Source organism: Bubalus bubalis, chromosome 12 (genome assembly GCF_019923935.1).
Source record: "Bubalus bubalis isolate 160015118507 breed Murrah chromosome 12, NDDB_SH_1, whole genome shotgun sequence".
Lineage (NCBI taxonomy): Eukaryota > Metazoa > Chordata > Mammalia > Artiodactyla > Bovidae > Bubalus > Bubalus bubalis.
This window is the reverse complement of record NC_059168.1, coordinates 16,258,877-16,547,234: the sequence shown is the minus strand read 5'-3', so window position 1 is coordinate 16,547,234 and position 288,358 is coordinate 16,258,877. Positions and strand designations below refer to the sequence as shown.

Sequence of the window (288,358 nt, the reverse complement as noted above, 5' to 3'; positions counted from 1 at the left end):
ACCAGAAGTCTTAGAGCTGCAGCTCTGCCTCGGCCTCCATAGGATTTCCTTTACCAATTTTTATGAAGAATCTCAGGCTACAAGTGCTGCATTTAAAAAATAGTTTTCCTTAAGAAAATTGAAGGTTATCTCTGCTTTATGAGACAGGTCTTAAAGAATATATTTGGGTATGCTTCCCCCATCAAACAAGGGACAGTCTTCTCTAAAAGTACATTCATCTCATAAAATAGAAAAATGCTCTCAGCTTGTGAATAACAATAATTTTTAAAAAATACTTTAGAATTGAGTTTCAGACAGAATTGTAAAATTTAAAGAAAGCTTGATAACATATTCTCAGAATCTTTTTTTAGGACAATTGTATGACTCCATGTTTCAAATATTTCCCTCAAAACTATTAACACATGAAAAATAAGCAGAAGACCTTTATGTTTGTCTTAATTTGGGCTTCCATTCTTTGAGATTCTTACCAACTGTGAATTTTTAAGGATAGGGAATGATTACCTGGGGAGCCCAGCGTGATAGCCATTTGTACAGAAAAGTGAAAGTTGTTCAGTCCTTTGACTCTTTGAGACTTCATGAACAATACAGTCCATGGAGTTCTCCAGGCCAGAATACTGGAGCCGGTAGCTGTTCCTTCTCCAAGTAATCTTCCCAACCGAGGAACCGGGGTCTCCTGAATTGTAGGTGGATTCTTTACCAGCTGAGCTGCCAGGGAAGCCCTTACTTGTACAGAGGGACTTGGAAACAAGCCGCTTCCGCTGCGCTGATGGCCACCGTGCAGCAGCGTTGGCCTCAGGCATCACCTTGTGGCTTTAGGGGAGAAGAAACGGTTGGAGGTGATGTTAGATGGGACCAGAATCCTGTTGTAAATGCCTAGGTTTGGTGCACTTGGAGAAAAGAGGTGGATTTCCATGAGTACTCTTCTCCAGATGGATTGTTATTCAGTGAGCTATCGGTGAGCTATGTGCTCACTCAAACAGTCATTTCTAGAGTAACTAAGGCAGAAGCTACTATTGGCTCACTGGCCCAGACATAATTTGCAGGGAACATGAGTCAACTTACATATGATTATATGAGGTCCTAATCATTGATTAAAAAAAAAAATCAGTGGCAGCATCATATGCCTTTCTCACTGTGATTTCCTACATTTTTTTTTTCAAGGTGAATATGCCAAACTCAGAAAAAATAGAAAGTAAAGCTCATTTATCTCACAAATGGAAAAAAAAAGAATTTGCAAAAGCAAAAAAAAAAAAAAAGAAGAAGAAACACTCTCTTTAACTTTCTTATGTATACATTCTAGACTGACTCTATGGTATATTTATTTCCAAAATGCTTTTTTCTCCTTTTATCTGCTTTATGTATCTTACTGTTACAGCATTCGGTATAGATTAATTCACAGAACTATAAATACTTTTCCAGGTGCAAGACTTAAAATTGATAATTATTCTTATACAACTAAGGTTTTGTAATGAAATTGCTGATAAAAACATTCATTTGAATGTACATCAATATAAATGATATAACATAACAATCATATTTATATCTACATAATACAATGTCTGATATGCAACCTATTATAGCTGATGTGTATGTGTGTGTGTGTGTGTGTATAGCCTTTGAGATATATATATAGGCTCAGGTTAGAGTTAGAGACAAAATCCAGTCAGTAGGAAAATGTCTTAAAAGTATCGCCAAGCCTCATTTGGTAACAATAGTGATGTGTGACAACACTTAATGAAATATCATATATTTTCAATTAAAATTTTATATACTGGAAGTTTACTTAAATTATTTTCAAATCTGCGGCTCAGTGAGGCATCAGAAAATGAACTATGTGCTATTTTGAAGCATTCATGTGAAGACTAAATCATTATTTTTCATTATTAAAAAAAACCACTCTTCCTCAAATAGTAAATATTGAAAGAAATGAGTGTCTTATACTACATCTATTTTTATTTAAATGATTTATCTATTTCTGAAGAGTAAAGGAAAATTAAACTTCATCAAAAGTCTTATTCATGCTTTCCAAACCAGAATTAATAGCCTGTCATTTCACTTCTGCCATCCTTTCGATTCTGTGATTATGGAAGAGCAGTTCTGTGATTTGTTTTCCATTGTGGGCAGCTGATTGTATACCGCAGGTAGTTGATATGTCTGGAAGGAAAGTTGTCCTCAGTGCATTGTGGGAATTGGGGGTACAGTTTCCTTGCCAGTTACTGAGTATCAGAAAAGGCACAAAGCACATCCAGCACCTCCTTTTACTTGTCACAGTTATAAAAGCAGTAGACATACACATTTTATAAGAGATCAATTAAATTCTTCAAACAATCCCTTTAGATGGAATTGGCAGATTCCAGGTTATCATTATGAAATCATTCAGAAAAGGAAAGTGCAATTTTACATAAAACTTTTTCATTTATTTTTATTATGTGTGTATTCTTATATATTATCAAGCTAATGACTCTAGGAATTATTAAATTAGTAGATTTTTGTGATGGTTTAGTCACTAAGTTGTGTCCAACTCTTGCGACCCCATGGACTGTAGCCTGCCAGGTTCCTCTGTCCATGGGTATTCTCCAGGCAAGAATACTGGAGAGGGTTGTATTTCCTTCTGCAGGGGATCTTCCCAACCCAGGAATTGAACCCAGGTCTCCTGCATTGCAGGCAGATTCTGAAATGTTGTTGCTGAGCTGTGAAAGACTCCGGGGTTCTTTGCCTCTGGAGGAGAGGAATTCAATCCCGGGCCAGTAACGGGCTTGATCACTCAGAGCTTTTGTGTAATAAAGTTTTATTAAAATATAAAAGAGATAGTCAAAGCTTTCAACATAGAAATCAGAAGGGGACAGAAAGAGTGCCCCCCTGCTAGCCTTTAGCAGTATGTTATATACCTATCTAGTGAAAGTGAAGTAGCTCAGTTGTGTCCAGCTCTTTGTGACCCCATGGACTATAGCCTACCACGCTCTTCCATCCATGGGATTTTCCAGGCAAGAGTACTGGAGTGGGTTGCCATTTCCTTCTCCAGAGGATCTTCCCGACCCAGGGATCAAATCCGGGTCTCCCGCACTGAAGGCAGACGCTTTACCATTTGAACCACAAGGGAAGTCTATATATACCTATCAGCAGGCTGTTAATTAGAGAAAGGAAATGTCTCAAAGCTCAGAGTGGCACTAGGCCCCTCAGCCACAACATACTCTTTGAGATAATATTGGCACAAGATGTGTCATCCCAGGCCATAAACGACTGACATGAATCTTGAAGAAAAGCAGGTTTCCAAGTAAATATATAGTTCCATTAACATAGATTAGGAGAACAATGTATGAGTAAAACATACTGGTTTGTTGAGCCCTTATCGAAGAAAGACAGAGTCTAGAGTAAATACATAGTTCATTAACATAGCTTAAGAAAAACATTTCCATAAGAAAATCCCATTGGTTAGCTCAAGGTTTGAGAAAAGTTAAGTTCAGGTGGAAACAAGTGTCCTCATGGTAACACAGAATTTTAAGAGAAATCCAATTTTGCATAGCGAAGGAAAAAATCTCTGACACTTGTTTGTTTCCTCCTGCCACTTAAGAGAGAGAAAAAAAAAGTCTGACACTTGCAGCCTATTTCCTCTGTTTGAAGACCCCTTGCCTTCCTGTCTGTTACCCTCTCAATTCTTTACCAACTGAGCTCCAAGGGAAGCCCTGCTAAGTAGATTTTGACATCTGCTTATTTCTCTATTTTTCAGTTGCATAGTTAATTTATTTAACTGCCTCCTCATTAGGAGTTCTTAAGAAATAATATCACCATTTAATTGGGTAGGTTTCATAGGCTTGGCAAAATCCATCAATTTCTATTCATTATTATTTGGTTTTCATAATACTTTTGGTAAAATTGGGCTCACATTATTTTACCAACAAAGAACCTAAAACTGAGAGAAATATATGACTTATTTCAAGTGTGTACTGCCTTTTCAAAAGCTGTAACTAAATAGAATTTTCCTATTTCTCCTAGGATGATCTTTCTACTCTACAATGTGGCTACCCATGATGGTATTTCTCCATGAATTGTACAAAATAAAAGTAAAGATAAGAGCAATTACCATTTTTCATCATTTTATTTGGGCTATTAGTACACCAATAGTTTGGATAATAGAGTAATTGCCTAATACATGGATTATTATAATTTTTAAAAATACCAAAAATAATCTGATGGTTGTGGCTAGACACTAGTCAGCTGATATACTAGTTAAGAAACATTCACAAACAAGACTAAAGGGAAACTGAGGCTGGAATACTACTGAAGACACTTCCCTTCAACTACTTGTCACCCAGCTTCTTATCTTCCCCAACTGTTATTCCAGCATCCATAATTATTTTGAACACTGAAGAGGGGTAGATGAGGTTCCTTCCTGCTCCATCACAGAATGTATTTTGTCCCTACTAAGAAGTAAGATATGTCAGTATCAATTTAAACCAGTATACCTTTATTTATGCCAAATGCATTCTGACATACGGGCTTCTGTGGTGGCTGTACAGTAAAGAATCAACCTGCCAAGCAGGAGATAGGGGTTTGATCGCTGGGTCAGGAAGATCCCCTGGAGAAGGAAATGACTGAGAAATCCCATGGACAGAGGAGCCTAGCAGGCTAAAGTTCATGAGGTCAAAAAAGAGTTGGGCACAACTTAGTGGTTAAAGAACAAACAATATTTTGGCATACATTATCTCATTTAATCCAAAGAAAATCTTTGTGAAATAAGTGAAGATAAAAACCATATTTGAGAGTGAGAGAAACCACTGAAGCTTGGCAAAGTGAAATAATTTCCTTAAGGTCTCACAGCTCATGTAAGAGGCAGGTGAGGAAAAATAATTCTTTTTTTTTTTTTTTTTAGCTCCAAATTCAGCATTTTTGAATCACATCTGTGAGACCAGATAATTTATGACCTTCCCCTGAAAATATTTTTTTGCTTCTTCTGTCCTCTCAATAGAAGTGACTAAGAGCTCATTGCCCCTGGGATATTGATTGCATAAAGGTTTTCTTTTCTCTCTCAGGTGGACACAAATGAAAAGCCAAGACCTCTTATACATTTTCCTTTCCCATCAACTAAAATGGTAATATGTAGGCTCCTTTTATGAGAAAAATGCAAGCATGAGGCCAAGTGGGATAGGAAACAGATTTTGTACTGTTTGAAGCCTATACGACTTGAGTGGCTCTTTTTAAGAAAAATAATTCAAAATTATAGATACAAATTAGACATTCAAGCAAATGTTTGTTTAAAACAGGAAGTCTCAAACATATCACAGATTAAAAAAAACTTGACAAACTATAATATGTGGAAAACATATCATTAGTATTCATTAACACATGTCTGAAATACTAGTTCTCTACATTCTCTGGCTGAATATCTTTCCCCTCTTCAGATGACAAGGATTTTGTCATATGATTTTCAATAAAGAAATAAAAAAATGGTTGTGAATCTTCTGCAATGTTTTTTCTCCCCACTCACAAACTTATGAGGAGCCAAACCTCATAAAGCACATTCATAATGAAATATGCCCTCTGGCCTCCATCTTGGATGAGTGGGCACAGTAGGTAGGATGACCCTGCTACATCTGCTGCTGCTGCTGCTGCTAAGTCGCTTCAGTCGTGTCTGACTCTGTGCGACCGCATAGACGGCAGCCCACCAGGCTCCCCCGTCCCTGGGATTCTCCAGGCAAGAATACTAGAGTGGGTTGCCATTTCCTTCTCCAATGCATGAAAATGAAAAGTGAAAGTGAAGTCACTCAGTCCTGTCTGACTCTTAGCGACCCCATGGACTGGAGCCTACCAGGCTTCTCTGTCCATAGGATTTTCCAGGCAAGAGTACTGGAGTGAGGTGCCATTGCCTTCTCCGCCTTCTACAACAGAAGAGTTTAAATAAAGTCTAGTCAGTTCTCAATACAGGAGGAGCTCATAAACAGTAGCTTAGAAAACCTTGCAGGTAACCATCTAACCTGAACTGGTGGTTCAGAATTGCAAAATGCTCCTGGTACCAAACCATAAGAGATGCACTAGCGTATATGGTTCCTTCCCTCTTGAGAAAGAGAGGCAAAGGGAAGGTTTTTCCTACAGATGCCGAGCAAAAAGTAGTCTGCTCTGAGGAGCAGTGCTAATAATGATCTGATTAGTCTGCCTTTTCATCTAATTCATTCAACAGATGCGAGTGTGCATGCAGGCACACAGGGCCTTCAAATACTAGGTAGTATGCTAAACTAAACACTGGAGACATAATCCCATCTAGGGTTTCCCAGGTGATGCTAGTGGTAAAGAACCCACCTGCCAATGAAAAGGACATAAGAGATGGGGGTTTGATTCCTGGGTCTGGAAGATGCCCTGGAGAAGGGCATGGCAATCCACTCTGGTATTCTTGCCTGGAGAATCCCACGGACAGAGGAACCTGGTAGGCTACAACCCAAAGGGTCACTGAGTTGGACACACCTGAAGCAACTTAGCATGCTGCTGCTGCTGCTGCTGCTGCTAAGTCGATTCAGTCGTGTCCGACTCTGTGCGACCCCATAGACGGCAGCCCATCAGGCTCCACCGTCCCTGGAATTCTCCAGGCAAGAATACTAGAGTGGGTTGCCATTTCCTTCTCCGAAGCATGAAAGTGAAAAGTGAAAGTGAAGTCACTCAGTCCTGTCCGACTCTTTGTGACCCCATGGACTGCAGCCTACCAGGCTCCTCCGTCCATGGGATTTTCCAGGCAAGAGTACCGGAGTGGGGTGCCATTGCCTTCTCCGACTTAGCACGCTACTTTAGAGTTTATCCTTCACTCTGAGCAGACGGGAGTATATAGGGAATTTCTATTCCCAGGTGGATAGAAGATCCTGGGGTGGAAAAAAGTTAGTACCCTGAGAAACCCTGAACAATTTATTCTTTCAGTAATTTTAAGAAATTCTTGCCTCTCGACTGCAGGTTGAAGGAACTGGAATATTACTTAGCTTTTATTATCATAGGAATTAGTACCATGCAGGCATATTTCATTTGCTGACATTTGGCATCCCAGGACCCTGTAATACAAATGAAGTCTCTGTAGCAATAATGGTGCTAGCTACATAGAATTACAGAAGCAATTTAAGCCATAAAGGAAATATCTCCTTACATGAACTCTCTAGGACAGGGCAGGGCAGAGCTACCCTATTATTTTTAAACCTGTATCATAGCAGAAAAGTTTTAAAGATGCTATAAATCCCTTCAGTAGAATTTAGGCAATCACTCACATGTCATGTCACATTTAGGGGCACATTTTCATCATTACTTATTGTGTCTGTCACAACTACTTGATATTACAAACAAAACCCTTATTTTAAAAACCTTGTTTTCTGGCATCTAATTATCCTCCCAAAGCTATAATCCTTTGTGAAATCATAATTTATTTATATAGAACTATGATTATGACTTCGGGTAAGGGAATAAACAGGAGAAACATGAAAATTTTTCATATGCTTCTTTCATGCAAATCTCTCTAGCAGAAAATCAAGAATTAAGAAAATAGAAAATGCATGATGAGTTGTGGCTAAATATATTGGTTCTAAAATTTTCTCAGAACAAGGTGCTTGAAAGTACACATCTTATTGAGGATGACTGCAAGTGTTATCTCTTTCTTTTCCACTTTAATTTTGGGGGGGGTACTTTAAAAATATTAAATTTTTTACTTGATTCTTAAATTTCACTCCTCTCATAAACATATTAATAACTTTTTCAAACACCAATTTCACCCAAATAGGTAAAATTTCTAAAGGTCATAATTATTTCAGCAGCTTTCAGGATGAATTCTACAAATTGCTTTGTAGGTCATTGACTTTCTAACACTGTATATTCACAACAGCAAAAAATGTTACTGTAGAACCTTATGTGTAATACACTTCTCTACTGATGGTAGATATACTGTGATTAACTTTTTCAATTTGAATTCCCCACCCCCAACCAATGGAAATTGGTTATAGTATTATAATATCCAATGGTATGTTTCTTCTAAATTCTTATTGTTGACACTGTTTTTGTTGTTTTTTTTAACACTACTGATCTACCCAACTTCTTGACCCTTTGCCCTTCTCTCTGGTCCCTGATATCCCTCTCTCCTGGTTCTCCTTCTGCATCTCTGATCACTCATTCTTGGTTTCACTTTCGTGCTTCCAAGCATCTCTATCACCTAAATGAGGCAATTTCACAAGCCTCCAACAGTGAATTTTTGCTTCGATGTCTCTCATTCATGCTTCTATGTTTACTTCAAATCCAGTGGCATCAGATGTTGCCACTGCATGTCAATGTTTGTCAGATCAAACTCTTCCCACCCTCACTTTCCAGTTGGTCCTTAAGATGCTTGCTCATGGACATCCTCCTCAGGGATAAAATCATGACACACTCAACAAACTAAGGAAAATCTTCTTTTTCTAAAATATATTCCATTTCTTTACCCTTTCTTGCTGCTAGTGGCTGCAGCAATCTTTTTACCTCCAGACTAAGAACAGTGAAGTCATCTTTAAATTTTCCATCTGCCTCATCATCTCAATCCAGTCTGTCACTGTATTAATACTCTCCCCTTACTTAAAATATCTCCTTTCCACTCCTATACTAGTCCCATAACTGGAGCTTTATCAAGATCCACTATTTACTTTCCTGCTGATTTCCTAGCCTCACCATTACTCACAATGACAAACAAACATGGATTGATCATCCTAAAACAGCCCGTTAAGCATGCTTGTTTCTATTTTAGGAACATGATGCAGTTGCCTACTTTCCACCTCCTACTTCTGATTTAGTATCTTATCCATCTTATTTATCCAACCTAATTTCTGACTCATCCCTATTACATGGTTTGTAATACAGTAGTCCCTCTTCTCAAATATTTTCCAACTGCTCCTTCTCTTAGTATCTTTGTTCCTGCTGCCCTTAACCCACTAAGACATAATTCTTGTCTCTACTCATTAAAACTACACTCCTCCTTCAAAGTCCACCAAAGTTTCCTGCTTCTAAGTTATATACACCAATCTCATTCATCTCTAATGTGCTATCACACCCAAGTTCTAAGCCACTGGGCACACAAAAAAATTCTAATAAATGGTTGAGGCTGCCTGGATGATGGTTTGGGGCTAGATCTCACAGAATCCTGCACCTTAGTGAATTCACCATCATTCCAGCTAAGGGAAAGAAAAAGCTGGATTAAATCTAAGTCCAGGTCAACAATCCACAGCCATATGAACTCAAGAAAGTGATTTATGTTTTCCTAAGTTTTCAATTCCTCAGAGTTAATATTGGGGTATTAATATCAGCTTTCCCTAACATACTATACTACTATGGAAATTAAACAAGATAATTTATGTGGAAGAACACTGTAAAGCATTATACAAATGTACAGAATTCTTATTAATTCATGATAACAAGATTCATGAGACACTTATTTCTAAGTCATGAAGTTAATTTAATAATATATAAAGAGGAATAAATATTTCCACTGACTAGAGAGATGAATGTGCTCTTGAGATAAAACCATACTTGGATAAAAGATTGAGGGAACTGAGTAAATAATTATAAGACTTTGGAGATATAATTCTTAAGAGATTTGAATCATTTTGAATTACAGCTTTCAGTAATTCTTTATCTTATAGGGTAAAGTGGGTAAGTGGTAGAAGTAAGAACTCTTCTGCAGATAGCCAACCCTTCTTTGGCATGGGAATATGTGTTAACTTTGAGAATATAAGATGGCTGTATTTTCTGAATTTTTATATTTTTCATGGAGTGGGAAACCTCCCACAAAGCTGCACTTTGTCACTGATAACTGAACCCTAATGATGTTCCTAATGTACAAGCTGGATTTAGAAAAGGCAGAGGAAAGAAATCAAATTGCCAACATCCAATGGATCATAGAAAAAGCAAAGGAATTCCAGAGAAACATCTATTTCTGCTTCACTGACTATGCTAAAGCCTTTGACTATGTGGATCACAACAAACTGTGGAAAATTCTTTAAAAAGATGGGGCTAACAGAACACATTACCTGACTCCTGGTGAGAAACCTGTATGCAGGTTGTGTGTGTTTGCTTGTTATGTAACGTCAGTTGTGTCCAACTCTGTGTGACTCCATGGATTGTAGCCTGCTAGGCTCCTTTGTCCATGGATTCTCCAGGCAAGAATACTGGAGTGGGTTGCCATTTCCTCCTCCAGGGGATCTTCCCGACCCAGGGATTGGACCTACGTCTCTTACGTCTCTTGCATTGTCAGGTGGGTTCTTTACCGCTAGTGCCACCTGGGAAGCCCATATGCAGGTCAAGAAGCAACAGATACGGAGCAAGGGATTGGTTCAAAATTTGGAAGTGAGTACATCAAGGCTGTATATTGTCACCCACATTATTTAACTTATATGCAAAGAACATCATGAGAAATGTGAGGCTGGATAAAGCACAAGCTGGAATCAGGAGTGCCAGGAAAAACATCAATCACCTCAGATATATATGCAGATGACACCACCCTAATGGCAGAAAGTAAAGAGGAACTAAAGAGCCTCTTGATGAATGGGAAAGAGGAGAGTAAACAAAGCTGGCTTAAAACTCAACATTCAAAAAACTAAGATCATGGCATCTGGTCTCATCACTTCATGACAAATAGATAGGGAAAAATTTGGAAACAGTGACAGATTTTATTCTCTTGGTCTTCAAAATCACTGCAGCCATGAAATTAAAGGATGCTTGCTCCTTAGAAGAAAAGCTATGACAAACATAGCATATTAAAAACCAGAGATAGCACTTTGCTGACAAAGGTGCATATAGTCAAAGCTATGGTTTTTCCAGTAGTCATGTATGGATGTGAGTCATAAAGAAAGCTGAGTGCCAAAGAATTGATGCTTTCCAATTGCAGTTCTGGATAAGACTCGACAGTCCAGACTGCAAGATCAAACTAGGCAATCCTAAAGGAAATCAACCCTGAATATTCACTGGAAGGACTGATACTGTAGCTGAAGCTCCAATATTTTGAACACCTGATGCAAAGAGCTGATTCATTGGAAAAGACTCTGATACTGGGAAAGATTGAGGGAAAAATGAGAAGGGGTTAACAGAAAATGAGATGGTTGGATGGATGGCATGATTGACTCAATAGACATGTGTTTGAGCAAACTCCAGGAGATAGTGAAGGACAGGGAAGCCTGGCATGCTGCATCCATGGGGTTGCAAAGAGTTTGACACAACTGAGTGGCTGAACACCAACAATGATAATCTGGCTTATACTGTTTTCAAGTCCCTCAACATCATATTTCCTCTAAGAATAAATTGTTTCCTTTTCTTTTACTTGAAAAGTGTGGGAATCAGATGGCCTGAGATCATACTCTAGCTCTGTCACTTACTGGTTATGTTATCTCGAAGAAGTTACTTCACACACCTCTATGCCTCCATGTCTTCTCATCTGTAAAATGGGCTTAAAGATGTACTTACATCAGAGGATATGTTGAGGATTAAGTGAATTAATGCATGAGGATTAAGTGAATTTAGTAACTACTCAATAACTTTTGTATGTTACTTTAAAATTTATTTCATTTTACTTTGTATCATAGCCATCTCTTTGAATATCTGCCTACTCAGCCATACTGTAATCACCATCAAGATACAGATCTTAATTCTCTTTGTTTGCTTCTTGGAACTTGTAATTTCAGTTCAGTTCAGTCGCTCAGTCATGTCCAACTCTTTGCGACCTGACAAACAGCAGCATGCCAGGCCTCCCTGTCCATCACAAACTCCCGGAGCCCACCCAAACCCATGTCCATCGAGTCAGTGATGCCATCCAACCATTTCATGCTCTGTCGTCCCCTTCTCCTCCTGCCCTCAATCTTTCCCAACATCAGGGTCTTTTCAAAAGAGTCAGCGCTTCGCATCAGGTGGCCAAAGTATTGGAGTTTCAGCTTCAACATCAGTCTTTCCAATGAACACCCAGGACTGATCTCCTTTAGGATGGACTGGTTGGATCTCCTTGCAGTCCAAAGGACTCTGAAGAGTCTTCTCCAACACCACAGTTCAAAAGCATCAGTTCTTCGGCTCTCAGCTTTCTTTATAGTCCAACTCTCACATCCATACTTGTATATTACTTTGGGGATAAATCCAAGACTGTTTTATGTAGCCGTCTTCTAATTAATATTTGATATTGTAATCCTTGAAATCCCTCCTTCAAGGCTAAAGTTATATCTGATACTCTTTATTTCTTCCAAACAACAGAGACATAATAAATATTCATAATTGATAAATTGCTCGGGCTTCCCTGTGGCTCAGCTGGTAAAGAATCCGCCTGCAATGTGGGAGACCTGGGTTCCATCCCTAGGTTGGGAAGATCCCCTGGAGAAGGGAATGACTACACACTCCAGTATTCTGGTCAGGAGAATTCCATGAACTGTATAGCCCAGGGGGTCGGAAAGAGTTGGACATAACTGAGTGACTTTCAAATCGTACATAACAGGCTCAACATCCTCATGAAACAAGTAATGTAGCATCTTAGTCCAGGACTTTTATCCTATATTTTCCTTTATCCTCCCTTTTGCTATATACTCTCAGTTCCTGTAGCATCAATTAGTGGTGACAAGGACCACAACAGTGCCAAGTATGTACAAGGTCAACCATAGAAGAATTACAAATTTAATCACAGAAACAAGTATTTTGAAGATAATAAAATATTAATTGGTACTTTACTAAGACTTTGCAAGAAACAAAGAAGCACAGAGAATGAATAACTAAGCAGTGTTTCCAAGATGACAGAAAACAAAGGTATGAAAACAAGGCCCTTTAGGCCCTGCATGGAGACATTAAGAATTTGAAAGAATGGCACTCAATGGAGCTCCATTTTCTTCAGAAATGAGAAATATCTTTTACCAAAGTATAGGTAATTACTATGGTATCACCCTGCAATAAATAACATTGTCACAAGACTATTATTTTCCTGATTTTATATAAACTTATTTTGATGTTACTATTTTCTAGAGAAGGATTTCTATTCACATGTTGAATAATTCCATTACATTACAGTTTCTAAACACCAACAATATAGTTCTCTAACTCTCTAGGAGAAATGCCTTTTCTAATTTTTTCTATCATACTTGGCAGATATAAACTGTATTATTTTAAAAAATTCATTTATGTGTCTATTGCACAAAATATAACACATCATCAAGTAGGTTATATGCTAACATAGGCAGAAGTCCTATGTTAATTACTCTTGTAAGTGCCCTGTACAGTGCCTGGCACATGACAGTTTTTCAATACAAATTCAGCCTGCCAGGCTCTTCTCTCCATGGAATTTTCCAGGCAAGAATACTGGAGTGGGTTGCCATTCCCTTCTCCAGGGTATCATCCCAACCCTAGGATCAGACCTGGGTCCCCAGTATTGCAGGCAGATTCTTTACTGTCTGAGCCATCACAGAAGACCAGAAGTTTAAACTACTGTAGAGTAAAATCTACTCCAGATACTAGAATACCTAAAAATGAACATTGACAAGATCTATAGTAAAGGTAATGTTTGGAATTTAAGTTCCAGTATATTTAGAGGGTCTTAAACATGCTGAGCTTTCCACTCACCCACAAAAAAGAAACAAAAAGAAAGAAAGAAAGAAAAAAAGATTACACAAGTTCAAAGTGATCATCCAGTAAAAAACTTCCTGTTAGAAAAAGAATCAACATTCTTCAGAGGAATATAATTAGCACAGGGTCCCTTTAATGTATACTATTCAAAATGTCCACAAGCAATCAAAAATTACTAGATATACACAGTAACAGAAAAATGAGAACCATATTCAAGGGAAAATGCAGACCAAAAAGAAAAATACTTGACCTCAGTTAAACCAGATTGCTAGATTTAGCAGACACAATCTTAAACATATACATAGTGTTAAAACGCAGGCTAGACAACATAATGTTGAGGTTCTATCTTTAGAGTATTGAATAAAGAAAGAAAAATACTAAACAGAATTCTATATTTAGTCAAATATTTTTGAAATAAGTATGAAATTAAAATATTTTCAAATGAATAAAGAAGTGAACAAATTGTCAGTAGCAGACATGCACTGTAAGATACACTAATGGATGTTATTCTGAATGAAGGAAAATGATATTAAGTGAAAAATTAGATCTAGAAGGCAAAAAATGAAAGAAAAAAAGCAAAACTTAAAAAAACTTTACAGAAATAAATTTTTTAAAAACCTAATCTCAGAACAGTACAGGAAATTCTTATATACCTTCTACCAAAAATATACATGTTCTCATGTTATTAACACCTTTCATTAATCTGGTAAACTTGTTACAATTAATATTACTAATTTTGGACAATTAGCCATTATTGCTTTAAATGTTTCTTCAGCTCCTTTCTCTTTTTCTTTTCCATTGGTTATTCCCATTCCTATTACTATTACATGTTTTTGTATTTGCTCATAGCTCTTAGATATTCTGTTCTTTATTATTTTTTCTCTTTGCATTTCAGTTTGATATGTTCCTATTGACAGTTACCATGTACATGTGCCTGTTTATGGTTACAGGTGTTTCTGCTTTATTTTAGTGAATGTCAGCTGTTGTTCTCTGCATTTAATTCACCTGTCTCTCCAGATTTCAGAGTGGTGGTTTGCCCTATGGCCTCAATTCCCTGATAGATCTAAGGAAAGTCATTCATTTTCAATTCTGTGTTTTGTTTTGTATGTGTCTGTGTGAAACAAGAGTGATAACTTCCAGGCTCCTCATGCTTGCACATTAGTTCCCTAGACTTATCCATCCTATATAACTATCGCTTTGTACCCTTTGACCAACATCTTCTCATTTCCCCCAAATCCCCCGCCCCTTGTAACCACTGTCACCAGGAAAAAATTGGAAAGTTTCATATATTTTATATACCTTCCCTGTGATTTAGCAATTCCATTTATAGGTTTAATGGAGAAAAATGTAAGTTTCTTTTAAGAGAAATATTTGTACACAAATGTTACAGCAGCATTATTCATGATAGCAAGAAGTTAAAAATAATCCAATATCTATTAACAACTAATAAATAAATATATGAATATGTGTTCAATGGAATAATACTTATCAATAAAGTATGTACAATTTGTGAAAATGTAGCAGATTAATCTTACAGATATAATTATAAATTGTATTTATATATAAAGAAGCAAAAGAATTAAAGATATCATCTGGTATGACTTCATTGTTTTGAAGTTTAAAATAGTATGCTAAACCATGGTGGTGGGAGAAGACAGGGGTGTGTGTGGGAAGGGAGTGGACTATTAGATGCACAAAGAGACTTTTGGACTTTAGAGATGAAGGAAATATTTCACACCTTGAGTATGGCATTCTTTACACAGGTGTGAATATTGGTAAAAACTCATTGAACTTTTTATTTATAATCTGTGCCTTTTATTGAATGCAAGTTAACTTCATTAAAGTTGATTTAAAAAACAGATTTGTCCATACTTTGTCCTGAGTCTAGACGAAAGCCTAGCATATAAGAGGTTCTTGACAAATATTTGTCAAAAGAATGAATGAATTAACAAATGCACAAATGTATGGATGCTTAAATAAATGAATATAAAACAATATATAATTCAGTTCTGGTATCAACTGCATAGATAATAATTACTATAGACTGTCAATGAAGGAAGAGCTTGGTGAGAAAGTTTAGAGGAGACAGCAAAGTGATTTCAATTGGACCTGGAAAGACACATTGATTATAAATAAGAAATGGCTCCCTTTTTTGAGAAAAGATAATCAGCATTTGAGAAATGGTATAAAGACAGGAATGAGTATGAGTATTCTTAGAATAATGAAAAGACAACTGCTGATTTGAAATCTCTCACTAGAATTAAAATAAATAATTTAATCAGTAGTTATTGTAATCAGTAATTTTAACTAAGTATAAGGGATGGATTGAATTTATGAATGAAAGAAATCAGGAAAATCTGGTATAATCTATGATAGTATGATAGTAATCAGAACCAAGAGATAAGAGCTCAAATTATGATACCAGCATGTGAGATAATAAGAAATATATATTTAATCTCTGCCCATGGTCCCTGAGATGAATCTCCTAAAAATCTGGTAAATTTCTGAGTGATAGCAGTGCTAGGAGCATCTTTTCTTCTAATATTTGGTATTTGACCCCAGTTCCTGACCCTTGGAATCTCTGGAATGATAGAAGTGTCTTTGTATAAAATGAATGATGGCTGGAGGTTCCTAGATAACTTCAGGATAAGAGTATTGGAAAGACTTATTGCATGATCAAAGACTGGAATTTTCAACTCCACATGGACCTTTGATGAGAGGAGAGTGGCTGGAAATTGAGTTAATCACCAACGGTCGATGATTTAATCAACTATGGCTATGTAATGAAACCTCTGTGAATATCACAATGAAGGGGTTCAGAGAGCTTCCAGGTTGGTGAACACATGGAGGTGCTAGGGGGTGGCACACTCAGAAAGGACATGGAAGTTTCCCGTCCCTTCCTACCTACCTCGCCCTATGTATCTATTTTATTTAGCTGTTCTGCATTGTTTTCTTTACATTAAACCAGTAACTGTAATGGAATTTTTTTTCCTGAGTTCTGTGACCCACTCTATCAAATTATGAAACTTAATGAGGAAGGCATGAGGACCTCCAACTTATAGCCAGTTGGTTGCAAATATGGGAGGCCCAGATTTGTGACTAGCATCTGAAGAAGGGGCAATCTAGTGAGACTGAGCCCTTAACACGTGGGATATCACACTAACTCTGGGTAGATGGCCCTAGAACTGAATTGAATTCTAGGATACCCAGCTGGTGTATAATTGGTCAGTGTGGGGAAAACTTCACACATTGGTGTCAGAAGTCTTGTGTGTGAGTAGAGAGAAATGGTTTCCCATTTATAGAAGTAGGAATGATAATCAAGAAATAAATGAGAAGTTTGTAGGAAATAGCGCAAGAAGTTAAATTTAGTTCAATAAATATGCCTTGATAATTTTTTTTCTTACATCTCTGCTTCTACTACCCTAGTCCCCAGTCAGCAAGTCTTTCCCTAGCAGTAGTCTTCTACTTGGTCTCCCAAGTTCAAGCCTTTTCCTCCTTTATCCCCCAGTTTCAATTCAGCTTACATAAAACACTCCAATTCCTATTCAAAACCTTCCAATGGCTTCCCAGCATGCTGACAAATTAAATCCAACCAACAAGAGCCTTCATGATCTTTGCCTAACTAACACTCCAGATTCATTTCCCATTTCCATGCCTGTAATCATCCTACTCAGGTCTGCTCACTCTAGCAGTCTTGCTGTGAGGGGAATATATTGCTGCTTTCTATATTACGGTCTGTATCTAGCAAACTTTTATCCGAAACATTCATAAGGTTTGATTCATTACTCCATTCAAAGTTCAATTCAAATGTCATTGCCCCAGGGAAGACTGATTTCATCACTGTATCAAAAAATAGGATCAAAATTATCCCTTTACTCTCTGTCCTCTTATTGTGCTTTATTTTACATCATCGACTTCATATCTTCAGGAAAGAATATTGCATAGCTATTTATTTGCTTGCTGATTATCTGACTCTTTCTCTGCATCTAGAATATAAGCTCTGTGAGAACAGGGCTCTTAATAATGACTCCCTAACAGGGCTTTTAAGTAAAAGAACAGATCAGAAAAGTCCAACTCCAACTTCTACTAGCTATGTGAATTTGGGGAAGTTACTTAAATATTCTCTCAGAATCATCATTTCTTTAATGGAGATAAGACTACTGCTATCCAGGGTTTTATGGGGATTAAATTGAAGACTGTATTTAAAGAATCCAATGTCGTGCTAGCCCAGAGTAAGCAATAAATAAATGGTAGTCCTCACAGATTAAATGTATCAAATATATTCCAGCACCTTAAAAGAGGATAAACTATAAGTTTCTTCCATTTCTAATGTAGTTGGAAAATATTCCCCATAATGCCAACGATTGTTCTTCTCAGAGTCCCATTTGTGTAGCCACTTAAGGCTCTGGGAAAACTGACATGAAAAATTATTAGCAAAGTTTCAGGGCATAAAACTTCATGTTCTCATTTGTTCCATCTTTAAAACAGACTCAGCACACATGCTTTTCCTGTAGAACAACCATTTATAGTGCTCACTGATATTGTGATTCCTTCAGGCAAACTGACTATAAACTCGTTTAAGAGAGAATGAAAAAAAAGTCTCACCTTTCATTTCAGTTATAGTTATTGGAGTTTTGGTTCAACAAGATTCCAAGTATATAAAAATTCAGTCTGGAGTGAAGACATTTACAATGCAATTGGTGAACGTACCATAAAGGGATGAAACATCACATGACCTGCTGCACAACTGATGCTTCCCAGAGCAGGTCATGCAGGGGAGTAAACATGTATCATCCACCACAACAGGAAAGCAAGTTCCCAGAACCACGCCACTGAACACTGAGAAACAAAATCTGTGCTCACTCCGTATTATGAAAACAATCTTTGGCTTTAGGAAATAGATTGGAAAACTGTGAGAAGGAAAGCCCGGTCTACTGAAGCTTTATCATTTTAAGACATTTATCTCAGCACCAGCCAAGTCATGCCTGGTCTCTGGAAACTGATTTCATGTGGCCACAAATCCTACAGAGGAATTTTATGCAGAAATTCAGGTACTCCCCGACTAGTTTTACCATCACTATTCTAAATTGTTTCACATATTACTAGTAGATGAGTCTGCCCAAAATGCACTACTTTTCCTGCCAGACCTTTCCACAGGCACATATTAGGTTTCTATTGCTTGTGATTTGAAGCTCAAATTTCTGAGGTTAAATTAGAAGGATATGAACATTTAGCTCTTGCTTATCTTTCTAACCTTATTTCCTACTACTCTCTTCAATCTTCTCTTACTTCTTGATGAATATAACTTTCCAAAGGTGCTTTTCTATTCCTGGGCATTTCTTGCCTCATTTTTCATTCTAGATGGCTCATTGGAAAAAAAAAAAAAAAAAAAAAAAAACGTAACCCACCAGGATCCTCTGTCCATGGAATTCTCCAGGCAAGAATACTGGAGTGGGTTGCCATGCCCTTCTCCACAGGATCTTCCCAACCCAGGGATCAAACTCAGGTCTCCCGCATTGTAGGCAGAGTTTTTTGTTGTTGTTGTTGTTGTTTACCATTTTGAGCTACCCAGGAAGCCCTAATAAGATAGCTCATCAGTTCAGTTCAGTTCAGTCACTCAGTCATGTCCGACTCTTTGCAACCCCATGAATCGCAGCACGCCAGGCCTCCCTGTCCATCACCAACTCCCGGAGTTCACTCAGACTCACGTCCATCGAGTCAGTGATGCCATCCAGCCATCTCATCCTCTGTCGAACCCTTCTCCTCCTGCCCCCAATCCCTCCCAGCATTAGAGTCTTTTCCAATGAGTCAACTCTTCACATGAGGTGGCCAAAGTACTGGAGTTTCAGCTTTAGCATCATTCCTTCCAAAGAAATCCCAGGGCTGATCTCCTTCAGAATGGACTGGTTGAATCTCCTTACAGTCCAAGGGAGTCTCAAGAGTCTTCTCCAACACCACAGTTTAAAGGCTTCAATTCTTCGGCGCTCAGCTTTCTTCACAATCCAACTCTCACATCCATACACGACCACAGGAAAAACCATAGCCTTGACTAGATGAACCTTTGTTGGCAAAGTAATGTCTCTGCTTTTCAATATGCTATCTAGGTTGGTCATAACTTTCCTTCCAAGGACTAAGCATCTTTTAATTTCATGGCTGCAATCACCATCTGCAGTGATTTTGGAGCCCAAAAAAACAAAGGCTGCCACTGTTTCCACTGTTTCCCCATCTAATTCCCATGAAGTGATGGGACTAGATGCCATGATCTTTGTTTTCTGAATGTTGAGCTTTAAGCCAACTTTTTCACTCTCCACTTTCACTTTCATCAAGAGGCTTTTTAGTTCCTCTTCACTTTCTGCCATAAGGGTGGTGGTATCTGCATATCTGAGGTTATTGATATTTCTCCCGGCAATCTTGATTCCAGCTTGTGTTTCTTCCAGTCCAGCGTTTCTCATGATGTACTCTGCATAGAAGTTAAATAAACAGGGTGACAATATACAGCCTTGACGTACTCCTTTTCCTATTTGGAACCAGTCTGTTGTTCCATGTCCAGTTCTAACTGTTGCTTCCTGACCTGCATACAGATTTCTCAAGAGGCAGGTCAGGTGGTCTGGTATTCCCATCTCTTTCAGAATTGTCCACAGTTTATTGTGATCCACACAGTCAAAGGCTTTGGCATAGTCAATAAAGCAGAAATAGATGTTTTTCTGGAACTCTCTTGCTTTTTCCATGATCCAGCGGATGTTGGCAATTTGATCTCTGGTTCCTCTGCCTTTTCTAAAACCAGCTTGAACATCAGGAAGTTCATGGTTCACACATTGCTGAAGCCTGGCTTGGAGAATTTTGAGCATTGCTTTACAAGCATGTGAGATGAGTGCAATTGTGCGGTAGTTTGAGCATTCTTTGGCATTGCCTTTCTTTGGGATTGGAATGAAAACTGACCTTTTCCAGTCCTGTGGCCACTGCTGAGTTTTCCAAATGTGCTGGCATATTAAGTGCAGCACTTTCACAGCATCATCTTTCAGGATGTGAAATAGCTCCACTGGAATTCCATCACCTCCACTAGCTTTGTTCGTAGTGATGCTTTCTGACTTCACATTCCTGGATGTCTGGCTCTAGGTGAGTTATCACACCATTGTGATTATCTGGGTCATAAAGATCTTTTTTGTATAGTTCTTCTGTGTATTCTTGCCATCTCTTCTTAATATCTTCTGCTTCTGTTAGGTCCATACCATTTCTGTCCTTTATCGAGCCCATCTTTGCATGAAATGTTCCTTTGGTATCTTTAATTTTCTTGAAGAGATCCCTAGTCTTTCCCATTCTGTTGTTTTCCTCTATTTCTTTGCATTGTTCGCTGAGGAAGGCTTTCTTATCTCTTCTTGGTATTCTTTGGAACTCTGCATTCAGATGCTTATATCTTTCATTTTCTCCTTTGCTTTTCGCTTCTCTTCTTTTCACAGCTATTTGTAAGACCTCCCCAGACAGCCATTTTGCTTTTTTGCATTTCTTTTCCACGGGGATGGTCTTGATCCCTATCTCCTGTACAATGTCACGAACCTCGTTCCACAGTTCATCAGGCACTCTATCTATCAGATCTAGGCCCTTAAATCTATTTCTCACTTCCACTGTATAAGGGATTTGATTTAGGTCATACCTGTATGGTCTAGTGGTTTTCCTACTTTCTTCAATTTAAGTCTGAATTTGGCAATAAGGAGTTCATGATCTGAGCCACAGTCAGCTCCTGGTCTTGTTTTTGCTGACTGTATAGAGCTTCTCCATCTTTAGCTGCAAAGAATATAATCAATCTGATTTTGGTGTTGACCATCTGGTGATGTCCATGTGTAGAGTCTTCTCTTGTGTTGTTGGAAGAGGGTGTTTGTTATGATCAGTGCATTTCTCCTCTAAATTCTTAAATATCTTGAGAATCTCTTGGTTTTATCTTTGTATTTTATTTCTACCCTTTGTAACACTACATGTTTTACAGCTCATCCATTTTATTCATTCCGTAAATGTCTACAAGCTGCCAGGTATCATGCTATGAACTGGAGTTACAATGTTGAAAAAAAAAAAGATGGAATATATTACTGATCTCATGGCAATTTTAGCTAGTGGGTCTTTGGATATTAATTAAATAATGGTGCAAAAAAATATTCTTTCATAACCATAGCAGTGAATGAAAGGAACAAAGGCTATGAGAGACTAAAATACTTAACTTGATCCAATCAAGAAGATTGGGAAGGCTTGCCTGAGGAAATGACAACTGAGATGATATAATTTGAGGAATGACTTCAAGTTTACTGGATAAAGAAGGTAGCAGAATGGAATAATACCGACTTGGAATGGAATAAGGCAAGAACAAGGGACTGATGGAGTGGAAAAATAGAGTTATGATATATAGAAAGATGAATTGGAATATTAGGTAGTGGCCAGGCGATTGGTGGGTTCATAGACCAGTGGTTCCCAAATGTTTTAGTCTCAGGAAAACTTTACTCTCTTAAGAGTTAATGAATACTTCAAAGAGCTCTTGTGCAGTATAATTATCAATACTGTCTTGTAAATTAAACTTAAGAAATTTTAAAAGATTAATTCATTCATTTCAAGTAACAAAGATAAATCTATGATGTGTTAACATGAATGACATTTTGAGTTTAAAAAAATTATGCTTATGTTTATGAAAGGAGAAAGGTGGGGAGGATAAATTAAGAGTTTGGGATTAATGTATACATAGTACTATATATAAAATAGATAACCAACAAGGATCTAGTGTATAGCATGGAGAACACTCAATACTCTGTAATAACCTATGTGGGGAAATAATCTGAAAAAGAATAGATATAGGTATATGTATAACTAAGTCACTTTGCTGTACATCTGAAACTAACACAACATTGCAAATCAACTACATTTCAATATAAAATAAAATTTATATATATATAAAACAAAAAAGAATTAGAGAAGAGTGATTTTTTGTTTCTGTTTGTGCAAGTCCCTCTAATATTTGCCTTAATAGAAACAACTGGATTCTTACATCTGTTTCTACATTTACTCTGTTGCAATATTACAGGTCAGGTTGCCATGGAAAACACCAGTCCATTGAGGGAGAATGAGAGTTAAAAAATGGTAGTATTAATAAGAAAGTAATTCTCATCTTGTACAATCCCTGATTAGATAACTATTTGTGATCCTATGGACTGTAGCCTGCCAGGCTCCTATGTCCATGGGATTCTCCAGGCAAGAATCCTGGAGTGGGTTGCCATGCTCTCCTCCAGATCTTTCCTATGCAGGGATCAAACCCAAGTCTCTTACATATCCTGCACTGGCAGTCAGGTTCTTTATCACTAGTACTCAGAGTGTTTAGTCACCCAGTCGTGTCTGAATCTTTGTAACCCCATGGACTACATCACGCCAGGCCACCGTGTCCCTCACCATCTCCTAAAGTTTACTCAAGTTCATGTCCATTGCACTGTTGATGCCATCCAGCCATTTCATCCTCTGATGCCCTCTTCTCCTTCTGCCCTCAATCTTTCCCAGAATTGGGGACTTTTCCAATGAGTTGACTGTTCACATCAGGTGACCAAAATACTGGAGCTTCAGCTTCAGCATCAGTCCTTCCAACAAGTATTCAGGGTTGATTTCCCTTAAGATTGACTGGTATGATCTCCTTGCTGTACAAGGGACTTTCGGGAGTCTTCTCTAGCACCACAGTTTGAAGGCATCGATTCTTTGGCATTTTGCCTTCTTTAAAGTCCAGCTCTCACAACCATACATGACCACTGGGAAGACCACAGCCTTGACTATATGGACCTTTGTCAGCAGAATAATGGCTCTGATTTTCAACACACTGTCAAGGTTTCTCATAGCTTTCCTGCCAAGAAGCAATCATTTTCTGATTTCATGGCTGCAGTCACCATCTTCAGTTATTTTAGACCCCAAAAGGAGGAAATCTACTGCAGATTCCACCTTTTCTCCTTCTGTTTGCCATGAAGTAATGGGACTGAATGTCATGATCTTAGTTTATACATATATATATATATATATATATATATATATATATATATATATATATATATTTAGTCTTAAGCCAGCTCATTCACTCCTCCATCACCCTCATCAAGAGGTTCTTTAGGTCCTCTTCCCTTTCTGCCACTAGAGTGATATTATCTGCATATCTGAGATTGTTACTGTTTCTCCTGTCTGTCTTGATTCCAGCTTGTAACTCATCCAGTGCAGTATTTCTCATTATGTGCTCAGTGTAGAGGTTAAACAAACAGGATGACAGCAGACAGCCCTGTTGTACTCCTTTCTCAATCTTGAAACAATCAGTCGTTCCATACAGGGTTCTAATTGTTGCTTCTTGACCCACATATAGGTTTCTTGGAAGGCAGGTAAGATGATCTGACATTTCCATATCCTTAAGAGCTTTCCACAGTTTGTTATGATCCACAGAGTCAAAGGCTTTAGTGTAGTCAATGGAACAGAGGTAGATGTTTTTTCTGGAATCCCCTTGTTTTCTCTATGGTCTAGCAAATGTTGGCAATTTGATCTCTGGTTCCTCTGCCTTTTCTAAGGTATTACACATACTTTGCTACCCCCTGGACTGTAGTCTACTGGGCTCCTCCATTCATGGGATTTTCCAGGCAAAAATACTGGAGTGAGTTGCCATTTCCTTCTCCAGGGGAACTTCCCGACCCAGGGATCGAACCTGGGTCTCCTGCATTGTAGGCAAATGCTTTACTGTCTGAGCCACAAGGAAGCCCACCTCTGAGAATAGGTATGTATAAATGCATATGCCAATAGCTTTAGTCGTGTCCAGCTGTTTGCAGCCCTATGGACTGTAGCCCACCAGGCTCCTTTGTCCATGGGATTCTTCAGGCAAGAATGCTGGAGTGGGTTGCCATGCTCTATCCCAGGGGATCTTTCCAACCAGGGACTGAACCCACATCTCTTACATCTAACCTGCATTGGCAGGCAGGTCCTTTACCACTAGCACCATCTGGGAAGCCCATGTGTACATACGTAATTCCAAAACAATACAGTTATTGTGATGCTTTTCTTAGTCTTTTTTTTCCCCTATTGATTGACGCAAAGGTGCAAGGTTTTTAAACTCTCTGAGAGACAATAAGATATTGAAAAGGCAATGAAAAACACATCTCCCAGAATTAAAAGAAATTATGAGAGGCATAAATCTCATACTAGATGAAGTTACAGGATCATTTATTTAGGTCCATCAGAAGTATCTACACGTTAAAGAAACCTAGGTATTCTACAACAAAATAAGTAAGCAGGAACAGAAAATTTGAAGGACTTTTACTGCTCGTACTTTTGATTTCGGTTAATAAAAAACTAAGCAGGCAAGCTAGACCAAACAGACTGTTGGCAGCATCCGTGGCAAGAAATGAAGGCAGTTATTAAAAGAAGTTACAAGTATTTGTCACCAACTTGCTTAGGAAGTATTCCAGATGGCTTCTTCAAATTTTATTTGGGACAAGTCAATGACACTGAAAGAAAATCAGTTAAATTTTTATTGATGAATAACATGTATGCAAAATATATAATTTTATTCCTATTTATTTTTATTTTCTTATACCTGCCTCAAGTTACTTTGTTAATCTCTCTTAAGAAAGGATTCATTTTTTGTTGAAAAACATTTTGTGGAAAAAAGGTCATTCATTCATTTATAAATGTTTTGTTGAGTCTTTCCACATATGATACAATATACTAGCTAATTATTAAATTGAAAGCAACTCAAATGTGTAAATTTATCCACCATTTGATCTCCTTAGAAAGAAATAATGAAGGTAACCCTTTCATAGGGTTAATACAGATGTATCACCTAGGATACTGTCGATATTTTCAATATCAGAATTTAAACAGAAATAATATCAGTATGTATGTCAGAAATATGCCTCAATGCACACCCCTGAACTATTGCTATGGATCATGGAATGTAAATTTTACCAGGTCACACTGACAATCAATTGCACAGACTTATCCCACACCTGTGACCTTGTAGCACAGCACATGTTGCAGAGCCAAGAATGTGTGAGGGATACAAAAATGCATGTAGATTCTGTCAACCAAAAGAGAACAAGATTTATGAAGCTGAACCCTTAAAAAATTTAGTCCAAATTTGACTGTGACCTTGCTGTTGATGTTCAGTTGCTGAATCTGTCTAACTCTTTGTGACTCAGTGGAATGTAGTATGCCAGGCTACTCTGTCCTCCACTATCTCCTGGAGTTTGCTCAAATTCATGTCCATTGTGTTGGTGATGCTATCTAACCATTTCATCCTCTTCTGCCTCCTTCACCTACCAGCATCAGGGTCTTTTCCAAAGAGTTGGTTCTTTGCATCAGGTGGCCAAAGTACTGGAGCTTCAGCTTCAGCATCACTCCTTCTATGAATATTCAGGGTTGATTTCCTTTAGGATTGACTGGTTTGATCTACTTGCAGTCCACAGGACTCTCAATAGTCTTCTCTAGCATGACAATTCAAAGCATCAGTTCTTCAGTGCACAGCCTTCCTGATGGTCCAACTCTCACATCCTTACATGACTACTGGAAGAAACTATAGCTTTGATTAGACAGACCTTTGTCAGCAAATTAATGTTTCTGCTTTTTAATATGCTGTCTAGGTTGGCCGTAGCTTTCCTTCTACGGGGAAAGCTTCTTCTAATTTCATGACTCCAGTCACTCTCCACAGTGATTTTGGAGACTAAGAAAATAAAGTCACTGCTTCCACTTTTTCCCCTTCTATTTTCCATGAAGATCAGATGCTATGTTTTTCATCCTTGAATGTTGAGTTTTAAGCTAGCTTTTTTATTCTCCTCTTTCACTCTCATCAAGAGGCTCTTTAGTTCCTCTTCACTTTCTGCCAGGAGAGTGGTATCATCTGCACATCTGAGACTGTTGATAGTTCACAGGCAATCTTGATTCCAGCTGGTGATTCATCCAGACTGCATTTCACATGATGTACTCTGCATATAAGTTAAGTAAGCAATGTGATAATACATAGCCTTGCCATACTCCTTTCCCAGTTTGGAACCAGCCATTTTTTCCATGTCTGTTTCTAATGGTTGCTTCTGTGACCCAGTGAAAATAAAATCATTAAAGCCTCAGCCTAGTACGTATGTGTGGACAACAAATAATGGTATATAATAAAGAGTAATGCAACACATATAAAATGCTACTGGAGCAAAATGTGAGGGTTAAAATAATGACTTAGAAAGAGGGAACACAAAAAGGAAATGCTTGAACTATATTCTAAACACTGAAGAGACATTTGTCAAGAGAAGAAAAATAAACAATGCTTGTCAGGTGAAGAGAAAAAAAAATCATCAAAGGCACAGTTAAGTAGAAAGCATCATATATTTCTGAACCAACAATTACTTAACCTTGATAAAGAAGGATATTTCAATTGGGACTGGAAGAGCATCACCCTGGTGGAAGGCTAAGTGAAAAATGTCTGATGATAAAAGTCCTCATGTATCAGACAAATGGGTGTGGGCTTTACACTATGTACGTGCAAGGAAAAGATTTTAACATTGAGTCCCTGTTTTAATAATATTATTTTGAAAGTTTAATATATAGAAATGAATACAAGTGAACAAGGAATAGGGTACCCATGCCATGCTTCCAGTCCCCTCGAGCCCAGGGGGAATAGAGAGGAAAAGGGAGCTGAGAGTCAGGAGATGATGAGGTAGAGTTGAGTTGTCCCATCCTTCGGACACACTTACTCACAGAACCTACCAGCTACCTTCCTATAGGAGAAGAGTAGAGGCTTCTCTCCCACACTGTAACTTGAGTTTCTCTCTACCCTTTAACAGCACCTCCCTCTTATTGGTCACCATGAGCTTCTTTTCCTCCATTTGTCCTTTATAAGTTGCTTGGCAAAAGTCCCACCTTAAGCCATTTCTTATTCTACACACTTTCTGTGAGATCGTATCCTCGCTTACAGCTTAAAAAAAAAAAAAACATGCCAATGACTTCCCAAACTATCTCTCTAATAGTTTGATATTTCACCTGAGATTCTACCTGGGCTTTTCTACTTGACTGTCTCAGACATCTCCAATGTCTGAGTTTCAGCATCTCAGAATGCTAAAATGTCATATTAGAAAGGATTTGAAGGATCATCCCTTCTTATGTCCACATTTTATAAAGAAAAAACAAAACCCAGGGATATTCATTGCTCTCCTCAAGTATGTCTTCACTATCTGAAATCAGAACAGAATACAATGCACTCATATTTTTTAAATTTCCTCCATTATTTAATTTGACATATGCATTGGCTCCAGTGAGGGTCTCTGCTGTGGGGATAGCACTAAACTGGGTACTTGAGCAAGACACTTCAGGCAGCTTATAATCGAGTAAAAAGATAGTGTGTACTGTAATACATGGCAATTATAAATGCTCCATGAGAGCTATAAAGAAAGAGCTATATGGATTTAAACAAAGGCCAGTTTGCATTTTGTTTCCATTTTTTTAATATGTAATATGCATTTATATGTTTCCCACATAAATTTAGCTACTCCACCCACAGTTACTTTTACATATCAAACATACAGTTGACAAACACATATTCCCTTTTCAAAGGAAAGCCACAAATTAACTTTAGGATCATAGCTGGAGTTTTGTGTTTTTCCGCAAAAGGATCACATAGATATTAACTTCTCTGAGACTGGGGAAATTCTGGGGTGGAGACAGATACAGAGAGTAGAAAAGCAATTCAAGCCCAGAGCAGCTGGTGTGTTTAAAAACTGCACAATAGATCATGAAACAAGTTGCCTGGACTACTTCTCATACTGCTGCAACACTTCAACGTAGCCTGAGATTCAGAAAACAACCTGTTTGTTTATTTCAACTGCAATAGCCATGAGACAGCCCCGGTCATGGAACTGTAGTATCCATAGTAGTTCTTTCTGTCTTCTCTTAGACTTCTCCGGGTTCAGAACTCTTTAAGGAAGCAAAGCGATATGTAGAGCTCAGGAAAGTGAAATGCATATCACTAGAAACCTTTTCAATTGCAGTCTGTAGAGAGAATGCCTATTAGAAAAGATGTTACTGCATGAGATCCCTAAAGTCCTCTTATGGACTGTGAGTGATGATAATGAGGAACAAGAGTTCAGCAAGATCCACTGAGAATCTAAATCTTAATAGAAGTCTGATTGGCATTTTCCTAGGTTATACCCTCTGGTTCAGAAAAAGGAGGAAAATTATGACAGTGAAAAAGCAACAGCAACGCTCCCAGGGTCCTCCAGAGCTCTTGTACCTGCAAAATTCAAAGCAGAAGAAAATGACCGCAGATTCATTTCAGGGCAGTAGGAGAGCTACTGGGAAAAAATGCCTTGAGTCTTAGTGAAAAGACTGGAAAACAAGCTTCAGAGGGGAAACTATAGGCAAGAATTCTGAAAAATTATCCTTCATGAAATCAATATATGTAACATATATATACAAAGACATCATAATATGTAGGACTAAAGAATCTAGAGACAGCATAGTTTTCAAACCTTATTAAGAATTTGAATCATGGGGATAACATTAAAATGCAGCTTCTGATTTGGTAGATCTGGGCGGGTGGGCCAGGGATTCGACACTTTTAGCAAGCTTTCAGGTGATGATGCATGTCCCATAAACCCATGGGCCACACTATGAATAGCAAACAGGAGGAAAGTTCATTAAATTAGAGGTCAGAATACCTGGATTGCACTCTTCGCCCCTCTCCCCTAGCGACACACACAGTCACCTACTTATAAACTTCGTAATCTGCAGCCAGAAACCCAATCTCTCTGAGCCTCCATTCTTATAAAATGGGATACTAATCATATGCCTGAAATACAGCCTCATTGAAAATAATGAATGAGACAATACTTTAATTATAAAGCAATATATAAATAAAAGTTATAGTTATTAGAAGAAACAAAAATATGAAAATACATATTCTCTCAAAAGAAAAGACACCGAGGGTAATGATATACTATACTAGAAAGCTTTTGTTTCTGTATAAAACTGAAATAAATTGCTTTCCATCTCTGGAGACAGCAGTTCTAAGCACCTACAGCAGCAGTTCTCAAACTCTGCTGCCCATTAAAATCACTCAAAAAGCTTTTTAAAAATATCTCTGCCTGGTCACTTTCCATCTTGCTTCAGAATTCTGATGCAATTGGTCTACCAGGGGACCCAGACACTAAGAATTATTTTTTAATTCAAGTAATTTTAATATGTAATCAGTGTTGAGAACCACCGGCCCTTGAGACAAATGCTCATTGAGGAAAACTGGCTGGGAAAGTGAGAGAAAGTTGACCAGGTGACTGCAGAAAAAGAAAAGAAGGTCTGGATGAGTATCCATCAGTGTGTACCTCCCCACTGAAGGAAAACTGATTTCTGCACTGAGAAAATATTCAAAGAAAATCAAGAAGAGCTGGTGAAAGTGATAATAAGGCTTATTTCTCATCTGGATGGGAGGATCAAATGAGATAATGCCTGTGAAGGTACTTGAATGTCTGTGAAGTGCCATAAAAATATGTAGTGTTTTCATGAACAGATTCATCAAATAACTCTTAAACCTAAGCAAGTAAGATACAATAAACAGAACTTCTTTAAACCAGTCTCCTTCAGAATCCATCTAATACAATGTTTTGCAAACTGATAAAAATTTACAAAGGTATATGTATGGTATAAGCTAAATAGAATCTCCAATTATTATCTGCATTGTTGCTATTCTTGTTCTTGACCTTAAAGATTACTCAATTTATCAAATTAAAAAATTGTACTCTTGAGATTTCAGTTTTGAAACAAAAACAAGTTTTTGGACGCCTCTTAAAAATTAAATTCTGAAAGAGATGGGAATACCAGACCACCTAACCTGCCTCTTGAGAAACCTATATGCAGGTCAGGAAGCAACAGTTAGAAGTGGACATGGAACAACAGGCTGGTTCCAAATAGGAAAAGGAGTACGTCAAGGTTGTATATTGTCACCCTGCTTATTTAACTTCTATGCACAGTACATCATGAGGAATGCTGGGCTGGAAGAAGCACAAGCTGGAAACAAGATTGCTGGGGGAAATATCAATAATCTCAGATATGCAGATGACACCACCCTTATGGCAGAAAGTGAAGAGGAACTCAAAAGCCTCTTGATGAAAGTGAAAGAGGAGAGTGAAAAAGTTGGCTTAAAGCTCAACATTCAGAAAACAAAGATCATGGCATCCGGTCCCATCACTTCATGGGAAATAGATGGGGAAACAGTGGAAACAGTGTCAGACTGTATTTTTCTGGGCTCCAAAATCACTGCAGATGGTGACTGCAGCCATGAGATTAAAAGACGCTTGCTCCTTGGAAGGAAAGTTATGACCAACCTAGATAGCATATTCTAAAGCAGAGACATTACTTTGCCAACAAATGTTCGTCTAGTCAAGGCTATCGTTTTTCCTGTGGTCATGTATGGATGTGAGAGTTGGACTGTGAAGAAAGCTAAGCGCTGAAGAATTGATGCTTTTGAACTGTGGTGTTGGAGAAGACTCTTGAGAGTCCCTTGGACTGCAAGGAGATCCAACCAGTCCATTCTAAAGGAGATCAGTCCTGGGTGTTCATTGGAAGGACTGATGCTGAAGCTGAAACTCCAATACTTTGGCCACCTGATGGAAGAATTGACTCATTGGAAAAGACTCTGATGCTGGGAGGGATTGGGGGCAGGAGGAGAAGGGGACGACAGAGGATGAGATGGCTGGATGGCATCACCGACTCGATGGACATGGGTTTGGGTGAACTCTGAGAGTTGATGATGGACAGGGAGGCCTGGCGTGCTGCAATTCATGAGGTCACAAAGAGTTGGACACAACTGAGCAACTGAACTGAACTAAAAATTTAAGTGACTGGCAAGCAAAATTTTAAAAAATAAATTTAGAAACAAGCAGATATGTCACAAGAGGGTTCCCTCTTCTCCACACCCTCTCAAGCATTTATTTTTTGTAGATTTTTTTTGATGATGGCTATTAAAATAATAGAAAAAAGCAAGATAAAAATGTAAGTGACTAGAAAGCCAAAATTAAAAAAAATAGAAACAAGATAAATTTACATAATAAGTGGGTATCAAAAATAAAAATCCAATAGAAAAAAAGCACCTACCCAAAAGAAGATTGTAAATAGTTGACACAGCATTCTCTAGTCTCCACCATGGCACACAAAAAAATCGTAGCCCTTTGTCATGAGTATCTAGGAAACCATGGCAGGTCTTACCCATAAAAAATAATCTTAGATGGAAAGTCCTTCAGGGTTGTCAGGGACTTTGAAGCTTGGCAAAAGTAACAGCATTGAAACACAAATCAGCTAGTAGGGTAAATAGCCCTGGGGAACAAGCAAAACTCAAAAAATGTAAAATTATGTAAATACAGGTTCGTAAAACTCCCTGTATGTTTTCTTTCTTGTTTTTGGAATTCAAGGACGTTTGTTTGGTGGTGCAGAATGAATTGCAAACAGCTAATACTTAACGTGGAGTAGGAAAGGACAACCCACTTCAGTATTCTTGCCTGAAAATTCCATGGACAGAGGAGCATGGCAGGCTACAGGTCATGTGGTCACAGAGTCAGACACGACTTTGTGATTGAGCACAGCACAGTACTTATTGAGGGCTCTGAGTTACACATGGTGTTTTCATATGACATTAATTCTTTAAATTCTTGCAATAGCCTTATGGTTGAAGTAGGTATTATTATTATTATCATTACCCTTGTTTTACAGGTAAGGAAGCTAGGGTAAAATCAAACACTTGTTCAGTATGCCAGGATTAAAACCTAGACAGCTTAATCCAAGAGACTATACTACATTATACTGACTCTAACTTGATAGGATATTATTCCCAGATGAACCTATATTAACCAGTGAAATATAAAGGACTTGTTTATGGGAAGGACTTGTTCTGATTTAATGAAGTTGACCCCAACATGCTATCAGCTGATGCTCTTTATTTCTTGCTCTTTGTTCAAGCTGTACCATCTACAAGTATAGCACTTTTCCCAGTGAATTTAATTTTTATATATCTATTTCTCCTCATTAGACTACAAACTATTATCATAGATGATCAGACTATGAATGTCACTTTTCTAAGAACTGTGTCTTGTTCATTTTTGTATCAGCAGCATCTGACAGAATATAAATTTGAAGAATATTCAGTATTGAATGGACCATTCAGGAGTAGCTAGCTAACTAAGCGAGGCTAAAGAAATCGTAAACTGATAAAAGTTAAGAGCAAAGATTTAGAATTAAGCATTAGCCCAAAACATGATAAATCACTTGGTAAGGAGAGTGTAAAGACAAATTAGAAAAGAACCAAGGTAAAGGTATACACTTACATAGTTTGGCTGACTTAACGCCAGTATTTAGAAGGAAATATTTTGAATAAAGTATTTTTAATTTAAAAAAATCATATATATTTAAAAAAATCTCTGAAAATGAAGAGAATAAAGGAAGAACAAAAGGAAAGAAGGTCAGATAAAATAGAAAGAGCCTTATGGTTCATTTATGCATTCTTCAATATTTATTGACTGTGTATCAGCTGTTTCTCCAGGTTTTGCATAAAACAGTTGTCCGTATAAAAAGATAGATTTCTCTGTTCAAGGATCTTATGTACCAATAAGGAGGAAAATAATAAGACAAATATAATAGAGGCATTGAGGCAGTGGTTAAGTGCCATGAAGTCAAAAGAAAGTTGCATGAAGATAATGCAATAAGGTAAGATTGCAGAGAGGAATATAGACACTTGGAGTGTTAATGGACACTCCTACAAAGAAAGTGGCATTGAGCAAAGTCTTGTAGGGTGAGAAGAAAATGTTCAGATGAAAATCTGTGACAGTAGTTTTGGCAAAAAGAAGGGCAAATACAAAGGCCCTGAGGCAGGAACAAGCATGTTCCTGTCTTTGAAAGCTTTGATACCTTTGAAGAAGAGGAAAGGCCGCTGTAGCTGAACACAGACGAGTGTTCAGAGCAATCCAAACAGAGGGCTTTTGGAAACCAAAGAAGGTGGGTCACGTCAGTTACTGATGAAACATGGAAAATAGGGTGGAGCTAAGGTTTATAGTAGGCTAACTAGGATGTCACAGATGTTTTTAAGAGTGCAATTTTATTAGAACAACTAGGAAGGCCGGCTTCTGATTTGAGGGACTCCCAATAAATGAGTTAAGTGACAAGAAAATGAAGACATCCACGGCTTTTTGATGATAAAGAAAGAAGAGAGACTGGAGTCCACTGAAATGCAATCAAGAGAGATGATCACCAATCAAGATCTCAAAGGATTTAGAGGATATGATTCAAGACATAAAGAGAAACCATATTCAGAAGGAGAGGAGTTTTTGTACTGTAAAGAAAGGGGGGAGTAATAAAAAATATATATACATAAAATATAAATATTTTATATACCTAAGATATAAATAAAAGTAATAAAAATACGATAACTGAAAAATGTGAGGTGGGAAGGAAAAATCAGAGGCAGCTCATGGCTTCCAGTATTTTATTTTCCTCCACTAAAGCAGATAGTACAGTCATCTCCAAATCTTTAAAATAAAAGTGTTTGGGGTAGATGTTAGCAGCTGAACTATCTCTAAAGAATGTCTAGCTAGATAACTTTTGATAAACAGAAACAGTTTAAAGAACTACCCATGATTACTTGTCAAATGTTTCCATGAAGTCCTAAACTAATATAATTTTGGAAAATGTGTTATAAAATTATTCTGATTTCTGCCTACAAAAAGAAATAACTATTTTTCAAGTACTTAGTATGTGCTAGGCAATGTGTTAAACACTTCACATGACAGTTTTCATAAGAACTCTATGAAAGAAATATAACTATTATCCTCATTTTACCGATAAAAGAAAACAGGCTTGAAGAATTCAACCCACAAGCTCAGAATAGCTGGTGAGAGAGTAGAGTTTTGAATACCAGTTGCCTTCTTTCACAGCTTATCCACATTTATCTTCCCCAGGTATCTCCCTAATGCCATAGACTAGAACATCCCAGCTAGTTCAGATTATTTTTTTAATTTTTATCTATGTTCCACACTACTATATGTAAATGGATAACTTATAAGAACCTGCTGTAGAGCACAGAGAACTGTACTCAATACTCTGTAATGGCCTATAAGGGAAAAGAATATTTAAAAAATAAAGTATATATATATATATATATATATATGCTGCTAAGTCGCTTCAGTCATGTCCGACTCTGTGCGACCCCAGAGACGGTAGCCCACCCGGCTTCCCCGTCCCTGGGATTCTCCAAGCAAGAACACTGGAGTAGGTTGCCATTTCCTTCTCCAATGCATGAAAGTGAAAAGTGAAAGTGAAGTCGCTCAGTCGTGTCCGACTCTAGCAACCCCACGGACTGCAGCCTACCAGACTCCTCCATCCATGGGATTTTCTAGGCAAAAATACTGGAGTGGGGTGCCATTATATATACACAAATATATATGAAAGTGAAGTCACTTAGTCATGTCTGACTCTTTGTGACCCTATGGACTGTAGCCTGCCAGACTCCTCTGTCCATGGTATTTTCCAAGCAAGAATACTGGACTGGGTTGCCATTTTCTTCTCCAGGGGATCTTCCTGACCCAGGGATCGAACTCAGATCTCCTTCATTGCAGGCAGACTCTTTACTGCCTGAGCCACCAGGGGATCTCATATGTGTGTGTGTGCGCGCGCGCGCGCATGTGTGTGTGTGTGTGTGTGTGTGTGTGTGTATTACCGATACTGATTCACTTGCTCTACACCTGAAACTAACACAGCATTGTAAATCAACTATACTCCAATAAAAATTTCTTTTAAAAATTTTATCTATGTTAAGGACGTAAAACTCAGTTTTCTTATATTAATTATCTAGTAAAACTATATCAAGTCCATAAGTTAGGGCAGTCTTCTGGATTTAATATCTAACATTTAGTACAATTAATTTTAGACACATTCAATAATAAAGACTATAAGTAGCACCAAGACATCTTCAAGCTTAACTATTTTAACCTCCGAAATGCATGACTCTCTTACAATTTAAAGTTTACCATGTATACATGTTCTTTACTTCTAGAATTAAAGAAAATCCCAACTGGCTACTATAGTTAATCCTTTGCCTTGCATAAAAAGAAAAGAACAAGCCTCTATTTCAAACAAACTTGTAGTGGTATGTGCCATTCAGATAAGTTGGTTTCAGCTGCAAGTTTGAATAACCTTTCAGTAACTGACATAATAAAAGTAAAGTAAGAGATATAAAAATATATGGCATATGTATATACATGATGCATAGTTGCTGAAAAAACAGAATAGCACAATTGAGGAATAAAACCTAGCGATCTTTATATCAAAGCGGTTTGGAAAATTCTTGGCAAGGAATTTGGTGTTGGAGCAATGGTTTTCATTCTGAAATCCAATATTCTTCCTTTTTACTTTGATGATTTAAAAGTCCTAAATGAGGGTTTGGATAAGGATGGTTGTGGAGAATCAGAGAATGAAGTGGGTACAAAGAGAAAAAGATTGAGGAACTGCTGAGACCAGAAATAAACATTTACCTTTCAAGTGGAAATTGAGCGAGGTAAACCCCGCTGGAGAGAGCACGCTGCACATAAATGTGAAGAGCAGAGGTGGTTAATGAACAGAATGACTCACCTGATGTATTTTTCCAGCAAACGGAATTTCTGAATCAAGCATCTTTTGTTATGAGCATCAAGAGAATACAAAGACAGTCTAAATCCAACAAAGGAAATCATTGATTCAAAAAGAATAGATGAAAACTTATTGATAACGAGTCCCAGAGCAATTCAACCTCAAAAATATTTGGCTGTATATACTAAATGTGGCTCAGCTCCTTAAGGAATATCATGCCCAAAGACTCATCCCAGGATTTTATCATTAGCAAATGCTCTTTAATTAGAATGACTTTTATTTGTACTGAGGTCACAGTTATAAAAATGTATTCTCCCTAGGGGAAAAAATGTATTGAGGGGCTACTCCTAGTATTCAGTCATGTGTTTGGAAGTTTTGCTTACATCTAATATTCAACTCAGCAGCTTCCAGATGTGTCATGTTGCTTTGGTTTTATCTATCCTTGTTACCCAAGGGCATTTGGGCAAACTAAATCTCAATCTACTGTAATTGAGAGAAATTAGGGTCTTTGTCAGCAGTGGTAAAGAATCCTCCAGCTAAGCAGGAGATACAGGTTCAATCCCTGGATTGGGAAGATCTCCTGGAGTAGGAAAGAGCAACCCACTCCAGTATTTTTGCCTGGGAAATCTCAAGGACAGAAGGGCCTGGTGGGCCACAGCCCATGGGTCACAAAAGAGTCAGACACAACTTAGCAACTAAACAACAAAACAAAAGGTCTTTATAGTACTGATGAGTTTCAAGTTAATTTGAGACAGTGGATAATTTTCATGGTTTCAGCTGAACGTTACCTCATGCTTCATCTAGACCTTTACAATACAATGCAGGTTTTCAGACTTTGAGAAACACAATATGTGTGGATTCAAGTTACATCTTTCTCCTTTTCATCCTTTTATCTATCAGCCTTGAGTTTAAAAAAAATGATTATTTTCTGAAGGGCAATGGAGGGGGCATGTAGGAGAGCAAATCACAAAAGAAAGAACACTTAAATAGGGATAGTTACTCTAACTTCCCTGGTGGCTCAGATGGTAAACCGTCTGCCTATAATGCGGGAGACCCAGATTGGATCCCTGGGTCCGGAAGATCCTCTGGAGAAGGAAATGGCAACCCACTCCAGTACTCTTGCCTGGAAAATCCCATGGATGGAGGAGCATAGTAGGCTACAGTCCATGGGGTGGCAAAGAGTCGGACACGACTGAGCGACTTCACTTTCACTTTCACTCTCTCTCTAACAGAAGAGAAAAGCTCCACGGTTTGTGCTAAGATTGCTTATGCTGTCGTGTTTAATTCCATTGTAAAATACATATCAATGCATCCCATAATCCCAGTATATTCATGAAGAAGTCAGGCAAGCACCAAGGAAGGAAGGAACAAGGAAATGTTTCTTCATTGTTGTCTAAAAAGCAAGATACAAACTGCAGCTTCTGCTGCAGATACTCACTTTCCTATCCCCTATAGATAGTCTAAATTTAACTTCAGGCAGAACATTTTAATTTCTCCATATTAGTCAATTTCTATTAACTATCCCAAATCTTAGGGACATAAAATTCTCCATAGGGAATTCACTGTTAGACGAGGATTGCTAGCATTCATTCCTGGTTATCTAGACGACAGCAGTGGCAGTTAAGATCAAGGGCCCTCTCCCCTCCCAGCAGGAGGGGGCCACATCCAACCAAACTCAGCTTCCTAAGGCCCCAAGGTCTTCCATGCTGCAGTGTAGCTGGCTTTCTCGACAACTTTTTAAACAATTGACACCTAACCCAAAGTTTTCAGTGACCAATAATCAGATAATTCTCATTCACAAAACCATTCTTATGCCATATAAAATAATGCAATAGGCAAGGTCCCTTCCCTGAAATGCCAACCTCAGTAAAGGGCTGAATTAAACACTGTACAGCTCTCTAGGAATGATGACTGGAAGCCCATGCCTGGTCTCTCCTAGACTGCCCCGTGCACTTTTTTCACTTTGCAAATTTTAATTTGGATATTTTCACTGTAATAAACCTTAACCATGAGTATAATTGCTTTTGGGAGTTCTGCCAGTGCTTATAGAAAATCACTGAATCTCTGCTTGGTCTTAGGGACCCCTGGTCAAACTGACCCACACTTGCATGTTTAGCAGTCTGCTGATTCCATGTTAAAAAGGACAACAGGAAGGTTGGAGGACTTGCACCTCTCCTTTACCACCCTTGACTGGGAGTTTTCCTTGTGTATTCTGCTCCTTATTCCATGCCAAACTCTGTGATACTATGGAATTCAATGACAAGACATGCAGAAAGCATAAGTTCTTATTCATTATATCACACATTGCTAAGACATTTATGAACAAAGATTAAAGGAATTTTATGCTTTTTCCAATTTCATTATTTGAAATTTTTAATTGAAAATTTGAGCCTAAAACAAAATTCACTTTGATTTCTTTCAGGATTCTGGTATCATTGAGTTACATAAGATAGTCTTTATTTTCTGCCTATTACCAACTTCTCAAACCCCCTGTTGGTTTAAAATGCATAAAAATACCAGGCATGAAGAAACAATTAAGAAAGGTAAGATATAGAATATGAGAAGAGCTAAAATAATAAATAAAATAAATATGGGCATGCCAAAACCTACAGTTTGTTACACATTTATTTCAGTAATTTATTAATTCTATGAAGTTTTTAAATATACCATTGTGCATTGTGAGATTCCAAGAAATGGTCTATATGCAGATTTTCTATAAAAACAATTACCATTAAAAAACAGATAAATCTCATCTCTAAGATATGTGTTACACTGATTCACATACTTGCAAAATACAGTTAAAACAATGTTACAGTCTATGAAGAACTTGGCCACTTATCTGTGTCAATGTGACAAAGATGATGCATAGATTATTTTTAGGAGTAAATTGGACAATTGCGACCAGCAAAGATCAAGGCCACATTATGAACTCTGTTAAGTTTGTCTCTGCTTCCATTCTTATGTTTTTTCTTTGTCCCAGCCCCTTATTATATAACTACATCTCTGTTCTTCCAGTCATCCAAGTATCTGCTCACATGGACCTATGCACAGCAGGCAAACTGAACCCCCTGCTCTCCAGGTATGAATGGCTGCCACGTAAGGAACATAGGAGGCACTCAGTGTTGATCAAATAAACAACCCAATAGTCTTCATTTAACATATATATATATATATATATATATATATATATGACTATATATGAAAGGGCATATCCCTTTCAGGGAGACATTCCTCTTAACTCAAAACTCAAGATGATAATCAGTTAACTACACATCACTTTGTAGACTGTTGATCTTTTGAGACAGAATAAGTAAATTCTGTGTCTTCTATGAGGATATGATCTTTTTGCACCTTATATATCAAAATAGACTAATAACATAGTTTTCAAAATTTTGTAAACAACAAAAAAGAACTCTTGCTTTTGTCACAGTTTAGAATGAGGTATTTATTTAGTGAATGTAAGCAATAGACAGCTGAAGTAATTTACACCTAACAGAATAAAACCTATTTTAATTGCAAGGATTGTTGTTGGTTTTTTAAATAAAATCTTACAGAAGAACTCCCTTATCCCTCTGGTACTTTATTTCCATTCACATTTGTGAAACTTACCACATTCTATTCTATATTAAAACTACTCACGATAGTATGATATTTCTTATAATGGATTTCTTGAAGATAATGGCCTCAATTCTGTGTAATCCTAGAAGAGTTGTAACAGTACTTAGCAGATGGCAGTTGGTCTGTAAATATTGGTTAACCAAACAATTTATTTCTTCCTAAAGGAAACTTGGTCCATGTGTTTTGATATATGTTTGTCTGTATACATGTATTTATATATGTGTTTTCTCTTTTCCCTGTACAAAAGCTCAGATTGAGTATAACTGAGAATCAAAGCTAACCTGTGAGATACGAGTAAGTTTTACTTCAAGGTTCTTTGTAGATAAAGCAACCTATTATCTCGACTACTTACCACTCCAGGTAAGCAGTTACTACCAGCAGGTGCAACCAAGAGGGCCTTCGGCAGATGCCAGCTGTCCTCTCCCTCTTGATCACCTTGTAATTACTTGCACTCTTGACTGGTGCCCAAACCTCTGGATCATAGCGTACCATCTGGACTTCTGTCCTCCTCCAAGGTCTGCACTAGACCACTGTTTCGTTGTTAATTAGTGACACTGACTAGAGCCAAATCTCCTAACTGAGGATCACCGAGATGTTTTTTTCCCCAACCTTAAAAATTTCCAAACATGATTCATTCTCAACTTCATCCTAATTTTCAGTTTAACATACATTATTTGTGCCTGAAGAATAAATCTTGTTAAAGGTTTGCCCAGAGAAATAATCCTTCTCTAATCGTTCAGGGATTGAAGTTTTAAAAAGAAGACACTGTAAGAGCAAACAAACTTACTGAAGGTTAAAGTTGGGGCCGGAATGTTCCAGACTTGCCAGCCAGGCCCGGCCAACAGCCTGTGACTTTCCACACATCAGCAAGTTCCCCTCATAAAAGGTTTACAGCTCAAGCCAGGCTGACTGCAGACAGAGTTAAACCAACACAGTACAAAAAAGTGAGCGGAAAACAGTGTGAGACCAATTAAGCCAAATTGGTAATGAAAGCAACAGCTGGATGTCAACATGTTCTGCTCTGTTAATGGCATGTCAATAGGGTGATTTTTAAAGAAACCGGTGCTGTCTGAAGGAAAGGAGAGACCAGTGCCCTAATGGGACAAAACAGGCCTGGACAGCACCAGAAGCATTCCGGCCCACTCACTTGGGGAGGCCACCTGTGCAGATGAAAACCCATTCAAGAAACTTGTCTCTCTTCTAAAGCCTCCCACTGAACTGTCGCCACAGGGAATAGCATCCTTCCACCTTAATGCAGAGCTCATTTGACAAATGATGTTATGACAGAGGAAGACAGCCAACACAGTCTGCAGTTCACTGGGAAGGCAGATAACCTAGGTTCTGAGATCAGCACTGTTATTCCAACCTTGGTCCCTGCTACAACTCAAACACATTGTCTGCAAGAATAAGAATATAATAACACCTTATTTTTTGCCTGCCTTACAGGAGTATCTCCAAGATGACATGAGAAGTTATACACAAAGACAGTTCAGAAATTACAAATATTGTCCAGAAAATAAGGACCTTTTCTTAAATGGCTGGATGGAGTGTTCTTGAAAACTGGTTTCACAACCGTTCAAGAGCATATACAGGTGAGTCTAATGTTGAAGCACCTTGCTTTCTCTCCTAGTACAGGCAAATCCAGGGCCTCATCACTGCTGAGAAATTGTAGATCATATGTAGTATCACCTGTTGGTTGCATGCATATGTGTTAGATCTTTTAATCTAACAAGCCTGTGAATTAGGTACTATTATTCCACCTTATGGATTACAAAATGGACATGAGTTTGAGTAAATTCCAGGAGACAGTGAAGGACAGGGAAGCCTGGTGTGCTGCAGTTCATGGCATCGCAAAGAATAGAACATGACTTTGCAACTGAATAACACAGAGAGGCTGAGTAAGTTGCTCAAAGTCACACAGCTATTTAGTTGCACAAGTAGGACTTGAACCACAAAGCCTTTGCATTTAACCACCATGCTACATCACATCATTTTGCCCATTTAAATGCAACAGAATTTTGAAATAGGATTAAATTCCATCAGGCAACAGCAAAATAATATGTGCCAAGGGCCTAAATAAGGACAAGTTACCACAATACAGCTTGGGGTAATTTGAATTTCCACCCAGTAAGTCAGCTTTAACTTAGATGGCCAATCCAAGGAGGTACCTCACACCCTCCTAAAATACGGGTCCTCTCTGGGAAAATGGGATTTTCCATAAAGATATAAAAGAAGCCCATGAGAGAACATCAGCTGTGAGCAACAATCAAGCCCAGAAAAGGAAACATTCCAGTTCAAAAAAGTATCAGTTAACAGAGATATTTTCTACCACCTTCCAATCCTGCATGCCCTCATTCTAACCTTATTGGAGCCAAAGGCTACCTAGAGAGAAGGGATTTTCCAGGAAAGAGTACTGGAGTGGGGTGCCATTGCCTTCTCCGAAGGAATAGATGAGGAGAAGTAAAACTTCCATACAGGGATGGAAAAAAGAGAAAAAATATCTCCACCACCTACCACTGCAGGCCCCCAACTGAAGGAAGGGAGTATGAAAGCAGAATTAAGTAAGGAATTTTTATTTCCCTGGAGGTAACATTTTAATTACTGGTCTTGTGACCAGCTGTGACCCAGAATTTTTTTTTTTTTTTAATGTACTGTTTGGGGAAAGTAGAGAAACTCAGGAAACGTTCTACATTTTCATTCAAAGTCAGGAAAGACAGGCTTCTGAGGGAGTTTGGAATTAAAGAGAAGAAAAACATTAAGTTGCTTTATAAATTACCCTACTCTTTTAAAATATTTTGTTACACTTTCCTAGGCTTAGAAATGGAAATGTCTAGGGCTTCAGAAATAATTTTTCCAAAGTAGACATGAAGCATGGTTTGAAACCTGCTAGGTGTTTCAGAGGAAGAATGCTTGTGGGAAGAAAAGTAGGATCAGGAAGAACCTTCTATGTTAACACATCCCCAGGCCAGGCCAGGTCCTTTGAAGTTCTCTGTATGTGGAACTTCTTTCTTGCTCTCAGCCCCTAGCCTGAGGCTCTGATAAAGCAGCCAGCCTGTCTAGTGCCTCCTAAATGCCAAGTATCTTTAGGTATCGCTCTGATTCTTTCCTCCTTCCCCTTCTTCCTCCTGTCCTTTGGAGAGTTGTACTTTTGTCTGTGAGATGCCAAGTGTAAAATGGACCATGTAGTCACTTCCCCAGCCAAGAATATATCCTCATAGACCTGGGTAGTCATGCATCAGGGATTGCAAAAAAAAAAAAACTGAGGAGTTACAAATTAAAAAGAAAACTAAGCACAAATAAACACTGTACCATTTTGGTGAAGGGTGATAGGAAATCTAAGCAGCACATTGCCTAACATTTGCTGGTTCCCCCTTAGCCTTTGGGCAAATGGCAAGTGGACATATTTGCATGCAAAAAATAAAGAAAACTGAATGAATTTCATTTGCAGAAAGTGAAACAATATCTTGCTGCTGCTAAGTCGCTTCAGTCGTGTCCAACTCTGTGCAACCCCATAGATGGCAGCCCGCCAGGCTCCCCCTTCCCTGGGATTCTCCAGGCAAAAACACTGGAGTGGGTTGCCATTTCCTTCTCCAATGCATCAAAGTGAAAAGTCAAACAATAGCTTACATGTATATATATGCCCTAGGCAACTTTAGCCATAGGTTATAACAGAAATCCAAAGGTGTAATTTATGCACATAACTGTTCATTTTTCCCACATAGGCAATTTGATAATTAAATTGCTGTTGTTGTTGTTTAGTTGTTAAGTTGTGTCTGACCCTTTGCAACCCCACGGACTGTAGCCCACCAGGCTCCTCTGTCCATGGGATTTTCTAGGCAAGAATACTGTAGTGGGTTGCCAGTTCCTTCTTCAAAGGAATTTCCTGAGCCAGGGATCAAATCTGTGTCTCCTACATTGGCAGGCAGATTCATTACCACTGAGCCACCAGGGAAGCCCCTTCATAATTAAATAGTCATTACCAAAGATATAATTTTAATAATTTGTTGACATCTAAAACCTAATGAATATCAAAAGACAATCCTCCTGGAGAGTCAGCCTGCTATTATCCTTGGGGCCAAAACTCTGAAGCCAAGGGCCAGAAGCCTTCAAAACTTGTTCCAGACTTCCTTCAGAACCAAGATTAGTATTGATTTAGTGTTCTTGTAGCATAAAATCAACAAAATGAGAATAAAATCTCCACAGTGGGAATAAAAAGCTACATCTATTACTACCCTATTATATCCACGTCATCACTATTTACTTCTCATGGCAGCTCTATGAGGTAGTCAGTATTATCCTCGTTTTACAGATGAGGATACAGGTGAGAATACTGGCACTCAGAGAGGTTGTGTCATGCTCAGTGGTGGCGAAGCCAGAGCCAAAGCTCCTGAATGCCAATGGGGTAATGGAACACAGTTGTGAACAAAGGAGTTAAGTGCAACATGCAAATATGCATTTCTGCCCTGTTCCTATTGTCATCCTATTTGCATATAGCACTAGAGATGCTCCATGATCACAGAATATAGCACTAGAGATGCTCCATGAGCACAAAATTTGTGTCTCTGAATCCAAATTTCCCATTTTGTAAAGACACGGGTCACTTAATGATTACTATCCACCCTAATGTGCTCACCTTGACTAATCACATTTGCAACAACCTATTTCCCCAAAAAAGTCACATTCTGAGGTCTGAGGTACTGGAAGTTAGGACCTCAACATGAATTTTGCAGGATCCAAGTCAATCCATGACAGAAGAGAACACACACACACACACACACACACAGGGTTTTCAGCAAAGTACAGAGTTGAAAGTCAGTTTTGGCAGTGGTTCCAGGTTTAATAGGAAACAGTCCAATATCAGCTTCATTACAAATTTTTTTTAAAGCAATCTAGAAAATGATATCAGTAAATCTCGAGCCAGAATTTATTTTAATAACCTAAGAATCAATTAGTTTGGCTGAAGTTTAAGGTCATGTGGTGAAAAGAGGCAGGTGAGAGAGAGAGGTAGCCAGACCTAGAAGGCCTGATGTGCCTAACAAAGGATCTGAGGCTTCATCTTTTCTCAGATTCCTAACTTTTCCCCTCAAGTATTCCCTCAAAGCAAGGGAGAGTGGCAGGACATCTTAATAAGGTCTAAGGATATAGTCTCAAAAGGGCCCACCACCGTACAAAATGTCTGTGAAGTCTTATGCTTCATCCTAACATTTCACCAACATTTGCCTTAAGCTCAATAATTAAGTACATTTTATTCTAAGAGTGTCCTTTATCACATCTTCAACTAAAAACTTTCTCTGAAAAACTGCAGCATTCTCTTTTAGTCTCCTGGAGTTAACTTTAACATATCTTGAATGACCTATTTAAAAGGAAAGTGACAGACTAGAAGACACTTTTGCTTAAAACTGACAAGGGACTTATTTATAAAACTAACACCAATATGCTCCTTCAAAATAGAAGAAAAAAGAAACCAACAAAATCCCTGTGGAAAAATGAAGACATGTATAAATATGAATTTTATGGTAAGAGGAATCCAAAAAGCTAATGGGTATATAAGTGAAAGTGTTAGTTGGTCAGTTATGTCTGACACTTTGCTACCCCATGAGACTACTAGACTCCTCTGTCCATGGAATTCTCTAGGCAAGAATACTGGTGTGGGTTGCTATTTCCTTCTCCAGGGGATCTTCCCTACCCAGCAGATTGAGCCTGGATCTCCTGCATTGCAGGCAGATTCTTTACCATCTGAGCCACCATGGAAGCCCCAAGGGATTTATAAAGTGTCTTTATTTCCATGAAAATGTTTCTGAGTGCTCCATTCTTGATCTTTAATCAACTATAATCTGTTTGTTCATTACTACACAATCCCTGACTATTTCTGTTACTATGGTTTCATAATGTATCATACTATTGAGCAAGAGAAGTTCTCTGTTTTCAACATGACCATATTAAACCACATTCCTATTGATTAGTCTTGATAACCCTGTAAAAGCATTAGAATGATTTTGGCAAATTACTTCAAAAATTCATACTAGAAATTTTAATGCAATTGAACTGAATTTACAGATTGTTCATTTCCTCACCCAACATTTGTTGAGCACCTGCCATGTACATGACAATGCTAAAGTCATCAGAGACACAGATATGAACGGTGGTGTTTTTGTTTTTTTTTTTTCTGAAAGTTACTCCTGACTTTGTGTGGACACTGTTGATTTTTTATATTGATACTTTATCTATTAACATAAATGGCAAATAAAATAAAGGGAGCAAGCTTCCCACAAGACATCAGTGCCCTGGGCCAAGACAGAGAGAAGTTTCCAAGGAACAAGTTGTCATTCTAATGAGTATAACAAGACTGGACAGTCCAGTCCAGACTATAAAGTCATACACTATCTATCTCTTATCTATCCTTCACAAGCAAAAATAGTTGATACTCCTAGGATAAAATTAACTCACAAGCAAGAGTAACCAGATATTTAAGCAGAACAACTACAATTTAAAGGAGAGAGAAAAAGCAAAAGAGAGCAACAAGCAAAAAAGCAAAAGAATGAACAACCTATATCAGATGAGTAACAAATATTGATAAGACAGTGTAACATTTTAAAATTAGCATTTAAAAATACCCCAAAAAAAATAAGTGAAGATATCAGTAACATCAAACAGGACACACTGGAAATACAGTTTCAAAGATATAAAGAAGTTAATAGGCAAGATATATAACAAAATGCATTATATTAGGAAAACAAAATTGTATCCTTGAAGATGAAATCAAGGTACTCTTTCAAAAGTCATCAGGAATGGCAAAACAGACCAAAAATTTCAAAAGAAAATTTAAGATATACATAATAGGTGTCTGCAAATGGTAAATATGTAGAAGAAAATGAAATAATAATTTCTAAAACATCAGTGAAAATTTATCAGAATTAAAGGTTAAAATAAGAATAGCAAGGAGAGATAAAGTCTTTCTAAGTAAACAATGCAGAAAAATAGAGGAAAACAATAGAATAGGAAAGACTAGATATTTCTTCCAGAGAAGGCAATGGCAACCCACTCCAGTACTCTTGCCTGGAAAATCCCATGGGCGGAGGAGCCTGGTAGGCTGCAGTCCTTGGGGTCGTTAAGAGTCGGACAGGACTGAGTGACTTCACTTTCACTTTTCACTTTCATGCATTGAAGAAGAAATGGCAATCCACTCCAGTGTTCTTGCCTGGAGAATCCCACGGACGGCGGAGCCTGGTGGGCTGCCATCTATGGGGCCGCACAGAGTCGGACACGACTGAAGCAACTTAGCAGCAGCAGTAGCAACAGAGAGTTCTTCAAGAAAATTAGAGATACCAAGGGAACATTTCATGTAAAGTTGGGTACAATATAGGGCAGAAATGGTATGGGCCTAACAGAAGCAGAAGATATTAAGAAGAGGTAGCAAGAATACACAGAACTGTACAAGATCTTAACGGCCCAGATAAGCATGATGGTGTGATCACTTACCTAGAGCCAGACATCTTTGAGTGTGAAGTCAAGTGGGCATTAGGAAGTATAACTACAAAGCTAGTAGAGGTGATGGAATTCCTGCTTAGCTATTTCTAATCCTAAAAGATGATGCATGTTGATGTATGGCAAAACCAATACAATATTGTAAAGATAAAAAATAATAATAATAAAATTTTTAAAAAAGATGATGCTGTGAAAGTGCTGCACTAATTAGGCCAGCAAGTTTGGAAAACTCAGCAGTGGCCACAGGACTGGAAAGGTCAGTTTTGATTCCAATCCCAAAGAGAGGCAATGCCAAAGAATGTTCAAGCTACCGCTCAATGGCATACATTTCATATGCTGCTGGTCCTGCTGCTGCTGCTGCTAAGTCACTTCAGTCGTGTCTGACTCTGTGTAACCCCAGAGACGGCAGCCCACCAGGCTCCCGTGTCCCTGGGATTCTCCAGGCAAGAACACTGGAGTGGGTTGCCATTTCCACCTCCAATGCATGAAAGTGAAAAGTGAAAGTGAAGTCTCTCAGTCGTGTCTGACCTTTAGCGACCCCATGGACTGCAGCCTTCCAGGCTCCTCCATCCGTGGGATTTTCCAGGCAAGAGTACTAGAGTGGGGTGCCATTGCCTTCTCCGATTTCATATGCTAGCAAAGTAATACTCAAAATCCTCCAAGATAAGCTTCAACAGTATGTGAACCAAGAACTTCCAGATGTACAAGCTGGATTTAGAAAAGGCAGAGGAACCAGAGATAAATTTGCTAACATCTGTTTGGATCATAGAAAAAGCAAGATAATGCCGTAAAACACCTACTCCTACTCCTACTTCACTGACTACACTAAAGCCTTTGACCGTGTAGATCACAACAAACTGTGGAAAATTCTTCAAAAGATGGGAATACCAGATCACCTTACCTGCCTCAAGTGAAACCTGTACGCAGGTCAAGAGCCAATAGTTAGATTCAGACATGGAACAATGGATTGGTTCCAAATTGGGAAAGGAATATGTCAAGGCTGTTTATTGTCATCCTGCTTATTTAACTTATATGCAGAGTATATCATGAGAAATGCTAGGCTGGAAGAAGCACAGCTGGAATCAAGATTGCCAGGAGAAATATCGATAACTTCAGATATGCAGATGATACCACCCTTATGGCAGAAAGTGAAGAAGAACTAAAAAGCCTCTTGATGAAAGTGAAAGAGGAGAGTGAAAAAGTTGGCTTAAACTCAACATTCAGAAAACTACGATCATGGCATCTGGTCCCATCCCTTCATGGAGAATAGATGGGGAAACAATGGAAACAATGATAGACTTTCTTTTTTGGGTTCCAAAATCACTGCAGATGGTGACTGCAGCCATGACATTAAAAGATGCTTGTCTTTTGGACTCTGTGGGAGAGGGAGAGGGTGGGGTGATTTGGGAGAATGGCATTGAAATATGTATAATATCATATACGAAACAAGTCGCCAGTCCAGGTTCGATGCACGATATTGGATGCTTGGGGCTGGTGCACTGGGACGACCCAGAGGGATGGTATGGGGAGGGAGGAGGGAGGAGGGTTCAGGATGGGGAACACATGTATACCTGTGGCAGATTCATTTTGATATATGGCAAAACCAATACAATATTGTAAAGTTAAATAAAATAAAATTTAATTAAAAAAAAGATGCTTACTCCTTGGAAGAAAAGTTATGACAATCCTAGACAGCATATTAAAAAACAGACACATTACTTTGCTGACAAAATCCATCTAGTCAGAGTTATGACCAGTTGTCATGTATGGATGTGAGAGTTGCACCATAAAGAAGGCTGAGCATCAAATAATTGATGGTTTTAAACTGCCATTGGAGAAGATTCTTGAGATTCCCTTGGACTGCAAGGAGATCAAACCTGTTAATCCTAAAGAAAATCAATCCTTAATATTCATTGGAAAGACTGATGCTGAAGCTGCTGCTCCAATACTTTGGCCACCTGATGTGAAGAGCCAACTCATTGGAAAAGACCCTGTTGCTGGGAAAGACTGGGAGAAGAAGGGAATGACAGAAGACGAGATGGTTGGATGGCGTCACAGACTCCATAGACATGAGTCTGAGCAAGCTTGGGGAAATGGTGAAAGACAGGGAAGCCTGGCCTGCTGCAGTTCATGGGGTTGCAAAGAGTTGTACATGACTGAGTGACCAAAAAGCAAATTGAAAAAAAGAAAAATTTCTAAAATTTTCCAGAATAAAAGTAGCACTCACAAAGATAAAGTATCAAATTGATATCCATCTTAACAATATCTGAAACTAGAAACAAAACACAATGGAATAATACATGTAAGGTGTTGATGGAAAAGAATGCTGAAACTAGAATTGTATATTTTAAACAATATTTTGTTGTAATGGCTGAATAAAGACATTAATAGATATACATTAGTCATGGTTCACTTCCTCCATGGTCATAAGTCTGTTTAGATTCACACAAAAGGAATAAGGAATTATTTCTTGAAAGGAAGAGTGTCAAAGTCTCACTGGAAGAAGAGCTGCTGGGATTTTTGGAAAATATTAATTCGAAATGCCCCACCATGCAGAAAGATATATAAAATATATCAAAAAACAAGATATATAAATCTGTGGAATATGCTACCATTTCTGAAAACAAAAGGTAAGAATTAAGTTTGAATAAGGAAACTCTGGAAAAACACACAAGAATCTAATAAAACCAGTTAAATTTTGTAGGGGGAACTTGAGGGGATTGCATGGATATAGGTAGCTAAATGAGGCCAGGTGAAAGAGATATTTCACTTACTTTGTTTTTTCACACTTAGGAATGTGGATGATTTGGGAAAATATTAAAAATAATAACTGATAAACACATCAACAGATGCACACATTTACACACATGCATATCATTCTTCTCTGGTGTATATATATCAGTTGTATGCGTACCTGGTGGCTCAGCAGTAAAGAATCCACCTGCTAATGCAGGAGACACAGGAGATGTGGGTTCAACCCCTAGATCAGGAAGATCTCCTGGAGGAGGGCATGGCAACCCACTCCAGTATCCTTGCCTGGGAAAGTCCATGGACAGAGGAGTCTAGTGGTCTATAGTCCATCGGGTCATAAGGAGTCTAACACAACTTAGTGACTTAACAACAATATCATTTTCCACAAGTATAACTATGTAGGTTTATGTTCTTTTTAAGTTTTAAGACGCATTTACATATGTAAGCCTTCCTTGTTACCCCCAGTCAAAAATCATATTTTGGGGTTCAAAAAACTACCTTAAATGTTCTATATGCTTTAGAATAGAAAATTGACTTTTCTACATTCATACTTTGTATGAAGGTCAGTGATACACACCCATAGTATAGGCTTGGAATAATTCTTTTTCATTGCATTTGATTTCTCACTGTGAAGGTTAAGGTTATCAGTTGATTTTGAATGTTTAGTAATAATTTGTTTAGTAATAATTTCTCTCCTCTCCTAATAACTGGAGAAGGCAATGGCACCCCACTCCAGTACTCTTGCCTGGAAAACCCCATGGACAGAGGAGCCTGGTAGGTTATAGTCCATGGGGTTGCAAAGAGTCAGACACGACTCAGAGACTTCACCTCACTGCTCCTAATAAACAATATTTATTTAGTGTTACCTGAACCTAGCTATTTGCTAATCATTTAAAATGCAATGTATACTTTAATCCTTACAATAACATTATAAGGAAGGAGCTATTAGTTCCATTATAAGGAAAGAACTATTACTACTATTGTATGTAGTGGCGATAATGCCTGTAAAAGGTTTAATAGGCTCCAAAAGTTAATCTCTAAACTCAATTGCAAGATCACACATTCTAATACCTGGAGTTAACACTCATCTGGAAAACTCTTTAGCAAACCAAGAGATCATTTAGTCAGAGGTAACTTTAAGGAGTACTTAAACCCATCTCTTCATAATAATGATAGAAAAGGAAATTTAGGTCAGAGAAACAAATTATCATGCAAACCCCACACAGCTTCTATGAGTAGAATCCTGGTCTACTGACTCCTAACTATGTACTTCCCACTACAGCAAATGCCCTGCTTTAGAAACAGAAGAATTCACGTGTCACCTAATAACCCTGCCTCAAAAACCTGTGACAGGTTTTGTTCAAATCTACTGCATTTTGAGGTACATACACTAGAGCTGCAATAGCTGAGTTGGAGGCTGATTAGCATCACAAAGAGAAAAATGGCCCACTTTTCCTTGGCTATAAAAAGAGTTCTAATTATGTTAACATTTAGAAAACATTATAGGTGGTATAGGAAGCTATTAAACATTCATGGAAACTGAAATGTCCCTAACCTAGGAATTCCTTTCAGTTATGCAGATGAAGAACACTGCAAGAGAAAGGCATTTCAGATACCCCCACTGTCTTTTTGACCTCAAGCACTGGCTTCCTTGGTGGCTCAGTTGTAAAAAATCCGCCTGCCGATGCAGGAGATATGGGTTTGATACCCCTGTCTGGTCCAGAAAGATACCCTGGAGAAGGAAATGGCAACTCACTCCAGTATTCTTGCCTGAAGAAACCGATGCAGAGAGGAGCCTGGAGTGCTATAGTCCATGGGGTTGCAAAGAGCAGAACACAACTTAGGAACTGAACAACAAAAACAAAGGATACCACCAAGCAAGACTTCAAGCAAGAGCTGTTCTTATTCACTAAGGCTAACTTTGAACATGCCTACTGCCCAGTTTGTCCTATACGTTTGAAGAGTATGACCCAGAAAGAGGCTTTCACTGGCTTTAAATATCTGATCATACATGGAACAATGAGTTAGCACCTTCTCTGGATCTGGCACACTCTGTAGGCCAGCATGGGGTGAGGCAGAGCTGAATCAAGCACAGTGGCTCACAGCACTAACCACCAGCACGGTGTGGAGCAACTCAAAGTCAACGCCAATGTCAAATGTTTTCTACTTTACAGTCCCTTGATTCTTCAACAAACAGTTGTGCTTTTTTTTTTTTTTTAGCTTTACCGCGTTAATTATTTAACAATTTTTTAAAACCTCCACATTTTTGTTTTCATATAACAATCATTGCTGTTGTTGAGAAGGTAAGAAGCAGACTTCCAAAAACTAACTTCACATTAAAATCCCTTGGTTAAAGGCTTTTACTGTTCCACCCATAGTATAGTATATAGTATAGTGAGGTCGCTCAGTCGTGTCCGACTCTTTGCGACCCTGTGGACTGTAGTCTACCAGGCTTCTCCATCCATGGGATTCTCCAGGCAAGAATAGTGGAGTGGGCTAGCCAAAGTTTAGGGCTGTAATAGAAAACATGAAAAAAAAAAAAAAAAGCATCACGGCACCACAAGAGAAATCAACAGGAATGGGAAGAAACTATAGTAGAAACTAACTTCTGATAGGATAATTCATAGTGCTTAAATTGTTTATGCCTAACTGATTTTATTGTCTATGCCAGGTTTTCACCAAGCCAAGATAAAGTTAAGATTTTTTCAAAGATACTGCCTTAAAAGAAATGCATCCAAGGTGCTAATTTCTAATGTTAAGAATCAACACTTAGCTGAGCTGTGTGAATAATAAAAGCACCTGATATTATACATATCTCTAACAAAACATTGTTTAGTATTCCTGATTTCCAAGACCTTAAAACATTTCTATGCTGATTCTCTCTGCTTCCAACAAATAGCATAAGACTCAAGCACAGGGTTAAAAGAGAACCTCCCCTACTACCCGAACCAATACAAGAAAGTACCCTTGGCTGAACCAGTGACGCATTAGAAGTATCCATCTCCTGGAGCTTCAACTGACATTTCCCTGTTCAATTTGCAGATTTTCTTTTAATGCTTTTCTTACAATAAGGCCCATAGTTGTTCTTTTTTAAATCAGTTTTCATTATTCTGATATGATACTGATATACACTGCCATGACTTCACATTCTCATATTCTCCAAAGGTGCAGCAATATGTCATGAATGGGTTTACACTGTGAAGAAGGAAATCTAAGTACTAAAGTCAATGTTATCACTTCACAGCTGATTCTCAATCAGTAAAAAACTCTCTGGATAACACTTTCAAATCTATAAAGTGGGGTTAATTTTACTCTGTCCTAATTTTCTGTCCAAAGTTTTATAAACCACAGCTTTATATGTGAATGTGAAAGCCCTCTGAAAACCATAGATGATAATAAATTTGTAGTGCATGTGTACTCAGTCACTCAGTGGCGTCCAACTCTTTGTGACCCTCTGGACTATAGCCCACCTGGCTCCTTGTCCACAGAATTTCCCAGGAAAGAATACTGGAGTGGGTTACCATTTCCTTCTCCAGGGGATCTTCCCTACCCAAGGACTGAACCCAGGTCTCCTGTGTCTCTTACATTGACAGGTGGATTCTTTACCACTGAGCCAACTGGAAAACCCAGTAAATTTGTAGAGCACTATCTAAATAAAAATCACAGTTGTAATTAAAGTTATTAAAACAAACTGTCACTTCATTAGTGATGCTTCCCACCTGGCCTATACAGAGTATATTAGACAGAGCTCTCCAGAGAAATATCAGAATGAGCAAGGTGCATGTGTGTGTGTGTATACAGAAAAACATTTTTCTTAGGCCCACATGCTTGTGGAATTTGTTAAGTTAAAATCTGCAGAATAGTCTAGCAGGCTGGAGACACAAAAAAGAGTTACATTGAAGTCCAAAGGCAGCTCGCTGGCAGAATTCCTTCTTCTTCCATGAAGGTCAACTCTTTCCTATTAAGGCCTTCAACTGATTGGATGAGGCCCATCTGCTTTACCCAAAGTCTACTGATTTAACTGATAACCTCATTATCAAAGGGACTTCCCTGGTAATTCAATGGTAAAAAAAAAATCTTCCTGCAATGCAGGAGCTGCAGAAGATGCAGATTTGATCCCAGATCAGGAAGATCCACTGGAGGAGGGCATGGCAACCCACTCCAGCATTCTTGCCTGGAGAATCACATGGACAGAGGAGCTTGGTGGGCTACAGTCCATGTGGTCACACAGAGTTGAACACAACTGAAGCAACTTAGCATGCATGCACAAACTCATCTTAAAAATGCATTCACAGGAAAGCCCAGACTAGTTTTTGGTCAAATATCTGGGGACCATACTGAATCAAGTTGACACATAAAATTAACCATCACAGAGAATTACTATCCAGATCTACTTACACAGAAAGTTCATTGAAGAATAATGACTTTTAAATTTTCATCAACCCATGTCTATAAGATTTTGCAAGGATAAATACAAATAAAAATGCTTGTTGAATAAGTGGTTGGAAATTAGAAATGCATCTAGAGTAACATGGTTTCATGGTAACTTTCATTTTCCTAAATAAATCTATAAATATCAAAACTAAGAGGAAACATACAAAAGGTAAAGCTATGGATATTCAAAGGGATTGCTGTCCAAAATAGCCAAGATAGACCATGCAGAACACTGGCTTTTCCTTTCCTTGCTTTCTTCTCAGGCTCTGAAACCACCATCTAATCTGATGCTGGCCTTCTTTGGTACTCTTCACTAACCTTTAAGTTTCATCCAGAATTTCCCTAATTTATTGACTACCACTAAATGAACTATACATAAGTGAAAGTGAAAGTCACTCAGTCATGCCTGATTCTTTGTGATCCTATGGACTATAGCCCACCAGGCTCTTCTGTCCATGGAATTCTCTAGGTAAGAATACTGGAGTGGGTAGCCATTCCCTCTACAGGGGATCTTCCCAATCCAAGGATTGAACCCAGGTCTCCTGCATTGCAGGCAGATTCTTTACCATTTGAGCCACCAGGGAAGCCTGTAGTTATCCTGCAAAAAAACAATCTACCACATATTAGAACATGGGGGAATTAAAAGTCCAGTAAAATTCTATGTGTCTTATAATATTCCTATAAATATTGGCTTGCAGGGAAAGTAAATAGAATCTTGTGATGTTCAATTCTTCTATTGCTACAAATTTCTAACACAACATCATTGGTTGTCTATTTAATTAACTATACCATGCTTTCTGACTCAGCTAGGTTTGGAAAATTATAATTTATTAGATACAATTTATAAACATTTTGTGCTAGCTAGCTGTAAAATCAAGTACTACCATATGTCATTTTAAAAGTGCAAAATGTAAAAGGGAATAATTAACCTAAAAGTTAGTTAAGTGTTCACTGTATTTCATGCTCTGCCAGGTAAACTGATGAAGTGTTTAGACCTGGTAAATCTGCCCTTGTATTTGTGCTGGAATGACCATTACAGTTGGTTATCTCCAAGGAAACAGTTTGCAAATCTGCTCTTTGATAACTGGATGCCCAGGTAAGGAGGGGAAAAAAAAAAATCTCTCAAGGAACATTTTTTAGACATTTTCCCTTGCATGGTTGCTGTGGTGAGGTGAAATAAAAATCATATTTAGATTTATAACTTCTGGCTCTAAGTTCCCCTTCAGCCATATACTAGCTGAATGACTTGGCTATTAAGACAAATAATATTTAAATCCTGCATTGCACCTATGGCTAATGGAGATATAAGAAATATCAGTGTCTATTGTACAGGAGTATTTCCCTGGCTCAGATGGTAAAGAATCTGCCGGCAATGCAGGAGACCTAGGTTCGACCCCTGGGTCAGGAAGATCCCCTGGTGAAGGAAATGGCAATCCACTCCAGGATTCTTGCCTGGAGAGTCCCATGGACAGAGGAGCCTGGTGGGCTATAGTCCATGGGGTCGCAAAGAGTTGGACAGGTCCAAGCAACTAATACACATTCCCAAGGAACAATTTCCTATTATAAACATATATGGTTTTTAATTATCCTAAGGTAATACTGTGGTTCAGAGCTTAACTATCAAATACCTCACAAGACAAAAAAGTCTCATCGCATCATTAGGGAAATTATTCCAACTTTCTGAGCCATTTTGACCACTGATTTTTTGAAACTCTGATTTTAAAAAATGATTATGAGGTAAATGTACTAACATCAACATTCCATTATAAACCTTTATGCTAATTTGAAACTCATTTTAAATCATGCACATATTAATCACTCCAACCTTCCCCTATAGGGAAAAAAGGGTCTTCTAAATTGACAAATAAGGTTTTAATCTCATTGACAATCATAATACCAACTCACAGGCACAATCAAAAAATAAGCCTAACTTCTATTTCACCTCTACACTTAAAATCTTTAGTGTCATATTTATCAATATCTAATTTTTTGTAAATTTTGTAACATTTTACTTTTTGTTTGTATCAACAGCAACCCACTCCAGTACTCTTGCCTGGAAAATCCCATGGACAGAGGAGCCTGTTGGGCTGCAGTCCATGGGGTCGCAAAGAGTCGGACATGACTGAGCGACTTCACTTTCACTTTTCACTTTCTTGCATTGGAGAAGTAAATGGCAACCCACTCCAGTGTTCTTGCCTGGAGAATCCCAGGGACGGGGGAGCCTGCCGTCTATGGGGTCTCACAGAGTTGGACATGACTAAAGTGACTTAGCTTAGCTTAGCTTATGCATTTATTACATACACTGTTGACCCTTGAATAACACAGGTTTGAAATGCATGGGTATACTTATAATGCAAATTTTTTTACTAGTAAATACTACAGTACTGCCCCAACCACAATTAGTTGAATTCACGGATGTGGATCCTCTGATACAGAGGAATCACATACAGGGAAGGCTGACTAAAAGTGATATCATATTTTCACAATGGATCAGCATCTCTGACTCTCATGCTGCTCAAGGATCAACTATATATCAACATATTATGAATTAAATATATATACACACACACATATCAACAACAACATATAGACATACACACACATACTAGGTATATCAAGATACTAGATTATATAAATCAAAGCAAACTATATAGAAACAGTCTCTGCTTGCAGGGAGCTTACTTTCTAGGATGGTTATCAGATGTTAAAATTGCAGAACAGTGAGTGCTATAGAACATATAATAAATGTATGCTGAATATCTTTTATCTCCAAATCCACAGAAATAAATCAAATGCAGAAATAAATCAAATGTACCCCTCAAGACCTAGTACAAATGCTACATTCTTCATGAATACTTTCCTGATATTTGATCCAATTGGAAGTCACCTTTTCCTCCTCTCAACTTCCATAGTAGTTTATTATTCATTTATATATTTTTTCCCTCAACATATATTTAATAAACACTCACTCTATACCAGGAACCTTCCCAGGTGGCTCAGTGGTAAAGAATCTGCTGCAATACAGGAAATGCAGGCCCTATCCCTGGGTTGAGAAGATACTCTGGAGAAGGAAATGGAAACCCACTCCAGTATTCTTGCTTGGGAGATCCCCATGGACAGAGGAAGCTGCCAGGTTATAGTCCATGGGGTCACAAAAGAGTCGGACACAACTTAGCAACTAAACAACAATAATTCTATACCCAGAATGACAATTCAAGAGAAACTTGCTTAATAAATGAGCCAACTAGTGCATGGATGTTAGACAACTAAGTAACATTTATCACCCACTTACTAAAGACCGGAAGTGATGCTAAGCGCCCTCTGTGCACATTTTTATTCCATTGTATTCCAATGTGGTAGAGATGGCAGTGAAAAAACAAACAAGTCTCCTTTGAAGCTGGTGTTCCAGTGGGAGAGTCAGACAATAAAATAAGCAAAAAATGAGTATGTAAAATTTAAGTGAGACATAATCACTTAGTGTGAAGCGTCATGAGAAAAGTAAAGTGTGTGGTACTGGGATGGGGATGATGGTGCTGTAATTTTAGATGAGGGTTTAATTTGAATGGAGTTCTGAATAAACTGAAAGAGCGGAACACAGGGCAGGTATGAGGGAAGAACATTCCAGAAAGAGGGAAAAGCACATGTAAAGTCCCTGAGGCCAGAATATGTGAGTGTGGCTAAAGAGGAGTGAGTGCGTGGGAGAGAGAGTAAATGAAGTCAGAAAGAGAGCTAAGAGGCAGATTCTGTAGTATTTTGTACGTCAGGTCAAGGAGCTTGGGAGGAAATCATTATGATGCTGCCTTAAAATTACAAAATGTTTACATTTCAAGTAGGCAGATGTGGTAGTGTATAACATAGTAGGATGAATAAAATTATACCTGCATCCAAACAAATAAAATCTCTTCTCTCCCCGAAGCGAAGTCAACATGTGGATTCCTTCTCCAAATCAAGTTACTAACATTTCCCTGAGCCTGATTTTTGTTTTGTGGAATGAAGATAGAACTGCCTGAAGGCAGGGATGAAAAAATACAGTCCTAAAAGCCAAGAGTTAAACCTTAAAACTGCCACAAGTTATATGAAATCCCTTTCATATGAAACACACCTTATGCAAGAAAAAGTATTCCCTATGCCAGAAGCAGAAGGGAAAAGAACCCGGCTGTTAACTATATTGTTATAAGTCACATATCTCAAGAAAGAATGAGTTCATCAGAAAATGAATCAGTCATCAAGGAGTTTGAGAGAAAGGAAGGCATGAATTATCACTATGCTTCCAGCACTGACTGGGAAACAGAGTGTCCTAGGAAGATAAAATGAAGCAAGCATGCCCAATTCTGCTTATTGTTGAGACAGATCTATCAGACTGATGCCCTGAAACATAGGAGCTATCCAGCCAACTCTCCTTGTTCTGATTTCATGCTCACAAGCTACCTTCTGATAATCTAGCCTCCCAGGATGTTTCTCTACAGCAAGAGAATGTTCTGGTGTACTGGAAAGTTACATTTCTTTCTATAAATTACAGCATTGGCATTCTGTATTTCATACTTCATTCTCCTGTGGATTTAGCTGATGTGAATCAGCATGCCTAAGTCCAATAAAGCTTTGAGACACTGACACTGTCTGCTTTCTGAATCTGTGAGGCTTAGGGGTCAGACCCTGTGCTGTGATGAGCTCAGCAGGTGATGCCTCTCCAGGGACTGCTGTTAACTAGCTAGCCACACATATTATTTTTTAACTTCTCCATTGCCTAATTCACAAGGGTTGCAGGACTGACATGAAATAATGCATTCGAGAGCTGTAGAGTTCTTTTGGGGAACACTGAAAAGATGGTAAAATAAATAATCTAAGTGTGGAATATGGACCTTCTACATCTGGCTATTTGGAACCATCTGTGGTATAGAAGAAAAACCTTCCAATCTAGGAACAATGGGTGTGTCTGCCCCAGGAAGAATGTAAATCTCATAGGGAAAGGTTCAGAAACTGAGTCATCTTTCCTTGTCTGAATACTTTTATTCCAGAGATAGAAATTCTAAATTTTCCTTTTAAGAGTGCAACATTCCAATACAAAAATTTGGAACTACTAGTGATTCTTTCATAAAGTATATAGATATTAAAGTATATAGAGATATAAGTATGTAGCACATTGTATGTGACAGGTAAGGGGCCCAGCTATATATAACCCTGTTGGACCCTGTGAAAAATAGTAATTCAGAGTCACTTGTTCAAAAATCAAATAAAAATGCCATAAAATATATTAAAATATATAGATTTTTCTTTTCTTTCATGGTCTCTCTCTTCATTTGTCTTGGCGTTTTTCATTTGCTACTTAATGTCATTCTAAGTAAAGAAGAAATAATCTTAAAAAAAGTTAGCATTGATTTTATTGTCCATTTTTATATTGTACAATGCCAACCCTGAAAATATAAGAGCACTCATCTGCACAATCATCAAAATTAAACAATTCATATCTCTCACAGGTCACATGTGCACATATATTTCTTTCTTGCTAGACCAAAGAAAGCACTGAACCAAAATAATTCAGCTGTTTTTACTTCTACCAATGTTCTCTGCCTTTAGTTTACTGATGAATAACGTCAGATTGACAAGTAAAAGAACTATGAGGTCTTTCCTTTTTTTAATGTCATTATTTTCCATGTAAGTAGTTAAATACAAGGAAGTAACATGAGTAAGAATGAATATGATAAGGTTTTTGGTCACTGTATTTCTTAGAATGTCATTGCCTTCTTTCTGCCTTTGAAAAAAGTTCTGATTTGAATAAAAATTGTGGTCTCTTGGGGTTGTCAGCAAGCCTGACACTTCTCACACTTAGCCAGTCATAGACATAATGAATTTGATGTAATGTAGTTACCTTGTACTGACTTAGCGTCTCACTGATCTCCCTTGCATCTGGGTCCACTGGGACTCTTGCTCATGGGGCCCTGCAAATGGCCTGAGCTTATGCAGCAACAAGGAACAGAGAGATCACGCACATTATGTGGGTCTCTTCTGCTTTCAGGCATGCTTAAAATATCAGGAATAATAAGAAATTATTAAGAATTATAAGACAGCATATCGTTAAACCAAGCATGGGTTTGTTCTGACCAGGGTGGCTTGATCAACTGCCCAGGTCACAAGGCCATGAAGCCAGCCCTGACAGGCATTGCTTTGCTAAGTTACTTCAGTCGTGTCTGACACTTCCTGACCCTATGTCTGTGGCCCACCAGGTTCCTCTGTCCATGGGGATTCTTTAGGCAAGAATACTGGAGTGGCTTGCCATGCCCTCCTCCAGGGGATCTTCCTGATCCAGGGATCAAACCCTCATCATTTATGTTTCCTGCAATGTAAGCGGGTTCTTTCCCACTAGCACCACCTGAGAAGACCCTGCTCTAAGTAAAAATAATTAAACATTTGTAACAACTATAAGAGGTTAGCACTATAATTATCTACCACTTCAGAAAGAGGAAACAAGCACAGAGAGGTCAAGTAGCTCATTCAAGTGTTACTAAGATCTAGTAAATGGCAGAGCTGGGATTTGAATCCAGGCTTTTAAATTCAAGATGCCATGTTCTTAACCAATACACAATGTTGCTTCTAAAGACACCAATTTTAAATTCAGCTCCAAGTTTCCTTGCTCTTCTCCACTTCTTCACTTTCTAAAAATATAAAAGGCAATTCATATTCATCATTTTTTAAAAAACCCCATATATTGTGTGCAATTATTGTCATTGCCTATAGTTTACAATAACTGGTATAAAGAATAATAATAGTTATCACTGAATGCTTTCCTCTGGGCCTAGCAATTTAATAAGGTGGTTTCAGTTTTTACCTGTGCTTCCAGTATTCTTGACTGAAGAATTCCATGGACAGAGGAAGCTGGCGGGCTACAGTCCATGGGGTCGCAAAAAGTCAGCCACAACAGAGCACATCAGCACACAGATAAGAACATAGAAGTTTAGAGAAATTAAGTAACTTTTGTCGGACTTGGGTAGTAAGTCCCAACTTGGCACCAACATCCAGAGGTTTACATACTTTGTCATAGCACTATAATTTTCCTGTTGCCCATTTTAAATGTGACCAGGTAAGCAACAGGGATCAGAACTATATGGATAGAGTTGATTCTTGCCAGATTTCTGTTCAGTCCCACATGTTCAAAATTAGAAGTATAATTCAATTGCAAGAAGTGTTTGATATTCAAATATGTACCCCAGTGCAAACTTGCTGTTTTTCTTTAAGAGAGTCTTCCTCTGTGTGTAGAAAGTTCAAATAGATTTAGCCTAGGATGAAATGCCAGAAATACAAAGACACAAGAGCTTGAGATGCTGCCCTTGGAAAAACTATTATCACTAACTGATAATCTCTAAGCAAACAGAGAGAGTAATTGGATAAGCTCTCTTAATTGAATCCAATAGAGAAAGGAGCTTAAGTCCTGCCTTGTTCTTGATGTCCATTAACACTACATAATTCTTTGGACAACCTTGAGATCAAAAGAGACGGGCATAAAACTGGAAAGCTCCCAGAGAAGTCTCAAAACCAGTTTTCTTTCTACTTAGAAGCTGTTTGCAGAAAACATAATTGTTACGGTAGATCACAAAATTAAATAACAGAAGCATAATCAGAATAAGCATCTCCCAAAATCTTACTAAATTAGGTGACATAAAAAGAGAAAGAAAACCTAAAGAAGTAATTTTGGTTTAGGACATAAAATTAACTGAGGAGCTAAGGGACTGTTAAAGTCCAGAAGCCTTGTGCAATGATGAAAGACTTTTAAATCTCTGGCAAATTTTCAAGACACATAACCGAAAATTAGGACTGTTTTTCCTAACAGATTTTTAATTAGAAGAGGAGTTTATTCAGAAGTAGCTGAATCCTTTCACCCTCAATTGTATATTCTGCAATTAACTAAGATCCATCACAGAACACTTGGTTCTTCTATTGCTGTTCACCTGAAGGAAATCAACCCATCAGAGACATTTTCAAAATAACTGAAGACCTAAACTCATTTTAAAAAACAGGAAATAAAGAGATAACAGAAGCACACCTTCTAGTGAAAAAAAAAAGGCATTTATTCCTTTAAGGAACCACACACCTCCTATTTATGTTTTTGTTTTTGTTTTTGTTTTTTAACAGAAGCTGTTTTAACTTGAGTTCCTCCAGAAGAAAAGAGCCACAGACAAAGGATTACATGCAATAGGAGTTTGACAGAAGTGTCGGGTGTGTGGGCTTCCTTGGTAGCTCAGACAATAAAGAATCTGCCTGCAATGCAGGAGACCTGGGTTTGATGTCAGGAATGAGGGATAAGGGAAATTAAATAGGGAGTAAGGGAGAATACAAGAATACACTATGGAGTTGGCTTCTGCCACTATGGGGAAAAAATGGTGCTACAATTGAAAGGAGCAAATGAGAAGCCATATGAAATATATCTCAGGATGTGTCTGTCTAGGAAAAAAGGCAGGCATTTATTCACTGGTCAAAGGACTCCCCCCACTAAAACACACAATCACGCGCATGCGCACACACACACTTCAAGATCAACACTTGTGAGTGCCATTGGGTTCCTGTGGATGTCACATATCCTTGTGAAAGAGAAGCTACAGGTCAGGCAGCCAAAGGCATGCACGGGGCAGACCCGAGATGGGTGCTGTCAGGATGCTCCTGCCTGAAGCTGGGTAAAGCCAGCATAGAACAGGCCCCTGCAACCGCAGCAGGAGGTGTGATAGACAGGTGTGACCGAGAGGACATAAATGGTTCCAAGAGGAGCCTGATAGAGTAAACATGCCTACTTCAAACCAGTTTCCATTCTTGAGTTCTAAGCAACTGTTTTAAATTTGGTGGCACAGATAAACTCTACTACTGTCTTCTTAAAGTAATAATAATGATGTTTCACATGACTCACAAGCATACCTTGAAGTGGGTTTAAATTTTCTCCATTCCCAACTGCCTCACATCCTGAACTCTCCCCTTCTAATGGAGAGTGAACCTCTATGGAGTGCACATTAGCCCCCACAGGTTTGTGGCTAATGCTATTCACTCACACACCCTCCTGGTTAGTGATGCCTCCCTGAATTGCCAAAACTAGCAGTCTTCCCTCTGCCTAGAGCACCCTCTGTGTCCCACTGCACTGGTGTGGTTAGGCACCCTGTCCCTGAAGATAAACAGTTTTTGCCTCCTCTGGCATTTTTTTTTTCAGCTTCTTCTATTTCTCTGCATTGACTCTTATCGTCCCTTCCAAGCTTACTTTCTCTCTCTCCTCTCTAAAGGTCTAATTTCCCCCAAGATGCCACTCTCTATCCTCAAAATTCCCTCAGTGGTAACAATAGCATCTGTATCCCCACCACAGAATGTCCTTTTACCCACTCCCAATTGTCCAATCACTCCTTCAGCTGTATTCTCTTTCTTTGTTTTTTTTATTATTAACTTATTGCAATTGGAGGCTAATTACTTTACAATATTGTGGCGGGTTTTGCCATACATTGGCATGAATCAGCCATGGATGTACATGTGTCCCCCCATCCCAACCACCCCCCAACCTCCCTCCCCATCCCATCCTCTGGGTTGTCCCAGTGCACCGGCTTTGAGTGCCCTGTTTCATGTATTGAACTTGGATTGGTCATCTGTTTCACATATGGCAATATAAATGTTTCAATGCTATTCTCTCAAATCATCCCACCCTCAGCTTCTCCCACAATGTCCAAAATTCTATTCTTTATATCTGTGTCTCTTTTGCTGTCTTGCACATAGGGTTGTCGTTACCATCTTTCTAAATTCCATATATAAGCGTTAGTATACAGTATAGGTGTTTTTCTTTCTGACTTACTTCACTCTGTATAATAGGCTCCAGTTTTATCCACCTCATTAGAACTGACTCAAATGTGTTCTTTTTAATAGCTGAGTAATATTCCATGTGTATATGTACAACTTTCTTACCCATTCATCTGCCAATGGATATCTAGGTTGCTTCCATTTCCTAGCTATTGTAAACAGGGCTGTGATGAACACTGGGGTACACGTGTCTCTTTCAATTCTGATTTCCTTGATGTGTATGCCCAGCAGTGGGATTTCTGGGTCATAGGTCAGTTATATTTCCAGTTTTTTAAAAAGAATCTCCACACTGTTCTCCACAGTGGCTGTACTAGTTTGCATTCCCACAACAGTGTAAGAGGATTCCCTTTTCTCCACACCATCTTCAGTATTTATTGTTTGTAGACTTTTTTTTTAATTTTATTTTATTTTTAAACTTTACATAATTGTATTAGTTTTGCCAAACATCAAAATGAATCCGCCACAGGTATACATGTGTTCCCCACCCTGAACCCTCCTCCCTCCTCCCTCCCCATACCATCCAGTCCAGGTTCGATGCACGATACTGGATGCTTGGGGCTGGTGCACTGGGATGACCCAGAGGGATGTTTGTAGACTTTTTGATGGCAGCCATTCTGACCAGTGGGAGATGGTACCTCATTGTGGTTTTGATTTGCATTTCTCTGATAATGAGTGATGTTGAGCATCTTTTCATGTGTTTGTTAGCCACTATTTGTATGTCTTCTTTGGAGAAATGTTTGTTTAGTTTTTCAACCCATTATTTATTGTTGTTTTTTTTTTCTGGTATTGAGCTGCATGAGCTGCTTATATATTTATAGAGCAGTCCTAAGTGTGGAAACCAACATCCCAAGAGCAGCTTGTTCTAAGTAAACCTGTGACCTTGTCTCTTGAGCTTTATCTCCTTCTGTGTTTCCTATTTCTACAAATGACACGTTCATTCTTGCAGCCTTCCAGCTCCTAAATTCTGTTTATCAGCACCTCACACACATTTACTCTACATATTTACCAAAAAGAAATAGTATATGATTCACCTCCTTTTAAGTAAGTCAATGGAAAATGCACTCAAACTGTAAATGCCCTGGAGTTCATTTATATCTTTAACAGTCCCCAACCTGGTGACCCCCTCAGTTCTAGAAAAGTCTGGCAAAACAAAAGGTAAGGTCCAGAAGAGATTCATCCACTCAGGACCAGCCAAAAGCTAGGCTCAGTTCAGTTCAGTTCAGTCGCTCAGTCGTGTCCGACTCTTTGCGACCCCATGAATCACAGCAAGCCAGGCCTCCCTGTCCATCACCAAATCCCGGAGTTCACTCAAACTCATGTGCATGGAGTCGGTGATGCCATCCAGCCATCTCATCCTCTGTCATCCCCTTCTCCTCCTGCCCCCAATCCCTCCCAGCATCAGAGTCTTTTCCAATGAACAATTCTAAAACTTTTTTTAAAATACACCGTCATATAATTCTGATTTTTTACATACCTGAGTAATTAAATCATTATTGTGCATTCCTTTTAAATGTTTTCTTTATTGTCAAAAAAGTCATATAAAATATATTATTTTAACAGTTCAGTGGTATTAAATACGTTCACATTGTTGTGCTGTGTAACTCTCACCATCATCTATCTCCTGATTTTTTTACCTTCCTAAACTGAAACTCAGTTCAGTTCAGTTGCTCAAACATGTCCGACTCTTTGCAACCCCATGAACTGCACCATGCCAGGTCTCCCTGTCCATCACCAACTCCCAGAGTTTACCCAAACCCATGTCCATTGAGTTGGTGATGCCATCCAACCATCTTATCCTCTGTCGTCCCCTTCTCCTCCCGCCCTCAATCTTTCCCATCATCAGGGTCTTTTCAAATGAGTCAGCTCTTTGCATCAGGTGGCCAAAGTATTGGAGTTTCAGCTTCAAACTGAAACTCTGTCCCCATTAAATAGTAACTCCCAGTATCCCTCCTTCCTCGTCTACTGATGTACTTTCTGACTATGAATTTGTCTGTTCTAGGTACCTCATATGAGTGTACTCAAACAGTATTCTTCTTCACTAATGTATTAGTATATTGGAATGCATTTTTAGAATTAACTTAATATATGTCTTACAAACAGATTGTACCTTCTTTTTTCTCCTGCGTTACATAGTAGATCTTCATCAGCCATCTACTTTATATACAGTAGAGTATATACGTCAATGTATACTTTTTTGCTTCTCCCTTTTTTCACACTCCACTCACATACCTTCCTTCCTGCTTCCTCCCCAAGTTAACAATCTAAATGTATCCTTTAATATTTGTGTTCCATGCTCATGTAGACATGTATATATTCACATATACACATGCATATGTATATACATACTGACCCATATCTAAGCTTTAGTAATACATTATAAAAATTGGATGATTACAGTATTTTAGCTATTGTTCTGTGTAATTTCACAGAAATCTTTCAAAGTACATAGTATAATTCTCATTCATTGTTTTTTGTGATTTGGAAGCACAATAATTTATCTATCCTTCTTATTACTGATGGATATTTTCCCCACTCTGAATAATGCTGATGTAAATAAACTTGTAGACAATTATATGAACTTAAACTTTTCTTTATATAGAATATATTATCAGGAAAGGGATTACTGGGCCATAAGCATATGTGTACAATTTTATAGCTGCCAAGGGAATTGTTTTTGTGTTTACTTTAGTAGTTTATCAGCATGCTGTTTTTCCCACTCCTGGTAGCAATAGATTTTATATTCATCTCAATATTTGTCAGTCTGAACAGTAAAATGTGAAATCTATTACTTTATCTTTTCCTGACTACTAACGTGTGTATGCATATTTTCATGTATTTTTTATGATACAAATTTTTAGTGTGTAAAACATTTTTTTTCGTACTCATTGCTACTTTTCTATCACATCTTTCTCATCAATGTTTGAGTCTTTTGTACAGATAGCAGCTTTTCCATCTAGTTTACAAGTTTTTTTCAAATTTATTGTTGGTTTATTCACTTCATTTATGGTATCTTTGTCGTAATGAAAAATTTGTAATTATATATACTTAATTCGCTTTCATTTTTCTATGTATTATTTCTGCTGCACTGAGTCTTCTTGCTGCACCCAGGCTTTCTGCAGTTGTGGTGAGCGGGGACTGCTCTTCAGTACAGCGCATGGTCTTCTCATGTGGCAGCTTGCTTTGTCACAGAGCATAGGCTCTGGGGCAGATGGGTGGGCTTCACAGGCAAGCTGACCAGCTGTGACCAAAATTAAACCATCATACAATTTAATGTTCTTGTTTTACTCTATGAAGGTAGAAGGAGAAAAACAAATGATGGCCAATTTTTCAATTCCATCTCTGTATCGTAAAAGACAGATGAGGAAGAAGAACTTCAGAATAGACCTAACGAAACTCCCACTATGAAAAGAAAATGTTGAGCACCCAAGAAAATTAAGAAAAAGAGTGAAAAGCAAAATGCACGAGGGGAATTGGTAGCTCAGGATTAGGAGAATTTAAAAGCCCACAATACAGGTAAAAGATAAAATAAAGTATAAATCTTAGTATGATATATTTACATTGATCATATACTTATTTATTCATTCAATTAGTAATTATCCATTAGGCCAATTCACTATATTTCAGGCCTTGTAATAGCTACTAGGGATACAGAAAATACTCCTGACTTCATGAAGCAATTATCTTTCTTCCTTCTCTTCTTGTTCTGTTTCTTCTTTCATTAATAAACTCTTCCTAGCATAGGATCTGACACATAACAACTGCTCTATAAATGTTCAGATAAAGAAACCACTATCTTAGGGCTAAATATTATTTAAAAGAATATAATAAAATTTTAAACAAATTAAGTAGGTGAAAAGAATAAAGAACACAACTCAAGACAATTAAGTCAAAAGAAAACAATGAAAAATGTTAATTGTTTATTTAACAGACATCTAAAAATACATCTACTCTGTAATCTATAATAGGTTAAGAGCTATCCATAAGGTTTGTATTTTGGTTCTCTCTTAAAAATTCTTATTTATCTTCTAAGATGTTGCAAATTTTCATGCATTATGAGCAAATTTTCTTTTACATTATTGAGGATAGTCATAAAAACTTCTTTAAAATACTTCTTTAGTTCCAACATTTTGGTCACCTTGCAAGTCAGTCTTCATTGCCTCCATTGCCTGTCTTCTCTCTTCAGAATTGATCACATCTTCCTGGTTCTCAAATGTTAAATAATTTTTAATTATGTCATAAACACTATTGTGGAGACTTGGTTCCTTGTGTTTTTCAATAAGTAATTAATATGTTGAACTCAACTGGTAAATTCTGTATTTTAAGAGATAATTCAAATTTCAATTCAGTTCTTTTGCCCTCTGCTTGAAAGCCTGGAAGTTTTTCCATTCACACATGATTGAGGGATTAGTCAGATATTTAGGCAAAGTTTCTCTAGGCAAAATTTAGAGCTTCCTGTTTGTTCCTTTTTCTTTCTTGAGATTCCTTTTTCCATTTTCTGGCAGCTGTGGTGGTTTCAAACTATGTTCTCTGGCTCTTCAAAACTGAAAGCTTTTTCTGTTTCTACCCTCTCTATCAGCCTCTCAAATCACTGGGCACAGTTTATTCACAGGTTAAAATCTATAAAAGTGGAAAAATCAGATCAGTGTGTTTATCCCTCTTCCATACAACTCCTCTAAAATACACTTGCTTTTGTTTCACTTTCTAGTGCCATGGTTTTCATATTTTACCCAGAATTTATAGTTGCTATCTATGGAAGAGTCAATCTGGTAGGAGCTTTGTCAGTCACATAAGAAGCAGAGGTCTCCAATACATTTTAAAAGTTTTAAAGTTACAGGTAAAATAAAATATAAGTATTTAAAATGTGAATATTTTAACTCTAAGCACTTTGCGAAACAAAGAGGTATAGATATAAGAGTACAGATGTGAAAAATATAAAATCACTGAATAAGGAAATTATGTCTATTTGTTGTATTTTAAGTCCAACTGTGAGTTCAAGCATGCCTCTGTTAACTGTAATTATATTTTGCAGTTGAAAAATGACTTCTAAGGTTATTAAGGCAATTATTTTCTCATAAAACATTTTGGAGGCAAAAAAGCAAAAGTTGGAGGTGTCTGAAGAAATCAGTATTAGTATCTATTAACTTGGCTTAAAAGTATTCCTTTGATTAAATTTCGTAGTTTTCTGCCAAAGGAAAGAGAAGATTGAAGGAAAGAGAGATTCAGCTATTTCCTCACAATCATTTTTTAATCACTTCATAAAAACAAATTTATAGTTTCCTTAGCATGAGCCATGAGGCCACTGCAAACTATACATCCTCTGGGTGACAAAATAAATCTATATAGCCATTTTATTGATCCATATCCCAAGCTGCACAAACTTTTAAACTGAGAGTGACATTGTTGGATTTTATAGTATCTTAAAGGAAACTTAGGTGTAGATCTAGATATGAACAGTAAAACAAGTATAGTCGGTTTTATTTCTTGAGCAGAAAACTTAGAAAACTTCTTTGACACAACTAAATGCAAATTGTTTCTCTACTCTTCTAATTTTCTTAAAAATTTTCTTAAAAATAACCTCACAAAAAAGGTACAGTTATATTTAATTTTTTAATATCCCTAATTAAAAAGTAAGAAATCACCAGGAAGCTAGGAAGGGATTTGTCTCCTTTAGCAGCGGATCTCTCCTTGGCAATGCTGCTGCTGCTGCTGCTAAGTCGCTTCAGTCGTGTCCGACTCTGTGCGACCCCACAGACGGCCTCCTACCGGGCCCTTCTGTCCCTGGGATTCTCCAGGCAAGAACACTGGAGTGGGTTGCCATTTCCTTCTCCAATGCATGAAAGTGAAAAGTGAAAGTGAAAGTGAAGTCGTGTCCGACTCTTAGCAACCCCACAGACTGCAGCCTACCAGCTCCACCGTCCATGGGATTTTCCAGGCAAGAGTACTGGAGTGGGGTGCCATTGCAATAGAGGCCCATAATTTTATTTCAGACAGCAAACATTTCCCCTTTTGAAGGTTAATACATCAGAGTCATAGGCCAACCCTGATCCCAGCAGACCAGAAAAGGCAGCCTCAGTCCAGGAAAGATCACTTCCACTGTCCACTAGACTGCTGGTTTGAATAGCTCAAGATTCCCCTCCAGTGCCTCCAGCTTCCTTAGAGTACAAGTCATGGCAAGAATAGGGAAGATCGCTGGAGACTGTCTGAGTCTAATAAACTATCTGGGAATTTTAGGGGGGTTTTGTTGTTGTTGTTATTAATAAAGATCTTTATTTATGAGAGATTTTAGTACATGAAATTGGCTTCCCTGGTGGCATTACTGGTAAAGAATCCGCCTGCTAGTTCAGGAGATGAAAAAGACTTGGGTTCAGTCACTGGGTTGGGATGACCCCCTGGAGTAGGAAATGGCAACTCACTCCAGTTATGCTTGCCTGGAGAATCCCATGCACAAAGGAGCCTGGCAGGCCACAGTCCACAGGGTTGCAACAACTCAGACACAACTGAGCACACACACACTATTACTACTCAGTACATGATGGAAATTTTAGTTTTAACCCTAATTAGGACAGCATTTTAGATAATTTCAATGAAGTCTAGATCTTGCATCACAGAAATGACCTCTACTTCTCTAATCCCCAATTGTACCTCACTGATTTCTCCAAATATAGGTAATTAAACATACAGTCCATCTGAGTTTTCTACAATATATTTGACCTTCTAAGAATTCGGGAGACTTAATTCTTACAAATTCTCTCCTTGCGGCTTTTCTCTGGCAGGTTACCTTGCCCTTTGAGGCTACTTTAATAACTGCACAAAATTTTTCAACTTAATTTCTTTTGTGGCAGCCAGTCCAAGATGCATCATTTGTTTGCCACTTTTCCAAGCTAATGACCCAGTATGAGCAGGCCAATATCAAATTAGTACCATGAGGACGAGCTATCTTTCTAGCTCCATGCATGGGGACCAGGGACATTGGCTTTTTTGTATACCACTATAACTCTAGCATTTAGACCAATGCCTGATGAATAGCTGCTTATATTTATTTGATGAATAAATTAATAACTAAATTAATAAGCTAAATAACTCAACATCTCCTAAGAATCTGTATTCAAAAAAGAAATGGAATTGTCCTTGTTCTTCTTCTCTTCCTGAGAATTGCACTCTGAAAGTCATTAGGTGGGACAAGGTAATGTAGCTGTCCACACTGGAGGGGATGGGATGGGAAAGCTGCCATGATAACAGCTGAGAGAGACCCTGAATAGAGAGAAATATGGCTACACCCAAAGGGTGGATTGTTGTTAGACATAGAGGGTCAAAGATCAAACAAGGTGAGGCTGGCACCCATGAAGGAGATCAGACCAAGCAAGGTGAGGAGAGCAACACATAGGGATGGTCCAGAATGGAAAAAGTAGCATTCCAACAGGGGGACGAACCAGCGGGTGGTGTCAGAAGTGAAGGCAGCCTCCAGAGGTGAAGGCAGAGCAGGAAGGGGAGTCACATTCTGACTGGGTATTCATTAGAGAGGGGAGTCAATCCTGTGCAGATTGTCAGAATTCACACATGGAGAGGAGCAACATGGTTGGGCAACAGAGCCCATGGTGAAAAGGGCATCCGTGCCTAGGGGCGGCCTGGCAAAAAGTATGAAAAGACAAGCAGGCTCATAAATAATCCATGCTGGGAATGCATCTTATAATGAAGAGGCAGAGCCCAAGAGAGTTGAAGAGTATGTCTGTGATAGAGAAAAATATGCCCTGGGGTTTTGGACTACTATACCGAGGGTGGATGGGGGGAGAGGGAAGTGAGGAGGGCAACACCTGAGGAGAGAGTAAGAAGAGATAGATTGGTGAACATGCAGGCAATAAGCAAAATAAGTAAATATGTTAGAGGCATTGGATCTATGCTTCTCATTATGAGAGAAAAGTGTTACAAATGTGGAAAGGGGAAAACTAGAATAAACTCTTTATTTTCTTGGGCTCCAAAATCACTGCAGATGGTGACTGCAGCCATGAAATTAAAAGATGCTTGCTCCTTGAAAGAAAAGCTATGACAAACCTAGACAGCATATTAAAAAGCAGAGACATCACTTTGCTAACAAAGGTCTGTCTAGTCAAAGCTATGGTTTTTCCAGTAGTCATGTATGAATGTGAGAGCCAGACCATAAATAAAGCTGAGTGCTGATGAATTGATGCTTTTGAACTGTGGTGTTGGAGAAGTCTCTTGAGAGTTCCTTGGACTGCAAGGAGATCCAACCAGTCAACCTTAAAGGAAATCAGTCCTGAATATCCATTGGAAGGATTGATGCTGAAGCTGAAACTCCAATACTTTGGCCACCTGTTGTGAAGACCTGACTCACTGACCCTGATGCTGGGAAAGATTGAAGGTGGGAGGAGAAGGGGACAACAGAGGATGAGATGGTTGGATGGCATCACTGACTTGATGGATGTGAATTTGAGTAAGCTCCAGGAGTTGGTGATGGACTCGGAAGCCTGGTGTGCTGCAGTCCATGGAGTTGCAAAGATTTGGACATGACTAAGCAACTGAACTAAACTGAGAATAAACTCTATGCTGCTGGACTGAAATTAGAGGCATCTATATAAACTCATGGCTTTTAAAATAGGCATAGATAAAGAAATTTAGATGTTGATGTGTGCACATGTATACATATGTAGTCTACCTACTGCATGGGCTTGGGAGCATTGGCACCTCAATAATCATAAACACATCTAGCACCCAAATCTTGACTTCTAAATACCATTATTCACTACAAGGAATTATAGTTCCTTGAAGAAATAGCTGATTTCTGGGCAAGCTGAAGCAGGGCAAGCATAAATTGAGAACACATTGTGTAAGGAAGTAAGAAAGTACTCAAAGAGGTTAGAGATATGTCAAAAAGACAGAGAAATCAGATAAAAAGGGACTCTACCTGGCCAAATTGGGGAAAAATCAAACATAAAAATAAATAATGACAACAATGACTAATAGCTCAAATAAAATAAACAGTTTAAATTTATCTATACAGATAAAAATAAATAAGAAATGACTAATTTGAAAGTTTAATGAGGAACATTATATTTACACAGTTCAAAGTGCTTTCTCATGGTTTCCTTGTTAGCTGCAAAAGGGAAAAGATAAGTGGAAAAGCCTGACAGACATCTCCAGACTCAAATGACCAAAGCTAGCATCACTAATTTTGAACAAGTCAAAACTGTGTACCCTGTGGTAGGATAAAAAAAATCACTTCTGTGTTATTCTTGCCAAAAATGCATAACCTGAATCTGGTCATAATGAAAAACCTAAATTGAGACGCATTTAACTGAAAAAAAAAAAAAAAAGTAGACTATATTCAAAAGTACAAAGGTCATGAAAGTTAAGGAAAGATTATCGTAAGACCTAATGAGAATAAAGAGAACCGATAATGAAATATAACAATGATTTTGAATTTGATCATCCTACTGTATAGAATATATGGGGACAATTGTTTAAATGTGAATGCATCTGATGATTAGATAATGTTGTAGTCATAGGGTTATGTGAAAAATCATTCCATACACTAAGCTAAAATATTCCGAGGTGACTGGGCAGCAAGTCACCAGCTTGAGCTCAAAAGGTTCAAGTGAAAAAAAGACATGTATCCTGTACTTGAAACTTTTCTGTAAATTTATGATTGTTTCAAAATTAAAAATACATATTTTTAGTAAAACTGTGAAACTTTATTTAAAAGTTTTAATGAGGGAAAATGAAGATATATAAACTCACTGTATTGGGTCCCCTCCCTCTGTGTTCTCTGCAGAAATCAGACTGATCAACACACAGTAAAATGTGGTTGAGTCATCCAGAAGTTCTCTTTCTCTGTCCTCCTTCAGAACCTACTGTCTGCAGCACACATCTTTACCTTGTAGCCTATAGTGTTTTTATATATATATATATATATTTATATATATACATACACACATCATATATGTGCATATATGTGCATGCTACATAATATATTAAACAATATAGATGGATTTATCACTGGCACCAATTTATACATAAATTGTATAAATATAAATAAATTGTATAAATACAGAAAATAAATTTCCTACATTTAAATGTGTTAATGCAAAAACTACTCTACCAGGGCAAAGTTATTTAAAGAAAATAAAAGCCAAATTGTAAAATATTGCTGCTGCTGCTGCTAAGTCGCTTCAGTCGTGTCTGACTCTGTGCGACCCCAGAGACGGCAGCCCACCAGGCTCCCCTGTCCCTGGGATTCTCCAGGCAAGAACACTGGAGTGGGTTGCCATTTCCTTCTCCAATGCATGAAAGTGAAAAGTGAAAGTGAAATCGCTCATTTGTGTCCAACTCTTCATGACCCCATGGACTGCAGCCTACCAGGCTCCTTCATCCATGGGATTTTCCAGGCAAGAGTACTGGAGTGCTAGAGAACCACAAAAAAATTGCATTAAACACTTGAATGCCTTTCTATTTAGGTTAATGTGGTAAAGCTAGTTTGCTATTCTGGAACTCTTTTTTTTCCCTTTCCTCCTGGGCTCACAGGCAGACTTCATTTCGTACAGCACTTGTTAACCTAGATTCCTCAATGACTATGTGGAGCAGAGAGCCCTCATTCCCCATCAGCATTTTATCTTTAAATGAGAAAAAGTAAGTTTCTGCATTTTAATTCACTGAGATTTTCTCCTTCCATAGCAACTGCTACCATCACCCAAACCAGTGAATGTTTTTACTCTCAGATCTGATGCGGGGACCACAGCTGACTGTGGGGGACTGTTAAGTCCCTGAGTTTACTTATAGTGAAGCATTTATAGGACTAACCAGCCATTCTCCTGCTAATACTAACTCCTTCTTAAAGAATGAAACTCTCCAATTGTGCTGATGAAATTATTCCTTTTTCTCCACCTATCAAAAGCTTGCTTCCAGGAAGGGAGTGAAGAGGAATCAAATAGAACAAGCTGCCAGATTCCTCACTATCTACCCATCCACCTGTTAACACCTATGGACAGAAGCCTCTAAAATCTACTGGGTGCAGAGTGTCAAATCTAGTGCATGAGAAAATGTACACTAAGTACGATGTCATTACTTCAGATACTTCTGGAATAATGTCAGTATAAGAGCAGAAGACCTAGAATGCTGTGGTAGCAAACAGCAGAAGACTTAGTCTGGTCTAGTTATGAGGAGTCTTCCCAGAGAAAAATCACTGCTAATCTCTGAAATCCTCTATATAGGTTGCTTTCCTGAATTGGGGTTTTTGCTGATCCATCTTTTACCCTATGTGGGATTCTCCATGGTATCTGACAAGCCATTTTATCCCCACTTTCTATTGTTTTCCTCAGTTCAAACAACTTGCCGTTTTCCCATCTGTAAAGTGGAAATATAAATGCACATTTCACAGGTAGGTTTAAGACAAAGAAGTATGCGGAAATACCTCCAAGCTAAATGACACACAGTAGGCAACAACAAATGTAATTTTATACCTTAAGGCCCCAGGTTTCTTCAATATGATGATCTAATCGAGCTACCAGACAAACATGTGCATTGTGTCAATATCTTATTCCTCACCCACTTAGGCAGTTTATTTTGATCTTCTGTCATACACTTAAAGAAAAATAAATATTTGAGTATTAAATGTGTGGTTTCCCTGAACCTTACTCTTCCTGCTTCAATTCTTCTTTTAGTTGAACTTGACCATATCTTTGTTCTCCCACATTAGTGAGAAATATAGGTATCTTGGCTCAGGTTAAAGCCTTTGCCCACCTCCCTGTGTATAAAGTAATGACCTTGTCAACCCAGAGAGCCACCGTCAGACCACAATCATCATCATCACCATTGCCATCATAATATTAATATTAGAGCTATATTTTATTGAATTTTTACTAAGTATCAGGTGTGTTCTAGGTACATATAATGCTATTTTTACATCATAAACTCTAAAATAGTTTGTAATATTTACATTTTAAGAATGAGTGTATCAAAGCTTACAGTGGTTGAAGTATTTGGCCAGGATAACACAGTTAGTTAGCAGAAGTGGGATCCAACCTGAAGTCTATTTGCCTCCAACAGCTATGTTTTCCACTAAATTAAATGTCTTTCTACAAGACCTTTCAAAATGCTTTCCTGTAACTTTTTTATTGCTACACTTTTGAGCCACAATCATAGTGGCATTTAATGTACCAATTTGATATACCACTGGATCATCAAATATCAGTGCATCAAAATGCCATGAACTGGGAACCTGAGGATAAGGTCAGGAAAAAGCAAAATAAAAGCCTAAACTATAAAGATGTGTACCATTTTGGAAATTATAACATAACATTATATTAGTACTAAAGAAAGATGAGTACATTGTGCTTTAATAACTGATCCTACTATTACTTAAAATCAGTTTGTTTTTCAAACTATTGCTTTTCTCCTAGTTTTAGTTTACTGGCAATTGGATTTCCCTATTGGAAGAGAATATGCTAATCAATTGAATCAGATACCTAGTTCTGTTCAATAGGGATCAGATCTTCAATCTTTGTGTGTGGGTGTTATATGAAATGCACTCTAGAAGGGACTCAATTTCTAGGCATAAATAATTGACCTTCATGTTGATTATTGGTTTCCTGTGTTTGACTCAGTGTCCCAACGAGCTGGTGGCTCAGGAGTAAAAATTCTTCTGCCAATGTAGGAGACACGGGTTAGATCCCTGGGTCAGGAAGATCCCCTGGAGAAGGAAATGGCAACCCACTCCAGTATTCTTGCCTGGGAAATCCCATGGTCAGAGGAGCCTGGTGGGCTACAGTGCATGGGATCACAAAGGGTTGGACACAACGTAGCGACTAAACAACAACCCCACAAACTGCACCCTGAGGAATGAGTAAAATTGATTCCTTAAGGTCAAGAAAACCCCTTCTGTAAGCCACAGCAAGCATGAATCCTCCAACTACTGCTCCTTCAGAAGACTGCTGAATTAGATATACAACTACTTTCCACCCAGGGAGGAAAGCTAGGAGTATGTTAAGCAACAAGACATTCCCTGAGGTCTCAATGTCTCGCCTAAATGCTTTCTTGATTGAGTACCATCCAAGGATTCCCCTCACCCCAGTTCTTTTACGTATCCATTACAAAACATTTCCTTTTCACAAGCCCTTAAACCATTTCTTTCTAGTTTCATTTGGATTTCCCTTTATTTGGAAGGGAAACCTTGCTCCCTTGTTCTGGTTTTGACATTAGTCTTCCAGAACTCTTCATGATTTTCTTAAGGAAATGCATTTGTAACTTGCTGCACTGACTTTATAAGTTTGGCCTCTGATGAGATACTTGAGCACATTGCCTCAACTCACCCAACCCTAAGGAATGGCATAATTGTATGAATTACTCTTCTCCAACTGATTCATTGTGGCCAAATGTCTGCCACTTGGACTTTACGGAGCCAAGTTTTTCAAATAATAACTGAAGGTAATCAGAGAGAGGAAGTGAGTCGGCACATTGATATTTACAAAATACTGCTACATTTCATAAAATCTCCCTTAGGACAGATTATCTAGAGATTACTCTCAGGCAGAAATGTATTGAAATTATATAAATTAGATAAATCTACAGAGATAATTACTGGAAATAGAAATATTCTTTTTTGTTCACCTATATATTTCCCTATCACCGAAGAGGCATATTTCTTTAAATTGTGGAGTCAGACTTCTTCCTTATCCATGTGTATTTGAAGGGAGACTACCATTGATTCCTATGCCAGTTGCTTATACAGTTAGTTCCCTATGTATGAACCTTCAAGTTGTGAGCTTTCAAAGACGTGAACCTGTGTCCACATGTCCAATCACGTAAGTTAGTTCATGTGTCTGGCACACATCATCAGGTGCACACATCCACTACAAGTGGGTGTGCTTTTGTGTCCTTTTCTGAACAGTACTGTATAGAATATAGTAGTATCTTTATTTCAAGCTAGATCTGCAAGAGAACAACTTCATTGAACTCCTCACTGTGCAACCTGAAGAGTTTACTAATGACGACCTGATGGAATTGGAGGCCCCAAGAAAGGATAAGGAGAGACCAGAGGAAGAAGTAACTGAAGAACTGAAGAGATGCTTGATGCAGGAGACAGAAAAGGGATTTTCTTATTTGCAGAGACACTGTTCGTTTTTGAGGCACAGGACCCAAAATGCAGAACTGTACACAAGTGCTGCAGCAGCTGTTCAAAATGCAATCCAGTGCTACCGTGTCATCTGTGACAAGAGAAAAGGGCTACTGCCCAAACATCACTGGATCATTTTTTCAAGAGGGTAGACAGAAGGAAGGAACCAGACCGTATGCCATCAATGTCAGATGTGAGTGAAATTGCAGCTTGCCCTCCATCTCCTGCTGCTGATGATCCATCAGCTCTACCATCTCCCATCTCCTCTCCCTCCTCCAGTCAGTAAATCATCTTGTCTGTTCACAAAATGCCAGCTTCTGTATGCCAGTTATTGTACTGTACTATTGTATCCTTCAAGGTATTGCACCATAAGATTAGAAGTGTTTTCTCTTTTTTGTGTTTGTTCATTTTTGTTATGTATTCTTTTGTATGAAAAAGTATTACAAACTTATTACAGTACAGAACTATCTAGCCAACTGTGTTAGTTGGGTACCTAGGCTGACTGCTGTACTTGAAAACAAATTTGACTTACACACATGCTCTTGAAAAAGAACTTATTCATATGTAGGGGAGTAACTATACTACTTATTTTATCAAGCTATCTGTTAATATAGAATTCCAAGGACTATATAGTGCAAGGTGTCACAAAGAGTCGGACATGATTGAGCAACTTTCACTTTCAATCACCACAAAGAAATATATGTGGTCTTTGTTGAAAATTATATTAAAATCTGGTAGAATAAAAAATTCTATAATCTAGAATATTTAACTTTAAAGTTAAGAATGTTATTAAATGTATAATATGAAAGGATTTCTAGTTTTCAAAAACTAAAATTCCCTTTCCCAAATGTATTTGACATTAAAATATTACTAACTATAATCTGTTTTTGAGGCAAATAATTTCTTATACCCTTTCTATGTATCAACATCACTCAACAAATATGTATTGAATCTTAATTACATATAATGCTCAGATATGGGTGCTAGAAAGCCTACAAAAATGAGTAGCCAGGTTTCTGCCCTCAAATATCTTGCACTGTTTTATATATCAATTTTAACTATGTGAGAAATTTCATTGTTTTAGATATTTCTGACTAAGTATAAGATGGCAGGGTGTTTATCCTACCAGAAAAGATAAGGATCTCATGGAAAAAAAACAGAACATTCTGGATTTTTCCAGGATATATTTTGCCCTCTGTCACAATAGGCAATTACATAAAAGCATCATAGGTCCTCTTTATCCTCCCTGCAAATATCTATAAGATAAAGCCCAAATGCCTTATCATGGCATGAGAAGGCCATCACAATTTGGACTTCCCTGCATTTTAACTCCAATGACTTCAACTCAGGAGTATATTAAAACCAGCAAGGCTGAGGCACCAACCAACAGGAAACAAGCAAGAGCATCCCTGGAGCAGGGTCTTGGAGGTCTCCTTCAGAGTTGAGCAATTACCTGTTTAGTCTTTAGATTTGGGGGGTGGATTTAAGGAATGAGGAAGGCAACCAGTTTGTCAGTGGGAATATGACACAAAGGATTTGAGGCAGTAGTAATTTATAATGCAAATGAAAGTATTTCAACACTCTAGCCAACAGTTAAAATGTGTGCCAGGAGACTATCAGCTTGCTTCCAGCTGTACCTTAACAAGTAACCTTCACTCCTGTCAAAGCAATCTAGTTAGTATTCCTGAATATTTTATCTCTAACCAGCTAATATCCTCTAAATGTTTTATACCCAACTAGTTAATATTCCTTAAATGTTCCACACCAATAGCTCCATGAAGCATTCCAGAGATGTTTCACTGCAATGGAGTTCCCTTTGCCTGAAATATCCTTCCCTCTGACCTCTCACCACCAGGATAAATACATTTCAAGACCCTGCTCAGGCTTCACAAAGAAGACAGTGCTTAAACTTGGTGCCCAAAGGCTCCTTTCTTAGTGCTCCTGGTTTTCCCCAACTGGTTCATCAAATGACAACATTAAAGACATCTTTTCTATGCCCTAACCCTAGACCACATGATGGTAACTTAGCGCTTATTTGATTAAATTTTTCTTCATTTCTGGATTGTTAACTCCTAGAGTATGATCTCCTACTCAACTTTGTATCCCTGGTGCCTAGCAGTATGTGTGTGTGTGTGTGTGTGTATATATATATATATATATATATATATATATTTTTTTTTTTTTTTAGTCACTCAGTCATGTCCAACTCTTTGCGACCCCATGGACTGTAGCCTACCAGGCTTCTCCATCCATGGGATTCTCCAGGCAGGAATACTGGAGTGGGTTACCATTTCCTTCTCCAGGGGATCTTCCCAACCCAGGGATTGAACCTGGGTCTCCCGCATTGGAGGCAGATGCTTTAACCTCTGAGCCACCAGGGAAGCCCACATATACAACATATCCTTACTAAACATCAGGTCAATGAAATCGGAATCTCTTCCTTTAAACTTTGCCTATCGGCTGAATAAAAGTAAATTAGTGCATTTGCTCAATGCTATTAGATCAGTGATTCTCAAGCTTTATCACACATCAGAGTAGCCTAATAAAACACAGATTCCTGAGAGCTATCCCCAGGTTCTGTTTCAGTAGGTCTGAGAACAACAGTGGCTCTAACCGTGACCCCAGACCAACAGCTTCAGCATCACCTGGAAACTTACCAGAAATTGAAACTTCTAGGCCCCTACCCCAGACTTATTGAATTAGAAACTGTGGGATTTGATACAGGAATCTGCTTTAACAGGCCCTCCAGGAACCAATTAAAGATTGAATATCAATAGAATATTATATCCTCTGTATTAGGGATGATGTCTTCTCTATAGTACCACAGGGTATAGTGTTTTGAGTATGATAGCTTTTTTTTTTTTTAATTTTGTTTTGTTTGTTTTAATGTTAACTGATTTTCCAACGTGCAAAGTGGCAGATCCTCAGATTGGTATGATGGGATAATTAGTTTCCACAGACTCCTCCCCAACATTTTCAATGCAATTCTTGCCCCTAGCCACTGCCAGTTTTCATGTGCTAGATCTTCCTTATCATTAGAATATGTTATGTTGATTTGATCAATAGGAATATTTTACAGTGGTGCAACTGACAAAGACCTGATAAGACTGTTAAATACCTAATAAAATTTGATTCTGGAGATAGTCTGAGTCCATATAATAAATTGAAACTTGAGAGATAAAATAATTGTGAGCAATAATAACCTTAATATTTATAATACTGCCACATATACCCACCCCAGAATAAAAATATTGATTCTCATTTCCATTTAGTAATAAAAATATTGGATAAGATAGCTAAAAGAACAACTGTGGGTATATTGTTATAGCATTGATACAAAAAGAGATTTTGTTCACTAGGATTTTCAGTGATGATTTTTCTCACACTTCTCAAAGGGATATAGTAGTCTCAGAGGGTGTGTGCCAGGATCAGGACTTAGTTTAAAACCTGCCTGTCCACAGTCCTTGGCTTCCTTACTATGTGTAAGGAATTAAATAATTTATTAGTAATCATTTTATATTCAAGCTGTTCAGACCAAATTGCTTGCTTAGTTGTGATAACATGTTAGATTAAGGGTAGGACATTGGTTTTAGACTAGCCCTGAGTTCAAATCCAAGATCTCCTTCCTGTGCAGAATTAGCCATTTCATCCTTTTAATGCCACTATTCCTAAATGTTACCTTCCTTAATAAAGAAACCCTAACAGCTATAATGTGCACTCAGCTTATATTCAACTCTAAATTGAATCTAAATTCTACACCACTAACTATATTGTAGATATTTTCACCCTCAATATGTCTGTTGTCGATCTTTTGCTTGACTACTCACTAATATCTAGTTTTTTGTTTTTGTTTTTTTTCCCTTTTCTGGATATATCAGTCTACACTTGTTAAGCCCCATGTAGTTAACTGTGGAAATATAATAATTCTGGCTAATGTATATTTGAACAAAAGTGACACACATTAATTCTGCGCTGAGTTGGTAAAAAAAAAAAAAAAAACCTGCACAATTTTCCAATCTCTCTCTTCTCCTTCCACTGTGATCAGGAGGAGACTTTTTCTTGATAATACAGGGCCCACCAGATCAAAGCCGCCTGGTCTGCTAAGTCGCCACATGGAAGGTAGCTGCTATGGAAAGGCACTGAGAACAGAATTAAACAAGTGCTGCGGGAATATATTTTTATGAAACACAAAGATATGCGGGGAGAAGGCAATGGCACCCCACTCCAGTACTCTTGCCTGGAAAATCCCATGGATGGAGGAGCCTGGTGGGCTGCAGTCCATGGGGTTGCTAAGAGTCGGACACGACTGAGCGACTTAACTTTCACTTTCCACTTTCATGCATTGGAGGAGGAAATGGCAACCCACTCCAGTGTTCTTGCCTGGAGAATCCCAGGGATGGGGGAGCCTGGTGGGCTGCCGTCTACGGGGTCGCACAGAGTCGGACACGACTGAAGTGACTTAGCAGCAGCAGCAACAAGATATACAGATCATTTATTATGTATTATAAGCTTAACCTATCTCAACTAGCACAATGTCTCAAAACAAGCACTTCTTTTTTAACCATAAGCACATTCAGTTCAGTTCAGTTCAGTCGCTCAGTCATGTTTGACTATTTGCGACCCCATGAATCACAGCACACAGGGCCTCCCTGTCCATTACCAACTCCCTGAGTTCAATCAAACTCACGTCCATCGAGTCGGTGATGCCATCCAGCCATTTCATCCTCTGTCGTCCCCTGCCCCCATCCTCCTGCCCCCAATCCCTCCCAGCATCAGTCTTTTCCAATGAGTCAACTCTTTGCATGAGGTGGCCAAAGTACTGGAGTTTCAGCTTTAGCATTATTCCTTCCAAAGAACACCTAAAGGAGATCTCCTTTAGGATGGACTGGTTGGATCTCCTTGCAGTCCAAGGGACTCTCAAGAGTCTTCTCCAACACCACAGTTCAAAAGCATCAATTCCTCAGCGCTCAGCTTTCTTCACAGTCCAACTCTCATATCCATACCTGACTACTGGAAAAAACCATAGCCTTGATTAGATGGACCTTTGTTGGCAAAGTAATGTCTCTGCTTTTGAATATGCTATCTAGGTTGGTCATAACTTACCTTCCAAGGAGTAAGCGTCTTAATTTCATGGCTGCAATTACCATCTGCAGTGATTTTGGAGCCCAAAAAAATAAAGCCTGCCACTGGTTCCACTGTTTCCCCATCTATTTCCCATGAAGTGATGGGACCAGATGCCATGATCTTCATTTTCTGAATGCTGAGCTTTAAGCCAACTTTTTCACTCTCCTCTTTCACTTTCATCAAGAGGCTTTTTAGTATAAAAGAGGTAATAAGCACATTACCATTTCCAAAATCATATTTTCTTTCAACTATACTAAAAGGTGAATTTTAAATCACTTTTTGTGTTTTTCTTAGCTCCATGTTTTGCTGTATCCCATCATTTACAAATTAGAAATGTTTCTCGATTTTCATAAATTCCTAGATCCTGAAAATTAATAACTGACTTTTTATTCTGCCTCTAGATGAGAGACAATTTAATCATTTTGAAAATTTAGTAAACTTTTATCTGTAGCACTTGCTTTTTAGGAACCTTTCTTTTGCCCACTCCAAGAATGTCCTGGCCTGGCTTTCAAAACCCTCAGTTTTACCTCTCACTGTAATCCCACTGCACTTCTCAGCACTTACTCCTGCCTCCATCCAATCTCCTGGGACATGCCACTCCAGTTATGCCTCTGTACCTTTGCTCTCTGCCTTCTCCACCTCCTCAGCTGTCAGACTGAAATCCAAATCCCATATTTCCATGAATCCCTTCCTGATTTTTCTAACTTTGCTGATATCCCCTCACTCGAAACTCTTTTTTCATGAAGAAATATGCCTTATAGTTCACTGTCTAATACTTCTCCTCAGGTCATAGTCATGCTTTTTACTGCTTCTGAATATGTGACAGTATTTACTACAATACAAACACTAAGTGCTTAATATATATTACCTACTTAAACTCATCATTAGGCTTTCATCTGAAATTCAATTTCTTCCAGGGGAACTAACTAGAAATATACCCCTTCCTTTTCATCACAATATCTCAGATCCTGGAATCTTCCATCAGAAAAGATGGCTGACAGAACAGTCATTTGTTCATTAAAAAAAAAGAAAAGAAAAGAAATTTTACCTTAAATGGTAGTTTTTGAAAACTTCACATTCTTAGTAGAAAATTAGTGACCTATAGCATTTCTTAGTATTTGCTTTCAAAAGTGAATTCAATTATTTTCTAGTTATATATTGTCAGGCAAACTTTGTAAGCATTGTCAGATTAGTTCCATAAATGAAACTGGATTGCTCAGTTACAGTAGAGAAGTGTTCAGATGATAATGTAGATAACATAGGTGGTTTTATTTGTATTACTTTCATTGCTTTCTCCTAAAGTTATGCGGAATATAATTGGTATTCTTCTGTACTCAAAAGGATTCTCTTCTGAATTATGTCTTCCAATGATGATTAGTAATTATTATAGCTTTAGTTTGTTTTAAATGCTTTCCAATTAAGGGTTCTCAGTAATTAAATTCTACTGACCTAGTTTTCACATCCCTGGCTTATAATCCATTTCATCTCCTAGGTTTATAATAAGCAATTACACAGGCAAATGATAAAATAGCAAAAGAAAAAAGTAGAAAATCCAAATAAATCACAGATCATCAGTCACCAGATTTATAAGAGGTAGTTGTAATTTGATCATGAGGGACACTCTCTAAATGCAATTACAACACTACCAAGATGCCACCGTTTCCTCCTCATTAGGACACGCTAGTCCTTTGTAGAAACATGCTGAGTATTTCACGTTCAAAGCTTCTCTTTTAAATCTGTTCACTAATGAGTTTCAGTGGGTTGTTGCATTTCTCTAAAATACTTTTCAAACCTCAGTTGTGCTGCTAATGAAGATTACTGCTCCAACTTTAAAAAAATATAGGCCTAAATCCATTGCTTAGAGCAGTCATTCTTGGATGCTTAATTCTCTCTTTAGCTACAAATGTTGTCAAGAGACTTTTTAAAAAATTGGTTTATTCATCAAATATTTATTGACCTCCAGTGCTATGTACTTAGGACATAGGAGTAAATCAGATATATAGAGTCTCCCCTGCTTACATGAAATTTCTCTAAAGCTGCGCTGTCCAACATGGGACAAATTTAATGTATTACATATTAAAATTACAAAACTTTGAATATGTTGTTTTAAACATGATATAATACTCAACGGACATGAGTTTGAGTAAACTCTGGGAGTTGGCCATGGACAGGGAGGCCTGGTGTGCTGCAGTCCATGGGGTCACAGAGAACTGGACATGACAGTGATTGAACTGAATTGAACTGAATATTAAAACTAATTTCACCTGTTCCTTTTTGCCTTTGTTAACATAGGTAATAGAAAATTTAAAGCTACATAAATGGCTCGCATGTGCATCTTGCATTGTATTTCTAGTAGATGGTGACTCTCTAAAATCTTCAAGAAGACAGATCATCAAATAAGTAATTACAACAAAAGGTGATGAGAAATTAGGTGAGGAAAATAGGAGAAGCCCTATAATATTAGGTAGCAGAAGCCCCTGAGTCATGGTCAGATATTAGGGTCCTTCTTGTGACCAGACTCACATCAGAGGAGTTCCAGAGTTGAATGACTAATTGGCTAATTTAATAGATTCTTCTTTTGCCCTCCCCTGGCATATTGCATATACTATTTTAGCACTTATGACAGTTATATTTAAGGTATTTTAATTCAATAACAAATACTTATTCAACTAAACACTCTCTTACTTGTCTTGCTATCCTTAAAACATGCCAATACTCCTAACAAGTTGTGGATATGCATTAAGTGATGAAAAGTGCTCTCTGGGGAACTGTGAACCAAAGCTAACAACCTGGAATGTCTTTGTACACAAGAAACACTGGTGTCACTCACCGCAGTATACTGCCCTCCCTGCTCAAGAACTGGGATATTTTGTTAGTCACTTCCTACAGATGTCCAGCCTGGTGGAACTGATTTTTAATGATACTATTGTCAACACCTGATGATCCACTGCTTCCTAGATCCTTGCACTTGGAAACAGTCTGCTATCTAATGTGAAACATAGCAAGACAGTTGTTTTGCTGGAAGTCATACACTAGTAACAGATCCAGTCTCACATCCATAAAGAAAATTGGACAGTGCTCCTGCATGGTAGACTTTCATCTCGCCTGAAGCTTGATATATCTTTGACTGACAGACTACCAGAGGATGTGTTGGCTTCCTGAATATGGTTTATGTCCTTGCCTAATATTGTATCACCTTGTGTGCTGCTGAGGTGGGGAAAAAAATCAATCACTGCAGTTAGTCTGTATTTCAGAAACTCCACGTTTGTCTGGCAGGAGTTTGCATGAGGCCTCTTTCTTCCCCAGTCTTTTTCATGCTCCCAGTTTTTATAAAAGGGAACATGATACTCTTCAAAAGATCGTAGGCAGGTCCCTAAAAAGCACTGATCAATGAAAATAGCTTCAGTGTGATGATTTCAAAGTGATGAAGTTCTTGTATCTTTATACAAGCCCTAGGAGTAATTTTCTTTTTTTTAATTAACTACTGAGGAACATTGGCCCTAGAAACAAATTATTAAGCAAAGAAAACAATTTTAATACTTTAACTAGTCAATTTAAATAACTTATTGGTTATTTTGTGTCGGATAAACAGTGCCTCAATCAATTAACCAACTGACATTTAATGATCGAGTTCATGCTGGGCCAGCATTTGGCAAATACTAAAATACATGTAAAAGGTTTAAAATATGTTTTTTACCTTTATTGGAATTAAAAGCTAAGCCAACTCAAATAGAATAGCTTGTCAGTTCACATACATATTAAACCTTTTTGAAGAAAAAAACAAAAACCTAAAATTTCTCTCGTGGTAATTGGTGAAGAAAAAAGGTATACATATGTCTACCTTGAGACGAAAATGCAACTGTCACTGATATTTACAATATATCCATCCAGCCATTATCAATACCTTACACCCTGTTGTATCACTTCTCCAAATTTATTTTCAGGTACAATGACTATAAAAGGTACCTCCATAAAATACAGTTCCACAGCAAAATAACTTTGAGTAGTAGTAAACATTTCATGTATTACTTGGAGATTAATATCTTCCTAACACTAAAGAAACTTTGTTTAATCAAACAATTCTCAAATGTGTTTGGTTATAGCCCCAGTTTATTACACAATACTTAATAGCATCCCAAGGGACACTTTGGATTCACTTTTAGAAACTCTGGTTTTCTTAATGCATTAAACCAACAGCCACATAACTAGATGACCGAAGGACAGAGAATATTAGGGGTGGGTCCATTTTTTCTGGATAGAGTAGAATCCAAATATCTCTCAGATGGTCCTACATGCCTGCAGCACAGATCCCAAGTAGGTACCTCTGATAGAGGAGAAAGGACCTCAGAGTTCACAGTGCAAAGCAGTGAAAGAGTACGGAAATAGAAACAGAGTGAATAAAGACAGATGTTGCTAGTTCACAACTTCTTTAAAGTCAATTTCTTTCTTCTGCTTTCTCTCACTTCTAAATCTCTGATCTCAGAGGAAAGAACATCATTTTCAATTTAATTCAACAAATTAAATTCTCACTAGGTTAGGAGCCCAAATGTGCTGCACAGGACACTAAAAACTGAGTAGCTGTCTCTCTCAGATAGTTGAAAAACATGACAAAATGTCAATACACATTGTTTAAAGTGATTGAATCAAATGAATATAAATCTGTGCCTTTTCATTATAAAATTTAATTTACAAAAAAAAGGAATCTGATAATCTCCCAACTTTCCCATTACTAAAAAATGCTAATCAAACACATAGCCCTTAAGGGTAGGAAAAGCCTGCATGATGAAAAATCATAACATTTTAAATCACAAAATTCAACACATCAAGTAAGAAATGTCGAGCCAGAAAAGAGAACATGGAGAAATTCTGACTCTCCTTTCCTAGATGAATTCCTCCAGATACCATTAAGGAAATTATGCTGTGATTTCTCCAAATGTATTGACATAGTCTATTGCATTAGGCTAAAATAATATGCCTTCCTATACTAGACTGTTTGGCTTCCCTGGTGGCTCAGAGGAAGAAACTACTTGCAATGCAGGAAATGCAGGAGACATGGGTTTGATCCCTGGATTGGGAAGATGCCCTGGAAGATAACATGGCAACCCACTCCAGTATTCTTGCCTGGAGAATCCCATCGACAGAGGAGCCGGGCACTACTCTACAGTTCATAGAGGTGAAAAGAGTTGGACAGGACTAAAGCAACTGAGCACACATGTTAGATTATTTATGATGGATTCCAATGCCTTGCCTACTGGAGCATCAGTGAAATGTGATGCTCAGTTATTTAATAGCCTTTCTAAGCAGTGAAGAATCTGATAGCCAATACTGTGAGCACAGAGGACAAAAGGGAAAGTATTTTAAATTTCATACATATGAAATATCTGTTCAGATGATTATTTTAAAGAAGTGAAAAACGTGAGGAGAAAACATAAATATGATCACTTCTTACATTACCTGAGACTTCAGGTGGAATGTATAAAATGAACAAGTCATGAAAGGACTTAAGGAAAGACTAGTTAAACCTTTGGTGAAGTCCAGAAAAACATCTGCATTGCCAAGAAAGAGGTGTCTGAAGGCTAGGGCAGAATCTTTGGGGATCATAAAGAGAAGTCCTTGAAGGTGCAGGGCAGAATATGAGAGACCCCAGCTGAGGTGTAAGACAGTGCTGATGGCCATCGTGGTGGCCATATTGAAGTTGCTTCAGCTCAGAGTAGGCAGAAGATCCTTGGAAGACTGAAGAGTCCACAGTTCTGAAAGTTTCATTCAGAATCTCAATACAACCCTTGCGGCTGGCTATGATGGGGGCAGGATTTCTAACCATCTGTGAATCTAAGAGAAGTAGCAAGTTCAGAGCAGATAAAGAAAGCAAAGGCTTAAGGACATTTTCTGGAGCCTCAAAGGTTCTGAACTCAGTATGAACAGACAATGAAGTTGTATTCAAACTCTCTCAAATATTCTCTCTTTTGAGAAACTAAAAAATTTGCAATTATTCATTGAGTTACTGTATGTATAATTCCAGGGCCCTGTGATGACTCTTTCAGATGTCTAGCTCCTGGTTGAACCCTCCATGAACTTTGCTATCATTAGGCAAAATATTCGAGTTTAATTGTTGTTATAAATTCTATTAATAGCACAATTTCATTGTTGTAGTTGATCTCCACATGTTGAATTCTTGTTAGCCTCTTCTTTTGGTTCTTTTGTAATATTATTAGAGTTTCTCTTTTTATGCCCTAATTTGATGACTTAGTTTCTAGGAACAGATTCATTGTGTGAAAACTTTGCATTATCACTTTATTTGAAACCAAGTTCTGATTATTTTCTGGTATATTCTGATATTTTTCAACAACTTTTACTTTTGAAATAACATCTGCTTTAGTTGTTTTTCTTTGTTAATAAAATATTCTAAAAACTTTATGGCAGCTATTTTTGATCTACAATCCTTGCAAACACACACACACAAACATACATGCACATATACACACATAACTTTTACCAGATAATTGGATTTAATTGATATTAAGAACAGTTTATGGTATTGCATTTTTTGAATACTGATGCAAATGGATTGGAGAAGGCAATGGCATCCCACTCCAGTACTCTTGCCTGGAAAATCCTGTGGACAGAGGAGCCTGGTGGGCTGCAGTCCATGGGGTCACGAAGAGTCGGACACGACTGAGCGACTTCACTTTTACTTTTCACTTCCATGCACTGGAGAAGGAAATGGCAACCCACTCCAGTGTATTTGCCTGGAGAATCCCAGGGACGGCGGAGCCTGGTGGGCTGCCATCTCTAGGGTCACATAGAGTCGGACACGACTGACGCGACTTAGCCGCAGTAGCAACAGCAAATGGATTATTTAAAGTTGTTGTTGTTGTTGTTGTTTTTTACTTTTGCTGAAGGCAGGTAGATATAAAGAGGGTATGTATTAGTCAGTTATATCTGACTCTTTGCAACCCCATGGACTGTAGCCCACCAGTCTTCTCTGTCCATGGGATTCTCCAGGCAAGAATACTGGAGTGGGTTGCCATTTCCTTCTCCAGGGGATCTTCCTGACAAAGGGATCAAACGTGGGTCTCCTACACTGCAGGCAGATTCTTTTTACCAACCGAGCCACCAAGGAAGCCTGGTATAAAGAGAACAGATAGCAATATATAAATTATATATAAATTTATATTTATAAAAATATATAAAATTATATATAACTAGAACAGATGGCAATAGAGACAACAATCTATTTCTACATAAGCAAGAAAAATGTGAGATGAGATCAGACACAGTTTTAATGGAAACGTCACAGCTAAAGTCATGTTTCTATTTGAGAAACTAACATGTATAGACAGAACAGTGACCAAAATCCTTAAGAAGCAGAACTCAAGACAACACAAAGCCAGGTTCTAATTCTGGGTCTATCCTATATGGACCTAGTGGTCTCATGGCCTCATCTGTAAATTTGAGACTATAAAATCTGCCCAAGAGGGTTACCATAAAAAATAAATGCATAAAAGATGTTTCTGATAGAGTCTAAGCTCTATCAGAGCTTAGATAAGCTCCACTCACCCATCTACACTTAACATGGCCATTTCCATTAGATCATTATTTACTTGCTTTGAAAGTAAGGAGTAGGAAATAAGAAAATTTTTAAATATTATAGACAATCAAGAGGCTTCCCAGGTGGCACTAGTGGTAAAGAACCTGCCTGCCAATGCAGGGATGTAAGAGACACAGGTTCGATCCCTGGGTCGGGAAGATCCAGTATTTTTGCCTGGGGAAACCCACAGACAGAGGAGCCTGGCAGGCTACAATACATATGGTCATATAGTCAGACAGGACTGAAGTGACTTAGCACAGCACACAGCACAGACAATCAAGATGAGGATCATCTGATATTACACAAGATATAGAGATGCTAACTCATTGCAAAAGTCCCTGGTGCTGGGAAAAATTGAGGGCAGAAAGCTAAGAGGGCATCAGAGGATGAGACGGCTGGATGACACTCATGCAATGGACATGAACTTGGGTTAACTTTGGGAGATGGTGAGGGACAGAGAGGCCTGGTGTGCTGTAGTCCATGGGGTCGCAAAGAGTCAGACACAACTGGGCGACTGAACAACCAACAAAAGACATGCTATATAGCCTTTAAAACGCAGCCTCCTTTGCAGGCAAATATCTGACCTTGCATTTACTATATACTAGCAGTTCTCAGAGAACAGCTGACAAGACTAGAGTAAATTTCTCCTTTATGCTTTTACAACCAACCCCTGTGGCTATTATTTAGCTTCAACATTGAGAGCAATACACTTCTGTTTGTTCTAAGCTGAAACACACAAAAAAGAAAGATAGAATCAAGAGCCATTTGTTAGTCACCATTCCAAAATTCAGACCTCATGAATAAAAGAGATTTAGGAAAAACACAGCGCTCAATTTCTTCCCATCTATACTAGATAAGATAACAGATGAATTCAGACTTTGGAGAAATCTATGGCTTATTCATTTTCAGTATTGTTCATTAAGAGAGTCCCGTGAGTGGAAGCACTAGAATTTCACAGGTTTATCTCTTAAAAGTCACACATTGATTTGAAATAGCAGCTTCTTTCTGTTAGCTTAGATAAAACTGGCTGTATCTAGAAGAAAATGTTAGAGTCTATTATTCAGTATTAATTAACTGAATATTAATTATTGTTCTTATTGGTTCAAATCAATTTAACATTATTTTAATTAAAAGTTAACCCTTTGATGCTTAATTAAATTTCAACATTTTAATGGAGTTGAGGTAGTAACACATTGTTTTTGACTCATATACTATTTGCTTTCAATTCTCTAAAAACAGACAGCTTAGAAGGAAGAATCCCCATTCTTTAAAGATAAGTATATACACCATATAGGTTGTCTAAATTATCCTCATTTCCTATGGCCAATTTTTAAACAACAATGTTGACTTTTATTTTAAGTTCTCATTGAACAATAGCTAGACCCCACTCATTGAAACTGGACAGGGGCACAACATGCATAAAAGGGCTTCTCTTCTCCCTCAGATGAATTACATCTGGAGACAAAATCACTATCACAGAGATGTTCATTCTTCCTAGACACTAAAATCACTTCTATTGCTGGCGGATGCTACATATTTAGAAACAGAAATTTAAGGGCACTGCTTAGCATTCAACAAGTCTAATGAACTTAGAAAATTAATTAAGAGAATAAATAAGACCAAGCTGGTAAAGCCTATATAATTGTGTTAGGTCATCTGTCAGGGAGCTATTTCATTAAGGCAGGTAATCAGTTCCAGGTTATATAGAAGATGCAGCATGGATGGTATAAGGTTGCATGTAACCCAAAGCTGCTTTTAGGAAAGCAGTTCAGTTGTTCTATCAGTGGTGCTGGCTGACTGTACACAGGTGCTATCTGAGTCTTTCCATCATAGACTATCAAACTGGAATCCACTTCAGAGCTTACCTCTTCATTTTACAGATGAGAATTCCAGAGAGGTGATGTGGTTTATACAAGCTCAGAAAGCATACATGTATGGAAGTTGTATGTACAGTAAGATCAAAAAGATTCAACAGTGGGGTAAAAGTGGATCTAATGAGTTAGATACAAACAAAAGACTTCAAACAACTGTTCATATTGGAGTAGGAATATGTACCCTGGAAAAAGTACAGATTTCAGTGTAAGAGGGACCTAAAGTTCTTGTGGCTGAAAGCACCCTCCTGTCAGGAACATCTTTTACATTTGAAAATGTGGCTTGACCTTGATGGGTAAAGGGTTTCAAAAACCAGCTTCACTGTCTTCCACAGACCATGACATATGTTCAGAAGAACTGTTGACCACCCTTCCAATCACTTATGCATTATATCCAATATTCTTGTGAAAAAGAACTTCTCTGACCTTCATGTGTAACTTTAGCATCCATAATACCATTATGCCCACAGAGCTGCACTTTCTCTCCTTCTACACACGTATTACAGCAATCTGTTCCCCTTTCTCATTCTGCTCATAAACAGAAAGGAACATATGGGTTTTATGATTAATATAATGAAAAAAATACTGAATCTAAGGACAATTCACATGAATCTAAGCAGACATATATAGTCAGCTTGACTAATATTGTTAGAAACACAATCCTAAAAGTTTTAATGATCCTTTATGGAATATAAATGAGCTCATTGTAGCTCAGACGGCAGAGAATCTGCCTGCAATGCAGGAGACCTGGGTTCGATCCCTGGGTCAGGAAGATCCTCTGGAGAAGGGAATGGCAACCCACTTCAGTGTTCTTGCTACAGTATTCCGTGGACAGATCATGGGGTTGCAAAGAGTTGGACACGACCAAGCAACTAACACACACACATGGGATATAAGTGTCTATGAAAACACTATCCTGAGGTAAGGGCACACCTGCCTTTAAAAACAGGAAGACTATAAGACAGGATTTATAAGATTCAAAGAAAATAAAGTAATACAGTCAAAATCTCAATGGGTACGGAATGGTGCTTTAACTACAGTTTAGCAAAGGAAGAAAAAAAATAGAGAACTGTTGAGCTTTTCCCATACAGAAACCATTTTACAAAACTTAAATTTCATTTCCTTTAAAATTGTTTCTCCCTGTAAATGACTAAAAGTCAATTCCTGTACCTCTCCTAACTACACAACTGAAGACCTACCTGACTGAGCTCTTTACACTTTTCAACTTCAGCCCATCAGGTGGGGTAGTATCTTAAGAGTAGGAGTCGGTGAGGAATTAACTTAACTGCCTGAAGCCCATTACCCTTCGTGTTCCTGAGTGAGCCTTTGCGTAGCCAAGCCACAGTCACCAGGTCACCTTCACCATTCATCAACTCAGAGTTACCAGTTTACAGTCACCCATAACCAAGCCATAGTCTCCATTCACGAGGTTACTTGTACCAGTAACCAATCCACAGTCACTAGTCATTGAACCACTCCTAGCTGAAACTAGTTACCAAGTAAGCCATCAGTCCGTATTGTGTTTTATCCATTGGGTTAACTTTACCAGAGGCTGGTGTTTTTTTTCTGTATAACACCAGATGTTTAAATCTTTCATTTTCTAACAGCCACATAGATGCCATACCACACTAGTGACATCCAAACACAATTCACATATAACTCCCTTAAGGTCAGAGCAGTGACCTATGTACTATAAAAGGAGTCTGCCATCCTGATTTGCTGGTCTTCTTGTCATTAAGATGCCAGGTTTCAAGGGTAGTGACCTCCCCAAAGAGCATAGTAACTTCTCTGAGACAAAATAGAATGCTGAATTTGGACTGCCTGGGACCAAGATTGAGAGGTCCAGTAGAAAGCAGTATTGTGCTCAAATTGAAGACCGCTGTACTCCACATTCTCCCTGTGCCATGTATCAGACTTCTAGGACACATGGTAACCTAGTGGCCAGACGTGTCCTTCCCACAAGCTTTACTTAACCCTGGAATTTGTTTTAACATGATGAAGTTCTGAACATTTTAAAATCAAAGAATTTCTAGCACAAAAACAGACACATAGATCAATGGAACAGAATAGAGGGCCTAGAAAGGAACCCACACTTATATGGAAAATTATCTATAACAAAGGAGGCAAAAACATACAATGAGGAAAAAACAACCTCTTCAGTAAATCATGTTGGGAAAACTGGACATACAAAAGAATCAAACTGGACTACGTTCTTACAACGTATAGAAAAATAAACTCAAGATAGATAAAGACTTAAATGTAAGACGTGAAGCCATAAAACTTCTAGAAGAAAACATAGGCAGTACACTGCTTGACATCTGTCTCACAAACATTTTTTGATATGTCTCTTCAGACAAAGGAAACAAAAGCAAAGATAATAAATATAGCTACCTCAAACTAAAAAGCTTTGCACAGTAAAAGAAAATATCAACAAAACAAAAAGGCAACCTACTAGATGGGAAAAAAAATATTTGTAAGTGATACATCTGACAAGAAATTAATATCCAAAATATTTTAAAAACTCATTCAACTCAACATCAAAAAAACAAACAACTCAATTTAACAAATGGGCAGAGGACATGAATAGACTATATAGCCAACAAGCACATGAAAGGATGCTCAATTCTGTAATTGTCAGGGAAACACAAATCAAAACCACGATGAAATACCACCTCACACCAGTCAGAATGGCTATTATCAAAACAATAACAAGTGCCAATGAGGATGTAGAGAAAAGGGAACCCTTGGCCTCTGTTGGTGGGAATGTAAATTGGTGTAGCTCCTAAGAAAAACAGTAAGAAAGTTCCCCATCAAAATTAAAAATAGAACTACCTATGCTCTAGCAATTCCACTCCTGGGTATTTTCCAAAAACAAACAAAGGTAAAAACAGAAAATTAAAGACATGTGAACTTTTATGTTCATTGCATGTATAGATATATGTGTGTGCATATATATATGTATATATATATATATATGCACACACATATATATATGTATTTATACATGTATATATAAAACCCATAAAAAAGAATGGAATCTTGCTATTTGTGTGACAACATGGATAGACTTAGAGTGTTTTATGTAAGTGAAATAAGTCAGAGAAAAGCAAATACTGTATGATTTCACTTATATGTCTAACTAAAAAACAAAATAAATGAATAAACATAACTACAACAGGAAAAGAGTCATAGATACACAGAATAAACTGGCAGTTGCCAGAGTGAAGGAAGGTGAGGCCAGAGAGAAATAGGTGAGGAAATTGAAAGGTACAGACTTTCAGTTACAAAATAAATGACTCACTGGTGTGGAATGTGCATTGTGGGGAATATAGTTAATAATTATATCTTTGTATGATGACAGATGGTAATAGGATTTATCATGGTGATCATTTTAAAATATGCAGAGACACTGAATCATTATGCTGTGTACCTGGAACTAACATCATGTTGTAGGTCAAATATTGGAGTGGGTAACCTTTCCCTTCTCCAGGTGATCTTTCAAACCCAGGGATCAAATCCAGATCTCCCACATTGCAGGCGGATTTGTTACCAGCTGAGCCACCAGGAAAACCCACAAAGATATTGAATCACTATACTGTGTACCTGGAACTAACATAGAGTTATAGGTCAAATATACTTCAAAAACAAACAAGTTCATAGAAAAAGAGATCAGATTTGTGGCTATTAGAGATGAGGGGAGTAGAGGGGAAATTAGACAAAGGCAGTTACAAGGTACAGATGTCCTGTCAAAAGACAAATAAATACTGTGGATGTAAGGCACAACAGGATAAATAAAAACAACTTTATATTATATATTAAAGTTATTAAGAGAGTAAATCCTAAGAGTTCTCATCACAAGGAAAAAGCACTTTTTAAAAAGCACCTCGTATCTACACGAGGTGGATGTTCACAAAACACTGTGGTAATCATTTCATGATGTATGTAAGTCAAATCATTACTCTGTATGCCTAAAACTTATTCAGTGCTATATGTCAATTATATCCCAATAAAATTGGAAGAAAAAAACAAGGCAAGGGAGATTAAAATAAAAAAGATTTGGAGAATCTTTCACAAAAGTTCAGATGTATAGCTTTTCTTTAAAAAAAAAATGACTAAATAGTAGAAAACAAAAGCAAGAGCAAACAAGCAAAACTGGCCGTGGCTAAACAGTGGCTGTCACACTTCAAAGCCACATATCCAAAAACATAGTTCTTTTGTTGGCTCCGCTCTGAGCCTCCCTCCTTCACTTTCTACATTGTTATATCTGGCCTTATAAAGCATTTAACTTTGAGGACTCAGTCAAAGAAAATATAAACATTAACAAAAGGTAAAATCAGCCTGAGAACATATCAGGCATCCTTGACATAAAGGTAGGTCACTGACTTAAGGGTATCCCATCCCCACTCAAGAGAAACAGATCCACCTTTGCTGATCCTGATTCTTTAAGACCAAGAGTAGAATGGTCTTAGTCTGGGGTGCTCTGAACTTTCAAGAAAGGAAGCTCCAGATTCAGTGTCTTGGGGTAGGTATGCCCTCAGCAGAAGCTCTCCCTGCATGCCTGCCCATTGATGACCTGTAAGGGGGGCTCGTAGCTAAGCCCATAGATAAACCAACTGTGTCAGGCCTGTTCTCTTGCTTGAGATGATCCTAATTTCATCAAAGATGACAATCCAAGATAGGCCAGTGTTCCAGAAGGCTTTTGTCTATGTCAAAGGCATGAAGTGTTAAGAGTTCATCAAGTTTGAATTGGGAGGCAGAAAGAAAATCCAAACCCCTAAGTCTGACAGCATGGAAAAAGATATGTAGAGAATTCAGAGTAGAATGCAGAATAGAAGAGACAATAATGGGGAAGTGGGTGTCATAGTCATTAGTTCAGACTGCTATAACCTACAGACTGGGTGGCTTAAATGGCAAATACTTCCTGCAATACAAGGGGCTGAGAAGTCCAAGGGTGGTGAGACCCAATATCTGGTGAGAACCCACTTTTTAGTTTGCAGATAGCTGTCTTATTATTGTATCATCACATGCAAAGAGTAGAAAGCAAGCTCTTCTAATAAGGGCATTAATCCACTCATGAAATCTCCAACTTCGTAACATAATTGCTTACCAAAGGCCTCACCTTCCAATATCACAGCTTTGGGGGCTAAGACTTCAACATATGAATTTCACAGGGACACAAACATTGATAACATTGGGTGAAAGATCTGGTCATTGTATTTGATAATTAGAAATACCCTGATCACAGACGCACATTGGGAACAGAAAGAAAGTGAAGTCACTCAGTCGTGCCCAACTCTTTGCGACCCCATGGACAGTAGCCTGCCCCAAGCTCCTCCGTCCATGGGATTTTCAAGGCAAGAGTACTAGAGTGGGTTGCCATTTCCTTCTCCAGGGAATCTTCCCAACCCAGGGATCGAACCCAGGTTCGATTGTAGACAGATGCTTTACCATCTGAGCCACCAGGGAAGTCCTGGTGGGTTGGGAACAGAGGACCATAATAAATAAAATCGTTATGTCCAGCTGACCCAGGGCAGAAACACTGCTATCCCAGGCAGGACCTGAGAACTGAGGATTGATAGCAAGTGATATCTAAAAGAAATGCCCAATCAGGCTTCATGGACAGTATATTCTTCTGAAACACAGGGTTAAACATTTCTATCTAGCTCCATGTAAGTTTCAAGATTCATAGTGAATAGGAAAAAAATGATATTTTGTTTGACTTAAATTCATTCATGGTAAGAAGATTGAAAATATTGTTTAAGGCAATGGGAAAAAGAATCCTCTGCTTCTAAATGATTAAAATCTACTTTTATACTTCTTTGTTCACCAATAACCAAGTTTCTGATTTAAAATTTGTGATTTTACATGTAAATATTATTGAATTGTGTGATAGGTTTAATATTTTTTAATAATGGTTTTTTAAATGTCTAAATTAAAAAGAAAAATCACAAGGCCCATTTGGCCAATGGTCTTATCAAACAGTACTTATGTATACCACCACCACCCCACCACTCCCAGCTTCCCTTTAATTCACAAGTTACATTTCCACCTACTTTTGTTAATTATGAGGTACACATTACCATGTAATTTTGAGTGTAAGTAATTCTAACTTTTTACGAGCAAAATATGTAAAATATTATGTTAAAACTGAGACTTGCCATATTTATGATAAGTAAACATGTGAATTTATCTTAATCAGTATGCCTGAATCCCTGTTCCTCTCTCTCATATTAGAAATAAGGAATAATATAAAATTGCCTCTAATTAGTTGCAGATTTTTTGCCTAATCTTTTCTAATTTCTCAGTCAGATTACTCCCTCCTTCCCCCTTCACCCACATACTCTTATCTCATAAGTTTTACTTTATTTAACAATAAGTTTAGTATGTGACAGGTATCAGCATGATAATATATATATAAAATATATATATATGTACATAAAAAATAAAGAACAAAACACATATACATGCCTCAAGGAACATAATCCTATAGAAAATATATTCAAATGAAAGTAGTTTGTGCATTAGTTATTTATCTTCTTAACAACAAATAACAGTGTCTAGTACAGTATCAGTGTGCTGGAGATGGGGTAAAAATGAACAATCATTGTCTATGACATCATGGAGCTCATGATCTAGTTGGAGTGATGGTGATAGACAACAAATACATAGAAAATAATGTGTATTAAGATTGAGTGAAGCTTCATGAAGGTAAGTAGTACGCTTTAAAAACAAGTGAGAGATCCACTCAGAGATGGAAATCAAAAGGATCAAGAAGGGACAAAATCTAAAGAAAATCAGGAGAGCCAAGAGAAAAGAGATAGTTATATATTCAAAATTGAGGCTCAAGAAAAAAGAGAAGCTGGGAGATTCCTATTTTTAAGGACCACTCATTAAGAAAGTTTCACTGGAACCTTGAAAGTGTATGAGAGAAAACAATGTGTAAGTCTTCCCAGGTAATAACTATAAGTCAGAAATATAGAAAATTAAATATGAATCTAAGGCTATAGTCCACATTTGGAGGCAGGGAAGACAAAGGCTACTAAGAGATAGATAAAAACAACATTGAAAGAAGAAGGAGATTCGGAATACTAATGTTCCATGAAAGCCAGTAGGGAACTTTGACAACACAATGGATTCAGAGATTAAGTGGACAATGATGTCTTTGGAGGGAAGAGTTATAATTGATACGTAGATATAGAATTCAGTTTCAAGCATTAGCAGGAGGAAAAGTGAACTTTTTCCCCCTCTATATTCACTTCTTCCATTCAACAAGGGAAAAGTCACTGCACTAATTGTTCATATTCAGAATTATGATCTGATCATCTCTACTGATAGGCAGACTCATTCTACTTCAAAGTTTTAATCTCTTCCACTCCATAAATTAAGATTGTCCACTTGAATGAGTGTACCCTCTTAAGAAATGGCTATTTTTCTTCTCCTCATAAACAGAAACCACATAAAATAATCACCACTCAAGATTCAAAGGATAGCTATTAAAATTAGATTTATGGAGGCAATGAAGGGTTCTGTTTCTCTTTGAGCCTAAGCTATTTGCTCTACCACAGTTGATTAAAAGATATAAGAAATCGTGATTAAGAGTGATCAGCCAGGTATTAATTTGCTGTTTTGCATTATCATTTATGCAATATATTTTGACAACTCAGGATCTATGAATATCCTACAAGATTTGAGGGTTCCTGAGTCAAACACAGTCAAAATATTACCAAAACTCCTAATAGTAGAATGAATAATAAGCAACTAAAGATTCTGAAAGTATACTATTTCCTTATTGACTATATGGCATTTTTATTTCTAGAATTTCTATTTGGTTCTATTTATACTTTGTATTGGCCTGGCGTGCTGCGATTCATGGGGTCATAAAGAGTCAGACACGACTGAGTGACTGAACTGAACTGAACTGATACTTTATATTTCTCTACTTAGACTTCCTAATTTTTAATTTAGTGTGAGCATGTTTTCCTTTATGACCTTTAGTACAGTTATCAAAAATAAAAATAAAAAATTGTGCTCAGTTATGTTCAATTCTTTGTAACCCCATGGACTGTAGCCACTAGTCTCCTCTGTCCATGAGGTTTTCCAGGCAAGAATATTGAAGTAGGTTGCTGTTTTCTTCAGGGAATATTCCTAACCTAAGAATCAAACCCCTGCTTCCTGTGGTTCCTGCAATGTAGGTGTATTCTTTACCACTGAGCCCAGGGAAGCCCTACAGTTATCATAGCTTCTTTAAAATATGTGCTTATTGTTACCTCTGGGTCATTCCAGAGTTGATCTGTTAGTTTCAGGTTGGTAAGTTGTAGAGACTAGACTCTGTTATATTCCTCTGGAGAATATTGCCTTTTTGTTTTAATTTGGTTTTTGCTTTGTAGTTTTCTTGGCATACTTAAATAGAAAACTCTGTCTCTTGCTTAGTATCTCAAATCTTATTTCAGATCTTTTGTCCTTAGCTAGCTTACTTGTAGTCTTTTCCATCCATATATCAAGGGTCAGCCAAAGTTTTGGACAGAGTTTATATACAGAATTTGGATCTTCTTCTTACTGGCTCTCTCCTTTCCAGGATGCCCCTGTCACTTTTCAGCAACAGTGATTGCTTTGAACTCTGTCTTCTAATTCTTCAGGTTAACTGCCTCAAACATCTCCAAATTTAGATAATTTCTAGATTCTTCATCATTGTGACAGCGATATTCTGAACCCAACGTAATTTAACTGACCTCGTTCAAACATAGTTCTTAAGAAAGCTTCTCATTAGTACAAAACATGGTAAGACTGTTATCTCCCTTATCCTAGACAGAATATTTTACTTCATGGTGCTCAATTCATATTTTAATAGCCATTGGCTCCTTTTAAGCTTCAGACTAATTAAAATCTAATTATAGAAAAATATTCAAAAATAAAATGGCCATTCAAGAAGTAATTAATTAGATAAAATCAAGTGAATGAAAAGATCTTAGCAAGCTGTCATATTTTGTACAAATGAGTACATGAGTAATGGAGACATTATCATTCCCTACAAACACAATTTATAACATCAAATTTCTGGTAGGGAGATGTCCATTACAGACTTCAGCGGTACATTGTATTTTGTGATGCATATCTTAGTTTCCCTATTAACTCATTCCCAGAGATGGAAAAGACCAACTTGAAGAACAAACCTTCCAAAGATACTTCTTGATGCCATGTATTTTAGAGCAGCTTCACCACATATACACAATCAATTATATGCTATCTTACATAATCCTCTAATGGTCGGTGAGGGAGAAAAAATTCCATTCTGATTTGAATGTATCTTTTTCCATTAAGTTTTATTTGTCAATACAAGTGTAACATGAATACACTTCACCCTAAAAGAGGGCAATATTCAGTAAGTGTAGTGGGCAAATTTTACAATTACTTACCTCACTTTCAACAAATGCGCCTATGTCTAGTTCTGATAACATAAGAAGCACATAAAATAATTGTTCTCTGTGTAAAGAACACAGCACTCTTCATTACAAATTTTAATAAATTATAAAACTTAGAAGGTTCAGATTTGTATATGTCAGGTTGGTTACTTTTTCACTTTGTATCCACCTCAGACTAAATAATTCCTATCCTTCCATCTTTTTCTAACATTATATTTTAATTTTCTCAACATGTCTGCTGTGCTTGGTTGCTCAATCGTGTCTGACTTTTTGCGACCCCGTGGACTGTAGCCCACCAGGCTCCTCTGTCCATGAGGATTCTCCAGGCAAGAATACTGGAGTGGGTTGCCATGACCTTCTCCAGGGTATCTTCCCAACCCAGGGATCAAACCCAGGTCTCCAGCATAGCAGGCAGATTCTTTACCATTTGAGCCATTGGGGAAGCCCCTTCATAGAATGCCTCATGTCTAAATTTCTTAAATATTTAGCATTATGGTGTCAAAGTGGGCACAGGGCTCCAATAACAGGTGTTTGATAAGTGCTGGCTTTTCTAAGAGAATCATCACACTGGGCTTACATACTGTTCTGCAGCCCATGAATCCCAATGTTAGGTTCACTTGTAAATGAAAGGAATGCAAGAATTTCTATTTCTTCTAGTAGGAAGGAAGATCAATGAAAATATTTCACAATCATTTTGCTTCCATAACTGGATGAAGTAAAATATTTGCCTTAACAATATTTATAAGAAGCAGCATCATTTCAGAAAATTTATATGTAAACATAAAAATTCCTAAGAGGTCCATATGCCTAAAGCACTGAACATTTGCACAATGATTTCAGACTCTCTATTGGAGACTAATCTTACATTTTGATCATCATGTAGCAATTCTTATGATATTACAGGAGAGGGAAAAAAACCCAATAAGTCATTCTAATAAATTATGAGAAATATATGTTTTATTCACTAAAAGAAAAATACTATTTTTGTACATACAAAATATTATTTGGGAAGCACTTAGGATAAAACCAATTATGTACAGCCAAAAAATAAGGTTGGCAAATAAGAAAAAAGATAATGATAAATAAATAAAATATATATATTTGCCTATCATGTCTAAGCTGAGTCTATCAACAGGTAATAATCCAACTGAGAAAATAAATTATTGTTTTAATAAGACACAGTCACTGACTTGAGTGGCCAAATTTGACTGTCTATGACCCAATGTGGCAATGATTTAACAAAACCTCTTTTCCTACTTCATGAGAACTTGACCTTTGATTTACTCCCTATTTTGTTTCTCTACGGACCAGATAAAGGTAGAATGCCAATTCTGTCATAAGACAATACTGATTGTGGTAAAATAACCCCTGATTGATAGACCTCATCTGGACTGGGAGGAATTGCAAAGAAATACTACTCATTCCTAATGAGGACGTCCCATGCAGACACGTGATTTGGGTTTCCCTAAGAATGATGACTGTTATGTCCAGACATGGTTCTTTAATTGCCCCTGGAAGCAATGCCCATGAGATAAAATGAAATATTTGGACACTTCTGGAACATGAGACATCTAAGTAAGGGAGGTTCTGGCAGTTATCCAACATGAATCTGTACCTGAGCTATCATCTAGAAGGAGGTAACTCCCAGCTGGCTGCATGAAATGTTACAAGGACTCCTATAGAAATATCTAACTTTGCTCTGTTAGCAAGATATGGTTCCTTTCTTACATCTTCTTTAGTAGACTGATGTCAAATATGGTTTATGGTAGTCTTGTGGTCTGCATGTTTGTTTATGCAAACTTTAAAACACATACACATTTAATCACTGCACACTGGAATATGTTATAGATATAATGTGCTCAGGATGTAAGCTTTAAATAAATATGCCATATAAAAAGATCTGATATATATTTTCTCTATGTTTGTGTAAGTTATCACCAGTAACATACCAACTGTGGATTCACTGTCTTTAGAGAAAAGAAATATAAACAATATCAGCTAAAACTGGTTTTCTTTTTATGATGACCACACATCTACAAATTCTAAACAATGTCAAGGATAAACTAGTCTTCCCCAGAGGGGCAAACTGATTCCCACTTCCATACCTTTGTACACACTATGAATACATCATTCAGCTTTCAAGGGGATATATGTGTTTTTGTGTATATGTGTGTGTGTGTTAGTTGTTCAGTCATATCTGACTCTTTGTGACCCCATGGACATAGCCTGCCTGGCTTCTCTGTCCATGGAATGCTCCATGCAAGAATACGGAGTGGGTAGCCATTGTCTTCTCCAGGGGATCCTCCCAACCCATGGATCAAACCCAGGTTTCCTGCATTGCAGGCAGATTCTTTACCATTTGAGCCACCAGGGAAGCCCATATATACATATTCAAGGTGTAGGTAGGCTTGCCAAGGTGTTAGGAACCAAAAGAATGATTATTAGCAGAGTTATTTCTGTCTTATAATTGCATACTTTTCTCCTTTTATCCATTTTTGTGAAGCAGGTCCCCAGCAGTCTAAACAACTTGTAAAATACCAGAACATCCTCCACCACTACCACCAAGATCTTTAATACCGGAACTTTACAGGTGAGGTGAGCCAGGGAAGAAACCAGGCAGTGTGGCTTCAGCAGGTGTTCACAAATCAACCTAGGCCCAAGTGGGGTGAGACTATTCTATGTCTACAATATGTTTTGGCCTTTGTGTGCATGCTAAGTCACTTCAGTCATGTCCAATTCTTTGCAACTCTATGTAGCCCACCAGGCTCCTCTATCCATGGGATTCTCCAGGCAAGCATACTGGAAAGGGTTACCGTGACCCCTTCCAGGGGATCTTCCTGGGATGTAACTTGCGTCTCTTACATCTCCTGCATTGGCAGGTGGGTTCATTACCAGTAGTGCCACCTGGGAAGCCCTTGGCTTTTAATAAAAAAAAAAAAAATTTGTAAGAAAACTGTACAAATGTTAAGTAATCTAAAAGTTTCTGTAGCTAGGTATGGAGAGTCTTGGTATAAAGGTAAAGTTCTGAGACCTTTAACTGCAGTGTCTTTTTTTCTGCCATTAGAGATCTAATTCATGAACTCCCTTTGATTCTAATATATTGATATAGAAGCAAAATCAAAACAACATATATTAGAGGAGGAGGATCCACTCAAAAACTCTTAAAAGAGAAAATAAAAACATAGATGTTTGCCTTTAAAATAAAAGACTTCTTTATGTCTACCCAGATCAGTTTGACCAGTCTGCCAGTGAGGTATAAATTCCCTGTTCACTATCTTTTACTCTAGGCTGATGTCTATGAAATTCAGTGGCGCTTGGTCTTATGATCTCAAGAACTCTTCTTGGCTTTCAAAGTTTATGCCTTTAATTGTTGACAATAAGTAGAACCTAGAAAAATTAAGATTCATTAATAAATTCATCCTTATTCTTAGAAAACACACATCACATATAATGCCATAGTAAGGTCCCTGAGGGATAGTCAGAGAGAATATTTGGAAGAGAGTGTTTCAGGAAGACTAAGTCAAAGCAGGATATTGTAGTTGGGAAAGGAATCCTCTGGACTCATTCTATCCTTTCTCAGATTTCTAGGTCACCCTTCAGGAGCCACCAAGGGTGTAACATCTGGCCAATGAGCCATCCAGCCACTCTTTGGCTTCCAAAGTTGTCCTGTAACACAGGAATATGCATTCTTGACTGAATGACTTCCTTTCAGCAGACTAGCTCAGAACCTCACTGCGCCTTTTCTCTCCATTCTTATGGCTGCCCATTCTCCTGAAAGATGCTTCTCCATCCTATTCTCCAGCGGCCAACCCTTATTTTTTAGATTCTTTCTCATTTCTTGTCCCTCTTAATACTATTGCCCAAGATCTTTCTTCTTTATTCTCCTCAATACCCTCGTGCTGAGTTGATATATCTGCAGTTGGTCCTAGAGGACAAACAAAAGAAGAGAGTTCTATTAAAAATCCTTAATAAAAGGCCAGTTAGTTCCTCCAAAATATTTACATAGGAAAAACTGTCTATTTAACTGACTTGGTAAGGGAAAAAAATATGTTTGCTTAACTGGGGAAACAGCCTCTTCAGTGCAATGCATTTCCACTGCCTAATAAAGGATTAATGGCACACCTCGTGTGGAAGTGCCTCTTAAAAGCCTCAACCTATGCCTGTAAACTTTAAATTGCTGTTTTCAAGAATCTACTTCCTGCTGAGCTGCTTTTGTTCCCTTCAGGAAGCCTCCCTGATCTATTATGACCACTGCATGCTTCTAATTTTCCTGAGCATACAGTCATTTCTAAGAATGACTTCATACATCTTATACAGGGCTTTTAAAACAATTATTGAAAGAAAAGTGAGTATTTAATAGCAAAAGGTACTTCTGAGGATTTTCCATAATGGAGGTGATCTCTTAATTAGACGTAGCCTTCGCTATTAGTGGTAATATTCTTTTGTAAGCCTGGCTTTTCCTATTGTTGTCATGCAAGATGAAAGATGAAAATATGTGATTTCCTAAAGATTCACATTTCCCCTTTTAAAATATAATATTTAGAGGTAGGCACATTCTGGCTCACTCTTATTTTGGATATCTTTTAGACATTGGTACAACAAAGAATTTACTAACTTTTTCCAGGTCCTAAAAGCTTGAAATAGTTATAGGTGGAAGATTATAATTTTTCTACCCTACAGAAAACGTTTTCATTTACTTTGGAAGAGTTTTAGGAAACCAAAAATGTATCTTACTTTTACAGTCTCTTTTTCTTAACAAACTTTTAATTAATAACATCAGAATCATCTTTTCTCCTGTTTTTGTTCAACAATGAAGATAGAACTAAGAATAGCTTTTATATTCTATTTCTTTTTATTTCAAAGGTGCAGCAGTTACTAAGCGAAACAAAATGAGCTGCCTCAGCCATTATATATTTTAATGTTCTTAATTAAAAGAGGGAAGAAAACTTTCTCCTGAAAAGAACCAAAACATCAATGCTTCCTAACACACACACTGTAAGGCACAGAAAGATCATTTGTTTTTTTTAAATCCTAGTCTAAATTTAATTCTTAAAAATGAAATCCTAAAATCCTATACTTTCCAGTTATAAGGCTTGGGTTAGGCTTATTTAAATTAATGCTGTTCCAAGGTAATTTAAATAAAAACAACCACCTCACTGATCTTTATGATCTATGTCACTTCACAAATCCAGTCATTGATGGATGAATAAACTTGCCTATTCTATAGTCTTAGATACAGTAGTTTCAAAGTAATAAAAGTAGTATAGCACAACTATATTTGCCCCTGTGTGAGTTTAAACTGAGGCTTCTTAATTTTATTTCTCCTAAATTAAATAAGGAGAGATGCAAATAAGGATAAATAATGGCAAAAGCAATGAAGCAGTAAGGTAATGGCCTGGCCAAATTTGGGGTAAATATTTATTCATTGTCATTCTCACAGAAAATGTTTCTGGTGCCTAAACTCCCTGAGCCATGTGGGTCTGGCCATCTGAACAAGCCTCTTCAGTCATAAGGCCAGTATTTAACCTGATTACACCTTTAAGCTCATTTCTTTTTAATGTGGTTTTAGAAGAGGCCTTTAGAAAAATCAGACCATTTGTTGGACACTGATTACAGAAGATGTGTATTGGCAGAGTTAGAAGGAGAAAGGACACAAGTGTTCCAACACTGGGTTTTGCCACATATTAAGTCTGTGACCTTGGGAGAAACAATTTAAAAAGTCACATGCAGGAGTTACTACATGGTATGCTATGCATTGCTAAAGATCCAACTATTGAATGCCACCAAATCATTTAACTATTCAGTGTACTCAAAATAATAAAGCTTAGAGTGATTGTGAGAATCAAATAGAAAAATAATTTATGAGAAGGTGATTGGTAAAATATACAGGAGCAGCCATGGTCCCTTATGTTCATAATTTTGACCATTAAAAAATAAAAATTTCACATGAAAAATAATTTTATTCACCACAACAATGAAACCAGTATGATCTCAAAATGTGTATTTGGAGACCCACTAGGGAATTCTTTTTAAAGCAAATCCTTCTTTTACTGCAGGAGAAATGCCTTCTTACCACTCAAGCTATTAAAATGGACAACTGTTAATACACATGCCTTACCCTTGCTGTATGAATTTGGGGTACCTCCCACTAAGAGTTGTTGTTAGGCAGAGTTTATTTCTCACCCAAGTGACTTCTGGGCTGGGATATGTTTTCTGCTTTGGTCAGTGGAATGTTACAATGGTAGCAGAGGTTAAATGTGCATGCATGGATTGGCTTGCCACTTACCTCTGCCTTCCCACCATCAGCCACAAGAAGAATGTGCCCAGGGAACCCAGGTCAAGAAAGAAAGAAAAAACGTGCAGCAGACTGGAACTTGAAGTGCATGCTTACACAGATCCCCTCCAGCTGAGATCCCCTCCATGGGCCCCATGGGCCCATGAGGTTCATGATGTAATTCTCTGATACTTTAAGGTTATTACACAGCAAAACTGACATGTAAAAGCTATCCAAATCCTAGGGTCCCTATAAAACAAATAGAATATAGACCTTCTTTACACAATTAGATTAAGAGTGTTTTGAGAAAGGAAAATGGATGTGAAAAATAAAAGTAGCTCTCAAGGCTTTGTCTATTCTGGAGATAAAGGTAGGGATGCCTTAGTAGGTTCAAAATGTGGTTTTGAAGAACCCAAGATAATATAAGGAAAGATCAGTCCTATTCATTTCCTTTAAAAATAACACCTGCACTAATTGATATTCCCTTCAGCTATACATGAGAGCACTTGTTTTCCCTTACCAAAACTTGATAGATCAGATTCATTAACTTTACACATATCTGTTAAGTCTAAAATTCATGCTGCTCTTGCTGCTGCTAAGTCACTTCAGTCGTGTCCGACTCTGTGCGACCCCATAGATGGCAGCCCACCAGGCTCCCCCATCCCTGGGATTCTCCAGGCAAGAACACTGGAGTGGGTTGCCATTTCCACCTCCAATGCATGAAAGTGAAAAGTGAAAGTGAAGTCGCTCAGTCGTGTCCGACCCTCAGCGACCCCATGGACTGCAGCCTACCAGGCTCCTCCTTCCATGGGATTTTCTAGGCAAGGGTACTGGAGTGGGATGCCATTGCCTTCTCTGAAAATTCAGCTACTTTGACTTAATTTTCATATCATTGGTCACCATTTGTATTTGTCCTTCTATAAATTCTCTTTTCATATAATTTCCCTTGTACTGGATGAGATCTACATCAAAATTACACTACAAATATGCTTTCCTCCAACAACTCAGCTGTCAGCAGTTCAATCCATAAATAATATGTCCTCAAGACTGTAAAGATACATATACAGGAGCTTCTAATAGTATAATTTAAAATAAGTCACAAAAATCTTGGGATTTGGAAAGAAGTTCTAAATTTTCTTTTTTTTTCTTATCACAGGGATAAAGCATATTCTTTAACAATTTTCTTTTGTTATTCAAATATTCAGACTGGCAAAATAAAAATAAACAATACAATTAGAAAAACCACTATATTAGTTATTCTGTTGTTGAGTAGTCTTATTATATAACCTATATAATTTTATTTGTATTATTTTACAATCTATGCTTTTCACTTAAAAACATATGATAATTTTTCAATATTAACAAAAAGTGTTTCTATAATATCATTTTTAATATCTATAGAACTTTCCTCTGTTATGTAATTCCTTTAGCTAATCATTTCATTTTGGCATTTATATTTTTCTACTTTTTCACTATAAAAAATAATGCTTTAATATTATTGTCAACAAAGGAATCACTAAAATTTTATCCACAATAGTAAAGGTATCATTGATATTTTATGCACAAAACTAAGGTGAACAGAATGATTTTGGATGCCCTGCTCAATACAGGGAAAAAATTAAAGCAAAAAGAAATTCATGTAAACTTCCTAGGACTGTCATCCAAATTACCCTAAAAAGAACTTTCCCAAATCAGGCAAGGAAAATTATCATTAAAAAGAAACTTTAAAAAACATGTTTGAACAAATACATTGGTTATGGCCAAATTATAACCTACCTGCTTTTGTGAATTTCATGTATATTATATACAACAGATTAAACTATTAGACATTGCCATTATTTGACAGTCACAGACCCGCAGAATGAAAGTACCCTGCTGGCTATAGTATATAATTAAATAGATTGTTTCTAAGAATAAAAGTCATCTATCAAATATTCATAGTGATGACTAGTTATCTTTGATTCTGTGATATGTTTTGGATCATGGGTATGATTTGTAGGTCATTAAGATTTATTTTTGGGGGCTCCAAAATCACTGCAGATGGTGACTGCAGCCATGAAATTAAAAGACGCTTACTCCTTGGAAGGAAAGTTATGACCAACCTAGATAGCATATTGAAAAGTAGAGACATTACTTTGCCAACAAAGGTCCGTCTAGTCAAGGCTATGGTTTTTCCTGTGGTCATGTATGGATGTGAGAGTTGGACTGGGAAGAAAGCTGAGCACCGAGGAATTGATGCTTTTGAACTGTGGTGTTGGAGAAGACTCTTGAGAGTCCCTTGGACTGTAAGGAGATCCAACCAGTCCATCCTAAAGGAGATCAGTCCTGGTTGTTCTTTGGAAGGAATGATGCTAAAGCTGAAACTCCAGTACTTTGGCCACCTCATGCGAAGAGTTGACTCATTGGAAAAGACTCTGATGCTGGGAGGGATGGGGTGCAGGAGGAGAAGGGGACGACAGAGGATGAGATGGTTGGATGGCATCACTGACTCAATGGACGTGAGTCTGAGTGAACTCCAGGAGTTGGTGATGGACAGGGAGGCCTGGCATGCTGCTATTCATGGGGTCGCAAAGAGTCAGACACGACTGAGTGACTGAACTGAACTGAAGACCTGGATAAGAAATGTGATGTCTAACTCTTTTATTGTATATGAGAAAATAAGTTCCATAGCATTAATTAATTTCTAGGAGCACATTCCAGCATGATGGTCATTTCTAAAAGTTATAAAAAAGGAAAAGTCAAAATTGGGCCATTTTCCTCATTCAATAAAACTGCACAAAACTTAATTATGGGGGGAAAAACCACACTTCGAATCCTTTGTAAAATGTGACTGAGTAGGAACTTTATAAATATTTGTTGATATGACCACTATATATATTATTTATGAGCTTTCTTCATGGAACAGGAAAAATAATTAATGCAACTAAAATATTTACCGTGACTGGGTAGTCTGTATTTCTTTTACCAGAAATCTGAGACAGAAAAACAATCTTTCCCTTTTGGCCTAACCTACTTATATTGACAGAAAAGCTCATGTAACTGCTGTCTTCAGAGTACTTTTTGATAAGTGTGAATGATTTTTAAAAACACTAACCTTTACTTGCACAACAGTAACCAAGATAAAGAGATAATTCCTTAGGTATTAACTAAAAGAGAGAGTGAAAGGAATGGATGTTGGAAGGAGGACTACAAAGCAGCAGCACCTGGTTCCCAAAACCTCAACTTCCTGGTGTGATAAAAGCTCTTGCTTTCACCACCAGAGCTCCCGGGGCAAACACGACTGACTTCCTGTAGACACATACCTCTTGGTCCATGCTCATGCCAGTGTCTTGTCCGCACCATTCCTGAGACCAGAACCTCAGTTTCACTTCTTGACAAAAATCAGAGTACTCTACCCTTCACAGAGTAACCAATGCCCTCTGTTGTCCTTCTTGGTGCCTGGTTTCCATTTCAGAAGCTAGTCATTTTGCAAAGGCCACAGCAGAAACTTCAAATTGACAAATAGGTCATTTCTTGACAGCATTCTGCTTAGTCAGGGAAAATCTACTTCAAACTTAGCTTGTATCCCATTATTACACCAGAGTCCCATAATATATGGGAATTAGAATGTAATATCAGAGTTGAAAAAAATCACAATTAGAGTCAATGCACAAACTTTTAAATATCAGTTATCTATCCATGTGGAGAGGTGCTCACAGTATGGGAGGTATATGAGAAACAAATCTGAGAAGGTAAACAAAAGATGAAGTCTCCCCTTTTACTCTGTGAAATTCAGTCATAGCAAATCTAGAAAAGTTCAAAACAGTTAAATTGTAATTTTGACTTTCTAGTCTCTGCCATACATGCTATTGAACTTGAGAGGTAAATTTCTATATTAAGCAAGCCCTGTGTCCTCACACAGACATATTCCTGGGTCATAATTTAGCTTCCATGTTTGTTGGTTTGAATCAGGTTCCAGAGTCTGTTGCTTTACAGATTATTTGCTCTATTCAGTGTCCTCAGCCTCTGGTGTTTGATGCAAGTCAAGTCTGACTGAGACTCTTGTTCTTCTCATTTCTTTAAAATAGATTAGTTAACGCCACTCCAGTTCACTGGACTAGTTTCAACAAGTGTGAAACTCAAGACACGAATCTCAGATCTTTTCCTCTGTAAATTTATGAGTAGAAATAGAAGATGGACAATGGCTATTTCTAAATCTATTTAGGATCATCTACTGCTGCTGCTGCTGCTGTGTCGCTTCAGTTGTTTCCGACTCTGTGCGACCCCATAGACGGCAGCTCACCAGGCCTCCCCTCCCTGGGATTCTCCAGGCAAGAACACTGGATTGGGTTGCCATTTCCTTCTCCAATGCATGAAAGTGAAAAGTGAAAGTGAAGTCGCTCAGTCGTATCCGACTATAGCGACCCCATGGACTGCAGCCTACCAGGCTCCTCTGTCCATGGGATTTTCTAGGCAAAAGTACTGGAGTGGGGTGCCATTGCCTTCTCCGAGGATCATCTAAGCACCTCATTATTCACTGAATATTCATTGGAAGGACTGATGCTGAAGCTGAAGCTCCAAGACTTTGGCCTCCTGATGCAAAGAACTGACTTATTAGAAAAGACTCTGATGCTGGGAAAGATTGAAGGCAGGAGGAGAAGGGGTCGACAGAGGATGAGATGGTGGGATGGTTATCACTGACTTGAGGGACATGAGTTTGAGCAAGCTCTAGAAATTGGTGATGGACAGGGAAGCCTGGTATGCTGCAGTCCATGGGGGTCACAGAGTTGGACATGACTGAATGACTAAACTGAACTGAAGTACCTCTAGAAAAGAATATGACTCTACCTAGATCTACAGTCTCCATCTTAGTCTATTTATTCTCAGTGTATAGAGAATAAATAGCAGACATTCAATAAATGTCATTCTACATATTTTCTTCCTCTAGGTGTTATCATGAAAAGGCACGAATCTCTGAACAGGCACATGGGTTATGTCTAGAAGAAGGGCCTGTATTAGCATTAAGCTACTGTATTTCTTTGACAATCTCTTTTCCTATATAAAAATCTGTATGAGAAATGATTGGAATCACTCCCAGTCTATTGCCCTAACCTATCTCTGCTGCTGCTGCTGTTGCTTCAGTCGTGTCTGACTCTGTGCGACCCCATGGACTGCAGCCTACCAGGCTCCTCCGTCCATGGGATTTTTCAGGCAACAGTACTGAAGTGGGGTGCCATTGCCTTCTCCATCCATTTCTACCCCCCCAAAAAAAAGACTAAGCAAAAAGCAAAGCCCCCATAGTTCATTCCTTTTAATTTAAAAATAGCCTATATCAAACTGTTTGATCTCCTTTGGGGGGCTCATTTTAAGTGGCTATAATTTCAAACTAAAGCTAGAGAAATGAGAAAATATTTGAGTTATTAGAAACATTTAGATTGTCTTCTGACAATGGCCATTATTATGAGGTTTTTTAAAGTATAGTTGGTTCACCATATTATATAAGTTTTAGATGTATTCACAGTGATTCAGTTTTAAAGATTATACTCTATTGATAGTTATTATAAAATATTGGCTATGTTTCCTGTGATATACAATATATTTTTGTGGTTTATTTTACACATAGTAATTTGTACCTACTAATCCCCAACCCCTATACTGCCCCTTCCCTCTTCCCTTTTCCCACTGGTAACCACTAGTTTGTTGTTTATATCTGTGAGTCTGTTTCTTTTTTGTTATTTCACTAATTTATTTTCTTAGATTCCACGTATAAGTAATAACATACAGTATTTGTCTTTCTCTGTCTGATTTACTCCACTGTACATAATAACCTCCAAGTCCATCCACATTGTTGCAAATGGCAAAATTTCATTCTTCTTTTTGCTGGGTAGTATTCCATTTTGTGTGTGTGTGTGTGTGTGTGTGTATAATTCACCTTAATAATTCAACCCTCATTGGACTGCCCATGATAAGATAATCTGAAAGTCAGTTTCCATATGAACTAGATCATTTCCCCAGTTTTGTGGAATTCTTTAAAAAAAATTAAAAAGATAAATGGAACTTTGTGCTACAATAGGGTAATCTTCAACTATTTAGTACTTTGGTTGCTCACAAGGTATTAGGATTAGATAGTTCTTTTGAAATGCATCCTTATGAATATTTCTATACTATTTATTCATTAGTATTCATTAATGGAGTCCATGATCATAATCCAAATAATTTTTAGGAAAGCAAGGAGTTGGAAGGTCATATCACTGCTAAAATGAAATCCTTCAAATTTTAAAAACTGTCAATTTCAAATTTTGAAAATCTCAAAGAATATTCAAAAGAACCAGTAAAATATAAATAATAGAATTTTGGAGCTGCAAAAAGCCTTACATTTCTCTAAGAAGAGGAAAATGTGAAAGCACTTAGAAACTGTAAAGTATCACACAAATCTATAAAATATGTATTGTCCTCATCTATTGGTATATAAAGTCCCACATTTTACAAGTAACAGAATAGATTGAGTGATTTACAAGATTCTTCAAAAGCCTTTGCAATGCTTTCCAAAAATAATTAGGACCATTAGCACCCACCCTCAGGCAAATTCCCATTAACTAATCCACAATTACTGGTCAAGCTTCAGCAGTTTTTCTAGCCATTCTCATTTAACTCAACAGTCACAATCATTACTAAACTAGCCCAGAGAATATAATATTATGCATGGACCAGACTTATTTTTTTTTTTCAAATTCCCCACAATTGCATATTTTTTCAAAAAGGAAATGAAACAGAACATTTATAGTATATGCTCTTTTTCTTAATCTGGCAGATAAAATTCATTTAGGTTCTAATATATTTTATTTTATAACCAAGAGCATTTAGCTATTTAAACATATCAATCTAAAATTAACCCCACACTACAAGCTTTTAAGAGAATCCCGGTCAAAGACCAAAAAAAAAAAAAAAAAGCAAATTTTACATTAAGAACTCAGCCAAAGATGATATTTGAGTAATGAGTTGAAAATGGTACAACACTCCCTGGAGCAATAGTTTTCAAATGTATTTTTATTCATACATTTCTTTCTTTGAAAGAAACTTTCCATAAAGCCAAGGAAAATAAATAAACAAGGGGTTTCTCCAATTGAAATATAAGTAGGAAGTCCAGACAAAGCTCTTGGGGTCCCTGACAAGGGCTCCACTGAGTATAGTTTGAAAATCATCCTAGAGGATAAAACCCAAACTCCCTAAACAGATATTTTTGGCCCATTCTAATCCAACTTCCACCTTTCTTTTCAATCCCGAGACTTAATAAGCAAAGAGTGCTCTGTAATTAGGATATGAGAGCCAGTTTTTTCCAGTCTCTGTGTAGGCAAATTAGCATATTAGAAATGTACAAACGCAACTGGGCGGCAACAAGGAGCGGTATAAAGAGAGTAACATTAGGGAACAGAAGACTGTTTTGAGTCTATTCCATGTGGCATAGAGTGAGTCTCTACATTTCTGGACTTCAGGTGACCTAGTTGTCAAATATATGAATACTATTATTAAGATATATACTTTTATCAGAAGGCCGGACAAAATCATTTCTTAATATTTCTTCACACTCTAAGATAGACAACTCAATTCTATAAATTATTTTTAAATGATAGTTCATGATAAGGCACAAAAGCTACAATAGCAAACATTATATAAGACAAAGTCCTTATATTTGGAGAGAGTAAGGTGTGGCCACAGGACTGGAAAAGGTCAGTTTTCATTCCAATCCCAAACAAAGGCAATGCCAAAGAATGCTCAAACTACCGCACAATTGCACTCATCTCACACACTAGTAAAGTAATGCTGAAAAATTTCCAAGCCAGGCTTCAGCAATACATGAACCGTGAACTTCCAGATGTTCAAGCTGGTTTTAGAAAAGGCAGAAGAACCAGAAATCAAACTGCCAACATCTGCTGGATCATTGAAAAAGCAAGAGAGTTCCAGAAAAACATCTATTTCTGCTTCATTGACTATGCCAAAGTCTTTGACTGTGTGGATCACAACAAACTGTGGAAAAATCTGAAAGAGATGGCAATACCAGACCACCTGACCTGCTTCTTGAGAAACCTGTTCAGGTCGGGAAGAATAAGTTAGAACTGGATATGGAACAACAGACTGTTTCCAAATAGGAAAAGGAGTACGTCAAGGCTGTATATTGTCACCCTGCTTATTTAACTTATATGCAGAGTACATCATGAGAAACGCTGGGCTGGAGGAAGCAGAAGCTGGAATCAAGATTTCTGGGAGAAATATCAATAACCTCAGATATGCAGATGACACCACCCTTATGGCAGAAAGAGAAGAGGAACTAAAGAGCCTCTTGTTGAAAGTGAAAGAGGAAAGTGAAAAAGTTGGCTTAAAGCTCAACATTCAGAAAACTAAGATCATGGCATCTGGTCTCATCACTTCATGGGAAATAGATGGGAAAACAGCAGAAACAGTGTCAGACTTTATTTTGGGGGGCTCCAAAATCACTGCAGATGGTGATTGCAGCCATGAAATTAAAAGACACTTACTCCTTGGAAGGAAAGTTATGACCAACCTAGACAGCATATTAAAAAGCAGAGACATTACTTTGCTGACAAAGGTCCATCTAGTCAAGGCTATGGTTTTTCCAGTGGTCATGTATGGATGTGAGAGTTGGACTGTGAAGAAAGCTGACTGTTGAAGAATTGATGCTTTTGAACTGTGGTTTTGGAGAAGCCTCTTGAGGGTCTCTTGGACAAGGAGATCAAACCAGTCAATCCTAAAGGAAACGAGTCCTAAATATTCATTGAAAGGACTGATGCTGAAGCCGAAACTCCAATACTTTGGCCACCTGATGCGAAGAACTGACTCCTAAGAAAAGACCCTCATGCTGGAAAAGATTGAAGGCAGGAGGAAAAGGGGACAACAGAGGATGAAATGGTTGGATGGCATCACTGACTTGATGGACATGAGTTTGAGCAAGCTCTGGGAGTCGGTGATGGACAGGGAAGCCTGGTGGGCTGCAGTCCATGGGGTCACAGAGTTGGACACGACTGAGCGACTTCACTTTCACTTCTCACTTTCATGCATTGGAGAAGGAAATGGCAACCCACTCCAGTGTTCTTGCCTGGAGAATCCCAGGATCAGGGGAGCCTGGTGAGCTGCCGTCTGTGGGGTTGCACAGAGTTGGACACAACTGAAGCAACATAGCAGCAGCAGCAGCAGGGCTTAATTAAAGTCATAAAGTTAAGGAAATAAAACTTGAGCCCATACATAAACAAAAATAAAAGCAAGGACTTTGAAATAAGAGTTCAACCCAGAAAGGCTCAAGCATAAACCTGAGGTACTATCCCCATATGTCCATGGAATGAAATCTAAAGCCTACCCTCTCTGCAATACTGGGGAGGATAAAGAGAATAAAGTCTTCACCAAGATGGTAGAGAGAAATTCAAAGTTTATATCAAACCCTGATATATTAATATTAGCAGTACTGAATACAGATGATATCTTAAGTTCATTACATACTATTTTCATTTACTCACAACTAATGCATTAACTCTCTACCAACTAATTGTTTTTTTGCCTCCCTATAAGTTTTAATTAAAGAAATTCTGAAATTTTGGTAGGGAGACCATTGCAGATATGATTGTTGTCCCAGAATGGAGAACTCCAAATTAATGACACCCTTTATGGAATATTGCTTATTGCTTCTACAGTGCCACTTTTTATTTGTGTATTCTATGTACTAACTGGACTTCCCAGGTGGCTTAGTGGCAAAGAATCTGCCTGCCAATCCAGGAGATGTGGCTTCCATCCTGGGTCAGGAAGATCCCCTGGAGGAGGAAATGGCAACCGACTCCAGTATTGCCTCTGAAATCCTATGGACAGAAGAGCCTGGCAGGCTGTAGTCCATGGGGTCACAAAACAGCCAGACATGACTTAGAGACTAAACAACAGCAAACAACAATAACAATGCACTAATTAAAATCATCCTGTATACTCAACAACGTTTCAATAACTGCTTAGTAACAGCAGAACAGCTCATAACCACTGTAGACAGTACTATGGGTTTAGCCAGTCAGGATGCTAAGCATTTAATCATCTTGATTTGCAAAGATTGAAACCCTGTCAGTACAAAAAAAGAAAAATGATAAAAGGGTACTAAGCAAAAAGAGGCAAAGTAATCATCAATATCTGCTTTCCTTTAAAGTTGTATCTTCCCAGAAAATATCATTATAAATCAGGGTTAAATATGGAGGTGAAAAGGTGTTACATGAAGAGGAGGCTCCCCGGAGGCTCAGCAGTAAAGAATCCACCTGCAATGCAGGAGCCGGAGACATGGATTCAATCCCTGTGTCAGGAAGATCACCTGGAAGGCATGGCAAACCACTCCAGTATTCTTGCCTTGAAAATGCCATGGACAGAGGTGCCTAGTGGGCTACAGTCCATAGAGTCGCAAAGAATCAGACAAGACTGAAGCAACTTGGCACACACATGCGCGCGAGCACACACACACACTCACACGAAGAGAACATAAAAGGGAAAGAAGATCTGGCTTTGCTATTTATTCCACAACTCCTGTTGGACTTTGTCATGTTGGACTCATCTATTAAATGAATTGATCCCAGGCATTTCTGAGAACAGGCACTGTACGGCTGACACTTGTTTACAGAAAATGATGACTTTTATCATGCACACACCAGCAGAGCAGAGAAAGACACACAGCATTCACAGTCTGTCCTCTGCTTTCACTTATAGTATTTCAGGTGATCTTCCAATTAGTCCAGTAATCAACATGTCTTTACAGAGTGTCATATGGCAGACAGGTGCTCTGGACTATGGATGCTGCAGTGAACAGGAAGACATGATCCTTTTGATTGTGTTCTGAGTTTTTCCCATCAATTAGGTATGGGTTTATGAACTAGTAAAAATTAAATGTTTAACTTTTAAAACCCTCCCTTTCTACTATACCACATTTCTGTCACTAGGTCTTTGTTACCTCATAGACTGCAGAACTCCAGGCTTCCTACTTCACTATCTCCCAGAGTTTGCTCAAATTCATGTCCATTGATTGAGTCAGTGATGCTATCTAACCGTCTCATCCTCTGTCGACCCCTTCTTCTCTTGTCTTTAGTCTTTCCCAGCGTCAGGGGGCTTTTCTAAGGAGTCACTTCTTTGCATCAGGTGGCCAAACTATGGAAGCTTCAGCATCAGTCCCTCAAAAGAATATTCAGGACTGATTTCCTTTAGGATTCACTGGCTTGATCTCCTTGCAGTCCGAGGGATTCTTAAGAGTCTTCTCCAGCACCACAATTTGAAAGCACCAATCTTTCAGCACTCAGCCTTCTTGATGATCCAACTCTCATAATCGTACATGACTACTGGAAAATCCATAGCTTTAACTACATGGATCTTTGTCAGCAAAAAGATGTCTCTGCTTTTTAATACATTGTCTAGGTTTGTCACAGCTTTTCTTCCAAGGAGCAAGTGCCTTTTAATTTCATGGCTGCAGTCATCATCCACAGTGATTTTGGAGTCCAAGAAAATAAAATCTGTCACTGGTTCCACTTTTTCCCTATCTATTTGCCATGAAATGATGGGACCAGACGCATGATCTCAGTTTTTTTTTGTTTTTTTTTTTAATGTTGATTTTCAAATCAGCTTTTTCACTCTCCTCTTTCACCCTCATCAAGTGGTTCTTTAGTTCCTCTTCACTTTCTGCCACTAGAGTGGTACTTTGTTGTGGCAAAGGGTCTTGCATAGTTCAATGAAGCTAAAAGCCATGCTATGTAGGGCCACCCATGACAGATGGGTCATAATGAAGAGTTCTGACATTCTGGGTTACACAGACACAAAAGGTCTATATCCCTAAATAAGGGTTAAGAATCAAAGGCAGAAATTAGAAATATTTTTAGAGTAATTGTTTATCCTTTAATGATTTTGTGAGAAAGTAGAATTATTAAAATGAACCCCTTATTGGTCACCATGCATTAAGAGCAATGGGTAAGGGGTTTTCCAAGATGACTCTAGAGAATCTATGAGGTGGAACAGTAGGCATTGACTTCTGTCAGCAGAGTAACAGGCCTGGCATTGCTGAACCATAAAGAGAGCTGTGTACTGTTTCTCTAAGTCTGCTGCACACTCCACAAGTCCCCAAAAAACAATCTGATGTTAAATTAGAAAATGACAAAATTCTCCTGGCATTCCTCTTTCTTTTGTTCACAAAGTCATGGAAGGAGTAAGTCAGTGATGAGTTGCCACGAATGCTGCACCAGGTCACAACACTCCTTGAAAAAAAAATTACTATAATGTGACAATCACTGTTCCAGTGACTGAAGCTAGAAGATTGCTGAGTATAATTTGCTGAACAACTGCTTCAGAAAATCAAGGTGCTTCTCCATGAGGACAAAATCACTCCTGATCTTCCAATTTGACTAAAAAGTATACAAGGCTTACTTCTGTGGAAAGTACACTGTGAAGCCTCACAGAGGCCAAGCCTCCATCCCTACCCTGGTTATGAAGTCAAGTTCCTCATCCTGATGCCTGTTTCTTCTTTCAACTCACTTCAGCCTTATAAGTAGTCATGGACAAGAATTATTTTTCATGCTAAATGCTAACACAATTAATGCAGCAGATGAGTCTGCTCCCTCACTATATGCATGTTTGTGCACTTATTATATAACATTAAAAGCATGTTAAATGTTTACTACTTTGCCAGTCACAGTTTTTATCTTTGCTATAAAATCCTTAAGGAAAAGCACTGCCTGTAGGGAAAGACATTTCTTATATTCAAGCAAATAGGCTTCTTTCAATGGCAAGATGGCACAATGGATGTTATTCTCTCACTTATCAAATTAGGCTTCTTCCTTTAAAGAGAAACCATCTACTCGAAGTAAAATCCTCTAACACTCCTCAGCTTGAAGCAAATGTCCTCTCAACTGTGAACTCTCTTTGCATAGAGAAAGTGACAGGGTCAAATAGAATAGGGCAAAGCAGTGATTACTTACAAAGTTTAAGAATAATTTCTTCAGCCCAAAAATGCTTCATCATAGAAAGCAGCGACTTTACTTAAGCATGGTCCCATTTGAAAATGCAGGTGAAAGTCTTGGACAACAAGGGATCTGTCTCTGTGATAGCAGTGGGTGCAAAGAAAGGAGATGGATCTTCTCCAAGGTGCTGAAAAACAGGTGCAACAGAAGAAAAACCTCACCCCGTAATTCCTCTTGTGACATAAGCTATTCTTATGTCAACTGATTGACAAGTTGAAAAGAGGGTTTTCTGCTGCTGGATTGGTGTTTGGACTGAACACAAAGTAAGTTAGAGAAATTCCTAAAGAACTCCACCCCCAGAGTTCATCAGCAATCAGGCCCAGCTTCCTTTATTCCCTCCTGAATCCAAGAAAAGTGTAAGCGATGCTTTAGCTACAGACTACCAAGCATCTAATTGTTTTCCATTGGTTCAGAGCCCACCTACAAAGGTTTATAGGTGGTTTGTCCTTAAAGACCATCAGAACTAAGGCTGTAATTTATAGCCCCATCCAATTATAAAATAAAATTAACTGTCTATCTTACAAATGACTGAGTTAAAATTTCCATTAGAATGTCTTAAAAGTTGCTGTAATACAAGAACCACTAGATGAAACAAAGATTCATGCCTGGATTGTCCTTTAATAAAGTTTCATTATTTCTTCACATTTATGAGAATCAAAGTTACAGTGAGAACTGACAGCTCTCAGGAGTTTTAACAAACTACTGTTCAACTCCTGAGGAAAATGAGGACCTCAGAGTCCTTTCCCCAGTCTCATAGTGAATTATGAATTGGCTGACCTACACTAGTACAGCCTTCAACTTAAAAAAAAAAAATTAAAAGGCAGGAGAACTTGGGAATAAATCAGCCATCCCCTGAGGACACAGAACAGAGATGAAAACTCACTGACTTCTTTGAGTTCTCCCAGTGTGACTAGGACAAAGAAGCAAAGAGAACAAAGGCTAAAGGAGGTAATAAAAACGGTAGCTCTGAATTTTAACTGTCACACCGCAAAGCAAAGCTGAGATTGGAGAGTGATCTGGTGTGATTTCTGTCATTGCAAAGGTTCTGAGTTGCCAGACAAGCCCTATACAGCAATTGGCTTTAACCAGTGGTGTGTATCAGAGTCACCTTTGGATATCTTTTAAAAAACCGATTGTATTTTTGACCCTATATCACTGAAAGGTCACTGAGTCTGAAGTCACTGAAACGGGGGTAATTTTTCAGAGTTCCTTAGAGGACTTGGAGGCACTGATTAAGAACTACTGTGATAGAGGACGATTTCCAGAACAGTGCTTCTCAAACTTCAATGTGCTTGTAAATAATTCCAATACCACCCCTAAATCTCAGGATCATCGTTAAAATATTCTGACTCAGGGGGTCTGGGATAGGTCTGAGTTTCTACATTTATAACAAGCTCCCTGGTGACATCCATACTGCTGGTGTGGGGACCCCACTTTATGAGGCAAGTGAGCAAGCTTTATATCCCAACTTCAGATCAGTGGCCATGGGGTGGATGTAGGCAGCCTGGGGCTGGTCCATGTGCAGTTTGTGGATCAGCCACCACAAAAATCACCTGAGGTGCTTATTAAAATTATTAAAGTCCACTTATTAAAATTCCAGGGCCTCACCCCAAACACATCCAATCAGAGCCAGTTAAATAAGCCCCCTGCATAATCCTACATACACATTAAAATCTGAGAACCACTAAGAGTTAGAGAATGGATAATTAAAAGAAATACGAGTCCCATAATCATTCAATAATGAATCATAACTTTAAATACATTATTAATTTAATGCATTTTAAGCCTTCTCTAATTTCCAGTTAAAACTGTAAATAGAGGTAGGAGTTTGAAAACAATAGAATCACCCTGATACATAACTTTAATATATATATATATATATGTATATGTATATATATACATATGGGGCTTCCCTGGTTGCTCAGTGGTAAAGAATCCACCTACAATGCAGGAGACATAGGTGCAATCCCTGGGTTAGGAAAATCCCTTGGAGATGGAAATGGCAACCCATTCCAGTATTCTTCCCTATATATATATACATGACAAAAAAAATCTGAAGTATATCATTAAGCTTGCCTATCTCTACATTGGCTATGCTATCACCTATGAAACTATCCCCAGAATTGTCATACTTTGGGGTCACTTATCAGCTACTTTGGTCTATTTTCCCAGCTGTTTTTTCTTTACCAACACCTGCTAACTCACTTCTTTGTCTTACCTGAATATTCTATGTATTCTCTATCCCTGCCAGAGAAAAATTACCTTTAATTTCATCCAGAAAATACTGTTCTGCAACTGGTGTTCTGAACTCCAAATCTCTAAATGTTATTTCTGACACTTGAATATAAATTCACAAAATGGGAGAACCAAAATATTTTTCTTCTTGGAAGTAGTAATCAAAAGGAAATGTCATTTTCTTGCTTATGAAAAAAATTTAAAAATCTGCATTTGCAAAAATTTGAGTATTAATAATTAAAGAATTTTAAATCAAGGTGGTACTAGGCATTAGAAAACAGGGACCTAGAAATTATGTGTTTAACTGGATAATACAGGACTTAAAAATTTTCTTCCCCCCATATACAAGTTGGAATTTTTAGGGTCATATTTGCATGAAATTTCATTATTCTAAATATATTAAATTAAATGTATATAATACATACACAAATAATACATTATGCAAAATCTTCTATGTATCTTTAAAATACTTTTCATGTAACTGACTATTATAGATTTGAAAAATATCTTGTAACAGATAATTCCTCACAATTTAATATGGAAAATGTTTGATGAGGCTATATCATGCTCATTCATTCGCTCTTACTTTTGGTCATCACATTTCCTATGTTCATATGCCTTACTAATAATAACAGTAGAGATTACTGTGATGAATGGGCAAGGGTCAGAAAGCAATAGATCGACTCTACGAGGAAGAAGGGCATTATGAGTTGCCCATGACTGCTTCAATAAATTACTATAAACTTGGTAGCCTAAATCAACACAAATATTATCTTACGTTTATAAACATAAGGAGTCCAAAATGGATCTTACAGACTAAAATCAAAATGTTGACAAAGCTGTATTTCTTTTGGAACAAATTAAATTTTAAAACAAATAAAACACTCTGCAAATCCTAGTCTTAAAATGAGGGACTTCTAGATGCAGGGGAATGTCTGGATGGTAGTCCCAGCTGAAGCATTCATGGTTCCTTTAGGAAATATTTTATGGGGAACTGTTAGCAACACAACAAAATTCTTATAAAGTGCTGTCCATTCTTCAATATTCTGACTCAAGCATGGAAATATTCTCTCTTAAGATCCCATAGCACAGTTGGGTCAAACTTAGAACATTAAAGATTGATTTTATAAAATTTTTAGGACTTTTAAAGTATTAAAAACAAAGAACATCTAAATGTTTAAATAATTTGCCTTAGATGATCTGGTTTGATCTCTAAAGTTTATAACAGAAATTTGACTTTTGCTCCCTCCTAGATCCTGGTGAATATTAAGTAGACAATCATCGTGGCCGTCACTCAAGAGCTCACATCTAGACATGTGCCCTTCTCCAAGACACATAAGCACTGCTGCCAATGTACCTGTCAAAGTCCTCCTCCAAGTTCCCTGAGTAAACTTGTGCCTTCACAAGGTGAGAGACACCTGGAACTATCATTCTCAACTTCCCTACCTTCTAGCTGTAACAGTCCCTCCACCACTACCATGCACATACTAATACATAAGTCTCTCACATCCGGTTAAGTTCTTAGTCCTACAAACTGACATCAAGATCAACGAGCTACTCTTAATCAAGTTTGGCAAGGACTGGTTAATCAAGATTTTGGTACAAAATAAACAGTATAACTTTAGAGCAGCCCCTATAGAGAATGAACACATATTCAGTTTTGCTCTTTAGATTCCTTTTCTCTTATTTTCTTAGAGAAGGTGCTGCTGCTGCTGCTGCTGAGTCACTTCAGTCGTGTCCGACTCTGTGTGACCCCATAGACGGCAGCCCATCAGGCTCCCCCGTCCCTGAGAGAAGGTGCAAAAGTTCTCAAAAATCAAAACTGCTATAATGTAACTCCTGCCTCTCTCACTAGCCACCTATATCATCAATGGAGATGGAAGCACAATTGGAATTTGTGAGGGCCTTGCATTCAAAATAACAAATTTCCCCAGGGCAGTAGACCTCTACATTGACTGTATATTGGAATCACCTAGGGAATTAAAAAAAAAAAAATCCCACTCTCTGAGATTCTAATATAACTAATCTAGTTGCTTCCCAAATCATTCTAAACTTCAGCCAAGGTAGACAGCTACTAAGCATGAGCAGGACTGGTCTAACTTTGCATATTGCTAAGTTAGTTGAATATTTTTTTTTATGAAAGGTCATTCCTAAGTATTGTAGAATGTTTATCAGCATCCCTTCCCACTTCTCAGTAGATAGCAGTAGATTGACTATACAGTTCAGTCACTCAGTCGTGTCTGACTCTTTGTGACCCCATGGACTACATACAGCATGCTAGGCTTCCCTGCCCATCACCAACTCCCGGAGCTTGCTCAAACTCATGTCCATCAGTCAGTGATACCATCCAACCATCTCATCCTCTATCGTATGCTTCTCCTCCTGGCCTCAATCTTTGCCAGCATCAGGTTCTTTTCAAATGAGTCAGTTCTTCGCATCAGGTGGCCAAAGTATTGGAGTTTCAGCTTCAACATCAGTCCTTCCAATGAATATTCAGGACTTATTTCCTTTAGGATGGACTGGTTTGATCTCCTTGCAGTCCAAGGGACTCTCAAGAGTCTTCTCCAACACCACAGTTTAAAAGCATCAATTCTTCGGCACTCAGCTTTCTTTATAGTCCAACTCTTACATACATCCATGACTACTGGAAAAACCATAGCCTTGACTAGACGGACCATTGTTGGCAAAGTCATGTTTCTGCTTTTTAATATGCTGTCTGCTGCTGCTACTGCTAAGTTGCTTCAGTGGTGTCCAACTCTGTGCGACCCCATGGATGGAAGCCCACGAGACTCCCCCGTCCCTGGGATTCTCCAGGCAGGAACACTGGAGTGGGTTGCCATTTCCTTCTCGAAATATGCTGTCTAGGTTGGTCATAACTTTTCTTCCAAGGAGCAAGCATTTTTTAATTTCATGGCTGCAGTCACCACCTGCAGTGATTTTAGAGCCCAAGAAAAGAAAGTCTGTCACTGTTTCCATTGTTTCCCCATCTATTTGCCATGAAGTGATTGGACCAGATGACATGATCTTTGTTTTTTGAATGTTGAGTTTAAGCCAGTTTTTTCACTCTCTTCTTTCACTTTCATCAAAAGGCTCTTTAGTTCTTTTTCGCTTTCTGCCATAAGGGTGGTAGCATCTGCATATCTGAGGTTACTGATATATCTCCCAGCAAACTTGATTTCAGCTTGTGCTTCATCCAGCCTGGCATCTCACGTGATGTACTCTGCATATAAGTTAAATAAGCAAAGTAACAATATACAGCCTCGATGTTCTCCTTTCCCGATCTGGAACCAGTCTGTTGTTCCATGTCTGGTTCTAACCACGGCTTCTTGACCTGCATACAGATTTCACAGGAGGCAGGTCAGGTTGTCTGGTATTCCCATCTCTTGAAGAATTTTCCACAGTTTGTTGTGATCCTCACAGTCAACGGCTTTGGTGTAATCAATAAAGCAGAAGTAGATGTTTTACTGGAACTCTCTTGCTTTTTTGATGACCCAACAGATGTTGGTAATTGGATCTCTGGTTCCTCTGCCTTGTCTAAAAACAGCTTGAACATCTGGAAGTTCATGGTTCATGTACTGTTGAAGCCTGGCTTGGAGAATTTTGAACATTACTTTGCTAGCATGTGAGATAATGCAATTGTATGGTAGTTTGAACATTCTTTGGCATTGTCTTTCTTGGGATTGGAATGAAAACAGATCTTTCACAGTCCTGTGGCCACTGCTGAGTTTTCCAAATTTGCTGGCATATTGAGTGCAGTACTTTAACAGCATCATCTTTTAGGATTTGAAATAGCTCAACTGGAATTCCATCACCTCCACTAGCTTTGTTTGTCGTGATGCTTCCTAAGGCCCAGTTGACTTTGCATTCCAGGATGTCTGGCTCTAGATGAGTGATCATACCATCATGCTTATCTGGGTCATGAAGATCTTTTTTTCATGATCTTTTTTTATGAAGATTGTCTCTACTTGTACAGACAATCAAAGACATCTCCAGACATTGCTGAATTTCCTCTGAGGGGTAAAACTGCCTCCAATTGAGATTCACTGCCCTCTTCAGTCTTGATCCTTCTGAGTTCAGATGCAGGCAGTAAATAACCATCTGATAGGGAGTAAGGCTACTGCACTCATGTCAAAATGTCCAGGTTAGAATCTAAGTTTTCAACCTACCAGTTATGTGAATGGGACAAATTTCTTAACCTCTCTGAGACAGTTATGAAATGGAGCTGATAAGTGCATACAACTTACAAGGTTACTGTGGTATGAGCTAAGACCAGTAAAGCCCCTTAAAGAATACAGTAAGTACTCACTGAATGTTAGCTTCTACTGTTATTGGTAATTGTCTTTCCCAAGTTTCACATCCATAAGGGAAACACACAATGCTGAGACTCTCTCTATAAGTTTTGACTGTAATTTGGACAGTATGAGGCAAATCAGAGTCCTGGAAGATGATGACTTAAGTATCAAGCCTGTTCTGTCTGATAGCCCAGATGGTAGCAGTTTTTGATCAGCTGATTACATGGCCAGTCAATAAAAAAAGACAGGCCATTCCCTATTTGTCTATCAGTTCCTTGAATATAGAGAAATGACTATATTCAATGACTTTCCTAACCTACTTTATACAGATGTGCACACACACACACAGTCTCCACCATACCATTTCTTTCTTTGACTTATGAACAATATTAACTCATTCATATAATCAAAAACAATTTATTGAGTACAAATGAGATTCACCTAGGCAGAGTAGTCAAATATCTATTGAATCACACATGATAATTGCTATTATTTATCACATACATATAAACCTCCATTTTCCCAGAGATTTTTGAATTTTAAAATCTAAAATATGCTTATATTCACATTCTAAACAACAAATAACTTTAATATATAGTTGCTTGACTATAATAAATCCTATCCTTTAAATTACAATCCTGATTGAGATTTAAATGGAACACAAGAAAACTCCTGTGCTTCATCTCTACACACAACACACACAATTAACTAACTCGAGTGGGTAGCCTATCCCTTCTCCAGCGGATCTTCTTACCCAGGAATCGAACCAGGGTCTCCTGCATTGCAGGCAGATTCCTTGCCAGCTGAGCTACCAGGGAAGCCCAATTAACTTCTAGTTATCAAATATATGTTCTGGTATTTCCACATGAAGCAACTTTCTGATTCTCTGGACATCAGCTGAGTGTCCTGTAAGTTAACCCAATTCTAACATTATGTACCTGGAGACAGAATTAGATCCCACAGGTTAAGGACTCAACCCCATAAAATTGCTCTCCCAACTCCAGACATCAATCACAACCTCACATTACTACCAGTGCTTCTGATGCCTCAGCTATAAACTAGGACTTCCCATAACCCTGTCCTTGGATTCAATCATTTGCTAGAATGGTTCACAGATGTCAACAAAACAATTTACTTACTAGATTAGTGGTTTACTATAAATGAGGACTCAGGAACAGCCATATGGAAGTGGTTCACAGGGCAAGGGATGGAGGAAGGTGCACAGAGTTTCATGCTCTCTCCAGGCATGTTACCAAGCCTCCAGCACCAATACATGTTCACCAATCTAGAAGCTGTTGAAATCTTATTCTTTTTGGTTATTATGGAGGCTTCATTACATAGGCATGATTTATTAAATCAGTTGCCATTGGTGACTGATTCAACCTCAACAACTGCAACAGTAATTATCCAAAAGAAATAATAATCAGGGAAACATAAAACACTGAACAACAATTGCATATTAGTAGGGATGAAGATCGCAGCTTAAAAATTCTAGCAGTCTTATCTTAACCTGGAAGAAAGTAAAATGTCAGTTAACTTTAGACTTTTATAAACATGCATGTTAAAACAGCTAATCACTTAAAAAATAAAACAGAATATATACTTTCAAACAAACAGAAGGAGAAAACTAATGGAAAACAACAAGGAACCTCAATTAATGAAATAATGATGAGAAAGGAAAGGTGAAAAAAAGAAATAGAATGCATCATATATAAAGAAAGTATCAAATCAAAGGGAACTCATAATCAAAAATCTATTTTAAAACTAAGATAAAATAAGGTCTTTAGAAATTACATTCCTTCAGAGGAAGAACAAAAAGAAAAAAACTACTCAAAAAGAAAATAATTATAGAAATTCATAATCATACATGGCTGTTTACATACAAAACATAAGTTAAAGTCTATGAATTACTAAAAACTAAGAAAGAAACACTTCTCTTAGAATTTCTGAATGTTCCCAGAAAGAAATTTTTGAATCAGTTAATACAGATTATTGCTAAAATGTTTTACTTTGAATGTACAGAATTCTTTCTTCTATTCAAGAGCTTGATATTTAATCATAGAGATGACTCAAAGACCACAATTTCTATAAATAATGTAATTCTGTAAAACATCTAACTCATTCCAAGATCAAATATAGCATAGGTCTCTTTGATTATATTTTAATCCAAATAGCTCTCCAGGGTAACAGTGCATAATTTGATACAAAGAATGTTTTTTAACCCCCTTGTATTCCCAATCATACACTTGAATAATATTTCAGAAACCAAAAGAATCTCTGCTCTGGCACTTTTTTCTATTTCTCCTTGGACAAGAAATATGCTGAATGTTTTAAAACATGACTATTTCTGTACACTCTGGGTTAAAAACAGAGATTATCTTTTCCAAATTAGAAGGAAGGAGATTTACTATTGCTCTTAAAAAAAAGAAATTCATTTCCCAGCATGCATCAGTATCTACTATACTGTTTGAAATTTACAAATACCAATGCATGTGCTGTATTTGTGACTTTCAAACTTGTGTGTTTATAAAAATTTATATGATATTTCTTCATCATACAGCTTTCTGATGCCTACCTCCAGAAACTCTGATGAGGGCAGATGAGCCAAAGAAAGAGAGCTGCATATTTAAAGACACCCTCCATGTCTAAAGTGCTAGTCAGCTGCAGCATCAGCACCATTTAAAGCTTGTTAGAAATGTAGAATTTCAGGCTCCACCCCAGACCTTGAGTCAGAATCTAAATTTTATCAAGATTCCCAGATTATTCATACACATATTGAAGATTGAGCAGCAATGTTTTAAGCATAGGAGTCCCTGATGTAATTCAGATAAGGACTAGAAAGAATTTCTAAAGTCTGATGAATTTAATTTATTGGTAGAATCAATATTCTTAAACTGAAACTTATATTTTAGAACAGAATTTAAGTCATTTTCTTCAACTATATATGACATGGAAACAATGCCCTCCCTGTAGTTAAGTTGTGCATTAGGGACTTGAAACAATGATAGGCTTTGCTGTAAGTAATGGAGAGGTGGAAAACAGAGACAGGAGTTTCTCTCTCAAGTAAAAGCAGTCCACACATTAGAAGACCAGAGTTGTTATTTCAGCTTCATGCTGACATCGATGACCCTGGATCTTACCTTTTTCCCTCATCTAAATGGTTTCTACATCTCCAGCGATCAGGTCCAAGTTCCAGCAAGTGGGCCAAAAAAGGGAGCAAAGACAAAAAGGCATGCCCTCCCTTTCAAAGTGTGTTTATGAAAAATTCACACAATATTTTGCTTCCATTTCAGTGGCCAGATCTTAGACATATCCCTAATCAATGGACAAGGAATGGGAGAAATGTAAGCTTCAGGATGGAAACACTACCATCCTCAATATACCAGAGATTCTATTAATTAGGGAGGAAGGAGAGAATGGATGTTGGGATAGGCAACAATTCAAAACATCTGACATGTAATACAACTTGTATTTACAAGTGACCTGCTCTACAGTTTGAGAAGACATTGTGAAATTTAATGCTTTGAAGAAAGTTGTGAGGTGCATCATGGGGAAAAAAAGAAAATGTGGAAGGGCCCTTCCAGAGGCACCTTCTGCATGGTGGCACTTTCTGGAAATATAAAGAGCATAGCTTGCATGCTTTGCAGTGGTCCTAACCCAGTGACCTGCTTATTAGCCCACCTGTGCAGAATCCATCTCTGATTTGGCCTGATGTTTTGCTTTGTTTCCCCACTTTTACAGCAAGTGTTTAAAAGTCCACAATTAGTAATTCAAGCATCCTAGTTTTAAAATATTAATAGCTAAGGAGTGGTTATAGGCTACCAGTCATTCATTAGTGTGAATTGGCTTAATTATGTTAATTTTCTAATGACTGACAAACATCAGCTTCTTTGTAGAAAGGAAACTATAACTCATGGCTAAGTGAGGTAAGTAAATCACTTTAGAGGACCGAACCTTTGTTCTGTTTCTCAGTTGAAATGGTACAAAGGCATAGCTTCAAAATTATTAGAGACCAGAAGGAAAGGGACTTGACAGTATTGGAGTGGGGTGCAGAGAGAAAGGTAGATTGATGGAAAAGTAAAACTTAACTATTTATAAGATTTGCCTGAAATTGTCAGGGTACCAAGAATTGGTAAAAAAAAAAAAAAAAAATCCCCTTCTCTCTTTGGTAACATAATACTCTTAGTTACCAGGGTACATGACATAGTGTTCTCAGCTAATATTAAAAGCACACGTGTGTGTTTGTGTATGTGTGTGTGTGTGTGTGCGTGCATGCTATTTTCAGTCATGTCCGACTCTTTGTGACCCCATGGACCATAGCTCACTTGGCTCCTTTGTCCATGGAATTTTCCAGGCAAGAATATTGGAGTGGGTTGCCATTTCCTACTTTAGGGGATCTTCCCAACCCAGGAATTAAATCCTGTCTCTTGTGTTTCCTGCATTGGTAGGTAGATTCTTTACCATTAGCACTACCTGGGAAGTCTCTTGTGTGGGTCAATTGGCAGTTCAGTATATCTTCAATGGTAGGTTACAGATAAACTAGCATATATTGTATTTTATAGAAAATGCATAGAGTCCCAAGCAACTGAAGGGGAAATAAAATTTTTCTTCATAGTGTGTACCTAAATTAGGAATTGCCAAATCCAAGATTTCCAAACCAATATATCCGTGCTGTGGTTGTAGTCATTGCTGTTGAAGAACTCGTTTACATACACAGTCATCTGTAGAACAATACAAAACATGGAAAGAGGAAAGCAGCTCTGCCTGAAGCAGAACCCAGGAATCCCGATCTCCAGCTCTCTCTGAGGTCCCCAAATACAAGGCAGACCTTGAAAACCACTGTTCTGAAGCAAAAGGCACAGTATCTCAAAATAACACAAGGGCTCAGAATTCTTAGTAAGAAATATAAATACTGCCCTTGCATCTGCAACATCTGCATAATACATTGTATGTGGATAAAGGCGTGGTTGCTGCTGCTGTTGGTATTCACTTAAGAATGAACTACTAGTGTACAGATTGAATCGAATTTTATACTTTCAAAGAATTTTCACTTATATTAATCATGAATAATACACATCTTTTATGAGGAAGATAGCACAGGTACTACTGTGATCATCTTATTGATAAGGAAATTGAAATTCACATACTTTAAGTGACTTTAAAAAGGGACATTGCCAGAAAGTGATGGAGGTGGAACAAGAATTCAGATCTTTGGACTTCTCAACTCTGGCTCCTCTTTATAATCACCAGAGAAACTAATTTTAAAAATCAAGGACTTGGGGAGAATGGCAAAGGGATACTTATTAAATATCCCAGAGCCTTTCCCCACTCCAACTAAATCTGAAAGAACAAATCTAAACAGCCACCATCAACAGCTGCAACAAAACTAGGAGTATACAGAAACCAAAAATATGAGTAAGGAAGGGAGGGAAACCAGCAGTTGCAAATATATACGTTAGCCCCATGTATGGGGAGGGGAGAAAAAGAAGGCAAAGCAGCTTCTAATGGCTCTAAGAACCATAGTGCCCCAAAGTACCAAAACACTCACTGTGACGCCAGCCTGGAAGCAGAAACTAGGAGGGCTTTTACTCTCATCATCTGAATGTGGGGGGGTGGGGACCATTGAAAGATTAGATGGAGCACAAGTCATCTGAGCCCTGAATTTTCAAAATGAATAAAAGGAAGCTCCCATGCAAGATAAAAGCCCACCTTAAGAAGAATGCCAATTGAGCAGGGCAGGTACAATAGAACAAAGGAAAAAGAAAATTTAGATAAAAATGGAAGAAGGGTGCAGAGAAGTCAGATCTCAAAACTACTATTTTTTTTTATCATTTTGTGAAATCAATAGAAAAGGTAGTTATAAATCTAGTTTGAATCTAGAAAAGCTATTCTGTTTAAATATAGGGAAACATTCTCTTAAACATCAGCAAATAAGAAAGTATTATTAATTTCCATACAAAGTTACTCTTAAAAAAGTAAGGAGCAGAATATAATAACGCTGTCTAGAAATATACATTCACAAAACTCTATCTTAATATTTTAGTAAAAAAAGTAAAACTGTTTTTAAAAAGTTATAGAAGCTATGAAAGAAGAACATAAAAGAGAATTGGAAACATGTAGAAATGAGTTTACTGGGAAATGGAAGCTATGCAAGAATAGGGGACATAACTCAGTAAGGAACATGAATAGAAGAAATATCATTTTAGGAAAGACTAAAATTGAAATGATTCTAAAGTAAATGAACAAAATGCATATGTCTTAAGAGAAAGAGAAAATGGAAATCAGGGAAGTTTTAAAAATAATAAATATAAATAAGATTCAAAATATTCTTGAGAAAGAGACAGCTATAGAAGATAACCAAAGAAGATTTGACATATTGTTATAAGAGACCCTGAAGAAAATTAAAGCAAAGCAAAAAAAAAAAAAAAAGTAGTACAAAAAGCTAGCTACAAATCAGGAAAACTTCTCTGAAGTTAAAACAATAATAAAATAAAAGTGCTTGAAATTTTGATTGAAAAGTTGTGCCACATGTATGGGAAAGTCATCACAGGACAGTCATGATGTATTCTAGTAAAATAATTGTACTTTAACACATGTATACCTGAGGCGGATTTTTTTTGATATTTGGCAAAACTAATACAATTTTGTGAAGTTTAAAAATAAAATAAAAATTAAAAAAAAAAGAAAAATGGTCAAGAATTATCCAAAAAAAGAAAAAAAGAAAGAAAGAAAAAAAGAGTTTTGCACATATGAAGTGTGCCCCACTTCCCAAAATCACCTGTAATAAAAAGAAAATCAGGTTGTCATCAGGCATTTCGACTTTAAGTCAGAAGAAAATGAAGCAAAATACGTAAGATACTTATGGAAAAGAAAATGTGAACCAGTGTGTATTAGTCAGACAAACATAACTTCAGGTAAAAAGTGCACAACTATTACCAACCTGCCAAAACAAAGAGGAAAACAACAGCTGCCACAAGCCTCAAAAAACAAAGAATACCACTTCCTCCACTAAAGAAATCTTCAGACAACCACAAGGATGAGAAACTTTGATGCAAGATCTGGCAGTGGATATTAAATATATATTTATCTGTAGAACTAAGATAAAGTGATAATTACAATGAAAAAAGTATCATATGTGACGATACAGTTTCTGACTATAATAAAATGGGACATAGAAGAACAAAAACAGGGCCATACATGAAAAGGAGAATGAGCTTACTGATTGCCTTTTGATACTATTTGGGAGTGAAGCTATATTATTTCAAGTACATGCTGGAGAAAGGGAGGAAGGAAAAAGTTACTAGTAATGATCTTGATTTCTAGTAGTAGGGAACAGATAGAAAATAGAAGAATAAGAAAGAATGAACCATTCACAGACACTACAGCAGATGAATCTCAAAATAATAATACTGAGGGCAAGAAGCCAGAAAAAAAAAACCAGAGTATAGAATGCATGACTCAATTAATATAAAATTCTAGAAAATTTAACTAATGTATAATAATAAGAAAGCAGTAAGTGGTTGAGTGGAGACAGATGGAGGTGGTGGCAATGAAGGAGCAGCAGGTAGAGATTACACAGATCACAAAGGAGCAGGAGCAAAGAGTTTGGGTGATAGATGGGTTCATTTTCTTCCTTGTGCTGATGAGTTCACAAGGTATACATATATAAAAATTTATTGAATTGTAAACTTTAAAGTGTATATTTTTTTATATGTCAGTTATACCTCAATTGGAGAAGGAAATGACAACCCACTCCAGTATTCTTGCCTGGAGAATCCATGGACAGAGGAGCCTGTCAGGCTACTGTCCATGAGATCGCAAGAGTTGGACACGACTTAGCAACTAAACTACTACAGCCTCAATAAAGCTAAATTTAAAAGGTAAGAGAAAGGGCTCTACTCAGTAGCAGTAAGTCATGAGTAATTTAACACAAACAAAATGGCATTTATTTTGCTCCTGAACCACATATTTGCGCAGCTCTTGAAATTAACTTATCTCTACTCCAATCTTTGTCAGCTGGAGAAATGCAACAATCTGAAGACTCATTAAGAAGTCTGGTGGTTAATATTGTCTATCCGCTGAGGTTGTTGGTCTGAAAGCCTACAGGCAACTTCTTCCTGGAACCTGGACTTCCTCAGAGATGGCTGGTTCCAAGGGTGAGCATTCATGAGAAAGCTCAGCAGAAGCTGCATCGCTTTTCATGACCTAACTTCCAGAAGTCACACGGTATCATTTCTGCTTCATTCTATTTATTGAGGTGCACACAAAGTTCTGCCCAATTTCAATGGAAGGAAAATAGACTGCCTCCTGATGGAAAGTGACAAGTTTTTAGAAGCACACATGGCATTGGAAACATGTTTGTGCCCATTTTTTTGGAAAATTCAATGTGCCTTAATGGGATAAATAAATGAGTACTGATATTAATGTAATTAGGAACTGAGAGTTCAGGGCATGAAACAAAGAAGATTCAGACATAAAGTGATTATTAAAGAAAAAACAGCACACTTCTGAATTTTAAAATATTTACATATTTCCCAGCTTGCAAGAGTCAGACACGACTTAGCAACTAAACTACTACTACTACTAAACTACTACTACTACGAAAAATGAGCAATTCACTAAGAATAAGCATTCCTAAAATTCAGATTTGTATCTCTAAATAAATTTCTACATAAAAGGATCTAGGACTCCTTTGAGAAATGGCTTTTTCCAGGACTGTTAAATATAAGCCTTTAGCTGTACCTTAAACTTAGTGCTGTATGTCAATTATATCTTAATAAACTTGAAAAAAAAAGAGATGAGCTTCCATACCAGAAAGCAAGAATGCTACCAGTGACTACTAGGATAGTGCCCAAGGGTCTCAGAATTTAAAATGAAGAGGCTGCTCTGGCCATTGTTGAGACAATGTAAGAATAAATAAGAAAAATAATTACAAAATAATAAAATATATCAAATACTTTTAAATTCACACATTTATAATAATACTATAAAAATACACCCAATGTTGGAAAACCACTTCATTATTTGAAAACTGGTAAATAAAAGAGAATGAATCAAGCCTTTTTTTCTTTCTTTACTGTACAAATTATATCTCACAGGAAACAAATAGTTGATGATGGAAAGCTTCTCATTATAGAAATGTTCCAGCTAGTAACTAAAGAATAAATAACTGTAGTCAAATATAGACATTTCATAAACCTTAATTTTAAAAAATGAGTTTAAGTGTTGATAACCAAAGGCTGCTAATATCACCAAAAGAGGAACAACCAGAAATGTTTTGCCTAATGATGGATGTAACCAACAACATCTATGAAATAGTCTTTCTGAAGTGATCCAATCTAAATTATCTCAAATGCATAACTCTAAATATCAATTTACAGGAAATACAGGGAACAGAGGAATTCATTCATTGAAGTCACACATAGACATACTCATACCTCATCATGACATGGGAGAAAATCATACAGGCTGTCATCTAAATGACTGATGGATTTCAGAAGTCATAAATCTTATGAGAAAATTGATAGACTCTTAATGTATAGGAATACAGTAAATATATAAATACAAATATCCTAAAATAATATATATCCTGCCTGGAGAATCCCAGGGATGGGGGAGCCTGGTGGCCTGCCGTCTATGGGGTCGCACAGAGTCAGACATGACTGAAGCGACTTAGCAGCAGCAGCAGCAGCCTATAAGAAGAATGGCTAGAATGCATTGAAATGTGTTCTATTGGGTTTTCCTTCTGTGCTTAATTGTTTACAGAGCTGTTTAGAGAAGGATATATTAGTGTGGTGAAAGTGTTAATCATTCAGTGGTGTCCAAGTCTTTGCAACCCCCCAAAGTAGCCTGCCAGGCTGCTCTGTCCATGGGATTTCCCAGGCAAGAATACTGGAGTGGGTAGCCATTCTGTCCTCCAGGGGATCTTCCAAACTCAGGCATCAAAACCAGGGTCTCCCACTTTTCAGGCAGATTGTTTATAGTCTTAGCCATTAGGGAAGCCCAAGTGTGGTATTCAGGTGCAAAGTTATTCAATGACAAGGTGACTGAGGCATTTGCCTGAAGAAAATATGCAAAAAGCTTGTATCTGGGGCATTTTTGGCTACAAATAATTCAGCTAAAGTACTCTTCATCATTTTCTATAGTAATGGTATTTGGTTAATAGCACAGTGTGTTATTTAAAAGCCCATCTTGATTAAATGCCTTGCACGATGGTTGAAATTGAGAAACACTTGGGATGTGGAATGACTCCATACATCATACTCATGGAGAAAATAAATGCACTCTGTTTTTCTTATTGTGCAATTTTAAGATATATTAATATTGCTCTCCCTACTAACCAAAACGAATAAAACCCTGAATCTCAACAAACCATCTTTTATTAACACTATTATTCAAAAGCACTCCAGCAGGTTATAGCACAAGAACAACTTTTCCCAAAAAAGCATCTAAAATATAGTATTGAGAAGACAGTCCTCAAAATATAGAATATCATATATTGCAGTCCTTAGTCAGCTAGAAATAAGGTTTTTTTTTCCCCTGAAAACTTATCAGCTATTGCTGATGCATGTGTCACAAAGACTGGTTGAGAACTTACTTTTCATAGAGATAATCAAATAGGCACAATATCAATCAAAATCTCAGAAGCAGGCACATATCCAGTAAATATCTAAGTGACAGACTCAGAGCATTGACACCCAGGGACCCAGCTCTTTCCAGGAGCTGGTGACCATCTCATTTCAGAAGGCTAGAGAGTACTTGGGTCTGATATCTTAGTTCAACTCTCATCCATTTTTCCCAATCTCAGTGCCCTTAACTAATAAAAACATTGATGCATCTCTCCATATGATATTCAAAATCTCACTTGGAGACATGAACAGAATCTTAATTTTCCTTCAAGGACCTCTGCAGAACCCTTCATGAAAGCTGTACTTTTTAGGTAAACTGTGTCATCAGCAGTTCTGTTTTTGTCTACAAAAGAGAGCATATTAATAGTGGACAGTGTTTTACTTCCTTGAACTCCAACATCTGCATCTGTAACAGAGGACTCAGATTACCTGTCCTACAGGAATAATTGAAGGTTAAAAAGAGACATGCCATATCCTACACAAAACAAGTCCTCAGTCAATATTAACTCCAATTTACCCACCGTGATTAGAACTGTCCCTAGAGAAAATGAACACAACCCTTGTTATCAAAGTGAAAAAGTGAAAGTTAGTCACTCTGCTGCTGCTGCTGCTGCTAAGTCGCTCAGTCGTGTCCGACTCCGTGCGACCCCAGAAACAGCAGCCCACCAGGCTCCTCTGTCCATGGGATTCTCCAGGCAAGAATACTGGAGTGGGTAGCCATTTCCTTCTCCCAAGGATCTCCCCAACTCAGGGATCAAACCTGGGTCTCCTGCATAGCAGGCAGATTCTTTACTGTCTGAGCCACCAGAGAAACCCAATCAAATGCCTTGTTAATTCAGAAAGCATCCCTCTAAACAGGAACATTATTTTCTTGAGATACTATTAGGTGATTCACAGAGTCACTAAGAAGAAAAAAAGCAATATCTGTGGTCAAATTAGTTTGGAAAATGCTGGGTTAAAACCTGTCTTCATGACTGCTAGAAGTTGTTCAACTGCTAATGTACACTGTGGCTCCTTGAATGAAACACAGAGTGTGTTACTTTTCCCAACATTTTGGTCAGTAACCTTTTTGTCAGGAACACTTATTTACACGTGAAGAAACTAATATTCTGTAGAACACACTGTGGCAACTATGGGCCCTGAGACCCAGACTGACAAGACCAGCGGGCAATCATAGTTGCCTCAAAGGATAACAATGCTTTCCTTCCATTTTTTTCTGTGCATGGGATTACTCTTAAGCAATATGAAGATGAAACACCCTCAACAAGCAATTCACTATAGAGTTACTGAGCAATTTTTTATTTTTCGCTATCAAGTTACTGAGTGATTTTTTATTTTACATATGGATAACCAAAAGTAAGCTGTCCAATCTTGTGAACAATACTGTGTATAATTAAAGCATCTACTGCTTGACAAATAAACATGACTTCTAAAGGTACAGTGGTCATTTTGGTCAGAAATATAATTAGCTTGACAAAAAAGGAATTCAATGTTTTTCGTACTTTTAACAGACTGTTTAAAAGCAGGTTTGGAGAAACTTAGGGTCACAGAAATTCAAATTTTGTATGCACTGATTCAGATGCATAATAAATAGTCATTCTGGAAAGGCAACTTTTATTTGGTTCAACAAATACCTGCTGCATACCCTCTATATATATAAGGTACATGTGCGTGTTCAGTCACTCAGTCGTGTCTGACTCTTTGTGATCCCATGGACTGTAGCCCACCAGGCTCCTTTGTCCATAGGATTAGATCCTTGCCAGGATCTGTCCAGGCAAAAATACTGGAGTGGGTTGCCATTTCCTCCTCCAGGGATCTTCCCGACCCAGGGGTCAGACCCACGTCTCCAGCATCTCCTGCACTGGCAGGCAGAGTCTTTACCACCAAGCCACCTGAAAAGTCCCACATGTGTAAGGTACTGGTTAATAAGGGCTTCCCAGGTGGAGCAGTGGTAAAGAATCCCCCTGCCAACGCAGAAGACACAGGAGGTGCAGGTTTCATCCCTGGGTCAGGAAGATCCCCTGGAGTAGGAAATGCAACCAACTCCAGTATTCTTGCCTGGAAAAATTCCATGGACAGAGGAGCCTGGCAAGCTACAGTCCAGGGGGTCTCACAAAGTCAGACATGACTGAGTAACACACACACTTGTTAGAAAACCAATAATGCTGAGGGAAGGCATGCATCCTTTTGAATAACAAATCATAATGAGTCTAGACTGTGAACTTATATACTGAACAAAAGCTTGTTCTGGCCTTTCAGGTAATCACGCTCTTTGAGTCTCTTCCATGCCTAAGATTGTGATATGGTACAACATTTTAGTTTCAATTCTGCTTAGCAATGCCATTGTAAATACCATTTTAACTAGTGCTCAGATGGAACAGAATATGTGTCCATTGCCAAAGCAACTGCTTAGTGCACAGTCCTGCAGTTCAGTTCCAGAGCAGCCGTGGTCTACTTTGGAAGAAATGGTGAAATGGAAGTGATTTGGATTGGAGTGGCTTCCAGTCCACACACTAAAATGGTTGTCATTCAAATTAACCATGCCCAGATGATCCCATGTATACTCAGGAGGCTGAATCCAACCGAGCTCTGTAGATGTCTCTGGAACCCATGGTAAGCAGAATTCCAAGGTTGTCTCCAAGATTCTTACCCTCTGTCCCCACATTATACATTCTCTTCCCCTTGGTCATGGGTGAGTCTGAATATGACTGATTTCACTCCCATGATTAGGTTATATTATATGACATAGGTGAAGGGATTTTTCCAGATGTAATTAAGGTTCAAGAAAGAAATGCAAAAAGGCAAAATGGTTGTCTGAAGAGGTCTTACAAATAGCTGAGAGAAGAAGAGAAGCTAAATGCAAAGGAGAAAAGGAAAGATATACCCATTTAAATGCAGAGTTCCAAAGAATAGCAAGGAGAGATTAAAAGAAAAAAAAAAAAAAGCTTTCCTCAGTGATCAAGGCAAAGAAATTAAAAAAAAAAAAAAAAAAAAGAATGGGAAAGACTAGAGATCTCTTCAGGAATATTAGAGATACCAAGGGAACATTTCATGCAAAGATGGGAACAATAAAGGACAGAAATAGTATGGACCTAACAGAAACAGAAGATAGTAAGAAGAGGTGGCAAGAACACACAGAAGAACTATACAAGAAAGATGGTCATGATCCAGATAACCACAAAGTGTGATCACCCACCTAGAGCCAGACATCCTGGAATGCAAGTCAAGTGAGCATTAGGAAGCATCACTACAAACAAAGCTAGTGGAGGTGACGGAATTCCAGTTGAGCTATGTCAAATCATAAATATAATGTTGTGAAACTGCTGTACTCAATATGCCAGCAAATTTGGAAAACTCAGCAGTGGCCACAGGACTGGAAAAGGCCAGTTTTCATTCCAATCCCTAAGAAAGGCAATGCCAAAGAATGCTCAAACCACCGCACAACTGCCCTCATCTCACACGCTAGTAAAGAAATGCTCAAAGTTCTTCAAGCCAGGCTTCAACAGTACATGAACCATGAACTTCCAGTTGTTCAAGCTGGGTTTAGAAAAGGCAGAGGAACCAGAGATTAAATTGCCAACATCCACTGGATCATGGAAAAAGCAAGAGAGTTTCAGAAACATGTTTACTTCTGCTTTATTGACTATGCCAAAGCCTTTGACTGTGTGGGTCACAACAAACTGTGGAAGATTCTTAAAGAGATGGGAATACCAGATCACCTTACCTGCGTCCTGAGAAATCTGTATGGAGGCAAAGAAACAACAGTTAGAACTGGACAAGGAACAACAGTCTGGTTCCAAATTGGGAAAGGAATACGTCAAGGTTGTATATTGTCACTCTGCTTATATGCAGAACACATCATGCAAGATGCCGGGCTGGATGAAACCCAAGTTGGAATAAGATTGCTGGGAGAAATATCGATAACCTCAGATATACAGATATGCCACCCTGATGGCAGAAAGTGAAGAAGAACTAAAGAGCCTCTTGATGAAAGTGAAAGTGGAGAGTGAAAAAGTTGGCTTAAAACTCAACATTCAGAAAACTAATATCATGTCATCTGGTCCCATCACTTCATGGCAAATAGATGGGTAAACAGTAGAAACCGTGACAGACTTTCTTTTCCTGGGCTCCAAAATCACTGCAGATGGTGACTACAGCCATGAAATTAAAAGATGCTTTCTCCCTGGAAGAAAAGCTATGACCAACCTAGACAGCATATTAAAAAGCAGAGACATTACTTTGCCAGCAAAGGCCCTTCTGGTCAAAGCTGTGGTTTTTCCAGTAGTCCTGTATGGATGTGAGAGTTGGACTATAAAGAAAGCTGAGTGACGAGGAACTGATGCTTTTATACTGTGATGTTGGAGAAGACTCTTGAGAGTCCCTTGGACTGCTAGGAGATCAAACCAGTCCATCCTAAAGGAAATGCGTCCTGAATATTCATTGGAAGGACTGATGCTGAAGCTGAAACCCCAATACTTTGGCCACCTGATGTGAAGAACTGACTCATTGGAAAAGACCCTGATGCTGGGAAAGATTGAAGGCAGGAGGAGAAGGGGATGACAGAGGATGAGATGGTTGGATGGCATCACTGACTTGATGGACATGAGTTTGAGCAAGCTCCGGGAGTTGATGAAGGACAAGGAAGCCTGGCGTGTTGCAGTCCATGGGGGTCACAAACAGTCGGATAAGACTGAGTGACTGAACTCACTGAATTAAGGTCCTAAGTAAGTTGTGACTGAATTAATCAAAAGAGGGCTTATCCTAGGTAGCCCATTGTGAGCCCATTAAAAAGGAATGGATCCTTCCTAAAGGAATCGATTGGAAATGAAAGAGATTTTCTTGATAGCCTTAGAGAAGTAAACTGCCATATTGTGGAGAGGGTGAATTGGCATTTTAAAGGGCAAAATAGCACCTTAGTTATATACAGGCTTTGAAGCCTGATTGCTTGGCATTGAAGCTTGTTTCCAATTAACTCCAGACATGTTAATAGTTCCCTCTGAGCCTCAGGTTCCTCAACTATAAACTCGGGTGACACATGTCTGGCCTGCCATGTAAGTTTGTTGTGAGAATTATACATATGAACATAGATGGAGCACTTGGAAGAGTGACTTCCACATTAAGTTCCTTATAAATGGAAACTGTTCTTATTTTGTGTTCCTAAATGCCATTGTGAGGACACAACCAGATATTATATCACCATGCCAGGAGAATTCTCCTTTGAGCACCAAGATCTCTTTATCATCCACCTCAAATCTAAATTCTGGAGTACCTCAGGACTCTGTAAAGGCTTTTCTCTTCTTTAGCTTGGTTATTTCTTTCCTGAATGATCTCATCCTTTACTACTGCTATATATCATTTATGTGTCATCAACTTCAAAATGTATTTCTCATACACAGATCATTGCTCTCATCTTTAAACATACACATATACCATTACCTATCTGATATATCCACTTTGATGGCTCATAGGTATCTCAAATGTAGCATGCCCACACCTAAATCCTTAGCAGCCCAACCCTGTTCAATCTCTTTTCCTCAAGGCTTTCCCTTCTTAGTAAATAGTATGATGGTCCATCCTAGATGCTCAATCCAGAAATCCAGGAAAATTTAGGATTTATTTCTCTCCACAATATATCATATTCAATTCATTAAAATTTTTCTCCAAAAGATAACATAATCCATTAACTTCTCTTTCCACCATAACATACCTGTGAGACTGCTTCAAATCCTTTTTAAAACAATATGAAGCCATTTAATTATTATTTTCATGTACCAAGTCTGTCTTCCCCTGCAAGACTGCTCTGATCACTTTTTACAACCACTTTGTACTCTACCACTAGCAAAATGCCAATCCCACAACAGATACTGAGAAAATATTTGTGGAATGAATGAATGAATGAATGAACACATCATAGTTCTCCCCCATGACTGTGTTCTGGTGAGAACAACAGAATTAACCACTCAGACTGAAAGCAGAAATGGCAAAACTACTAGAATATTAATGTCATAAAAAGTTTGAGATTCATATATTTCCACATTCAACTCCAGATATAAGAAGATTGCTTACAATCTGAACCACAGAGCTTCACGTCTGATCCCACTTTCTATTGCTATCACCAGTGGCTATCATGTCTTGAATCCTCTTCTTGGACATAGCTATACTTAATAGTTCTAATTACACCAGGTAAATGCCCGATACTTAGAGCAAAGGTGCCAATTCTACTTATGTATTAATCAATAGTCATAACCTTCGTTGTTCTTGTGAGGAATCATTCCAGACCCTAAAATGGTTATGTCCAATATCCTGTGCCAAACTCATTCTTTTATTTTTTCTCATCCCCTGGCTTCTATATTTGGCCTTCATCATTCCACTTTGCTGAGGTAGTTCTCCTAGCAAATATCATGAAAAAGGTTGGAAGTGCAATCCAAGCAAAGACTTTAAAGTTTCAAATCTACATGAACCATTTTTATTTATACCCAAACCAAGGAACAAGGAAGGGCTTACATACAAATCATTTCTGTGGGAAGACATGCCCACAACTAAATCCTTAGCAACATGACCCTTCTTCAATCTCTGATGAAACCTCTTACCCACAGGCATCTTCCTCAATAATATCCCATAAAGCCTCTCCTTACCAGGACCATGTCCTGAGCTTCTTTCACTGAAAATAAAATTCTCATTTCAGCCCTCATTGCCCTCTAGTTATCACTCTCTCTCTTTCCCACCAAAGTCAGATTTTTAGGAAAAGATTTAAAGACATTTCCACATGTAATACTTTGTCCTCAAAACACTTCCTCTCCAAAGCAGCATAAATCCAATGACTGACTGATATAGGATATAAAGACCAGATCACTTATGCCAACTTTAAGCAACTCAGAAGGGTCATCCTAGCTTCAGGATTCTCAGTGTATCAGGTGAAGCCTTCAGTGGGCCTTCATCATAACCTAAATTTTCCCTCTGATCTATCTGTCCATTTCCTTTCCTTCTACAGAGTTGACCTCAAGAATATTTTTAATACACTCCCCGCACTTCATGAATCCAGTCTGAAAAAAGCCTTCAATATTATGTTGTTGTTCAGTCACTCACTCATGTCTGATTCTTTACAACACCATGGACTGTAAAACACCAGGCTTCCCTGTCCTTCAGCATCTACCAGAGCATGTTCAAACTCATGTCTATCAAGTCAGTGATGCCATCCAACCATCTCATCCTCTGTCGTCCCCTTCTCCTCCTGCCTTCAATCTTTCTCAGCATAAGGGTCTTTTCCAATGGGTCAACTCTTCGCATCAGGTAGCCAAAGTATTGGAGTTTCAGATTCAGCATCAGTCTTTGCAATGAATATTCAGGACTGATTTCTTTTAGGTCTGACTGGTTTGATGTCCTTGCAGTCCAAGGGCCTCTCAAGAGTCTTCTCCAACACCACAGTTCAAAAGCATAAATTCTTTGACACTCAGCCTTCTTTATGTTCCAACCCTTACCTCCATGCATGACTACTGGAAAAACTATAGCTTTGACTAGATGGACCTTGGTCGGCAAAGCGATATCTCTGGTTTTTAATATACTATCTAGGTTGCTCATAGCTTTTCTTCCAAGGAGCAAGCATCTTTTAATTTCATGGCTGCAGTCACTGTCTGCAGTGATTTTGGAGCCTAAAAGAAGAAAGTCTGTCACTGTTTCCTTTGCTTCCCTATCTATTTGCCATTAAGTGACGGGACTGGATGCCATGATCTTAGTTTTTTAAATGCTAAGTTTTAAGACAACTTTTTCACTCTCCTCTTTCACCTTCATCAAGAGGCTCTTTAGTTCTTCCTCATTTTCTGCCATAAGTGTGGTGTCATTTGCATATCTGAGGTTATTGATATTTCTCCTGGCAATCCTGGCTTGTGTTTCATCCAGCCTGGCATTTTGCATGATGTACTCTCCATGTAAGTTATATAAGCAGGGTGAGAATACACAGCCTTGACATAGTCCTTTCCCAATTTTTATCCAGTCCATTGTTCCATGTCCAGTTCTAACAGCTGCTTCTTGACCTGCATACAGGTTTCTCAGGAGGCAGGTAAGGTGGTCTGGTATTCCCATCTCTTTAAGAATTTTCCAGTTTGTTGTGATCTATACAGTCAAAGGAGAAGTCAATGAAGGAGAAGTAGATTTTTTCTGGAATTCACTAGCTTTTGTGTGATCCAACAGATGTTGGCACTTTGATCTCTGGTTCCTCTGACTTTTCTAAAACCAGCTTGCACATCTGGAAGTTTTCAGTTCACATACTGTTGAAGCCTAGCTTGGAGGAATTTGAGCATTACTTTACTAGCATGTGAAATGAGTGCAGTCGTGCAGTAGTTTGAACATTCTTTGGTATTGCCCTTCTTTGGGATTGGAATGAAAACTGACTTTTCCCAGTCCTGTAGCCACTGTTGAGTTTTCAAATTTGCTGGCATATTGAGTGCAGCACTTTCACAGCATTATCTTTCAGGATTTCAAATAGCTCAACTGGAATTCCATCACCTCCACTAGCTTTGCTTGTCATGATGCTTCCTAAGGCCCACTTGACTTTGCACTCCAAGATGTCTGGTTCTAGGTGAGTGATCACACCATTGTGGTTATCTGGGTCATTAAGATCTTTCTCATATAGTTCTTCTGTGTATTCTTGCCACCTCTTCTTAATATCTTCTGTTTCTGTTAGGTCCATACAATTTCTGTCCTTTATTGTGCCCATCTCTGAATGAAATGCTCACTTAGTATCTCTACAATTTTCCTGAAGAGATCTCTAGTCTTTCCCATTCTATTATTTTCTTCTGTTTTTTTGCATTGATCACTTAGGAATGCTGTCTTATCTCTCCTTGCTATTCTTTGGAACTCTGCTTTTTTCCTTTTTCCTTTGCCTTTCACTTCTCTTCTATTCTCAACTATGTGTAAGGCTTCCTCAGACAATCATTTTGCCTTTTTGCATTTCTTTTTTGGGGGGATAGTTTTGATCACCTGCACAATACATAAGCAATTTGTGCCTCCTGTACAATGTTACGAACCTCCATCCATATTCTTCAGGCACTCTGTCTATCAGATCTAATCCCTTGAATCTGTTTGTCACTTCCACTGTATAATCATAAGGGATTTGACTTAGGTCATACCTGAATAGCCTAGTGGTTTTCCCTATGTTCTTCAATTTGAGTTTGAATTTTGCAATAAGGAGTTCATGATCTGAGCCACAGTCAGCTTCTGGTCTTGTTTTTGCTGACTGTATAGAGCCACTCCATATTTGGCTGCAAAGAATATAATCAATCTGATTTCAGTATTGACCATCTGGTGACATCCATATGTAGAGTTATTCTCTTATTTTGCTGAAGAGGGTGTTTGCTATGACCACTGCATTCTCTTGGCAAAACTGTTAGCCTTTGTCCTGCTTCATTATATACTCCAAAGCCAAACTTGTCTGTTACTCCAGGTATCTCTTGACTTCCTACTTTTGTATTCCAGTCCCCTCTGATTAAAAAGACATCTTTTTTTTTGCTGTTAGTTTTAGAAGGTCTTGTAGGTTTAATATTATGGGTATCCTTTAATTTTCATATCACTCTTAACAAATTTGAAATTTACACACTTATTATGTGATTATCTGATTAAAGCCTTTCTTCCCCATGAAAACTGTCATTTTTTTTTCACTATTATATTTCCCATACCCAGAGCAGTGTATATGTCACATGGAATATGCTTGGTGAATAGTCAGTTCTTGTACTAGAATGGTAAATGAATAAATGCCTGTTTATTCACTATTAGGAATCCATTTATTTAAATTAAGTTACTGGGTTTCCCAATCAAAATGTGATTGACCCTTATATTTAGTCCGTGCATCCTAGAACAAGCACATAATGGGACTTTCCTAATGGGAAAAAGCCTTTAAGAAAGGACTTGGCACTATGTTGAGCTTAGAAAAGACCTAAACGCTAATGGAAGACCAACTATCAACATCAGGTAGCTGAAAGATTGAAAAAGCATGGGTTTTGGACTCAGCCAAACATGGATTTGAAGTTGGACTTTGTCACTACCCAGGTGATCTGTCATAAGAATTAAAAGAATTCCAGCTGGAAAATACTGGGCATAAAATAACGATGATAAATATTTGTATTTTGTCCATATAATCCCTATCATCCTCCAACTACATTGTAACTTTTTCTGAGAAGAATGCTGCCCATTAAATCACTTTATCTGAATATCCACTGAGGATAAAAGTAAACATGAAAATGTTTTTTGGACCCTTCAATTATTTTGCTCTTTCTTTGAAAATCCTTTCCAGTCTCAAATTTATTTCAATAAGCTAGTCATCACAGAATCCTTGAGATGGTTGCTATTGGATCTGGTTTAAAAGCAATGAACTGAAACAAAGTATCATGGTAAAACTATGCAAATTGACCCAAACTTAAATCAAACTAATAGGAAGACTTTTCATCCACTGCCAGCTAATTTACTTCATGCTTCTGGATATCGATTCTACTTGGAGTGGTGGGAAATCTGTCATGCTTAAGATGCCATCTGTTCCAACTGCCAATGAAAGTTCCTTCTTTCTTCCAAGGTCTGTTGGCCAACAGCTCATCTCTTATTTCCCATAGTTTTTTGAAAGCTTCATTAGGTTCCTAGTCAACACTAGACAAGAAATCCAATCTATTTATTTTCATTACTTCAAGCTTCCCCTCAACCACAGACACAAAAATCAATGAAGAAGGGAGTGTGGGGACATGTGAGCTTTGTGGAAAAGATATTGGAATTATAGACAAACAACAAGTATAGAAGTCTCCATGAGGCTACAGAGCAAAGAAGGGATTAAACAGCAAATATCAGTTTGTTAGAGGAAACGGTCAGCAAAATTTCAAAGGAAAGTATGTTTCTGGAAAAATTAGACCAAGCAATCTTCCCCACAAACCTATGGAAATTCTGTTTCTTGGAACACTACAGATGTGTCAAATGCTGTGGCCTGTGCTGTAGTAATTAAATACTCGTTTGTATTGATTCACACATGAATTGGTGATGCACTTTTCATACTGATATTATGGAACTAAATGAATGAGGGGTTTAAAGAACTCAACTAGGAATGAACTAAGTCTAACTCTAAATAGTCAAATCCAGCGAACATCTTAATGGTTGAGCAATTTTTAAATTATGTGAACCCACTTATTTCTTTAACATAAATTCACTTGATTTAAAATTTTTCAATCTTTTCAGGATACACATGATGTTCCAATGTTGAACAATGTTCACTGATTCCTCAGAAGACAAAGAAAAATAAAACATGTTTCTAATCCATGGGTTTTTAGACTTTCCACCTTTCTGTTGTATCTGTCAATATAAAATTGACAGTATAACTAGCTGATAATACCTAGATTAACTGTGGTTGGTGAATTTTTTTTACATATACTTGGAAGAGTGAAAACAATTCACCTAGTGTTAAGGCTTTGGGGTTTTTTGGAACCCAGGTCAAAACAGGAAGAAGTAGATTTGAGCTGCTGCTGCTGCTGCTAAGTCACTTCAGTCGTGTCCGACTCTGTGTGACCCCATAGACGACAGCCCAACAGGTTCCCCGTCCCTGGGATTCTCCAGGCAAGAACACTGGAGTGGGTTGCCATTTCCTTCTCCAATAATAAATCAAAGTTAAGACATGCAAAGAACCCAGCCATTTACTTAAACAAGGTGTTCATTCTCTTTGGAATAAATAAATGCTCAGCAGTATATGTTCTAGAATGCCTTCTCTGGACACATATCTGCTATTTCAAGTCTCTGAGCTCATTCCCTGTAATATCTCCATGTTTCAAAAGTATCAGAGAGGGACAAAGCTCAAAAGTACTCACAACAACTTTTCTTCAGTCAATTCATTCATATTTAACTAATTTTTTATTTATAATATAATAAACATTCATTATAGAAAGCTGAAGAAAATTCTATTCACTCACCTTCTTCCTTGCAGAAATAAGATCTTGGTGAATGCATATAAATCCTTTTCTGTACATACAGACATAGATACATAATATTTACTGACAAAATTGAGAATAGATAGGAGAATGGCATTGTAATATGCATTTTTTAATGTATCTTGAGAACTTTCCTCTTACACTAAATGTTTAAATGCTAAGATTTTATATATTTTCATATACTCATCAACAAATATTTATTATAAGATAGTGCAAAGTACAAAAAAAAAAAAAATACACAGCAAGATAAGAAGGATAGGGAGAGAGTGGGGACTTGGGAGATAACTAGAGTTCTCAAAGAAGATGTCACTGATCATGTGACATTTGAGCAGAAACTTAACAGTACAGTGCTGTAGCTCTGGGCAGAAGGGTGCCTAGCATGTTCAAGAAATTACTGGAATGTCAACAGAGTTGATATGGAGTGAACTGAGGAGAATATCAGGAAATGAGTGAAAACAGGAAATAAGAAATGTCAGATGTTGCCATAGAAATGCCAACTAGGGGGGCAGACTATGTTAAGTTTTTTGGTCATTGGAATGACTTTAGTATTTACTCTGAGTGAAATAGAGAGACACAGAAGGGTTTTGAGCAGAAGAATCCCTCCCCCCTCCCACCCCTCTGTGGTTACTGGAGGAGAGAGGGGTAGTAGAGAAAACAAACACAGAGAACATGGGGAAATCTAGAGCAATAAGCCAGGTGAGTGTTAATCATGGCCCGGACCAGGAGAGTAGCTGTGGGGATAGTGAGAAGTAATTGGGTTCTGGATAGATATTAAAGTGAAATAGATATTAAATAGATATCTGAATAGATAATAAAGTTGCTCAGTCATGTCCAACTCTTTGAGACCCCATGGACTATACAGTCCATAGAATTCTCTAGGCCAGAATACTGGAGTGGGTAGCCTTTCCCTTCTCCAGGGGATCTTCCCAACCCAGGGACTGAATCTTGGTCTCCCACATTGCAGGCAGATTCTTTACCATCTGAGCCACACGGGAAGCCCAGGAATACTGGAGTGGGTAGCCTATCCCTTCTCCAGTGGATTTTCCCAACCCAGGAATCAAACCAGGGTCTCCTGCTTTGCAGGTGGATTCTTTACCAACTGAGCTAAAATCTATTTACAAAAACAGATGGTGGCTGAACTGACTTATAGGTGATAATTTGCTAATGCTTTCATCTAAGTTGTCAAATTGATGGACACTGAGTTGTAATAACACTTCCAGAAAGACAGGAATCAGTCAGAATTTTAGCCATGTATGTTCTCACGCACTTCAGCCCTACTGCTTTTTCATTCATTGGTAACTGCACCCTCCCCAATCTACCTACTATTGTTTATCTCTCAGTTTTCAGATACAGTGTGTTTATAATCTGGGTGTTTGTGTGTGTTTTGCCTCCAGAGATTTCAAGTGTCAGTGGGAGAGACAGACTGTAACAGATTTACTCACTCTTGGCTGAAACTGGAATCTTGATTGATTTTTGAGTATCCCTATCTTGTATTCTTTGGATAAATCCTACTTATGGTGCATTATCCTGCTGTTTTTACATATTGCTAGATGTTTCTCCAATGTTTTATTAAGGATTATTACATTAATGTCCATGAGGGATATAATTATATAGTTTTATTTTAATGTCTTTATCTTCTGGTTTTGTATTTAAGGTAATACTGGTCTCACAAAAGGAATTAGGAAGCTTGTTCTCATTAATTTTCTGAAAGAGTTCATATAGAATGTATATAATTTCTGCCTCATATGCGTGAAACCATTCACCAGTGAAGCCATTTAGCCCTGGAGGTACGTTCTAGAATATATAGGTATTCAATATCTTCTTAAGTAAGTTTTGTGTTCCTGTTTCTGTCAAGGTATTTGACTATTTTATCTGTTTCTTAATATTTAACATATTATATAATAAGATTAATAATATTATTCTCTTAATGTGTATAAAATATACAGCTGTTGTTTTTATTCCTGATATTGTATTTTATGGCATATATTTTTTTCCTGCTAAACCTAACTAAATGTTTATCAATTTTATTGATATTTTAAAGAAACTAGGTACCAGTTTCATTTATTTCTCTCATTACTCTTGATTTTCACACTTATCTTCATTATTTCCCTTCTTTTATCTATCTCTGATTTAACCTTCTTTTTTTTTGTAGCCTCTCAAGTTGAAAACTTAAATGATTTTTGACATTTCCTATTTTCTAATATAAGCATTTAAAGCCATAGACTTCCATCCAAGCATTGCTTTACACTGTGCTTTCCTTTTTATTAACTTCACATTTCAATTTTCAATACTTCTTTGACTCATTGATTTTTTAAAACTACATGGCACAATTTTTACATATTTTGACATTCTCCAAATATCCTTATGTTATTGATGTTTAATTCTGTTTTGGTCAAAGAATATGTTTAGTGTTATTTTAATAATTCCAAATTTTTGAGACTTGTTTTATGACCATATTATGGTCTTTGCCAGTCCAGGTTCGATGCACGATACTGGATGCTTGGGGCTAGTGCACTGGGACGACCCAGAGGGATGGAATGGGGAGGGAGGAGGGAGGAGGGTTCAGGATGGGGAACACATGTACCTGTGGCAGATTCATTTTGATATTTGGCAAAACTAATACAATTATGTAAAGTTTAAAAATAAAATAAAATTTAAAAAAAAATAAAAATAAAAAAATAAAAGCATTCCCTGTACATTTTTTTAAATGGCAAAAAATAGTATTCACATCTTGGACTGGAGTGTTTCATGAGTGGCAATTAGTTCAATTCAGTTGATAGTGTTGTTTATGTCTATTGGTTGACTTTCTGTTTCCTTGCAATATCAAGTACTGAGAAAGGAATCTTGAAATCTTCAAATGTAATTCTGAAATTGCCCAATTCTCCCATCAGTTTTTCTTTCATAAAGCTTTATGTTTAGCTATTAAGTATATAAACATCTAATTGTTATATATTATTGATTCATTGAAACTTTTATCATTGTGAAATGTCCTCCTTCTAGTCCTAATAAAATTTCTATACTTCGATATTAATATAGCCATTCTAACTTAATTATAGTGTTTATATGAAATGTTTTTTCCATCATTTCCTTGTAACCTATCTGTGTTTTATATTGAAAATGATTTACTTCCAAACAGCATAAATTTAAGTATTTTTTTAGCTTTTTTTAATATTTTATTTTATTTTTTAACTTTACAATATTGTATTGGTTTTGCCATATATCAACATGAATCTGCCACAGGTATACATGTGTTCCCCATCCTGAACCCTCCTCCCTCCTCTCTCCCCGTACCATCCCTCTGGGTCATCCCAGTGCACCAGCCCCAAGCAACCAGTATCGTGCATTGAACCTGGACTGGTGACTCATTTCATATATGATATTATACATGTTTCAATGCCATTCTCCCCAATCATCCCACCCTCTCCCTCTCCCACCTAAATTATTTTGAGGTATAATTTGCATATAACATTATATTAGTTTCAAATGTATAACATAATGATTCAATATTTGCAATAAGTCTAGTTAACATTAATCACCATATATAGTCACTAATTTTTTCCCTTGTAATTAGCACTTTTAAGATCTATTCTCTTAGCAACTTTCAAATATGCAACACAGTAATTAAGTATTGACTTTTTTATCCAGTCTGATGACCCATGCTTCTATTTAAAATATTTAGTACATATACATTTAACATAATAATTGAATATAAAGGAAGACAGTCAGTATTTGCTTTCTTTCTTTCTTTTTTTAACCAGCTATGTTAACTGGGAAACACAGACTCAGTATAGTTGGAAATATGATTTTTATTCATAGCTTCAACTTGAAATGTTTTTCAAGTATGATGAAAGAAGAATGGAAAAAATACTAAGGACATACAGAAGAAATTTAGTAGGATGGAACAAAGGTTAAGCAGGCTTAAGGGCATGGAAAAAGTTGGATGAACAATGGATTATAGGACTTAATAATGTGAAAATATTGTTGGGTCCAAGGTTCTGAAGGAGTAAATGTCAAAGTTAAAAGTACGTGTGTAAGGTTTTAGAAAAGGTTTAATTATTGATAATGAAAACTTTTAGGTTGATACATAATTCCTCATTGAAAGTTCAAGGAGAGGTAAAGAATGTGATTTTGTGGCATGTTGTAAATACTAGAACTTTAAATTTAAAATGTCATTTCACTTTAATAAAGTAATTCATAGAATATATTTACTATAGTAATTTGATATGTACCATAAAACATATTAAACATATGTGACTATTTCAAGAGATAAATATTTTACATCATTTTCTTCCATCTTAAATTTGTATTTTTATTCCACTCCTCCAACAAAATTTTATCAGTGATATATGTTCTTATGTTTGAAAGTTCTTATCCTATTTATATTTCTGAAACAATAATATGTTTCTAAATTAATTTGTTAAAATTTTTTGTAGATTTAGTTATTGTATAATTATTGGTAGTAAATAAATTGGTCAATGTGCTACAAGTGTGCCACAAAATTGAATAGCTATTAACTATAAAATCTTAATAAAAACACATTTCTTAATAAGATGGATAAGCCTTTAAACAACACATCATTTCCCCGAGCTAGCTATGCTTATTATTAGACTGCAAGAAGGTTTAACATCAAATATATTCCTACATTTTTGTTTGTTTTTCATAGTTAAGCAATGAAAACACTTAAGTAAATAATTAGATGGAAACAGAAGAAGGATGGGTAAAACCATCCTTTATACCCAGGCCAATCTACGTGATCTCCTCTGGGTGAGTCTCAACTAAATGCTAGAAAACTTTGCATCCTTTTCTGGTTCATGGCTTTCTGATGACCTGAATTATTTAATCTAGTGGCTATGTGGTTCTCTTCACAGGAAGCAAGTGTTAAGAGCTGGTACCTGTCATCTTTCTGGTTATACATCTGTCAGGATTCCAGGAAACTTCTGGTGACTCAGGCTTCTTAACAACCAGGTTGTAGGGCTTCCCAGGGGGTGTCAGAGGTAAAGAAACAGCCTGCCAAGGCAGGAGACATAAGAGGCGTGTGTTCGATCCCTGCATCGAGAAGATCCCCTGAAGGGCATGGCAACCCACTCCAGTATTCTTACCTGGAGAATCCCGCCTGGACAGAGGAGCCTGTCAGGATACATTCCATGGGGTTGCAAAGAGTTGGCACGACTGAAGCAATGTAGGATGCACAGGTCCTGCAGTAAAATGATTGCAGGCCAGCCTCAAATATATGACTGAGGAAGGTGTTTTATGTCCTATACTATACCACTGTCTCACTATGCTTTGGCTGATGAGGAAATCTTTAAATTATCTTGTATTCACTGTGTCTCTCTTTTTGTGTATTTAGGGAAATAATTAACTCTAAGATGCCCCCCAACACCTGATTTTTACCTTAAAACCTCAGTTTGCTTACAACAGGAGAGAAAATATCTCTTTTTCCCCTTCTAAAGTCTCATCTAGGACTTTCCTGGTGGCTCAGACTTTAAAGCATATGCCTACAATACAGGAAAGCCAGGTTCAATCTCTGGGTCAGGAAGATCCTCTAGAGAAGGAAATGGCAACCCACTACAGTATTCTTGCCTGGAAAATCCCATGGGCAGAGGAGTGTGGTAGGCTACAGTCCGTGGGGTCGCAAAGAGTCGGACAGGGCTGAGCGACTTCACTCTCGCACTCACTCACTAAAACTCTCACCTGGGATCCCTATAACAAAAGATGGATTAATCAGCAAAACACATAGAAATTTGCTTAATATAAGTTTTATTTGGCCCAGATGCCTTTGTAAGAAAATGAAGACCTGAAATGGTTAAACCTGAGCATTTTTCTCTTAGGTTGGATTAAGAGTGGAAAGCCATGAAAAGATATGAGGCTACCTTTTAAATTAGAATTTTATGCCCTGATTCAGGGAAGGTCAGAAAGCCCATGCCACTTCTCAGATTCTTTCAGCATAAGATATGCAGTATGCCAAAGTACCATATTCGGGGGTAGGGTTCCTGAACTCCATCACTTAATACATTCTCATTATGATCACAATTCTGTATTTAAGACATTCCTTTAGATCTGAAACAACCCAAATTTTCTGTGACCTACTGTTACTAATGGTGCCTTTTACACAATTCTTCACTTATGGAATGCTTTTGAACTTCAGGGAGACAAAATCTCAAATGCCTAATGAGACTTTTGTGTGTGTGTGTGTGCACTAAATCTTCTCTATATCAATATGAGTCTCATGTAGCTTTCTTTTTCTTTTTACAAAATTCCTTGTTTATCTTAACAAAAAGCAAAACTCAGGAAAAAGCTAAACACTCATATCTTTCCCTTCCTTTGACATTTATTGAGGGTAAAGTCTCTTATGAAGAGAACTCGAAGTTTTCAGCTTCCTTACCCATGGCAGTTTCAAAGGACATTCATCCATTTTTTCCTTCTACACTCACATATCCTTTCCAGTAGCTGAGCACACCCTTAGCAAAAAAGAGATTTTTCTTCAGTACCCAGTAAGAACTTATTCACCTCTTCATGTGTCTAAACCTAATCCCATGATAAGCTTCACAGTATAGTTAAATAATTTCAGAAGTTTACAGGCAACAAGCAAACATGTAAAGGGAAATCTAGAATACTGTTAAGTTCTAATACACTAATTTCCAGGTTTGCATCAATTTAATAGGTTCTCGGTTACCATATCAGAAGGAGGAAAAAAAAAAATGACTAATCAAAGTAGACTGAAAGCCTAATGAACATCATACCAGAGGACATGGATAAAACAAATAATGAAATTCCAAAGAAAATTATTGTAGGTCATTTCTGAAACCTTCCCTATTATGGCTAACTGGACAAACATTCAGTCATGCAAGGAGCATGGTGAACTGCAGCCAACCCACTGACCAGAAGCCAGGCATCCCAGGCAAGGGGCAGGTGGCTACACCCACCACTGTAGCTGTGAGTGGCAAAGCCCACGCTTTAAAATACATACATACATACATACATACATACATAAAACAACAGGTAAAAGATTCTTGAATCAACTGAGTACTTTAGAAAAAGCCTCATACTTCTAAATAATATTCTGATATAATCTCTGGATTATAAAGAGAAATAATAATATAATTGGAAGAATTTTAAATTGGAAAGTGGCTCATCTGAAATTACCACAAATAGTTGAGCACTACCAAGACTCTTGAAAAAGAAGAATAATCTGAAAGGAAAAGTCTTACAACATTGCAAATTAAACAAGAGAGTGAAGATGACCAAGAGCACTTGAAACAACACATTCTATTTTCAAATGTATTCTTCTTACACTCTGAATTTTAACACATAACAAGAAACCAGAAATAATTTGGACATTAGATAAAAGAAAGTCTGCTGCTGCTGCTGCTAAGTTGCTTCAGTAGTGTCAGACTCTGTGCAACCCCATGGACTGCAGCCCACCAGAGTCCTCCATCCATGGGAATTTCCAGGCAACAGTACTGGAGTGGAGTGCCATTGCCTTCTCCCAAAAGAAAGTCTATAAAGGCTCAAAAAAAGATTAAAAAGGCTAATGAGATGTCCTACTTGGGACCCCAGTGATAGGGCATACATCCACAAATAGCTGTTTCCAGTGATTATTTTAGGAGCTCAAAATGAGCTTAGCATAATTGTTTAAGGCAAACTTTGACATTTCTATTGATCTAATTTCCATTCTTTCTGCACAAAACCATTCCATTTTACCCTCAAGTGGTCCCCCAGAGTAAGTTAGACCATAATTGAAACTGGGAATACCCATGACCCTTTCAAATTTGCCTGATTCTGTCTCTGAACCCTTATCTATCTCCATTAGACTCTTACTAAAAGAACTTAAAAAGTATGTTTTCCTTCTACATGACTCTATTCTGAGTATTAAATTACTGTATTACAGCATTAAATTACTAGGTAGAGACATTTTTTTTCTTGTAAATGAAATTGTAAAATTCAGTTCACTTAAGAAAGAATTTACTTTTAAAAGTCTAATGAACTAGATAAAGTTAGGCTATAATGAACACATCCAAACTCATTCTATGAGGCCACCATCACCGTGATACCAAAACCAGACAAAGGCAACACAAAAAAAGAAAACTACAGGCCAATATCACTGATGAACATAGATGCAAAAGTTCAACAAAATTTTAGCAAACAGAATTCAGCAACACAGCAAAAAGCTCATACACCATGATCAAGTTGGGTTTATTCCAGGGATGCAAGGTTTCTTCAATATACAGAAATCAATGTAATATACCATATTAACAAATTGAAAGATAAAAACCATATGGTCATCTCAATAGATGCATAAAAGCCTTTGACAAAATACAGCACCCATTTATGATTAAAACTCTTCAAAAAATGGGCATAGAATAAACCTACCTCAACATAGTAAAGGCCATATATGATAAGCCTACAGCAAACATTATTCTCAATGGTGAAAAACTGAAAGCATTACCCCTAAGATCAGGAACAAGACAAGGGTGTCCACTTTCCCAACTATTATTCAACATAGTTCTGGAAGTCCTAGCTATAGCAATCAGAGAAGAAAAAGAAATAAAAGGAATCCAGATCAGAAAAGAAGAAGTAAAGCTCTCACTGTTTGCAGATGACATGATACTGTACATCAGATCAGCTCAGATCAGTCACTCAGTCATGCCCAACTCTTTGCGACCCCATGAATCGCAGCACACCGGGTCTCCCTGTCAATCACCAACCCCCGGAGTTCACTGAGACTCACGTCCATCAAGTCAGTGATGCCATCCAGCCATCTCATCCTCTGTCGTCCCCTTCTCCTCCTGCCCCCAAAGAAAGCCCTAAAGATAGTATCAGAAAATTACTAGAGCTAATTAGTAAATTTAGCAAAGTTGCAGAACACACCATTAATACACAGTAATCACTTGCATTTCTATATTCTAACAATGAAAAATCAGAAAGAGAAATTAAGGAATCAAACCCATTCACCACTTCAACAAAAATAATTCAACATCTAGGAATAAACTTATCTAAGGAGACAAAAGAACTGTACACAGAAAATTATAAGACATTAATGAAAGAAATCAAAGATGACATAAACAGATGGAGAAATATTCCATGTTCCTGGGTAGGAAGGATCAATATTGTGGAAATGACTATACTACCAAATGCAGTCTACAGATTTAATGCAATGCCTATCAAATTACCAATGGCATTTTTCACAGAACTAGAACAAAAAATTTCACAATTCATGTGGAAACACAAAAGTCCCCAATAGCCAAAGCAGTCTTGAGAAAGAAGAATGGAGCTGGAGGAATCAAGCTTTCTGACTTCAGGTTATAGTACAAAGCTACAGTCATCAAAACATTATGGTACTGGCACAAAAACAGAAATATAGACCAGTGGAACAAGATAGAAAGCCCAGAAATAAACCCATGCACCTATGGGTACCTTATTTTTGACAAAAAGGAGCCAAGAATATACAATGAGGCAAAGACAGCCTCTTCAATAAATGGTGCTGGGAAAACTGAACAGCTACATGTAAAAGAATGAATTATAACATCTTGTAACACCATACACAAAGATAAACTCAAAATGGATTAAAGACCTAAATGTAAGACCAGAAACTATAAAACTCAGAGGAAAACAGGCAGAACACTCAGTGACATAAATCAAAGCAAGATCCTCTGTGACCCACCTCCTAGAGTATTGGAATTAAAAACAAAAGTAAACAAATGGGACCTGATTAAACTTTAAAGCTTTTGCACAGCAAAGGAAACTCTAAGCAAAGTGAAAAGACAACCCTCAGAATGGGAAAAAATAATAGCAAATGAAATAACTGACAAAGGATTAATTGCAAAAAGAGAAAATCAGCTCACACAACTCAAAGCCAGAAAAACAAACAAGCTGCCAAAAAGTGGGAAAAAGACCTAGACATTTCTCCAAAGAAGACCTACAGATGGCTAACAAACACATGAAAAGATGCTCAACATCGCTCATTATTAGTGAAATGCAAATCAAAACCACAATGAGATATCACCTCACACCAATCAGAAAGGTCATCATCAAAAAAGTCTACAAACAATAAATGCTATAAAGGGTGTGGAAAAAAGGGAATGCTCTTGCACTGTTAGTGGGAATGTAAATTGATAGAGCCACTATAGAAGATGGTATGGAGATTCCCTAAAAAACTAGGAATAAAACCACCATATGACCCAGCAATCCCACTCCTAGGCATATATCCTGAGAAAACAAAAATTTAAAGAGACACACATGTCCCTTTGTTCATTGCAGCACTATTTACAATATCCAAGACATGGAAGCAACCTACATGTCTATTGACAGATGAATGGATAAAGAAGTAGTGGTATATATACACAATGGAATATTACTCAGCCATAAAAAGGAACATAAGAGTCAGTTCTAGTGAGATGGAGAACCTAGGACCTATTATACAGAGTGAAGTGAGTCAGAAGGAAAAAGATAAATACCATATTCTAACACATATATACAGAATCTAGAAAAATGGTACTGAAGAATTTAGTTACAGGGCAACAATGGAGAAACAGACAGAAAATAGACTTACGGACATGGGGAGAGGGGAGGAGAGGGTGAGATGTATAGAAAGAGCAACATGGAAACTTACATTACCATATGTAAAATAGATAGCCAATGGGAATTTTCTGTATGGCTCAGGAAACTCAAACAGTGGCTCTGTATCAACCTAGTGGGGTGGGATGGGGAGGGAGATGGGAGGGAGGTTCAAAAGGGCGGGGACATATGTATACTTTTGGCTGATTCATGTTGAGGTTTGACAGAAAACAGCAAAATTCTATAAAGCAATTATCCTTCAATAGAAAATAAATTAAAAATATAATGACACTATAAATCTAGGTTTTAATTTCTATGTCTTCACATTTCACTCCTTCTAACAGCCCCATGAATAGACAAGTTCCCTCTGGCCTATAAATGAACAGATCTATAGATACATGCTGTACATTCTAAACAAAACAATCAAAATGCAGATAGAGGCCCATAAACCCGTTCCATAAACTTTCTCAATGTCCACTAAAACCAGAATTTATCACAGGAAGAAGCAAACACTTAATTCTGTCATACACTATGACCTTATATATATCCTGTTTTCCTTGGGGGAGGGAGCGAGTGAGAAGGCTATCAGAGTAACGACTAGTGAAATAGGTTCTTAGCACCATGAATATAGGCTTGCTTTCCAAAACTAATCCAATAAATGCTTTCCATGATTTTTAACTTAGTGAGTGAGCCTATTAGAAAACAGATCAGCATATATCTACATTAGAACCTAGCTATGAGCTATGATTTTAGGACTCTTAATTACTCTTGCTGCTGTTATACCTCACAAAACTGAGCCCAATACAAATAAAATATTTTACCAATGAATCTCTATTTACACTAGGGATTTCATGGAAAGCTAACTAAAAGTATTCAGAGGTAGATGATCCACAAGAGTAGACAACTATACTGAGATCACTGGGTCAAGTAGACAATTTTCTAATATGGATAGCTTTTTTCCAAGTTCTTTATGTCACACTTCATGACTGGGAGAATAGATAATCATGTACTACTGTTTTGTCTCCTTTGCTTATCACTGATTACGTTGTCCTTTACTTTGTACTGGCTTGATATGACCTACTGCTCAGATGGGACTTCCCAGGTGGCACTAGTGGTAAACATCCATCTACCAATACAGGTGGAATTAAGGGATCAGGTTTGATGCCTGGGTCGGGAAGATCCCCTGGAGGAAGAAATGGCAACCCACTCCAGTATTCTTGCTTAGTGAATCCCACGGACAGATGAACCTGGCAGGTTTTGGTCCATAGTGTCACAAAAAGTCAGACACAACTGAAGCGACTTGGCAAGCATGCAGGCACTATTCAGATGAATTCCTAATGATCATTTTGCTTGGAGGTGTAAGTTAAACCTTAGTCACACTTTGCTATTCAGATGTTGTTTTATTACAGCTGGCGGCTGCGACCAGTGCACTAAGCGCAGGCAGCTGTGACCGGCACGCTAAGCGCGGCTGAGAGGAGCTACCCCACGTCTGAGGTCAGGGGCAGAAGCCGGGAGGACCCCATGCCCGAAGGGCAGCGGCCAAGAGGAGTTACCCCACGTCCGAGGTCAGGGACAGCGGCCGAGAGTGCCAGGCTGCGACGGCCTAGGAACAGCCGAGAAGGGCTACCCAAGTCCGAGGTCAGGGGCAGCGGCCAGGAGGACCAACCCCATGTCCAAGGAGCAGTGGCTGCGCGGGCACAGTAGGGCCTAGAGGAGCTTTCCCATGTTGAAGGTGAGGAAGGGTGGCGGTGAGGAGATACCCCTCGTCCAAGGTAAGGAGCAGCGGCTGCACTTTGCTGGAGCAGGCGTGAAGAAATACCACACGCCCAAGGTAAGAGAAACCCAAGTAAGACAGTAGGTGTTGCAAGAGGGCATCAGAGGGCAAACACACTGAAAGCATACTCACAGAAAACTAGTCAATATAATCACACTAGGACCACAGCCTTGTCTAACTCAATGAAACTAAGCCATGCCCATGGTGCTACAAGATGGGCGGGTCATGGTGCAGAGATCTGACAGAATGTGGTCCACTGGAGAAGGGAATGGCAAACCACTTCAGTATTCTTGACTTGAGAACCCCATGAACAGTATGAAAAGGCAAAATGATAGGATACTGAAAGAGGAACTCCCCAGGTCAGTAGGTGCCCAATATGCTACTGGAGATCAGTGGAGAAATAACTCCAGAAAGAATGAAGGGATGGAGCCAAAGCAAAACCATTACCCAGCTGTGGATGTGACTGGTGATAGAAGTAAGGTCCGATGCTGTAAAGAGCAATATTGCATAGGAACCTGGAATGTCAGGTCCATGAATCAAGGCAAATTGGAAGTGGTCAAACAAGAGATGGCAAGAGTGAATGTTGACATTCTAGGAATCAGTGAACAGAAATGGATTGGAATGGGTGAATTTAACTCAGATGACCATTATATCTACTACTGCGGGCAGGAATCCCTCAGAAGAAATGGAGTGGCCATCATGGTCAACAAAAGAGTCCGAAATGCAGTACTTGGATGCAATCTCAAAAACGACAGAATGATCTCTGTTCATTTACAAGGCAAACCATTCAATATCATGGTAATCCAAGCCTATGACCCAAACAGTAATGCTAAAGAAGCTGAAGTTGAATGGTTCTATGAAGACATACAAGACCTTTTAGAACTAACACCCAAAAAAGATATTCTTTTCATTATAGGGGACTGGAATGCAAAAGTAGGAAGTCAAGAAACACCTGGAGTAACAGGCAAATTTGGCCTTGGAATACTGAATGAAGCAGGGCAAAGACTAATAGAGTTTTGCCAAAAAATGCACTGGTCATAGAAACACCCTCTTCCAACAACACAAGAGAAGACTCTACACATGGACATCACCAGATGGTCAACAACAAAATCAGATTGATTATATTCTTTGCAGCCAAAGATGGAGAAGCTCTATACAGTCAGGAAAAACAAGACCAGGAGCTGACTGTGGCTCAGATCATGAACTCCTTATTGCCAAATTCAGACTGAAATTGAAGAAAGTAGGGAAAACCACTAGACCATTCAGGTATGACCTAAATCAAATCCCTTATGATTATACAGTGGAAGTGAGAAATAGATTTAAGGGCCTAGGTCTGATAGATAGAGTGCCTGATGAACTATGGACGGAGGTTCGTGACATTGTACAGGAGACAGGGATCAAGACTATCCCCATGGAAAAGAAATGCAAAAAAGCAAAATGGCTTCCTGGGGAGGCCTTACAAATACTGTGAAAAGAAGAGAAGCGAAAAGCAAAGGAGAAAATGAAAGATATAAGCATCTGAATGCAGAGTTCCAAAGAATAGCAAGAAGACATAAGAAAGCCTTCCTTAGCAATCAATGCAAAGAAATAGAGGAAAACAACAGAATGGGAAAGACTGTAGATCTCTTCAAGAAAATTAGAGATACCAAAGGAATATTTCATGCAAAGATAGGCTCGATAAAGGACAGAAATCGTATGGACCTAACAGAAGCAGAATGTATTAAGAAGAGGTGGCAAGAATACACAGAAGAACTGTACAAAAAAGATCTTCACTACCCAGATAATCGCGATGGTCTGATCACCCACCTAGAGCCAGACATCCTGGAATGTGAAGTCAAGTGGGCCTTAGAAAGCATCAGTTTGAGCAAAGCTAGTGGAGGTGATGGAATTCCAGTTGAGCTATTTCAAATCCTGAAGGATAATGCTGTGAAAGTGCTGCACTCAATATGCCAGCACATTTGGAAAACTCAGCAGCGGCCACAGGACTGGAAAAGGTCAGTTTCATTCCAATCCCAAAGAAAGGCAATGCCAAAGAAGACTCAAACTACAGCACAATTGCACTCATCTCACACGCTAGTAAAGTAATGCTCAAAATGCTCCAAGCCAGGCTTCAGCAATACATGAACCATGAATTTCCAGATGTTTAAACTGCTTTTAGAAAAGACAGAGGAACCAGAGATCAAATTGCCAACATCCGCTGGATCATGGAAAAAGCAAGAGAGTTCCAGAAAAACATCTATTTCTGTTTTATTGACTATGCCAAAGCCTTTGACTGTGTGGATCACAACAAACTGTGGAAAATTCTGAAAGAGATAGGAATACCAGACCACCTGACCTGCCTCTTGAGAAATTTGTATGCAGGTCAGGAAGCCACAGTTAGAACTGGACATGGAACAATAGACTGGTTCCAAATAGGAAAAGGAGTACTTCAAGGCTGTATATTGTCACTCTGCTTATTTAACTTATATGCAGAGTACATCATTAGAAACCCTCGGCTGGAAGAAGCACAAGCTGGAATCAAGATTTCTGGGAGATATATCAATAACCTCAGATATGCAGATGACACCACCCTTATGGCAGAAAGTGAAGAGGAACTAAAAAGCTCTTGATGAAAGTGAAAGAGGAGAGTGAAAAAGTTGGCTTAAAGCTCAACATTCAGAAAACGAAGATCATGGCATCTGGTCCCATCACTTCATGGGAAATAGATGGGGAAACAGTGGAAACAGTGTCAGACTTTATTTTTGGGGCTCCAAAATCACTGCAGATGGTGACTGAAGCCATGAAATTAAAAGATGCTTACTCCTTGGAAAGAAAGTTATGACCAACCTGGATAGCATATTCAAAAGCAGAGACATTACTTTGCCATCAAAGGTCCGTCTAGTCAAGGCTATGGTTTTTCCAGGGGTCATCTATGGATGTGAGAGTTAGACTGTGAAGAAAGCTGAGCACCAAAGAATTGATGCTTTTGAACTGTGGTGTTGGAGACGACTCTTGAGAGTCCCTTGGACTGCAAGGAAATCCAGCCAGTCCATTCTGAAGGAGATCAGCCCTAGGTGTTCTTTGAAAGGAATGATGCTAAAGCTGAAACTCTAGTACTTTGGCCACCTCATGCGAAGAGTTGACTCATTGGAAAAGAGCCTGATGCTGGGAGCGATTGAGGGCAGGAGGAGAAGGGGGCGACAGAGGATGGGATGGCTGGATGGCATCACCGACTCGATGGACATGACTCTGAGTGAACTCTGGGAGTTGGTGATGGACAGGGAGGTGCTGAGATTCATGGGGTCGCAAAGGGTTGGGCACGACTGAGCGACTGAACTGAACTGAACAGTGTGCTTGTGTGAATGAATGACATACCCTGCACAAAGCAAGTAAGGAGCCCTGCTCTGCGGTTCCATGCTGATCTCATATGGCTTACTGCAGAAATCTGTCGGGGGTTTATACTAACCTGCCAATGCCAAAAGGCACCCAATATCTCCTTCAGGGACTGACCAGAAATGGGCAAGAGTGTGGACTAAACTCTCCTTTCTTGGTCAAACTTTCTGGTCTCTTTGACCATTTCATAACTTCTTGGGTATTAGAACTATTAACCTATCTGTCGGATCATAGACATTCAAAGGACCTTTGATCTATGCTGTTACTATATACTGTTGTTGCTGTTGCTAAGTCGCTTCAGCCGTTTTCAACTCTGTGCAACCCTATAGACGGCAGCCCATAGGCTCCTCTGTCCCTGGAATTCTCCAGGCAAGAATACTGGAATGGGTTGCCATTTCCTTCTCCAATGCATGAAAGTGAAAAGTGAAAGTGAAGTCACTCAGTCATGCCTGACTCTTAGCAACCTCATAGACTGCAGCCTACCAGGCTCCTTCGTCCATGGGATTTTCCAGGCAAGAGTACTGGAGTGGGGTGCCATCGCCTTCTCCAACTGTATACTGTTACTTAGGTCCCAAACTTGGATTGGTAGTCAGGAAGCGCCTAGCTTCACTAGGAGTCGGAAGTTTAGAAGCTAGATGGAGCTCTAGCTTCACGAGCATCTCTTAGATTAAAGTTTACTCAGATTGGAAGTACAATGAGTTTCTTCCTTTGGTAACACTATCTCTTAGTGGACCAGAGGAGAATTTTCAGTGACTTTTGTCCCAACTCCTTAGATATTCTTTCTGTGGAATCTGTGGGAATGAAATGGAAGGACTGGCCCTAATAACTCGAGAACAAAAGTCACTTTTTCCTCACTGGCCAGCCCTTCACCATCTCTTTTGCTATCGCTTATACTGGTGTGAAGATGTTTGGAAGGAACATCTCAGTTTTATGTTCATACCCATCTTATTGTGGTCAGGAATATACTCAGGGTCGTGCACAGGCACTCAGGTGACAAATGTTTCCCCCCAGCGATCTTAGCTTGGGAGGCATTCCAGAAGGTTACTCTGATTGCACCCTAGGTGGCATCAGAGGCAAGCAAGGTTTTAAGGGTGAGGAACTGGACATCACTCAGGGATGCCACCAGGTCTACCCCTGGTGCATCTCCACCCCACCTCCATGGTAGAACTGGGAGGGACGAATATGGCACCTGCATTGGAAAGGGACAGACTAAGTCCAACCAGGGAAGAAAAGCTTCAGTGTAAAGTCTGTCTACACCCTTATCTAGAGCAGGGAGGGGCGCCTCTGGTAGAAAGAGGCACTGGTCGCTTTTTTTCTCTCTTACAGATGGGAGCTAACAATTCCAGCCTCACTCCTTTGAACTGTATCCTGAACAACTGGGATATATTTGGTCCCCAGAGCTTAAAGAAGACATTCCTGATCTTCCTATGTGAAACTGCATGGCCACAGTATTCATTGGAGGACGGCGAACAGTGGCTGGTTGGAGGGTCTCTTAATTATAATACGTTTTACAATTAGACCAGTTCTGTAGAAAACAAGGGAAATGGGTAGAAGTAGCATATGTGTTGCCCCTTCTGTCTGAGAGATATGCCAGACTTATGTCCTAAGGGTATAGATTTGGGTGTGAAACCTTCAGCTCCCTCCTGTTCTCCTACTTTGCCCCCATACCTGGGGCTCCAAATTGAGCAAGCTGAAAGTCAGGGACCACCCCCTTCCCCCAGGAAGGGTTACCTCGGTCTCAGTAAAAACCCAAACTGAGATTCAAACAATCCAAGTAAAGGTCCAAACAATCCCTGTCTCAGTATGACCTCAGACTACTCTGGTTTCAATAGAAACTCAGACAATCAAAGTAAGAGAAGCTCAGACAGCAAAAACTAAGGGGTGAGACGAGATGGGGGACAGGAAACAAAGAGATACAGAAAAGCAAGTTTCTCCCATCTATCCCTGGGATCATATGCACAGAATAGCCAGAGAGGCTGAGGAACAGCCACAGAAGCTGTTGCCTCTTCATGAAGCACCCACTGGTAAAAATAATCAGTCTATGAGAGTTAATAAGCCCTTTCCTTATCAAGAAATACAAAGAATCAAGGAGGATCTGGGAAACTATTTAGAGGATCCAGAAAATATATTAGAGCTTTTAAAGGTGTTACTCTGCTTTATGACCTTACTTGGAAGGATGTGATGTATATCATGGGACAATTGCTGACTCCTGGCTCAAAAAGTCGAGTTTTGGGGAAAGCCGTTGCTTATGGAGATGAATGGCTTGGTAATAAATCAGTAAGCAAGAGGGAGGACGAGATAGCTGCCCTCCCCACTGGGAATGAGGCAGTCCCAACTATAGAACCAGACTGGGAATATAACACAGCTGAAGAAAGATGGGATCAGAGTCATTTTGTCAGATGTATTCTTGAAGGACTCAGGCAAGTGCGTGCTAAGACTTTCAGTTCAGTTCAGTTCAGTTCAGTCGTTCAGTTGTGCCCAACTCTTTGCGACCCCATGAATTGCAGCACACCAGGCCTCCCTGTCCATCACCAACTCCTGGAGTTCACTCAGACTCATGTCTATCGAGTTGGTGATGCCATCCAGCCATCTCACCCTCTGTCGTCCCCTTCTCCTCCTGCCCCTAATCCCTCCCAGCATCAGAGTCTTTTCCAATGAGTCAACTCTTCACATGAGGTAGCCAAAGTACTGGAGTTTCAGCTTTAGCATCATTCCTTCCAAAGAACACCCAGGGTTGATCTCCTTCAGAATGGACTGGTTGGATCTCCTTGCAGTACAAGGGACTCTCAAGAGTCTTCTCCAACACCACAGTTCAAAAGCATCAGTTCTTCGGTGCTCAGCTTTCTTCACAGTCCAACTCTCACATCCATACATAACCACTGGAAAAACCATAGCCTTGACTAGATGGACCTTTGTTGGCAAAGTAATGTCTCTGCTTTTGAATATGCTATCTAGGTTGGTCATAACTTTCCTTCCAAGGAGTAAGAGTCTTTTAATTTCATGGCTAAGACTTTAAACTATGCCAAATTGACAAACATAGAACAGGGGGAGAAGGAAGCTCCTGGTAAATTCCTAGATAGACTGAGAAAAAGCCCTTTGCAGATTCACTGAGATTTATCCCTAAAGTGAAGAGGGAAGAGTGATCTTAAAAGATAGGTTTCTCACGTAATCGGCTCCAGATATCCATTGTAAGCTATTAAAACAGGTGTATGGACCAAATTAGTTTTTAGATAATCTGCTGCAACTGGCTCAAACAGTCTATTATGGTAGGGAATATGAGGAAAAGAAAGAAAGGCAGAAAAAGACAAAAGAATAAGTGGAAGCTCTTGTAATGGCTGTCAGAACCATTCTTAAACAGCCTGAGAAACATGCCAAGAGGGACCCAGGTGAAAAGAGATGGGCTTGCTATTACTGTGGAAAGGAGGGGCACCTCAAGCAGGAGTGCCCTTAGGCATCTAAGCCGCCCCCAGCTCCATGTCCGGTCTGCAAAGGACCACACTGGAAGAGAAATTGCCCCCAGAGGCATATGTTTCAAGGGTCAGATTCTCAAGACAATCAGGACTGAAGGTGCCCAGGGGCCCCCACACAATCTCCCATCCAAATTATACCTGAGGAAACCCAGGTATTAATAACTGTCAGGGGGTGGGGGGGGTCGGGGAGGCGGCAATCCATCAATTTCCTTTTAGATACTGGGGCAACTTACTTTGTGCTTACTGAAGCCCTTGGCCTACTTTCTTCCCGATCCACTTCTGTAGGGGGACTGTCTGGACAAGGCAAAAGGTATTACTTCAAAATTGTTCTTTAAGCTGTAACTTGGACTATGCTATTTTCACACAAGTTTCTGATCACACCAGAGTCTTCCTCACACCTTTTGGGGAGGGATATACTTTTGGGTGAATTCCAGGAGTTGGTGATGGACAAGGAGGCCTGGCATGCTGCAATTCATGGGGTCACAAAGTGTCAGAAATGACTGAGTGACTGAACTGAACTGAACTGATACTGAGCATGGTCCATGCCTCTGTTTTCATGAATATGGAGCCCTCCATTTCTCTCCCTTTAATTGAACAAAATGTAAATCCTAGAGTGTGGACTGATGGAAAATCTGTGGGTCGAGCACAAAATGCTATTCCTATAGTTGTCAAGCTCAAAGACCCACACTTATTTCCACATAAGAAGCAGTATCCACTGAAACCTGAGGTTAAGGATGGGTTAAAACCCATCATTGAGAATTTGAAGGAGTAGGCGCTATTAATTCCCTGTAACAGTCCATGCAACATTCCTATTTTTGGGTATAAAGAAATCAAATGGTAAATGGAGAATAGTTCAAGATTTACAGATAATAAATGAGGCTGTAGTTTCTTTACACCCCGTGGTGCCTAATCCTTATACTCTATTGTCTGGAATTCCTGAACTAGCCAAATATTTCTCAGTAACTGATTTAAAAGATGCCTTCTATTCAGTGCCTTTGGCGGAGGAAAGTCAATTTCTATTTGCCTTTGAAGACTCTATGCAGCCAGCTTCTCAGTTAACCTGGACAGTTTTGCCCCAGGGATTTCATGACAGCCCTCACCTATTTGGGCAAAGTTTGTCACGGAATCTACAAAACTTTAATAGCTCCGAAGCAGTGGTGCTACAATATGTAGATGATATTCTGCTCTGTGCTGAGACAGAGGAAGCTTGTTCACAAGCCTCAGAAGATTTCTTAAACTTTCTGGCAGGCTGTGGTTACAAGACATCAAGAGAAAAGGCTCAGCTTTGTCAACAATCTGTTAATATCTGGGCCTAATCATATCAGAAGGGACTAGGGCTGCCGGGGTCCAGCCCCGGCTGATCCAGGGTATTCGAAGTGGGGACGGCGTCAGCGACCTATTTATTTATAAATATTTATCAAAGATATAAAGAGTAATAGAATGAGGATAGCTCAGTAGGAAAATTCAGTGGAGAAAAGAGGCTGAGTAGCTTGGTTTACGCGGGAGACCAATAAAACTTCAAGACAAGAAGTTTGCACCACTTACGTAGGCCGCAGGCGTCCTTCCGTTCTCCCGAAAGAGAGGAGACACTGAGGCCTCCCCGGTCGGATCTTAGAAGCCCAGGCATAATTAGCAAGCATGGCAGGTTCCGTGCTCCAGATGGAAACTCAGCCAGAATTTGAGAAAGAGAGCGACATGGGGAGACCAAGTTTTGGTGAACAAGGCCCGCACTTTATTTTCCAAAGTAGTTTTTATACCTAAAGTTGTGCATACAGGATAATGGGGGAAGGGGTGGAGTCATGCAAGGACAGCAGTTCCTGGTCCTAATCGAAGCCAGGCTTTCAAACTTATCATATGCAAAAGTTCAGGTGAATTACATCATCTTCTGGCCAGGAGGCCTGTTAACATTTTAAGAAACTTATCTTTCTCTAAAGGTGATTATTCCAAAGTCAGGCACCAGCCTCCAAAAAAGCATTGGACAAAGCTGCATTCCTATAGGGCAAAGGTGAGGTGGGCTCAATCAAGAAAAGAATTAACTCAAGGGTACAACGTTACAAACATTGAGGCTACTACTTACATTTCTATACACCCATTATATCAATCAATACACTGCCAAGGACACAGTAGGTAAGGAGTATGGAGACTTAGCAGCAAACATTGGCTCAATAAGTGAAAAACCCTTCACCAATACAATTTCTAATCAATCTTTTAACTACTCAAAAGAATCTGTGTTTAGACAGTTTAGAACATCTCCTGCCTCTCACAGTTGGGAGGCTCTGAACAATCACATGTGGCCAGAAAAACCTATTCAGGCAGGCTAGAGGATTTCCAAAGGAGTTTGTAGGTTGAAACACTGTCACACCCAGGAATTATTAACTGGAGCTGTAAGCTAACTCTTTTTTCAGAGAGAGGTAGTGGGGGACAGCTCCCGTAAAGTCAGAGGTATAGGTGAGAGCACAAAGCCGAAAGTAGGCAGACTGGTTTGGGGGTAGATGCTCGAGAATTTCCAGGGAGACTCCTGAGGCTCGATCCCGCCTTTACGTGTGCCGAGCCTCCTTCCTCATGACCTTTGCCATGGGCAGAGCTCCTGCTCCCAGCAGTGATAGAATTCCAGTTGAGCTATTCCAGATCCTGAAAGATGATGCTGTGGAAAGTGCTGCACTCAATATGCAATATGCAATATGCACTCAATATGCAATATGCCGGCTCCCGGCATAAGGCCATAGGCCCTGAGAGAATTAAACCTATACTAAATCATCCCCTACCTATGATTTTAAGACAATTGAGAGGATTTTTAGGAATCATAGGCTACTGCCGCCTTTGGGTTTCAGATTATGGGGAACTTGCCCGGCCTTTATATGAAATTATAACTGAGAAACAGCAGGCCCAAACCAACAAACTGGTTTGATCTCCAGATAGTCAAAAGGCTTTTAAGGCTCTTCAGACTGCTCTCCTGCAAGCTCCTGCTTTGAGCTTGCCGACAGGGTCAGAATTTAATTTGTTTGTCACTGAAAGAAAAGGTATGGCCTTGGGAGTTTTGACACAACCCCAAGGGCCTCACCAGCAACCTATTGCTTATTTAAGTAGAGAATTAGATGTAATTTCACGTGGGTGGCCACACTGTCTAAGAGTAATTGGGGCAACAGCTTTATTAACACCTGAAGCCTTAAAAATAAATAGTGGGTGAAATCTTACTGTACTGACTCCTCATGATGTGAGTGGAATCTTAAATTTCAAGGCTAATACTTGGATGACAGACAGTAGCTTCTTAAACATCACTCATTATTGTTAAAAGGACCAATAACTAAGCTTAAAGTTTGTGGAAATTTAAATCCTGCCACTTTCCTTCCTGAGAAGAAAAATGAAACACCTGATCTCAATTGTTCCCAATTTCTCACTTTAAACTATGCAGCTCGGGAAGATCTAATGGATACCCCATTAGACAATCCTGACATGGAAATATTTACAGATGGCAGTTCTTTTGGTCGGGTTGGGAAGTGTAAAGCAGGTTACGCCCTGGTGATGGCTGAACAGGTTTTAGAAGCAAAATCTCTCCTCCAGGGAACCAGTGCTCAGTTAGCGGAGCCTGTGGCTCTGACCCAAGCTCTAGAGTTAAGCAAAGGGCAGCAAGTAAATATCTACCGTGATTCTAAGTATGCTTATTTGACTTAATATGCTCATGCTGCAATATGGAAAGAAAGACATTTTAGAACAGCAACAAGAGAACCTATTAAGCATTTCAGAGAGATTGAGAGACTTTTAACTGCTATATATTGTCCTAAAGAAGTAGCTGTTATGCATTGCAAAGGGCACAGCAGGGATGGGAGTAAAGTAGCCTAGGGTAATCAGCTGGCTGACTGTCAAGCCAGAAAAGCAGCACTTTAGGAAACCCCTGACTGCAGACGCCTTTGATCTGGACAGGTCCTATGGAACAGGAAAAACCACAATATACTGAGAAAGAATTAGAAAGATAAGAGAAAAGAGAAGCCAAGACTCCTGAAAAAGGATGTCTAGTATCTACTGCCCCTATATGCTGGGAACAAACAGAGCCATCCCCAGAAGCTAGCCAACAACTTAATTATAATGATTGGAAACAATTGTGATTTTTGCCTCAGGAAATGTGCAATGTAATCATTCCCATGTTTTCCAACCCCAGTTCAGGTCCTCCCTTTGCCTGGGCAGGCACTGATTGAGACTGGATATCTCAGTCACGTTGGCTTGCTCCAAACGGGACCCATTGGATATGTGGCTCTTACCTGTGGGCATGGCTCCCCCCTGTATAGATAGGGAGATGCGCCCTAGGTCTAGCTTTTACTCACTGCCTCATACTTTCAGAGCTTCCAGAAAAGTCTGCTAATTTACCACACCTTAAAACTCGGTGGGCAAGGCCTGTATTTCACTGGTATGATTATTTGGCTTCAGTGTTTGTTCTGTCTTTGGGAAACTACAGATGTTATGCTATGAGTATTATGCTTTGACTAATTTTACTCAGGCATTACAAGAGTCTCAAAAAGCTATTTCAGCTCTTAATGCTGAACAAGTACAAATTAGAAAGGTGGTTTTACAAAACAGATTGACCTTAGATATTCTGACAGCTGCACAAGGAGGAACTTGTGCCATTATTCATACCCAGTGCTGTATGTATATACCTGTTATGAGCAATAACGTTACTCATTTTACTAAACACATGAACAAGGTGATTGAGGCTATGGATACTCCTGAAGCCTCAATTGCCTTACTTTGGTAGAAGTTGACTAGTTCCCCATGGTGGAAAGCTATCTTAATTATAATAATTCTGATTGTTCTGTTTTTTTGCTGTTTGCTCCCTCCATCTGTAACTGTGTAGCTGGATTTGTTTCTAGTCACATGAAGGCTTTTAAGTTACAAATGGTTGTCCAAGCTCCTACAAGTGCCGCAGCTTCCTCCAACTATTACTGGGGGCCCCTGGATCAGAGACCCTCAATGTGAGGCTTAGGACAATATGTTACCTCAACAATTTAGGGACAATGCCCCTTACAGCTCGGAAGAAGTTATGGAATAAGAACGACACCCCTTTCCCTTACAACATAATTCTCCTAAAAGAAAAGGGGGGAATGAAAGAGTCAATTCTTAGGCAGGTTGATAAGAAGTCCAGGGGTCCCCAAGGAGAGAGGGGTCTGGAATTCTCAAGGAGGAGGAAAGGACAAACTCCCCCCCCCCCCACCCCCGCCACCCCCCCATCCTCTAAATTCCTTAGCCTTTAGTCACATAAAACATTTTCATCTTTAAGCCTCTTTAAACTGATGAATACACAACAACCAACTCAGTTAAAATTGTACTAAGGATTATATAGCAACAATGTATCCTGCTTGAGGACAGTTTCTTCCTCCTGAAAAGCTTCTGGCTAATCCTGTTATTTTAAAATGTAAATTATGGGAGTGGGTCTAGTAAGATCTTTACAACCTCCAGACATTCTGTTGATACATTTTAAGTTCTGCCAAGAGAACGCACTGGTCATAGCAAACACCCTCTTCCAACAACACAAGAGAAGACTCTACCCATGGACATCAACAAATGGTCAACACTGAAATCAGACTGATTTTATACTTTGCAGCCAAAGATGGAGAAGCTCTATAGAGTCAGCAAAAACAAGACTGGGAGCGGACTGTGGTTCAGATCATGAACTCCTTATGCCAAATTCAGACTTAAATTGAAGAAAGTAGGGAAAACCATTAGACCATTCAGGTATGACCTAAATCAAATCCCTTATGATTATACAGTGGAAGTGAGAAATAGACTGAAGGGACCAGATCTGATAGACAGAGTGCCTGATGGACTATCGATGGAGGCTCGTGACATTGTACAGGAGACAGGAAGCAAGACCATCCCCAAGAAAAAGAAATGCAAAAAAGCAAAATGGTTGTATGAGGAGGCCTTACAAATAGCTGTGAAAAGAAGAGAAGCGAAAAGAAAAGGAGAAAAGGAAAGATATACCCATTTGAATGCAGAGTTCCAAAGAATGGCAAAGAGAGATAAGAAAGCCTTCCTCAGCAATCAGTGCAAAGACATAGAGGAAAACAATAGAATGGGAAAGACTAGAGATCTCTTCAAGAAAATTAGAGATACCAAGGTAACAGTTCATGCAAAGATGGGCCCAATAAAGGACAGAAATGGTATGGACCTAACAGAAGCAGAAGATATTAAGAAGAGGTGGCAAGAATACACAGAAGATCTGTATAAAAAAGATCTTCACAACCCAATAATCACGAAGGTGTGATCGTGCCCACTCACCTAGAGCTGGACATCCTGGAATGTGAAGTCAGGTGGGCCTTAGCAAGCATCACTACGAACAAAACTTACTAGAGGCAATGGAATTCCAGTTGAGCTATTTCACATTTTAAAAGATGATGCTGTGAAAGTGCTGCACTCAATATGCCAGCAAATCTGTAAAACTCAGCAGTGGCCACAGGACTGGTAAAGGTCAGTTTTCATTCAATTCCCAAAGAAAGGTAATGCCAAAGAATGCTCAAACTACCGCACAATTGCATTCATCTCACATGCTAGTAAAGTAATGCTCAAAATTCTCCAAGCCAGGCTTCAGCAATATGTGAACTGTGAACTTCAGATGTTTTAGCTGGTTTTAGAAAAGGCAGAAGAACCAGAGATCAAATTGCCAACATCTGCTGGATCATCGAAAAAGCAAGAGAGTTCCAGAAAAACATCTATTTCTGCTTTATTGACTATGCCAAAGCTTTTGACTATGTGGATCACAATAATCAGTAGACATTTCTGAAAGAGTTGAAAATGCAAGACCACCTGACCTGCCTCTTGAGAAACCTGTATACAGGTTAGGAAGCAACAGTTAGAACTGGACATGGAACAACAGACTGATTCCAAATAGGAAAAGGAGTACTTCAAGGCTGTATATTGTCATCCTGCTTATTTAACTTATATGCAGAGTACATCATGAGAAACGCTGGGCTGGAAGAAGCACAAGCTGGAATCAAGATTGCCAGGAGATATATCAATAACCTCAGATATGCAGATGACACCACCTTTATAGCAGAAAGAGAAGAGGAACTAAAGAGCCTCTTGATGAAAGTGAAAGAGGAAAGTGGAAAAGTTGGCTTAAAACTCGACATTCAGAGAACGAAGATCATGGCATCACTTCATGGGAATTAGATGGGGAAACAGTGGAAACAATGGCTGACTTTATTTTTCTGGTCTCCAAAATCACTGTGGATGGTGTTGTAGCCATGAAATTAAAAGATGCTTGCTCCTTGGAAGGAAAATTATGACCAACCTAGACAGCATATTAAAAAGCAGAGACATTACTTTGTCAACAAAGGTCCGTCTAGTCAAGGCTATGGTTTTTCCAGTGGTCATGTATAGATGTGAGAGTTGGACTCTAAAGAAAGCTGAGTGCAGAAGAATTGATGCTTTTGAACCATGGTGTTGGAGAAGACTCTTCAGAGTCCCTTAGACTGCAAGGAGATCCAACCAGTCCATCCTAAAGGAGATCAGTCCTGGGTGTTGGAGGGACTTCTTGAAGCTGAAACTCCAATACTTTGGCCACCTGATATGAAGAGCTGACTCATTGGAAAAGACCCTGATGCTGGGAAAGATTGAGGGCAGGAGGAGAAGGGGACGACAGAGGATGAGATAGTTGGATGGCATCACCGACGCAATGGATACAGGTTTGGGTGGACTCTGGGAGTTGGTGATGGACAGGGAGGCCTGGTGTGCTGCAGTTCATGGGGTCGCAAAGAGTAGACATGATTCAGTGACTGAACTGAACTGAACTGAACTGAATAATTAAAAAGTATATAACTCCCTTGCTAACACTAGGGAAGGAAGCACTCTTTCTGCCCTCTTCTGATGTCTATGTCAGACGCTTTCTCTATCTCTTTTCAGTTAAGTTCAGTTCAGTCGCTCAGTCGTGTCTGACTCTTTGTGACCCCATGAATCGCAGCATGCCAGGCCTCCCTGTCCATCACCAACTCCCGGAGCTCACCCTGACTCACATCCATTGAGTCAGTGATGCCATCCAGCCATCTCATCCTCTGTCATCCCCTTCTCCTCCTGCCTCCAATCCCTCCCAGCATCAGAGTCTTTTCCAATGAGTCAACTCTTCGCATGAGGTGGCCAAAGTACTGGAGTTTCAGCTTTAGCATCATTCCTTCCAAAGAAATCCCAGGGCTGATCTCCTTCAGAATGGACTGGTTGGATCTCCTTGCAGTCCAAGGACTCTCAAGAGTCTTCTCCAACACCACAGTTCAAAGGCATCAATTCTTCGGTGCTCAGCCTTCTTCACAGTCCAACTCTCACATCCATACATGACCACAGGAAAAACCATAGCCTTGACTAGACGAACCTTTGTTGGCAAAGTAATGTCTCTGCTTTTGAATATGCTATCTAGGTTGGTCATAACTTTCCTTCAAGAAGTAAGCGTCTTTTAATTTCATGGCTGCAGTCACCATCTGCAGTGATTTTGGAGCCCAAAAAATAAAGTCTGACACTGTTTCCACTGTTTTCCCCATCTATTTCCCATGAAGTGATGGGACCAGATGCCATGATCTTCGTTTTCTGAATGTTGAGCTTTAAGCCAACTTTTTCGCTCTCCATTTTCACTTTCATCAAGAGGCTTTTTAGTTCCTCTTCACTTTCTGCCATAAGGGTGGTGTCATCTGCATATCTGAGGTTATTGATATTTCTCCTGACAATCTTGATTCCAGCTTGTGTTTCTTCCAGTCTAGCATTTCTCATGATGTCCTCTGCATATAAGTTAAATAAGCAGGGTGACAATATACAGCCTTGAAGTACTCCTTTTCCTATTTGGAACCAGTCATTGTTTCATGTCCAGTTCTAACTGTTGCTTCCTGACCTGCATACAAATTTCTCAAGAGGCCGGTCAGGTGGTCTGGTATTCCCATCTCTTTCAGAATTTTCCACAGTTTATTGTGATCCACACAGTCAAAGGCTTTGGCATAGTCAATAAAGCAGAAATAGATGGTTTTCTGTCTCTTTTAGACTTTAATAAACCTTTATTACACAAAAGCTCTGAACAATCAAGCCTTATCTCTGGCCCCAGAGTGAATTCTTCTGCTCCAGAGGCCAAGAATCCCAGCATCTTTCATTGTTCAGCAACAACCTTTCATGGTGATCTGGTCACTGATCTGGTTCAGCATTTTATAGAAAACAAAGCACTGTCCAGATAACCATAGGACAACCAAGCATTACCTAGCTTCCCCACCCTTGGTTTACAAGTTAGTTTGCTGGGTGAAAAGGTTGACTGCTTAGAGAATATGAAGCTAACTGCAAAATTCACATGTGTCCAGTATCCTATTATAAAAACAAATTAGTGACCCTGAATAGGCAAAACTCACAAAGTCAAACTTATTTATTCAAATCTGTACCTCAGAGGAATGACTGACCAAAAGAAGAAACTTAAAGAGGAAAAAACTACATTTTGTCCTACATTTCCTCAGCCTAGAAAAGTTTTGCATTTCTTAATTAAATAGAGTTTTTTCCAAGATGGGCCATGAGTAGAAGGACCTTCTTAATATCAGCTATGAATTACCAAGACATCCAAAAGAATAGATGGCCTGTAATTGGATGACAAAGGAACTCAAATTTCTGGGATTATTTACTATTATTTTGTCTGCCATAGGATCAATTAGTCTATGCACATAGAAAGCATTTTCTAAATGCTTGTTGAAATGGAAAGGAAAGAGATTGTGAAGCTAATCAAACACAAAGAGATCTTAATTTTTTATGTATTAAAACTTTGGTTTCTGTAAAATATAAACTAAACATGCAATTGGAATTGTGACTCCCATGTAATAATCTGAGCTATAAATACCATGGATTGTATCTTTTATGGGTCCTTTTCTTTTAAAATTGTGGACCCTTGCATGCATGTAAAACTCTCTTATTTCCCCTGCCCAAAATCGTGTATGAGTCAGTTTGTTGTAAGTAGGGGCAACATGTCAACTTCATATTGCATTTTAAAATACAATATGAATATGCTACTTAACTCAATAATTGCTAGCTTTGAACATTTTTCTCCTATATAGTCAAACTGATGTGAAAATGACAATAATCAGAACAGAAGAAGACAAAACTGGAAAGAGAAGAGGATTAGAGAGGATATATTCAATTTACAATTTTATTTTTAAAGAGAGTCTTTAAAACTGAAAATGTTTAAGGAAATATAGGTTTAAATTTGGTCAATAATTGCTTGCCCAAACTCTTTCCTTGATGTCGCTGACTTGTTTCATTCTTTTCCTTCTGTTTATTTATTTCTAAATTTTCCTTTATGCATTAATACAATATAGTTCTCTCTTGACAACCATATTCAGTTGGTCCCAATTTCTAACGATGTTTCCCACATGGAGTCCTTCAATTGCAGGCTCTCTTACACTAACCTAGTTTAGGCCCTCAGCACTAGCTGTCATCATTGTGTGTGTGTGTGTGTGTGTGTGTATGTGTGAGTGTACTTAGCCGTTCCCCATTGATGATAGCCTACCAGGCTCCTCTGTCCATGGGATTCTCTAGGCAAGAATACTGGAGTAGGTAGCCATTCCCTTCTCCAGGTGTGATCTTCCCCAACCAGGATCAAACCCAGGTCTCCTGCATTGCAGGCAGATTCTCTACTGTCAGAGTTAAGTCTCATGGTGGCTCAGAGGTTAAAGCCTCTGCCTCCAATGCGGGAGACCAGGGTTCGATCCCTGGGTTGGGAAGATCCCCTGGAGAAGGAAATGGCAACCCACTCCAGTACTCTTGCCTGGAGAATCCCATGGACGGAGGAGCCTGGTAGGCTACAGTCCACGGGGCCGCAAAGAGTCAGACATGACTGAGCAACTTAACTTTCTCTACTGTCTGAACCACCAGGGAAGCTCCATATACAATATATATATATATATGTTTCATTTCCACAACTGCTTCTTTAATATCAGGTACTTGACCATTATTTAATCAACTGTAGACCCAAATATGCTATATACATAATAAGTGTTCAATAATTATTTGTTGAATTAGAGGTATAAGAGACTATAAAATCTACTAAACTAACCTAATGCTTGAGTGCGCATTTAGATACAAATATTGGACTTTCCAGGTGGTGCTAGTAGTAAAGAATTCACCTGCCAATTCAGGAGAATTTTAAGAGATGTAGGTTCAATTCCTGGGTTGGGAAGATTCCCTGGCAGAGGGCATAGCAACCCACTCCAGTATTCTTGTCTGGAGAATCCCATGGACAGAGAAGCCTGGCAAGGCTACAGTCCATAGGGTAGCACAGAGTCAGACTCAACTGAAGCAACTTAGCACACATGGATATAGATATTGTATATTAAATTTCTGGGTATATCAGAAATTTGATTGACTAAAGAAGACTCAGATACATTTGCAATAGGCCAAGATGTTATTTTCAGTTCAGTTCAGTTCAGTTCAGTCACTCAGTCGTGTCCGACTCTGTGACCCCATGAATTGTAGCACGCCAGGCCTCGCTGTCCATCACCATCTCCTGGAGTTCACTCAAACTCACGTCCATGGAGTCGGTGATACCATCCAGCCATCTCATTCTCCGTTGTCCCCTTTTCCTCCTGCTCCCAATCCTTCCCAGCATCAGAGTGTCTTTTCCAATGAGTCAACTCTTCACATGAAGTAGCCAAAGTACTGGAGCTTCAGCTTTAGCATCATTCCTTCCAAAGAACACCCAGGTCTGATCTCCTTTAGAATGGACTGGTTGGATCTCCTAGCAGCCCAAGGGACTCTCAAGAGCCTTCTCCAACATCACAGTTCAAAAGCATCAATTCTTCGGCACTCAGCTTTCTTCACAGTCCAACTCTCACATCCATACATGACTACTGGAAAAACCATAGCCTTGACTAGACGGACCTTTGTTGGCAAAGTAATGTCTCTGCTTTTTAATATGTTGCCTAGGTTGGTCATAGCTTTCCTTCCAAGGACTAAGCGTCTTTTAATTTCACGGGTGTGTTATTTTACAATAAGATTAAAAACATCATCTGGAAAATGAATAAAATGGAAATCTTGTCTTCACTGATCCAAATCACGCTTTCCCAAGCAATCATGTCATAAAAACATTAAGCACTTCTGTTTCACTCAATTAATAACTAGAGCAAATATTTATCAGACTACATACATCAGACTGCATATATTTCAAGAGCTAACTGAAACTGATATAAGCAATTGGATAGGTATTTGTTTGTTTAATTTATTTAAGTGATGGTTACTCATGGCCATACCCCATGGGTTCTGGAATCAAAATCCTTAGATTCAAATGCCTGCTCTACCACGTAGTAGCTGTGTCATTTTGAACAAGCAATTTGTTTTTTAAATCTCACTAAATCTTACTTATTTCACATGAGAACCAATGGTAAGATTACATATACAGTTGACCCTTGAACAATGCAGGGGTTAGGGATGAAAATCCAAGTATAACCTTATAATCTCCTCCTATACTCCCCCCCACCCACCGACCCACCACACCACTGCAGTTCTACAACCGAGAATTCAACCAACCATGGATGGTGTAATACATATCCTTTTTTTTTTTTTAATTGCATATAAGTGGACTCGTATAGTTCAAACTCATGTTGTCCAAAGGTCAACTGTAGTTGTTGTGAGGATTAAAGGAACTATAAATGTAAACAACTTAGAGTATATGAACCAAAGAAGGTTTTAGTAAATGATAATTATTTTTATTAAAATCTATTTTTATTTATTTCAGTATTTGTTTTTCCTTTCCAACTTTACTTCTTCCTGGCTGTCATGTGACTTCTACTCAAATTGCCATTTTAAGAAATAAACTTCTAGACAACACACCGGCGGCCTCCCTGGACAATACTTTCACCACAGCTTGGATTTTTACTGTTTAGAGAATCAGACACATTAATACAAAATTATAATACCAAGCATGGTCCTGTGAAGAAGAAAAAGCAGTAGGAATGGATTACTCTTGAGCAGCTTAACAGTTAAGGGCAGTAGTAGCTTGAAGAAGGAAAATTTTAAGGGAAAATTGTGATAGGACAGTCCAGGTTCGATGCACGATACTGGATGCTTGGGGCTGGTGCACTGGGACGACTCAGAGGGATGGTATGGGGAGGGAGGAAGGAGGAGGGTTCAGGATGGGGAACACATGTATACCTGTGGCGGATCCATTTCTATATTTGGCAAAACTAATACAATACTGTAAAGTTTAAAAATAAAATAAAATTAAAAAAAATTAAAGATACTTTAGTCATGGAGGGAAAGCAGCAAATGGAGAGGGTTGGCAGGAGTGAAGGGGAGATTTTAAGAGAGGGGAGTGAATTAAAGGCAAAGTGCAGGAAACGGCTGCTAGAGTAAAATTCTGGTAAATATGGGAATGAATGGAATCAGGAAAACAAATGAATAGATCCGTTTTAGAAAGAAGACAGACATATTCCCAGAAATGAGAGGAAAAGAGTGAATAGATGAAGATGTGGAGAAAACATTAGTTAGAGAAAGAAGTTGAAGAACTAACTTGCCAGATAAAATATGGGACACCTAGTTAATTTGAATTTCATGAACACTGAATACTTTTATCTTCCTGACCCAGGGATCGAACCCAGGTCTCCTGCATTGTAGACAGACACTTTACTGTCTGAGCCACCAGGGAAGTCACTTTTTAGTAAAAGTATCTTCTAAATATCATGTAGGAGATACCTATACTTTTGAAAATGATTGATTGTTTATTTGAAGATCAATTTTAATTAGGTTCTTTATTTTTCTTGCCTAATATGACAACTCTATAAAGGGGTACACTTTTTCATGATCAGTGAAACCAGCTATATGAAAATTTACCCAGATAAAGACTTTTGAAGACATGGATACATGAGAATTGAAATGAATGTAACAGCCATGGTAAAGAAAAGTTTTGTGATCTATTCTGGATAGAATTTTTAAACAGTTAGGTGGGAAACACTGATTTTTTAAGTCAAATGTTGATCATCCCTGGTGTTAAGAAATTAATTCAAATACTGAAGGTTCTTTGCAATTTTATCTTCCAGTAGGTCAGCATCTAGCATTACTCTTCATTATTATTCTCCACATCTAATTTCCCTCAATTAAGAGACCAGAATCTGTTCCTTCAGCATCCCTGACACATAAGAAAATATAATTCTTTTGGTCATAACCCCAAGTCCAAGCAGCGCATTTAACTATTCTCCAGAGTATGCTGTGCTCTGATTCAAAGGCTTTCCAGTATTCTTCTAAAAATCACTTTCTGCACTGTTTCCTAATGCATTGTTTCATTCTGCCTGGAAATTTTCCTTTTCATCAGGTGGCCACTTTGAAACCTTTCTAGCTACCTACCTGATTCTGCTGATTCTGGTTAATTAACAGCTTCTAGTCTGACCAGTCCCAAGCATCTCTATAATCATAAATGTTCCCTCTTGCATCCTCATCCATTGCATCACATATCCTGAAAGCCCAGGTTTTAAAATATCATATCTCCTCACACCTCCATCCCTAGGATCATCACTTCAATGTCTGGCACAAGGAATTAATTTCTTCAATATTTGCTGGCTACCCAGTCACCATACCTCAGGATGTCAAACCACCAGTCAGTAACAGCTTTGTTATATTTTAAAATTTCCATTTAACGTCAAAAGAGACATATTTAATAGATAAAGTTCAGAAACTATAGATGTAGAATGAGGAGATATACTGAAACTCTCAAATCACATCACAGAATATCTCCATGACTATTTGTCATGTAAAACCCTAATTATAAATGAACTATCAGGATAGGCTACCCACTCCAGTATTCTTGAACTTCCCTCGTGGCTCACTTGGTAAAGAATCTACCTGCAATGCAGGAGACCTGGGTTCAATCCCTGGTTTGGGAAGATTCCTTGGAGAAGGTAATGGCTACCCACTCCAGTATTCTGGCCTGGAGAATTTCATGGACTCTATAGTCCATGCAGTTGCAAATTGTTGGACACAACTGAGCAACTTTCACTTTCACTATCAAGGAAGGTAGCCCTTGAGAGATTAAATTCTGAGAAGACTCTTAAGTCCAATTTGGTTTAAAAGCACCTGATTCAACCTACCCAACGGTTCTTGTTTTCGTTCATATCTTCTGGTAACTTTGTATTAACATTCAGTTCAGTTCAGTTCAGTCGCTCAATCGTTCTGATACTTTGCGACCCAATGATTGCAGCACGCCAGGCCTCCCTGTTCATCACCAACTCCCCGAGTTCACTCAAACTCACATCCATCGAGTCAGTGATGCCATCCAGCCAACTCATCTTCTGCTGTCCCCTTCTCCTCCTGCCCCCAATCCCTCCCAGCATCAGAGTGTTTTCCAATGAGTCAACTCTTCGCATGAGGTGGCCAAAGTACTGGAGCTTCAGCTTTAGCATCATTCCTTCCAAAGAACACCCAGGTCTGATCTCCTTTAGAATGGACTGGTTGGATCTCCTAGCAGCCCAAGGGACTCTCAAGAGTCTTCTCCAATACCACAGTTCAAAAGCATCAATTTTGGGCACTCAGCTTTCTTCACAGTCCAACTCTCACATCCATACATGACTACTGGAAAAACCATAGCCTTGACTAGACGGACCTTTGTTGGCAAAGTAATATCTCTGCTTTTGAATATGCTATCTAGGTTGGTCATAACTTTCCTTCCAAGGAGTAAGCGTCTTTTAATTTCACGGCTGCAATCACCATCTGCAGTGATTTTGGAGCCCAAAAAACCAAAGTCTGACATTGGTTCCACTGTTTCCTCATCTATTTCAATGAAGTGATGGCACCAGATGCCATGATCTTAGTTTTCTGAATGTTGAGCTTTATGCCAACTTTTTCACTCTCCTCTTTCACTTCCACCAAGAGGCTTTTTAGTTCCTCTTCACTTTCTGCCATAAGGGTGGTGTCATCTGCATATCTGAGGTTATTGATATTTCTCCTGGCAATCTTGATTCCAGCTTGTGCTTCCTCCAGCCCAGCGTTTCTCATGATGTACTCGGCATATAAGTTAAATAAGCAGGGTGACAATATACAGCCTTGATGTACTACTTTTCCTATTTGGAACCAGTCTGTTGTTCCATGTCCAGTTAGAACATGTTGTTCTAACTGCTGCTTCCTGACCTGCATATAGGTTTCTCCAGAGGCAGGTCAGGTGGTCTGGTATTCCCATCTCTTTCAAAATTTTCCACAGTTTATTGTGATCCACACAGTCAAAGGCTTTGGCAAAAATAGATGTTTTTCTGGAACTGTCTTGCTTTTTTCATGATCCAGCGGATGTTGGCAATTTGATCTCTGGTTCCTCTGCCTTTTCTAAAACCAGCTTGAAAATCTGGAGGTTCACAGTTCACGTATTACTGAAGCCTAGCTTGGACAATCTTCAGCATTACTTTACTAGCGTGTGAGATGAGTGCAATTGTGTGGTAGTTTGAACATTCTTTGGCATTGCCTTTCTTTGGGAATTGAATGAAAACTGACCTTTTCCAGTCCCGTGACCACTGCCAAGTTTTCCAAATTTGTTGGCATATTGAGTGCAGCACTTTCACAGCATCATCTTTCAGGATTTGAAATAGCTCAACTGGAATTCCATCACCTCCACTAGCTTTGTTCATAGTGATGCTTCCTAAGGCCCACTTGACTTCACATTCCAGGATGTCTGGCTCTAGGTGAGTGATCACACCATCATGATTATCTTGGTCATGAAGATCTTTTTTATACAGATCTTCTGTGTATTCTTGCCACGTCTTCTTAATATCTTCTTTCTGTTAGGTCCATACCATTTCTGTCCTTTATCGAGCCCATCTTTGCATGAAATGTTCCCTGGGTATCTCTAATTTTCTTGAAGAGATCTCTAGTCTTTCCCATTCTGTTGTTTTCCTCTATTTCTTTGCATTTATCACTGAGGAAGGCTTTTTCATCTCTTGCTATTCTTTGCAACTCTGCATTCATATGCTTATATCTTTCCTTTTCTCCTTTGCTTTTCGCTTCTCTTCTTTTCACAACTATTTGTAAGCCCTCCCAGAGAGCCATTTTGCTTTTTCACATTTCTTTTTCCTGGGGATGGTCTTGATCCCTGTCTCCTGTACAATGTCATGAACCTCCATCCACAGTTCATCAGATACTCTATCTATCAGATCTAGTCCTTAAATCTATTTCTCACTTCCACTGTATAATCATAAGGGATTTGATTTAGGTCATACCTGAATGGTCTAGTGGTTTTCCCTACTTTCTTCAATTTAAGGCAGAATTTGGCAATAAGGAGTTCATGATCTGAGCCACAGTCAGCTCCCGGTCTTGTTTTTGCTGACTGTATAGAGCTTCTCCATCTTTGGTTGCAAAGAATATAATCAATCTGATTTTGGTGTTGACCATCTGGTGATGTCCATGTGTAGAGTCTTCCCTTGTGTTGTTGGAAGAGGGTGTTTGCTCTGACCAGTGTGTTCTGTTGGCAAAACTCTATTTTTCTATGCCCTGCTTCATTCCGTACTCCAGGGCCAAATTTGCCTGTTATTCCAGGTGTTTCTTGACTTCCTACTTTTGCATTCCAGTCACTTATAATGAAAAGAACATCTTTTTTCGGTGTTAGTTCTGAAAGGTCTTGTAGGTCTTCATAGAATTGTTCAACTTCAGCTTCTTCAGCGTTACTGGTTGGGGCATAGGCTTGGATTACCATGATATTGAATGGTTTGCCTTGGAAATGAACAGGGATATTCTGTCATTTTTGAGATTGCATCCAAGTACTGCATTTCGGACTCTTTTGTTGACCATGATGGCTACTCCATTTCTTCTGAGGGATTCCTGCCCACAGTAGTAGATATAATGGTCATCTGAGTTAAATTCACCCATTCCAGTCCATTTTAGTTCTCTGATTTCTAGAATGTCGACACTCACCCTTGCCATCTCTTGTTTGACCACTTCCAATTTGCCTTGATTCATGGACCTGACATTCCAGGTTCCTATGCAATATTGCTCTTTACAGCATCAGACCTTGCTTCTATCACCAGTCACATCCAAAACTGGGTATTGTTTTTGCTTTGGCTCCATCCCTTCATTCTTTCTGGAGTTATTTCTCCACTGATCTCCAGTGGCATATTGGGCACCTACCGACCTGAGAAGTTCCTCTTTCAGTATCCTATCATTTTGCCTTTTCATACTGTTCATGGCATTCTCAAGGCAAGAATACTGAAGTGGTTTGCCATTCCCTTCTCCAGTGGACCACATTCTGTCAGATCTCTCCACCATGACCCACCCATCTTGGGTGGCCCCACACCGCATGGGTTAGTTTCATTGAGTTAGACAAGGCTGTGGTCCATGTGATTATATTGACTATTTTTCTGTGATTATGGTTTCAGTATGTCTGCCCTCTGATACCCTCTCGCAACACCTACTGTCTTACTTGGGTTTCTCTTACCCTGGACATGGGGTATCTCTTCACAGCTGCTTCTAGCAAAGCGCAGCCGCTGCTCCTTACCTTGGACCAGGGGTATCTCCTCACCACCGCCGCTCCTGACCTTGAGCGGGGAGTAGCTCCTCTTGGCCCTCCTGTGCTGGTGCAGCCACCGCTCCTTGTATTAACATTAATGATACTCAATCCCATAACATATAATTGAACTATTCATGATGCATTAATCTTCTCTTTAGATTACTAGGGGCTTCCCTTGTGGCTCAGCTGGTAAAGAATCTGCCTGCAATGTGGGAGACCTGGGTTTAATCCCTGAGTTGGGAAGATTCCCTGGAGTAGGGGATGGCTACCCTCTCCAGTATCCTGGCCTGGAGAATTTCATGGACTGTATATACTCTATGGGGTCACAAAGACTCAGACATAACTGAACAACTTTCACTTTCACTTTGGATTAGTAGAAAGTGATGATTCATCTGCAAGAAAAATCAAACTTTTATTATATCAGGCCTTAAAAAAAAAATCATAGATTTTCAAGACATTTGAATACTGTCCTCTTTATCTTTACCCTTTTCATCTGAATGCCAAACTCAGAGAAATGCAATTAAGGTATACATATTTTAGAATGCATTTTAAATCAAATGTCAATAATACCAGGTGGCAAAATTTCATTTCTCAAGTTTTTTGAGAGGAATTACAATAATTTGTAATTGTATAAAATACATCCAATTTAACATATCTAAAACATTATCTAGTAAACTTAAAATCAGAACCTTAGAAAATTTTGTGTGAAAAGCAGCATGAAGTGTCACCAGGTTCTCACGTCCAGCATCCACATCCATCAAGAGTGGTGTTACTCCAGTTACACATAGGTGTCATGCCATTTAAATGACATTTTCTTGATGTGGAAGAAATAAATTTTTAATTTCAAGTTATCTTTTCCTGTGTGTGCAGGGTGGAATATGAAAGAGAATCTGTTATCAGTTCATATTCATATATACTAGAATATAATATAGGTTATTTGTTTAACATGAAACTATAGTTGTATTTAAGTGAAATAAGCTATCACCAGTAGGCGGCTGCAAGAGCTCCGACATCATATAAGCACTTGTAAGAAAACTGGAATGAGGATCGTCAGGGATGAGGGACCTGGGTTTTACTCCCAGGTTTACCATTATTTCATTATGTAGCCTTAAGCAAGTTCATTTATTTCTTATGGACCTCAATATCCTCAAATATAAAATAAAGACTTGGGTTAAATCCATGGATTTTAAACATGGTTTTAAAATTAAGAAAGCTAGTTTAAAACAAAATCTTACCAAGAAATAAAAACAAATATGATAAAAGAAAAAAATTTTGGTTGAATAGTGGAGATGAAAGGGGACAGCCCCAAATCATCCTCAAACTTTCTTTTGATAATGCTTAACTCTCACTCCTGGGAAACTCACACACCTTTATTATTACATATATTTTTATTCATATTTTAACTATAGCACTATGTAAACTCTCAAATAATCTCTTTATTTATCAGGTAGTTATTACATTAGATGCAAATATACTACAATAAAGATAATATCTGATACTGCACTGAGTTAATATAAATTTAATAATAGTGGTTCAGGATTCAATGTTGGGGCCAAAATAAAACCCTGGAGATGACCTATAAATATGAGAGCTGATTATCATTTTAGTTAAGGGAAATTTTGAGTTGGTCAGATATGATAGGTAAGGAATACACAGCAAATGAAACTAAAGAAGAGGCAAGGCAGACTTTGTCAAGAAAAGACCACAAGGGAGCATCATGAGAAAAAAGTAGGCTTGGCCCTAACTTTTGTGGGGTCCATCAAACTGTAAATTCAGGCCCACATATCACATGCCTAAATATTTAAGAGTTACTAAACAACAGGTTTTGGGGCTTCCCAGATGGCTCAGTGGTAATGAATCCACCTGCCAAGCAGGAGACACAGGTTCAATTCCTGAGTCTGGAAGATCCTCTGAAGAAGGAAATGGCAACCCACTCCAGTATTCTTGCCTGAGAAATCCCATGGATAAAGGAGCCTGGTGCACTCCAGTTCATGGCATCGCAAAAAGTCAGACAGGTCTTAGCAACTAAACAAGAGCAATCAACAGTTTAAGTCAAAATTATGTAAATCATTACTTTTTTCCCTACATGTGAGAATTTTCTCAACAAATGCTAGAAACAGTAGTAATTTTTAATAATAACCACGTCGGTGGTGGTCAGAAACTATGACCTTCTGCCTAGTCTCCCTAACCCTCATTACTACAAATGTGTCTACGTCGATGAAGCCATAACTCTGATGTTAAATTCCTTGATCCCCATATTACTTAGAGGGGATCTGTTTTCCTGATTAAATCCAGATGGATATGCTATTTTTATGGAAAATATTCTAGGATAATAGAATCTTAAGAATAGGAACTAGAATTGGTTCTTTGATTAAAGACAGTAATGACACTACAATGATTCAAGGTTGGAGAATTGAGAAGACTCAAAAGACTTTTCAGTGTACACTCACCTAAAGTATATGAAAAGAGAGAGCATGTGGTAAAAGGAAAAAAGTGAGCACTGGAAGCATAAGGGCTGAGAGATTTCCAGGCACAATTGCCCAGGTTCCTGTTTCACCAGCACAGGAGCAGCTTCATTTCTGGATTCTGAACCTCCAACAGTGATGTGGATATAAGTGAGTATTCTAAATAGCTTCAGGAGAGATAAGGCAAGAGTTTCCAGAGGGATCTTCTACACCCTATTCATTACATAGACGAAGCCCAGCTATGGATCTGGCTAAATCTGGGGTAAGTTATCAATATGCATATCCCTGAAAACTATTTTTAAAAAGCTGATCCTCACCAGCATCAAGAGAATTTTGAGCTTTTAACAGCAAATAAAAGATCACTCATCTCACACACTAGCAAAGTAACACTCAAAATTCTCCAAGCCAGGCTTCAACAATACATGAATCATGAACTTCCAGGTGTTCAAGTTGGATTTAGAAAAGGCAGAGGAACCATAGGTAAAATTGCCAACATCTGCTGGATCATTGCAAAAGCAAGAGAATTCCAGAAAAACATCTACTTCTGCTTTATTGACTATGCCAAAGCCTTTGACTGTGTGGATCACAATAAACTGTGGAAAATTCTGAAAGAGATGGGAATACCAGACCACCTGACCTGCCTCTTGAGAAATCTGTATGCAGGTCAGGAAGCAAGAGTTAGAACCGGACATGGAACAACAGACTGGTTCCAAATAGGGAAAGGAGTACGTCAAGATGCAGGCACTCTGCATATGAGAAACACTGGGCTGGAGGAAGCACAAGCTGGAATCAAGATTGTCGGGAGAAATATCAATAACCTCAGATATGCAGATGACACCAGCCTTATGGCAGAATGCAAAGAAGAACTAAAGAGTCTCTTGATAAAAGTGAAAGAGGAGAGTGAAAAAGTTGGCTTAAAGCTCAATATTCAGAAACCTAAGATCATGGCATCCAGTCCCATCACTTCATGCCAAATAGATGGGGAAAAAATGAAAACAGAGACAGACTTTATTTTGGGGGGCTCCAAAATCACTGCAGATTGTGACTGCAGCCATGAAATTAAAAGACGCTCTTTGGAAGAAAAGCTATGACCAACCTAGGCAGCATATTAAAAGGCAGAGACATTACTTTGCCAACAAATGTCCATCTAGTCAAAGCTATGGTTTTTTCAGTAGTCATGTATGGGTGTGAGAGTTGGGCTATAAAGAAAGCTGAGTGTCTAAGAATTGATGCTTTCAAACTGTGGTACTGGAGAAGACTCTTGAGAGTCCCTTGGACTACAAGGAGATCCAGGCAATCAATCCTAAAGGAAATCAGTCCTGAATATTCATTGGAAGGACTGATGCTGAAGCTGAAACTCCAGTACTTTGGCCACCTGATGTGAAGGGTCAACTCATTGGAAAAGACCCTGAGGCTGGGAAAGATTGAAGGGGGGAGGACAAGGGAATGACAGATGATGAGATGGGGCATCACCGACACAATGGACATGAGTTTGAGTAGTCTCCAGGAGTTGGTGATGGACATGGAAGCCTGGCGTGCTGCAGTCCATGGGGTCACAAAGAGTTGGACGTGACTGAGCAACTGAACTGAACTGAGTAAAAGATCACTAGTTAGCCTTCTTCCTCTTAACCTTGCCTAAGTATCAATACCAGACTTTCAGATTTCTCAGAGATAAGCAGAGGTATGTCCCAGTCCCACTATAACATAACTGTATCTTACAAAGACCCTATTGGCACTGGATAATAAGATACTGGTAGTCCATGACAAGCAGTAATAACACCAAAAGAAAAACTGCTTTTCTGGAGGGACTGCAGAGATCCATGTCACTATCAGGACTTGAAAGATGTGGGCAAGGTTATACCTATCACATATCCATTCCACTCACCTATTTGGGCTATGCCGAAGCCAGATGCATCTTAGAGAATTATAGTAGATTATAATAAATTAATCCAAAGACAGCTGCTGCTCCAGGAAATCAACACAACCTCTATTACTTGATGTGTAGCTACAGATCTGATTTTTTTTTCTCTCTATTCCTTTAACAAAGGAATAGTGTATTGCTACTCCTTATTTTAGGAATATATTAACTTTCCAGCTTACTGCTTTAATCTAGGCTATAAAGAATTTGGTTATTTGGCCATTCCATAGATCATGACAGCAGTTCAACTCACTGAGTGTTGATTGACCTGGTGAGCAGAAAGTAGATTCTTTACCATCAGAGCCACCAGGGAAGCCCCAACAAATACTCTAGATCAGTATTATTCTAAGTGCAGTCTCCAATGGAGACTAGAAAATTTTATGTGCTAATTTTCAATGAGTTAAGTAGAGAAATTTAGACTAAGAATTTATGTTTTATAGCAGTTTGACAGCATGATGTTATGCTTGTTCTGTGCTTAGCCACTCAGTCGTGTCCAGCTCTTTGCAACCCCATGGACTGTAACCCTCCAGGCTCCTCTGTCCATGGGGATTCTCCAGACAAGAATACTGCAGTAAGTTGCCATGCCCTCCTCCAGGGGATCTTCCCGACCCAGGGATTGAACCCAGGTCTCCCGCATTGCAGGCAGATTATTTACCATCTGAGCCACCAAGGAAGACCATAATTTTATGCTTATTGAACCCAATATTTAAAAGTAAACTTTTATTTTCTGTCTTTATCATCTTATTCTTAGTTATTCATTTTTACTCATTTTTACAAAAGTAGCAGTCTGAAATGGATTGCAAATTTAAAAAGAGAAAACCATACCACAGATAGTTAGGGAAGTATTGCCCAAAAACTGCAATCAAACTACGAGGAACCTGTCTTCATACAACTCGTGAACTAAGAACATTTTTTTACATTTTAAAATAATAGTGAAAAACCAAACCAAACAAACAAAAAGGAAGAACATGTGGCAGAGAATGCTACATGGTCTGCAAAGCCTAAAATAATTACTCTTTAGCTCTTTACAGAACATTTTTCTAACCCCTACCACAGATACCTTGGTAAGACACACATATGAAAAAGCATAAGAAATAAACCCCTCAATACTTTAGGATTCTGTAACTTCAGTAAGGTTTCTGGAGTTTCAGTGCATGTCAATATACCAGCTCTGAGGTGAAGGACAAGTTGGTACATCTGGCATCCACTACCACCAAGGCCTATTGGGCACCTGAGTTTTAAAGGCAACGTATGTCAGATTTGGTCATGAACGTGGCTTGGACACATTTACCAAGTAATTAGTAAGATTTCTAGTTGTTAGTTGAGCCCAAAGAGCAGGCTCTGCCATGGTGCCACACTTCTGTGTAAGCCTTTCTGCCACTCGTGCCATATGATGTAGCAGCCTCAGTGGAACATGAAGCACCTGTGATAGGGATGGTATATGGGGCCTTTGGCAGGACCTTATTGATGAATTACTCTGCAGACCTGGGATACTAGAGTAAATTGTGCTCTTTCCTACAGAAAACCACTCTCCTGTACATGGGCCCTGAAGAGCTGATGGTGGCCACAGAGTTACTATGTAAACTGAACTACTCATTATAAGCTGAATGCTATATGAACCACCAACTCATAAAGATTGATGTGACAGCAATCCATCATCAAGTAGAAGTGGTATGTGCAAGACTGGGCTCCAAAAGAAAGGCTTATAGGAGCTTCCACGAGCTAGTGATTTAGACTCTTGTGGTGCCTGTTCAGGTTGCATTGCCTCTTCTCCTTTACCTCATCTCATGTCCTCATGCAAAAGGGAGGGGCATATGTATACTTATGGCTGATTGATGTTGTTGTACGGAAGAAGCCAGCACAACACTGTAAAGCAATTATCCTCCAATTAAAATACATTTTAAAATAAAATAAAAATAATTTTAAAAAAGACTCCCCTATGACCACTTCATTGAGAAGGGAAACTAGTTGGGCATGACTTACAATTGGTTCCAGAAGATAATCTAAAACTATTCAAAAGTAGATGGAAGTAGTAGTACTGAAGGAAAGCTATTTAAGGGACAGCGTCCTTGAGGTAGGCTTTTGAGCAGTTACAATCTTAAGTTAGGTATGCCTCAAAGATAAGATTACCTGGAAAATAAAAGTATAAGTCTACACTTATCTATATGTAGTCACTTACAATTTAGCTAAATGACCAGAGATTTGAAAATAACGAGACTCAAAAACTGGAAAAGCTGCTTGGGAGAAGGGGCATGTGGATGAATCTTTCAAAATGGGCACAAAATGTGGAGGATATTCATGTGACATGCAACAATACAAGAGAAAACACAGCAGAGGAGACACAACAATTAGATGGGCAAAGTGTCCCATTCTATGAAAATCAACCATGGCTGGAGATTAAACATATGAGTTTTCATTCCCCGTAGCTGATATAGCTATATCCACTGCTGAAGGAGCACTTTATCAGCAACATGGATACCAATTCTGAGTCTCCACAAGGCAAAAAACTATGATATACTTGCTGAGGGCAAAGGGGTTATGGATAGTGCAAGTGGGAAATTATGAATACTAACCACAGCCAGTTGTACTCTTGCCTGGAAACTCCCATGGACAGAGGAGCCTGGTAGGCTGCAGTCCATGGGGTCTCTAAGAGTCAGACACGACTGAGCGACTTCACTTTAGCTTTTCATTTTCATGCATTGGAGAAGGAAATGGCAACCCACTCCAGTGTTCTTGCCTGGAGAATCCCAGGAACAGGGGAGGCTGGTGGGCTGCCATCTATGGGGTCGCACAGAGTTGGACACGACTGAAGTGACTTAGCAGCAGCAGCAACCACAGCCATTTGACAAGTTGCAGGAAAAAAATGGCTAGTAACTGTCCATATTTTCTTTATTCTTTTATATATATATATATATATATACACACACACACATATGTATTTGTATAAATTAAGTTTCTCATATATTCTCAATTATGAAATTAAAAATATGCTCATGGTGGTCAACTCTGTATTTTAATATCCAAGTCATAGATTATCAGAAATGGATAGAGTGGCAGATGAGCCTTCCTGCCTTATCTTTGGGGAAAATGAATGTGTCTGTACATGAATTAAGGTGAGTTGCCTCACAGTAGTTGAAAGCAAGGCATTATGTTTGTCTTTACTCAGAACTTAAATATTTAAGAAGAAATGTTACACCTGGATGTTGCATTGATACAAGGGTGATTGTATTGAACTACCATTTGTCACTTCAGCACTGCCCCTATTCCTCTCCTATGCATTGCAGAGTAGTAGCCAGGAACAATATATTTTAGAAGTCTCAACTTTGTATGGTTCTGAATTAGAGATGGATGGTGAAAGAAACTCATGTGATATTTTGCAGGCAGAATGGAGAAGAAGTCATTATTCTTGTGGGTTGTTGGTAACAAGATTCATGGGTACAAGGAGAATATCCACTGACTTCCCAGGCATACCAGGTGCATCCACATTGTCGCTGCTTGCTGGTTGCTAGAAGCTTTCTTAGAGCTACTGAGATTGCAGCAAATCCCAATTAATCCTTTAAGAATAGTATGCCTTAGAGCCTGCAGCTGGTTCTTAATGACTATTTTTCTGACCTTCAAGCTACAGACTTCCAACATCCACTGTTTCAGCTCTTCCCACAATCATGGCAACTTTAATTCCTTTCATTGATGTTTTTTCTCATAATACCTAGAATGGTTCCTGATTAAACCCAGACTGATAGAAATTACTTGTCTTTTCTTTTATCTATGTAAGTTTGCCCTCAAATTCTCTCTGATTTCTAAATCTGTGACACCAGCAGTATCATGTCTCACAAATCTTTATAGCACTTGGAGTTGACAACCGTCTATTTTGAAAATATAGGGCAAGATATGGAGAAGTAGTTTTCTGAGGCCTAAATGGTACTGGTCATGAGAATGGATGCTCATTGTTTCAGTATGAACTGTGCCAGTATGAGTCCTGCATCCCAGGTGACAGAAATAACCACACTTTTTTAGATAAATGTACTCTGTGTGTGTTTCCATGATACACGAGGCCCTCTAAAATGCAGGGCCTTATCCCAACCTGAAAGCAGTTCTAAGAGCAAGGAAAACTAAGAAGTAAACTTGTGTAGATGCTATATATTCTGGTCTACATGTTAACATCACTTTAAAAACTATCACAGTCAGAAACCAGGATGCATTGTTTACGTATTTATGTAAAGCCACTGAAATACAGGGAGTGATTTATTCATGTTGTTCCATATATAGAAGCAACCTACACAAAATTAGTCACAAGAGCACTAAGTCACACTCTCTGTCACTTACATCAAAGGCCAAAGGAACATGCTCAGTGTGATTCATTGATGGTAAAAAGGCCTACAGATTGTATTAAGCCTTCTAGAATTATGTATTAGAAATGCTTATGATAAATATGCTCAAAATAGTCAACTGAGAAACCAACCAACTGACATATATGCTGCAGTGCATTTGTTGGACACTTCCCACTGAATCAGAGTTATCTAAGCCTACACAGAAGACATCAATTGCCATCCCAGCCATAAAGAAGATTTCAGATTCATTTTAATCCTAAGATTAAACAGATAGAAAAGATGCTGAGAGATCTTCAAGTTCATCAAGGTTAGACTTAAATTGCTCCAAGGAGAACAAAATTCAATCTCTTTAGACTCTCTAGGGAAGGGATATTCAACTTCCCCTGCTACCATTCTCACTATTTGGATGTGACTTTAACCTAAATCAGTTCCATTGCTATTTCCTGTCCTTTGTTCCCAAGTACACAAGGACAGTTTGTATTCTCTTTGTCAATGAATGGTTTGAGACTGATTGATTTATATATACATAAAATACCTATGTGATCCTGAAGCCTACATTGATTTCTTCAACAGTCAATTTACGAGTACCTCCTAGGTTATTATGGTTGCTGTGCTAGATATTAAGAAACAAAAGCAAAGAAAAGGAGCTCATAATCTAGATTGTGAACCAAAACACTGCCTTTAACCTTTGGAGCTCTTTATGGTTTATAAACTCTTTTCATTCTCTTGATAATATTTGAACTCATAAAATCTTCTAATATCTTTCAGGATTACTCTATCAGTAATATGACATGAGACATAATGAAGAGGTGAGGGTTCTTGAATGTTAGCCCATACCTTTCAATTCTTTATTCAAGGCTCCTTTTATTATGCCTGTTTTATGAAATTTTTATGAAAACTTTTCTTCAAATGAAAACTGAAACAATAGCCCAGCATATTTGAAATCCCAGTCTGGGCCCAACTGCTGCATTTAGTCAAACCAGATATCAATCTTGCCACCCAATATATTCATCCTGTACACTGATTATTAAAAAAAAAAAAAAAGCACACTCGTCCAAAGTTTAGTGAATATTATAGGTTTTCTGAACATTTCACGGGAAAATGAAAGAGAGGGTGCAGATTATTTACTATGACTTAGTAAAGAACTGCATTCAACAATTTCCCCAAGTTTTTTGATACCCACTTAGCCAATCAGTGGTCCTTTCTTTCCTGTTGGCCACTCCCTCTGGCTTTCCTCTAGCTTCCTCTGCCTTGAAACAGCACATGCACACAGCCAGCTCTAAAATTCACACTACCCACAGGTGACCCTCACTCCTTTATGCAGTGGTCCAGAAAGGTGTAGTCAATTTCCCATTTTGACCCGAGTGCTTTCATTAGAGGTTATCTGATTGTGAATAACAAAACATACCCTCAAAATTTCTTTAACAACAATACGAGTTATGACCACTTTACTTCCATAAGGGACTAAATCAGATAGTGAGAAACCAAGTCACAGGTTACTTTGCAATGTTTCTAAGACCCAATTCTGTGGCTGCCCCATTACTATCACCTTCTGTAGAATAGTTTTATCTTTTCCCAGTAGAATATATTTCCCTATGGAAGGCAGAAAGCACTTTACTTTAAACATCCACCAGAGATTGACAACAATTTCCATATCCAGTGAGAGAAAATCTGATTGACTCAGCATATGCCAGTCAGGTTATATGTCCAGTAAACCATGGCTAAAGTCATATAACCCATTCTCTATCCAGAAGAGGGTGATACAGATCCACTATCAAGAAGGGCATTGGAGAAGTCCCTGGTGGTCCAGTGGTTAGCACTCCCTGCTTCCACTGACAAAGGTGTGGGTTCAATCCTGGTCAAGGAACTAAGATCACACAAGCCTCATGGCAGGGCCAAAAAAAAAAAAAAAAAAAACTCCGGGATGCAAATGGTACTCTTAAACATATACTTAAGTCATAATTCAAAGCCTATAATTCTGAATTTGAGATCAATATTTATATAGTCAGTCAATCAGTGCTTCAATAAACAAATACAAATTTCTGTTCTACAGAAAACTTCTCTATAGAGAAGAAACAAAACCCAACTATGTAGCCTGGCCAATGACAACTTGTCTACTGGAGAGTAAAGCATATATACAACTTAAGATTGACCATAGTGCTTCTCTAATACTGCTGCTACCGCTGCTAAGTCGCTTCAGTCGTGTCCGACTCTGTGCGACCCCATAGACGGCAGCCCACCAGGCTTCCCTGTCCATGGGATTCTCCAGGCAAGAACACTGGAGTGGGTTGCCATTTCCTTCTCCAATGCATGAAAGTGAAAAGTGAAAGTGAAGTCGCTCAGTCGTGTCCGACTCTAGCGACCCCATGGACTGCAGCCTTCCAGGCTTCTCCATCCATGGGATTTTCCAGGCAAGAGTACTGGAGTGGGGTGCCATTGCCTTCTCCGCTTCTGTAATAAGGATCTGTTATTTTATTTCTGTGAACCCTATGAAGTTCTTTATGATATTGTTTAAATATTGTTTGTAGTTTGTTGAGTCTAAAAATATATCCTATTCTAGATTATCTAGATAAATCCTTTCTTAAGTCTGATTGGTATTAATGTGGAAGGTGTGAAATGACCACCTAATTATTTAATAAAGTGTTTCTTACATTGAAATCCACAGATATATTGGGGGAATTTTGAGGTTATTCAAGTTTAAAAAGCATTGACATAAGATGAAAGTTGATAAGGCATTGTCATTTATCAAATCCCTCATATAAACCATATATTTTTAGAAAGATTTTATAAAATTTCACACTTAACCTTAAAATAATCACTTGAAGTTGGCAGTATTATCCTCACTTGTAGATAGTGAAGCTGAAGTCTATAAAAGCTAAGCCAGTGAGAATTTGCTATATGACACAGGGAGCTAAACCCAGTGCTCTGTGACAACCTAGAGGGGTGGGATGGGTTGGGGGTGGGTGTTTCAAGAGGGAGGGGACATATGTATACCTATGACTGATTCATGTTGATGTATGACAGAAACCAAAAAATACTGTACAGTAAGTATCCTCCAGTTAAAAATAAATTTTAAAAGTGCTCAGCAGTTTGCCCAAAGGTCACAGAGATGGTAAAGTTGAAGCCATAATGCTAACCAGAGTAGGTCTCATTTGTGTCCTTCTACAACACGCTGACTTAGGAGAGGGAACAATTACGTGCTCCATACTTTTATTTATGATATCTAGGTAGTTAGGAGGTAATTCTGACAGAATCAGAAAAGCTGAAAAGCATGAGGTACATGTAGAAAACAAAATATACTTGAATCCAGTAATGTAGCAAGGATGGAAGAAGTACTGCCAGATTTAGCAAACAAAAGTACTCAGTTAAATTTACATTTCATATGAATAATGAATCATTTTTATGGTATGAATATTTCCCATGCAGTATTTGGGATATATTTATACTAATACATTCTTTATCTGAAATTCAGATTAACTGGGCATATTGTTATCCAGCAACCCTCCATGAAAAGAAGTAGTTGAGGGTAAGCAGAAGAGGTAGGAAGTGGTAGAGATAAATGGAGCCAAAGGCTGTCAACTGACTAAGATTAGATTTCATTCTCCAGACATAGGGGAATCATTTGGGGTTTCTCAGAAAAACAGTGATATGATTGGATTTGTGCTTCAGGAAGATTAATCTGGCTGAGACAGGTAAAATTAGACAGGTAAAAATTAGAGACATGAAGAGTTGTGGTAGCAATTCAGAAGGAGGTATAGGGGCTGAATTGTGCTAGATGCAGTGGGGTAGAGGTGCCAGGGCGGATTTGAGTGACAGAATGGAGGTAGCATGATCAAACTGGGTAATCTCAAATCGGCTAGTGAAATTTGTCTATGTGGATTTGTAGAACTAACACCTTCAGGGAAAAAAAATATATATGTACCACTGTCAATATTCCTATTTTAAAACAAATACTTGAAATGCCTTTTGGATTGTTTCCCCCCACATTTGGATGACATTTTCTTCAGAAGCTATATAAATAGTTGAGACTCAATCTGGAGTTCCTCTGTAGAGTTCATGAAGTAGTTTTTCATCATGACAGTGAACCCAGAGCACACACTCAAGAGGTCTATGATGGATTAAGGACAGCTTTGAGCTGCCAGCGGGGATGAAAAACAGAAGAAGACTGAAGACTGCAGCACACCAGAGAGAAGTGTTACCTTTTGGTTGTTTTTTCATCAAGCTTGAAGTTTATCATTTGCTCCAGGACTCAATGTTTTCCACACGGGCACAGTACTTTCTAGTTACAGTGGAGGTACTCTCCAGAGGTCACCTAAGTTATCCATCAGGCCCAGTCGCCAGTTGTCACATGAGTATCATCCGGATACACACGCACTCTGAAAAAGAGAACAGAATGTGTTGGCAACAGTAGAATTTTTAAATCAATTTTAAATATTTATTCAGCTAATGTTTATTGCATACACACTATGCTCTACAGCAAGCTTAACAATTTAAAGCCCTTATGCCAAATCTGTGTTGTAGACTGTTTTTATAAATAAAGTTTTACTGGAACACAGTCACAAATACTTAGCTGCTTTCAAACCCCAATGGCAAAAACAGATGTCATGCCCTGCAGGATTAGCAAACTTTCCTAGAGACAAACAATAAATATTTGAGATTTTGTGGAGTCATTTGGTCTCCATCACAACTACTCTATTGTGCATTGTCAAACAAAAGTGGCCACAGACAATATGTAAGTGAATGGCCATGGCTGTATCCTCATACAATTTTATTTGCAAAAACAGGAGGTCAACCTGCAACCATAATTAGTCACTCCTTTGTCTAGACCATAGAATTATCTCCGAGAAAAAGCAATAATAAAATCTCCAAGAACTGGCTTTGTATTTTCAAATAACATTGGCTCAGTATTTTTATTTCTCTCCATTACTCTAGAAACAGAGGTTTGATAAAACATATTTTATTTCTGTTTTTCCATATCATGACTTACCTATATTGGATAATACAATTTCAACAGATCACAATTAAATCTCAAGTTCATGTTATTCTATTTTTTTCTCATTCAAATATTTATTTTATTATTATGTCTGTTGCAATAGAGAAAAGAAAACATCTTCATGCACTTCTCAAATTCATTTGACAACACACATTTTATGGTGTTTTGTTTTTATTTCAACATATTCTTGAGTAAATTGAATTTTTTTAAAACTGAGTTTGGATGTAGATTCCTCCTTATGAGGGACAATTGCTGGTAACTAGAGAGGAAAATATAATACCATTTAAAAGGTACACTCTGAATTTATCAATTGCTACATCTAGGTGATATCTGTTATACATGGAATAATAATTTATTAGTAAAAACCCAACCAGATACAGAAACTACTACAGTAATTTAATCAGGGGAACTTTAAAGAACTGTTAACTAGCACAAAGAAGATAAACATTTTACTAGTGAAAGGTAAAAGAACACCAAAGAATACAGGAAAACAAACATGAGATGCAGCCACTACCCATAGGGTTGAAGAATAGTGCCTAAGGAAGTAATAAACCCAGAAATGACCTTCACCAGGGTGAGATTCAGATATCACTGGAAGGCGGGGCTATGGCCCAAAAGATGGTCAGGTTTGCTGAGTTCCTGCAAGCTGAGGCTGGCAAACAAGAAAATAACCATTCAAACAACCACTCACAGGGGTGCCAGTTCGGAGAAGGCAATGGCACCCCACTCCAGTACTCTTGCCTGGAAAATCCCATGGGTGGAGGAGCCTGGTAGGCTGCAGTCCATGGGGTCGTGAAGAGTCAGACACGACTGAGCGACTTGACTTTCACTCTTCACTTTCATGCCCTGGAGAAGGAAATGGCAACCCACTCCAGTGTTCTTGCCTGGAGAATCCCAGGGACAGGGGAGCCTGGTGGGCTGCAGTCTATGGGGTCGCACAGAGTCGGACACGACTGAAGCGACTTAGCAGCAGCAGCAGCAGGGGTGCCAGTTAGACTTTTATGGAAGCCACCCATGAGGGCACCCACAGGACCTCCTAGAAAGCTGCCCACTGGGGCTTACTTGGGAACTGCCTACTAGGTTCCTGAGAAAACTATGTAGAAAGCCATTGATTGCCCAAGAGAACTATTGTGGAAACTGGAAGACGTGTTCCTAGACACCTATCCAGGGCCCTCTACTAAAGAGACCTAGAATTTGTGACTGACACAAATAATAATTTCATTTTGTATATATGGCCTGCAAAGCATCATTGCATCAATGCACTACGTTCTAGTAAGAATCTATTTCCATGTCTTGTATTTAAAGTCACCCACGTGCAAGGCAACTATTAATAAGCCTGGATGTACACTTGCATCTGGATGTAGTGTAGATGTATATTGTAAACTGCATGTTTGTGTCCGCTCAAATTCATATTTTGAAATCCTAACCTCCATCCTGCAGTGTGATTGGAAAGCAAGTCACTATTCCCAGAGTTTAGCCACACGGCAGGGCATGCAGTGTATTAATGTCCTGGGATCGAACCTGTGTCTACTGCAGCGGAAGCATGGAGTCTTTACCACTGAACCCTCAGGGAAGTCCAGGCCAATGATGTCTAAATTTTCATCTTTGCTAATGCATTTTCCTCTGACTTATTGCCCCCAACCCTTCAAAATAAAACATTTGATGAAATCCTGCCCAGCCTTTAAGGTTCAGTTTAAAGGCACTGCCTTCATTGTCTTCCCTATATTTCCCATCTAAAGCAGTTATCTCTCTTTTGTGCTTAGTCACTCAGTAGTGTCTGACTCTTTGCGACCCCATGGACTGTTGCCTGCCAGGTTCCTCTATCCATGGGGATTCTCCAGGCAATAATACTGGAGTGGGTTGCCATGCCCTTCTCCAGGGCATTTTTCCCAACCCAGGGATCAAACCCAGGTCTCCCACATTGCAGGGTTCTTTACTGACTGAACCACAAGGGAAGCCCACTGAGCCACAAAGGAAGCCCAATCTCTATTTTGGGGCCCCTAATATTATGTGTCAGTTTCTAAGTATTGAGTATATAGGTAAATAAGATAAAACTTGCCATACAGAGAGTCTTTGGTAGTAGATGAGATAGACAATGATGAAAGAAACGTTAGAAAAACCAGAAGAATAGGACCCCCAAAACCAGTGAGGAAATGTTTCCTAATAAAATGAACGATCATCAATGCCAAATGCTACTGAGAAATACAATAAGATAAAAACTGAAAACAGACCATTAGTCTGGCAAAATAGGAATATCCTTTCTAAGAGTTACTTTGGCAGAAAGGTGAAAACAAAAGCCTAATTGGAGAATTGGTGTGGATCAAAGACAGAATGACAGATGAGGAAGAGATAATAGCCAAAATTTTATTTGGCTATAAAAGGGAGAAGACAAATGGGGGTGTTTGCTTAATAAATATGGGTCCTTTACTATACTTTAAAGTGATATACTTTACAGCATGATTTTATATTTATGGGAGTGATCAATAAGAGAAATAAAATATTAAGATTCAAAAGAGAAGCCCTTGAATAGGCAAGAGAGAGTGATATCTAATACACAAATACAGAAACTGTAGGTTAGAATAGGGCTAGTCTGATCCGGAAACAAGAGGGAAAATATTGGAAATAAAAGCAAAAATAAACAAATAGGACCTAATTAAACTTAAAAGCTTTTGCACAACAAAGGAAACTATTAGCAAGGTGAAAAGGCAGCCTTCAGAATGGGAGAAAATAATAGCAAATGAAGCAACTGACAAACAACTAATCTCAAAAATATACAAGCAACTCCTACAGCTCAACTCCAGAAAAATAAATGACCCAATCAAAAAATGGGCCAAAGAACTAAATAGACATTTCTCCAAAGAAGACATACAGATGGCTAACAAACACATGAAAAGATGCTCAACATCACTCATTATCAGAGAAATGCAAATCAAAACCACTATGAGGTACCATTTCACACCAGTCAGAATGGCGGCGATCCAAAAGTCTACAAGCAATAAATGCTGGAGAGAGTGTGGAGAAAAGGGAACCCTCTTCCACTGTTGGTGGGAATGCAAACTAGTACAGCCACTATGGAGAACAGTGTGGAGATTTCCTTAAAAAACTGGAAATAGAACTGCCTTATGATCCAGCAATCCCACTGCTGGGCATACACACTGAGGAGACCAGAAGGGAAAGAGACACGTGTACCCCAATGTTCATCACAGCACTGTTTATAATAGCCAGGACATGGAAGCAACCTAGATGCCCATCAGCAGATGAATGGATAAGAAAGCAGTGGTACATACACACAATGGAGTATTACTCAGCCATTAAAAATTTAGAATACATTTGAATCAGTTTTAATGAGGTGGATGAAACTGGAGCCTATTATACAGAGTGAAGTAAGCCAGAAAGAAAAACACCAATACAGTATACTAGCGCATATATATGGAATTTAGAAAGATGGTAACAATAACCCTGTGTACGAGACAGCAAAAGAGACATGAATGTACAGATCAGTCTTTTGGACTCTATGGGAGAGGGAGAGGGTGGGGAGATTTGGGAGAATGGCATTGAAACATGTATAATATCATATATGAAATGAGTTGCCAGTCCAGGTTCGATGCACGATACTGGATGCTTGGGGCTGGTGCACTGGGACGACCCAGAGGGATGGTATGGGGAGGGAGGAGGGAGGAGGGTTCAGGATGGGGAATACAGGTATACCTGTGGTGGATTCATTTCGATATTTGGCAAAACTAATACAATATTGTAAAGTTCAAAAATAAAATAAAATTAAAAAATAAATTAAAAAAATAAAAAAGGCCGGAAAAAAAAAAAAAAAAGACTACAGAGATGCAGGTATAGTAAGAGATTTGGGAAGGGATAATGAGGTCTATTTGGAGAGATTTTAGTTTTTCAGTGAAGTAAAGAATAAGGGATTAGAGGAGTATTAAGAGTTTGGAGGAGAGGGAGGTGTGAGTCTTCATAGAAAATAAGGTGAATTTTCTAGGCTTACCATGAGGCATCAATGAAGTGTTTGAGCGTTTATTAATAACATTCATTAGGCAACATGATTGTGTCTTTTTCTTCAGACACACTTTGATGCGTGGGTGCAGAGGGTAAGTATTAATATCTAGAGAGTTAGGTTTAATGAAGGAAGAGGTATTGTCAAATAATTATGACAGGACAACTGAAGGGAAAAGAGTTGAGGCTGTAGTTGGGAAAAGTTGTGGTAATGGAGCACAGATTCTAAGCTAGGTGATCAGGGAAGTGAGCACAAGAGAATAGTAAAGAGTATGTAAAAGATAGTGAGTAATAGAAGGCCCACTGAGGTAAAAAAAAGAAAACAACAGTTGAAAATGAAGCAGTGGAATGGTAGAATTATTCCTAATGACAAGATCTAAAATATGATTGTAGAAGTGGTTAGCTGGTGTGATGTAGAGTGGAGAAAAAGACTCTTGGGAGTGGGATTCAAAGAAATGTAGTCCTATTTAATGGTACTCATACTCTGCTCAGTACTGTATACAGAGTTGTACATCTGTATTCCCCAAATTTTAAGTTTATAGCACCTTTAATATCTTTGCAATTTTTCTCAAATCACTCAGAGGCAAAAAACAAAGACCTAATAGTTCTGTTTATTAAGTAGTTGGGTCAGAATAACGTAAGCATTTAAATCTTATCAGTTGTTTGGAAAATGCACATAAACTGAAAGAAAAAACAATATTGGGCTAATTAAATAGATGGATAAATTACCATAATTTAAAAAGCATAGCCCTAGGAATTAAAGTTTGAGTAAACTCCGGGAGCTGGTGATGGACAGGGAGGCCTGGCGTGCTGCAGTCCATGGGGTCACAAAGAGTTGGACACAACTGAGTGACTGAACTGAACTGAACTGGGTATTCCTTGGCAGTCCAGTGGTTAGGATGCCACACTTTCACTCCCAAGAGCCCAAGCTCAATCCCTGGTCAGAGAACTAAGATTCCTGCAATCTTTAATCTGCTCAGTGTGACCAAAAGAAAAAGGAAAGAAAGGGTAGCCCTCACCTCATAGAGAAAATTGGTCTCTTGATTGGCTTAGAAATGGGATGATACACTGCTGGTATTCTCTATAGGCTGTGGCACACATTACTAGGAACCTAGGTTCTAGCAGGACTTATGCTGAAGCTGAAACTCCAATACTTAGGCCACCTTATGCAAAGAACTTACTCATTGGAAAAGACCCTTATGCTGGGAAAGATTGACATCAGGAGGAGAAGGGGACAACAGAGGATAAGATGGTTGGATGGCATCACTGACTCGATGGACATGAATTTGAGTAAGCTCTGGGAGTTGGTGATGGACAGGGAAGCCTGGCATGCTGCAGTCCATGAGGTCTCAAAGAGTTGGACACAACTGAGCGACTGAACTGACTGACTGACTGCAGCTCTGGTTGAGGGATCATATCTGGTCCATATGTCCATATATGGCATGCTGCTGCTATTGCTGCTAAGTCGCTTCAGTCGTGTCCGATTCTGTGCGACCCCAGAGACGGCAGCCCACTAGGCACCCCTGTCCCTGGGATTCTCTAGGCAAGAACACTGGAGTGGGTTGCCATGTCCTTCTCCAATGCATGAAAGTGAAAAGTGAAAGTGAAGTCGCTCAGTCGTGCCTGACTCTTAGCGACCCCATGGACTGCAGCCTACCAGGCTCTCCCATCCATGGGATTTTCAGGCAAGAGTACTGGAGTGGGTCAGAAGTCTAGAAATTATGTTTGTTAGTTTTATGCTTGGGATATATAAAGGAGAACAGGATTCAAAAAGAAAAACAATATGAATATATTCATGCAGGAAGATTTTTACTTTTCTGTTATTTTTCATTAGCAATAATAATAACAATAACGATGACAGTGATAGCTTTGTGATCCTAACCTTTTTGAATAACTCTAGTCTTCTCCCTCTCTAACTACCACGTCCAACTGTTGCCAAGACCCAGATCCATGTTTTCCTCCTAATTGAGGTCTGAACTCTATTCTCTTTTGACATTTAAAGACTTCTTGGCTTTTAACTTAAAGACTCCCATAAAACTGGCTAATTTTCTTTTCCAGGATTACCTCTGTACTTTCTTGCATAAGTAACTTTATAGCTGAGTTCTTTTCTTCTGGAATGTTCCCATCCCCATCTCCAACTGTCAAAATTTTCTCATCACTTAGGAACCAATCTCTAATTGTCTTTCACATGAAGGGTTTCTGTTGCTCCACTAAGTAAATATACTCTTCCCGTACTCTGATCTCCTCCAACTACATTTCTACTTTGCTTCTGTCAATTAATAGTCTCCATGGGTATTATATTCCTTTGTCTACTATTTTGAGAAGGCAATGGCTGATAAGCAACTTACAGACCAGGGCTATATGTTAGGTAGATAGCACAGTACACAGGGTGCTGTATTAAATCTGATGGTTGGGTATGAGGCCCAGCTGCTATACTTGCCAGAGGTTCTTTTCAGGCCTTAATTTCTGATTCAGTGAAATACAGATAATATTAACAGCTTTGCACACAAATTGACTAACACACTGTATTAGTTCACAATATGTGCCAAATAAATATCGGCTTTTTTCTTTACATCTTTAGAGTCCTCTTGCCTCCAACACAAAAAAACGTTCAATATTTGTAATTCATTTGCTTAGAAACATAGCTCATGATAAAGGGAATTCAGTATCATATAGGGAATTCAGTATCATTAATTGAACAATCCTATTTCAATCTGTAGTATAGCAAAATCTTAAAATGACTAATTTCAAAATCTTAGTTTTTTCAATATGAGAAACAAAATATGAATTAATTTAGTGTTCCCAACTTTGTGTGTGTGTGTGTGTGTGTGGAGAGACAGAAAGAGAGAGAGAGACAATGTAAATGAAAGACACATGGAAGAGGGAAGAGGGAACTTAATCCTAAATTACAAACTTGAACCATCATTTGGCTTTTGTATTTACTTTTCTCAGTCCATTCAGTACTTTTTCTTATCTCTTCAGTTCAGTTCAAGTTTACATGGAAATATGTTGGTTCTTTTTTTTTTTTTTACTCTATTCTAAACTTTCTACCTTTCTTTTCTTTGTATTTGTCCCCCTCATTTTGCATTGTCTCCAAATCTAAAGCAATTACTATCATCTACTAATAAATAATTTGGGGAAAGTGAACATTTCACATTGATATATCTCTTTTTAAATGCAGGTTTTCATGTGTCAGATTTTCTTTATACGGGATAAATCTGTAATCTCATCCCTACCTCGGTATCAGTTCAGTTCTGTAGCTCAGTCATGTCCGACTCTTTGCGACTCCATGAACCGCAGAACACCAGGCCTCCCTGTCCATCACCAACTCCTAGAGTCCACCCAAACCCATGTTCATTGAGTCAGTGATGCCATCCTACCATCTCATCCTCTATCGTCCTCTTCTCCTCCTGCCCTCAATCTTTCCCAGCATCAGGGTCTTTTCAAATGAGTCAGCTGTGATTTTGGAGCCCAGAAAAATAAAGTTAGCCACTGTTTCCCCATCTAATTGCCATGAGTGATGGGACTGGATGTCATGATAATAGTTTTCTGAATGTTGAGCTTTAAGCCAACTTTTTCACTCGCTTCTTTCACTTTCATCAAGAGGCCTTTTAGTTCTTCTTCACTTTCTGCCATAAGGGTGCTGTCATCTGCATATCTGAGGTTATTGGTATTTCTCCTGGCAATCTTGATTCCAGCATGTGCTTCCTCCAGCCCAGCACTTCTCATGATGTACTCTACATATAAGTTGAATAAGCAGGGTGAAAATATACAGCCTTGACATACTCCTTTTCCTATTTGGAACAAGTCTGGTGTTCCAAATCCAGTTCTAACTGTTGCTTCCTGAGCTGCATACAGGTTTCTCAAGAGGCAGGTCAGGTAGGTCTGGTATTCCCATCTCTTGAAGAACTTCCCACAGTTTATTGTGATCCACAAAGTCAAAGGCTTTGGCATAGTCAATAAAGCAGAAATAGATATTTTTCTGGAACTCTCTTGCTTTTTTGATGATTGACTGGATGCTGGCAATTTGATCTCTGGTTCCTCTGCCTTTTCTAAAACCAGCTTGAACATCTGGAAGTTCATGGTTCACGTATTGCTGAAGCCTGGCTTGGAGAATTTTGAGCATTACTTTACTAGCATGTGAGATGAGTGCAATTGTGTGGTAGTTTGAGCATTCTTTGGCATTGTCTTTCTTTGAGATTGGAATGAAAACTGACCTTTTCCAGTCCTGTGGCCACTGCTGAGTTTTCCAAATTTGCTGGCATATTGAGTGCAGCCCTTTCACACCATCATCTTTCAGGATTTGAAATAGCTCAACTGGAATTCCTTCACCTCCACTAGCTTTGTTCGTGGTGATGCTTCCTAAGGCCCACTTGACTTCACATTCCAGGATTCCCTACCTACTTGATATTTATTTCCATAATGACAAAATATATATTGGCTTTTGAGAAAATAAAAACCACACTTATTGAGTACTTGGATGCAATCTCAAAAATGACAGAATGATTTCTGTTCATTTCCAAGATAATCCATTCAATATCACAGTAATCCAAGTCAATGCCTTGACTAGTAATGCTGAAGAAGCTGACATTGAATGGTTCTATGAAGACCTAGAAGACCTTCTAGAACTAACACCCAAAAAAGATGTCCTTTTCATTATAGGGGACTGGAATTAAAAAGTAGAAAGTCAAGAAACACCTGGAGTAGCAGGCAATTTGGCCTTGGAGTACAGAATGAACCAGGGCAAAAGCTAACAGAGTTTTTCCAAGAAAACACACTGGTCATAGCAAACACCCTCTTCCAACAACATAAGAGAAGATTCTACACATGGACACCACCAGATGGTCAGCACCAAAATAAGACTGATTATATTCTTTGCAGCCAAAGATGGAGAAGCTCTATACAGTCAGCAAAAACAAGACTGGGAGCAGATTTTGGCTCAGATCATAAACTCCTTATTGCCAAATTCGGACTTAAATTGAAGAAAGTAGGGAAAACCACCAGACCATTCAGGTATGACCTAAATCAAATCCCTTACGATTATACAGTGGAAGTGAGGAATAGATCTCCCTAGATATGATAGACTAGATCTAAGGGACTAGATCTGATAGAGTGCCTGATGAACTATGGACAGAGGTTAGTGACATCATACAGGAGACAGGGATCAAAACCATCCCCAAGAAAAAAAAATGCAAAGAAGCAAAATGGCTCTCTGAGGCAGCCTTACAATAGCTGTGAAAAGAAGGGAAGTGAAAAGCAAAGGAGAAAAGGAAACATATGCCCATTTGAATGCAGAGTTCCAAAGAATAGCAAGGAGAGGTAAGAAAGCCTTCCTCAGCGATCAGTCCAAAGAAGCAAAGGAAAACAATAAAATGGGAAAGACTAGAGATCTCTCCATGAAAATGAGAGATACCAAGGAACATTTCATGCAAAGATGGGCACAATGAAGGACAGAAATGGTATGGAGCTAACAGAAGCAAAATATATTAAGAAGAGGTGGCAAGAATACACAGAAGAACTGTACAAAAAAGATTTTCATGACCCACATAATCACAATGGTGTGATCACTCACCTATCCTGGAATGTGAAGTCAAGTGGGCTTTAGGAAGCATCACTATGATCAAAGCTAGTGGAGGTGATGGAATACCAGTGGAACTATTTAAAATCATGAAAGATGATGCTGTGAAAGTGCATCATGTGATGTGAGAGTTGGACTGTGAAGAAGGCTGAGCACCAAAGAATTGATGCTTTTGAACTGTGGTGTTGGAGAAGACTCTTGAGAGTCCCTTGGACTGCAAGGAGATCCAGCCAGTCCATTCTGAAGGAGATCAGCCTTGTGATTTCTTTGGAAGGGATGATGCTGAAGCTGAAACTCCAATACTTTGGCCACCTCATGCGAAGAGTTGACTCATTGGAAAAGACTCTGATGCTGGGAGGGACTGGGGGCAGGAGGAGAAGGGGACGACAGAGGATGAGATGGCTGGATGGCATCACTGACTTGATGGACGTGAGTCTGGGTGAACTCCGGGAGTTGGTGATGGAGAGGGAGGCCTGGCGTGCTGCGATTCATGGGGTCGCAAAGAGTCGGACACGACTGAGCTGCTGATCTGATCTGATCTGATGTATAATATCATGTCATCTGCAAACAGTGACAGTTTAAAGGAATATTTTGAAGCAAAATGACTGCTATTATGCTCATCAAGATACTTAAAGCACTCATTTAAAATCTGGACTCGGTGGATTCAATCATTCCCAGAAAGAATTATGAAGTGTTACTGCAATGGCACCACACTCAGATCACTTGCTCTTTCCCGTAGGGATGACCTCCTAAGCACAGCCTTAGATGGCAAGAAAAAAAATAAAAAATCAGGAAAATTATTATATCAGCTTCTCAACCTGATAGAGCTTTATAATGGCAAAACTACTTTGGAGTAATTCCTACCTTTAAACTGCTGCATGCAGAAAGTTAATAAATGTTAATTGGAGAACTGAATAAACCAGCATTTGGTGACTGTGCTCCACGAGTGCATCTAGAAAAGCCTTTACCCTCAGGACCTTGTTTGGCTAACCCCTCATCTAGTAGATCTTTCCAGATCTCATCAGTGATTGCAAATTTTATCTCTTTGGATAAAAGGAAAATTCTGCCAGTTTTTATGTTGACAAGTGTATCTGTGGAGATGTTTCACTGCCAAGAGTGAAGGCTGGATGTGAGGAAATTTCATTAGGCACACAGTTCCATTAAAAAAATTAAATGAACAGAACCATCTCTCCTAAGCATAGTCTTTAGCACGGATCTGGAAATGATTCAGTTGTTATTCTTGTTTTGATGAAATTGCTTTTTTTTTTGTCCAATAAAACTTCAATGTAATTCGTTACCAAAGCTTTAGTTCATGGCATTTAGCCGAAGGGTTTGTCAACAGAATTTCACTTCTTAGATGTGTTTGGAAGCTTTGAAAACAGGTTTTTACCACTTGGAAGTCTCCAGAGAATGTCTAGAGGCATAAGTATTAGTCTCTATTTCAAAATTCATCTTATATTAAGCTTGAAATTTCCAGGACTCCCTTGGGTACTAAAATATGTAAATGTATGAGTGTAATACCAGATGATGTAATTAAAGATTCCATGACTGAAAGAGAATACCAGTTTAAAAGAAAAAGGGTATTTTTTTCATTAGTAAAAGGATAAAGACAGCTAGAAACATTGCAATATATTGAGTTTGATGATAATAATAATATAATACAATTTATTAAATTAAAATTTGAAACCTGGTCTGTTATAGTATTTGCTCTGATGAAGCAGTTGGGTTTTACAGAAAGAAGAAGAGTCTGCCTCACTACAATGCATTCACCTAGATGTCCTACTTTCTACTTGCATGGTCTTCTACATGATCTTGATTCTTTCTCAGAACCTCATATCCTTCATTTTGAAAGTGCAAAAAATGTCTAACTCCCTCACAGGATTGCTATGCTCACAGGTAATGCACCTGCACAGAATTTGCACCTAATGAGACATTCAATAAATGTCCATTGCCTCCCCTTGCTTTCCTGACAGAACCTCAGGCCCTGGATAGAAAATATATACATGGCCTGGTATTTTCTGGCATTTACTCAATCATTTACCTTACCAGTGACAATCATTATAAACTATATTAGCAGAAACAGTCACATGTCAGATACATAGGCCTTATATTAAACTCTGACTTGGCTCATAGGCTCAGGATTCTGTGGCTGCTTATATAGAAACAAGCTTTGAATCTTTATATAAGAAAATATAGAGGCCTGGAATGCCTTAGGAAAAAGTTATGTACCCAAAATTAGATCTGTCCTCCAGTCTTATTTTCATCACCAAGTGACTCGGCAACTTTTACCATCACTTTCAGTTTTTGAGATTCAATTTCTTCACCTGAAAACATGATTGAAAATTTGTATCAATTAACCCTTAGAGTACAGAAAGCTAGAAATCTACACAACTCCAAGGCAGTGGGAGTAGCAGAACCACAAAAATCTTCCTGCTCCTCTGAGTAATTCTGTTTTTATCAGCAAACATTTGGAAAAAAAGATTTTCTAAATCAATCAAGTGACTCTCAGGTTTTCCTCATGCTGAGAATCAAGATGTCATGGAGACTGGGGTGCAGGGGCTAGATAAATTCTCTCTGGGTGATACCAACAGGGCAAAAGGTAGGAATAAGGTTTCTATATAACAGATATAAGAGAGTGTAACTAAGAAGGATGAAGGTCAGTACACAAGCACAGGTAATATGACATACAAGGTTATAAAGTAAAATTATATAAATATTTATCATTTTGTATATATAAAAGGAGTCTGAACAATAAGAAAATTCAATAACATTTAACTTCTTTTCTTTGATTGGAACCATAGGTTTGTTATCTAATATAAGATAGGCTTCAGCACTACATGAACCAAGAACTTCCATAAAAGTTCCATGTTTAGAAAAGGCAGAGGAACCAGAGATCAAATTGCCAACAACCATTGGATCATAGGAAAAGCAAGGGAATTCCAAGAAAATACTACTGCTTCACTGAGTACACCTAAAGCCTTTGATTATGTGGATCAAAACAAACTGTGGAAAATTTAAAGAAATGGGAATACCAGACTACCTTACCTGTCTCCTGAGAAACCTATATGAAGGACAAGAAGCAACATTTAGAACCAGACATGGAAAAATGGACTGGTTCAAAATTGGGAAAGGAGCACATTACGGCTGCATATTGTCATCCTGCTTATTTAACTTATATGCAAAGTACATCATGTGAAATGCTGGACTGGATGCATAAGCTGGAATCAAGATTTCCAGGAGAAATATCAACAACCTCAGATATGCAGCTAATACCACTCTAATGGCAGAACACAAAGAGGAACTAAAGAGCTTCTTGATGAAGGTGAAAGAGAAGACTGAAAACACTGGTTTAAAACTCAACATTCAAATAACTAAGATCATGGCATCCGTTCCCATCACTTCATGGTAAATAGATGGAGAAAAAGTGAAAACAATGACAGATTTTACTTTCTTGGCCTCCAAAATCACTGCAGATGGTGACTGCAGCCACAAAATTAAAAGACACTTGCTTCTTGGAAGAAAAGCTATGACAAACGCAGACAGTGTATTAAAAAGTAGAGACACCACTTTGCTGACAAAGATCTGAATAGACAAAGCTATGGTTTTCCAGTAGTCATTTATAAATGTCAGAGTTGGACCATAAAGAAGGCTGAGAGCCAAAGAATTGATGCTTTCAAACTGTGGTGCCAGAGAAGACTCTTAAGAGTCCCTTGGACTGCAAGGAGATCAAACCAGTCAATACTAAAGGAAATCAACCTTGAATATTCATTGGAAGGACTGATACTGAAGCTCCAACATTTTGGCCACCTGATGCAAAGAGAAAACTTATTGGAAAAGACCCTGATGCTGGGAAAAATTGACAGCAAGAGGAGTAGAGGGTGACAGAGGATGAGATGGTTGGATAGCATCACTGAATCAATGGACATGAGTTTAAGCAAACTAAGGGCAATTAGTGAAGGACAGGGAAGTCTGGCATGCTGCAGTTCATGGGGTTGCAAAGAATCAGACATGACTTAGTGACTGAACAACAGCAACATAGATTAATAGGCATGCATCTTTCTTTTCATGAATTTGTATGGCTTATCCAAAACAAGGACTTAGGCAATTTTGGCTCAAGAAGTAAAGGTGTGAGAGCACCTTTACTTGGTGCTTTAAATGGCTTTAAATGAGTGAGGATGTAGATACTATAAGCGAATTTTTCATGTCATCCCTAGCCTATCAGCAGTAGCCTATCTCTGAACTTTCATCAGCTATAGAAAGGGCTTCACAGAGACCTTCTTTCTCCTCAGATTGAACTTTTGAATAAACTTTTGAAGCCTTGAGGATGACTACTAAGAATGTCCTGCTGCTGCTGCTGCTGCTGCTAAGTCGCTTCAGTCATGTCCGACTCTCTGTGACCCCATAGACAGAAGCCCAACAGGCTTCCCCTTCCCTGGGATTCTCCAGGCAAGAACACTGGAGTGGGTTGCCATTGCCTTCTCCAATGCATGAAAGTGAAAAAATAAAGTGAAGTCGCTCAGTCGTGTCTGACTCCTAGCAACCCCATGGACTGCAACCCACCAGGTCCCTCTGTCCATGGGATTTTCCAGGCAAGAGTACTGGAGTGGGCTGCTACTTGCTAGCAATAATCCATCAATCTTGTGCCCCAGATTCCTAACGGATGTTCATTGGGGACAATGAAAGCCATGGCTATTAATCAGGTATAACTTATTTTTTAAAGGGTATTTATTTGACGGAGCTGCTATCAAGAGAGAATTTTCATGCTTCTTCTCTTTAAAGATCTGCAAAACTTTCCAGATATATACAATACATCCCTCATATAATTCTAAAATAAGATGCCTAAGAGAATGAACCAAATCTGGAAAGAAAAGGAAACTGTCAGTAGCATAGGAACTTCTCTTAAAATAGTTTGTTTTTCTGTTATAGAAAATTATCAGCCCAATAATCACCTTTGTAGGAACTTGAATAAAGCCAAGGCCCATCCGTAGCAACTTTTATTGAAATTTGGTCACTCTCTGCAAAACCACAGACTATTATGCCTCAGAATGATGGAAGAAAAGACTCCAGAAAGTCAGGAGCGGATACATAGAGATCCAGAATCATCTTTTAGTCCTAGCAGGAAGTTTGTTTTCATGGAAGGATAAATGCTTTAACTACTGCCTATGAAACAAGGTTCTGATATTCTCCCATATTATGTCAGAACATGAAAGAAGGAGGCAGAAGAATTTAGAACTAGGAATCACGATGTTTTCCTCTGCCTCTAGCTATCTGTGCAAGTCACTTTCTTTATTTAGCCTCTGTTATCTCAACTATAAAATGAAAAGGTTAAATTATGGCCCCTAATGTTTCACCCAGCTTTCAGTGTCTGTGATGTTCAGGCCACCTCTGTTTGGTAGTGACAAGAGGAACCTAAGGGCCACATAAGAAGAAGTCAATTTTGTCTCAGAAGGGAAAATCTTCCAAAAATATCATCTCCTTAACTTCTATTTTACAAAAGTAATTTTTTGTTTGTTATATTTAACAGGGCAATCAGCACCAATGAATCCATTAACCAAACTGAAAGCTAGGACCCTGACAATGATATGAGATTTTTTTCTTTTCCCAAGAAGGTATAAGGCATACTTTTGGATTCAGAGTTATCAGTGACTTCACAAAGAGGTTTCCCAGGTCTTGCTAAAACGCACGTGGTCCTTACAATCTTAACCTAAACAGTCTCGGGTTGGATCCAGCTGCCAGTAATTTGCTCTATGATCCTGAGCATATCCCTTAATCTGCCCAGACTCAGTTTTCTCTACTCTACATACTATGATATTAGGATTAGTTTCATGAATCCCCAAAATTCTATGATTTATTAAAACAACAATACAAAAGAATGACTGTAATTTGCAATGGAGAGATATTATATCTATGACTTTATTCTAACCTTATTTACCTTCATTTCTTTTAGAACTGTTTTCCAAATATGACCGAACTGCTAAATTACAAACACATTCACTCAGTGAATAAGTAATTCTTACAGCACCTAGAGCAGTATATGACATATAGGCCCTAAGTTGTGTTGATTGAAAGCAAGGAAACTATAGAATAACAATGAGAAGCTTTGACTACTACATCAATTCCAACCAAATCCTATGAAATCAAAGGCTAGAAACTTTTTAATTGGAAATTTAAAAAACAACAATCATTCTGAGATATTCAGTTACTTATGCATCAATAGTGTTGGGATGATCTACAGATGAACATAATTCAAACTAAATGGACAGGACCCAAGTCTAAAGTAATTTGTCCCTTCAGATCCAAGCAGCATAGAGGAAATTTCATATATATTCAGTAATTAGGTGAATTTCTAGTCAGTATTTAATTATTGGTTTATGACCAAAGACAGGTCTCAGGTCTATTTTAAGTATTCTATTTATTTCTGGAAATCGCTGCTGTGGTGCACTTTGGGTGCTATTGCAAGGGAAAGAGAAAGAAACAGCCCTGAGTCAATGGCCATAAGATTCTGGTTCCTCATCTAGAGTAATTTAAACCCATTCCTGTTCTCAGTATGCAACTGTAGAATGGTGTCAATTAAATTTTCTCCTACGTGCCTACCTTATGAGTATTAATGGGTTACTGTTGATTATTAACAGGTAGGGATACTAAATGGTATGTATAGTTGAGAAATAGGAAAAGGAAGGAAGCAAAACAGCCGGATGAAAAGATGCTCCTTTCAGCATGTGTTAAATGTTCTACTGACATCATCTTTGCCTCTTCAAAGACATCCTAAAACGATGAATGCAAAAAAGGGAAGGGACTGAAGAGGAACCGAGGAAGGGTGCTTGGCAAAGGGAGAAGAGAAATGACATGCCATCTGTGGAATCGACAATTATCAGTATGGTTGGTGACAATTATATTCTGACTGCAATCCACTATTTGCATACAGACAAACATTCATCAGTTCAGTTCAGTCACTCAGTCGTGTCCAACTCTTTGCAATCCTATGGACCCCAGCATGCCAGGCCTCCCTGACCATCACCAACTCCAAGTCTACCCAAACTCATGCCCATTGAGTCAGTGATGCCATCCAACCATCTCATCCTCTGTCATCCCCTTCTCCTCCTGCCTTCAATCTTTCCCAGCATCACAGTCTTTTCAAATGAGTCAGCTCTTCGTATCCTCCAGTGGCCAAAGTATTGGAGTTTCAGCTTCAGCATCAGTCCTTCCAATGAACACTCAGGACTGACTTCTTTAGGATGGACTGGTTGGATCTCCTTGCAGTCCAAGGGACTCTCAAGAGTCTTCTCCAACACCACAGTTCAAAGCCATCAATTCTTTGGCACTCAGCTTTCTTTATAGTCCAACTTTCACATCTATACTTGACTACTGGAAAAACCATAGCCTTGACTAGATGGACCTTTGCCAGCAAAGTAATATCTCTGCTTTTTAATATGCTGTATGGGTTAGTCATAACTTCCCTTCCAAGGAGTAAGTGTCTTTTAATTTCATGGCTGCAATCACCATCTGCAGTGATTTTGGAGCCCCAAAAAATAAAGTCTGCCACTGTTTCCACTGTTTCCCCATCTGTTTGCCATGAAGTGATGGGACCAGATGCCATGATCTTCGTTTTCTGAATGTTGAATTTTAAGCCCACTTTTTCACTCTCCTCTTTCACTTTCGTCAAGAGGCTCTTTAGTTCTTCTTCGCTTTCTGCCATAAGGGTGGTGTCATCTGTATATCTGAGGTTATTGATATTTCTCCCGGCAATCTTGATTCCAGCTTGTGCTTCATCCAGCCCAGCGTTTCTCATGATGTACTCTGCATATAAATTAAATAAGCTGGGTGACAATATACAGCCTTGGCGTACTCCTTTCCCAATTTGGAACCAGTCTGTTGTTCCATGTCCAGTTCTAACTGTTGCTTCCTGACCACCATATAGGTTTCTCAAGACGCAGGTCAGGTGGTCTGGTATTCCCATATCTTTCAGAATTTTCCACAGTTTATCATGATCCACACAGTCAAAGGCTTTGGCATAGTCAATAAAGGAGAAATAAGTGTTTTTCTGGAACTCTCTTGCTTTTTCAATGATCCAGCAGGTGTTGGCAATTTGATCTCTGGTTCTTCTGCCTTTTCTAAAACCAGTTTGAACATCTGGAAGTTCATGGTTCACATATTGCTGAAGCCTGGCTTGGAGAATTTTGAGCATTACTTTATTAGTGTGTGAGATGAATAGAACTCATAGCTCTATTTATGAGTTTTAGTAGTTAATTTACTCTGAAAGCACCTAGGATACATTTATTGTGATTTAAATACTGTACCTAAAAGATTTATACATATCATTAGGAAACAAACAATGTATTTCTAGAGGAAGTAAGTGGTAAAGAAGTTATTTTGTAGCAAATGGATAGCCTTTGAACCATCTTCAAGTGTGCTGGGAGAGACAGAAGAAAAAAGAGGAGGAAGGTTTTATTAAAAAATAAATAAATAGTGACACGAAGGCACTGAATTTCATCTTTGTCAAAGACAACAGTTATATATGTACCTTATCAATAACCTCAGATATGCAGATGACACCACCCTTATGGCAGAAAGTAAAGAGGAGCCTCTTGATGAAAGTGAAAGAGGAGAGTGAAAAGGTTGGCTTAAAGCTCAACATTCAGAAAACTAAGATCATGGCATCTGGTCCCATTACTTCATGGGAAATAGATGGGGAAACAGTGGAAGCAGTGTCAGACTTTAATTTGGGGGCTCCAAGATCACTGCAGATGGTGACTGCAGCCATGAAATTAAAAGACACTTACTCCTTGGAAGGAGAATTATGACCAACCTAGACAGCATCTTAAAAAGCAGAGACATTACTTTGCCAACAAAGGTCCATCTAGTCAAAGCTATGGTTTTTCCAGTGGTCATGTATGGATGTGAGAGTTGGACTGTGAAGAAAACTGAGCGCTGAAGAATTGATGCTTTTGAACTGTGGTGTTGGAGAAGACTCTTGAGAGTCCCTTGGACTGCAAGGAGATCCAACCAGTCCATCCTAAAGGAGATCAGTCCTGGGTGTTCATTTGGAAGGATGATGCTGAAGCTGAAACTCCAATACTTTGGCCTCCTCATGTAAAGAGGAGACTCATTGGTAAAGACCCTGATGCTGGGAGGGATTGTGGGCAGGAGGAGAAGGGGAGACAGAGGATGAGATGGCTGGATGGCATCACCGAACTGATGGACATGAGTTTGAGCGAACTCCGGGAGTTGGTGATGGACAGGGAGGCCTGGCGTGCTGCGATTCATGGGGTCGCAAAGAGTCAGACACAACTGAGAGACTGAACTGAACTGAACATGGCAAAAATATAAAGCCATAATAGGAGCTCCATCTAGAATATCTTGAAACTTCCCAGGGTGGAGGAAAGAGGACAGAACATATATATCATCATACAGTATACACACTGAAAGAAAAGCTATAAGGATTCTAATCATCAAGGAAAGAGTAAAATTGGAAGAATAAAGGAACCAGATCACACTGAATTTCAACCCAGAACAGGAATACTTATTATTTTATTCAGAGATCACCTAGGGGAAAATTCTTTAATTTTACATATAAATTACTTATATTAAACATAGATAAATATACATGTTCGCTCTGTGTTTTTTTCTCCTACTAAATTTAACACAACTCTCAACTGTACCTGTCATGCAAACTCAATGTTAGAAATCACATCTTGCTAATAACCCACAGCTTAAGCAAAATAAACTCTGAAACCTCTTGGTGAGCTTTATAATCTGCTGGAGATTCACTAAATATTTTTAAAATAATAGCAAAATAAATAAATACAAATGAAACTCCCAATCATTTTTGTCAGGAAGAGCAAAGCTCTCCAGCAAAATACAGAGAGGTCACTTTAATAAACTGCAAGAAAAATTTTCAGACAAACAAATAGCTACTAAAGCAACAATGAAAATGAATCTACAACTTCCAAAGAAGCCAAGTAACTCATTTCCCTTCTGAAAGGATTGGGTCTGTTCAGCAATGCCTCTAACATAGTAAAGATGCATAAAAAAGATGCAATTATATTTAGCAATTTGGGAAGATCAAAACTAAACCTTTTATACTAACTTGAATCTGTATTGTAAGCACCTAGCAGAGCAAACAAACAGAAAGAACTGTTTATCAGACTAAAGCTGCAGGGCATATGGCAACATAGCAGGCTCAGGCTAACAGCAGATTTCCAAAGGACAGCCCCATAATGGAATTCCTAGTGGGACGATCAAAGAGGTAGAACAATCAGCCAGGCATGACTGCACATAACAAATCCATCAAGACCTATGATATCCCCAGCAAGACAAATAGCAAGGAGCACAGAGACTTAAATGGTATTTGAGAAAATTTACTATTCCCCAGCCTCCAGCAGGATTGAGAAACAATACCATTCAAATTCCCATCCATTCCAACAACATAATCAAAATACTCTTTTCCTTAGCCAGTTGAATTTACTATCTAATATTTATTTATTTTTAACTGCATCTATGTATAGCTATAAAAATAAAAACACTTTTGTATATGTTTTAACATATCTCTGTTACTGCATCAAGCAAAATCAGCTTGACAGATTTTTATGAAATTTGAAGAGTATATTTTGAGCAACATGATTTTAAATATAGGCTATGGAGCATACCTGAAATTTGCTTTGGGGTCCTCTAGGGGGCAGGCAGGCAGTCATTTATCAGAGAAGTTGAAACAGACGTGAAATGAGAGGCCCATAAGACTGCGAAAGGGAGTAATGAGCCATAACTATGAAGATGCATTAATATGCCAAGGACAGAGAAAACAATCAGTAGTTTTAAATATGAGTCCCAAAATGATCATCACAAAGGCAAGTGTGGTTTCCAATCTAGCCACTTCTCACCTGGGTAACTCTAAGTAGAATAGCTCAAGCCAAGCAGCATTGGTGACTGACTTAGTTAATTGTGATTAATACATTTTTCTTCAGCAGTTCTGAGGAGGCATTTTTGGAAAAACTCATCTGTGTGGAGAGAATCCCACCCTCCACCCCAAGTCAGAGTAAAGAAATTCTGGCCCTCTCACCTCACACTAATGAAAAGGGCTTCAACAGAACACTTAGGAGCACTGATTCCCCAATTACAAGGCCTTGGAACCTGGTGTCTGCCACTCTGCTGCAAATGTAATGGTCCAAAGGCAAGCTGCTTAGCCACTGGCTACAAGTCAAAGGAATGGAGGATGAGAGGGTTCAGTCCAAACTCCCAGAATTTGTTGGCACAATACATACATAAGCATTTCCTGTGGACCAGATATATGCCAGGTACAAGAGAGAGTGAGCGAGCCTGAATGTTATCAACTCCTCTCTGAGTGGGTAACACACTTGAGCAGAAAGAAATTATAGGCAACACCTGATTTTTAGTGCCTGTGTCAGGACTAAGTTATCAGCTGAAATACAGAAATATTTGCTATTATCAAGGGAGCTACAGGTACAAGATCTGCAGTAACTTGGGGAAAGTAGAAGAAGGTTTCCACTAAAGAATATTTGAGCATCCCATGAAAGGAAGGATTAATTTTAAACACCTGTCAGATCTAGAGGACAGAGCCAGCTTTTGAGAGTCACCACTATGCAGAACTTACTAGAGTAGTCATGGACCACTCAGATTTTCATCCAGAGGCAAGGAAAGAACTAGCTCAAACAAATATTTTTAAAGGGACAGAGTGCCGGGAGCCGGCATATTGCATATTGAGTGCATATTGCATGTTGAGTGCAGCACTTTCCACAGCATCATCTTTCAGGATCTGGAATAGCTCAACTGGAAGTCTATCACTGCCAGGAGCCAGCGTGAGGAACTCCTCCCGTGGCAAAGGTCATGAGGAAGGAGGCTCAGCATACGCAAAGGCGGGATCGAGCCTCAGGAGTCCCCCTGGAAATTCTCGAGCATCTACCCCCCAAAACCAGAGTCTGCCTACTTTCTGCTTTGTGCTTTCACCTACACCTCTGACTTTACGGGGGGCTGTCCCCCACTACCTCTCTCTGAAAAAAGAGTTAGCTTACAGCTCCAGTTAACAATTTCTGGGTGTGACAGTGTTTCAACCTACAAACTCCTTTGGAAATCCTCTAGCCTGCCTGAATAGGTTTTTCCAGCCACATGTGACTGCTCAGAGCCTCCCAACTGTGAGAGGCATGAGATGTTCTAAACTGTCTAAACACAGATTCCTTTGAGCAGTTAAAAGATTGATTAGAAATTGTATTGGTGAAGGGATTTTCACTTGTTGGGCCAATGTTTGCTGCTAAGTTTCCATATCCCTTACCTGCTCTGTCCCTGGCAGTGTATTGATTAATAAAATTGGTGTAAGTAGTAGCTTTAGTGTTTGTAACCTGGGACCCTTGAGTTAATTCTTTTTCTTGTTATAGCCCACCACACCTTTGCTCTGTAGGAATGCAACTTTATCTAATGCTTTTGGAGGGTGGCTCCTGACCGATCACCTTTAGAGAAAAATAAGCTTTCTGAAGAAAGGGTCTTAAAATGTTAACAGGCCTCCGGGCCAGAAGATGATACAAATCACCTAAGCTTTTGCATATGATAAGTTTGCAGGAAGAAAGCCTGGCTTGCTGCATGACTCTACCCCTTCCCCCATTATCCTCTATGCATAACTTAAGGTATAAAAACTACTTTGGAAAATAAAGTGCGGGCCTTGTTCACCAAAACTTGGTCTCTCCATGTCGTTTTTTTCTCTCACCTTCTGGCTGAATTATTCAGCCTCTTTTCTCCACTGAATTTCCTCACTGAGCTATCCTTATTTCAGCCTCTTTTCTCCACTGAATTTCCTCACTGAGCTATCCTTATTCTATTACTCTATATCCTTAATTAAAGTTTAATTAAGCAGTTGTTTCCTGATCCTCGCCGACGCCGTCCCCGCTTCGAATTCCCTGGATCCACCGGGGCTGGACCCCAGCAACAGAGGAATAAATATATAGTTGCTTAATGGTTATAACCCAAGAGGCATGGTGGTTCAATACACAAAATATACTATGTACACATAAGCAACAGTAGAATGGCACACTCACATAGACATACAACGTGTGATTAGAAAAGGTGATTTAGAAGCAGAAAACAATTTAAGAGGCACTAGTTGTCTGAGAATTATACTGCTCATGGACTTATGAAAGCTCCCAACTGTCTAGTAAATCACATTTCCAGCCCTTGGCCTTAGAGTTGAGACTAGACTACCTGACCCTGTGAGTCCACTTCTCTTCCTCTCAAATCTTATTTCCTGCACATCCTTTGGCACAGCCAAGAAAACCATTCATTTCTACTCTCATTATTTGTGTCCAATTTCCTATTCTGCTACACCCAAAGAAATACTTCTCATTGTTCAAAGAAATATCAGGACTAGGGAAGATCTGGCTACTCATCTTTTGTGCCTGAGGTCTATGTGTTTCCATGGCTGCTAATTTTCTCACCCTATCAAGGTTCTATGGTTCTCAAATCTGACTGCATACTACCAGAGAGCTTTTAAAAACAATACCACTTTAAAAATAACTCCATAATAGTTGAATCAGAATCTCCAGGGGTTGGTGGTGAGCAGAGGTGTTTTATTTTGTTTCTGATTTTTTAAAAGCTCCCCCAAGTAATTCTAATGTGCAGCCAGAATTGAGTCTATACTGGCTGAGGTACAACACAGCTAATCAATTTCTTAATGTGGAAGAATGTATAGGTTTTCTAAGCTGTTCCCCTGAGAAATGTTAATAAAATGTCAACTGAGGTTGTGCAGGCTTTCAGTATTCTCTAATAGGTGAGAGTGGAATTGGACATGGCTATGGATAAAGCACTGGGCCTAGGAAAACAGAAAGCAGAACAACAAAGGGGGAAATGGTTGTGCCAGAACAGTGGTTCCCAACGATGAATATACAGCAATATCACTAGGCACCTAAACCACTTTATGCTGGGACCTCAGCCCCCCAGACTATGAGCTAATTGATTCAGTGGGCTCAGATACCATGTGGTTTTTTAAAATCTCCCTAAATGAGTCAAATATACAGTCAGGACTGAGAATCATTGCCCTGGAGGGGAAATAAGGTTAGTGTTCCCTGCACTGGGTTATCAAATGCAGCAGATTCTTCTATGAAAGATCATTCCTTAAAGAACAGAGAATCAGCGAAGACATTGTACTTATGAAAATATTGTAGCTTAGGGGATTTTATGTTCAAGTATGGGCCCTGTATCACAATTAATTTGTTCACAGAAGGTTTGCTGCTGCTGCTGCTAAGTCGCTTCAGTCATGTCCGACTCTGTGCGACCCCATAGACAGCAGCCCACCAGGCTCCCCGTCCCTGAGATTCTCCAGGCAAGAATACGGGAGTGGGTTGCCATTTCCTCCTCCAATGCATGAAAGTGAAAAGTGAAAGAAGTCGCTCAGTCATGTCTGACTCTTAGCAACCCCATGGACTGCAGCCTACCAGGCTCCTCCGTCCATGGGATTTTCCAGGCAAGAGTACTGGATTGTGGTGCCATTCACAGAAGGTTTAGGTTGTCCATAATTAGATATTCAGAAAAGAAAGAAACAAGGAGTTCTCAAGAGGTCTTCTTTGCCTATTTCCAGTAAGCAGGGGTTCCCTAATAAAAGATGTAGACTCTATAGGATTCCTTCCCCTTGCTGTGAAGTAGATTACTGTTCAGAGGTATTCACTTCTCTCCAATATCTCCATAGCCTGAAAGCACTTTTCCTAATCTTGCCTTCAGCCTTAGCCACATGACTCTGCCAGTGGAATGTGAGCAAGCAAGACATGGTAAGGTTTGGCATGTGCTTGAGAAATGGGACTTCATTTAATCCACCAGGGACATGATAAAATTGTCTTGATTATCTTTCTGGCCCAAGGAGGATGAGAGACACACTGAGCAGAGCAGACTCAGCCCACCCACAGACCTGTAGTTGGATCCTCTCAGCTCCTGGGACCTGAAGCAGAGCTGCCTAGGAAAGCAATCTGAAGATGGACAAGCTAAATAAATGCTTACTTTGTATGTGGCTTTTACTTTTTGGTCATTTGATATGTAGTCATACTGTGGCCAAAGCTAACTCATATTTGCTTTCCATGTCTTCATTAACTTAAAATGTGCTCCCATCCCTAACATGCTTTTCCAAATTAGCTCAAAATCTACTTGTTTAAAAGCATGTTCCTGTAACATGTGGGAGGTGATTTTATTATCTCCTTTCCTCATCATCCCTGCAAACAAATATGGTATTAGGTTTATCTTTTGGAGGATGTTCCATGAAACACTTCCATCAACAGAAAGGACTCTAGTCCAGGATTGAGGTCAAGGCCTTACCAACCAATTGCTGGGTTCATCACAGAACTATCCTAAGAGTCTAAATTTAGAAGCAATCAATGTGACTACCGCTAGGACAATACTTAAGTAATTTGTAATTTTCATAAAATAAACTGTTATCTCACATTCTAAAAATACTTTAAGAAATATAAGCAGGAGGCAGTCTATATCAACAAAGCAAGATATCAAACTGCCAATAAGGTATGGTTTCAATGGTATAAAATAAAATAAATATATAAAATCTGTAAGTATACCAAAATGTTAGTGGAGATTATCCCTGAACAAGGGCATTAAGAGTGATTATTTTCTTTTTTAAAGCCTTTCCTGTACTTTCTAAATTTTCTTTAATGAACAAGTTTTAACTTCAGGAAAAAACAACTCTAAAAAGGGTAAGAAAGAAAACAGTCCCTGAGGGACTCATAGCTCTGAATAACACATAATTCAAAAGGGGAAACAGTTGACAAATAAAACTTATTCAGCTAGCAAAATGACACAAAACTGACCTCTATCAGTTGGTGACAGTCCTCTACTTGTAAGGATCCCTGATTTCTTCTTGGGTCTCTCTTTCTGCATGGCTACTGCTAGAAATAAGTTTGTTTGGTCTCTCAAATTCTGCACAGTTCTTCTATATACTGAGTTGCCTTCTCCTTAGAATAAGAAGCTGTTCAATACAAACAAATAAGGTGTTTTATTTGTATTTGTCTTCATTTAACTTTTCCAGTTCCACTAAACTGCATGAAGCCAAAGTTTTACAGCTCGTCAATATATGAATCGCCAGTCCAGGTTCGATACAGGATCCTTGGGGCTGGTGTACTGGGATGACCCAGAGGGATGGTACAGGGAGGGAGGTGGGAGGGGGGTTCAGGATGGGGAACACGTGTACGCCCGTGGCGGATTCATGTTGATGTGTGGCAGAACCAATACAATATTGTAAAGTAATTAGCCTCCAATTAAAATAAATAAATTTAAATTAAAATATATATATACATATGATGAAGTGAAAGACTTAATAAATGTTTAATTTCACATTAAGCTTTGGATTTTAAAGGCCACTATTTATACTGTAATATTTGTTTTTGAATGGTTGATCCTGATTATACCTAGTGTTAGTGTAGTTGCCCAGTCATGTCTGACTCTTTGCGACCCCTTCGACTAGAGCCCGCCAGCCTCCCCTGTCTATGGAATTTTCTAGACAAGAATACTGGAGTGGGTTGCCATTTATTTTTCTATATAATTGAAACCATTTTATATACTCAGTTTGACATCTTATTTCATTAATATGGATACTATCCTAAAACTTAATAAGCATATTTTTGAACCAATGGATTACAAGTTTCTTTCATTGGAAAACTCCATTACACTCATCTTTGTTATCCTTACCACTTAGCAAAGTGGGCGCACACTGTAGGTGGGGTTGACATTAACAGTGCTCAGTAACATCTGGTTTTCTTCTGTACCTGAGGCCTGAAACAAATCTTGTTTAACAGGACCCTTGCAGTAAGGTGAGGCCAAGTGACTTGTTTTGGCTATTAAGCTATGCTGGGACATGACACTTATCATTTTAGAACTGAAGCAGTGAAAAGTCCATGAACTATCCTCTTAATCCTCTTCCATGGCTACAGCAACCAGGAAGCCCTATACTAAACTACAGAGATGCAGTAAGATGAGGATGTCAGGAGTCCTGACTCACTCCTTGGAAAAGTATGTGAAGAAACTGCTGAGCCTGCAGCAGATTTTTCTTGAGCAAGGAATAAATGTTACACATTAAGCCACTGGGATATCAGGATTTATTTGTTCCTGCATGACAGCCTGAAGGTGAAAGTTGCTCAGTCGTGTCTGACTCTTTGCAACCCTATATACTGTAGCCCTCCAGGCTCCTCTGTCCATGGAATTCTTCATGCAAGAATACTTGTGTGGGTTGCCATTGCCTTCTCCAGGGGATCTTCCTGACCCAGGGATCAAACCCAGGTCTCCTGCACTGCCGGCAGATTCTGTACCATCTGAGCCACCAGGGAGCCCAGAACACTATAACCGATCCTAATATTGCAAGCATTCTTGAAAGCTGATCTGAATTTAATCACAAGCTTTTAATATTCCACTGTTTAAATATGCTTCCTGATAAAACCAAAAAAACCTATACTTTTGGTTTTTGGGTTTTTTTTCTGATAAATGTTTCAGCACTTGCTAAACTTGGCAAGGATATAAGATAGACTCTTCTGTGCAGGCTACTGAATAACCATAGCCTTAGAGGTTGTAGAAAGGATATGTAACCTGTTAAGCTCATGCTCTAGGCCTTGTGTCTCATTCGTGAGCTGCAAGGGAATTTCCCAACCAATTCCCAACTTGTACTTACATCTCTGGTAGTGGTCTCTAGACACTGTGTGGCACTGAATTAGGTAGAAGACCTAAGTTGTTAGATGGATCATTCTTCAAACACACAGAAATAAAGAATGAGACTTGGTACATCTTTTTTTTTTTTTCCTTTTTAAAGGAAGAAGGTAAATGCCAGCTAAACTTGCTTACACTGTTGCAAGCTCAAGAACTACAGGAACATGGCACTTCCTTATAGCTATATATCTGTAACTTTCTCTTCCTGGGAATGGTCCTCTGCATTAAAACAAGCCTTAGTAATTCAATCCATTTTTCCAATAGTGAACAAGATATATAAAAGATCCCAGACACATGAGTCATAAGCATGTGCAGCTAAAAGACAAACATGTTTGAAAATCCCTTTTTCTGAAACATTGAGTTTCCAAAGCCTTGTGTAGACATAGCCCTTTTACTGGAGCAGTGGATTTATAAACCCATCAGTAAATAGGTGATTGAGTTTAGTGGTTGCTAATTGATTCAGTACCAATTAATTTAGACAAAATAATCAAATCGCTTGTTTATTTCAGGCTTAGTAACAATAAAAAGTCTAATACTCCTTTAAAAACATGGTACATAGAAGCACCCCCACGTTCAGTAACTAAATAGAGCACCATTATGTATTTCTGTCTCCAGCTGCCTTGGCATCTGTTCTAACTCCTACCTTCCCCTTCCCCTCTAATTTTTTGAGTTCTTTGGGCAGTGGTAAGTCTCAGCAATGCCAAATCCTATATTTACTTTTAGAAACTGTAACAGCAGGAGCTTGCTGAATTTCACCTTCAGGGGTGTCATAGATGTTTCCAGCTTCTGGGGTCTGTTCATCATCTCCTCTGCAGTGTCCCCACTTATACTGCCTACTAAAGCTCAAGAAAGTAAGTATTTAATCTTAGCACACCACCAAAGGGATGAAAGCTACTCTCTATTGTTGGGGGCCGGCGTGAGGCACTCCGCCCATGGCAAAGGTCATGAGGAAGGAGGCTTGACATATGCAAAGGCGGGATCGAGCCTCAGAAGTCCCCCTGGAAATCCTCAAGCATCTACCCCCATAACCAGAGCCTGCCTACTTTACTACTTTGTGCTCTCACCTACACCTCTGGCTTTACGGGGGGCTGTCCCCCACCACCTCTTTCGGAGAAGGAGTTAACTTAGAGCTCCAGTTAATAATAATTCCTGGGCGTGATAGGAGTGTTTTAACCTACAAACTCCTCTGAAGGTTCTCTAGCCTGCCTGACAGGCTTGTCCGGCCACATGTGATTGCTCACAGCCTCCCAACTGTGAGAGGCACGAGATGCTTTAGACCTTCTAAAAACAGGTTCTTTAGAGAAGTTAGAAAACTATTAGTATAAGTATAGTGGGCTGATTAGAAATTGTATTGGTGAAGGGTTTTTCATTTGTTGAGCCAATGTTTACTGCTAAGTCTCCACATCCCCTGCCCTTACACACATTAATGAATATATAGAAGAAATAAGTATTAACCTTTGATATAAATCACGTTAGACCTTAGGCTAAGTAAATTCTTTCCTTAACTAAAACCCACTACACCCTCACCCTATAGGAATGTAACTTTATTTGGGTGGCGTCTGTTTTAAGAATAATCACCCCTGGAGAAATAAGTGTCCTGGTTGACTGACCGCTGTCACAAGGAGAGGGTCGTAAATTGTCAGTATATTAATTTCAAATAGGACAGCAAAGAATTTAAAGGAACAAGCTCCCACCAAACAAATTCTAAGGCAAGGCACAATCTGAAAGAGTCTAGGGCAGTGGTTTCTTGAAGACATCATACTTTTTTGTAAGCTGGAGTTCAAACTTCAAGTCAGAAGGAATGAAGACCAAAATGTCATATTAAATGAGAATAAAAAGAAAAAGAAAGCATTTAAATAAATTTAGGGACCTATGTTCTCCCCTCATAGATGGAGATGTATTCCTTGTAATGGAAATTACATGATTGTTCAAGGGGCCACAATCCTGTTAAAAAGGCCCACCTCATAACTTTATAATGGTGTTATCTACAAAAATTCTACTCACTAATTGGACAGATGCAGAAACTTGCCAATTTATCATAAATAAGATAGGAAATATTTATCTAAGGCAATGATGTTCTCAGGACTACTATATTATAATCCCAGTTTGTAAAATATGAATAAACAACATTCCAGGTATATAGAAAAATTATCCAACTATGATCATCTAAAATTATCAACTATGATCAGCCTGTCATCAGGCTGACAGAGTCAGATTATCTAGCTAAAACAATATCTGTCTCAAAGATTATTTTTTTTAATTTAATGCTTCAGGTACCTGTTTACCCCAGTCTGTACTCCTAGTAAGCGCAAACAGATTGTACACATGTTCTGCTTCTCTAGTCCAAAATACTTATCTGCTGTCAGGTGTGAGAGCACAATTATTACATAATTGTCAAATAATTAAATCACTCCCAAAGAGAATGGATGTCTCTGAATATCAAAGAATTAGGCCTTCCATACCGACTTGTCCATTAAAGAACTCCAACTTTCTTATCTCTGTAGTGTTTTCTTTTGAAGTGTTAAGGGCATGTGGATAGAGCTCAAGAGGGGAAGACGTGTTCCAGTTCTAACAACTACTGACCTACTTACAACAAACATTTTACAGATAGAGAAACTGAGACTCTGAGAAACTTTTTCTGAAAAAGCCAACTCAGCATGCTAACGATGGACATGGAAGCCACACACAAATTTCTGACACCTGAGATAAGTTGTTTTTCTAGCTCTCTGTACTACTAACTTCATATTTTCAGATTCTATCTACTCCTCAGTGCTGTATATGATTCCTTGCTTTTCAACCCGAATTCAACTTCCCTCCACCACTCCTACCCAACCCCTTTGCTTCCACAACCACATCACTGATCACAAGGAAGGCTCAGAGGTTAAAGTCACACCAGGACTTACTAAGTTGAAATCCACTAGAAAACAGCACAATGCAAGCTACCTCAGAATGGTTGAGCACCTAAACTCAATGGGCATGACAACAAAGTGCCAAAAATGAATTATAGGTGCCATTTTTTTCCAACAAATGAGTGGGCTACACAGCATCAAATACATTCAATTAATGTATTTATCCAAAAGAAGCAATTCACTTTCAGCTATGTATGTATGTATGTATTCTATCAGGATTCAGGTAGTTTCCTGTAAAGGAAATGATATATGTCTTTATTGGTCTAGACAGCAATTAAAGTCTTCTTCAAAACTGAAAAGACTTTTACAGCTAAAATTTCCTCTGTGCCTGTGTATTAGGGGAAAACAGATATCTTATTCATTCACTTTTCCTATTTTCTTTCTCCAACTTTTCCTTTTGGAAAATTTATCTCTGTCCCCATTAGTGATTCTCTCTCCTTCTGCAGAGGACTTTCTTAAGTTGTCAGCAGACCAAGAACAGCATTAACGACTTGATCAGAGAATTAAGAAGGCCATAACTACCCTAGTGTGAAAGATTAGGGATGTGAGAACTGAGAAGGAACCCACCAACCTCTCTGCAACTTCTCAAGAGAGCCCAGCCCTTGGAATTCAGGCCATCACCCTGTCACTCTGTCTCAGGCAACAGAGTATTTGACTCAACTCAGCAAACTTTTGTTGAGTGCTTGCTACACATACCTACTCTATTCCTCTTACTCTTCCCTCCCAATTTACCAGTAAAAATCGACTCAAAATAATATGTGTAATATTTGGTGTTAATATAGTATATGCACACACACACACACACACAAAACATAGTGCATGGTGTAAGATTTCACATTTCTGCCATTAAAATGTGACATAGTATACTTTTGTGTGTCCATCTGTTTAGCAGCAAATGAAGGTATATGCTATGGATAACACTGAATTTCACAGGGAGCTTTTTCAATCAAGAAGAAAGGTACATTGTCACTGGGTGCTCATTTTACTTCAGATTTGTGTGTGCTGTAGTTTGCTAAGATTTTAACTCAACAGTGATAACTATAAGAAGTCCCTGATAATAATGGCAATATTTAAGTCATCTCACTCCACATGCAAAAGCAATCTTGTAGGAGATGAGACACAATATTGTAATTAGAAACAGATGGATTCAATAAATATTAAAAAGTAAGTATATATATATATTCATTTAGCCATTTTTTTCTCGGTAGTACCTGCAATACAGGTTCATCCTAACATCTGACCCATGAAATTAAGATGATAAGGAGTTATTGAAAGAGAATATGGAGAGAATTTAAAAGTCATGGCTTTTTGAAATTCCAGTGTGATTTTTACAGTTGCAAGTTGATGCTTCTTCCCCTCCGCACACCTAAATGGTAAACATTTAGGTGTGGGGAGGGGAAGAAAAAGAAAAAAGAAATAACTGGCAGAGGACAAATGAATGCATTTCAGTGAGTCCCATTTATAACTCTATGAGTTACATTTTGTTATTTTGATAGACTCAGACTTCAAGATCAGCTGTTCCAGACAATGATAAAAAGCTCAATTTTTAAACTATTTTCCCTGCACATTTTTTTACATTTTAAAGTTGCTCAGTTGTGTCCAACTCTTTGCAACCAATGGACTATACAGTCCATTGAATTCTCCAGGCCAGAATACTGGAGTGGGTAGCCTTTCCCTTCTCCAGGGGATCTTCCCAACCCAGGGATCAAACCCAGGTCTCCCACATTGTGGGCATATTCTTCACCAGCTGAGCCATAAGGGAAGCCAAAGAATATTGGAGTGGGTAGCCTATCCCTTCTCCAGGAGATCTTCCCAACCCAGGAATTGAACCAGAGTCTCCCGCATTGCAGGGGGATTCTTTACCAACTGAGCTATCAGGGAAGCCAAAATTCTGACACTTATAGTTTGTTCCTCCTGCCACTTAAGAGAGAGAGAAAAAATGTATCAGACGACACTTGCAGCCTATTTCCTCCATTTGGAGACCCCTAGCCTTCCTTCCTGTTACCCTTTCATTCTCCCCTTTTCTTTTAGGAGAATTATGTTGCCTAGGAAAAGGGGCATCGTTTTCATTCCTTAACTACTTCCCAGCTGATAAGGGGCGTCATCCCTAAATTGGTGAGGCAACATATTCTCCTAACCCTCATATTGAGGGTCTCTGATCCAGGGGCCCCAAGTAGTAGCTGGAGGAAGCTGCTGCAGTGGCAGGAGTTTGAGCAACCATTTGTAACTTAAAAGGCTTTATGTGGCTATAAACAAATGCAGTCACACAGTTACAGATGCAGGGAGCAAACAGCAAAAACAGAACAATCAGCAAAGTTTAAACTCACATTATGTCCACGGTTAAGGTACAAAGTGTTGCACCAGTCCATTTTAGGATTATTAGATGTCATCAGATTAAGAAGAGGCATCATATATGATTGTTGCTGTCGAAGGTATTCTCAGACTTGGAGAGAGTCGTTTCCTTGAAGTGGAGATGCCCACCATGGGACGCTTTCCACTGATGAAGAGGGGAGCACTCCGCAGAGCCATCAGTTAGACCAATTGTGGAATGCAGTGTAGGAGTGAGCCTAGGACAGGAAGGCATTATCTTGAGGATCAAATGGCAGACTCAGGATTTTTGGAGTCAGCAGAAGCAGGCTCACATAGACTATCAGGCCCATCCAGATCAAGTTCAAGGGAAGTTGAGATGCTCACTGTCCTTGCAGGACTCCAAATGGTATGAAGAAATGTGGGAAGAGTCCATTAGTAGCCACCATGTCTTGGGTCCTCTGGATGACCTACTTTTCCTTCAGCAGCTCCAGCTCCCAGCAGTTCCTGAGGAGACCAAGATCCTGTTAGTGTGAACTGGAGCCACAAGGTCCCAAAGCTGAAGCCCCAGTGGGTCCTGAGGAGACCCGGCTTCCATTATCATCGACTCACCCTTGGGTTGTCTGGAAGCCCAGACTGTCTGCAGGGGCTCTGCCCCAAGGGTTCCACAAGCCAAAGCCCCAGCGGGTCCCTATATTTCCGAGTTATTTACAACCTGTTTGACCAATCTGAGCATTTCTTTTCATTGAATTGATCAAACAGGTCAAATTAATTCAGTACCCCGGACCCCACTTTTTCTTTTAGAGACAACTTTCTCCTCTTCATCACAAAGAAACTGTAATAAACTCCATCTTTAATCAAGTCCATCTAGTCCTCTGCTGCTGCTGCTGCTGCTGCTGCTGCTGCTGCTGCTAAGTCGCTTCAGTCGTGTCTGACTCTGTGCGACCCCATAGACGTCAGCCCACCAGGCTCCACTGTCCATGGGATTTTCCAGGCAAGAGTACTGGAGTGGGGTGCCATTGCCTTCTCCCATCTAGTCCTCTACTAGTCTCAATTTTGCCTCCAGGGATCTGGAGCCGCAGGAAGCAGGCCAGATGAGCTCTTGATCAGCTAATCGTATAAACTAATCTGACAGAGATGAATGCTTTTTAGGAAGGTTGCTGTTTAGCCTTTTGGAAAAGGGATGCGAAAAGTAGCCCGGGTTTGGATATTAAAATTACTTGAAAGTTGGGAAGACTTTCATATGACTCTCATGGTAGATAACTATTCTTTAAATACTTTTCAATAAATAATAACAATAATAATGATAATGCATGAGTCCTAAGTCGCTTCAGTCATATCTGACTCTTTGCGAACCTATGGACTATAGCCCATCAGGCTCCTCTGTCCATGGGATTCTCCAGGCAAGGATACTGGAGTGGGTTGCCATGCCCTCCTCCAAGGGATCTTCCTGACTCAGGGATTAAACCCATGTCTCTTGTGTCTTCTGCATTAACTGGCAGTTTCTTTACCATTGGTGCCACCTGGGAAGCCCAATAATGATAATGCATAACTCCATTTTTTTTTAAATTTCACTAGAACTAAACATTGTACATATTCCCTAAACTAGGAGACAGTATCAATCAGCCTTTCAGAATTCTGCTCACAAAAAGAAGCTGCTACTAAGCTGATAAATCACCAGTTTTTTTCCCAGGGTTTGGTTTAGGGAATTGTTTCCATCTGTGAGTGGCAAAGATTCCCGCTTAGAAAATTCTCCCTTCTTCTAACATACTAAAAGCACCCCTGGAGTGCTCTAAGAACAGACAGCTGGCCTCAGGGCTTGTAATGCTTTTCTAAGTTATAACTCTCCTCAGAGGCCCTAGGGCAGGGTGCACTCTAGTGATTTGTAGGCTTGCTGGTCGCCATTCTGCCAGCTCAGGTGAAAGACATATCTAAATTTTCCCAGCAGCCTTCTGATTCTCCCTGTGTTAAAGCCTTGGGGTGTGTGTGTGTTTAGAAGATAACAGCTCAGGGAATATATGCAGGTCCCCAGTGTCAGACTAAACTCAGGGCATAGCAGAGGAAGAAAACAGCTAGAAATCTGGAAAATGTGAACAAAGGTAAAGGCCAAGTTCAAAGGACAAGAGTAAGTCAAGGGAGAGTCAGGGATTCTATCCTTGGTGAAGACTGAGTCAAGATCAAAGCTGGACATATAATGTCCAGAAATGAACTCAGGACAAGGCAATGGGCTCAAACAGGCACGGAAAAGGAAAACAAACATGAGAGTGAGGAAACTTGGGTTTTGATTTCACTTTACTCTGGGTCTCAATTTTTGTATTTCTAAAATGAAACTGTCTCATTTAGATATTACAAGTCTAAGGGAAGTGAAGTCGCTCAGTCATGTCCGACTCTTTGCGACTCCATGGACTGGGGCCTACCAGGCTTCTCAGTCCATGGGATTTTCCAGGCAAGAGTACAGGAGTGGGTTGCCATTTCCTTCTCCTGTGAAGGCCATATAAACAAAGTCATACACTCAGCACTATTTAGAGACCAAAGCAGAACAATGAACTGGAACCAATTAAATAATCAGAAAAAAATACAGATGAAAACAACAGCACTTTGAAACCAAGTAAAAGTCTGCCTCAGAGAATCTCTCACAGGCATCTTTGACACTCTACTGGGCATTGTTGAAAGATCCTAGAAAGAAAAACCATGCCTCTTTCCCTCTAGGCGGTTGCATCTTTGATGGAAAGAAAAGGTTCACTTCTATATGACCATATATATATATATATATATATATGATGTATATATATATACTAGTTCAGAAAAACAATAACTAAAATGGCAAAAGATAACACTAAAAGCATTCCTGGGAGAGAGTTTAGGACTTCTCCAATTACGGTGTCCACATGGTTGATCTGCTTTAGATGTATTGCTTTCCAAGGAAACAGCTGGTGCTAACTCCCAATCTTAGTATAGTCAAGTAGAAGCTTGGGTTTACCTGGCATTTTCAACTGTCTGAAGCTTAAAATCTTTCCATTAACTTTTGTAGCCCTTGTCAACCTCCAAATATATTATATTGATTAGATCTTATTTAAAAAAAAAAAAAAAGGAACACTAAACCAGACTGTAACCTCAGGTATCATGCCTGGACAATAGCAAGATACCACTGGGCATATAGTGTAGGTCTAGGTCAGAAGTGGGTCCTGCCCAATAGAAGGCAATCATTACCACAAACTTAGAAAGACATTTACTCCCCTCTACTATTAATCAACAAGCCATTGAGCATATACTCTGCTAAGAGTGGGACTGAACAGAGTTCAGGAATCAAGGCTGAGAGGCTAGAAATAGAGCTGAGTCCCATCATGTGAAGATGGAGCTCTGAGGAGGGAAAATAGCCTCCTGCCAATTTCGCTTTTATCCTAAGCCTGCAGCACTGATTATGGCCGCAAGAATGTCAAAGGCAAATTAATTCTGCTCCTGACAGGCTTGGAAAAAGAAGCTAGAATTTCACATCAGGTGAGAGTTCCCTCCAGAGTTTCACAACACTGGTGAGAGTTTCGCATTTTTTTCCCTTCATGGTGTCCCCTTCCTAAGGCAAATAAGAAGTTTTCCATTTGTACAAATGGCAACAAAACTCTAGCATCAGAAATACTTAGAGAATTAAGGATTCTAGTTACTTTTCAAGTTCATCATGTTTCTGTTGGTCCATGATCACACTTGGAATCTCAGAAAATCTCTCCATTGGAAACCCCATCATCTTTCACAGACTGCCTACTTGCAAACTTGTCAGCCACAATACACTAAAGGGAAGTTTTCTGAAAAGATTTGTTTCGCTGAACTTTTTAACCAAGCAAGAAATTCAATATTGTGAAATCGAGAAATCATACTGGTTTAAAGTTACCAGTGACCTTACAACAAAGCTAACCCAGCATCAATCACAGCTTCTTGGGTTAAAGATCTTCTGATTTGGGGATTTGCCATCCACTGAATACATCTTTCTCAATCAGTCAATAATTTGCCCTCTGCTGAGAATGATGCTCTTTTGTGATATGTTTCCTCTTCTGTGCAAGCTACTTGCTTTCTGCTGGTCTGGAGCCACCTACTAATGAGTTGCACCTTTGTTTCTTGTTGGAGCCATTGGCCCTCTAACCTGATGATTTTGCATATGACAGAGATTTATAGCTTCCTCCAGCTCCTACCCACATCCCACCCAAAATACTGGGCATTGAAAATTGGTACTGAAAATCTGGGAACTTCATCTCTTACCCTTAGTTAGACAGCATCATAGACTGCATCTACTCTATTTGAAGTGAGACAGTGCCTTAATTCCACAAGATACAGTCACTGAAGTTTCACAACTGTCCTAGAGATATCAGAGATACTATCTGTTCCACTATACCTCTTTTTGTGAAGTGAATTGTGCTCACCTCACAACTTAGGTATCATGACATATCTCTTTCCTTTCCATATTGTGGTGAAGTTTATTAGAACTAGAAATGATCATCTGATTCAAGCTTAGCCAGTTGGATGCTTTCTCGTGGAATTTTAGAACAGGACGACAGAGCCTCTGGCCAATCTGTGCTGGATACTTGAACATGGTGGTCATCTAGTACACTTTCTATGTTATAAGAGTAAATAATTCTAAAGAGATATAAGGAAATTGGTGGATACAAAGCTGAACTGTAATGCAAAATGCAAGAGATAGAGAAATCAACATTTACTGAACTTTTGCTCATGTTGCACATACAATGTGGGTCACCTGGGATGCTGTGTTCATTGTGGTCTTTCAAGCACACAGGCTAATGGGAGATTTATCTTGACACATGTTTTCCAGATTACTGAGACAGGGAAAGGAAAGGTAGAAAATTGCACACCAGCTCTAGTTTCCACCCCAAAGTGACAATGTCACATCTGCTTACATTTCATTAGCAATACCAAGTCACCCTAACTTCAAAGGACATGAAAAAGTGAAATTCTACCATGTTCCCAAATGGAAGAAAAAATCAGTATGACTTCGATGCCATCCTTAGGCTTTTTTCCCTCCAAATTAAAAAAAAAAAAAAAAAGTCTTTTCTTGGCTTCCTGTTCTTATCTGAAACTGTTCTTACCATGGTCATTAGTGAGTGATGTTTGTTAAATCCAGTTAACACTTTTCAGTCCTTATTTTACCTTCTCTTCCATCTCTCTCTCTCTCTCATTCTCTCTTTCTCTCACTTGCTGCAAAAACTCATTCCCTAAATACATCATTTTCTTCAGCTTCAGCTCCAGTGCTATCACTGCTTCCCTCCAATATCCTTCTTATTTCTTTTCCTTTCCCTTCTTTTCACATCCATACAACCAAGTTCTCCTTGTGACCCATTACTCCCTGGTGAATTGTACCACATTCTCCAGTCAATGCAAATCAAAATATGGGAGTCGTCTATAGCTTCCTCCTTTCCTCCTTCTACCCTGTATTTTGGTTAGCAGGTCTTTGCTATGATTTCTCAGTTGATTTACCATAAGAGCCTCCTAAAGTTTCTCCTGCCACCAGCATTAAGCCCATGAGTCTTATTCTGCACAAATGATTAGGGTCATATTTCTAATTACAATTATGTCACTCCCTTGCTTAAAATTTGAATAGTTTCTAAATGCTGAAGGCTATTGTCAAAATCCTTCAGGTGCTTTATAAGGTCTTCAATATCTGCCCATGATTACTTCACCATTATATTTATTGCCTTGACCCTCTGCATCTGAGTCATGCTCTGAATGACCTATATTTCTCAGAACTGCCCTTGATCACTCAATTCCTATGTCTTTCAGCATGGTATTGAATAGACACCTTTCCTTCCTAATCAGGTCAATTCCTCTTAGACTTGGCTCACTAATTCTTCCTTCCAGGAAGTCTTCTGGGATGCTCCCAGTCCTGATCAGAATCTCCCTGCTGTATGTTCTAAGAACAACTTGCACTTACCTCAGTCTCAATGGTGAGTTATTACAACTGTTTTTCTACTTGGCATTTCATCTTTCTTACCTACTATGAGTTTCATACGGGAAGATTCAGTTTTACTGATATTTGTATACTCAGAGTCTAATACAATGCCTGACACATATTAGAAGCTCAATAAATAACCATTAAATAAATTAATAAATAAAGCCCTATATTCTTATGACCACTAAATTTAGAAACTGTGCTCAGGGAGGCAGAAAGGAGCAAAAATATGGCATACATATAGGGGTTTCACTGATGGCTGAGCAGATAAAGAATCCGCTATATATATATCAGTTCAGTTCAGTTCAGTCACTCTGTCATGTCCAACTCTTTGTGACTCCATGAACCGCAAAATGCCAGGCCTCCCTGTCCATCACCAACTCCCGGAGTCCACTCAAACCCATGTTCATCAAGTCGGTGATGCCATCCACCATCTCATCCTCTGTCATCCCCTTCTCCTCCTGCCCTCAATCTTTCCCAGCATCAGGGTTTTTTCCAATGAGTCAGCTCTTCGCATCAGGTGGCAAAAGTATTGCAGTTTCAGCTTTCAACATCAGTCCTTCCAGTGAACACCCAGGACTGATCTCCTTTAGGATGGACTGGTTGGATCTCCTTGCAGTTCAAGGGACTCTCAAGAGTCTTCTCAACACCACAGTTCAAAAGCATCAATTCTTTGGTGCTCAGCTTTCTTTATAGTCCAACTCTCACATCCATACAAGACCACTGGAAAAACCATAGCCTTGACTAGACGGACCTTTGTTGGCAAAGTAATGTCTCTGCTTTTTAATATGCTGTCTAGGTGGTCATAACTTTCCTTCCAAGGAGTAAGCATCTTTTAATTTCATGGCTTCAGTCACCATCTGCAGTGATTTTGGAGACCAGAAAAATAAAGTCTGACACTGTTTCCACTGTTTCCCCATCTATTTCCCATGGAGTGATGGGACCAGATGCCATGATCTTAGTTTTCTGAATGTTGAGTTTTAAGCCCACTTTTTCACTTTCCTCTTTCACTTTCATCAAGAGGCTCTTTAGTTCTTCACTTTCTGCCATAAGGGTGCTGTCATCTGCATATCTGAGGTTATTAATATTTCTCCTAGCAATCTTGATTCCAGCTTGTGCTTCCTCCAGCCCAGCGTTTCTTATGATGTACTCTGCATATAAGTTAAATAAGCAGGGTGACAATATACAGCCTTGACATACTCCTTTCCCAATTTGGAACCAGTCTGTTGTTCCATGTCCAGTTCTAACTGTCGCTTCCTGACCTGCATACAGGTTTCTCAAGAGGCAGGTCAGGTGGTCTGGTATTCCTATCTCTTTCAGAATTTTCCACAGTTTGTTGTGATCCACATAGTCAATGGCTTTGGCATAGTCAATAAAGCAGAAATAGATGTTTTTCTGGAACTCTCTTGCTTTTTCAATGATCCAGCGGATGTTGGCAATTTGATCTCTAGTTTCTCTGCCTTTTCTAAAACCAGCTTGAACATCTGGAAGTTCACGGTTCACACATTGCTGTAGCCTGACTTGGAGAATTTTAAGCATTCCTTTACTAGCGAGTAAGATGAGTGCCATTGTGTGGTAGTTTGAGCATTCTTTGGCATTGCCTTTCTTTGGGATTGGAATGAAAACTGACCTTTTCCAGTCCTGTGGCCACTCCTGAGTTTTCCAAATTTGTTGGCATATTGAGTGCAGCACTTTCAAAGCATCATCTTTCAGGATTTGAAATAGCTCAACTGGAATTCCATCACCTCCACTAGCTTTGTTCATAGTGATGCTTCCTAAGGCCCACTTGACTTCACATTCCAGGATGTCTGGCTCTAGGTGAGTGATCACACCATCGTGATTATCTGGGTTGTGAAGATCTTTTTTGTACAATTCTGTGTATTCTTGCCACCTCTTCCTAATATCTTCTGCTTCTGTTAGGTCCCTACCATTTCTGTCCTTTATTGAGCCCATTTTTGTATACACACACACACACACACACACACATATATGGCTGCTACTCAGTAGTGTCTGATTCTTTGAGACCCCATAGACTATAGCCTACCAGGCTCCTCTGTCCATGGGATTTCCCAGGCAAAAATACTGGAGTGCATTGCCATTTCCTCCTCCACTAGAGGCTAATATATGCATATGGCCTATATAATTACCTCCACAAAGTAATTATCCAGCATTGATACCCTTTCTTGGATCTCTGGGTAGTTCATGCTACACTCTATCCTTCTGTGATACCTGCCTTTCTTTTACCTTTGAGATTCAATTTGAGGGACAGATGACTTGTAAGGGTTCGTATTGCTTATAACTGTGTGTCAGCTTGCTATTATAAACTAAACATATCTATTTAAGGCCTATGTATTGGTTTCCCAGGACATGCAAAACTGCTGCCCTCAAGGAGTTACAGCCTAAGCAGGGAGCTAAGTTCTAGGCTGCCTGAGTCCAGCTCCAGCAGCCAGATATTCAACCTGAAGAGATGGACAGTGTTGGCGAGAAAATGAGGCAGCCTCTCAATTCTCTTGGACTGCCTATTTTTTCAGAGAAGGCAATGGCACCCCACTCCAGTACTCTTGCCTGGAAAATCCCATGGACGGGGGAGCCTGGTGGGCTGCAGTCCATGGGGTTGCTAAGAGTCGGACACGACTGAGCGACTTCACTTTCACTTTTCACTTTCATGCATTGGAGAAGGAAATGGCCTATTTATTTCAAGTTTAAGATTTTCTTTTATACTTTTACAAAAGCATTAGGTCAGAGGTTTGACATTCCCCTCACCCAGATTTATTATCTCCATAAATCATTGTTCTCTTCCGAGTTCCTGCTTCAGCGATTCTCTCAGAATCAGCTTTACCATCTATTATCTACTTCCTCTTATGTGTCCTATAGTTAACTTGTGATTACATTGTAACTCATGCTACATTCTTATCTTTCTAAATCCTGTTTGCCCCTAACATCCTGAGCTCACTATCTCTTAAAAAGGCTTCTAGCTATAGTATCTCTAAAGTTCCTAACCTCTATAAGCTATAGTAAAATATGCTAACATTACAACATTCCTTAAATCTTCAACTTCTAACTTTTAATTATTTCTAAACCCTAAATTCAGTAAACTCCTTTGCCATAAACATTTTCCTCACAAATAGGCTTCAGATAGCAATCCCTCCCATGGCCTCAAGCTGCGGCCTATGTACTCATCCTGGAACACTCTTGTAAAAGTCCTTGAACAAATGTCAGTGACTAACTTTATGCATTATTTTCTGAGCACAGCTGCAGAAGGCTTTGCACCTTCTCATGCTCCTCTCAAGAACAATAAGCACCTTAATATTCCTTATCAGTCAACTCAGCCGAGGAGAGGAAAAAACAAGTCAGAATCACAAGGCCTAACTCCTTCATCCTGGATCCGTGCGTGTGGAACAAAGAAAGGGGGTTGGGGCCGTGCCTCCATTTTGTCAGTAATGCCTAACGTGGCTCCCAACACTAGGCTTGAGGGAAAGAGCACTTACTATAAAGAAACAGCATTGTAGAATAGGAAACAGCTTGAGACCTGAAGTCTACACATCTCAATCTTAGTCTCAGCCCTTCCTTAATATCACAGAACACCTGACCAGCATTTACCTCCCTTTTCTATGACTTCACTTTCTACTTGGCAAAGTGTGTAAAATAATAAGATAATATTAAAAGATAAAATGTAGGTTATGATAATCCCATGAAATTTAATCAATATGAAAGTACTTTATAATAATAGCTATCATTTACGGCAAACTTTACTGCACATCACCTAGACCTTAATTTTATATTCACATTATTAATTTTATCTAATTGGCTACAAGCCAATGTAGCATTATAAACTCCATGATACAGATGGAGAAATAGTGGTTCAGAGAGGTTAAGTAACTCCTCTAATATCACAGAGTAAACAGATCATACCAGGATTCAAACCCTGATCTGTACCATCCAAAGGCCAGGGATGCTAACCATTATATTACACTGCCTACCCACAAACAGTCATGTAAATGTAATTCATACACTCAATTGTTCGTATATAAGCACTAAGATAAAGTACAGCCCATACTATAAATAAAAGTTGACAGTTAATCAAGTTGTTTAGATTTTTCCATCTGTAAAATGAGTGATTTGGGTCACATTAAATGAGACACACTGAGACCCAAATGAGACTGTGTATCAAGCACTCTGCACAGCAGAGAGTACACATTCAAAAATAAGTACATATTCAGTCATTATTGTTATTAGATTGTTGCTAAGTTTCTTTCTCTATCATGTTTATAGAATTCTGTGACATTCCATTCAAAGGGCTAGGGGAACAAAGCATGAGATTTATATCAGATACAAACTCATAAACTACTCATTTATGGAGGACCTGAGGTATTGGAAGTTTTGGGGGACTCTAAGGAATTCATGTTCAGAGAGGTCACCACAATTATCCAGGAAACTTGTTACCATTTTGCAGGTGTTGAGAATCTTCTCCCTACTTTTTTAAACAGCCCAGGGTCAGAATTAATTCTCCAGCTAAGAGCACAATATGTTCCTGCTTTTCCCTGGACACAGTGCTACAGGAAGGGTAACTGAACATTTTGTTTATCTAGTATGAAGAGGGCAGTGGAATTGGCCTGGTTTTGACCACCCTATTCCAAGAGCACCAAAGTATTAAAAAAAAAAAAAAAAAAAAAAAACCTTTAAATTCTCATTTGTTGTAGACCATTGGCCACCACCACCCTTCTTTTGTAATAAGCTCAGCTTATGAGGTACAACAAGCAAGTCAGAAATAAACAAGCATTGCAGTTCACTTGGAGAAACAGGTAGACAAGAAGACAAAAATCCAGGGAGTAAGCCAAGATTTTAGGGCCTAATATACATCAAAATCTAGGGGATACAGCATGAGTCATGATGAAAGTTAATGCTATGTAGGTGGAGTCTGAAAAGACAAGAGTTAACATGACATACATCTTCTTTTATAGACCAGTCTAGTTAACCCTTACAATCTTGGGGGCATAGATATAATTAAACTCAGTTCATAGATAAAGAAATTGAGCTTTGGAGAACTCAAGTGACTTTTCAAAGGTTCAGTTCAGTTCAGTCACTCAATTGTGTCCGACTCTTTGTGACCCCATGAACTGCAGCATCCCAGGCCTCCCTGTTCATCACCAACTCCTGGAGTCTACCCAAACTCACGTCCATTGAGTCGGTGATGCCATCCAACCATCTCATCCTCTGTTGTCCCCTTTTCCTGCCCTAAATCTTTCCCAGCATTAGGGTCTTTTCAAATGAGTCAGCTCTTCACATCAGATGGCCAAAGTATTGGAGTTTCAGCTTCAACATCAGTCCTTCCAATGAACACCCAGGACTGATCTCCTTTAGGATGGACTGGTTGAATCTCCTTGCAGTTCAAGGGACTCTCAAGAGTCTTCTCAACACCACAGTTCAAAAGCATCAATTCTTTGGTGCTCAGCTTTCTTTATAGTCCAACTCTCACATCCATACATGACTAGTGGAAAAACCATAGTTTTGACTGCTGCTGCTACTGCTGCTAAGTCACTTCAGTCGTGTTCAACTCTTCACAACCCCATGGACTGCAGCCTACCAGGCTCCTCCGTCCATGGGATTCTCCAAGCAAGAGTACTGGAGTGGGTTGCCATTGCCTTCTCCATAGTTTTGACTAGATGGACATTTGTTGGCAAAATAATGTCTCTGCTTTTTAATATGCTGTCTAGGTTGGTCATAACTTTCCTTCCAAGGAGTAAGCATCTTTTAATTTCATGGCTGCAATCACCATCTGCAGTGATTTTGGAGCCCCCAAAAATAAAGTCAGCCACTGTTTCCACTGTGTCCCTGTCTACTTGCCATGAAGTGGTGGGACTGGATGCCATGATCTTAGTTTTTTACAAAATTACTAAGAGATTCAAGGGAGGGTAGACAGATAATTAAAAGTTATTTACTACTACTACTACTAAGTCGTTTCACTCTGTGCAACCCCATGGACTGCAGCCTACCAGGCTCCTCCATCCATGGGATTTTCCGGGCAACAGTACTGGAGTGGGGTGCCATTGTCTTCTCCCATAAGTTATTTACAATTATTATTTAAATTTTTAAAGAAGATTTAAATAAAGTGATATGAGAGAGTAATTAGAAATAAGGGTAATAGTAGCTAGATGGAGTCTATTAGCTATATATTATTGCATAACAAATTACCATAAATTTGGCAGCTTTAAAAAAACATGTTTATTTTCTCAGTTTTTGTGGACTAGAAGTCTATGCATGGCTTATCTGGGTCCTCTTCTTAGGGTCTTCTGAGGTACCAAGCAAGTATCAGCAGGACTATATTCTCATATAGGCTTCACTGAGGAAGAATCCACTCTCAGCCTCATCCAGGTTGCTTATTTTCTTCAACTGTAGCACTGCTAGTCTTTGAAGGGAAGCTGCCCTAAGTTCCTAGCCACATGGACCTCCCAGTATGGCTGCTTATTTCATCAAGTCAATAAGGAAATTCTCTAGCAAAACAGATTCTTAAATATCATGCAAGTCATAGTCCATTCCCTTTACCATATACTACTGGTTAGATGCAAGTCACAATCCATCCACACTTAGAGCAGGGGCATGGACAATGAATACTGTGCTGTGTGCTTAGTTGTTCAGTTGTATCTGACTCTTTGAGACCCCATGGACTGTAGCCTGCCAGGCTCCTTTGTCCATGGGACTCTCTAGGCAAGAATACTGGAGTGGGTTGCCATGCCCTTCTCCAGGGGATCTTCCCAACCCAGGGATTGGAGCCAGGTCTCCTGCGTTGCAGGCAGATTCTTTACTATCTGAATCACCAGGGAAGCCCAGAAGGAATTATGAAGGCCATCTTAGAGTCTTAGCATTTAAAGATTCTATCCAGTAATTTTACATAGCCTTAATTGAAGCAAAATGTACTAGCTAAAGCATAGTTCTACAATATATGCATAAAACAGACACATCTGGGCAAAATAAGAGAAAACAAAATTCTGTTATTAGCTGTCCTATATACAACCAAAATATTTAAGAGGAAGTTCTTTAACAAATTCATTTTATTTATGTATTTTTCATTTTCTTGCAGGCTATTTTGAGATGAGGTAGAGCATCCTGAAGGGCATTCTGTTATATCAACTCTAGGATCTCCTTTTGCTTTTGTAGAAGTCTGCTGATTTTCATTTTAATCAAACCCTGAGAGAATACTGGTTCCACAATACTGGCTCCCCCTCTAGAACTACACTAGAAAACAAACTTCTAAATTTTAATTTCTAAATCATCTTAGAAATTTTAAATACCAGCCAATGTATTTAGAGTATTTCAGCCTCATGACAATTTGAGCACAATCTGAGCACACCTGGCTGTTTCTTTCTTTTTTAATCTCAGTTTAGCATAAATCAAGCTTATATGAGGAAATGACAATTCTATGAGTAACTGAGCCCTCAAGGTCATACATACCTCTGCAACTGAGGGACTTCTAGTCTGATACCTACTATTCTCTTATTACCCTCAGATAATTTGATAATTAAATTATTTGAATGGTGTCCCAAAGAAATTCAAATATCTAAGGATCTTCCTTCAAATAAGTACATTCTAAAGAATATTGCTTAGACAGCAATAAATTCATGAAGGCAATTTGGGACTTTAAAAATATCACTGCATTGATTTTCTTCAAATTTCCTGGGTGAGGAAATAATCTTTTACTAGGGAGAAACTGTCCTATTGTTGAGAATTTAAGGGGAAAAGCCTGTTTGATATAAGATTGGCCCTGAGATCTAACCCCAAAATCTTCTGAACTTGCCTAGTTTCTTTTTTGTAATATTTGGATAATATCCACCATAGGATTCTTATAAAAATTTGTAGGATTTTTATAAGAATTAAATAATAAATATAAATGTAACAAATATAATAACAAATAAATTAATAAAATAATCAATAAATGTAATAACAATTATAAAGTATATGAGATTGTGACTGGTACCACCTAAGATTTTAAAAATCTATAATTATAGCTCCTCATAGCTTGAAATTGGATAGGACTACACAGAAAGCCCTGCATTTGCAGATGGGATTTTGTCTATTTAACTGGCTGTTATCTTCAACTCGAATTGGCAATTTATCTGACTGTCTCATACCTGGCCTACCTATATCCATTATTTAATTCCTTTTTCTTCTTTCTTGATTTCTGATAACTCTTCCCACCAACTACTTACCTTTTTCTGTATTCCTACACCCAACACACCCAAGAAAAGCTTTTCTCCTCTGGCCTCAGCCATGCTCATTGGAAAGCCCTCTGCTGCCCCCATCAGTCATTGTGAGGAAATGCCCATAGCCTCCAGAGAGGTTCAGTCACTCAGTGGTGTCTGACTCTTTGCAATCCCATGGGCTGCCGCATGCCTGTCCGTCACCAGCTCCCAAAGCCTACTCAAACTCCTGTCCATTGTGTCAGTGATGCCATCCAACCATCTCATCCCTTATCCTCCCACCTTCAATCTTTCCCAGCATCAGGGTCTTTTCCAATGAGTCGGTTCTTTGCATCAGGTGGCCAAAGTACTGGAGTTTCAGCATCAGTACTTTCAGTGAATATTCAGGACTGATTTCCTTTAGGATGGACTGGTTGGATCACCTTGCAGTCCTGGGAAGGGCATAAAATGCACTCCCAACCCACAGAGACTGAGCCAGAACTGTGTCTGAGTGTCTCCTGTAGAGGCAGTGGCCTGCCGCAGAGACAGGGGCTCTGGGTGCAGCAGACCTGGGTATGGCATAAGCCCTCTTGAAAGAGGTCGCCATTAACTCCACCAGAGAAGTGCCGGAATTTACACAGGACTAGGAAACAGACCCTTGGAGGGCACAAACAAAACCTTGTGTGCACCAGGACCCAGGAGAAAGGAGCAGTGACCCCACAAGAGGCTGACGCAGACATGTCCATGAGTGTCCAGGAGTTTCCAACAGAGGTGTGGGTCAGAGGCGGCCTGCTCCATGGTTGGGGGCACTGATTGCAGCATGGGACCTTTTGAAGGAGGCTGCCATTATTTTCATTACCTATGGTTTGGCCTCAGGTCAAGCAACAGGGAGGGAACACAGCCTCACCCATCAACAGAAAATTGGATTAAAGATTTACTGAACATGGCCCCACCCATCAGAACAAAACCTCCAGAAAGACTCTCTCCCTATAAACCATGAATGTTTGGTTTGCATTAGGTTCCAATAAAAGGAAAATTAATGTGAATGTTACAGTAGCAAAAATATAGAAAATCTATTGTGTTCTATGGTAGACACACATTTTTATGGGTAGACAGTGCCATTTTATCCTGAAGTATATTTTTTAGTATCACATAATGGAAGAAAAACTCCTAATTCAAGCAAATCCTTTAAGTACAAAGAAGGCAGGGCCTTTTGATGAATTCTGAGAACATATTCTATAGTGGTCTTAGATCTATTTGAGCTGCTATCACAAAATATAAAATATCATAAATCTAGGTGGCTTAAACAATGAATATTTCTCATAGCTCTAGAAGTTGAGAAGTCCAAGATCAGGGTGCCAGCAGTTTTGGTGTCTAATGGAGCCTGTTTCTTGGTTCATAGACAACCATCTTCCTACTGTGTCCTCACATGATGGATGGGATAAATACCTCTTTTATAAGGGTATTAATTCCATTTATGAGAGCTCTCTCCTCATGGCCTAATCACCTCCCCAAAGCCCTACTTCTAAGTACCATCACATTGGGGATTAGATTTCAACAAATGTATTTGAGGGAACAAAAACATTAAGTCTATAGCACCCTTTGATTAAGTAAAATAATGATAAATTTGTATTAAGTAGAATTTGTAGCTCCATCCTTTCCAAAAAAACAAAGAGAAAACAGAAAATCATGCAGAACAGTGATTAAGAACTTAGAAGTCAAACAGACCTGATGTTGATCTCAAAAACCAGCAACTTTGGACAAGCTACTTCAACTCCCTAAACTGGATTTTCCTTTAGTAAATGGAAGTAATAACAATATCTACTTCATAACATTATTGCAAGTATTAAATTGATATTATATTCAGGCAGAAAGAAAATGATAACAAATGGAAATAAAGATAGACAGAAGGAGTAAAGAGCACTAAAATGGCAATAAAATGAAAAAAATATTATTCTTTTATTTTTAATATATTTTAAAAGACAATCAAATGTTTAAACACAAATAATAGTAAGATTAAATATGGTTTAAAGCAGTTGCAAAACTGCACATGAAGAAAATACAAAAGTTGGATGAGGAGAAAAAGATGTATACTATTGAAAAATTCATGCAATGTTAATTAAGTGGTATAATTTTACCTGAAGTTATAATGTGATAAGTTAAAGATGTATAATATAAAACCTAAAGCAAATACTATAATAAAGAGTTATATATATCCAATTAATAATTCAGATAAAACAGAATCATAAATATATTAAGTTAATCCATCAGAAGGATGATAATGGGGGAAATAAGGAATTTTTAAAAAATGGATGAGACAAACAAAAAGCAAGTAGCAAAGTGATCGGTTTAAACCAAAACATATCAATAATTACATAAAGATTTTTAAAAGATATTTCTAAACATCCTATGGATCAAAAAACAAAAATCAAAGAGGATATTAGAAAGTACTTGAAACTGGATCAAAATAAAAACACAACATATCAACGTCTCAAATTTTGTTGTTCATTGATTAGTAGCAAATTTATGGTACTAAACCCTTATTTTAGAAAAGATGGACTTGATGACTTTAAGCATCTAGAAAAACAAGAACTCAAATTAATCTCAAAGTAATTAGAAAGAAAGTATAAGTATCAAAGTAAAAATTAATGAAGTAGAAAAAAGGAAACAAATAGAAAAATGAAACTGAACCAAAAGTTGGTTCTTTGAGGTCATTTAAATTGACAGACCTCTAGTCAAACATACTAGAGGAAAAAAAGACAAATTAGCAGCATCAGGAATGAAAGATGTAACAATTCTATAGATTCTATAGATATTAAAGAACAATAAGGAAATATGAAAAACTTTATGCTTTGAAATACACAACCTTCTTAATATCACACAAAAAGAAACCAGTATCCCGAGTATTTCTATATCTATTAAAGAGACCAGATTTGCAGTTAATAACTTTCAACAAAATAAACTCCAAGTCCAGATGACTTCAATGGTTATTTCTACCAAATTTTTAAGGAAGAAATAATATCAATTCAATAAACACCCTTCCATAAAATTAAAGAAGAGGGACTACCTAAATTACTTAAAATAAATAAAATTGTAAGTAATTAATAGAATACAATATATAGAAAGAAAGTATATCATGACCAAATGGGGTTTAGCCCAGAGATAAAAGTTTAGTTTCATAATCAAAAAATGAATCAATAAAAAATTTTTTAGAATCAATAAAATTTATTATCTTAACAAAAATACACATGATTATCTTAATAGATATAAAAAATCATTTCCTAAAATCTAACACCCACTCCTGATTTAAAAAAAAGAAACTCTCAGTCAAATTGCAATATAAGGTAACTTTCTGAATCCAAATAAAGGGCATCTATCAAAAACTTAGAGCTAATACTTAGTGATGTTAAAATAGACTCTTTTCCAAATATTAGGAAAAATACAAGGATGACCACTTTCAACACTTCTTTTATACATTGTACTTAAAGGTCAATTTACTATCATAAGGCAAGAAAAAGAAACAAAATGAATGCAGATTAGAAGGAAGAAATAAAACCCAGTACCTGTGAATGTGACCTTTTTGGAAATAGGGCCTCCTTTGCAGATGTAATCAAGTTAGGATGAGGTCAAACTGGATTAGGGTGAGTTCTCATTCAATGACTGTCAACCTTATAATATGGAGGAAATTAGGACAGAGATATGCAGAAAAGGTTATGTGAAATGGAGGCAGAAATCAGAGTGATGCAGCTACAAGCTAAGACACACCAAAGATGGCTGTCAACTACCATCTACGTGTAGTATGATTTCTATAGCTCTTCAAGGGAAAATCTGAAATTCAAAGAGCAGAAAATCAATAGAGATTTATCGATACTCTATGCCAGGCACTTTATACACTGCATCATTTAATTTTCTTGATGATCCAAGGGAGGGATTAAATTGTCTCTAAACAGACAAGGAAACTAAACTTCAAAGGAATTAAGTAACCTACATGAATGAGAAGTAGAATTTGTATTCAAACTCGTTTGCCAGACTCCCGACCATTCAGTTTGTAATCAACAAAATACTAAATTGAATTAATCTGATTCCTGTGTGCCCACTTAAAAATACCTGTCCACTTTGAAAGGATGGGAGAAGTGGCAGAGGATAAATAGCTTATTAAATAAATGCTCATTGATTTTCATCATTCAATTATGACTGAAGTTGACAACTAAAGCCCAGGCAAAGTGCCCTACACCAAGCTCTCATAGCAATATATATTTATTATAAAGCCAAAGACATAAAATTTTTGAGTTATGAGGAACTACATGCATCTTTAGTACAATGACTTATTTTATACCTAAGGGGAGGAAAGTCCCCAGACAGATGGAATTACCTGCCCAAACTCAAAAGAGACAACTCAAAGCTCTTGACTCCTGCTCTACACTGAATTTCTTAATGGAAATTTGGCAGAACTCCAAAGCTACGTAAACATTTTCACCAGTCTTTGATCTCCACACGTGAAAAGAAAATAAATAAGAAAAATATTACAGGACAGAAAACTAAGAATAAAAAAACCTTAATAAGGATAAATTATTATAATCTAATTGTTTCCAGGAGGATACATCAAGTCTTTTGTAGTCCTGTTTTGTATTCATCTTTGCACTTAACAAGACAGACATGATATATATTCAAAGCAGAGACTAATGTATCCATTCAACATAGACAAAATTATCACTATATAGATAGTTTTTCCACTGATAACTTTATTATTAAAAATCACCTCAAACCAGATTAAAGACTTAAACATCAGATTTGAAACCATAAAACTCCTGAAAGAAAACATAAAGAAAAAACTTTTTGACATAGGTCTTGGCAATGAATTCTTGGATATAACACCAAAAGCACAGGCAACAATAGCAAAAATAAACAAGTGGGATTGCATCAAAGTGAAAAGCTTCTGAACAGCAAAAGAATCAACAAACTAATAGGCAACCTATGGAATAGGAGAAAATATTTGCAATACATGAGTATTTGGAACTATAAGATATGACATATAAAAATAAATGAGTATATCAAAATTTATTAAATATCTTTAATGAAACCAGTATCTAACAATTAGAAAACAGTTAAACTGTTTAACTGTTTGGGGGATTTTAAAAAAATCCCTCAAACTGGTGTCCATATTAGAGGAGACAGTGTTTCTTTTGTAGTTCTAATATAAAATAAGACCACACTGAACATTCCATATTGGAAAATATACCTAATAAAGGAATGTATATAGTAAAGGATTATTATCCAAAATTTGTAAGGAACTCTTACAACTCAAAAGTTAAAAAAAAAAAAAAAATAGTTGATTAATTAAATCAATCTAAGAAAAGGGCAAAGGACCTGAACAGACATGTCTGCAAAGAAGATATACAGATGGCCAGCAGGTTATGAAAAGGTGCTCATCATCACTCATTATCATTAATCATCTGGGAAATGCAAATGAAACCCATAATGAGATGGTTTTTCACATTTAAGATTGAGACTGTCAACAAAACAAAAAGTGTTTGTGAAGATATGAAGAAAAGGGATCCTCATATACTACTGGTAAGAATGTACACTGGTGTAGTAACTATAGAAAATAGTACAGAGGTTCCTCAAAAAGAGAACTACCATATGAATCAGAAATCTCACTTTTAGGTATATATTCAAAGGAATTGAAGATCTTAAGGAGATACCTGCATTCCCACATTATTTTGCAGCATTATTCAGAATAGCCAAGGCATGGAAGCAAACTGTCCATTAATAGACACATGGCCAAAGAAAATGTGCTAAACATACAGAAAGAAGGCTAACAATAAAAGAAATCATGCTCTTTGCAATATGAATGAACCTGGAAGATATTATGCTAAGTGAAATAAGCCATACACAGAAGGATAAATACTACATGATCCTATTTACATGAGGGATCTAAAATAGCCAGACTGATAGAAGCAGAGAGCAGAATGGTGGTTGCCAGGTATTGGGGGGAGGGGCAAGCCAGGAGGTCAAAGGTTACAAAGTTTCAGTTAAGCAAGATAAATATCTTAAGAGATCTATACAGACCATAGTTGGCAGTACCTATAGTTAAGAACTGGAAAAGGGAATGGCAACCCCCTCCAGTATCTTGCCTGGAAATTCCATGGACAGAGGAGCCTGGTGGACTATTCTCCATGGGGTCACAAAGAGTCAGACACAGCAACTAAACAACAACAGTTAACAATAGGGCTTCCCTAATGACTCACTGTATTTTATATTAAAAATTTTGCAGAATATAGAACTTATGTTCTCATAAAAGTAATAGTAATAAAGAAGGGGGGATCTTTTGAAGGTGATGGACATTATGGCATAGGGTGTGGTGACGGTTTCACAGGTGTAGCCTTATCTCCAAACACATTATATAAGGCATTCTGAAAGCTCATAACACATCAGCAAAGTGTTTTTTAAAATTAGCAACTATAAAGTAGTGTGCTGCATAGTAACAGTAATAATAATGATGAATCATTTTTGTATTATTCTTTCTCCTGTCTCAGCAAAGTATTTTTGCTCTAAAAGACAACTACAGAAATTGTTTTTCTCTTGCTATGAAAATAGGCATTATGTAATGAAAAGACCATTTGGCTGAGGCCCGGACACCCAGGTTGTAGACTGGGCTGAGTCAATACCTTTATTACTTTGGAAAAATTCCTAAAACTGCTCTGCAGCTCTTTCCTGAGGAATTAACATGGTGTTGCATGTCAATTACATTTCAAAAACAAACTCATAGAGAAAGAGATCACATTTGTCCATAGGAGAGACAGAGGGATAGGGGTATGGGGAATTGGATAAAGGCAATCAAAAGTTACAAACTTTCAGTTATAAAATAAATAAGCACTAGGTATGTAATATACAACATGATAAATATAATTAACACTGTCGTATGCCATATCTGAGGCTTCCCTGATGGCTCAGCTGTAAAGAATCCACCTGAATGCAGGAGATGCAGGAGACACAGGTTTGATCCCTGAGTCAGGAAGATCCCCTGGAGATGGAAATGGCAACCCACTCCAGTATTCTTGCCTGGAAAATCCCATGGACAGAGGATCCTGACAGGCTACAGTTCATGGAGTTGCACAGAATTGGACATGACTGAGCAACTGAGCAGGTACAAATGTGTGCTGTATCTGAAGGGTTTTCCTGGTGGCTCAGTGGTAAGGAACCTGCATGCCAATACAGGAGACTCAGGTTTGATTCCTGGGTGGGGAAGATCCTGTGGAAAAGGAAATGGCAACCCACTGCAGTATTCTTGCCTGGGAATTCCCATGGACAGAGGAACCTGGCAGGTTACAGTCCTAGGGTCACAGAAGCAGTGGACATAACTTAGCAACTAAACAACAACAACATGCTATATCTGAAAGTTAAGAAGGTAAATCCTAAGAGTTCTCATCATAAAAAACTTTTTTTTTTCTATTTCTTTAACTTTGTAACTACGTGAGATGATGAATGTTGACTAAACTTATTGTGGTAATGATTTCATGACATATATAAGTCAAATCATTAGCTGTACACCTTAACTGATAGTGTGTGTGTGTGAATGCATGCTAAATCACTTCAGTCATGTCCGACTCTTTGCAACTCTATGGACTATAGCCTGCCAGGTTTCTATGTCCACTGGATTCCCCAGGCAAGGATACTGCAGTATGTTGCTATCCCCTCCTCCAGGGGAATCTTCCCGACCCAGGGATCGAACCCACGTCTCCTGCAGCTACTGCATTGCAGGCAGATTATTTTACTGCTGAGCCACTGGGGAATCCCCAAACTGAGAGAGTTCTCTATATTAATTATATGTATCTCAATAAAAGTGAAAGAAAAAATATTGTGGTTAACCCATAGATTAATGGATATGTATGGTGTCTTCTGGCTCTAAAATTCTAGCATTTTGTAAAATACTATAAGCTTCCCTCTGGCAAAAAAAAAAAAAAGGAGCTAACATTATATTACAATAGCTTATTAATTACACACACTCACACATACACACACACACCATGGAATATATCAGTATCTCTCTTCTGAGCAACAACAGAGAAATAACCCAGTATCCCAGGCCCAAGGATGGAGAGAGAGGTGCTGTCTGAGATTAAGACAATTGTTTCTTACATGGAATATCAGCTCCCACATACCACCTGAGCACTTAAGCATGTCCCCCTGCCCACTGATGATAATAACCAGAGGGAAAGCAGTTATAGAAGTATCAGGTTGCTAGCCGACAAGGGGCAATGTCCACTACCACTCCCAGTTCTACAGAAAGGAACTAAGCAGAGCCATATACAAGCATCCAAAGCAACAACTAGACCATGATGTCATGTCCTCTAGAAGCCCTGTCTCTGTTTCCCTTTTTGGTTTCACATCAATTGCTGACCTCAATAAGACTGCAGCCATGAAAGAAATGGAGCATCTGCAAAGTTCCACACAGGCAGCTTAGCAGCTGAACCCTTACCTACAACGGACACTCACAGCCCCACTGCCATCACAGGTATCTTCTGGTTAAAATTAACAAAGCTTCTTTTATCTAAAAGGATCTCACGTTCTGTGAGATTTTCCTCCCAAACCTATGTGGATGGGACTGCCAGGATGCATACAAAGAAAACCACTGTACCATCCCTAATTGGCCAACACAGAAATGAATGTGGATAAAAGCATGCTGGAAAAGGGCAGGATTCTAATAATCTCCTATTATTTGGGGATGTTTTGCCAGCTGGCAGAGCCAAATCCACGCACATTCTCAGCCAGTTCTCATCTTTGGGATGCAGTGAGGTGAAAACAAAGGGATCAACCTGGATTTCAGATTCATTCAAATGAGCAGTTCACATTCAGTGTTCCCAGACTCGCTGTGGGCCTCCTTCAGTTAACAGACCGAGGTCTAATGCCTGAAAACACAAAGGGAACCTGGGCCAGTGTAGTGCCAAAGTTAAAATTTTCAAAATCAGAGCATAAATGTCTAAAGATCTAACCTACAAAATCATTCTACACATATGAAAAGTTTTATGCAAAATATATTTATTGCAATATCTAAAATATCCCATAATTAGAAACATTAATATCCCCAAATGATGTTTAATTAGCTATGTAATATCCATTTCACAGAATATTTTGAAGCTCTTGAAAATATTTACATTGAATTTATAATAATACAGAAAATCCATGGATTAAAAAAGGAGATACAGAATTGTAAATACATAACATTATGTCAAGTAAATGAAAGAATAAATATTTTGAAAAGTTAAAAACAAAGTCTAGAAAGAAAAAGTACCAAAATGTTAGAATAGAATTAACAGTGTTTTTTCTTTGGTTGGTAGGACTCTAAGTGACTTTTTTTGTTTGTTTCATTTTCCTTTATTTTCTAACTATTTAATGAAATATCTGATGTCTCAATAACAGAAAAGAAATAAAAAGACTTTTTTTGAAGTTTTCGACCAAGTTCTAAGCTAAAAACTAATTAAGCTTTCCTTTTTTGTATGTATCTTGATCAGGCCTACAAATTACAAAGATGCCTGGCACTGGGATCATTTCTAAGGCTACAGCCACCTCGAACCTACCTCCAACAACTTAGGAGAGGTTTAAGTTCAGGTCGTTCTTCAAGGTACCAAGAGAAAACTCATTACCTAGTGCTACTTTGACCCTGCTGCTAAGCCTTGAATTATAGACTATTAGCACTATAGAAATAGCTTAGCGAGGTGTGGGTTTTTTCAAATATATATAATTGTATTCACTTATTTTTGGCTGTGCTGGGTCTTCGTTGCTGTGTGGGCTTTTTCTCTAGTTGTGATGAGCAGGGGTTACTCTCTAACTGCTATGCACAGGCTTCTCATTGCAGTGAATTTTGTTGTGGAGCATGGGCTCTAGGGTGCATGGGATTCAGTAGTTGTGGCTCCCAGGCTCTAAAGCACAGACTCAGTAGTTCTGGTGCATGGGCTTAGTTGCTCCTTGGCACGTGGGATCTTCCTGGACCCCAAGGATCAAATCCTTGTCCCCTGCCTTGGCAGGCAGATTCTTTACCACTGAACCACCAGGGAAGTCTGAGGTATGTTTTTGATCAGACTGCTTTTAAGAAGATAAGCTAATAATAGCTGGGCTGCAAGTAGAGATAACCATAGGCAAACTGAAGAGAAAGAGCAGCAAGCTCTATAATTTCAGATGTACCTGCCTGCAGCTCATGTGCCTGACAATGAGCCGCTACACATCTAAATGACTGAACCTCTCAGTTGCCTTTAATTTTGCACTATTGTATTATAGTGACCAGCAATAAGTTCCTGGTAGTTAAACCATATCTAAGCTGATAACTGAGCTAGCGAATAAAGAATCTGTTTGAATTCACATGGTGACTCTAGAGTTTAAAAAATCCTGCAGAAAGAATACTCTAATCTGATTTTTCTTACTCTTTTTTTAACTGGGTGGACTGTGATCTGTGATTATATACAGGTGTGAATTGGCTTATTATAGTTGCAAAAAAAAAAAAAGAAACCTATTTCAATAAAATAGGTGAATTTATAATAAGGTTATAAAGATGTTTCATGGAAAAAAGAGAAGCAGATACATCTCAGGAACAAACAGGAAGTGTAAACTACAATCTATACGGAACCTAGAAAGACTTCCTCCTAGTTTAGTTCTCCATCTCTCTGTGCTTCTGCCTCATTAATTTTTTTTTATCTCTGTTTTTCCCATTTATTGGCTACAGACCTTATTTACAGGTCCAATCACCCAAAGAAAGACTGACTCTCTCTCCCTTTCTCTCTATAAAACTTAAAATAATGTGACAAATCTAAGACTAAATATATTTGTTACTCCAGTGAGAATAAAACATATGTATTCATTTATTAAAAGAAAAAGTCTTCTATATTTTATCACAAGGCAAAACCCACTATATACTGTAAATGTAAATCAATCATAAATATTAATTTAGAAAATTTAAAAATTAAATGATAAATTGCTTTCTTACTATAAAAACAAGTCAGAATCTGTGATCTCAGTATCACACTGATTAAATAAATGGCAAAAAGCATAATATATGGTGAAAAAAGAATAAAGTTTTAAAATAGTAAAGGTTATAATTCTCAATAAAACTATAATAATATGAATACCTATATGTTATTAAAAACAGTATTGATATTCACAAATAAAAACTAGTGAATATTCAAGGAAGAAAGAGAAATATGGTAAAAGAAGAAAATAAATACAGGAAGACTATGCTTTCTTTCAAGTATCCATGTAAAAATTCAAAAAGCTATTAGGCCATGAAAAAATTCAGTGAAGATATAATCAGTTCTGATGGGAGGATGATTTGAGAGGCTTCACAGATGAAGCAATGGCAAAGTGGGCTTTGAATTAACCCAAAATATAAAGCGGCAGCCCCAAATAACAGAAATAAATGTGCAAAACCCAAGACAAAACTTACAACTCCTCCTCCAATTTATAGCCCCCAATTTTCCCCAAAACCACTGCAGATGGTGACTACAACCATGAAATTAAAAGACACTTGCCTCTTGGAAGAAAAGCTATGACAAACCTAGACAGCATATTAAAAAGCAGAGACATTACTTTGCTGACAAAGCTCCTTATAATCAAAGCCATGGTTTTTCCAGTAGTCATGTATGGATGTGAGAGTTGGACCATAAAGAAGGCTGAACGCTGAAGAATTGTTGCTTTTGAACTGTGGTGTTGGAGAAGACTCTTCAGAGTCCCTTGGACTGCAAGGAGATCAAACCAGTCAATTCTAAAGGAAATCAGTCCTGAATGTTCATTGGAAGGACTGATGTTGAAGCTGAAGTTCCAATACTTTGGCCAACTGATGCAAAGAACTGACTCATTTGAAAAGACCCTGATGCTGGGAAAGATGAAGGCAGGAGAAGGGGACGACAGAGGATGAGATGGCATCACCGACTCAGTGGACATGAGTTTGAGCAAGCTCTGGGAGATGGTGAAGGACAGAGAAGCCTGGCATGCTGCAGTCCATGGGGTCGCAAAGACTTGGACATGACTGGGTGACTGAACAACTTCCTCTTAGGCTTCCCAGGTTGAGTAGTGGTAAAGAATCTGCCTGCCAATGCAGGAGACAAAAAAGACCCAGGTGTGATCGCTGAGTCAGAAAGATTCCCTGGAATAGGAAATGGCAACCCATTCCAGTATTCCTGCCTGGAAAATTCCATTGACAGAGGAGTCTGGTGGTCTTCAGTCCATGGGGTCGCAAACAGCTGGACACCACGGAGTGACTAAGCACACACAGCACAATTTCCTCTTAAAAGAACAAAAAAGTTAAACCTTTCAATCTCCCAAAACAGAAGCAACACATGTGAAAGATGACATAAAATCTGTTCTGTTTATATATATAATCTTTCTGCCTATGTTTTAATCAAGTCCAGCTTTTCTTTTAAAATAACACCCAAATGTTAATAGGGAAAAATTGTTTTAGGTTTTGGCACTTCTATAAATTTAGGAAAAAATACATAGTATTGAGAAAGTCAATTCCTAAACAGGTTGATAAAAAGTCTGGGGGTCCCCGAAGAGATAGGGGTCTGGAATTATTAAGGAGAAGGAAAGGACAAACATCTTTTTTTCTCTACATTCCTTAGTCTTAGTCACATAAAAAAAAAATTTTTTTTTTTCTTTAAGCCCAGAACTGATGATTATACAACAAGCAACTCAGTTTAAACTCTGTACTAAGGATTATATAACAACAATGTATCCTGCTTGAGAACAGTTTCTCCTTCCTGAAAAACTTCTGGCTAATTCTGTTGTTTTAAAATGTAAATTATAGGAGTGGGTCTAGTAAGATCTTTACAACCTGAAGGTCAGGAAGGGCGGCGGTGAGGAGATACCCCTCGTCCAAGGTAAGGAGCAATGGCTGCGCTTTGCTGGAACAGCCATGAAGAGATACCCCACACCCAAGGTAAGAGAAACCCAAGTAAGACGGTAGGTGTTGCAAGAGGGCATCAGAGGGAAGACACACTGAAACCATACTCACAGAACTAGTCAATCTAATCACACTAGGACCACAGCCTTGTCTAACTCAATGAAACTAAGCAATGCCGGTGGGGCAACCCAAGATGGGCGGGTCATGGTGGAGAGATCTGACAGAATGTGGTCCACTGGAGAAGGGAATGGCAAACCACTTCAGTATTCTTGCTTTGAGAACTCATTGAACAGTATGAAAAGGCAAAATGATAGGATACTGAAAGAGAAACTCCCCAGCTCAGTAGGTACCCAATATGCTACTGGAGATCAGTGGAGAAATAACAACAGAAAGAATGAAAGGATGGAGCCAAAGCAAAAACAATACCCAGCTGTGGATGTGAGTGGTGATAGAAGCAAGGTCTGATGCTGTAAAGAACAATATTGCATAGGAACCTGGAAGTCAGGTCCATGAATCAAGGCAAATTGGAAGTGGTCAAACAAGAAATGGCAAGAGTGAATGTCGACATTCTAGGAATCAGCAAACTCAAATGGACTGGAATGGGTGAATTTAACTCAGATGACCATTATATCTACTACTGCAGGTAGGAATCCCTCAGAAGAAATGGAGTAGCCATCATGGTCAACAAAAGAGTCCGAAATGCAGTACTTGGATGCAATCTCAAAAATGACAGAATGATCTCTGTTCGTTTCCAAGGCAAACCATTCAATATCACAGTAATCCAAGTCTATGCCCCAATCAGTAACGCTGAAGAAGCTGAAGTTGAACAGTTCTATGAAGACCTACAAGACCTTTCAGAACTAACACCCAAAAAAGATGTCCTTTTCATTATAGGGGACTGGAATGCAAAAGTAGGAAGTCAAGAAACACCTGGAGTAACAGGCAAATTTGGCCTTGGAATATGGAATGAAGCAGGGCAAAGACTAATAGAGTTTTGCCAAGAAAATGCACTGGTCATAACAAACACCCTCTTCCAACAACACAAGAAAAGACTCTATACATGGATATCACCAGATGGTCAACACCGAAATCAGATTGATTATATTCTTTGCAGCCAAAGATGGAGAAGATCTATACAGTCAGCAAAAACAAGACCAGGAGCTGACTGTGGCTCAGACCATGAACTCCTTATTGCCAAATTCAGACTTAAATTGAAGAAAGTAGGGAAAACCACTAGACCATCCAGGTATGACCTAAATCAAATCCCTTATGATTATACAGTGGAAGTGAGATATAGATTTAAGGGCCTAGATCTGATAGACAGAGTGCCTGATGAACTATGGAATGAGGTTTGTGATGTTGTACAGGAGACAGGGATCAAGACCATCCCCATGGAAAAGAAATGCAAAAAAGCAAAATGGCTGTCTGGGGAGGCCTTGCAAATAGCTGTGAAAAGAAGAGAGACGAAAAGCACAAAGGAAAGGAAATATATAAACATCTGAATGCAGAGTTCCAAAAAATAGCAAGAAGAGATAAGAAAGCCTTCCTCAGCGATCAGTGCAAAGAAATAGAGGAAAACAACAGAATGGGAAAGACTAGAGATCTCTTCAAGAAAATCAGAGATACCAAAGGAACATTTCATGCAAAGATGGGCTCGATAAAGGACAGAAATAGTATGGACCTAACAGAAGCAGAAGATATTAAGAAGAGGTGGCAAGAATACACAGAAGAAATGTACAAAAAAAGATCTTCATGACCCAGATAATCATGATGGTGTGATCACTGACCTAGAGCCAGACATCCTGGAATGTGAAGTCAAGTGGGCCTTAGAAAGCATCCCTACGAACAAAGCTAGTGGAGGTGATGGAATTCCAGTTGAGCTATTCCAAATCCTGAAAGATGAGGCTGTGAAAATGCTGCACTCAATATGCCAGCACATTTGGAAAACTCAGCAGTGGCCACAGGACTGGAAAAGGTCAGTTTTCATTCCAATCACAAAGAAAGGCAATGCCAAAGAATGCTCCAACTACCACACAATTGCACTCATCTCACATCTCACTAGTAAAGTAATGCTCAAAATTCTCCAAGCCAGGCTTCAGCAATATGTGAACCGTGAACTTCCTATTGTCAAGCTGGTTTTAGAAAAGACAGAGGAACCAGAGATCAAATTGCCAACATCTGCTGGATCATGGAAAAAGCAAGAGAGTTCCAGAAAAACATCTATTTCTGCTTTATTGACTATGCCAAAGCCTTTGACTGTGTGGATCACAATCAACTGTGGAAAATTCTGAAAGAGATGGGAATACCAGACCACCTGATCTGCCTCTTGAGAAACCAATATGCAGGTCAGGAAGCAACAGTTAGAACTGGACATGGAACAATAGACTGGTTCCAAATAGGAAAAGGAGTACGTCAAGGCTGTATATTGTCACCCTGCTTATTTAACTTATATGCAGAGTACATCATGAGAAACGCTGGGCTGGAAGAAACACAAGCTGGAATCAAGATTGCTGGGAGAAATATCAATAACCTCAGATATGCAGATGACACCACACTTATGGCAGAAAGTGAAGAGGAACTAAAAAGCTCTTGATGAAAGTGAAAGTGGAGAGTGAAAAAGTTGGCTTAAAACTCAACATTCAGAAAATGAAGATCATGGCATCTGGTCCCATCACTTCATGGGAAATAGATGGGAAACATTGAAAACAGTGACAGACTTTATTTTCTTGGGCTCCAAAATCACTGCAGATGGTGACTGCAGCCATGAAATTAAAAGATGCTTACTTCTTGGAAGGAAAGTTATGACCAACCTAGATAGCATATTCAAAAGCAGAGACGTTACTTTGCCAACAAAGGTCCATCTAGTCAAGGCTATGGTTTTTCCTGTGGTCGTGTATGGATGTGAGAGTTGGACTGTGAAGAAGGCTGAGTGCCAAAGAACGGATGCTTTTGATCTGTGGTGTTGGAGAAGACTCTTGAGAGGCCCTTGGACTGCAAGGAGATCCAACCAGTCCATTCTGAAGGAGATCAGCCCTGGGATTTCTTTGGAAGGAATGATGCTAAAGCTGAAACTCCAGTACTTTGGCCACCTCATGCAAGAGTTGACTCATTGGAAAAGATTCTGATGCTGGGAGGGATTGGGGGCAGGAGGAGAAGGGGATGACAGAGGATGAGATGACTGGATGGCCTCACTGACTCAATGGACATGAGTCTGAGTGAACTCCGAGGGTTGGTGATGGACAGGGAGGCCTGGCATGCTGCGATTCATGGGGTCGCAAAGAGTCGGACACGACTGAGCCACTGATCTGATCTGATCTGAATTTTAAAAGTATATAACTCCCTTGCTAACACTAGTGAAGGGGGCATTCTCTGTCCCCCTTCTGATGTCTATGTCAGAAGCTTTCTCTACCCCTTTTCTTACTTTAATAAAACTCTGCTACACAAAAGTTCTTAAGTGATCAAGTGGTCCCTGGTCCCAAAGCTAAATCTTCTTCTTCGGAGATCAATAATCTGACACTGTTCACCGTAAGCTATCTGTCTATTCTCTAAGAAATGATGTATTTTAGAATTGAAAATCTGCCAGATTCTTTTTTGCATAGTAAATAAGGAAAGCAAGATATTTACCAAAATATACATGAGATATCATATTTTAGTGTCTCTGAAAACATCTTAGTTTGCCTTTTTCAGAGGCAATCTGAATTGACAGTGTTTTCAATTATGTAAAACAGCAAGATACTGGAAACATCTCTCAGTGAAGTGCAAAGTTAAAACATGTCAAGATTCTTCCCAAATCAAGAAAATCACTTTAGGATTTGCAAAGACAAATTCATATAATCCTCTTGATTTTTAATCTACTGAAATCAGTGATTGAACAAGAAGTGCCTTTACTTCTGCATCTTTCAACAATAGCTAAGTCTTTTGACCAGTAATTCTTAACTACTGCCAGTGAAGAACCCCTGGCTGCAGAAATGAATGTATGCATATTACCGGGCTCCAGAGCTACGGTCTGAACCCTGACTCCATTCTCCAAGGGCAAAATATTTCTTTGAAGCATTCTTTTTATCTAAAAAATTGAAAAAAAAATGTTTTTATGTTCCATATAAGAATATTAAAATGTGTGTGTGTGTGTGTGTGCTCACTCAGTCATGTCTGACTCTTTGTGACCCTATGGACTATATAACCCACCAGGCTCCTCTGTCCTTGGGATTAACCTGGTGAGAATACCGGATTGCATTGCGACTTGCCACTCCAATATTAAAAAGTACAGTATCAACAAAATGTGCACTTCAGAAAGATATCTTACGCTTATTTTGTGATTCCTAGTACCCTCTGGTACACCTTCACCTATTCCCAGTTGTTTCAATTCTAGAAACTGAGCTTAAGATTTTAAAGAGATTTAAAAATCCTCAGTAATAATTTTTTTTTAAATTTTAAACAAAAAAGTAAAATGGGACTACCCAAAAAAAAAAAAAAAGAAGCCCTCATAATAATGGCTAATATGAGCTGGTGCTTGCTACATCAAAATCATCACCTCATTCAATCATTACAACTACTCTATGAGGAGGGTGTTATTTTTTACTATTATTAATATACTTCTATGACAGAGTGCCTGATGAACTATTGTTGGGGGGTCGTGACATTGTAGAGGAGACAGGGATCAAGACCATCCCCATGGAAAAGAAATGCAAAAAAGCAAAATGGCTGTGTGGGGAGGCCTTACAAATAGCTGTGAAAAGAAGAGAAGCGAAAAGCAAAGGAGAAAAGGAGATATAAGCATCTGAATGCAGAGTTCCAAAGAATAGCAAGAAGAGATAAGAAAGCCTTTTTTCAGCGATCAGTGCAAAGAAATAGAGGAAAACAACAGAATGGGAAAGACTAGAGCACTCTTCAAGAAAATTAGAGATACCAAGGGAACATTTCATGCAAAAATGGGCACAATAAGGGACAGAAATGGCATGGACCTAACAGAAGCAGAAGGTATTAAGAAGAGGTGGCAAGAATACACAGACAACCTTGTGAAAAAAGATCTTAATGACCCAGATAACCATGATGGTGAGATCACTCACCTAGAGCCAGACATCCTGGAATGTGAAGTCAAGTGGGCCTTAGGAAGCGTCACTACGAACAAAGCTAGTGGAGGTGATGGAATTCCAGTGGAGCTATTCTAAATCCTGAAAGATGATGCTGTGAAAGTACTGCACTCAATATGCCAACAAATTTGGAAAACTCAGTAGTGGCCACAGCACTGGAAAAGGTCAGTTTTCATTTCAATCCCAAAGAAAGGCAATGCCAAAGAATGTGCAAACTACCACACAATTGCACTCATCTCACACACTAGTAAAGTAATGCTCAAAATCTCCAAGCCAGGCTTCAGCAGTATGTGAACCGTGAACTTTCAGATGTTCAAGCTGATTTTAGAAAAGGCAGAGGAACCAGAGATCAAATTGCCAACATCTGCTGGATCGTTGAAAAAGCAAGAGAGTTCCATAAAAACATCTATTTCTGCTTTATTGACTATGCCAAAGCGTTTGACTGTGTGGGTCACAATAAACCGTGGAAAATTCTGAAAGAGATGGGAATACCAGACCACCTGACCTGCCTCTTGAGAAACCAATATGCAGGTCAGGAAGCAACAGTTAGAACTGGACGTGGAACAACAGACTGGTTCCAAATAGGAAAAGGAATACGTCAAGGCTGTATATTGTCACCCTGCTTATTTAACTTATATGCAGACTACATCATGAGAAATGCTGGGCTGGAAGAAGCACAAGCTGGAATCAGGATTGCCAGGAGAAATATCAATAACCTCAGATATGCAGATGACACCACCCTTATGGCAGAATGTGAAAAGGAACTAAAAAGCCTCTTGATGAAAGTGAAAGTGGAGAGTGAAAAAGTTGGCTTAAAGCTCAACATTCAGAAAACGAAGATCATGGCATCTGGTCCCATCACTTCATGGCAAATAGATGGGGAAACAGTGCAAACAGTATCAGACTTTATCTTTTTGGGCTCCAAAATCACTGCAGATGGTGACTGCAGCCATGAAATTAAAAGACACTTACTCCTTGGAAGAAAAGTTATGACCAACCTAGATAGCATATTTAAAAGCAGAGACATTACTTTGCCAACAAAGGTCCATCTAGTCAAGGCTGTGGTTTTTCCTGTGGTCATGTATGGATGTGAGAGTTGGACTGTGAAGAAAGTTGAGCGCTGAAGAATTGATGCCTTTGAACTGTGGTGTTGGAGAAGACTCTTGAGAGGCCCTTGGACTGCAAGGAGATCCAACCAGTCCATTCTGAAGGAGATCAGCCCTGGGATTTCTTTGGAAGGAATGATGCTAAAGCTGAAACTCCAGTACTTTGGCCACCTCACGTGAAGAGTTGACTCATTGGCAAAGACTCTGATGCTGGGAGGGATTTGGGGGCAAGAGGAGAAGGGGATGACAGAGGGTGAGATGGCTGGATGGTATCACTGACTCGATGGACATGAGTCTGAGTGAACTCCGGGAGTTAGTGATGGACAGGGAGGCCTGGTGTGCTGCGATTCATGGGGTCGCAAAGAGTCAGACACGACTGAGCGACTGAATTGGACTGAACTGAACTGATGATAGATAAGGAAACTGAGGCTCAAACATGTAAAAATTTGCCCAAAGAGTAGGACACAACTGAGCACACACAACCACTAGCTAACTTATTTCAAAGTCTATGATCTTCACCATGGTTTAATGTCCTTGTGGTTGTTGTTTAGTCGCTCAGTTGTATCTGTTAGGTAGGTAGAAAAGGGAAAAGGAGTCCAAAATGGCAGTGGCTAAAAGACAAGGGAAAAGCCCACAAAAATAGAACAAAAGAAGATCCGAGGACCGGAGTGAGGACCTCAGGTAAAACAAACATCACTCTTGGCTGGCCCAATTTACATAGGACAGGCCCAGGGAGAGATAAACATATAAAAAGAGGAGCCAAAGCTAGCTTTCTCTCTCTCTCTCTCTCTCTCTCATGCACTGGGGCACTCTTCTTCGCGTCTTTGGATCGACGTGCCCTCACGTCTCAGAGATGGATTTTTTTGTTATCTTTTAAATAAAATAGAGCTATTAACACTGAGTTGTAACACTGATTTGTCTATAACACGGTCTTTTTGTGACCTGAGAGTTATAACACTGTCTATCCAAGACCTGAGAGCTGTGACATGCCAAGGGGGCTTTAATGTCCGTCACTCTAAATCTTTGTTGTGATGAGACAAAGAACCGAGGAACATACACTCGCGTGACATATCCAACTCTTTTGCAACCCCATGGACTATATCCTCCAGGCTCCTCTATCCATAGGATTTCCCAGGTAAGAATACTGGAGTGGGTTGCCATTCCTTCTCCAGGGGATCTTCCTGATGCAGGATCAAACCCACATCTGCACTGGCAGGTGGACTCTTTACCACTGAGCCACCAGGGAAGCCTGTCTATGTCCTACTACCTTTCTTATAGGCATGGTTTAAAATTCTTCAATTTAATAAATAAATTTTAATTTTTGAGATTGTATTTTAGCCAGTAATATGTACATAATGTTATTTGAATAAACATCTGTCATGAGTTTTGTACCCTCCATTCCTGCTTCCCCTCAATAAATAACATAGATTGATTAACCATCATAAATGAAATGTGTATGGTATTTCACAACTCAAGTGTACAAGAACACTCAGAAAACACTGAATTAGTACCCCAATTTTGTGAATAAGAAAGCAGACCAAAAGTGGCTGAGCAATTTTTCTAGCATCTTACAACTAGTAGGAAAAATGAATTTCTGCAAGCAGCCACTTCCAGAGCAGTCCCCAAATAAAATTTCTCTTACTTCCACTGCCACATCTTAGCTACCATTGTGGAGCATAAAAGAATACTCTTCTCAAGCAACCCCTTGCCTTTCACGGTCACTTACGTTTATTTCTCTTACCTGTGCGCTGCACCAGCACTGTCCATTTCAGTAGCACATAAACCCAGTCAGTTCAAATGCACAAAATTTTCTTATTTCAATACAAGGAAACAGCAAGGAACAGGCAGCACTTGCTTTTCATCACCCTCTGTTTACTTGAAATGGTTTCATAAAGCCAATGACTTCATTGTGAAGTAACTACTATGTTCTCATGGTAAAAAAGAAAACAAAAGAAAAAAAGTATTATAATGGAAAAACAATGACATCAATAAATAATAGCTATTACCAGAAATATGTCATAGACCAAACTATACTGTAACTCTAAATTTTTTATTATTTAATTCTAAAGTTATCCTTCAAGTCCTATCTAAAAAGCTTAAATTTCTGAATCAGTGGTTACACAGAAGATTCCAATGGACATTCAAACACAAATGTTCCACTGCATCATATTTTATCACATCTACTCTGCTTCCTTAGGTCTATGCTTCCCTGTACAGCCAAGTGTCTTCAAAGAGCTGACTGTGCTTGTTTTTTGTTTTGTTTTGTTTTAATTTTCACTCATTTCCCAGTTCACTCCTTTCTAGTCGCCAGACTAAAACACCTTTCTCTTTTCACCAGTGAGCTCCATATTACTAAAATCAGTTGTTGGTTTTATTGCTCATATGACTGAACTTCTTTGCATTTGACAATGTTGGCCAATGTCTCACTCTAGAAACACTGCCCTTTTTTGGCTTGTGGAAAAAATATTCACCTGGTGTCTTCTCCCTACATCTCAAAGATTCATCCTTTTCTTACAATCATTAAAAGGGTTGATTTCTTAAGGCTTATACCAGCATGTTCTCTTTTCATGTTCTTCTAGGAAATATAATTCCAATCAAATATTCTGAGACAAATAAATTCACAGTTCTAGGGTTGACCTATTCTTTGAGCTCCAGACTTATATATCCTACTGCTGCTGTTCCTGCTGCTGCTGCGTCACTTCAGTCCTGTCCAACTCTGCGGGACCCCATTGACAGAAGCCCACCAGGCTCCCCCGTCCCTGGGATTCTCCAGGCAAGAACACTGGAATGGGTTGCCATTTCCTTCTCCAATGCATGAAAGTGAAAAGTGAAAGGGAAGTCACTCGGTAGTGTCCGACTCTTAGCGACCCCATGGACTGCAGCCTACCAGGCTCCTTCATCCATGGGATTTTCCAGGCAAGAGTACTAGAGTGGGGTGCCATTGCCTTCTCTGCAAATCCTACTGCTTACTTGATATATCAATATTACTTGGTTATGCTAGATGCACCTCATAACCAACATGTTCATTATCAAACTAGTAATCTTCCCCCTCGAACTCAGTCTTCTAGCAGCTGTTCCAACTTTAGCGAATAGCTTCATCCTGCCATTTGTACAGGCTAGAATACTAGAAATCATCTTGACACCATCTTTTCCCTCACCCTACATACAGGTAATCCATTACAAAATACTGTCCATTTTACCTCAAAATGCCATAAGCTGCTCACTTTTTTCTGTCTCCACTAACACCACCACAGTCCAAGTTGCCATCGCTCCTATTAGGACCACTGCAAAAGTTTCTTACCTTTTCTTCCTGCATCCACTCCAGCCCCATTCACCCTTTCCACATAATGGAGTCAGAGTAATTTCTGCAAAAATCCAAATCTGATCACATCGTAGCCTATATTAAATCATTTAATGGTTTTTCATTCTACTTAAGAAAAATTCAAATCCTTCTTATAGTTTATTAATGTCGTGCATGGTCTGGCCCCTGCCTCCATAATCATCTTCATTGTGCATCAGTCCTCCCCTTGATCTCATTTTAGCCACCTCAATTTTCTACCAATTTTGCTGTTTCTGACAACAGGCTCTTTGACCATTGTATTTTTTTCTTCATGGAACATATCCTTCCTCCATCTTCTTCTATATTACCTTACAACCAGGATCTCTTAGCCGTCCTCAGACCTCAGATCTGGGATCACTTCTTCTGAAAAGCTTTCCCTGTACATCCCCGTCTCCACTCATCCACACAAACACAGGTCTAAATAAGCTTCTGTTGTTATGTGGCCCCTAGAAACATTTATTTCCATTTAATTTTATATAATTTCAAACAGCATGAGCATTTAATTAATCTATACTTGACACTAAGCCTCAACAGAATACAAATCAGGGCCTTGCCCACCAGAATAATTCTAGAACTTATCATATAACTAAGCATATATTTGATGCTTAAAAATATCTATTGAATTAATTAATGAAACCCACAAACAATATATTAAGATCAAATAATTATTTTCAAACAACTTTTCCCACATCCTGAGAATTTACGATTGATTTAGGTGATGTCTCCTTTTAATCTTGATAAACTTTGTGAGAGAAATAGGATATATTCAAAGTTATTTCAGTGAGCTTAGAACTGAATTGAAATACACGTACTACAGAGTGGGGATATAGAGAGGTTGTGTCATATTTGCTCAGATTTTTTTCAAATTTCACATTTCTGCATTCCTATGCTTCAGCTCCTTAGGGAAATTTGTTCTTGCATGTCCTTACTCCCAAATTCATTGGAGAACTATTAGAAAGCATAACAATTTTATTTATTGTGCACTGATTATGCTTCAATATAACTATGCTTTTATTTAAAAAATAATAAATCTACCCTCAAGTTGTTCCTAATCTAGGAGGGGAAGTATAATTCTGAGTTCATATACCCAGTACCAAATAGCATATAAAAATATGTACTTAAAAAGAAAAACAGAAACAACTCAATAGAAAAAACAAAAGAGCAGAGGATAACAGTAAGTAATTTCAAGAACACCAAATTCAAGACACCACATTATCCATATGCAACACACACACCTGCTTGAAGATGTCCTTTTCCTACCACATGATTCCAGCTCCACTACCAGAAAATGATCCGCTTAGTTGTTCTTCTTCTCAGCCACTAAGAAAGCTTGATCTGGCCAAGTTTGATCTCTTACTACCGTCAGCAAAGGAAAATAAAAGTTCCCGGCCTAAGACAAAGGGAGAACACTCTCTCTTTAAATTTCTTCACATTCTCAATATAAATACAGTATACCTGACTGAGACTGTATTCTAGTAAATACAAAAAGGCACATGGATTTTAAACCTTGTTCATTAAATATGAACCCAATGTGTACAATACCCGTACTATGTTAGCATGTCTGATTCATCTCCAAGTTCATTTCTCTCCTGTTCTTTTGACACGTATTTAGTTATTCCCTATTTTGTGACAACATGATACTGTCCATATTTTTTTACTCTTTTTTCTAAACTTGATCTTTACAGTGTTGCTTTACTTCAGCTTACCTAGTTTTACATCATCCTGCCTTCAAGATGCTAACTTTTTCAAACATACTCCCATTTACATTTAATATTTACATGCGGGTTTCCCTGGTGGCCCAGTGGTAAAGAATCTGTCTGCCAATGCAGGAGACATAAGTTTGATCCCCAGGTCAGGGAGATCCCCTGGAGAAGGAAATGGCAATCCACTCCAGTATTCTTGTCTGGGAAGTCCCAAGGACAGAGAAGCCTGGAGGTCTATAGTCCACGGGGTGGCAAAAGAGTTGGACACAACTTAGCAACTAAATAAACAAACAAAAAAAATTATTGGGAAAATGATGATTCATTTATTTTCCCATGCATGCAGAAACTTCTCAAAGCAGAAACTGATCTGACACATTCTCTACTGTCCCCAATCTCATTTTTCTAGTCTTCAGCTGACTCAAGGATATTCTATATGACAACTTGTGTCCTTATTGCTAAATATCTTTAAAAGGAAAACTATGTATACTGCCCACAAGTCTCACATCTTAATCACATGCCAAATGGTTTCAGTCCAACTTCCAATCTGACCAACCTCCTGAAAGGGCTTTCTTAGAAGGTCAGCATTCACCACTTAATAGAATAAGTGGTCTTTTCTTTGGCTTTTAGTTCACCAAATTCTGTATCTTTTGTCACTATAATAGACCTTTCATTTTAAAGGTATAGCTTCTCCTGACTTTCTTGGTGATACTCCATCTCATTTTTTCTAACCTCTCTAAATTTTTTCTTCATTTCCCACACTAGATTTTCTTTTCAAAAATTGTTAAGTACTAAAATTCTATCCTTAGTCCACTTCCTTTATTCTCTGCTTTGTCTCCTCAAGAGATCACTTTCACTTTTGTAGCTTCAACAATCACCTGCATGCTGATGACTCAACAAATATAATTTCTCACTTTGATTACTATCCTAAGTTTCACATCTCTTTTTGTAAGTACCTTTATTTGAATTAAATACAGGCATCTCAAAGTTCATCCATAGAGACCTACTCTCTCTGCCATATTTATCTTAAAAGTAAGCCTAATGACAGCATTTATCTTGCTGAATTATTAAGGTAACCCTAGTTGCTGTAATAGACAAGCCTAGATATCTCAGTAGCTTAAGGCAACAAAAATTTATCAGTCACCTCAACTGCAATATCAGGGAAAGTAAAAGTTGTGATGCTCTGATCTTCTCTACACATTCATTAAGGGACCCAAGAAAGAAGGAAGATGTGACATATTAAAATACCTGGGGTATCATCCTTATTTAGCAAACAAAAAATAAAAGGAGAAGACCTAATTTCCTAGGAGGTTTTGTTTTGATGAGCCAAACCTGCAATGATATGTATCACTTCTGCTCACATTCCTTTACCTTAAAATCAATCATATGGCCTAATTAAAAAAAAAAAAAAAAAACTGGGGAATGTAGTCCAGCCTTACATACAGAAGGAAAGAGAAATGGTAAAGAGATAACTGGCCTTTGCCACAGCTATGAAGATTAAATTGACACATGGCTAGCATTTAGCTTAACATATAGTAACACAAAAATTGACTTCTCATGCTTGTGTTGTCATCTAAACTAGAATTCTCATCTTTCATTTTTTATTATCACATGCCAATTGGTTATTAGATTATAAAATTCTGTTTTACAATTATTTCTTAAATTTAAATCTTTCCCTCCATTTATATTGCCTTATCTCCATGAAAAAAATGAAAGCGTTAGTCACTCAGTCGTGTCCAACTGTGCGACCCCACAGACTGTAGCCCACCAGGCTCCTCTGTCCATGGAATTCTCCAGGCAAGAATACTGGAGTGGGTAGCCATTCCCTTCTCCAAGGGATCTTCCCAATCCAGGGATTGAACCCAGGTCTCCTACGTTTCAGGCAGATTGTTTACCATCTCAGCCACCAGGCAGTACTTCTCAATTTTGGCTGCAATTAGAATTACACTGGTAGTTTTAATAAAGTTTTGATATCTTAAATACTTAATTTAATAAATCTGGATTGGGCCTAGGCATCAGCATTTTTTCTAGAACAACTTCCTCAGTTCCTTCTATTTTCCTTCTAAGAACTACAGAACTAAGGCAAACAATGGCTTGAAAATAAAATGAACTGATGTAGTTGTTTTGGAAAAAATGCTGATGCCTAATTCCCAAACCAAATTTATTAAATCAAGTATGTGAGATATCAAAACTTTACTAAATCCATCCATGTAATTCTAATTAACAAAGTTGAGAAGTGCTGCTCTAATCCAACTTCCTCCTTGCCACACCCAAGAGGATCTCATTGAAGTACCAATTTAATCATGATCTGCGCTGCTGTTGCTAAGTCGCTTCAGTCGTGTCCGACTCTGTGTGACCCCATAGACGGCAGCCCACCAGGCTCCCCCGTCCTTGGGATTCTCCAGGCAAGAACACTGGAGTGGGTTGCCATTTCCTTCTCCAATGCATGAAAGTGAAAAGTGAAAGTGAAGACGCTCTCCTGCTTAAACACTGGTTTTGAACTTCCATTGTGTAAAGTATGGTGTGCACATCTGAATAAGCTTCCAGGATGATTCACTGGGGAGAAAAGATGTTTATCTGTATGTTCTATTTCATGCTATTTTAATTACTGTGTAAATTTTATAATGTTAATTGTTTATTAATACAGTAGAATCAAGGCATTTACTTACTTAAAATTTGTTACTGACTCTGAATTATCTATAGCAGTGGTTTCCTATGTAGAATGTAAGTACCTGAGGGGATATGCATGTTGATTCACTTTGGCCTAACACTTATTGTGAAATCTCACTAGGATTTTTGGACAGTAGAAAAATGGTAGAGCCTATCCATTGTAGTATGTAGAAATCTAACAAGTTATACACACACACACACACACACACAAACACACATACACATGGAATATATATGGAAATAGATACAGGAACTAAAAATAGGCTGAGCTAAAAATAAACCAACCTCAAAGAAAAGAATAACATACAAACTTAGAGCCAGATGGAGGGAAAAAATACATTCCCATAAAGTTTGAAAAATCTCAAGCTTTGGCCTACTTGGGACAAAAAAGTCTGCATAATATATAATATGGAGAGATAAAGAGATAAAATACATAAAATATATATTAGAACACAGAGAAGATAAAGTGATGAGGTACAGGATAGATATAATTAGAGTCACAGAAGGAGAAGAGGAGATAGAGGTAATATTTCAAATGATAAAGCTGATGGTTTTCCAAACTAAAGTGAAAAATGAAAGTGAAAGTCACTCAGTTGTGTCCGACTCTTTGCGACCCCATGGACTTTATAATACATGGAATTCTCCAGGCCAGAATACTGGAGTGGGTAGCCTTTCCCTTCTCCAGAGGATCTTCCCAACCCAGGGATCAAACCTAGGTCTCCTGCATTGCAGGCAGATTCTTTCCAAACTAAAAGAAATACATAAACCCTCAGATCCATGATATAAAATTTTATTTCAGTGGTACAAATAAATCTAAATTTAGACTAGGATGACATCAAAGTACAACACCAAAGACAAAAAGAAGGTCTTAAAACTAATCAGAGAAAAGACACACAGTTGACTTCTAATAATTGAAAGTCAGTGGAAATATAGTTTAAATATTTTGAAAGAAAACATTATTTTTTTATTGAAGTACAGCTGATTTCCAATATTGTGTTAAATATGAATCTGTGTCTCTTACTTCTCCTGCATTGGCAGATGGGTTCTTTACAACTAGCACCACGTGGGAAGCCCAATTACTGCTGTACAGCAATGCAATTCAGTTATACATATACATACACTCCATTTTATATATTCCTTTCCATTACAGTTTATCATAAGATACTGAACATAGTTCTATGTTTGCTGCTTATCCATTCCATATATAAAAACCTACATTTGCTAACCCCAACCTCCTACTCCATCCCTCCCGCAACCCCCTACTCCATGGCAACCACTAGTCTTCTATGTCCATGACTCTGTTTCTCTGTAATAGATAAATTCCTTTGTGTTATATTTTAAATTTTACATATAAGTGATATCATATGATAATTGTCTTTCTTTTCTTGATTCATTTCACTTAATATTATAATCTCCAGTTGCATCTATGTTGCTGTAAATGGTATTATTTCATTTCAAAAAAAAAAAATTCTTAACCTAAAGTTATACATGTATCAAATACTTAGAAAAGAAGGGCACAATAAAAATAGTTTCAGATTAAATAAAGGTCAGATAATTTACCAACCGATTCTTAATAAAGGAAATTCTAGAAGTTACATATCCATGAAACAGAAAGCTATCCCAGAAGAATGGTCTGATATGGAGTAGAGAGAGTAAGAAAATAAATTGAGAGAATCTAAACACTTCCTGCACAAGCTGGAATGAAGATTTCCAGGAGAAATATCAATATCTCAGATATGCAAATGATACCACCCTTAAGGCAGAAAGTGAAGAAGAACTAAAGAGCCTAAAGAGGAGAGTGAGAGTGAAAAAACTGGCTTAAAACTCAACATTCAAAAAAACAAAGATCATGGCATCTGGTCCCATCACTTCATGGCAAGTAGATGGGGAAACAATGGAAACAGTGACAGACTTTATTTTCTTGAGCTCCAAAATCATTGCAGATGGTGACTGCAGCCATGAAATTAAAAGACGCTTGCTCCTTGGAAGAAAAGCTATGGACAACATAGATAGTGTATTAAAAACCAGAGACATCGCTTTGCTGACAAAGGTCCGTCTAGTCAAAGCTACAGTTTCTCCAGTAGTCATATATGGATGTAAGGTTTGGAACATAAAGAAGGCTGAGTGTCAAAGAATTTATACTTTTGAACTGTAGTGTTGGAGAAGACTCTTGAGAGTCCCTTGAACTGCAAGGAGATCAAACCAGTCAGTCCTAAAGGAAATCAGTCCTGAATATTCATTGGAAGGACTGATGCTGAATCTGAAACTCCAATACTTCGGCCACCTGATGCAAAGAGTTGACTCTGGAAAAACCCTTATGCTGAGAAAGATTGAAGGCAGGAGGAAAGGGGGATGACGGAGGATGAGATGGTTGGATGGCATCACTGACTCAGTGGACATGAGTTTGAACAAGCTCTGGGAGATGGTGAAGGACATGGAAACCTGGCATGCTGCAGTCCATGGGGTCCCAAACAGTCAGAAACAACTGAGTGAGTGAACAACAACAAAACACTAACTGTGCAAAATAATTATAAGGCTACCATGTAGAACTAAAATGCTGAACCAATAGCATAAATAGTAGAGGAGTGATGACTCAAAGCATTTTAAGTAAGTAACTATTTGGTGAAAACAGAAGAATTTAAGATCCATAAGGTCAATAATCTTCGGCTTCACCAGTGGTTCGCTGGTAAAGAATTTGCCTTCAACACAGGAAACATGGGTATGATCCCTGGGTCAGGAAGATTCCCTGGAGGAGGGCATGGCAATTGACTCCACTATTCTTGCATGAAGAATCTCATGGACAGAGGAGCCTGATGGGCTATAGTCCATAGGGTCGCAAAGAGTCGGACTCTACTGAGGCGACTGAGCACACATGCACACAAATTCAATAATCTTATTATCTTTCCTCTCTGTTGTATATTCAGCACCTAAAGAATGCCTAAAACAATAGACAGTCAGGGAAACTCTACTGAATTAATATAAATTTTGTTTAACCATTGTCTAAGTCAAGGTTCTCCAGAGAAACAGGATATATTTCAGGATCATCAAATATTTCATTAAAAGGAATGAAATAAACAGAGATCTAGATAAAGATCTTCAATGGATGCTAACATCACATATATAAAAAGAAACAACTAGATATTTTTTGCACATCCTTACGAAAGTAAACACTAACATCTTGGAAGTAGTCTTGCTGAATATATCAAATTTAAATTTGATCAAGTTTCTAGGTGTAACCAACAATTTACAGGAGAAATAGAGATCAGAGAAATATGCAAATAAAACCTCATGAATGTAATCAACAAAATCTACCCTATAAACAAATAGCTCAGTTGCTACAACAACAACTAAAACAGGGGAAAAAATGCAAGATGTAAAACAGAAAGAGCAATACTGTACATTAAAAGGAACTTGAGAGACATAGTAACCAACTGCAATGTATAGACATTATTTCAAGTCCATTATTTGACTCATTATTTACAAATTATTAAATGAGATGAAAAAAAATTGAACATTGGCTATTTTACTATATTAAAAATTATAATTATTACTTATTTATGGTACTATAAATATGATGCAGCACTTTTTAGTGTGACCATTGGGTTGTAGTTTTAGAGATGTGTATTGAAATATACAGCTTCCCTGGTGACTAATATGGTAAAGAATCTGCCTGCAATGCAGGAGACCCAGGTTCAATCCCTGGGTCAGGAATATCCCCTGAGGAAGGGAAAGGCTACCCACCCCAATATTCTTGCCTGGAGAATTTCATGAACAGAGGAACCTGGAGGGCTACAGTTCATGGGGTCAAAAGAGTCAGACATGGCTGAGTGACTAACATATAGTAATAATTGATATGACATAATGTCTGAGATTTGCTGCAAAATACTCTGGGAGATGAAAGGAGCCAGGAAGTTGGCAGGGAAGTTGAGTTTTGGAGGCTGGATAAATAGTTCATTACACTAGTCTCTATGCTATTATATATGCTTATGTTATACATTTTCTAATATATAAAGTTAAAGAAAACAGAGAGAAGTAATTCTTTTACCTGATAAGTCTGTCAAATGGAAATAAGGAATTTGTAGCTTCCTATGTGTGATTAAATAATCCTTTTTCTGAAATCTCCATTCTAATTGCCTTGTCCTTGTAAGAATGCAATTGGGCTTATACAAAAATTAACAAAGCAGCATTCTCAAATAAGAAAAGCCAAAACAATTTTAGGAATTAAAACTTGACACAGTCACAGACCTGTGTTTTATACTAACACTTCAACACCTTCTCTCTTTCCCTGGTTTCCCTACTTAGGTGACCCTGGCTTTCCATCAACACCCCATTAAACAAACACCTGCAGTAGGATTTTCTCTACTCATTGCAATGTGCCCATTAACCCCTTCTATCCCGGACCTCTCTCTAAAGATAATTAATGTGAAAACCTTAGACTATAATTGTATAATCACAATCTCAATATTTAAACTTCTATATGGCACCCAAATATTTTATTTATATATTTTGTAATAGGGAACTAACATGCATCTCTTTTCTGCAAAAGAAATACTGGCAGGCCTTCAAGAAATAAGAGAAACAAAATCAAGATGACTAGCTTAACCTTTTTCCAAAAGGCATAAAATAGTTTGTACTTCAAATGACAATATTATTCATGTAAGAGCATCACACTTTCTGTTGATTCAGATCCGAAAAAAGGGTTAGTTGCCTCTTTCAAGGGCTTCATCGGCTTTAATGTACAGAGCAGGTTAGCTATACCACTAACTATAGTCACTTGATCGTAACAGTGGGGAGGTACTCTCTGAAGTTTAACGGGGCAGCTGTTCAAAGGTTAATCCAAGTTAACGACTCATTCTGGTCCTTCTATATTTTGCTTGGAATGAAAAGTGTATAAGAACAAAGGAGAGAGGGGTATTTTCTTTTTTAATGTTCTCTAGCAAATTCAGAACAAGATTTTAAACTTCTTTAATCACTTTCCTTAATGTTGTTTTTAAAGTGTGTTTAAATACTTGTCCTCATCTTTTTGTTCTAAACTTTGCTCTTATCAAAGCTGCACCTTTTTTTAGTCAGTGCATATTTTCTTCCTTGTTGCACATATCATATTTCTCTTACTGAAGAAAGAATTCTGAGAAGAAAGAGAAAAAGATGCAGGGTCACATCTCTCCCTTGCTAATCTGCACTTAAAAGGTCTTCCCACCCTCTCTCATCCTATAACTATTTATGCCTAAGAAGCACAAGCCTCCTATGTTTCTACTTCTGGAGAGTTGTATACCAAATTCTCTAAGAATAGAGAAAAATGACTCTTTCTGGTGGCTCAGGCAGTGAAGAAATTGTCTACAATCCAGGAGACCCAGGTTTGATCCCTGGGTCGGGAAGATCCCCTGGAGTAGGAAATGGCAGCCCACTCCAGTATTCTTGCCTGGAGAATTCCATGGACAAAGGAGCCTGGCGGGTTACAGTCCATCATGTCACAAAGAGTCAGACATGATTGAGCAACTAACACATATTTATTAAACTAGGAGTTACTAGATGATCTTGAATACAGTTTTTAAGGGATTACATGGCTGAGAGCCAACAGCAATTTTTGGCTTTCTTAAAGGAATCAGATAACAACATTCATTTTACACCAATTGTTCCTAGGCATTTGGATTTTGCCGCAGGTTCTTTTTTAAATATTTAATAGCTGTTAAAAGTATCCTGGAGAAGGCAATGGCAAGCCACTCCAGTACTCATGCCTGGAAAATCCCATGGATGGAGGAGCCTGGTAGGCTGCAGTCCATGGGGTCGCTACGAGTCGGACGCGGCTGAGCGACTTCACTTTCACTTTTCACTCTCACGCAATGGAGAAGGAAATGGCACCCCACTCCAGTACTCTTGCGTGGAAAATCCCATGGACAGAGGAGCCTGGTAGGCTACAGTTCATGGGGTTGCGAAGAGTCGGACATGACTGAGCGACTTCACTTTCACTTTTCACTTTCATGCACTGGAGAAGGATATGGCAACCCACTCCAGTGTTCTTGCCTGGAGAATCCCAGGGACGGGGGAGCCTGGTGGGCTGCCGTCTATGGGGTCGCACAGAGTCGGACACGACTGACGCGACTAGCAGCAGCAGCAGCAGCAGCAGCCACAAAAATATCCTGATGAACCTAGCTGTGACAGGTATTAACTCTTTAGATACTTACTTTCAAGGATGTCTGGGGTCTCAAGAAAGGGGATTGAGTGGCCTGAGTGAGAGGAAGGTAGGCACTTAGGGGAATAATAGTTATGAACTTATTTCAGTATTTTTATAGCCAATACAGCTATATGCTGTTGAATATAAGCCAATCCTGGAATTTACTACATAGGTAAACTTTTAAATGAGGACCAATATATGGCATCAACTTTTTTTTTTACCAAATAAGGATGTTAAAAAGATGAAAACCCAAGTACTACCTACTATAAATATCATTTCATAAAAAGTAAATTTAAAACCACATAAGTAAATAGAATATAATCCCAGAAAAAAAGGCAGTTTTTAATAGAGTAAGTTTACCTTTATAAAATGCATTGATTTTATTTTTTGTAATTTCTCTTCTGACTCAAGAAAATTTAATCACTGACCTACCTCTGTCCACAGAGAAAATGTCACCTGATACTTTTTTAAGTCATCAGTTTTAAGTTAAGAAGTATCTCCCTCTAGAGGAAAATATATGGACAGAAAATTTGAATGGGTCAAAAACCAGAAGAAAAATTCATTTCATCACAAAGTTATTAAATATTTAGCACTGTTCATTGAAGAAATGCCAAATATGACCCATCTTCTGTCTACTTTATGGTTTACTTTCTGCTCACAAATCTAGTGTCAAATCTAAGGATTCATATACCCCTTTCACCTCAACCAAAACATATTTATCCATTTGTTTATTGCTGATTCTTTATAATGCATAATCAATGCTTTCATGCCACAACTAGAAAACAACTATCTTTCACAGAAATACTATTTCAGTACACACACGTGAATTCATGGTAGCACAAGTTTAATAGTTTTAGTCTGGAAAGTACATAAATATAACCCAATGTCATTCAAAATAAAATTTAATAGTGAGTGGGGTATGCTTTCTGTCTAGCTAGATGAATTACTTCATTCCAAGTAAAAGCATTTTCAAAAACAAAAAATAAAAAAGTTTTCACATGTTTAATTTAAAAGCAGTTCTTGGCATTCGTTGACTTAGGTTAAGATTTTCTCAATATTTTGAAACCCTACTAGAGGACCATTTTTATATTAATTGGTTTTAAAGTATAAACACATTTCTGTGGAGAAGCTTAGAATTCTTATTCTTAAAGAGAAGTGAATACACATAATTAAAGAAAGTAAATTTCATATGATACCCACAATTATATGCATGATGGCTAATCTCTTATTGCATTATTAGAAGCACATTCTCTACTTTCTTACTTAGGATTAATGAGACTCAGACTTTTCCTGTTCTATAACTGAATCTGTTCTAATGCATGTATCAAAAATATACTTTACTAGTCCCTATATTTTTTTTCTTTTTATTTTATTTAGTTATTTAGTGTTTTTGGGGGGGAAGGCTAATTATTTTACAATATTGTATTGGTTTTGTCATACATTGACATGAATCTGCCAGGAGTGTACATGTGTTCTCCATCCTGAAGCCCCCTCCCACCTCCCTTCCCATCCCATCCCTGTGAGTCATCCCAGTGCACCAGCCCCTAGCACCCTGTATCATGCATCAAACCTGGACTGCTGATCCTTTTCACATACGATAATATACATGTTTCAATGCCATTCTCCCAAACCATCCAACCCTCTCCCTCTCCCACAGAGTCCAAAAGTCTTCTATACATCTGTGTCTCTTTTGCTGTTTCGTGTACAGGGTTATTGTTACCATCTTTCTAAGTTCCATATATATGCATTAGTATACTCTATTGGTGTTTTTCTTTCTGACTTACTTCACTCTGTATAATAGGCTCCAGTTTCATCCACCTCATTAGAACTGATTCAAATGTTTTCTTTTTAATGGCTGAGTAATATTCCATTGTGTATATGTACCACAGCTTTCTTATCCATTCATCTGCTGATGGACATCTAGGTTGCTTCCATGTCCTGGCTATTATAAACAGTGCTGCGATGAACATTGGGGTACATGTGTCTCTTTCAATTCTGGTTTCCTCGGTGTGTATGCACAGCAGTGAGATTGCTGGGTCATATGACAGTTCTATTTCCAGTTTTTTAAGGAATCTCCACACTGTTCTCCATAGTGGCTGTACTAGTTTGCATTTCCACCAACAGTGTAAGAGGGTTCCCTTTTCTCCACATCCTCTCCAGCATTTATTGCTTGTAAACTTTTGGATAGTAGCCATTCTGACTGGCATGAAATGGTACTTCACTGTGGTTTTGATTTGCATTTCTCTAATAATGAGTGATGCTTTTGAACTGTGGTGTTGGAGAAGACTCTTGAGAGTCCCTTGGACTGCAAGGAGATCCAACCAGTCCATTCTGAAGGAGATCAGCCCTGGGATTTCTTTGGAAGGAATGATGCTAAAGCTGAAACTCCAGTACTTTGGCCACCTCATGCAAAGAGTTGACTCATTGGAAAAGACTCTGATGCTGGGAGGGATTGGGGGCAGGAGGAGAAGGGGACGCCAGAGGATGAGATGGCTGGATGACATCACTGACTCAATGGATGTGAGTCTGAGTGAACTCCAGGAGTTGGTGATGGACAGGGAGGCCTGGCGTGCTGTGATTCATGGGGTCACAAAGAGTCAGACACGACTGAGCGACTGAACTGAACTGAATAATGAATGATGCTGAGCATCTTTTCATTTGTTTGTTAGCCATCTGTATGTCTTCTTTGGAGAAATGTCTGTTTAGTTCTTTGGCCCATTTTTTGATTGGGTCATTTATTTTTCTGGAATTGCGCTGCAGGAGTTGCTTGTATATTTTTGAGATTAATTATTTGACAGTTGCTTCGTTTGCTATTATTTTCTCCCATTCTGAAGGCTGTCTTTTCACCTTGCTTATAGTTTCCTTTGTTGTGCAAAAGCTTTTAATTTTTATTAGGTCCTATTTGTTTATTTTTGCTTTTATTTCCAATATTCTGGGAGGTGGGTCATAGAGGATTCTGCTGTGATTTATGTTGGAGAGTGTTTTGCCTATGTTTTCCTCTAGGAGTTTTATATCATGGCTCAGAAGAATCAATATAGTGAAAATGAGTATACTACCCAAAGCAATCTATAGATTCAATGCAATCCCTATCAAGCTACCAATGGTATCGTTCACAGAACTAGAACAAATAATTTCATAATTTGTATGGAAATACAAAAAACCTCGAATAGCCAAAGCAATCTTGAGAAAGAAGAATGGAACTGGAGGAATCAACCTGCCTGACTTCAGGCTCTACTACAAAGCCACAGTCATGAAGACAGTATGGTACTGGCACAAAGACAGAAATATAGATGAATGGAACAAAATAGAAAGCCCAAGATAATTCCATGCAACTATGGACACCTTATCTTCAACAAAGGAGGCAAGAATATACAATGGAGAAAAGATAATCTTTTTAACAAGTAGTGCTGGGAAAACTGGTCAACAACATGTAAAATAATGAAACTAGAACACTTTCTAACACCATACACAAAAATAAACTCAAAATGGATTAAAGATCTAAATGTAAGGCCAGAAACTATAAAACTCCCTATATTTTAATGCAAAAAAAAGGTTTGCACCAAGTTTTATCACTCATTACCATTTCTTTTCCTCACAATGACTTGATCTTCATCTTCCTCCTCCTTTGGAAAAAAAGTGTTTCAAAGGGAACTGTGGTAATTCTCTTAATGTTTAGTACATTAGCAAAGATTCAAGAAAATGTGTCCCTTACAATTTGCTAGCATGTAAGATCATAGCATCTGGTCACATCACTTCATGGCAAATAGATGTGTAAACAGTGGAAACAATGACAGACTTTCTTTTTCTGGGCTTCAAAATCACTGCAGATGGTGACTGCAGCCATGAAATTAAAAAACTCTTACTCCTTGGAAGAAAACTTATGACCAACCTAGATAGCATATTAAAAAGCAGAGACATTACTTTGCCAACAAAAGTCTGTCTAGTCAAGGCTATGGTTTTTCCAGCAGTCAAGTATGGATGTGAGAGTTGGACTATAAAGAAAGCTGAGCACCAAAGAATTTATGCTTTTGAACTGTGGTGTTGGAGAAGCCTCTTGAGAGTCCCTTGGACTGCAAGGAGATCCAACTAGTCCATCCTAAGGGAGATCAGTCCTGGGTGTTCATTGGAAGGACTGATGTTGAAGCTCAAACGCCAATACTTTGGCCACCTGATGTGAAGAGTTGACTTATTTGAAAAGACCCTGATGCTTGGAAAGATTGAGGGCAGGAGGAGAAGGGGACAACAGAGGATGATATGGTTGAATGGCATCACCAACTCAATGGACATGTGTTTGAGTGAACTCCGGGAGTTGGTGATGGACAGGGAGTGCTGGCATGCTACAGTCCATGGGGTCGCAAAGAGTCAGACATGACTGAGTAACTGAACTGAACTGAAGATAATGTTTACAAGTTGCTGATATCCTAGTGTGCCCATTTCTAACTCCAGGATATTGACTACCATAATCTGGTAACATTCCCATAGTCTAGATATTGAAACAAAGTGATATTTTAAAAGCCTTATTAATTAGATACTCTACAAAAGCACTAATTATGATTGTTGTATTTTGGAAATGACTAAATCCACATACAGAATAAGAGTTACCTAAATTTTACTATAAGGTTAATTTGGGCATGCAGCTTATACTACAAATTCTAAACACGATTTAATGGGATTCTATTTTAGAGAAAGAGTCTTCTCTGTGATAGGTATAATACTAACTTCAACGTTGAACAGATAGATATTAAGGTCTAAGTTTCTTTTCTGATCTTATTAATAATCTCCTTCCTTCCTTTAATTAATAACTGAAGAACATCTGTAGTTGAATGCTTCAACTACATTGAAGGTTTCCCTGTCCTTCACTATCCCCCGGAGCTTGCTCAAACTCATGTCCATTGAGTCAGTGATGCCATCTGACCATCTCATACTCTGTCACCCTCTTCTCCTCCTGCCCTCAGTCTTTCCCAACATCAAGGTCTTTTCCAATGAGTTGGCTCTTCGCATCAGGTGGCCAAAGTATTGGCGTTTCAGCTTCAGCATCAGTCCTTACAATGAGTATTCAGGGTTGATTCCCTGTGGGATTGATTTTTTTGATCTCCATGCTGTCCAAAGGACTCTCAACAATCTTCTCCAATGCCACAATTCAAAAACATCCATTCTTTGACACTCAGCCTTTACTTTATGGTCCAACTTTCACATCTGTACATGCCTACTGGAAAAAACTATAGCTTTGACTATGTGGATCTTAGTTAGCAAACTAAGTCTCTGCTTTTTAAGATGCTGTCTAGGTTTGTCATTGCTTTTCTTCCAAGAAGCAAGTGTCTTCTAATGTAATGGCTGTAGTCACATTCACAGTGATTTTGGTACCCAAGAAAATAAAGTCTATCACTGTTTCCATTGTTTTCCCATCTATTTTCCATGAAGTGATGGGACTAGAAGCCATGATCTTCGTTTTTTGAATATTGAGTTTTAAGCCAGTTTTTTCACTCTCCTCTTCCACCTTCATCAAGAGGCTCTTTAATTCCTCTCCACTTTCTGCCATTAGGGTGATGTCATTTGCAATTCTGAGGTTACTGATATTTCTCCTGGCAATTTGATTCCAGCTTGTGAGTCGTCCAGCCAAGCATTTCACATGATCTACTCTGCATATAAGTTAAATAATCAGGATGACAATATACAGCCATAATGTACTCCTTTCCCAATTTTGAACCAGTCCATTGTTCCATGTCTGGTTCTAAGTGTTGCTTCTTGTCCTGCATACAGGTTTCTCAGGAGGCAGGTTAGGTGGTCTGGTATTCCCATTTCTTTAAGAATTTTCCATAGTTTACTGTGATCCACACAGCCAAGGGCTTTGGCATAGTCCAATGAAGCAGAAGTGTTACTGGAATTCCATTGCTTTTTCTATGATCCAACCAATGTTGGCAATTTGATCTCTGGTTCCTCTGCCTTTTCTAAATCCAGCTTATACATCTGAAAGTTCTTGGTTCAAGTATTTTTGAAGCCTAGCTTGAAGGATTTTAGGCATTACCTTGCTAGCATGTGAAATGAGCCCAACTGTGTGGTAGTTTGAACATTCTTTGGCATTGCCCTCCTTTGGGACTGGAATGAAAAGTGACCTTTTCCTGTCCTGTGGCTACTGCTGAGTTTAGGAATCTTCTTTCTTTTCAAATAAAATATTACAGCTACATCTCTAAAAAAAAGTAGGTTTAATTTGGAGAATGAACATCCTACAGAGGCCATTGTTACACATCACAATTCTTCATCATCTCAACATTCCTACATGGTAGGTATTATGTTTAGAGATAAGAAAAATAAGGTGTGAAGACATACTACGTTATACATCTAATGAGTGTCATAGTCAGGATTCACATTAATATCTGTTTGACTCCTGGGTGGAAATTAACAAGATGGCTCCAGCCAGGCTCTCTCGCCCCACACTCTCATACCCTCTCACCCCATTTTCTGTAAACAATGACTTTGTACAGTTGTGTAACAGTTGAGATCACTTACAGCACTGCTCATGTGCATCATGAGGTACTTGCTTGATCACGAGCTTCTTTGTGCAGTATGACTGTATGAGCTTCACCTGAAAAAGCCCAGAAGGGTTGTGTGTGG

The 288,358-nt window shown here is 38.5% G+C and overlaps 2 long non-coding RNA genes and 1 other non-coding gene across 3 annotated transcripts; all 3 read right to left on the bottom strand.

Annotated features, from left to right (window-relative positions):
• Positions 1 to 68,296: 68,296 nt before the first annotated feature.
• Positions 68,297 to 223,069, bottom strand: LOC123328424. Its single transcript, XR_006543240.2, has 4 exons — positions 222,808 to 223,069; positions 222,398 to 222,487; positions 201,372 to 201,546; positions 68,297 to 68,922 (listed from the first exon to the last, which is right to left on the bottom strand). It is a non-coding gene; the product is annotated as an uncharacterized LOC123328424 (long non-coding RNA).
• TRNAW-CCA lies at positions 80,737 to 80,808 on the bottom strand. Its single transcript has one exon. It is a non-coding gene; the product is annotated as a tRNA-Trp (tRNA).
• Positions 223,070 to 227,576: 4,507 nt separating the features above from the next.
• LOC123328695 lies at positions 227,577 to 236,057 on the bottom strand. Its single transcript, XR_006543718.2, has 3 exons — positions 235,268 to 236,057; positions 234,676 to 235,162; positions 227,577 to 227,712 (listed from the first exon to the last, which is right to left on the bottom strand). It is a non-coding gene; the product is annotated as an uncharacterized LOC123328695 (long non-coding RNA).
• Between the last annotated feature and the right edge of the window lie 52,301 nt (positions 236,058 to 288,358).